Raw genomic sequence first — 270,984 nt, forward strand, 5'->3', positions numbered from 1 at the left:
GAAAATAAAACCCTACTGGTTTATGACCAAAATAACATGTCTAGTCAGGTTAATGCTGGCACACATTTCCAAATTCACAGGCAATTTTCAGCTTATGCATAGGCAATGTTCCAAAAACTCATTTGTAAGCATTCATTAAATGATGACTGCTATTATTATCAGAGACACACATGACCTATGATAAATATGAAACAATTCTGAAGATATAGTTAGTAGCAGTTTTCTGTCATAGAGAAAGCACGTGTATGTGCTGGAAGGTCTGAATCAACAGCCTAAAGACCTTGACACTAGGGTCTATGCACTGGGACTCATTAACAGTGTGACATACCTGAAGTCCCAGTATCTCTGTGGAAGCCTGTGCTTTGAGCTCTATCTCCCTTCCATCTATTGAAAACCTATTAAGACCAGAAGCTGAAGAAAGTTTGTGGGAAAAGTTTGTAGCAGGGAGAGAGGAAGCGGAGCAAAGCATTGCAAAAATCCAGGGTCTCCATTTCCATCATAGTCCAAGTGAATTTGGCACCTGAGGAAGATGCTGAGTTCTCACGCAGTTAGAAATATATGAAAACTGGAAGAGTGAGGTCACTCTTTGGAGACCTGTCATAAGCCTCTGCTGCTGTACCTGCTCAGCATCACCTTCTCACTCTTTTGGGAACAGCAGTTTGGTTTTCAAACTTGGTATCTACTCTCCCATGCTCTCAGTCCATGCAGTTCAGGTAAGCTGACCACAACACACCAGGCGTGAACAAATGAGTGGCTCAGGCCTAACAAATCAGAGTGATTGTTCTATGATTCAAGCTGTGATTGGTTCATGGACAGGTATGTGCGTACATGACCCAATTTGGATCAATGAGAGGCAGCCCTAGGACTTTTGCCAGAACAATTACAAAAGAGACATTTACTTTAGGGCTTATAAAATCGTAGGATGTAGAGCCAGTCTGAGAATTAAACTCTCCTGGGACAGGATTGAAGCAACATTTGAATAGCAAATCCTAGTATTGTACCAAAACTATTGCTAGTAATCAATGAATGTCCTAGGTACTTCAACTTTTTCCTCATTTGGGGTAGTTTCCAGTGTGTTTTGGATTTCTAAGAGGCCGATGATGCTTTCCTCTCACCTGTTGCTATAGAGCTTGATTACTGTCCCTGTATCTACTCTCTATCACCCAAAACCCTCTTCAATATTTTTTCCAGATGACCAGTGTGTCTTCATACTTTAGAATTCCTGACAACCTTCTTTGATATGCCAGTGTTCAAAGAATGTATATATAGACCAAACGTAATGTAGCAAATTGCCATTATTTAAGAAGGAACTTTCCAAGAAAACTCCCTAAAATGGAATGAGATGCCTCCTAGAGTTCCATGTCACTGGAGGTATTCTGTATCACGAAGACTCATCAAGGTGAATAAAACCAAAGCAAAGCAAGGCAAAGCCAAACAGTAACCTAATTGAAAAGGCCACGCTCCTTCTACCATGCCAAGCTACGTTATTTTTCCAGTATCTCTGGTATGGATAGATTTGCAATGGTGTTTTGGCTTTCCTAGGTCTCTCACTCCCCTTCAATGATCAGGGGTGTGCACATTTTCAAGATGAGCACCTAGTATGTGACCACAGAATAATGTGGACTAAATTACACATATAAGGATTAATCTAATGTCATGCCTAATTCAAAACATATCATAGAATCCCAGTTTCTTCATTGGTAAAATTGGTATAGTCAATCTGACTCCATTTTTTTGAAGTTTGACTACTGACAGCTTTTAAGCCTCACTCCTTCTTCCCCATCTGCCCTACATCTGGGACAACTGGTAACAAAGCTGAGATACTCCCTCTTTTGATGCTGATGGGAAATTCAAAATTCCCTAAACCCTCACCCTGGCCCAACCCCCTAACCACCAAAAAACAAACAACAACAAGGACAACAAAAACCAAAAACACCCAGGCCAGTCTCATTTCCTTGCTCTCTCTCAAACCATTTTTAAAATCTCCTTGGGGGCCACACTGATTTCCCCCAGAAAGCCTCATTATGTGAGTAATGAACTTTTTTCATACACTCTTGGTATGTATGTGCCATCATTAGTCTTGACATGCAAACCCGACTTGCGGTGGAGGTCCTGTTTCTTAGGAGTAGTCACAACATTGGGAATAATGCTAAGTATCTTCAAGGATTATTGTGAGAATAAGAAATAAGGTAATAAAGAACAGTCTTTATAATCACATAGTAAATGCTCATAAGTTTGAGATAAATTTGAAATGAGTTATAAAACAATTTAGGACAGAGTCTAGGACATGTAAGTGCTTTCTAAGTGTTTGATAGATAAAGAGCTCTTATTTCTGCTAGTGTGTAATCTACACTTTAGTTTTTGCACATGAAAGGAAACCCATAATTGATATCTAAAATTGCATCTAGAAAGCATTTAATTAGAATATGATATGCACCAATGCACTTATAAGCCCATTTAAGAAAAAAAAAATTCTGACTCCTAGATGTCATATTTATGAGGTCAGGTATAGATACATATGGATAAGAATGTACATTTATGTTCTTACATAGTAATAAACTAGAGAATATGCAGGGCATATTCTGGCATTGCCAGCACTGGAAGAGTTTTAGTCCATTCAGGAATGGAGACCTCCCACCAGGATTCTGATGGTGGTAAAACAATGGAGTTGGAATAAGGTTCAACTAACCCCACCTGGGGAAGAATTCGGTGACAGAGATTCACACACACACATACACACACAAACCCCTAACAAACTGTCCATTCTATGAAACTTAAGAGAAGAAGGGATATAATTTATTTATTTTAGAGCCCCCCAAATTTTCAGAGGTAATAGAACTTAGGGCAGCTTCAGAAGAAGCCGTGCTAGAGATCAACCATGGCAATTTGGGCATGTTTCCAATTTGTACTCTCCTTCATGCAAGTTAAATATGCATTTAATGCAACTTCACTATTAGCATACAACAACAAGATCTTCTACTCTATGATCCCTTATCAAATGAATTTCTGCAGCCCTTGACTTGAAGCATCCGTGAACTGCAAGGAGAGAGACAAGAGACGTGCGTTGCATCAAGAACTACCAGGACCTATTTGGAATATTCACTGACAGCTACAATAGCTTAGAAGACCTCTAGGAAGAAGAATGCTTAAGTCCAGAAACGTCATCAGGATTGTGAGCCAAGGTTTGGGACAGGTCCATCAAACCATTCTCCAATTAGTTCATCTCAATTCTGAATCCTGACCCAAAATAGTTAAGACATGTAGAGACAAGTGAAACCTGAGATGCCAATTCACTTTCCTAATGTGACCACACTTTACCTCTCCACCCATTCAACTTTCCAATATGCATGCTTCATCTCCAACTGCTCTTCAACGCCCAAATTTTACATAAGAAGATAGGGAAGTTCTGTTTTACGGATAACGAAAATAAGGTCAATGTAACCATTTTAATTAGAAAGTTAGTGGGGCGCCTGGGTGGCGCAGTCGGTTAGGCGTCCGACTTCAGCCAGGTCACGATCTCGCGGTCTGTGAGTTCGAGCCCCGCGTCAGGCTCTGGGCTGATGGCTCGGAGCCTGGAGCCTGTTTCCAATTCTGTGTCTCCCTCTCTCTCTGCCCCTCCCCCGTTCATGCTCTGTCTCTCTCTGTCCCAAAAATAAATAAAAAACGTTGAAAAAAAAATTTTTAAAAGTTAGTTTCATTAAACCGACAGATGAATTCAATCTACACTACCGAAGACATCTAAATGCTCAAAGGACTATAATAATGAGTTAATTAGCTCTGCAGCTATCACACGGTAGTTAAGTATAAAACCAATTACTTGACATGGAAATTATGGGATGGTCTTTCACTGAGACCAAGGTAATTATAATTTTAAGTGACATGAGCTTTAGCAAAGATTAGGTAGATAGATTGACAGACATGTGCATATGTCATGTGTATATGTTCATATCATTCAGCACATGGAGCATCTACTATAGACAAGACAGTGTGCTCATTGCTGCAGTACATGTATAGATAGGTAAAGACGTGGCCTTGGCCTCACAGACCTTAGTCTAGTCTGAGTTCCCCCAAAGACAACATACATAAACTTCCAGACATAGAGAAAGTGCTAAATAAATGTTAGTTCTTTTACCCTCCTCTCCCCCTTCCACATTCTCCTCCTTAATGCAAAGTGAAAAAGTTCCCATCAATTCCTTTTAAATAAAATGAAAAGGAAAAAAATTAATAAATTAAAATAAATTAAAGATAAAATGAAAAGGAATATACTGCAGGAGCCCCTTGGCCCTTCTAATAATGCAAACGACTTATCAACATGTACAAAAGATTTAACTGGGGGAGCCACTGGGTGGCTCAGTCGGTTAAGCATCCAACGTCAGCTCAGGTCATGATCTCACGGTGAGTTTGAGCCCTGCATGGAGCTCCGCACTGACAGTGTGGGGCCTGCTCCGGATTCTCTTTCTTTCTCCCTCTCTCTCTCTGCCCCTCCCCCACTTGCGCGCGCTCTCTCTCTCAAAATAAATAAACTTAAAAAAAAAAGATTTAACTGGAATAGAGTCAAAATTTTCAAAGCAAATAATTGTAGCCTCATTACCCTGGCTTCAGACTAGCAGGAGGAAGATTTTTGGAAAGCAGGACAGAGGCCACCCCATAGGAGGCCAACAGGGCAAACTCTAGGAACCGTATGTTCCCACACCAAGCCCCATCCTGGTGTCACCATACACTGACAGTGCTGGCAGCCCTGACAGCTACACAGATGCATATCCAGGAAGAGCTCGCATTGGGAACCTCAACGCACTCCCTGTATTATTCACTCTTGCAAAGTGTGAACAGAGTTCTTTACAGGTGAGTCACAGAGTATGGTCATGCTCCCAGGATTCCTGCTTTACATAAAGGGATCTCTCCAACCCCAGTCACAAAGATGTTTTAGAAGATGTGTGTATTAGGGTTGTGTTTTTGTTTAAGGAAATGGAAAATGGGCATTTTGTTTTGTTGTTTCCCAGAAGCTCGCATAGTACCTGATGTATCCAGGCATCCAGGATACCATGTGTTATTTGAGTAATGAATGAGCGAAACATGGCACTTAGGAAACTGCCAGTCCTGTTAGAATTCTAGTAGAATGATAGTAGTTAACATATAGTTTCTATTATATGCCAGACCCTGTTCTAAGTGCTTTAACTTATTAACATTGTTTTGTTTTTGTTTTTGTTTTTTACTTTTCTTAACCCTTGCAACAACCCTACGAGGTAGGTATAACTATTAATAGGAATTATTATTATATCCACTCTACAGATGGAACAATAGAGACTAATAACAACTAACTTACCCAAGATTGCTAGTTTACAGTTGGTGCAGCTGACTGAGTTAAGCTCAGACAGTCTGGGACTGGAGTTAGTGCTCCTAATCAGTAAGCAATACTGCCTCACGAGAATAGTAGAAGCAACGTTCCCACTTATACTGGACCCTTCTTACAAAGAGATGCTTGAACATATGTATAGCCATGTGTGTTTTAGTAAATATACACCTACATCCTATGCAAGTAGCACAATCTAAAATCCTGAACTCTCTTCTATCTAGTAAGGATCCAGAACTTAAATATATATGGTCCCTTTCAATTGGATTAGGAAGAAAAACCTCACAGTTCAAACCAAGCAATAGTCTGCAAATATATGCCTTTATATAAAAACCCAGACATAAAAATTTATGAGCCAGATTTGGTTTGAGATCTTGAAGAATAATCATATTTAAGTTACGGAAGACCCAAGTCTGCTTTCCTAAGTGCAATCATTGGTTCAAACAGATCAAGTCTGATGAAGGAACACACAGAAAGAAGTCCAGGCCATTGCTATTTCTGGAAGCTCCCAACTCTATAAAAAAGTAAAGAAACATAAACACATGGTTACTTGATGTGTAGGTTTTCTTAAATATTTATAAGTTAATAATTTAACAAGTTAGTTTTTAAACAAAGCAAAATATGGAGAAGTTGTACTATTTAAAAAGCAATTAAAGCATATGTAAAAAAATTTTTTTTTAATTTTTTTAATGTTTATTTTTGAGGGACAGAGAGAGACAGAGCATGTGTGGGGGAGGAGCAGAGAGAGAGGGAGACACAGAATCTGAAGCAAGCTCCAGGCTCAGAGCTGTCAGCACAGAGTCCGACACAGGCTCGAACCCACAATTTTAATTCAAAATATACTTGATAGGGACACAGGTTTAAAGTTGCTGAGAGATGTAATCTTGGTGAATATAGGTAAAATTTCATTTGGAGATGTGATTTGGAGATCCTTTCTGAATGTCCTGGGCCAAATGGCCTTTTCAGTCCCTGTGGTAGACCTAAACTTTTTCCTTCCCTCTTCCTTCCTTCCTTCCTTCCTTCCTTCCTTCCTTCCTTCAATTTATTTAACATTTCAAATGGTTAGGAAGTAAATGAACCAAGTAAGAAGATGGACAGAGATGTTTGTGTACTGTAACACTGTATGAAATAAGAAAATAGTGCTATAGAACCTAAATATTCATATCAATAGGGCACTGGCCTGGGGCGCCTGGGTGGCTCAGACTGTTAAGTGTCCGACTTTGGTTCAGGTCATGATCTCACGGCTCATGAGTTCAAGCCCCACATTGGGCTCTGTGCTAATGGCTCAGAGCCTGGAGCCTGCTTCAGATTCTGTGTCTTCTTGTGTCTCTCTCCTCATGCTCTGTCTCTCTCTCTCTCTCTCAAAAATAAATAAATATTTTAAAAATTTAAACAAATAGGGCATTGGCATTTTAAATATTGGTCGTTCACAGGATTTTCTTTCCTTCTAAAACTATAATTTCTCTTTAGGAAATCCCAAATACTTTCGTATCTCAATTTTCACATCTCAATATATGCTTATGGCTCTAAATTTAAATCTTCAGCCCCTGCCTCCTCCCTGAGCATTCCACACCCAACCACCTAAAGGACACCCCACACCCAACATGACTAACTTTATTTGGTAGCCCACTTGATGAAACCAGAGTCATTCAAAAAGACATCAAATACTTTCTTCTGCATCCTAACGGTTCTCAAATCCATCCCTCTCCTCTTCATCTCTATATTTTTGCCTTAGTTCCATCTCTGGTTATCTTCTACCCGACTTTCACCTTCTAACTCCAATCTTACTTAGGGTGACTAGGTATTGCAAACTGAAATACCAACAGGCAACAGATAACTTAACTGAATATAACAGGTCAGGTATAGATATTTTGGTCTGGTGGCATCCTGAAGAACACATGCTTTATCTAGAACACTTCCAGTTCTTTAAGTGCAGTACTTGAGTTGCTAGATTTAGCAAATAAAATTCAAGACTCCCATGCAATATTTGGGATATACTTATACTAAAAACTTAGCCATTATTTAGCTGAAATTCAAATTTAATTGTGTGTCTTGTCTTTTATCCAATAACCCTATCTAGACTTTTCTTCAGAGTAAGAGGGAGGACAAAAGAGATGACTGATGAGGTAGCTAACATACAGTGGGGTTAGAAATTTAGGTTTTGGGTTCAAGAAGATCTAGTTAGTCCCAGGAGATAGAAAAGTCAAAGAAGGCAGGAGCTAATAAAAGTGTTAGAAGTCTGTGGAGTGGATAACGATTGGATCGCTCATCTGTTGGGGGATGAACTGTGTTTCCCCCCAAAATATGTTCAAGTCCTAAGCCGCAGTACTTGTGAATGTGACCGTATTTGCAACTAGGGTCTTTGCAAATATAATTAAGTTAACATGAAGTCATAATGGATTAGGGTGGGCCCTAATGCAATGACTGGTATCCTTATAAGAGGGAAATTTGAACACAGAGACAGAGGGGAAAACCCCATGGAAAAACATAGGCAGAGACTGGAGTGATACTACTACAAACCAAACAATGCTAAGTATTGCTGGTCACCACCAGGAAGAGGTAAGGAAGGATTCTTCTCTAGGGCCTTCAGAGAGAGCATGGCCCTGTTGACACCTTGATCTTGGACTTCTAGCCTCCAGACTGTGAGAGAGTAAATTTGTTGTGTTAAGCCATGTAGTTTGTGGTGATTTGTTACAGTTGCCCTAAGTAATGAACCAGCCTACTCCTTTCCCTTCATAACCCACATGGTTACAGAGGACACTTTTGGCAGCAATGTTGGTATGGGACTGGTCTGAAGCAGGGACAACAGGAGTAAAACCAGTGACTACAGCTGAGCTAGTGTCCCTCCCCCTGGTCTGGTACTGTGAGATTTTGGTCATTCTCTGGTAACTGGACCTCAACTATGTAAACTTAGGAACCTATCTGTTGGTCTTGCTAAAGTCTACAGACTCATAGTCAGTCACTTTGCTTAGATAGAACCAGCCCTGATAATAAGTGAGACACTGGTTCCAGTTTGTCCTTGTGGCCCATCGCACACCTTTGCACTTGGGTTTCTAAGAAGACCATCTGCGCTTATAAAAAAATTCCTACTTCTCACTTAAACTAGCTTGAGCTAGCTTCACTGAAGTTCTCTTTGTTACCTGCTACCGAAGACCCATCCCGTACAGTTTATGATTCTCTGTGAGGAATGGGAAAAAGTCCATTCAGGTACTAGTTTTCTAGTTTGTTGCAAAATGTAACAAAATGCCACAAACTGGGTGAGGCTAGAGGTCCAAAATCAAGGTGTTGGCAAGGATGATTCCTTCTGAGAGCCTTGAGGGAAGGATCTATTCCAGGCTTCTCTCCTTGGCTTGTAGATGGCCATTTTCATGTTCATTTGGCATTCTCTCCATGTGTCTGTCTCCAAATTTCCAAGCTTTTTATAAGGACATCAGCCATATTGGATTAGAGTCTCCCCTAATGATCTCATTTTAGCTTGATCACCTCAATTTGACCAGCAATGCAGCAGGAAGCCCATCTGAGACTAGAAGCCCTAAGATATATGCAAAAACTTACTAAGTTACTTTATACCCAGTGGCCAAAGAACAGGTTATTCTTGGCAATAGCCCCACCTTGTTTTCAGAATATGGCTTAGATTCAAAGAAAACTGTGCCAACTCTAATTTCACTAAAGACTTGAGCACAGAAACTTGGTTTAATCCTCTTTGCTTCTCTCACCATCCACTGAAACTTCAGTGCTCTCAAACTAACCCCTCAGACCTAAGAGGCTGGAATTCTAAATTCATAGTTTCACTTTGCTTTGGTCACCATCTTTAATTTTTAAACTTTAACATTCAAATAAAGGTATCAATAAAGGAAAATCCAGTCTGATGTTCATGTAGGACTTTGCAAATTACTTTCAGGACCAAGGGTACAAGGGGGTCCCTAGTCCAGGATCTATTTTGCATGGGTTGAAACAACAAAACTTACAGTCCCAAGGTTTTTTTGTGCGTATTCATTTTAAATGTTCTCACAGATTGCTACATTTCTAAGAAATTTCTATTACTCAAGAAATATTCACAGAAAAATAGCTAAATGAAAAGCCTTATAAATGCCTTCAAAGGGCTTCCAAATATCTTGGCAGGCTCTCTAAGATTCAAAATCTGGTTCTCAAATTTTAGGTTCATAACCCTACCTAGAAAAAATTCACGCTCACCAGTTGATAAAAGATTGATGTGTAAACCAGGATGTCATGGTACTTACCCATGTTGGGGCATAGACATTTTAGGGAAGAGCGTATTCATGTTTACTATTCAAGAAAGCCCCTTTATTGGATTTAAGCAGGTGGATTCAAGCAGCACCAGGCATGCACTATGATGGACACAGGAGTGTATCATCCTATCTCCCCTCCCGTTGCATTCCCTCAGCTGCAGAGGCTATGATGGCTAATATCCACACTAGCCTCAGCTGAAGACCGCCTCTGCATTCAAGATCATGCCCCTTCTCAAGGCAGCCTGCACATTTTGACCGAAAAGCCTTGGTGAAAAGGCTTGGTCTCGTGCTCCAATTCATGACAACCGAGGACAATTTTGTAAGGCCAATTCTGCTCCAAAGGGATTAGCTTAGGCCTTTGTTGTGGCAGCCTTATTTCCCAACCTTTTCCTCTGGCACATTGTTGCTTCATTCATTACTCCATATGTATTGCCTGACAGCTCTCCCCAGTTTATTTCCTGCACGTAAAACTCCATTTCAGAGTCTGCTTCCCAGGGAACCTGATCTGCAAATATGCATAACTGGAGATGCCTATACTATCTTTTTTTTTTAACCAAAGATAAGAAGGGCAACAAATACAATAGTCATACAGCAGCTATTTACTTGGCAGGACCTAGACTAGCTCCTTGGGATAAAAAGATGAATGAGGTTACCAGTAGATACTTTAACATACTTACTTAGCCACAGGGTAGAGATGTCTTACTTAGCCACAGGGTAGGAAGTTCCAGGTAGAATCAAGGAAGGTTTCCTGGAGATGATGTCCCATCTGACTCTGGAGGGATAAGTTAAGAGTTTGCCAAGGGAAGGAAGATAAGAAAACATTCTATCTAGATAGAGGGAAGCATCTGTGGTCAGGGTGGTCACAATTACTACTAAATTCATCAGAACATGGAGTTGGCCAGAAGAAGTTTTACGCCACCAAATTCAACTCATTCAGCAAACCAGTCACAATTATAAACAGAGGTGGTGGTTGGCAGGGTGGGTGGAGTAGCACCATACTATTCTCAGTTCTGAGGTCTTAAATTTTAGAATTTAAAGAAGAGAGTGGAGATAAAGAGTAGTAGTATTAGCATCCAAAATGTGACCTCTCCACTGGGTTCTCTCTTTGGACACTGTAGGGAAGGACATCCCTCTATCAAGCATGCACAAGATTTTCCCTTGAGCCACCTATTAATCTGTACACATCTTCAGCAACTGGGCAATCCCTTCCCTCTAGATGCCTTCTCTCTTTTCTTCCAAGGCCTCATCATTCTTCTTGCCCCTCTGTCCTACCCTAAGGCTTTGCTGATTCTTTCTAGCCTATGATTTATGTGACTACTAAACTGGGGTCATCAATATTATCCTTGGTGGAGCCAGTGGCAGTTTTTAAATACGTTGAGAGAAGAGGCTTCAAGTGCTGTGCTTAGGTGAAGGAGAAGAAGGAAACAGCCTTCTCATTCTCAGCCTCTGAGTGAAAGAAACATTTACAATCTAATCCAATCACCTGCTTATGTTGGCCATTTCCTATATATACATCAAATGCTCTGGTATGCAAATGGTCTGAATTTTTCCTCCTCTTTGTAGCAAAGACTCTCTCTCTCTTCCCTTTTCAAAATCCTAGTTTGGAAAGAACCCTCAAAGAGGAATAGACAGGCACCCCATTCCAAGAACAGAGATCTTGATATATAAAATGACACTCAGAGATACCCCAACAAATAAGTGAGAAGCAAAGGTTCAAACCCTGATCTGTCCAAAGCCCATGGATGTTCCACACTGTTCACGGAATGAGCATTTTCTACATGCCAGTCCAATGTGAGCTGTTTTACACTGGTCATCTCATCTAATTCTCCCAAGAACACTATGAAGGAGATATAAACTCATGGGCAATGCTTTTCAAACAATTCCACCAAAATGCCCTCAACATGCAGAGGAGAGCCAGCTCTCATCCTTGTGTGACCCAGAGATGTATTGTGAGCAGATGCTGTTGTGTGCCCTTGTTTCCTAAACAATTTCATTAAAAATGAAGGCTTCAACTCCATAAAATGTTTAATTTTAAAAAGTGATGTCCTTGCCCCTTAAATTCTCAAGTGAAATTGACATTCCATAAACATTTCCCTGTTTATGTTGTGGCTTCCTTCACCTTGCTTCTAGTAAGTGGAAATCTTAAAGTCATCAGCATTAAGTTTGTCTTACCATGGTTTGTGTCAGCAAAGAGCAGGATGTAAGTTGCATGGGAAGAGAAACATTTCCTGTCTTGTTTACCACAGTATCCCCAGCACAAAAAGCAGTACCTGGAACATAGTAGGGGTTCAAACAGTACTTGTTAGAACGACAGTAGGAGGCAATCACTGGAATGTAGGCTTTTGATCAGTAGAAGGATCATTCTCTTAATCCTCATCTTCATTAGGAACTGAGGAACAATCTTGACAACTGCATACTGTGCAAATATTATATGTATTGTATAGGAAGATAGGAATAGTGTGCAACTTCCCTAAATTAGGGAAATAGCTCCTCTTATAACAAGATTTTATTTTGATTCTTTTTTTTTTCAATGAGAGGGATATTGAGAGCACAAGAGATAGCAGAGGGACCAATAGATCCCACTCTACCTTGGTTCCAAACGAAATGCCTCAGTAAGTAATATACCAATGGTTACCTGTACTGCTTCCATCCCTCAGTCAGGGACAAGATTTCTCAACCATCCAAACAGTAGACTGGCTGCCTGTTTGTGTCAATCCAGTAATTTTTTCTAACAAGATGGATCATAGAGGTATTTTTCCCCCTTTTATTATCTTCTTTAGGGCAGAATTTATGGGTCTATAACGTCTGTTGTGATCTGAGTATTTGTATCCCCCCCCCCAATTTATATGTTGAAGCCCTAACCCCCAATATAATGGCATTAGAAAATGGGCCTTTGGAGGTAATTAAGTTGAGCTGAGGTCATGAGGATAAAGCCCCCACTGTAGGATTCATGTACTTATAAGAAGAAGAAACCAGAGCTCTCTCTTGCCACCACATAAGGACACATCTAGAAGGTGGCCATGTGCAAACAGAAACAGAGTTCTTACCAGGAACCAAACTGGCTGGCATCCCAATCTCAGACTTCAACTCTTCAGATATGTGAGAAAAATAAGTGTCTGTTGTTTAAGGTACCCAGTCAGTCTATGGGATTTTGTTATAGCAGCCCAAGCTAAGACAATATCCAATCATAAATTTCTTTTGCCTTGTTTTAAATCAAAGGGATAGGCTTCTTTCTAGTTTTTATAAAACTGTTGAAAGAAAACAAGCATGATTTCTAGATAAAGGGGCTTCAAGATAGGATTTGTAGATTTTACTTGTTTTCTTTCCTTGTAGTAGCTACACAGCCTTTCCCTGGGAAAGGGGCACCAAAATTTTGGTATAACTTACTTAATAGCAATAGACAATTGTCATAGTGTGTTAATCTCAACTTCTTCCCTTGACAAGGAAAAACTGTTACCTGACCTTGTCACAAAAAAGATTTTCCCAAGGATTTCCCATAATAATGATATTTTGTACTGAGAAAAGCAGTTTATGAAATTATATAATTATATTTTTAATAACATATATATTTATAGGCATAAAAAATGTTCTGGATGGATATACACGAGGGTGTTAATTGAAGTTATAACTACATACTGGAATTGTGTGTAATTTTTATTTTTTATATTTTTGCTTACCTATTATAATTCTCGCTTTGATATATCGCTTTTGTAAAAAGAAAAAAAATGTTTCAACTACTAAAATAATACAAGATTCAGAAAAGCTACATAAGTAGCTTTGGAGAGTACCAAAATTACACTTAGATTCTATGGCTTTCAGAAGGAAGCAAGAAAATTAACATGTATTGGGTACTTGCTATGTGTCAGCAATTCTGCTGGTGATGGTATTATTCCCATTTTACAGATGAGAAAACGAGGTTCAAGAGGGTTACATAAATAGTTTAAAGCACATACTGGTACAAAGCAAAACCAGAATTAAACCAGATTCATCTAATCCCAAGGCCACACTCTCTCCCCTGGACCAGACAGCTTCCAGCACTGCATGATGGAAAGCACCAGACACCTAATTTTACTCATCACCACTCAGGCACCTTGTATACAATAGGCTGTAAATAATGGTTGTACCTAAGTTGCATCTGAGTCAAGTTCCTTTTTACAGCTCAGGGCAAGAGTGCCATGTGAGGCTCAAAGGCATCCACTCGCCCCTTTACTCACCCTCAGTAAAGACAAATAGCTATAAGAATCTTGTTACAGCTGCTGTGCAAAGTCCTGAGTCTTTTAAGAATAAACGTGGCTTTCATTCTCTCTGCTTGTGGCAAAAGCCCATTATTAGGGTGACTTACAGCCCTTTGATAATTCTGAGATACACGTGTTCTTAAGGGAAGCGTCTCTACATCATGCTTGACTGACAATTGGCCTCTTAGTTTAACAACTGGCAAAACATCACAGCGTTGCCTCAATTGCCCTTTGTATCCTTGTCCTGTTGGATGTTTTGTTAAGCATTAATTTGACTGATTCCTCATCACACCAATGAGCTTTGGGCAATTTATTTATCATTTCTCCTTGCCATCACATCACTTCTGGGAAGAGCATAATTGCTAAATATTGTTTTCCCACCATTAAAATGAACATAGTAGCACACTGAATGTTGTACTTCATGGAATAAGTTTGGCAAAGTGGCAAATGATTGGTAAAAACCAATATTATAGGTGGAAGAAAGGCTAAGTATGAACAGAATGCAGTTGAGTGATGACACTTAGGGAGTGGAGGAAAATCATCTGGGATATGTGGTAATGGAGGGAAAGTTCCTGTCTTACAACAAGGACTATTTATCTAGTTATGAAGCTCTCATAATGGGCCAGCCCCTGGGCTAAGTGCTTTGCATATGTTATGTGATTCATTCCCACAAGCAGGAGCTGATCCAGGTTGTGTGAAGTTCTGAAGATTACACACTCTGCGGGGGAAGGGGGGAGGAGGGGGGGGTCTTTTAGATTATAAAATTCAAAATACAACATGCCCAAGACTCCCTGTGAGGGGCCCATACAAGTGAGGTACCTCAATGCTTAAACTTTCTTAGCTTCCTGGTAAACCCACAAACCCTCTCAAGCATGTACTACCCATTCTACATACAAGGAAGCTCAGTACAGTTAAACATAACCCTGTCACAGAGCTCCCAAGTGGCAAAGCGAATATTCTAACCAGGCTTCCGAAATCCTTAAAAAATTATCCAAAACCACCAAATAGGCAATTCATGAGGACAAACACCCTTGAAACAACAGCACATGTGGATCTGAGAGCTTCCTGGCAGGGCCAGCCCCTGTTAGAGCCTGCAGGGCTTGGAGTTGCAGAAACTTGCCTCAATTCTGCAGGAATTTGCATCTTTCAGATCCATAGAATCTGTAAAGAAAGCCACTATTGAGGAGACAGAAAGACAGGTTTTAATGGTTCTGCTCATTGTGTCTACAAACCAAAAAGCAAGGGAGAAAAAAAATTATTTTTAAGCCACACATACTTAATTCAGCCAGATAAGAAGCTGTCCCAGAGAAGAAGCTACCAGGGTGGCTAGTTAACAGATGGGCTAGTTAACAGCTTGCAGGGCAGAGGGAGTCCCAGTTTGTAGTGTTTTCCAATGTCTACGGTGTCAACACTTCTATTATGACTGGTTTCAATTTATCCATTGTTTGGGTAACTATGGATAGTTTGTTTGGCTCGAAAAATTCCTGAATATTCAGCAATCAGTTCCTGCAAATAGGTATTAGCCATTCCAGCACATCACTGGCCGGAGATGTTTGACTCGGCTATGATGGTCACGGCCTCAAGTCCTTTGGTTTATATAAAGATTTTTCTTAAAATTCAGAGGCAAATATTCTTGGCCTTGGAATCTTGTCTAGTTGGCACAATGGGCAAAGGACTTGAGATTGTTAAATCTCAAGAATGTTAGAGAAATGAGTTAGGGGTTCTTCAGTCTACAGGGACCTGTTTATAAAATCTTTCTGCATCATGTACTCAGCTACTGATATGGGTATGAACCCTCAGCCCCTGTCCTTCCCTACCACTAGCCCTGTTGACGCCCCTCAATCCTCTGCCCTCCCTCCACCTCATGAGCAACAGCCAAGGATAGGACAACTGGTAAAAGCAAAAAGGGCTAGTCCAACCTCCTCATTTTACAGATAGGAAACTGAGGCCCAAGGAGAAGAAAAGTGACGAGTCATACAGAATTTTAAATACTCCAAGTGGGACTAAAAGCTAAGTCTTCTGCCTGTCTGTTGTTCTTTCTAACACCTTTCTGTTGAAGTAATTAAACCTTATGATAAACATTTCATGATGATATCTTCGAACCGCACCATATCTTCCAGATTAACTTTGTAGCAACATCAGGAAAGTGATAATTTGGCTGTTTTGGGCACTGACTCATTTCCTTTGTCTCTGCCTTTTATTTTAGTTTTCTAGAGCTGAAAACACTCATCACTGCACAGGTAAGCTCAGGGCTACCTAATTCAAAGGCCAACAGAAATCAGAGCCTGAGATGGGGCTTGTGTGGAGGCAGTTTATTTGGGGCTATAATCTGGGGAAGAAGGGAGAATCAAGAAAGGTGTCTTATTAAGCTCCTACAAACCCAGGAGGAGTTTTAAACAATACCTTCCAGAATTAGGGGGTTTCTACAACATGGGACTTTCAGTGCAAAAAAACAGGAAAGTCCTGGGAAAATTAGGATGAGTTGGCCACCCTCAGAAATCATCTACCCAAAGCCAGAAGAGGGGAACATTTATTCACCAGCTACAGTCCTCTATTGGTTAAGTTGCCCTGTGAGACAGATGCCAACTTCCTTGCACTTGCCATGTTGCATACATGGAAGTCAAAACACATTTCTGAAGGTGTCCAAAGAAGAGGAGTAAGAGCAGCCCCAGGGCAGAACGAGATGCAGTACATCTGAGGTGAGGGACTGGAGGCTCACACCTCCGGTGGCTTGGTGCTACAACAATGGCTGGAGTCAAGCTAGGCTGAGAGGATGCCAGGCAGCGTGCAAGGGGTGTCTGATGCAAAGCATGAAGGTGATGCAGACAGCCTTGGTCCTGAGCTGGCAGAAGTATCAAGTGACCCTCTGGGACCCAGGATATAGTGACTACTAAAGTTGCTCTGCAGCTTACCAGGCTGACCCTTCATGAATCTACCCATGACAAGATGTTGATCTTTACATGGTTTTCCTCCCTTCATCTCTCCCTTCCTCTCTTCCCTCCTTTGTCCCTTCCTCCTGCCACGCTTCTGTCATCACTTCTTTTCTTCTCCAATAAATATTTAGTGAGTACCTATAATATCCCAGGGACTATTAGATACTTGAGATATAAAAATTAACTAAACACAACCCTTGCCCTCAAGAAGCATGTAGAGGAAGAACCACCAATCATAAAACAGGTAGTTAGAATACAATGCAACTCTGGTAGAGAAATGGGCAAGAGAAAAATGGGACAAAAAACTTTGACACAGGAAGGAACATATATGGTTTATAATAATAGCAGATAATTTTGATGGGGTGCTGACTGTGTTCCAGACAATGTTCTGAAGTCTTTCTAGTACCAACACATTTCATCCTTACAACAGCCCTAGGAAGGAGGGGCAATCATTACCCTGATTTAGAAATGAGAAAACTGGACTATTGAAACTTTTCCAAGGTTTAAGGCACAATGGCACACACTATAGCTGGTCATCAAAACCCATTTTCTTTCCTTCTAGGGCGCTCAGCTAGATCGCACTGTTCAGCCTCCGTTGCAGTGAGGTGTAGCCATGTGACTGAATTCCAACTAAAAGACATGTACTATTTCCAGGCCTGACCCATAAAAACCTTCCATGTATATCCTCCATATGCTTTTCCCCTTCTGGATATCTAGAAAGGATGACCTTGGAAAGCACATGTTGAAAGTGGTTGAGTCTCTATCAGTCTGGGTCCCTAAATAGAGCTGGGCTTGTCCCACTGATTATTCACCTGCTCAGCCCTGTTACTTGAACAAGAAATAAATTCTATTGTGTTTGAGCCATTATAGATCTTTGGGTCTTTTTGTTAACAGCAATAACTCCACCTACTTTATAAGTCTCTCTATTAATGCCATTAGTCTACTGTAGTTAATATAAGTACATATGAGAAAGTAGCAGAAAATTAGATTGAAAAGATAAATGAAGGGTGTCATGTAACATATAAAAAAGTCTCACCCTTTTTTTACTCTCAGAAGTACGGAATAATTCTTTTAAGACAGAGCAGAAGAAAATAAAAGGGTAGATATAGTTCCAGTTGGGAAGAGAGGATAGTTGACGGAGGTCATGTCTAAAGTGCTCTTTTTTTTCTGAGCAATAAGAAGAACAGTCATCTTCCTGAGGGCGTGCTAGCTGTGCCCGCGTGGAGGTGGGTTGTGAGGGAAGAGGCTGGGAGCTTGAGAAAAGTGGTGAAGATCAATAAGGTGAGATGCAGCAGTTAAAAGAGCAGACTTTGGAGCTTATATCCATCATGATCCTGTAAGGAAAACAGACATCACTGGTAGGCATTTCAAGTAGAGAGGTACTTAACACAGGAAATCAGGGGCTCGCAGGATGGGCAGTAAGTCTTGACAAGCTAAATTCAGGGAGCTCCCCACTAGCTTTCAGCTTCCTTGCCTCAGAGCCAGAGAGCTACGACCACCCAACCCAGAAGCCTGCAGGAAACCACTGACAACTTCATATACCTCTACAGAGCCAGGCTGGTGAAATGGCAGAGAAATGTGGCAACTGAAAAAAAAAAACCTCACATTTGGGAGGTCCATTTTTGTGTTTTATAAATGTAACTGCAATTCTTTAAAACGTACTCCATCAAGACATGTGATATATGTCCCTTCCCCTAGAAATAGGATAGGCTTATGACTGCTTAAGCCAGCAGAATAGGATGGAAATGAAGCTATGTGACTTCTAAGATTAGTTTATAAAAGGCCTTGAAGATTCCTGTTTTGCTTCCTGAGAAGAGTCATGCTAGGAGCCCTGAGCTGCCATGTAAGAAGTCTGACTACTCCAGGCCACTCTGCTGTCTGGAAGCACAAGCCACATAGAGAGGTTTATAAGAGGAGGCAGGAAGGTCAGAGAAGGCAGCGAGGCCATGGTAGCAGAGGGACAGAAGATGTAATGATAAAAGTAGAGGTTGGAGTGATATGCGCCATAAGCCAAGGAATGCTGGCAGCCTCAAAAAGCTGGAAAAAGACGAAGAAGTAGGTTGTCCCCTGGAGCCTCCAGAAAGAACGCAGCCTGGCTGACCCATTTTAGACTTCTGGCCCCCAGAACATACATTGCTTTAAGGTATTACATTTAAGGTAATATGTTGCATCAATAACAAACTAATACAATGCCTGACGCTGAAGACATTCTCAGTAAATATTTCTTAGTAAACAGATGAATAAGGCTATAAGCATCTCTTCTCATAAACACATGGAATTGTACTCCCACATAATTTTAAAAGAATAATTTATTGTCTGATATCTAAATATTAGGAGGTATGATATTCTCAGTTCCCCTAAACTCCTAAACCCAGACTAAATGTAGGCAGGAATGAGTCAAATAGAAAGTATTGTGTTTTAAGAAAATTTACTGAACACTTACTATGTGCTTTATTTACTGTCTTTCACTTAATCCTCACAAGAACCCTACAAGGTATGTACTACTAGATCATCCACAGAGGCATTAAATAATTTGTCAAAGGTCTCATAGCTCACAAGTGATAAGGCAAGGATTAGAACCAGGCTGACTGACTCCAAAGTTCAAGTATGCAGACTTTATAGTACATTGCCGTGGTGTGGGAAAAGAATAGCACAAGATGATGGAAAGCCTAGTGCACCGGGAGTCTCCAGATTAGGGTCCAGACTTTCCCCTGTGTGACCCTGGGTGAGAAGGTGAGGTGATGATTGAAATAAAGGTCGGAGTGATGGTCTTAATTCGGGGTCTGGTTTCTTCTTCTGAAAAATAAAGAGGTTGGGCCAGATGACCTTTAAAGTCTCCTTTAGAACAGGGTTTCTGTATGCATTTCCAAGTTAAAGAAAAATCACACATACTGAGTGAAATAAGGACAGGGTAGCAGCATACTCTGCTTGATGTGCTGAAGGAATCTGTTTCCCTTGGTGAACATCTGGTTAAGTTGCGGTATCCATCTGCTTATGTTATCTCCTTACCACCATGGTTTTATAAAGGGAACAAAGATGAGTATGGTAGACTGATTACAAAAACGGCCTAATTCTTCACTCCTCTCTGTAGCTATGCACTTTGCAATGGAAATTTGCACTTCTTCCCATTAAGAAATGGAAACCATTTCCCCACCCTTTGAAGGTGGTCTGCTTCTGTGACTTGCTCTGCTTAGCAGAATAGCAGAAGTAGTGGTGTAACAGATCTGAGCCTGGGCTTCGCACTCTTCCAGGCTCTCTCAGGACTCTACCTGGTCTCAGGTTAGCCTGCTGGATGATGAAAGACCACGGTGAAGCAGAACCAAGCCATCCGAGTCAAAGCCATGCTAGATTAGCCAGCCCCTGACCAGGCTGTCAGCAGACCACAGATGCCTGAACAAGCCCAGCCAAGATCAGCCAAGACCAACCCAGAACAGCAGAACACCTAGCCAACTATAGACTTGTTGGATGCCACTATGGCTGGGTTTCCCCCCCCCCCCCCCCGAAGCTTTATTGTGGCAATAGATAATTAACATGGTTAGCTTTCAAGCAAAGCAGAAAATATGGTAAATGAATTATGCCTGTATTAATCAGAATAATCCATCAGGAAAATTAATCTAGGTTGCAAGTGACAGAAATCTGACCTAGACTTGCTTACACACACAAGGGATTTATTGGATTATGTTACTGAAAAGTCCAAAGATGGACACAGCTATATCTAGATGCACCAAATTTGTCATTGGGAACTTGATTCCTTCCATCTCTTGGTTCTACTCTTGTCTGTCTTAGCTTCGTGTTCATGCAAATACTCCCTCATGGGGCAAGATGGCCACCAGCAGCTTCCAGCTTAACTCTGTTGTATTCATTGTTAAGTAGAAAGAGGATCTCTGTTCCCCAATAATTCATGTAAAAGTCTTAGGGACAACTTTCACTGGACTGACTAGAGTCACACACCTACCCCTGTTTTTTCAAGGAGATATCCCGGGCCTAGGCTTGGGTCATGCAGCCAACCCCAGAGAAAGGGGATGGCTGGTATGGAAACCACACAGACTAAGAACAAACAGAGGGGGTTCCCTAAAGGAAAATTAAAGTAGTGCTATCAAAAGAATGGGCAGTAAATGAAAACAATATATGATTTCTATACTCTTCAATATTACTAATGAATTAGAGAGAAAAGAGAGTGATGACTTCTTAGCATTGATTCTTCCGCAGAACAGCAAGTGGTTCACCCCTACCCAGAAAAACATTTCAACATTAATGTCAAAGTAGCTATTACTATATGCAGTTCTTCCTCCACCCCACCCAAATTTTTGTCAAAATCAAATTTTGATCACATCTACCACGTAAGTAGATAATAAGATCAAATGCCCATACACATGAAATGAAGGTTTTGTGACAGTCCTAGAAGCTATGAGGTATCTGAACTTGATCTCAAAGATTCTTGAAGTGTACCCATAATCTTCCTGAATCATAAAATTGGTTCCAAGTCCTAATTAGAGACATAGCATAGTGCAGTGGCTAAGAGCACAGATTCTGAATACAGTCTGCACATGTTTGGGTCCCTGCTCTTATTGCTTTATGACACTATGTGACTTCGGGGAAGTTCCCTAGTCTTTCTGTGCCTGTTTTCTCATCAGTATGTAGAGATTATAGAATTTACCTTGTAGGAAGAATAAATGAGTCATTAATGTACAAAGAACTTGGAACAGTATCTGGTATGTGGTAAGAGCTTAAACTGTCAGCTATTAATCATCTGGGAGGATGCATGTGGAAACAAGTCCTTTGAACCTGGGGTAAGAAAGTGTGGTACCATAAATCAAAGATGTATGACCTTGGCTGAGTCACTTATCGTCTCTGGGATTATTTTACTTCTTCATTTACAATATGATGGAAATTATATCTACCTTGCTTACCTCACAGGGCTGCCACAGGATCAGAGGAGATGATGAGTTCTAACTACTTTGAAAACTCCAAGTCCCTTATTAATATTAATCATCGCCATCCAAATTATCTGATTTGTGTGTTAGCAGAGAAGTTTTTCATCTGATGCTGCTCTGAGTAAGGAATCATTAGGAAAGAAAATCTTTTGCTGAAATAAAATAATGGACTCCTCAACCAAACCCAGTTCAAAAGTCAACAGGACTATTATGTGATTTGAAACATCCCCCTTGATGCTTAACATGAAGTAAGGTTGATTGTAATGGAAAGGGTATTAAAAAATTGGGGGCCAGGACATCTGGATTTTAGTTCCTGGTTCTGCTGTTAACTTACTGTATCACCTTGGGTGAGTCATTTTATTTCTCTGAAGTTCTCTAGTCTGTAAAATGAGGCATGTTTGCTATACTATGACTGCATGGTTCTTGTGACAGAGAAGTTCCTGGGCATTAGGGTTCTGATTGTTTCTAGGTAGAGGATTACTCATCATTAGTGTTAAATGAATCTGAATCTCTGGAAATCTCTGAATCTCTGGAAAATACATCTTCCCAGATGGCATTGTATTATAAATACAATATTTGGTTAAGAGAATATACCTAAGAGTATATGTTGAAACCACAATGTCTTTGTCTCTGGAATTCCCCACGAATATAAGCACAGACCAACCTATAAATGCTCCAGAAGACAACAGCAGTCTTCCTTTCTTCAGTCCTACAAGGCATCTGGAAATGTCCTCTTCCATGGACCCTCTCCCATTGTGCTTGCCTTGGGACTCTGTCAGGTCTTCTAAGAGGCTCTTTCAGCAATTTCCTACTATAGTCTACAAGGCCCTATGCAGAGGCACCTGGGTGGCTCATTCAGTTAAGCATCTGACTTCAGCCCAGGTCATGATCTCACAGTTTGTGAGCATGAGCCCCACTTCAGGTAAGCCTGCTTCTCTCTCCCTCCCCCTCGTTCACTTGCACCCTGTCTCTCCCAAAGCAAAAAGGCCCTATGCAATCTGCTCCCCAACACCAACCCTGACTTCTTTTCCTCCTTATTCACTGTGTACCAGACAAGTGGGGCTTCTGGCTAGTCCTGGACCAGATCAGAGTTTAATCCTGCCTCAGTGCCTTTGCACTGACTGTCCTTCTGCCTGAAATTATCTTCACCTAAATAGCCCCATGGCTCCTTCCCTCACTTCCTTCCTTCAGGTTTCTGCTTCCCTAACCACCTCATGTAACATAGCAAACCTTCCCCACTTTGCTCTGATGTTCCTTAAATTAGGTACCAGCTAAGATGTGATAACCAAAAAATCCAAAAATGATGTGGCTCATATTAGATAGAGGTTTATTTCCTTCTCATGTAAAGTCAAGAATTGCACAGTCTAAAGCTGGGACTCTGCTATCTTCCACACTTGGCTTCCAAGGATGGCTCAGTCAATGCTATTTCCCAGCCAGTGGGAAAGAGAAAGAGAGGTTCCAAGGCAAGTAGCTTTATCCTTCAGCAAATGACCTGCAAGTTACATGAAACACTTCCACTCATAATCCACTGGCCTGATCTTGGTCACAAAGTTTTACCCACGTGCAAAATGGGGAGGAAATGTATGGCCACATCACTAGCTAAAACTTGAGGTAGGGGTTCTTCTTCTAAAAGATGAAAAAGAAAAACTTCTGTGAAACAAGTGAAAAGTTTCTGCCACACTCTATTCACTTACTATATTTATCTCTATACCACCTACTGCAATCTAATGGCCTATAGATTTACATGTTTGTTTTTGTCTCCCCACACTAGAATATGAGCCCCATAAAGTTAGGGAACTTTTTTTTACTGCTGTATCTCCAACCCTTAGATAAGTGCCTAACAGTAGGCACTCAATAAACACTTACCTAGTGAGTAAATTATTTTTTCCTCTTCTGTTCTTAGGCACTCATTTCTCTGTGATTTACTTTGGATCTCACAGATCCTAATTTTCCTGGTTTCTAGTATTGACATTCTGGTCCTACTTCCTCTTGGAACTCCCAGTATTTAAGAACAGGGTGTCATCCTTCTAGATCCCATATTAGGTAGCCATAATACTTAGCAGAGGACTTTTGGTTTAGAAGGAGGAGTTAAGAGGAAGTGCTATTTTTAAAAATTAATTGGCTTTATTCTTTATTTTTTAACTTTTTAATGTTTATTTATTATTGAGAGACAGAGTGAGACAGAGCATGAGCATGGGAGGGGCAGAGAGAGGGGGAGATACAGAATCCAAAGCAGGCTCCAGGCTCTGAGCTGTCAGCACAGACCCCAACGCAGGGCTCGAACTCACAAACCGCGAGACCATGACCTGAGCTGAAGTTGGATGCTTAACCAAATGAGCCACCCAGATGCCCCTGGCTTTATTCTTGAGGCAGTTATAAGTTTACAGAAAAATTGGACAGAAAGTACAGAGAATTCCCACATACCTACTTTCTGTCCTCATACGATTTCTCCCATTATGAGTGTCTTGCCTTAGTGTGGTGTATTTGTTATGATGAATGTCCCAATGGTGATATATCATTATTAACTAAACTCTGAGTTTACTTTAAGGTTCACTCCTTGGTTGCATAGTTCTATGGGTATAATGCCATGTACTCAGCATTACAGCATCATACAGAATAATTTCATTGCCCTAAAAATCCCTTGCACTCCATCTATTTCTTCTCTCCCTATCTTTCTCCAAGTTTTTGGCAAGCACTGATCTATGTACTACCTTTCTAGTTTTGCTTTTTTCCAGAACAACACATAGTTGGAGTCATATAGTATGTTGTCTTTTCAAATTGGCTTCTTTCACTTAGCAATATGCATTTATGCTTCTTCCATGTTTTTTCATAACCTGATAGCTCATTTCTTTTTATTGATGAATAATATTCTATTATATGGATGTACTATGGTTTGTGTATCATTCACTTATTTTTTTTTTTAAACATTTATTTATTTTTGAGACAGAGAGAGAGAGCATGAACAGGGGAGGGTCAGAGAAAGAGGGAGACACAGAATCTGAAACAGGCTCCAGGCTCTGAGCTGTCAGCACAGAGCCCGACACGGGGCTCCAACCCACGGACCGCGAGATCATGACCTGAGCCGAAGTCGGATGCCCAACTGACTGAGCCACCCAGGCGCCCCTCATTCACTTATTAAGGAAATCTTAATTCTTCCAAGTTTTGGCAATTATGAATAAAGCTGCTATAAACATCCATGTGTTGATTTTTGTGTGGACATAAGTTTTCAATTCATTAACTTAACTAAGAGTGACTGCTGGGCCATATGATAAGCCTTAGTTTAGCTTTGTAAGAAATAGGTAACTGTCTTCCAAAATGGCTGTCCCAGGGCACCTAGTTGGCTGAGTCCATACAGCATGGGCCTCTTGATCTCAGGGCTGTAGGTTCAAGCCCCATGTTGGGTATAGAGATTACTTTAAAATAAACAAATAAATAAATAAATAATCAATCTCCAAAATGGTTGTCCCATGTTGGATTCCCACCATCAATGAATGAGAGTTCTTGTTGCTCCAGACCCTCTCCAGCATTTGATGTTGTCACTACTTTGGAACTTAGCCAGCCATTCTATAGGTGTGTAGTGGTATGTCACTATTTGATTTGCAATTCTTCAACGACATACAATGTTGAGCATCTTTTCATATGTTTATTTGCCATCTGTGTATCTTCTTTGGTGAGGTGTCTATTCAAAGCTTTTGCTTATTTTTTTAATTGTGTTTTCTAATTGTTGAGTTTTAAAAGTTCTTTGCATATTTTTGATACAAGTCTTTATTCAGATACGTGTTTTGTAAATATTTTTTCCAATTCTTTGGCTTGTCTTTTCATCCTCTTCAGATACATTTTTAAGTGTATCTTTTAAAGTATTCCATCATAAGGATGCCTGGGTAGCTCAGTTGAGCGTCCAACTCTTGATTTCGGTTCAGGTCACGATCTCACAGTTAATGGGATCGAGACCCACGTTGTGCTCTGTGCTGACAGCGCAGAGCCTGCGTGGGATTCTCTCTCCCTCTGCCCCTCCCCTGCTTGCACGCACACTGTCTCTGTCAAAAAATAAATAAATAAACTCAAAAAAAATTAAGTATTTGGGGCGCATGGGTGGCTCAGTCGGCTAAGCGCCTGACTTTGGCTCAGGTCATGATCTCAGGTTTGTGGGTTCGAGCCCCGCATCAAGCTCTGTGCTGACAACTCGGAGCCTGGAGGCTGCATCAGATTCTGTGCCTCCCTCTCTCTCTCTCTGCCCCTCCTTCACTCATACTCTGTCTCTCTCTCTCTCAAGAACATTAAAAATTATTTTAAAAATTATTCTATCATCTAGATGAAAGAGTGGCATATGAAAAACTAAGAAGTGTCCCTTCCTCTGCCTCCCCTTACTAATATTTGAAAACTTACCATTTTATATATGTAAGGAATTCTGGAAGCAACTCTATTAATTCTTTGACTTCACATGATACAACACTTAAATCATGAATATGTACATTACTTCTTTTGACATAGGGTTAATTTTACAAAGTCACACAGTGGAGGGAACTTCCCAAAATTAGAACCCAGGTTTTCTGACCCCTGGCCTGATGATATTCTTTCTTATCCATCACACTGACTCCTCTCATCCACATTTTTTGATTCTTATTCCTCATATAAAAATTTGTTTTGAGAGGAAAGCTTAAGTTTCCAGCCTTGTTTATCAGCAACACAAAAATTTTATATTAGCTATACAAGTATTATTTTGATTTCCAGCGTCAGAGCCCAACTGAAATGGCCTTAGGCATAGAAGGGCAAAATAATCAAGTAAGGTAACTGAAAAATCTGAGGACTGGATGGATCCAGTGGCTGGGAGTAATTAATCTCTTGATCTCTTTCTCCATCTCCCCTCCTCCTTCCCCTCCCCCTCCCTTTTTTTCCTCTCAGCTCTGTTTTCCTTTGCAAAAACTTCATTTTCAAGCCAACTTCTCCTGGCAATGACAACGGCCACCAACGGCTTCAGGCTCCTATTATCTTGACTCATCCAAGAAAAAGAAGCTCCTCTTTCCTTATAGCTCTAGCCAAAATTCCAGATAGGGCTCTTAGCCCAGCTTGGGACACATGCTCAACTCTGAACCAGTTACTTGGCCAAAGAAATACAGCCTAGGACACAGGCCTTTCCTGTTACCTAACCTGAACCTCAGACACCAAGAGTGAGGTATGTGCTAAGGTTCTAGGTGCTTTAGCATACATTCGGTCATGTGATTCCCAAATTAGAGCCTGCATCAGAATCATCTGGCAGGCTTGTGATCACAGGAACCCCACCTCCAGAGCTTCTGATTCAGTAGTTTTGTGGTGGTGTTATGCCCAGAATTCGTGATCCCCAAAGACCACCAGGGAGCCGAGTCTGATGCAAAAGCAAAAGAGCCTTTATTCGAGCTAGCTCGAGCTCAACCCCCTACCTGCACCGACGCAGCGGTGAGATACCAGGAAGAGAGAGCGAGTTTCAAAAGGACAAAGGTTTTATTGGGGCCTAGGGGCAGTTGGTGAGGTAATGGCTATGGCCTCAGCCGATTGGTTGAGGAAGGGTCCTGGGGAAGGGTCCTGGGGAAGGGTCCGAGTCCTGTTAGGCAGGTGAGGGGGGGGTTACTCAAGGGGAGGAGGTGTGGTCAAGGTGAAGGACCCAGAACAAGATGGAGTCGGCCTGCATAGGCCCGCCCTTTCAGTGGGGCCTGAGAATTTGCATTTCTAACAAGTTTCCATTGGGTGCTGATGCCACTGGTAGGGGGATCACACTTTGAAAACCAGATTACGAAGTCATTGATTCTTCATAACAAACCCATGAGGGGCACCTGAATTGGGTCAGTAAAGTAAGGCCCACACAGTAGTGGCAGAGCAAGAGAGCCTGAAGTCCTGACAGCAGAGTCCAAGCTCATCCCACCTCTCATTCAAAGAAGCAACTGCCATATAAAACAACCAAGACAAAAACCATTTTGATGCAAAGATATAACCCAAGGGGAGAGTGGGCAAAGGAAAAGGAGAAATACATCCAAATTATGAGACTCCTGATCCTTCCTAAAGAAGATGTCAGTGATCTAGTTAAGGATAGAAATATAGAGTAGAAATCATGGGGGTGCCTGGGTGGCTCAGTCAGCTAAGTGTCTGGCTCTTGATTTAGGCTCAGGTCATGATCTCACAGTTCGTGAATTCGAGCCCCATGTCAGCTCTGTGATAACAGTGCAGAGACTGCTTGGGATTCATTCATTCTCTCTTTCTCTCTCTCTCTCTCTCTCTCTCTCTCTCTTTCTTTCCCCGCCCCCACCCTGCTCACACTCTTTCTCAAAATAAATAAGTAAACATTTAAAAACAAAGAGTGGAAATCATGAAAATAAGTATGTAAAAATATGCAGATGTTTAAATTGTTCAAAAGGCAGGTTAACTTAGGTTATCCTCTGGTATCTTTAACAAGAAAATAAGGAATTTAATGTTCATGACAGAAATGCAAATGGTGAGTGGAAATGAGGAAGGAAAACAAGCTGAAAATTGACAGCAATGGTGTGTATACACAAGTGCGTGTGTGCATATGTGTATGTGCGTGTGTGTGTGTGTTTCTGAGGATGGTGAAGGGTGTTACAAATATTCTAACACTAACTGAGAACTACACCAACTCCCCTGTAAAAAGTTGAGTAACTCACTGTATTCAACAAGAAAAACCAGCAGCAGCAACAACAACCTATCTGCAAGAGGTACGTTTAAAATCGAAGATAATAGACTTACCCTGAAGAGTCTAATGCAGAGGCTGCAAACTGAAATGCCCATGGGGTCAGGTGAACAACTTAAACCAGTTATGGGCCAGGGGAGGAGTAGCTGGGACAGAGGCAAAGGGGCTGCCACTATTCAGTTCCAGTTGACTGTTGCTTTTCTGAATGTGGGTGAGTTTGTGGATTTTTTAAAGACAAGATGGAAATCTGGATTTTCATCTAAAATCTCCAGATTTTTGACAAACTAAAATATTTTAAGAATACTGTAAACAAAAAAATATAGTGGGCTACACTGGGCTTGTGAAACCCACTAATCTGCAATTTCAGGTCTGATGTCTCTGATGCCTGAGCTTTAAACAAAGGAAAGAGGAAAAGAAGCTCAGTGGTCCCAGTGCCAAAAAGTGGTCACATAATTGAAAAAGAAATAATAATGATAATAATAAAAATTATTATTATTAATGTTTGTGTAGCTCTGTATAGGCTACAGGAGACTTTGACCAGCTTTACATCAAGGATCTCCTTACCAACCAGGCAGTAAAAAAGCAGATTGGGTTATTATGCTTAATTTATTTTTTTTATTTTTATTTTTTGATAGAGAGAGGGCCACAAGTGAGCGAGGGGCAGAGGGAGAGAGGGAGAGAGAGAGAGAATTCCTCGGAGCCTAAAGCAGGACGCTTGAGCTCACCAGATGTAGGACTTGTGCTCACCCAATGGGAGGTTTGAACTCATGAACCATGAGATCATGACCTGGGCTGCAGTCAGATGCTTAACTGACAGAGCCACCTAGGTGCCCCTATTAAAGATGCACCCAGGTGTTTATTTTAAAGATGAGGAAACTGAGGCTGAGTGATTAAATCACTAGTCCAATTATCAGCTAATACATGGAAAATCCCATACCTGGGACCCAGCTGTTCTTCTGGATCTAGCTTCCATGCTTTGGATGCATTCTGATTGCCACACAACTGTGAACAGTAAATAATTCTCTCAAGAATGGAATAATCTTTGACTTTCTTTTGAGGGGGATTTAGGGGGAGAGGAGCAGAGAGAGAGGGGGAGAGAGAGAGAGAGAGAGAGAGAGAGAGAGAGAGAGAGAGAGAATCTCAAGCATGCTCTATACTCACTGCATAGCCCAAGGTGGGGCTCAATACCAGAACCCTGGGATCATGACCTGAGTTGAAATCAAGAGTCTGGTGCTCAACCAACTGAGCCACCCAAGCACCCCAAGAGTGGAATGATCTTTGGATTAGCTTACCCTACTGCTTACAAGTCACTAAAAGATCTTCCTTGGTCCACTCCTTCTCTTTCACTTCACTCCCCTTTGTTCATTCGAGATCTCACTTCCTTTGTCCCTTGTTGAGTGAGGATCATCTCTGGTTTGATATATTTCACCTATTGAACCCCTTTCTAGACAAGACCATGCCACCAGGCAGACCTACCCCCTTCCAGACCATCACATACAATACCTGAGCTAATTTTTCAGCAGCCTGTGTGACTATTGTCCCCACTTTATAGATCAGGAAGCTGAAGCTCTCATGACCTCTGAGTTTTACACTCTCCCTTACATTTTCCTTTTATTAGCCCAAGGATGATAGGGATGATGTCAATGCCCAGTGCTAACTTGACAGGGTGTGGCTTAGGATGAGGAATTAAAAATAAGCAAATTTATACTCAACCATTTTAAATCATTTCATATACTATTCCCTCCATTTTATACTGTTTCCTTTACCCAGATAACACCATTCATGTCCATGCTCCTCCTTTGCCTGGCTAACTTCTATTCACCTTCTGGGTCTCAGCTTAGATGTCACCTCTACCCAAAGGCCTTCTCTGAGCTCCACTTCCATGTATAGGCCGGGTAAACTCCTCATGTAATTATATAGTCCCCTCGGCTTGAAACTGCAGTGTGCTAGGCAATAAGGAAACAAAGATTAAAAGGTGAAACTCCAAGAGCTCCTGATCAAGCTTGAGAAGGAAGGAATGAAGGAATTATGTTTCCTGACTGGGATAAATGGATCAGACAGAAAAATATTAGGGGGAAAAAAAAGAGGATTACATGGGGGTATTCAATGTCTCTGCACAGAGGGAAAAGGCTGGGGGCATGGAAGTACTCATAAAAACAGAGGTGTTTGGGGCGCCTGGGTGGCTCAGTTGGCTAAGCGTCCAACTTCGGCTCAGGTCATGATCTCATGGTTTGTGAGTTTGAGCCCTGCAACAGGCTCTGTGCTGACAGTTCAGAGACTGGGGCCTGCTTCAGATTCTGTGTGTGTCTCTCTCTCTGCCCCTCCCCTGCTCTCTCTCTCTCTCTTTCTCTCAAAAACAAATAAACATTAAAAAAAAAAAAAGAGGTGTTTTTTGTGGCTACTTCAGATATTCCACAGAAACTCAGAAACCTGGCTTTGAGAGAGACCTTAAAAATCATGTGGTATAACCCATATCCAATGCAGAAGTTCTATTACTCTGGAGTTTGTCAGGGTTAAATAAAGTATTGTACGTTTTGTTAATTCAACAGACATTCATTAAACAACTCTTAAGTTCAAGAGATACACTGGCAGTGTAAAGTTGAAAAAGTGCATGGTTTCTGCCCTGAAAAAACTTGTTAGGTAGCTACATACTAGAGAATTAATGGTCACTTATTTATCCATTCAGCAAATATTTGTTCCATTTTCTATATGCCAATACGGTAACTTGAAAGATTGGGATTATCATCATCTCCGTGTAATAAATCAGAAAGTTGGGTCTCAGATAGGTTAAGTAATTTATCAAAGGTTGCACAGTTATGGTATCTGGTACCATCCTAAGTGCCTCTCACCCATTAGCTTATTTATTCTGCACAACAGCCCCCTAGGAAATAAGTGCTTTTGTTACCTTCATTTTCCATTTAAGGAAATCATGCTCAGAGATCTTCCCCAAAGTCACACCCCCAATAAATGGCAGAGCTAGGACTCAAACTCAGGCAATCTGGTTCCAGCATCCGTGCTCTTTAACCATCATATTATATACATAAGTTATTCAACCAGAGCTGTCAATACAAGCATACCTCAGAGCTATTGCAAGTTCAGTTCCAGATTATCCCAATAATACAAATATTGCAATAAAGTGAGTCAAATGAATGGGAAAAAAAATCTTGTCGTTTGCAACAACATGGATGAGCTAGAGAGTATTATGCTAAGCGAAATAAGTCAAAGACAAATACCATATGCTGTCACTCATATGTGGAAGATATAAAACAAATGAGCTAAGGGAAAAAAAAATAGAGAGGTGAACCAAAAAACAGACTCTTAACCATACAGAACAAACTGATGATTACCAGAGAGGAGGTGGGGGTGGGATGGGTTGAATAGGTGATGGGGATTAAGGAGTGCACCTGTGATGAGCACCGGGTGATGTATGCCAGTGCTGAATCACCATATGGTACACTTGAAACTAATATAACACTGTATGTTAATTAATTGGAATTTAAATAAAAACTTTAAAAAATACTTTATTGACAAAAAAATGCTAACCATCATTTGAGGTTTCAGCAAGTCATAATCTCTGATCACAGATAACTATAAGAAATATAATAGTAATGAAACAGTTTGAAAAATTGCCAGAATTACCAAAATATGACACAGAGACATAAAGTGAGTAAATGCTGTTGAGAAAATGGTACTGATAGATTTGCCCTATGCAAGGTTGCCACAAACCTTCAATTGGCAAAAAATAAAACAAAGCAAAACAAAACAATGCAATATCTGTGAAACACAATAAAAATGAAGCATGATAAAATAAGGTATGCCTGTACTGGAGAATCATATAATGAGTAACAATGCAACTGTCAGTTCTTTTAGTGTCCTTGATTTTCATTTTTCTCTCCATTCCTTATTGTCCCATTAACTCCACCATCAAAAATAAACAACAGAGAAAGAAAAGGACACAATTATCTGGGGTGATTTTAGCAATAGGCTGGGAATATTGCTTAGAGTGGGGGCTCTTACCTTCAGGGGACTGAAGACTTCTAATTTTCTGCAATCATCTACACACTTCAGTGTGAATGAGCTTATCTGCTTTTTTCTAAGGAGAAAGTCTGCAGCTTTCACAGAATTCCTTAAGAGACTTGTGATGCATTAAGGCGAAGGACCACCTAAAGAAAAAAAGCCAGTTAGCTTACTGGAGGCAAGCCAAATACTGGGCACTTCCATACTTTATTATTAAAAAATCCAGAAGCCAGGAGCAAGCCCTGAACAGCAGTTTCTAGGTCCATCAGCACTGCAGGAATGGCAACTTATGGGATCTTGGCTGGCCAGTCTGTGGCAGCGGTCTGGGGTAAGTCATCTTTGGTGGAAGCTCTGAAATATCTGATAGATAAGCTTCAAACATTAATCAGCAATGAGGGCCAAGTGTCTGTGGAAAACATCAACCAGCTGTTGCAATCTGCCCACAAAGAATCTAGCCTTGACATTATTTTGTTGGGTGTAATTCCTGGAAGCACTACTCTGCACAGTGCTGAGATTTGGGCTGAGATGCCCTGGTGGATGTCTTTTTCTGAAAGAGCTGGTAGAGACAGCTGTAGTCAACAATAGCAAAGGGAGGACAACATCTAAGCTGTGTTTGGCCCTGACTCTTTCTGGTCTTGTGGAAGTGAAAGAGCTGCAGCAGGAGCCCTTGAACCCTGAAGAGATACAGTCTGTCCAAGAACACCTGTTACCAAAGTGACAGTTTGCTTTGTTTACAGATTGCCGGCAAAAACCCAACTTTGAAGTGTGTTCTTCTAGTCAACTGAAGCTTTCCATTGCCAAGAAGTCTTCTCCTCTGATGAAGCCTGCTATGGACCCTGCAGCAGCCAAGCTTTGGACCCTCTCAGCCAATGACATAGAGGATGAAAGCATGGATCTCATTGACTCAGATGAGCAGCTGGATCTGGGAAATTTTAAGAAGCCAGATTCAGCTTCCCCGTGGGCTCCTTTGTGTGAGGAAGGGGAAAAAAAGAGGAAGAATTGCACCTGTGGCCTCACAGAAGCACTGGAGAAAGAGAAGCCAAGGGAACAGGTGAGCTCCAGCCCAAGTGGGCTTGTAGAAATTTCTACCTGGGTAATGCTTTCTGCTGTGCCAGCTGCCCTTACCTTGGGATGCCAGCCTTCAAACCTAGGGAGAAGACACTCCTGAGCAATAGCAATCTCACTGATGCCTGGGAGGGACCCAATGCGGTGCAAACCTGCTCCTCCAGCCAACTCCTGTCCCTCAAATCCCACCATTGTGGTTCCTCCCATCTCCTCCAGATTTGCTCACTCTCTGCTTCACATGAATCCATCTGCAGGAAGGGTGCTTGGTAAACAGAGTGAAGCTGGCAAGAGGTACAGCGGTGTGCAGTGCTGCTATGCATCAAAAGGCCACAGCATAATGGAGCCTCGTTACTCTGAGTGGAGAGACCTGTTTCTCCACCTAGTGTTAGGGAATAGGACAGTGTCCTGAAGAGGGCCCTCTCCTGATGACACAATGCTGACCTAACACTCAGAGCCCGGGCATCCTTGAGTATTAACACTTTGGGACAAAGAGGGCCCCTGCCCCTATCCTAAACTCAGCATTATTGCCACTACTTATCTTCCAGACTTGGTGGTGAACTTGCATTTATTTGTTGGCGACATGAGTGAAGAGTCTCATGACCTCCTTAGGGCACCAAAGGAATCACCATTGGTTGCTGTGATCATATTCAGTGTCCTTCTGCCCTTTCTATCTCTACCTCACCCATTTTACTGTATTGTATCTGTCTTATTGTTTCGCTAATCTATAGTTATTAAAGTTGTGTACGTCTGCAAAAAAAGTCCATAAATGCTATGGAGCCGTTAAAAATATTTACAACCCCATGATGACATACAAAATATTGACGTTGTAATGCCAATAATAATATGAAAGTGTTTAGATCTACTTCACTTCTTCATCCGATTCCCTCCACAGTCTATGCATATTTTGTTTCCTTTCTTCAATACCGGACCGTACGTGTCAAGGTCACCAGTGACCTTCACCTTGTCAGATCCAGCAGCTACTTCCCCAGCCTTAGCTTTCAGCATAGTTGACCAGTTGTTCTTCATCCGTGCCAAGACTAGACTGTGTCTACCTCACTGGCTCTCTATCCCATCTCCCTTCCAGGCCACTGCTAAATGTTAGAGCACTCCAAGGATCAACTCGGTCCTCTTCTCTTCTTTACCCTCCTTTCCATAGCTCTCTCCCTAAAATATCTCATCCAGTTTCACGGCTTTATAAATACTCCACATGGTTCAGTAGTTAAAGAGTGTTTAACGTATTTAAGTCACACCTCCAGTCCTGACCTCTACACCAAGCTCTGGGCAGGAATATATTCAATTGTCTACTTAATATCTTTCCTTGTCTAAGATGTAAGCACCTCAGACTAAATACTTCCAAACAGAATTATTATTATTATTATTATTACTATTACTATTATTATTGTGTCTTGTTCAATTCACACAACAGTGCATGGCCCAAGTAGATTCTCAAGAAATACTTTCTGAATAAATACGTGAAAAAAAAAAAAAAATACACATACAGCTGCTTGTACAATTACGTTTAACAACATAAGAGTGGTAGGAAAAATACCCAAATTTTAACTGGTTGCTTATGAAATTAAGATTTTTCTTTAAAACTCCTTTTCTGGGTGCCTGGGTGGCTCAGTGGGTTAAGCCTCCGACTTTGGCTCAGGTCACATGCTCTCGCGGTTCCTGAGTTCGAGCCCTGTGTCCAGCTCTGTGCTGACAGCTCAGAGCCTGGAGCCTGCTTCGGATTCTGTGTCTCCCTCTCTCTCTGTCCCTGTCTGTCTATTTCTCTCTGTCTAAGAAATAAGTAAAACATTAAAAAAATAAAACTCTTTTTCTATTTTTCAATTTTATTCAGACAGTAATGGTTAATATGACTTTGGCGCTCAGAGACTTCTGCCAGACTGCCACTTACCAGCTGCACATCCTTGCTTCCTTCGTATGCCAAAGGGGCTCAAAAATATGCACCTCAGAGGCCCCTGGGAGGCTCAGTCAGTTAAGCCACAGACTTTGGCTCAGGTCATGACCTCAAGGTTTGTGAGTTCGAGCCCGCGTTGGGCTCTGTGTTGACAGCTCAGAGCCTGGAGCCTGCTTCGGATTGTTTCTCCCTCTCTCTCTGCCTCTCCCCCACTTGCACTCTGTCTCTCTCCCTCTCTCAAAAAAAATAAATAAATAAAATGTAAAAAAAAAAATTAAAAAATGCACCTCAATTATGTCCATGTAGCGTTCACACTGCGCTTTTCTGTAAAATTCTGGATGTAAAGAGCTTTGCGTGGTATAAGGCTCATAGTGAAGGGTAGTGATTGTTAGTCGATAATACGGACAGGGAGATTTTCTTTTATAATAAAAATACATATATATTTTTTATAAGTCTTCCCTGAAAAGAGAAAAAGAATTTCACGCCTACTCCAACATCAACTCACCGCGGCCCCGCCCGCTTCCCAGAAGGCTGCGACTGCTCGTTCGGCTTTTCCGCCCACGTGATCCTCCCAGGCTCCTCCCCATCTCCAACATGGCCGCGCCCAGGGGCACAAGCCGCACGTGATGGAGTCCGAGCACCTGGAAATTGGAGCGTGCAAGTGTGTGAGCAAGTTTACCTCCGTACCATCGGTTCCATCCTTTCGACCCTTACCTAGGTCCTCGCGGGCCCCTGTGTCTCTGCCGCCATGAAGACAAAGCCTATGTCCCACAAGACGGAGAACACGTACAGGGTGAGCAAAGGCACTTGGGCCAGGAACCGTGGGTACCTGCTGCCTCAGCCTTGGAACTGGGTCTGAGCGGGACACTAGGGGCTGAGGTGTTCTGGGCGGAGCGTGAGTCACTTACCTGACAAAAGAGAGGGACTTGGCGGGTGTAGTAAACATGGGATGGGGAAAGACGTCTGAATAGCACGTTTCGCCCGCGGTTTGTGGGGTCTGGCCTGCCTGGGAATTCCTTTTGGTCCAGAGTTAAATTCATTATCACAGACTAATTGCTTAGGAGATGTTTTCCACTACTCTTTTCTCCTTAAAGACCAAATTGGGGGGCAAGCCGGCGGAAGGAGGTAAGTGATTTCTGGCTAATGGCTATGACACCACTTTCAGTTTTTCTTCTGAGAGTTTCTTTGTTATTGTACCAATCGTATGTCTGTATGTGTTTAAAAACACTACTGTTGCAACGACTTAGCCAGATCCCTGTGCTTGTAGCGGGTTATGAAACCTAACAGTAGATCCAGGGAGGCCACATCACCGACTTTCACCTGGATCCACCACAATTTAGTGTGGAAATTTTATTTGAAATGACATAACTGAACTTTTGCAAATACATTCGTGGAAGTATTTAATTATCTTCACATAGTAGTAGTACAGGGCGTTTAACACTATGTCTTTGAGCTTGTTTTTACACTTCGCTTTTGTGACTCATCAGTGATGTCTACGTCTAGTTTCAAAACACAATTATATATTTTATGATTGATTGAAAATACAAGTCTGAAATTGCAAGAGAAGCATACTGTTATTCGTAATGATAGTACGTGAGGAGGCTTATTGAAACTTTAAACTTTATATTTTCACAAGGCAATTGTGGACATGTAATTATTATACAGTGCTTAAAACAGATATTCAAGATGTGATAAGTGTTAAATGATGATCGTATATTAAATATCCCTCCCTTTCGCAGTTTCTTACATTTGCTGAACGATTGGCGAATGTGAATATTGATATTATTCACCGGATTGATAGAACTGCAAGCTATGATGAGGTAAGAGAATGTTTACTAGCTGATCTTCGAGTATTCACAGTTGGTTTTTTAGTCTCTCCTCTTAGAAGTGAATTGTTTTTCAAGCCATTCCTTAATGAATATGAAATGCATTATACCTGTGTGATTTTATAAGTTGCTACATATGGCAAATTAGGTCTCAATTAAAGCAAATTAGAAATTTATGGGCTCAATAGCCATATGTGCTACAATATTAGACGAGTGTAGATATGGAACATTTCCATCATTGTGCAAAGTTCTATCAGGTGATACTGTGTTAGACAATTGGCTTGATACCTAGATACTTAGGCTTCTGTGATTCCAGCCTCTCCCTTTTCCATGTGCATTCTGATTGCAGAATGCAATGGTGCATTTTCATTTTCCTGAAGCTACAGTTTTTAAGAGGTTTTAAGAACATCACTTTTCCAGGGCTTAGTTTCTTCCTTTACAAAATGAAAGGAGCTAGATTTCCAGTTCTAACCATGCTCTCAGTCACACCTATACTTAAAAATCTTGCTTTTGCTGCATCTTCATTATGTCCCTGTTACCCTATTAAGGTCCTCTATAACATGCCTTTAACTTAGGGGTTCAACTTCAGTTCTTACAGTTCTTCACTTATGACTCTAGTCAGACTTTGCTTACTGTCCCTTTGGATGCCTTATTCCAACGTGTGAATTCAATGTGTTAAATGATGTGATCTGGATAAGCACATAATGCTTTATTTGTATAGGTTTTAGCATGGCAAAAAGGACAGGAAATACTGTTTAATGTTGAGAGAGAAACCTATATAAAGGAACAGAGACTAGAAAATTCATGTGACATTTAAGGAACTGCAAAACGTTTCAATGTGGTTATTAATTGTATGTATAGTGTTTGTGTTGATGGTGACTGGGATAGGGGAAGGAGATAGCTGGTGAGAGATAAAGCTGAAGAAATAGTCAAGGAGCATAAAGAACTTCATATGTCAAGCTAAGTTTGGATTTTATCCTGAAGCTATGGGATGTCATTCTTGGAGTAAGGTAGAGGAGTGTGTGACATGATCAGGTCTCAGTTTTAGATCTCTCTAGCTTTAATGTGAAAGGAAGAGTAGGATTGGAGTCAGGACAACCTGTTGTGAGGATTTGGTAGTCATCCAAGTGAGAAAATTATTATGGTAGCAGCAGTCAAGATGGAGAGAAGGATTCCAGAGATATTAAAGAAGTAGAATGGAGAGGACTTGTGACCTGCTGGTTTTGGAGGGAAGGAGGTTAAAGTTTGGTTCTAACAACTGGGTGGTTGAGGACATCACTTATCAAGGTAGATTTGTAGGAAGAGAAGCAGGGGGTTGATTCTATTTGGGGCTTACTGAATTTGATGTACCTGTGGCCATCCAAATGATGGTGTCCAAAATCTATTTGGATATATGGATCTGGAGGAGTACAGGTGATTTTGGAGGTGGAATTATAGATTTAGAATTCAGTATATGGTTTATAATTTAAGCCACAGGAGAGATAGATGGTTTAAGAGGTAGAATGTCAGGTTAGAGAAGAGAGCCTAGGATCTGATCTTGGGCTGGATGGTCCAGAATGGTCTCAATCACATTTTAACTGGGGCTTGTTAGTCCTAGTTATCCTCATGGCCTTTTACTCTTTGATAAGCTAGACTAGGCTTCTTTTCATAATGGCAGAATCTTCTCAAGAGAGAGAAAGCAGAAGTTGTAAAGCCTCTTAAAGCCTAACTTTGGCAGTTGCAAGATCACTTCTGTTGCACATTATAGGTCAAAGCAAGTCAGAAAACCTGGCCAGATTCAAGGAGTGAGAAAATAGACTCCATCCCTCTGTGGTAGGGGCTGTGAGTCACATGGCAAAGGGACAGGGACATAGTCTACCACAAAATGGCTGACATGTGCCTGCTGCTATGCTATACTGGGAATGCCTTCTTCATTTAGGTTTAAACTGCTAGGTGTATTTCTCTCTCTTAAGAGACACCGAACAAAATTTAATGAGATCCTCTTTCTTTCCCTCTATTCTGCCTATTGATTTATCTTCATTTTTATTTTTTAAAGATTTCCAAAGCACTTTTTAAAGGTTTGCTCTTTTTTTGAGATTGTAGATTTGGCATGCAGTTTGTGTACTAATTTGTACTGTCACATTCCACTCACACACGCACATACAGTAATAATTTTATTGATTTTACCTTTCAAAGTACAAAGTAATGTACACTGGGATAATAAGCTAAACAGTATGACAACGTATTGGTGAACTTAGAAAAACTTGTTATCTCACCTCTCCTACCCCTTATTGTCAAGGAAACTAATATGAACAATTTGGTATATATATATATTCTGTACTTATCTGTCATACAAATATTTGCAAATGTGTATATTTATAGAGGCCTTTTTAAAAAATATTGGCTCCTACCATATACTTTACTACGTAACTTGCTTTTATCGTTTTGGGAGTTTATCCTCAACATCCTTCTAATTCAATATAGATACAACTATTCTTAGTAGCTATATAATATACCTTAGAATTTATGGACCATGAATTACAACAAGCACTTTCCTGTTGTTGGATATTTACACTTTTTATGTTTTCCACCCACTACAATAAAGTTGAATAAGCATCCTTATACTAGTATGTTTGTAAATTTTATAAAAAGCATCTCCAGAATGGGAATTGATGGGTCAGAGGGCATACCTGTTTTGTTTTTGTTTTTGTTTTTTTTTTTCATTTTAATGATTGCTGGAGTATTTTCCCACAAGGTTGTAATTCATATTTCCAAAAGCAGAATGAAAGAATTACAAGAGCACATTTTTCTGGGCCTAAAATTGTAGAAAACAGGAAAAAAATTTTTTTCTTTAGTGTGACTATCACATAGGTTTTAAAGAATCATTTGCTGCAACCAAATCAACAAAATACTGTGTTTATAAATCCTTTGCCCATATTATACATCTGATTGCTTTTTGAGTATGTTAGTTATCACCCTTTAAAAAAAATGTGTTTAAACTCCTATTATCATTGTCTCAAGGTATCATTATTCTTATTTACTTTGATCATAGATTTTCTTTGAGTTGCCTGATTAATGGACTGCTTTAATCTTGGCAGGAAGTCGAAACCTACTTTTTTGAGGGTCTGCTGAAATGGAGAGAATTGAACCTTACAGAGCACTTTGGTATTTTCTATTTTGCTTCTATTTTTTTCTCCCATCATTTGTACTTTATGTGTTTAAAACGACTAAATTAGTGGTATGGTAGAAAAGCAGAACCTATTCTCTCTCTCTTTCTCCCTTTTTTTTTTTTTTTTCACCCAGGAAAATTTTACAAAGAAGTTATTGACAAGTGCCAGTCCTTCAATCAGTTGGTCTATCATCAAAATGAGATAGTTCAGAGTTTGAAGACTCACCTGCAAACCAAGAACAGTTTTGCTTATCAGCCCCTTTTGGAGTAAGTAACGTGTTGAGAGAAAGCTCAATGACATTTATCTGAATTATAGAAAGGTTGTGTTTTATACTACATTTGCCTTAGATCTGGTGTCTGTAATTTGGAAACAAGAATGTACCTTTTCTGTTAGATCAGAACATTAGTGAATTGTCAAAAAGCAGAATCTTTAGAGTTATCCTCCTTTTGTTTTTCTTTTATACATTTAAGAAAATTCATATTTCTTTCATGCTACAGGAATGAGCATAATTTGTGATTAAAAAAAAAAATACACGTTCTTGCTCCAGCTGAATTTCTTTGCTGAACTCTTAAAATGTGAAAAATGTTATGCCTTTCTCAAGACTTGGTTTGGAAGTTTTAATTAATCCTGTTATCACAGGCAATCTGTTATCATTTGTGAAATAGTCTGTCTTTTGATCTGCATGTCTCAGAATCAGTTACCTCTACTTATCTTTAATGCAGTTTGGTTGTACAGTTGGCACGAGATCTGCAGACGGACTTTTATCCACATTTTCAGGATTTTTTCCTGACCATCACCTCAATCCTGGAGACTCAGGACACAGAGTTACTAGAATGGGCTTTCACCTCGCTGTCCTATCTTTACAAGTACCTGTGGAGACTGATGGTGAAGGACATGTCCAATATATACAGGTGACCCTTTTCTCTCTCTAATTCGGGTTTGGTTTGATTTTTGTCCCTTTTCAATTTTATTTTATCTTACGTACAATTCAGCACTGTTTAGTAAATTTATGGGGCTGTGCAAATACCACCATAATCCAGTTTAAAAACATTTCCATCATGGGGCACCTGGGTGGCTCAGTCGGTTGAGCGTCCAACTTCGTTTCAGGTCATGGTCTCGCGGTCTGTGAGTTCCAGCCCCGTGTCGGGTTCTGTGCTGACAGCTCGGAGCCTGGGGCCTGCTTTGGATTCTTTGTCTCCCTCTCTCTGCCCCTCCCCTGCTCATGCGCTCTCTCTCTCTCTCTCTCTCTCTCTCTCTCTCTGTCAAAAATAAATAAACATTAAAAAAAATTTTTTTTAAGCATTTCCATCATCGCCAAAAGATTTCTCATGTCTGTCTACAAGTCAGTCCTGCTCCCCATCTGCATCAGTTTTGAGAGCAAAAGCAATAGATATATATATCTATATATATATAGATATATATATATATAGATATATATATAGGTATATATATATGTATTAAATAGTCATAATTGTTTCTGTGAAAACAGCTGTGCTTTAGGCTCCTCAATTGAACAGTCCTCCTCAGTAACAAAACAGTTTAGCATCTGAGTTTTGCAAGTTTTTATTTTTTGTTCAAGTGCAGTCTTTATCAATACTGGCAACCAGGATTGCTCACTCTTGCCCTGTGTTTAGTTAAAAAATGTGCACTACCCATCATGCGTACCTGCTGACATGGCTGCCTGACTCTGACATATTTTTTTGATTGTTTTTCTCTGGAGTTCTGTTTGACTCCAGACTGCTCTTCCAGCTCAGTCTCTATACAAAGTTGGTTCTCCAGCCAAAGTGGTCCACATTGGCCGGTCTGCATTGACCTGGTCTTTTCTTATCTGCAGCCATTGAAATCCTGCCTCTTGCCGTCAAAGTCAGGCTTGGTTTCCATAATCTCCACAAATATTTCTGGGCACCTTAGCCAAAAGTGAAAGCTTTGTACTCTGAACTCCTCTGGTATTCTATACACTTACGTTACACAACTTCTGTTATAATTGTTTGTTCATAGTAATGATGTTCTTTACAAACCTGTGAACTGTTCAAGAGTCCAGTCTTAAATATCTGCATTTACCCAGTCCCTGACATATTAAGTAAGCCTGAAGAGACATTCAGAGAACATTGTGAACAAATGTGGACAGGGAAAGAGGATGAATTCCATAGTTACATTTTGTTTAAGGAAAAGATTGTTTATAATCAATTTCAGTCTGGGACTGATGGAGCTTTCCACTTGGTGTACTGATTATTTCTGCATACTTCAATTGCCACAGGAGTATGTAAGATTACCGCCCTCCTCCCAAGTATAGGTGTGGGTTTGGGATAGGACTATAGATTTCGTTTTTGTTTTTATACCAACCCCCTTTACCCTACCCTTGGTTGAACCACCCTTCCCTCTACCCTGCCTTGATTAAAGAATGAGAAAGAAATATTTTTCCAGCCTTTGCTGGTTCTTTGTGAAGCTTTTGGTAAAATGTATTAGAAACCAGATTACTTTGTCAAAACCAGCAAGATCTTGGGGCAGTATTCAGTAGTCCCCCCTTATGTGTGGGGTTTATGTTCCAAGCCCCACAGTGGACACCCGAAAGCACAGATAGTACTGAACTCTGTATGTGCTATGTTTTTTCCTATGTATACATACCTATGACAAAGTGTAATTTATAAATGCACAGATTAATAGCAATAACTAATAATAAATAGAGCAATTATAACAACATACTGTAACAGAAGTTGTGTGTATGTGGTTTCTCTTTGAAAATACCTTATTGTACTGTACTCACATTTGTGATGATGTGAGATGATAAAAGGCTAATGTGTTGAGATGAAGTGAGATGAACAACAAGGTAGATATTGTGGCATTAGTGCTCTGCTCCTATTGAGCTGACAGTGGTCAGTAGGAGGAGCACCTGATTCCAGACCACAGTTGACTATGGGTAGCTGAGACCACTAAATGGAACACAGATAAGGAGGGACCACTGCATGGCTATTTGGTTTCATGACTTCTCTTGTTACTTTTTTATCTTCTAAGCCACGCTTTCCACTTCTAAATTTATTTGCTGTTGGTGTGACATCTTCAACAGCCTGGATATTTTCACATAAGTATTACTAAAATCAAAGTCAGCACATTCCTGCTCAAACTATCTCTTCATTCGTTCATGTGTTCAGTAAGTATGTACTGTGTTAGGCCCTTTTCGGTTGCCCATTTCCCAACAGTGATACCATCTTTCTTCTCGTCAACTGAGGCTTGGTGTCTTAGAGGCATTTTTGACCCAGTTGTCTTCAAGGACCCCAAATCCTCTTGATTCCATTATTCATGTACTCACTTGATTAAGTATTTATTAAACACTGTACAGCACTTGAGATGCAATTGCAAATAAAACAGATAAAAAATCCCTCTTCATGCAAAGTTTACAGTTTATCAGTGGAACATCTTGGGTGCATGCCTGGCATGTGTGAGGAACAGCAAAGAATCCTGGGTGGTGGGGCAGCATGTATAAGTAGAGACTAATTAGACAGTGCCACATCATATTAATAAGGGTCCAGGCCTTGTGGGCACTGTAAGGTCTTTGCTTCCACCACAAGGACTCTTGAAATGTCTCTTGGGTCCATCTTTTGCCATTTCACTCTACCATCAGCTTCTTTCATACCCTTGTTCGCCCAAGCTTGCGTGACTTGAACAGATTTCTAGCTGGACTGCCAGCCTCTTCTTTCTTCATTTATTTTATCCTATATCCTGCTGCTAAATTAAACTTTCTGAAATATTAACTTCTTATTTAGCCAATATTTATTAGCACCTGTTATGGGCAACGAAGTGCTAGGTACTGAGGGTACAGCGAAAATAAGAGATACATTCCATGCTCTCCTGTCACTGGGGAGACCAGTTTAAACAATGTGATTATTCAGGTAATTATTTAGTTATAGCTACATGGCGGTGTGACCTTAAGCAGGTTGCTTGACCTTTCTGTCTCAGTTTCATTATCTGTGGAACCAGGATAACAGTTCCCACCCCATGGAGTTGTGTTGTTTACAGGAAGTAACAGAGAAAGTGCTTACGAAGATGAAAGCTAAAGCCTAGTCTCCTCTGTTTGGTGTTCACAGTGACCGGTTTACCTGAGCAGCTTTATCTGCAGCAGCCCACCCAGCCACATCACCCTTTTTCTTTCAGACAGACTAGCCTCCTTTAGATTGCTTCTGCTCGCCCCATCTTTGCTCTCGCTTTTATCTCTAGTCATACGCACTACTGTACCCACCTGAATTCTTCATATTGTTCAGGACTCAGCTCTTCATGGGGTCTTCTCTGTAAGACCTGTACCACCGGTCCTAGGATTTTTCTTGTCTGTGACCTTCATCTTCTGTCTTGGTAGTTGAATGAGGTTTTAAAGCACTTGCTTTATACTTGAAATGTATTCCTTGCATACCTAGCACAGTGTTGGGCATACAGTTGACATGGAATGTATGTTTATTAAAATGTGATTAAACATGTCTTATTTTCTCATTTATAGCATGTATAGTACACTTCTGGCTCATAAAAAACTACATATAAGAAACTTTGCTGCTGAAAGTTTTACTTTTTTGATGAGAAAGGTTAGTCTGATATATGTTTATTGCTCATTAATCCTCAAGAATCTGATGAACAGAAGCAGATATCTTTTATAATATGATTTTTATGAACTAAATATATATGTATGTATATGTATGTGTACATATATATATATATATATACACGAATAAACCTTTTACCATTTTGAATTTATCTTATCATAAAATTGCTCACTAATGTGAAATAATTTGAGTCACTCGTTTATTGTTATTTAGGTTTTTGGTAGCTTACAGTGTGTGCATATCAGTAGTGCCCTCGAATTCAAGTCAGTAAATATATGAATGGTGAGAGTAGTAGAAAATTTTATAATAATTTCCTGGAAAGAACTGATGACATAGTGTCACTTGTGTTTGTTTCCATAGTAAATTTTAGAGGGTCACAGTGGTATTAATTTCTCTTATAAGTATATGATTTGCTTTCAAAAATAAAATACTGCCCTATGTAGTTTTTCTTGTCACAGACCTTCATATTATTTCATTGAATCACTGTTGTATATGAAATAAGAAGTGGTATACTATTATAATAGTTTGAAATCATTACAGGTTTCTCTTCCTTTTAGAATTTTATCCTAATTACATTTAACTGAACCTGTGGACCAGTAAATAATATGTATTCATTTGGATTTGTTTGTTTTGTAAATACAGTTTTCCATTTGCATTTTGTGTTTTAGGTTTCTGATAAAAACGCACTTTTCAATTTAATGTTTCTTGATCTTGATGAACATCCGGAAAAAGTAGAAGGAGTTGGACAGTTGCTCTTTGAAATGTGCAAAGGAGTTAGAAATATGTTTCATTCCTGTACAGGGAAGGTAAATAACCGGAAGGATACTTTGTGTCTGTGTGAAAGCTATTAAAAAGAAAACCCATGATATTTATGTAAATGGTGTGGAGAGAGGATAGCCTAGAATAAATAAAAAGCACTAAATGGGGAGCATTAGGTTGTTGATAACAATGCTTACCTAATGTAGGTTCTGGGTGATTAGGTATAGTATTTACTTACAAAATCATTGCTGTCTTCTCCATCTGGATCCTAGAAGGTAACATAAATTGATTAATGAGTGAGGAGTAGACAGTTGGATGATAAAATTCTCCATCCTAGTTTGGAAATTCCTTTTGGGATGTGCAGTTAACCATCAAAGCTACCCTGTCTTTGATTATTCCAGATCAGATTTTAAGATAGGTTAATCAGAGTGGGCAATAATCAGACTGGGAAATAACAGTGTTAATACTTAAAAATAAGATTGTACATGTTTATTTTAATGGTTATTGGCTTCCCACAGGCAGTGAAGCTAATTTTGCAAAAACTAGGACCAGTTACTGAAACAGAAACTCAGCTACCATGGATGTTAGTTGGAGAAACACTCAAAAACATGGTCAAATCCACTGTGTCCTACATCTACAGGGAACATTTTGGTCCACTTTTTGAATGTTTGCAAGTGAGTTCTAATTTTTAAGGATTTGTTTGTAATAAGAAGCCCAAGAGTTGATTGTTCTTGCTCTTAGTTTAGCAAAACACTCCTGGAGATTGTATTTTTATAATTATTATCTTTATACTTTTGCATACATACTAGGATATTTTTTCCCCCTTTATCTCCTGGTCTTTGTTTGGTTGGTTGGTTTTTTTGGTTTTTGGTTTTTGTTTTGGATATTTTGAGATGCAATAGAACATAGTGGCTAAACGCCCTTAGAGTCAGACCGCCCCTGTTCAAATCTTGGCTTTGTCACTTACTGGTAGTGTGACTTGGGAAAGTTACTTAAATATCTGTTCCCCAGTGTTTTCATCCGGTGGGATTATGGGACAGTAATATTATCTACCTCATGGTTGTTATCAGGATTGTGAATAAACACTTAAAAAGCACTTTATGACTGTGCATTCAAAAACGTTAGGTATTCTTAGTGACTCCTGGTAGGTACAAGGGAATGTGAAAATTTGAACTGCTTCACCCAGTATTTTCATTATTGGGTTAACAGGTGAGTTTCATATGTTATAGTTATTCTTTTCTGTTAAATTCTTTATTGGCAGGAATCACTTCTGGATCTACATAGAAAAGTAACCACAACGAACTGTGGGGAAAGTTCTGAACAGATAAGAAGGTTGTTAGAAACATATCTAATACTTGTGAAACATGGAAATGGATCAAAGATAACCAAACCTGTCGATGTTTGTGAGGTGAGTTCCCAACTGCATTTGTTTAGAGTCTGTTCATTAAAATCTATTGCTAAGTGTACATTGTTTTTTCTTTTATTTTACAGGTATTATGTCAAACAATACACATAGCCAATCTTTCCACAACTTGCCGGGAGACCCTCTTGGCTGTAATTTCTGCTTTGATCCTGGGTGAAAATGTTTCCTTGCCAGAGACCTTTATCAAAGAAACCATACAGAAAGTAATTTACTTCAACAAATATTAATTGAGTAGTTAATAAGATGTTTAGCATTGAGTAGGCCTCCTGGGGAATACAAATGAAGTGTGCAAAGGCTCTGCCTTCAGGGAATTTATAATCTTGTTAAGGAGACGTGAGTTGCATGCTGTAATAGAGAGAGACAAAACAAAATGCGATAAAGTAAATGTTTGGCATATATTCAGCAACACATATAGCTTACCGTGTGCTAGGTATGGACTAGGTATTCCAGGGTGGACGGTATGGTGCCTGCAGTTTTTGATTGTTAGGAAAGTGGGGCCCAGGGAACGAGTTATTATAATCCTTTGAATTAATCTATTGATGTCATTGAAACATAATGATTAATTCTGCTTGGGGTTTTGGGACAGAGAATGGTTTTCAACAAATTTATATTTGGGATAGTCCTTGAAGGTTAACTAGCATCTGCCAGTCAGAGAAGGTTTAAAAATGCCAGGGAACAGCACAAGGTGCGTTCAGAAAGTACAAAAATGTATGCCGATTGGGCTTCCATGGACACAGGAAGTGTGATGTATATCAGCGAGGCTCTGTTTGGCTTTGAAAAGTTTGGTTGGGTTTTATCCTGCAAATAGTGGAAGGCCCTGGAAAATTTTTAAGCAGGGTAATGATCTGATGATTTGAGATTTGCATTTTAATGAGTTTAGAAGAGGTTTTATAGGGAAGCGGGATTGAAAATAGACCAATTAGGTTCATGCCGCGCAGCAGTAAAAAGTATGGAGAAAGGTGTAAAATAGTGCTGCCTGCCGTTTCATGATTCTCTGTAGCTGGGAAAGAACTAAGCAGCTCTTAGGCAGAGGCCTGCATAATCACTGGAAACCTAGTGCCCCTCACGTCTATAAGTAAGTTTCTTTGGCAAAGGACAAGCATTTGGACAGAAGACTGGTTGAAGTGTGCCTGCCGCTACGTTATTCCAGCTGCCTTCCCAAGGAGAAGGGCTTAGTGCCTGTGTCTCACAGCTGGGGGTGTCCTTGCCACCAAGTTCTTTTTGAGAGTGAGTTCTCCCGAGACTCTGTTGACTTGTATCAGGCATCCTACCACTTCTTGCTTGCAAATTAGAGGACCTTGAAGGTTTTGGGTGTTTTTTGTTTTCAGGAATGGGGAAAGTACTCTCTGTATATTTAATGTGTGTGTGTGTGTTTTTTTTTTTTTAACCTGTGGTCCACAGATTTTTGAGAGTGGATTTGAAAGACGTCTAATTTTGGATTTTTCTGAAGTCATGTTTGTTATGAAGCAGTTTGAACAGGTGAGCAACTAATGTTTTGGATTTGTTTTGTTATGGATCTGTCACGATGAAATAATCAAACTTAAAATCCTATGATTTTTGTTTGTTTGAGAGGAATAAAATAAGTATTTGATGTTTTAGTCCATATTTTTTGATGCAATTATATTCCAATTGTAGTTTATAAGTAAAACTTTGTTTCATATGCCAAGGCATTTAAAATGCCGTTAGATAACCAACTTGTTTTCTAATAATCCTTGAGGAAGTTATAGAACCATGTGGTAAAATTGAAAAAAGAGTTTAAGGAACTTTTATGTGACTTTGGAAAAGTCACATTCAGAAAAAATAGTTTCTGAAACATTTTGGGTTGCAGTAAGGTTACAAATGCACTTTATTGCTACAAAGTAAATACAGTACCTGATTTAATGAGATAGAAATCTTTCCCATTAAATCCTGACTTTATTTTATCCCTTTCCCTCCCTTCCATCAAACATTTGCCATTCCTTATAACTGGTCATGCATAGCATACCTCATGGAAGCCTGTCTGTGTTTGTTCTGATTTCCCCATTAGTCATTAATATATTATCATTTGCCTCCATAAGTAAATAATAAATAAATAAACAAACAAACAAACAAACAAACCTTTGTGTGTGTCCTAGCCCTGTTCCTTCCTGTCCAGTGAGAGCCCTTTATCTTGCTCTGGTTTTTGTAGCAACCCCATTGTTTCCTTCTCCCCTGTTCTCTTTTTATTTTCTTAAACTGGTAAGAACAGAGACTACACTTGATCTTACCCAAAAGGCCGAGAATCCATATCTTTGGTTTTTTTTATAAACACCTTATTTTTATCAGAGGACTCCTTATGTGTATTCAAACAGTCAAGCAGGGCTAAAAGACAATCATTTGATTTCCACTCACATCTCCCTCACCAGGAGCAACCACATCTCTTAGGTTTCATCTATCTTTTTCTGTTACTTCATACTTTCTAATCATTTGAATATACTGCTTTTCCTTGATGCATTAGTTTTAGTTGTTAGCTATAGACTTCTTCTTATGGTGGATGGATTCTGATTCTTTTATACTCTCATCTTCTCTGTAGAGTTACAGCACAAATTTTGGTTGGATTCCTATTCACCATATAATTAATCCTTCCAAACAGGGAGTATTTTATAATTATGTTTCCTTTTTTTTTTTGTATACTTTTCCATTTTTCCTAAAGTTACAGATTGCCTCATTCTGGAATAACTGGAAATTATTTTCCTTGAATAGCTGGACAGTGAGTCTGTTTTCCCACAGCATTCTAAAATGCCTTTCACAGGGCAAACTGTCAGAAAACTTAGCAGCTTGAGTTTTTGTTTTTGTTTATTTTCCTTTCCTAGACACACTCCTCCTGAAGCAGTGCAAGTCTGAATGGGTTGCTTTCTCAACACACTGAACAGATGTCATACTAGGACTTCCTTTTGCTTTTCTCCTATTTCCTGGGTCTCATGTCTTTACCTTGTTACGCTTTACTTCCTTATTTTGATGGTACACATTTTCCAGAAGTTCTTAAGAAAGGGGGAATGAAAGTAAAATTTTGAGATTTAGTACACTGGAGAATGTCTTTATTCATATTGTTATAGGCTGGCTATAGAATTCTAGAGTTTGTCATTTTCCCTCAGTTTTTCAGGCTTTTCTTCAAGGTCTTATAGCTTTCATTGTTTCTTTGAAGAAGTCTGATGCCATTACGATTTCTGATCCTGTGTTTATGATCTGGTTTTTTTTTTCTCTGTGGAAGTATGAGAATCCTGTCTTCCTTAGGTGTTCTAAAATGTCTATCTGTTAATAAATGTGATTTCCTTTCTTATTTTTAGCTTTTTCTACCCAGCTTTCTCTTATACATTGAAAATTGCTTCTTGATTGATGAGGCTGCTGTCAAAGATGAAGCTCTAGCCATTTTGGCCAAGCTCATTCTGAACAAAGCAGCACCTCCTACTGCTGGCTCGATGGCAATTGAGAAGTACCCTCTGCTTTTCTCACAACAGACGGTGGGGTAAGTTCTAAGTCTTTATTCCCTGTAATGTTGATAGGGTTACCTGTTTTATAACGTAACAAGAATGCTGTAAAAATGAAGATCTGTGTATTTTAACTGGAAAGATGTCCCTGATACATTGTTCTGTGAAAAAAGAAGATGTAAAACAGTTGTTCTGTGAAAAAAGAAGATGATCTCATTTTGTAAAGTTAAAACAAAGTGTATATAAGCATTGGAAAAGACATGGAAGGATACACAAATAGGTTAACTTGGTTAACGTCAGGAGGATAGAATGTGAAAGAAAGAGGTGACTGTTGATTTGTTTTAGCCTTTTATTTTAAAATAATTGTACATTCACATGCAGTTGAAAGAAATAGCATGGGGTGCCTGGGTGGCCCAGTCAGTTAAGTGTCCAACTCTTGATCTCAGCTCAAGTCTTCATCTCAGGATTGTGAGTTCAAGCCCCACGTTAGCCTCCATGCTGGGCATGGAGCCTACTTTAAAAAAAAGAAAAGAAATAATACAGAGATGTTCTGTGTATTCTTCCCCCAGCTTCCCCCAGTAGTAACATCTTGCATAAGTTAATGGGATGTCACAACCATAAAATTGACATTTTTCAGATTACCTCAGTTTTACACACACTCATCTCTGGGTATGTGTGTATCTGGCTGTATGGTTCTGTGTAGTTTTATCACACTTGTAGATTCATAACCACAACCAGAGTCCAGATACAGAGCTGTTCCTCACCACAAGGATCTCTTGCACTACCTTTTAATAGCCATTCTCACCCTGACACTCCACTCTCCATTCCTAACCCCTGGCAATCCGTCCTCCATTTTTAGGATTGTGTCATTTCAAGAATATTATGTAAACGGAATTAAAGAGTACAACTTTTTTAATTTTTTTTTTTTTTCAACGTTTTTAATTTTATTTTTGGGACAGAGAGAGACAGAGCATGAATGGGGGAGGGGCAGAGAGAGAGGGAGACACAGAATCGGAAACAGGCTCCAGGCTCCGAGCCATCAGCCCAGAGCCCGACGCGGGGCTCAAACTCACGGACCGCGAGATCGTGACCTGGCTGAAGTCGGACGCTTAACCGACTGCGCCACCCAGGCGCCCCAAGAGTACAACTTTTGAGGTTGTCTTTCAGTTATGCAGTTCCCTTGCGACCCATCCAAGTTGTGTGTGTCAGTAGCCCATCTCTTTGTTAAAAATCTTTTCATGTGCTTATTGCTGAGTAGCAGCCCATGGTGTGGATGGATGTAGTGTACTCCATTCAGTGATTCACTTGTTGAAAGACTTCTAGTTTTTGGCCATTATGAATAAAGCTGTTATGAACAGTCATGTACGTAACTTTTTGTTGCTGAGATAAATGCCCAAAAGTGGAATTGTTGAGTTATATCATAAGTACATGTCTCATTTGATGAGAAACTGTCAGTAGTTGTCCAGTGTGGTTGTGCCATGGTACATTCCCACCAACAGTCTGAGTGATCCGGTTTCTCTGCATCCTCTCCAGCAGTTGGTATCATCACTGTTTTTTATTTTTTGCCAGTCTAATAGGATATGGTGAAATCTCATTGTGATTTTAAATTGCATTTCCTTAATGGCTAATGACATTAACCATCTTTTCGTGGGTTTATTTTCTATCTATATATCCTCTTCAGCTCTTCAGTGAAATATCTATTAATTTCCTTGGCTCATTTTCTTTCTTTTTTTTTTTTTTTTTTAACGTTTATTTTGAGAGAGAGCAAGTGCACGAGCAGGGGCGGGGCCGAGAGAGAGGGTGAGAGAGAATCCCAAGCAGGCTCTGCACTGACAGTGCAGAGCCCAATGCTGGGCTCCATCTCACAAACCTTGAGATCATGACCTGAGTCGAAATCAAGAGTCGGACACTTAACCAGCTGAGCCACCCAGGTGCTCCCCACCTTGACCCTTTTTCTAACTGGACCGTGTGTTTCCTTACTGTTGAGTTTTGAGAACACGTTATATATTCTAGTTAAAGGTTTTGTTGTCAAATGAATGGTTTGCACATATATTCTTCTAGTCTATAGCCTGTCTTGTTCCCTTAAGATTTTTCACAGAGCACAGTTTTAGATTTCGATGAGGTTCAGTTGACCAACATTCCTTTTATAGGTAATGCTTTTGATGTCAAGTCCAAGAACTCTTTACCTGGCTGTAAGTCCTAGATGTTTTCTCCTACTTTTCTAAAAGTTTCATAGTTTTGTTTTACATGTAAGTCCATGATCCATTTTGAGTTAATTTTTATATAAGGTGTGAGGTTTAGGTCAGGTGTCTTTTTTTTGCTTGTGGATGCCCACTGTTCTGGCAACATTTGTTGAAAAGGCTATTCTTTTATGTTCTCTTCCATCGATCATGTATCTCTCCTCCTCTAATACCACACTATCTTATTATACTAGCTCTAAAATAAGTCTTGAAATCTTGAAAAAAAATTCCTCCCATTCTATTCTTCTTTTGTAGATTTTTTCAGCTATTCCTTGTCCTTCGTCGTTCTATATAAATTTTAGCAGAATCTTGTCTATGTCTACAAAAAAAACTTTGCTGGGATATTGTTTGGAATTGCCTTAAATCAAAGATCAATTTGGGGACAATTGACGTTTCCCTAAAGATACGCAAAACTGTTAACTTTGTTTATGTCAGGAGGACAGGAAGGGAAAGAAGGAAGTGACTGTTAACTTTTAGATTATATAACTTTGCATCATTTGAATTGTTAAAAGAGCCATGGATTACTTTCTTAATTTCATTAAAAATAATGCATACCCTTTGGAAGCTGAAAACGAGGTTTATATAAACATGTGAGAGGATTCTGCTGATCATTTTTCAAGTAGTTGTGGGTGTGTTTTTAGAAATTATAGATTAGGAAACCAGTTCCCTTATCATTCCTATGTGTTCATGCTTAAATTTATTTCTCTGGGATTTGTTAGACTTGCTGCATTTATATTTTGCTTTGGGACAGTAGGAATAGGTGAACAATTCTTGAGTTTTTGCTGAGTACTCAGCTTTGAAGCATCACAGAATCCCTTGAGATGGGTGTCATTGTCCCCATGGTCACACAGCGGAGTTAGTTGTTGGTTCGGGATCAGTTTGAGATTCTGGAGGAACTCCTCTTCTTCACATGTTGCTCTCCTGCTGACTTTAAAAGTAACTTCTCTCTATCAAAACATGCAAGCAAAATCTTGTTGGTTTTTCAACATACTGGGCTGATTCCTGTCCAGCAGCCTCTGCAGTAAGTCTTCCCTCTGCCTAGTATGAGTACAGAGCATCGAGCAAGGAGGAGGGCAGAATGGGAGGCCTGGGTCAGATCACATGGGGTCTTGTAGGGTGAAGTAGGGAGTGTGTATTTTCCTGGAGGAGCTCATCGGCAGGTGTGACAAAGCAAGGGAATGACTTGGCAAGGAATGACCCACTTTTTTTTCAAGCAGCTCAATGTTTTCTTGTAAGGTTTTTGCAGATTGTTGATTCGCGGTTACTACTAGAATATATGTCAAGATGTAGTGATTTTCAGAAATCACCAATGAAATTAAACTATTATAATTTCTGAACATTTGATATCCTGGTAAGTATGAAACAAAAAAGAATACAACGTTTTAGTTAATTTTAATAATAACAGGGCACAGAAATAAAAACCTGATATTCTGCTTCTGTTGTGTAACAGACTGGGCATGGAGGCTAAATTATCAAAACAAACCAATTTACTTCCTGTTTCTATGAGTTTTCTTTCAATTGGATTTCTGTCTTTCAAATAGGCGTGAGGTGTAGTTCATTGGCAAAAAGGAAAAGAGGCAAACAAGAATAGTGCCAAAGTAACAGACACCTAAACCTAAATGTCATGTCAGAAAACATCAAGGAAGAATTTATCAGATTAAAGAAACAGAGAACATTACTTCTAAATCATAATCACTTCAGTGGCATTTGTCAAATTCACCACTATGTGCAACATCATTCTACATTTGTAAAGTCAAAATTCATGTCAAAATGGAAGGGGGGAATAGAGGAAGTCCATTCATTACAATTAATTACCTCTCCCGTTTTAAAAAAGTGTTCAGCAGAATGTACAGAAAAGAATGAATCAGAATGAATTAGAAAATTCAGAAATAATACCTAAAATTAGAAGAGACTTGCTTTAAGTTATGAAGTAAATTAAAATAGAGAATAGAAGGGGCGCCTGGGTGGCTCAGTCGGTTAAGTGTCCGACTCTTGATTTGGGCTCAGGTCATTCTCTTGCAGTTTATGATATCGAGCCCTGCGTCGGTCTCTGTGCTGACAGTGTAGAGCCTACTTGAGATTCCCTCTCTCTCTCTCTCTGTCTCTCTCTCTGCTCCTCCCCCATACCTGGGCATGCGTACGCCCGCCCGCTCTCTCTCTCTCTCTTTCTCAAAAAAATAAACTTTAAAAAAGAGAGAGTAGAAGAAAGTAGAACCAAAGGAGTTGAAAAAGCCTCTCACTGAAAGTCCAGAAACAACTCCCGTTCATTTACTTACTTACATTCAACCACCACCCCCAGTTTGCACCTCCCCACAAATGTTCCATGTTCCGCTCATGGAGAGGAGCCAGTTTTATTTCAGACTTCAGAGGACAAGAGCAATTATATTCCCTCCTCTTTTCAACATTCGTGTTTCTTCTCTTCCTTCAGATCCTGTGTAAGGCAGAAGAAGACTAGATCCAAGGGAGGAAAAGAACAGATCCCAGTGCTGGACCACCTCTTATCTCTAATTCAGTTACCTGCAAATAAAGATTCTACTTACCTTTCACATTCTTGGGCAGCCCTTGTCGTGTTACCTCACATCAGGTGAGAAAATAAACTGTGGGTAATTTTGAAAGAAATACTTAGCATGCTGAGTTCAACATGTGTTAGCCATTCCTTGCTATTCCCTGAAAAAAGCCATTGAATGCAACTTTGAACTTTTCTCTTTTTCTCCCTACTTGGACAGACCTCTTGAGAAAGAGAAGGTGATACCAGTCGTCACATGCTTCATAGAGTCACTCTTCATGAATGTTGACAGAGAGAGTTTTGCAAAAGGTCAGTTACAATCCCCATTTGTTCTCTTCTTTCTTTTCTGGCACACCCAAAGTAACTATAAACACAACGGAATACCAGAGAATAGTGCTAGCATTGTGCTCTGACATAACCCCCTATATGATAAATACAGGAAAAAAAAAGGATAAGATGGATGTATTGCACTTGTACTTCAGAATGTGGTGACCGGCTCAGGGCGGCTTGAACACAAGCTGAATCTGAAGAGGAAGTGTTAGAAGGGTGCCATGGTATATGACCCCTCATTTTCAAGCCCCGGCTTTTATCTTATTCTCTGTCTCCCATGCGTACTCTATCCCTGGTATACACCTTATAGTCCATTTGCCTCCATTTGCTCACTCCGAGCAAGATACTATCTTTTACAGCCTTCCGCTGCCCTTGTACATGTGTTCCTTCTGCCAGAGTCCTTTCTAGGCCTTTGTCACTTGGTGAACTCTTAATTTTCTTTCAAAACTCATTTCAAGCACAGCACCTGTAGGAAGGCCTACATGACTTCCTGGCAGAGTTAGGCTGCCCTGCCCAGAACTTCCTTTCCTATTATACACTTGAACACCTCCTCCCACTAGCATGAAGATAGCAGTTTGAAAGTAGATATTTTGTTTTATCCTAGGACAGTATTTTCTAATGTAATATATAGTAGTTGTTCATTCATTTAAATATTAAAATGTTAGGTTCTCTGTTTGATACTAAGCAAACACGTTAGAGGGTAAAGCAGACTCACCACAGCTGAAGTGCTCAATAGCCACATGTGGCTAGTGGCTGCCATATTGGATTGCAGCACGAGTACAGAACATTTCTGTCATTGCAGAAGGTTTTATCGGACAGCATTGTTCTAGTATCTCGAACAGGGATTGGCAAAATTTTTATGTAAAGGACCAGATAGTAGATATTTTAGGTTTTATAAATCCTGTTCAGTCTTTGTGGCATATTCTTTATTGTTTGCTTGTTTGTTGTTTTAAACAACCCTTTAAAAAATGTAAAAAACATTCTTAGCCAACAGGCCATATAAAAACAGGCTACCTACAAATCTGACTTATGGGCCAAAGTTTCCCAATCTCTAGTCTGAGATTAAATGAATGCCTAATTTAAAAAAATAATTTATTAGCTTTTGAAAAGTACAAGTGTGTCTCCTCAAAAATTCTAATTTTGCTATTGGCAGCGAATCGAACCATTGAACTTATCTCCTCATCTTAATGGAACATACATTTTGATTCTCTATTTTTGAATATATTTTTCTCTTAAGAAAGCTACAAGAGGGGCGCCTGGGTGGCTCAGTCGTTTAAGCGTCCGACTTCAGCTCAGGTCACAATATCGCGGTCCGTGAGTTCGAGCCCCGCGTCGGGCTCTGTGCTGACAGCTCAGAGCCTGGAGCTTGCTTCCGATTCTGTGTCTCCCTCTCTCTCTCTGCCCCTCCCCCGTTCATGCTGTGTCTCTCTCTGTCTCAAAAATAAATAAACAACGGGGCGCCTGGATGGCGCAGTCGGTTAAGCGTCCGACTTCAGCCAGGTCACAATCTCGCGGTCCGTGAGTTCGAGCCCCGCGTCAGGCTCTGGGCTGATGGCTCGGAGCCTGGAGCCTGTTTCCGATTCTGTGTCTCCCTCTCTCTCTGCCCCTCCCCCGTTCATGCTCTGTCTCTCTCTGTCCCAAAAATAAATAAAAAACGTTGAAAAAAAATTTTTTTTAAAAATAAATAAATAAATAAACGTTAAAAAAAAAATTAAAAAAAAAAAAGAAAGCTACAAGACTTGAGAACCTTCTCTTTTCAGTTCCTGCCTGTTACATCCTTACGTTTGACACATGATTCTTTAGGTGGTACAGCTTCACTTTCATTTAGGAACTCCTAGAAACAGCAAGTGTTAGATAAATGAGATGCCTGGTAGTAATTGTGTCAAAGGAATAAGTTATGTGGTTCTCCTGTTTTTCTGCCCTTAGGAAACTTGTTTGTTCTTTGTCAAGCTGTAAATACTATGTTAAGTTTGGAAGAATCTTCTGAAATTCTGCATTTGGTTCCTGTGGAACGTGTGAAGAATTTAGTATTGTAAGTAAACATATCTCCCATGTATATTAATCATGAATAAAATATAAAAGCTTCTGTTTTTGTGAAATCTTGGGCATGATAAAAGTCCTTATTTTGATCTATTTTATACCCAAGTTGTATTCATATTAGAAATTTATGATTGATTTAAATCCTTAAAATAAGTACATTTTTTTATGCAGTCTTTAAATGCAGATTCATCTTTGTAGAGCGGTATTTTACCATGTGGGTAAGCTCATGTTGTAGAGCATAAGGGTATATAATGCTGATTATTCCCAACCGAGACTTGCACAGTGTTGACCTTTTGTGACTTCCTGAGTGATTCCAACACACGCATTTCCACTACACTCATTCTGTCTCATCCTGATATCACCATTTTGGAAAACTTTCCTGTGGTCCTTTTACTACATAGCAAAACAACCCAGGTTTTTGTTTTTATAAGTTTATGTCAACCAGCTCCTGATTTTGGTAGTAGTAGAAGTCTGTTATCGGGGAGCCGTGTTCTTCTCAGCTTAGCACCCTTTCTAAAGGTCACACCTTTTGAAAACCTGGTAAAGTAGTTGGCTTCTTTTTCCAGAGTCTAATCCATTTTCCATCCATGCTGTTTTTTGTTGTTGTTGCTGCTGTTGTTGTTTTAGAGAGAGACAGAGACAGAGTGCAAGCCAGGGAGAGGGGAGGGGCAGAGGGAGAAAGAGAGAGAATCTTAACCAGGCTCCACAGCACAGAGCTCTACTTGGGGCTTGAAACAGATTTATTCATTTACTTCATTCAGTAAATATTCATTTGCTTTTCTTAGGTACCAGGCCCTATTCTAGGCACTGGGAGGCATAGTGAATGAAACATACACAAAATACCCTGCCTTCATGGAGCTACTATTCTAGCAAGAAGAAACACTAAGCACGATAAATAAGTCAGATTTATAGCATGTTAGACAAGTGGCAAGAAAATTAAAGGAGAGTTGGGATAGGGACATTCTGGAGGTTGGGGACAACAACAGTTTTAAATAGGGAAGGCCTCTCCGAGAAGGAGACATCTGAGCTGAAACCCAGAAGCAGAAGGAGGTAAATCATGAGGGTATCTGGGGTTGGGGCCTTTCTGCATTCCTGACCTGGGAGACTTGAGTGCCACCGCTGTAGGGGGTGCCCAGCAAGGAGCTATTGGCAGCTGAGCAGAGCGAGGGGTGAGTAGTAGGAGAAGATGACACAGAGGTGGTGGCCATGACCGACAGTGTGTGACATTTGGCCGTTGTGGGGCCTGGGCTTCTACTCTGAGTGAAAGGGAAGGAAGCTACAAGAGGAATTTTGGCAGGAGAATGACTTAGGACTAAGCAGGACCACCCTGGCTACTGTGCTGAGAACAAAGCAGACCAGTTAGAAGACTTACTGCAGTAATCCAGAGTCTCTTTCCATTTCCAGATCTGGACAAAGCTGGCAATTCTCCATGGTTCCTTGAATTGGTTTACATTCCTTTAAGGAGTTTTTCTTTGATATCATCCTATATCTCACGTTTTATGTTCTCTTGTTCACTTTATTGATCTGTTTAAACTTCTCATGGTATATTCTTTGGTATAAACAATTTAAGCCATCTGTAGAGGTTTTGAAATAAAAAGGCACACATAACACAGGGATTAGTATGTCCCCTGCAGAAGACCAGCCAGCCTCCCAACCAGGTGGCACTTAGCCTTGGAGGCCTGGAAACCTCTAACAGGAGTATATACAGCTTTGAAAGTGGAGGCGTAAACTTGGAATTGTGAAAGCTTTAGACGCAAGCTTCTGTGCTTGGTGCCGTGCTAGTTACTGGTTAAGCACGTAGGTTTCACAGCCAAGACAACTTGGATTAGAATCTTGTCTCTACCATCTACTAGCCCTGCAGCCTTTGGTGGGTTTATTAACCTCAACTTCATTATCTCTCTCAAGGGAATAACAGCACTTCCCTCATGGGCGTTAAATTGAACACCACATCCTGTCATGGCGTCATACACATTGCATTTTTATTATGTCCTTACATGCCAGTCTCTGTTCTGAGTACTTCATGTCCATTATTTAATCCTCACAGCAGCTCCATGAGGTGTGGGGACTGTTATCATTACAGATGGGAGCACTAAAGTTCCAAAATGAGTGCAGAATCTAACTACTCAGCATCCACTGCCACCCTGCTCTAAACCACCATCTCTTTTACCTGGATTATTGCGTTAGCCTCCGAACAAGCCCCCTTACTCTGTCCTTGTCCCGCTGCTCTGTTTGGTGTCTCCCAACCGTACGATACTATTAAATGAAGGACCGATTATGGCACTCTTTTGTTGACAGTGATTCTCCACTAGCGGTGATGCCAGAGACACTTTTGGTTGTCACAACTGGGGGCTGCTACTGCAATCTAGTAGGTGGAGGCCCTGGATGTTGCTAAGCACCCTACAGGATGGCTTCCACAGCAAAAAACTATCTGGCCCAAAATGTCAGTCATGCTGCTATGAGAAACCCATCTTACTCAGTATAAAGTCTGGTCCTTATCCTGTTCCTTGGGGCTCTGTAAGATCCAACCCCTGGCTACTTCTGACCTTACCCCCAGCCACTCTTCCTTGTTAATAACTTCCTTCCAGCTGGACTGGTCTTCTTGATGCTCCTCTTCCGGATAAGCACACCTATCTGTGACTTGGCATCGCCGTTCCCTCTGCCTGAATTGCCTTCCAGATATCCAGTGGCTGATTCATTCACCTCCTTCAGGCCCTACCTCTCATGACCACCCCGATATCACATATATTCCTTTTCAACCTTCCTCCCGCCCTGCACAACCTGTCTCTCAGTCTTGACTTTCCATGGTTTGCTTTTCTCTGCTTCACTCATCACTGTCATACATAATTAGTTTATTTATTATGTTGGCTACCTTCTCTTGTTAGAATATAAGCTCCAGGAGGATAAGGACTTTGTTTTTTGTTTACTGCTATGTCCAGTGTCTATAAAGATCACTGGCATATAGTAGATACTCACTAAATATTTGTTGAAGGAGGATGACACCCAAAAATTAAGCAGCCTTGTCAGGGGGACACTGCTGATGGACTGCAGAGCTGGCTTCAAACTTGGGCTTCCCTACCCCAGAGCCTGTGCTGTACCCTCCTCTGTACTGTCCCTCCCTCAGCTCGGTGCCTGGCACATGGAAAACACTTACTAATATTCTATAATCTCCCTTTATGTCATTGTCATTTATAACTGTGTAGATTGAAAAAACAGCATTATGGGCACCTGGGTGGTTCAGCTGGTTAAGCATCTGACTTCAGCCCAGGTCATGATCTCATGGTCCATGAGTTCAAGCCCCACATCGGGCTCTGTGCTGACAGTTCAGAGCCTGTGTTTCCCTCTCTTGGCCCCTCCCCAACTCACACTGTCTCTCTCTCACTTTCTCTCATAAATAAACATTAACAGATTTTTTAAAAGAAAGAAAAATTAGCATTGGGTTTTAGTTAAAATAGCATATTCTATGAAATCTTTCCATTTGTGACAACGTGGATGGAACTAGAGTGTATTAGGCTAAGCGAAATAAGTCAAAAAAGACAAATACACGATTTTACTCATGTGGAATTTAAGAAAACAGATGAATATAGGGGAAGGGAAGGGAAAATAAGGTAAACAGAGAGGGAGGCAAACCATAAGAGACTCTTAAATTCAGAGAACAAACTGAGGATTGCTGGTGGGGTATCGGATGGAAGATGGGCTAAATGGGTGATGGGCTTTAAAGAGGACACTTGTTGGGATGAACACTGGGTATTACATGTAAGTGATGAGTCACTAAATTCTACTCCTGAAACCATCATTACACTATATGTTAACTAACTTAGATTTAAATTAAAAAAAAAAAAAAAATAGCATATGCTGGGGCACCTGGGTGGCTCAGTTGGTTAAGCATTCAACTTCGGCTCAGGTCATGATCTCACAGTCCGTGAGTTTGAGCCCTGCATCGGGCTCTGTGCTGACAGCTCGGAGCCTGAAGCCTGCTTCAGATTCTGTGTCTGCCTCTCTCTGACCCAACCCCGTTCATGCTCTGTCTCTCTCTGTCTCAAAAATAAACAAACATTAAAAAAATTTTTTTTTTAAATAGCATATGCTAATCCCATCTCTGCCTCCACCTAGCTGTGTGTCTTTGAGCTCATTACTCACTGTTGCAAGGCCTCAGATTCTTTGTCTCTAAAATGGAGTCAATGTCTGCATAAAATGTCTACATTTTACCTTTGTCTCTTTTACAATTCCTTTACCAGTGATAATTTTCTGTAGTTTTTTTTTACAGTCTAAATACCCAGCTGTGTGGTACAGGCTGGGTCTAATAAATAATCTTGTTGCAGAACATTTCCTGTGGAGCCATCTGTGTTGCTGTTAGCTGATCTCTATTATCAGAGATTATCCTTATGTGGCTGCAAAGGGCCACTTTCTGAGGAAGCTTTAATGGAATTATTTCCCAGGTTACAAGCTAACATTTCAACTGGCATATCCAAGGTAATGGTGTTTTGTGGTATGTTCTCAGTCTCTCCTCTTTGATTATATATGTATCGCCAGTGGTTGTCAGAGCTCCTTAATCAGAAAATGCTGCTAGGGGGTGATTTCTGTTTGAAGCAGTGATTCCTAAATTGACCTACAAACTGTTTGCAGCAGGATTACTTGGGGAGCTTAATAAAAATACAAATTCCAGGTCCTCACAGGCTGGAGTTCTGATTCAGAAACTGAAAAATCTGCATCGTTTTTTTTAAAGCCCTCTAGGTGATTCTGCCGCTTGGTCAGGTGTGCAGAAATACCTGAATACGTTATGTAGGGATTGTTATGTAGGGATAACAATCACTAATTGCAACAGAATTGTAAATTTAATCAGTTTCTTTGCCCTTATTTACAGAGATGCTTATAGTGTCACAGTTGAAGGAAAAACACGGTTCTATGGGCAACCTTATCTTTTCTGTCTAGTCTGGTCATTACTTGTTCCGTGTACTATTTGAATAAGGTGTTGGTTGGTGTCTAATATGAAATAAGGTATAGAATAACATGTATCTTTCTGATAAACATTATATTTTCCTTAATGCTATAAAACTTAAATCTCACTGGCTGTTAATCGGTTTCTTATGTGTAAACTTTGAAGTTTTAAATGTGCCTTTTACTTTCTCTAGATTCGGCTTTTGACAATAAGGATCCTAAACCATTTTGAGGTTCGACTTCCAGAACTGATGGAGGTATTTTTGCTGTTCAATTTGGATAACTTTTTAAAAACATCATTCTTTTTTTAATTTCCAAAGTGATACTTTTACAGAAAATTCAAATACCGTTGTGTAAATATCTATCATAAAAACTGAAATTGTTGTTGTAGTTCTTAGTCCTGCCCACACTAAAAAGTCACAGGTAATTGGTGAATATTCTTTCAGATCTTTTGTACACATGTACAATTTAAATAGCATCAGGGAGGTTTTGCCATATCAGTACCTCAGGCTTACCTCATTTCTTTTGAGGCTTAAAAGGATACTGCCCCGATACCAGAGTTTAAAATATCTTATATAACCAGTTCTTTGTTGATGGATGCTGAGGTGGATTGTTTGGAGTTTTGCAGCATTTCCAATAAAATAGTAATGAACATCCTTATGTTGATATATTTGAATAGGGAAATATTCCCATAATGCATATTACTACTTGTAGAAGTAGAAATTATAGAAGTAGAATTGTGTAAGTGGAAGTATATGTATACGTTTTTATTTGAACAAATGTTGCCAATCGATTTGAGTCATTCTGAGAATGAGTTTCCTGTTTTTTCCTTGTCATTTCTGTGCTAGACATTATTCTTAAATTAGATTCTAACAAAAAGTAAATAGTTTGAGGAAAAATGGATCATTTACCACAAGAAGTGTTGCTTATTTAATTACAACATTAACATACCCCAGTTTTTCTTTTTTTTAGAACTTTGGTTACATATCATGTTCTTTTTGCGAAATCAAAGTACTGACCTGCCTCCTTGGTTTTCTCCGTTCACTCAGGATGATGGGCTCTCAGAGCGTCAGTCTGCCTTGGCTATATTACGCCAGGCAGAACTTGTTCCAGCAACTGTGAGTGATTACAGAGAGAAGCTTCTTCATTTGAGAAAACTAAGACATGATATGGTGCAGGCTGCAGTCCCTGACGGGCCATTACAGGAGGTATAAAACAGTGTCTCAGGTTTTTAAACAATTTGTGCTTTTTGATCTGTTTAGCTGGCTTTTGGAAAGAGAAACATAGCAAGTAGTTAAAAAAAGTTTTTTATTTAGCTAGATAAATCTCCAGTTTCCTTAGGTATTTTGAATTAAATGGCTCTGCCAGCCTTTTCCACAGTGGAAATAACTGTCCTCCCTCTGAATACAGGCATAATATGTGAAGGTAGGTGCAACAGAAGGGCTCAACATCCGGTTTAAGACCTGACATTCTTCTCCATGTTCTGCAGGATGTCAGGCCTCTTATCTTTTGTATTGGGGGTTTTTGTGCATGACCCTTGAGGATGGATCACAGATCCCTTTGTGAGTAAGGCCAATGGAAGTGTTCCCTTTAGATCAGAGCATTTCTGCTCTTTACATGTTTTATATATTAGTGTCTTGTGTTAACGTTTCGTTTGGAAAAAGGGCTCTGCTGCTAAAATAGTAATAAACACCTCATTCCCAAATAATACTAAAACTACCATTCTATATGATGCCTCCCCAGCACATGGAGATATGAGTGATGGCAGTCATTCTCAAAGGTGACTGAGAAAACTTGAGACCCTCTGAACTGAATGCCTTTAATGCATAGTTTTGAAAACTCAGCCATCTGCTCACAGAGCCGCAGCTGCCATTCACAGTGTATACCGTCTTGGGCTCTTTGGTATCTGTATTTTACTGCTTGCTGTTCAGGTTTTATCTCACACGGTGATGGTAATAGCAGTGTTTGTTAGGTGGGAATTTAATCATGAGTCAGATCTGTTTATTCAAATGCTATATCCTTTGTGAACATCTGGAGTGAGTTTGAGTACTTTTGCTTTAGTGATTCTTCTTTGTTAAATAGCAAGTGACATTTTGGGGAGAGTCAGAAAATTATTATATGCCGAATTTTGGATTGGTACCTACAACTTGTTCCTTAAAGCACAAGCTTCTTTTTAACCTCTGATTGTCTGAGTTGGGATATTTATATTTCATATATTCTGTAGTTTATAGCCCATTTACTAAACTAGTTTCCTATAATCACAGGTGCCACTTCGTTATTTATTAAGCATGTTGTATGTTAACTTCAGTGCCCTCTGGGATCCTGTTATTGAACTCATAAGGTAAGCATGGGTTAAAATGGATGAAGCCGTATGTGTTAACTATTGCAGAGTGATGGGGCCAGATTATACTCCTGCTAGGTGTGATTTAAATGAATGGGTGTGTATAGTATTTGTAGCTACCTTAAATCCTTTGTGGGACAAGGTGAAGAAAAAACGAACATTAGTTATTCTCTCTAATGTCAAGTATTTCAACATCTCAGATGTTATATGTATGTATCTTTGTGCATTGAAATAACTTCAAAGGACTTGCTCTGTCTACTTGATATGATATATCTATATGGTTAAATTTATTTTTTAATTTTTTTAATATGAAATTTATTGTCAAATTGGTTTCCATACAACACCCAGTGCTCATCCCAAAAGGTGCCCTCCTCAATACCATCACCAACCCTCCTCTCCCTCCCACCCCATCAACCCTCAGTTCTCAGTTTTTAAGAGTCTCTTATGCTTTGGCTGTCTCCTTTTCTAACCTCTTTTTCTTTTTTTTTTCCTTCCCCTCCCCCATGGGTTTCTGTTAAGTTTCTCAGGATCCACATAAGAGTGAAACCATATGGTATCTGTCTTTCTCTGTATGGCTTATTTCACTTAGCATAACACTCTCCAGTTCCATCCATGTTGCTACAAAGGGCCATATTTCATTCTTTCTCATTGCCACATACTACTCCATTGTGTATGTAAACCACAATTTCTTTATCCATTCATCAGTTGATGGACATTTAGGCTCTTTCCATAATTTGGCTATTGTTGAAAGTGCTGCTATAAACATTGGGGTACAAGTGCCCCTGTGCATCAGTACTTCTGTATCCCTTGGGTAAATTCCTAGCAGTGCTATTGCTGGGTCATAGGGTAGGTCTATTTTTAATTTTTTGAGGAACCTCCACACTGTTTTCCAGAGTGGCTACACCAATTTGCATTCCCACCAACAGTGCAAGAGGGTTCCCATTTCTCCACATCCTCGCCAGCATCTATAGTCTCCTGATTTGTTCATTTTGGCCACTCTGACTGGCGTGAGGTGATATCTGAGTGTGGTTTTGATTTGTATTTCCCTGATGAGGAGCGATGTTGAGCATCTTTTCATGTGCCTGTTGGCCATCTGGATGTCTTCTTTAGAGAAGTCTCTATTCATGTTTTCTGCCCATTTCTTCACTGGATTATTTGTTTTTCGGGTGTGGAGTTTGGTGAGCCCTTTATAGATTTTGGATACTAGCCCTTTGTCCAATATGTCATTTGCAAATATCTTTTCCCATTCCGTTGGTTACTTTTTAGTTTTGTTGATTGTTTCCTTTGCAGTGCAGAAGCTTTTATCTTCATGAGGTCCCAATAGTTCATTTTTGCTTTTAATTCCCTTGCCCTTGGGGATGTGTCAAGTAAGAAACTGCTGTGGCTGAGGTCAGAGAGGTTTTTTCCTGTTTTCTCCTCTAGGGTTTTGATGGTTTCCTGTCTCACATACAGGTCCTTTATCCATTTTGAGTTTGTTTTTGTGAATGGTGTAAGAGAGTGGTCTAGTTTCATCCTTTTGCATGTTGCTGTCCAGTTCTCCCAGCACCATTTGTTAAAGAGACGGTCTTTTTTTCCATTGGATATTCTTTCCTGCTTTGTCAAAGATTAGTTGGCCATACTTTTGTGGGTCCAATTCTGGACTCTCTGTTCTATTCCATTGGTCTATTGTCTTTGTGCCAATACCATGCTGTCTTGATGATTACAGCTTTGTAGTAGAGGCTAAAGTCTGGGATTGTGATGCCTCCTGCTTTGGTTGTCTTCTTCAAAATTACTTTGGCTATTCGGGGCCTTTTGTGGTTCGATACAAATTTTAGGATTACTTGTTCTAGCTTCGAGAAGAATGCTGGTGCAATTTTGATTAAGATTGCATTGGATGTGTAGATAGCTTTGGGTAGTATTGACATTTTAACAATATTCTTCCAATCCATGAGTACGGAATGTTTTTCCATTTCTTTATTTCTTCTTCAATTTCCTTCATAAGCTTTCTATAGTTTTCAGCATACAGATCTTTTACATCTTTGATTAGGTTTATTCCTAGGTATTTTATGCTTCTTGGTGCAATTGTGAATGGGATCAGTTTCTTTATTTGTCCTTCTATTGCTTCATTATCAGTGTATAAGAATGCAACTGATTTCTGTACCTTAATTTTGTATCCTGTGACTTTGCTGAACTCATGTATCAGTTCTAGCAGACTTTTGGTGGAGTCTATTGGATTTTCCATGTACAGTATCATGTCATCTGCAAAAAGTGAAAACTTCATCTTTGCCAATTTTGATGCCTTTGATTTCCTTTTGTTGTCTGATTGCTGATGCTAGAACTTCCAACACTATGTTAAACAACAGTGGTGAGAGTGGACATCCCTGTCGTGTTCCTGATCTCAGGGAGAAAGCTCTCAGTTTTTCCCCATTGAGGATGATGTTAGCTGTGGGCTTTTCATAAATGGCTTTTATGATGTTTAAGTATGTTCCTTCTATCCCGACTTTCTCAAGGGTTTTTATTAAGAAAGGATGCTGAATTTTGTCAAATGCTTTTTCTGCATCAATTGACAGGATCATATGATTCTTATCTTTTCTTTTACTAATGTGATGTATCACATTGATTGATTTGTGAATGTTGAACCAGACCTGCAGCCCAGGAATGAATCTCACTTCATCATGGTGAATAATTCTTTATATGCTGTTGAATTCGATTTGCTAGTATCTTACTGAGAATTTTTGCATCCATATTCATCAGGGATATTGGCCTGTAGTTCTCTTTTTTTTACTGGGTCTCTGTCTGGTTTAGGAATCAAAGTAATGCTGGCTTCATAGAATGAGTCTGGAAGTTTTCCTTCCCTTTCTGTTTTTTGGAATAGCTTGAGAAGGATAGGTATTATTTCTGCTTTAAATGCCTGCTTTAGAATTCCCCTGGGAAGCCATCTGGTCCCGGACTCTTATTTGTTGGGAGATTTTTGATAACTGATTCCATTTCTTCACTGGTTATGGGTCTGTTCAAGCTTTCTATTTCTTCCTGTTTGAATTTTGGGAGTGTGTGGGTGTTTAGGAATTGTCCATTTCTTCCAGGTTGTCCAGTTGTTTGGCATGTAATTTTTCATAGTATTCCCTGATAATTGCTTGTATTTCTGAGGGATTGGTTGTAATAATTCCATTTTCATTCACGATTTTATCTATTTGGGTCCTCTCCCTTTTCTTTTTCAGAAGCCTAGCTAGAGGTTTATCAATTTTGTTTATTTTTTCAAAAAACCAACTCTTGGTTTCATTGATGTGCTCTACAGTTTTTTTAGATTCTATATTGTTTATTTCTGCTCTGATCTTTATTATTTCTCTTCTTCTGCTGGGGTGTCTTTGCTGTTCTGCTTCTATTTCCTTTAGGTGTGCTGTTAGATTTTGTATTGGGGATTTTTCTTGTTTCTTGAGATAGGCCTGGATTGCAATGTATTTTCCTCTCAGGACTGCCTTCGCTGCATCCCAAAGTGTTTGGATTGTCGTATTTTCCTTTTCATTTGTTTCCATATATTTCTTAATTTCTTCTCTAATTGCCTGGTTGACCCATTCATTCTTTATTAGGGTGTTCTTTAACCATTCTTTTGGAGGTTTTCCAGACTTTTTCCTGTGGTTGATTTCAAGCTTCATAGCATTGTGGTCAGAAAGTATGCATGGTATGATCTTAATTCTTGTATACTTATGAAGGGCTGTTTTGTGACCCAGTATGTGATCTGTCTTGGAGAATGTTCCATGTGCACTCGAGAAGAAAGTATATTCTGTTGCTTTGGGATACAGAGTTCTAAATATATCTGTCAAGTCCATCTGATCCAATGTAGCATTCAGGGCCCTTGTGTCCTTATTGCTCCTGTGTCTAGATAATCTATCCATTGTTGTAAGTGGGGTGTTAAAGTCCCCTGCAATTACCACATTCTTATCAATAAGGTTGCTTATGTTTGTAATTGTCTTATATATTTAGGGGCTCCCATATTCGGTGCATAGACGTTTATAATTGTTAGCTCTTCCTGATGGATAGACCCTGTAATTATTATATAATTCCCTTCTTCATCTCTTGTTACAGTCTTTAATTTAAAGTCTAGTTTGTCTGATATAAGTATGGCTACTCCAGCTTTCTTTTGACTTCCAGTAGCATGATAGATAGTTCTCCATCCCCTCACTTTCAATTTGAAGGTGTCCTCAGGTCTAAAATGAGTCTCTTGTAGACAGCAAATAGATGGGTCTTGTTTTTTTATCCATTCTGATACCCTATGTTTTTTGGTTGGCACATTTACTCCATATACATTCAGTTTTATTATAGAAAGATATGGGTTTAGAGTCATTGTGATGTCTGTAGGTTTCATGCTTGTAGTGATGTCTCTGGTACCTTGTCTCACAGGATCCCCTTTAGGGTCTCTTGTAGGGCTGGTTTAGTGGTGATGAATTCCTTCAGTTTTTGTTTGTTTGGGAAAACCTTTATTTCTTCTTCTATTCTGAATGACAGGCTTGCTGGATAGAGGATTCTTGGTTGCATATTTTCTCTGTTCATCTCATTGAAGATTTCCTGCCATTCCTTCTGGCCTGCCAACTTTCAGTAGATAAATCCGTCACTAGTCTTATCAGCCTCTCTTTATGTGTTACAGCATGTTTATCCCTAGCTGCTTTCAGAATTTTCACTTTATCCTTTTGTTTTGCCAGTTTGACTATGATATGTCATGCAGGGGATCGATTCAAGTTACGTCTGAAGGGAGTTCTCTGTGCCTCTTGGATTTCAGTGCCTTTTTCCTTCCCCAGTTCAGGGAAGTTCTCAGCTATGATTTGTTCAAGTACACCTTCAGCACCTTTCCCTGTCTCTTCCTCCTCTGGAATCCCAGTTATGCATATGTTAGTACGTTTAGTTGTGTCACTTAGTTCTTTAATTCTCCCCTCATACTCCTGGATTTTTTAATCTCTCTTTTTCTCAGTTTCCTCTTTTTCCATAGTTTTATCTTCTCATTCACCTATTCTCTCCTCTGTCTCTTCAATCCAAGCTGTGGGCGCCTCCATTTTATTTTGCAGCTCATTTATAGCATTTTTTAGCTCCTCCTGACTGTTTCTTAGTCCCTTGATCTCTGTAGTAATAGATTCTTTGCTGTCCTGTATACTTTTTTCAAGCCCAGCAATTAATTTTATGACTATTATTTTAAATTCATTTTCTATTACATTGCTTAAATCGTTTTTGATCAGTTCGTTAGTTGCCGCTACTTCCAGGAGTTTCTTTTGAGGAGAATTCTTCCGTTTCGTCATTTTGGATAGTCCCTGGAGTGGCACGGAACTGCAGGGCTCTTCCTCTGTGCTGTCTGGAGTAACTTGCGCTGGTGGTCAGGGCCGCAGTCAGACCTGATGTCTGCCCCCAGCCCACCCCTGGGGCCACAGTCAGACTGGTGTGTACCTTATCTTCCCCTCTCCCAGGGGTGGTGTGGCCCCTGTCTGGGCTACTTACACATTGCCAGGCTTGTGGTGCTGCTTAGATGGGATCTGACGTATTAGCCGGGGCGGATCCACAAGGTGCACAGGGGCTGGAGGGGCAGACTCAGCTCGCTTTGCCTTTGGTAGTCTGCTTCGGGAGGGTCCCCTCTTCTATGGGCCCCTTGTCTACACTTGGCTCTAGAGAGTCCATTCTGCTAGTCTTCTGGCGGTTTTCTGGGTTATTTAGGCAGATGTGGGTGGAATCTAAGTGGTCAACAGGGCACGGTGAGCCCAGTGTCCTCCTATGCTGCCATCTTCCTCACCATGGTCTGTTAAATTTTTTTTACAGTCACAAGATAGTGTATAGTAATTGCAAAATTTTATTTATATATATTAAGTCAGTTAGCCAAACTTTAAAAATAATTACTTTTTGAAACCCTAGGTGTCTAGTATCCAAGAGTCCCTTAGTTCTAAAAAGGACCTTAGTAATCACATAGAAATTACATATGTGGTGCTTCATATGTAGTCTGTCCTTTTGCAGACCTTTGTCTTCAGATGGTCTACTCTGCTTTTTGTCAGATTAGACATATATCATGTGTGACCTCTCAAAACCCTAACCCTTACTTGACAGAAGTAGAATAAACAAATCTCTTTATAATTTGGAACGAGTTTGCCTTTTACTGCCCTTCAGAACCATCGAACCATTCTGAAAACAAAGCCTTCTAACATCAACTTCATAATTTCACTTACTGTGCTTAAGGAAGAATCTGACATATGTGTTACTAATAGTCTGCTATCAAAAATGTTGACTTCTCAATTGCTAAATGCCTTTCATGGTTCTCCATGGCTGGCTAGACTGTCTTCCTGTTGGGTACATCTATCTATCTGAAAACTGATTGATTTTTCATGGATAGTCAACAGCATTTACAGTTCATGTCTTGTGTGATGATTATCCACCTTTGCCTAACAGTCTGTACTTTGCCCAGGGGCATCCCTGTGGTCAGAGGGGCGGTGATGACTGGGAGTTGGAGACTGAACTTTGCTAAGAAGCCCTTTAATCTTGGCTGGCATGGGCCTCACACTTGCCCTCAGAATGCGGAAAGGTAGCCCAGGAGAAAGACAGGCAGAAGTCCAACCTGTGTCACTGTCTTTTGGTTGCTGCTCAGTAGAGCTGTTGGCTGAGACCTGCTTGAGTCTCTTCTGGCCCCTCGTCTGTTCAGGAACATACACACACACACACACACACACTCAATCAACCTGCTGTAGTGACAAAATGGATGTTGGGGCTGTGGCATTAGTAAAAATGATATCCAGTCTCTTAAAAAAAAAAAAAAAAAGACTCACCTGTGTCCCTGGCCAGGCACCCCATGCTGATCAAGAAAGGCCAAACCTGCTCCTTCGAACTCCATAGTCTGTGACCCCAGAGAGCTAGGCCAGGCCTTTCCATGCTCCCAGCTGGGTGCCAGTAGATGTTTACTGCCTGCCTGGAGCCCACCTGCTCAGGCACAAGTCAGAGTAAAATATTAGGAGCAGAAAAAAATATCATATTCTTAGACAAGTAATGATAGAGCATACACATTTTTTTTAATTTAATTTTTTCTAAATTTACATCCAAATTAGTTAGCATATAGTGCAACAATGACTTCAGGAGTAGATTCCTTAGTGCCCCTTACCCATTTAGCCCATCCCCCCTCCCACACCCCCTCCAGTAACCCTCTATTTGTTCTCCATATTTATGAGTCTCTTCTGTTCTGTCCCCCTCCCTGTTTTTATATTATTTTTATTGCCTTTCCCTTATGTTCATTTGTTTTGTCTCTTAAAGTCCTCATATGAGTGAAGTCATATGGTATTTGTCTTTCTCTGACTAATTTCACTTAGCATAATACCCTCCAGTTCCATCCACGTAGTTGCAAATGGCAAGATTTCATTCTTTTTGATTGCCGAGTAATACTCCATTGTATATATGTACCACATCTTCTTTATCCATTCATCCATCGATGCACATTTGGGCTCTTTCCATACTTTGGCTATTGTTCATAGTGCTGCTATAAATATGAGGGTGCATGTGTCCCTTCAAAATGGCACACCTGTATCCCTTGGATAAATACCTAGTAGTATTTATCCAGGGATTTATCTAGAGTACTTATCCAAGGATAAATTTATCCAGTATTTATCCCAGCAATTGCTGGGTTGTAGGGTAGTTTTATTTTTAGTTTTTTGAGGAACCTCCATACTGTTTTCCAGAGTGGCTGCACCAGCTTGCATTGCCACCAACAATGCAAAAGAGATCCTCTTTCTCTGCATCCTCGCCAACATCTGTTGTTGACTGAGTTGTTAATGTTAGCCATTCTGACAGGTGTGAGGTGGTATCTAGAGCATAAACATTTTGAGATTATTGGTGCTAAGATACCAAATTATATAAACACTTATGTGATTCATCTGATTTTTCTTCAAATTCTGAAAGGTATGTTTCATGTAGTTATATTTTTTGCCTTTATGTCAATGATATGTATATTTTAATTTGGTGGAGGAAAACCAACACTTAAAAATTTTTTTAACATTTTATTTTATTTTGAGAGACACAGTGGAAGCAGGGGAGGGGTAGAGGGAGAGGGAGACACAGAATCCAAAGCAGGCTCCAGGCTCTGAGCCGTCAGCACATTCCCCGATGTGGGGCTCAAACCCACAAATGCGAGATCATGACCTGAGCCAAAGTCAGGCGCTTAACTGAATGAGTCACCCAGGCACCTCTGAAAGCCAACACTTTAAAGTTAGCTGAGTTTTTCTCCAGAGTCCTCTCCTTTCTTTAATGTGCCATACCTTGTACCTGATACCCCGTTCACATTACTGTGCCTTTAAAAATAGTCTTCTTAGGGTGCCTGGGTGGCTCAGTCAGTTAAGCATTTGACTCTTGATTTTGGCTCAGGTCATGATCTCACAGTTGAGTGAGTTTGAGTCCCACATTGGGCTCTTCACTGGCAGCATGGAGCCTGCTTAGAATTCTGTCTCTTTCCCTCTCTCTGCCCCTTCTTACTGTTTCTGTCTCTCTCAAAGTAAATATACTTAAACAAAAAAAAAAACCAAAACCTTCTTAGAGGGATCTATTTAGGTTTTAAAAAATATCCTTTAGTACTTTATGACTATAAAAATAATTCCTCCTCAAAAAATTAAAAATAGAAATACCATGTGATTCAGTAATTCCACTACTGGGAGCACCTGGGTGGCTCAGTCAGTGTCCAACTCATTTTTTTTTTTAATGTTTATTTATTTTTGAGAGACAGAGTGGGAGCAGGAGAGGGACAGAGAGAGGGAGACACGGAATCCAAAGCAGGCTCCAGGCTCTGAGCTGTCAGCACAGAACCCAACACAGGGCTTGAACTCATGAACTGTGAGATCCTGACCTGAGCTGAAGTTGCCTGCTTAACCAACTGAGCTATCCAGGTGCCCCAAATGTCCGACTCTTGATTTCAGCTCAGGTCATGATCTCACAGTTTGTGAGACTGAGCCTCGTGTTGGGCTTTGCATTAACAACATGGAGCCTGCTTGGGATTCTCTCTGCCTCTCCCTCTCTCTCTTTCAAAATAAATAAATAAACATTTAAAAAAATATAATCCCACTACTAGGTATTTACCAAAGAAAACAAAAACATTAACTCAAAAATATAGATGTTCACTGCAGTGTTATTTACAAGAGCCAAGATATGGAGGCAACCTAAGTGTCCATCAGTAGATGAGTGGGTAAGGAAAATGTGGTATATGTACACAATGGAATATTACACAGCATAAAAAAGGATGAGATTGTGCCATTTGAAATAACATGGGTGGACCTAGAGGGTATTACGCTAAGTGAAATAAGTCAGACTGAGAAAGACAAATATATGATTCTACTTATAAGTGGAATCTTTAAAAAAAATGAATAAATAAACAAAAAGCAGAATCAGACCTTTGTAAGTACAAAGACCTGTAAGTACAAAAAAAAAGAAAACAAAAAAACCTGATGGCTGCCAGAGGAGAGTGGGTGGGGGGTATGGGCAGCATGGGTGAAGGAGAGTGAGAGATACAGGTTTCCAGTTATGGAATCAGTAAGTTATGGGAATAAAAGGAATATGGTCAATGGTATTATAACAGCGATGTAATGGGGCAGATGGTAGCTACACTTGTGAGCACAGCATAATGTATAAACTTGTCAAATCACTAAGTTATACACCTGAAACTAATATAATACTGTGTTTCAACTACACTGAAATTAATAAAAATTCCTGCTCAGTGCAGGCATTTTGAAAAAATGTAAAAACGTACAAAAGTTATTGAAGCCCTATATTCAAGGATAACCTAATTAAATTGTAATTATATCCTTTCACCTTTTTTTTTCCTATGAGAGATCTTTTAAAAAGGATTATACCACGTATTTGTGATCTTTTCTCTTAGTTCTCATGCACATGAAATGGACAATAAGCAATTTTGGAAAGTCTACTATGAACATCTAGAAAAAGCAGCTCTACATGCTGGTATGTAAGGGGAAGTGAAAGGGAGGCTGGGGAAAAAAAGGTGGTTTAACTATTTAATTTTTTACTGCTTAATTGTGCATGAAATCGGGAAACAGAAATGAGTAATGTACTATCCTGATAACCTTTGGATATATTTTATTGTTTCCTCATATTACTAGAGCTAGAAACACCCTCACATGAGGAGACCCAGAGGACAAATGTTAACATTTCTCTAGTGGTTCCAATGACTTTTTTTCTTGCAGAGAAAGAGCTGCAAAATGACGTAAGAGATGAGAAGTCCATTGGAGATGAAAGTTGGGAGCAGCCTCAGGAAGGAGATGTTGGAGCTCTTTATCATGAGCAGTTAACATCAAAAACTGACTGTCAGGAAAGACTGGACCACACCAACTTCCGATTTTTGCTCTGGCGAGCTCTGGCAAAATTCCCAGAGAGGGTAGAGCCACGGTCCAGGGAGCTTTCCCCACTTTTCCTGAGATTTATCCAGTAAGTATTCCTTTCCAGGAATATGTCCCTGGTAGAGTATGAGGAAGAGAAGATGTGAAGTCTTAAACTCCCAAGTAGGCTGTTTTTTTAGTATGTCCATCACATTTTCAAACCATTGGCTCATCTGTAAAGCACTGGCTCTCTCAGATAACAGCTAGGTTTTTTTTTGCCACTTAATTTGACACCAGTTAAATTGTAACCATGCCACAAATGGTGTTAATAAAAATTCCAAGTTAAAAAAAAATTATAGGGGCAACTAGATGGCTCAGTTGGTTAAGTGTCTGACTTCGGCTCAGGTCACGATCTCATGGTTCATGGGTTTGAGCCCCACATTAGGCTCTGGGCTTGATAGCTCAGAGCCTGGAGCCTGCTTTGGATTCTGTGTCTCCCTCTCTCTCTGCGCCTCTCTCTCTGTCTGTCTCTCTCGCTCTCTCTCTCTCTCAAAAATAAACATTAAAATTTTTTTTATTTTAAATTAAAAAATATAAAAATAAAAATTCCGGGTTACAGGGGCGCCTGGGTGGCTCAGTCAGTTAAACATCCAACTTCAGCTCAGGTCATGGTTTCACAGTCCGTGAGTTTGAGCCCCGCATCCGGCTCTGTGCTGACAGCTTGGAGCCTGGAGCCTGCTTTGGATTCTGTGTCTCCCTCTCTCTCTGCCCCTCCTCCGTTCATGCTCTGTCTCTCTCTGTCTCAAAAATAAAGAAACATTAAAAAAAATTTTTTTTAATTGCAGGTTACAAAATAAGAAAGGCTTGTTGAATTAGATTAGCATACAAAGGCCTTGTTATTTTTTTGCCTTGTTGTTTCATTGCCTTCCTTGGGGCTTTAACGTGTTTTCCAGAAACCCAGCCCCAGCCACTGTGTTGTCAGCCTGCTTATGTTTTTTCCAGAAACCCAGCCCCAGCCACTGTGTTGTCAGCCTGCTTATGTTTCCTAGGATGCTGAGGGGGAATGTACTTTGTATGTTGCTACAGAATAACAACTTTCTGCAGCATTGCTTTGTTTTGAGTAGATAATTGGATGACTTTAAAACTCTAAAGATACGGAATGTGATGTACAGAACAGGACTAATCATCAATGAAGAGTGTGTTTTATAGTAGTATTTCATTATATGGGAAAGTGTCATATGTGTAGCTTAAGCAGGCTACAAACCACAGCATGCTTGGCTTGTTCCAAGAACAGCAAGAAAGTCTGAGTGGCTATAGCAGTGACCCTGGGAGAAAATAGTTAAAGATTAGGCCAAAAACTTAACAGGAGACCAAATTGTGTAGGGCCTTCAAGTGACGGTAAAGGACTTGTTTTTTTTCTGTTAGTGAAATGGAAAGACATCAGAAGGTTTAAACAGAGGTGACATGACTTAAGATTTCTTAAGGATTTTTCTAGCTGTCATGTCAAGAATAGACTGTGGGTCGGTCAGAGCAGATAGACCAGCTTCAGAGATTATAAAGCCCGGCAAGAAATGTGGGTGACTTGACCAAGGTTGTAGTAGTACAGCTGATGAGGGGTGGTTGAATTCTGCATATTCTTGGAAAGATTTCAAGTCAGTAAAATATAGTTGGGGGGGATTACACTTAGAACAGCCTGTGCAGTTTGGTCAGCCAACAGATCAGATGTGTAGGTGTTTGGGGGAAAGGGGGGAATGTTGGTACAGGAAGGTGAAAGGGGAGGAATTGGGGATGTCTCTAAGGTTTTGAGCTGAGCGACTGGAAGAAGAGAGTCACCATTTACTGAGATTGGGAGGAAAGCACAGGTTTGCAGATGTGTGGGGGAGATCAGGAATTCATTTTTCTAGGTGTTATGTTTGGGATACTGAATAGCCATCTAAGTAGGGATGTTGAATAAGCAGTTGAATTTGAAGTTTAAAGTTGGAGGGAGAGGTTTGGCCTAAAGATTATAAATTGAGAATCATCGGTATACACATGATTTTTAAATCGTGAGACCAGGAATGAAGCTACACCTAAGGTGTAAACATAGAGAGAGAAGACTTCTAAGGACTGATAGCTGAGATTTAGAAGTTGGGAGATAAGGAGCCAGCAAAGGAAGCCAGAAAGAGTGAGAGAAGAACCAAGACCATGTAGCATCCCAGGTGCCACATGAAGAAAGCATTTTGAAGAGGGAGTAATTAGTTGGATCATACATATCTGAGATGTCAGTCAGATAAAGCATAAGAATTGATCATTGGCTTTAGAAGTCATCTTAACAAGAGTTGTTTCGGTTAACCTGGTAGGGATGAAAGCCTGATTAAAATGAGCTTAAAAGGAAACAGAACTAAAAATGAAAACAGCAAGTGTGGATAGTTCTTGTAAAAAAGAAGCAGACAGGTGGAGGGTGATGTGGGAGTGGAGAGAGCTGCTGTTGGTGGGTTGCTGTTGAAGATTTAAGCAGCGCACCTCTGTGTAATGCTGGTGTTGTGAATGATCCAGAAAGGAGGGAAAATTTGTAATGTAAGAGAGGGAATAAAATTGCTGGAGTCATGTCTTTGAATAGTTAAGATAGGATCCAGTGCATAAGTAGAAAAGTTTATATGAATAATTCATTCTGGCAAAGGTTACAAACAAAGATTCAGGCAGGTCAGTAGGTTCCATGGTGGAAGAGCAATGATTTTTTCACCTAATTCTTCAGGCTTCAGTTTATTTATAGCATGAAAACGATATTTAGCTGCCCTGCCTTGTTTTGAAGATCATATAAAATAATGTTTATCAGTTGTTTTGTGCGCTACAAAGAGCTATACATATGGAAGCAAGTACTAATGGTGTTAACAGGAAATAAATTTCCTGCTCTGTTAATTTTCTAAATTTTTCCCTAAAGAAAGAAAGGGATTACTAATAGATTCCTGGGGATGGAGAGAGGAGCCTGTAACAAGATGTCGTTTCTGAGTTTAAGAAGACTTAGAGACTATAGATAAACAATATTTTTTTAAAAGATATACAATTTAAAAAATATTTAACATTAGTTGGCAACGATTACCTGTAGCAAATACTTTTATAGATGATCCAAACTAATGGAAAATGCAAATGTCACCTTTCATTTTGACTTTGAAATATATTATGGGCTCTTTATTTTATTTTTTTTACTAGAAATTTACATTTCTAAATATGTTTCCAACAATTCAGTGTTAGAACTAATTTGTGAATCCCTTGTAAACAAACATTCTTTGAGAAGAACCAAACCAGAGGCAGGAGTGACTAACAATGACAATACCTTGATAACAGGTGACATCTAAAGAGTCCCTGCTGTGTGCTAGAAGCACTCTTGTGAGTGCTCCGTGTGAGTTATCTTACTTACCAAACACTAGTGAACATGCTGTGCATGGAGATACAGTTTAAAATTTATGTTCTATATGGTTAACTGAGTGTTGGGATTATAGTGGGGGTGCTGTTCAGTAGATGATGGTATGGTTTGTAACCGACACAGCAACCTTGTTCATTTTATTTATTCGTCTGCCTGGTAGGTATCAAGTGCTAGATCCTGCTGGCTGAAAATACAGAGTTGACTATAGTAAAGCGTCTTAGCTCTCCAGGGCTAGCTTCGTGTATTCACCTGGAGTTTAACGTGTGTTGACCTGGAGTGTCTTCCAGGTGTGCTACCCTCAAACATGTTATTTTATCAGTGTATTTTTGAGTGCAGACTTTAAAGCCTGTCTGATCGATTTCCTTGTGTCTGTAGCCCAGTGCCGTCCATGCACAAAACAGACCACAAATGAACAAGTTGTTGGATGATGGAATTAAAATGACTCAAAAGCAATGCACTCTGTGGCAGCCTTCAAGATAATATTAGTTACTTCAAATAGCAGACCAAAATTAAAGGGATGGAATCTAATAAAAACAAACATGAATAGGAATTGGATGAGCTTAGTTTAAAGAGGCAAAACACAAATACTTTGTGATTTTCACTACCTGGACATTCAGTTTAAGTCTGTGTCATGCTGTGTCTGCCCCTGAAAGCAATGGAGTTGACAGTCCACCTGTCTTACCAGACCACGTCCAGAGGACTGAATTTTGCTGTGGCACTATATTTGCAAAAGGACATTGGCAAAGTACAGTGGGTGTGGGTGAAAGTGACTGGCATGGTGTTAGTGCTATGCTTTCCTTATTTAATAAAATCCACCCCTATATCCACCTCCCCCAGTTACGGTTCCAGAGACAGAGAGACTGATTTCAGCTCAGGCCAAAAGAGATTTTTCAAATATTTTTAACAGTGTAACAGTGGGATTTTAAAAGTGTAACTGCAATTAATGGTAGGTTTGCCAAACCAGGTACTTAAGAGGGGCTGAATAGAAAGAATAATGTGAGGAGGTTTGGCTAAGGTGCCCCTGGTGACTCTTCATTGTGTGACTCTGAACCGTGGATGTACATCCATCTGTCACAAACAGAATTAGGACAACTCCGCTTCATCTCTTTCCACTGTAGCAACGAGTATTACCCAGCAGACCTGCAGGTCGCTCCCACCCAGGATCTGCGCAGGAAAGGCAAAGGGGTGGCCGCGGAGGAGACTGAAGAGGAACCCGATGCTGGAGATGACGAAGAGCTGGAGGAAGAAGCGGTGCCCGTGGGTGAGCCCTCACAGAAGAAAAAGACCAGAAGAGCTGCAGCAAAGTAAGTTCAACATTGCTGGAAGATCACAGATCCAGGGTTCTGGGAGAAACGGGAAGAGACCTCTGATGGCCTAAGTTTGACATAGCCTTGGACAAGACGAACCACTCAGATAATTACTCAGAGAAGTGCTGCGTCGCCTTGCGATTTTCTTTTGCAGCCTAAAGAAACCTGCCAGTTTTCTGAGTTTTTTGGTTGCTTATTATTACTTATTTTGCCCCTGACTTGAGTTGTCGGGATTTTTGGGGTCATCTAATCATAAGTGCTTTTTATCGACAAGAGCATTGGTCCTCGAGTGGTTGAATGCTCTTTGATCTTTGCCCTTCACTCTCATGGCACCAGGGTGTTATTTGGTGTGCTAGGGGAACATGTAATGGAACATCTCTTATAAATCTGTCAGCACTTTTGCCTTTTGACTTGTCCCTACCACTTGCCCCCATTACATTCTCTTTCCTGTCATCTGGGGTGTTCACTTACGTAAATTGTTAAGAAACCTCAGAAAAAGTAGAAGTGATCAGGCTTTCAGAAATTACTGCAGTCTTCCTTGAAGACTGTCTGCATTGAGGCTGCAAGGATCCAGTGTATTGGTGCTACCGTGTTATTTTAGCACTTTATAAATCTCAAACTGATCTGCCTATTTGTTCAGTCTTCCCACAAGCCTTTTATTGGTTCATTCAGCAGCTGTTCTGAGTGCATTTTGTTAAGTGTTGGGCTTCAGAGCTACACAGGAAGCACAGTCTAATGCCTGGTCAAATTTTTTATAGAAGTATTTTTAAAGGAGTTTTAGGGCAGGACAAATCCAAAAACAACAATGACAAAAACTGAGTTCTAGGATCATAGTGAAAAATGACTTAATTCTATCACAAAGAGAAGATTGTTACAAAGGAGAGGGCCCCACTGAAGCTGAAAGATGAAAGAAAGCCTGCTGGGCAGCTAGGGCAGGGAAGGACTTGGCAGCTAATGGAAATAGTGTGAGAGCGCCTGGGTGGCTCAGTCAGTTAAGTGTCTGACTCTTGATTTTGACTCACATCATGATCTCACCTGAGTTGGTGAGTTCGAGCCCTGCATCTGGCTCTTTGCTGACAGCGCAGAGCCTGCTTGGGATTCCCTCCCTCTCTCTCTGTCTGTCTCTCTCTCTCTCTCTCTCTCTCTCCCCCTCTCTCCCCCTCCCTCCCTCCCTGCCTCTCTCCCTCTCTCCCCCCCTCTCTTTTTGCCCCTCCTCCCCTGTGTTCTCTCTCTCTCTCTCTCTCTCTCTCTCTCTCTCTCTCTCAAAATGAATGAATGAATGAATGAGATAGTGTATAAAGCATAGGGGCAAGAAAAGAGTGTGGCCATGCTTCCTGAAACTAGTTCCTTTTGTTTCTACCTTCTCATAACTCTGAGCGTTCTGTTCCCTACTACTTTCTCCAAGACCAAGATTGCTGTTTTCTTCTTCGTATCCTTAGCACACAGCTAGCAAAAGATTAGTCCTCGTATTTCTTTGTTGAATAAATGAATAAGCTACTTACTTATCCAGTCATACCTCTTTCTTTCTTACCTCTGGACCTTTGCTGTGTCCTCCCCTCTTTCTGCTGTGCCCTTGCCTCACACCTGCCAACTGAAATTCTACTCATGCTTCCAGAAACTGTTCTGTGCTACTTCTTTATGGAAGCTTGTCCTGTCTTTTAAACTGAAAGTTCTCTTAACTCAGCTTCAGACTCAGAACAGCCATTTCATGCCTCTATCATGGTGCTTCTCCTTGCCTTGGATATTAATGAATTTTTTATAGATCTGCCATATAAATCAGAATGTCTTTTAAGGATAAGGTTCACGTCTTAATTTTTCTGCCCCCTGTAGCCAAACTTAGAATATTGCTAACATACACCAGTTAAAATGTGAGGAGGGATGCCTGGGTGGTTAGGTCAGTTAAGCATCTGACTTTTGATTTCAGTTCAAGTCTTGATGTCAGTGTTGTGAGTTCAAGCCCCTCACTGGGCTCCACGCTGGGTGTGGAGCCAACTTAAAAACGAAAAAAAAAGGAAAAGAAAACTTGAGTAAATTGGTACTCACATTCCTGTGTCATCTCAATAAATTCATAGTCCTGAGTTTGTAATCCTTCATGGAACATGGTCCTTGCTAGCAAGTATTTGTTGAGAACATACAAATTGGTTCCTGTTTTCTTTGGCTCTTTAAGGCCGCATGGAGCATAAAAAAATAATACATGTGGGGGGAAGGAGTAGATATTTTCAAAGAAAATTTTAAAAGTTTATTTGTAAAACTGTAAGTAAGGGCTCAGTGATAAGTATATATGGACATTGTATCAGACTTCTCTAGAGAAGCAGACCAACAGAATGAAGGTGTGTGTGTGTGTGTGTGTGTGTGTGTGTGTGTGTGTGTGTGTGTGTGTGTAAAGATTTATTTTAACGAATTGGCTCATGAGATTATGGGAGCCAGCAGGTCCAGAATTTGTAGGGCAAGATGGCAAGCTAGAAACTTAGGCAAGATTTGGTGCTGTAGTCTTGAGCACAAAATTCATAGACTGGGATTTCTATGTCACAATTTTATGGCAGAATTCCTTCTCTGAGAAATATCTGTTTTTGCTCTTAAGGCCTCATTGAATGAGTCCGATCCACATTATTGAGGGTAGTCTCCTTTATTTAAAGCCAACCGATTTTGTCAACATCTACAAAATACTTGCAACACCTAGATTAGTGTTTCATTACATAACTGACTGCTGTAATTTAGACAGGTGGACACATAAGACTAACCATCACAGGTATGGAAGCTAAATGTAAGCACGAGTGCTACCCTTATCCCCATTTCTCCATAATATGTAAAGAGGTCCTAACTTCAAGATTACTTTCTCTGTTAATAGAGTCCCGTAGGACTTTTACAGTTTTGCATTCTTTTGCCCGGGAGCAGAGGAGGAGCACTGTTTACTAAACTCTTAGGAGCAGAGTCCCCACAAGTTTGGTTCAATCCTTGCAGGAAATCCAGGAGGTGGTGTCTTTGCCTGGATGAGAAAACTGAGACTCTGAAACATTAAGTCGCTTTCCCCAAAGTCAGCATCACCTGTGCAGCATGGTTTCTATCTCTCTTCACTTCTCCCTGCTTTTAGTCTTGAAATAGGCAGATAAAACCTCTTAAAATCGTAACATTTGTTCATTCAGGTTTTTTTTTTTTTTTTAAGCCCTATACAGCTTATAAATTATACACAGAGGGAAAACAGTTTGTTTCCCAAGTACTATTGTAAAGCCTCATCGGGGCACCTGGGTGGCTCAGTCGGTTGAATGTCCAACTTCGACTCAGGTCATGATCTCACTGTTCCCAAGTTGGAGCCCCACGTTGGGCTCTGTGCTGACAGCTCAGAGCCTGGAGCCTGCTTCAGATTCTGTGTCTCCCTCTCTGTCTCTGCCCCTCCTGCTCTTGTGCTCTGACTCTGTCTCTCTCTCAAACAAACATTAAGGAAAAAAAATTTTTTAAAGCCTCATGAAGCCTATGGATTAGGAAGTTGAGCGAGTCACTGAGCTCTCTTCTCAGCCTCTTTTATTGGATGTAGTGGATGATCTAAGTGGCTTGGAGGCAGTCCCATATCCATATTTAACTTTTGACCACAGAATATTGTTCTTTCTTACTCCTTCTTGGTAACCAAGAGTCATGGTTACCCCTGCCCCTCCCCCATTCATGCTCTGTCTCAAAAATGAATAAACATTAAAAAAAAAAATTAAAAAAAAAAAAAGGGGGCGCCTGGGTGGCTCAGTCGGCTGAGCGTCCGACTTCACCTCAGGTCACGATCTCACGGTTCGTGAGTTCGAGCCCCGAGTCAGGCTCTGGGCTGATGGCTCAGAGCCTGGAGCCTGCTTCCGATTCTGTGTCTCCCTCTCTCTGCCCCTCCCCCATTCATGCTCTGTCTCTCTCTGTCTCAAAAATGAATAAACATTAAAAAAAATTTTTAAAAAAAAGAGTCATGGTTACCCAGACATGGACCTCTGTTTCCTGACATCAGTGTTCATGTTATATGAAAGTGAGGAAGATTATATTTTACCACCTTCTTGTCTACTGCATCGAAACTAGACAAGGAATCATTTCAGAAATTACCTGTGTTCAACTTGGCAATGTATTGCTGTTTGATTACTTCCCATGTTTGGTTAATTTAAACCATTCGAAGCACATCCTGAATGATTTTCTGGGGGAGAGAGCCTAGATTTCAAAGGAAGGCCTGCGTGAGATTGAGAATTTCTGTAGAATAATTTCCTAAATGCAAATAATTAAAACTTGTTTGTGAGTTAACAGTGAAACCATAGTTAAGGTGTTTGGCATAGTTGTCAGAGAGACTAAAATTGGTGGGCACTATCATCTTAAGAAAATCTCTGTTCTTTAATTCTGTGTTGCCTGTGGTTTTTGTTTTTTGTGTTTTTAGGCAGTTAATTGCTCATTTGCAAGTTTTCTCAAAGTTTTCAAATCCACGAGCCTTGTATCTAGAATCCAAATTATATGACCTGTATCTTCAGGTAAGTAAAATAAATTATTGCCACTATAATTCTTTGTGAAATTTTCTCTTGTCATTTACTTTATCAGAATAACTTTTAGGTTTTTAATAATTGTTAATAAATAGGGCCTATGTCTGCCTTTCCAGTACAATGTTTTAAAAGTTAATAATTATTTTCTGTATCTTGAGAAACAGTTTTAGACAGTACTGATTTTGTTGGTATTAAAGACATCTTGGGTAATATTGGTCAGCTGTATTAACAATGGGTTTGTGCCAAAAGAAGCTAGCTACTTTTCCTTTTACATAAATTGGTCTTACGGAGTACTGGAATTTCAGGATCTGTTAGATTGAGTGAAAGCTGATAGTTGGAATAAGAATCTGTTGCAGTCACAATATATGACCTTCAGTTACAGAAAAGATTGTAGACGAAATTTAATGCCAGAAGCTGAGTAAGCATTGGTTGTCATTCTAGGCCATAAGGGGAAACAAAATTTCCTTTTTTCATTTGGATGTTTCTTAACGGGGGACTTACATGATTTTAGCAGAATTTATCTTCATTCTGCCCATAACTCACATATAACTTCCCATGGTATATGTGACTTCATTAATTTATTCTATAAAATATCATTCTTAGCTGTTGCTACATCAGGATCAAATGGTGCAGAAAATAACCCTGGATTGTATAATGACATATAAGCATCCACATATCCTCCCTTACAGGTAAGTTACTTGAAGCTAAAGAAATGCTGTTTCTTTGGCTGATTTTTATCTTTCTACCTGAGAGCCTTTCTAAAATAATTTTCTGAAGGCCTAGGAAATTTCCCTCTTTTCTACCATAATCATAATGCTATTTTCAAGTAATAAATGAAAACTGAAAGTATGTTTGTGTGTTGAGTGATTCTTCATCAGTAATAAGGTAGGAAAGAGAATATTAATTGATAAGTGTTGAGAAGGTTATATCATGTTGCTTCAGTAACGCCAAAATCTTGGTGATTACACAGGGAATCATAATGATCACTCTCTGTAAGAACTAAGGAAAGCTTTTGTATGAATCTCTTTTAAACAGCTGAGTTATTGACTGTTACTTCCTTATAGTCACTTTTACCTTTTAAAATTTGAAAGCCTGTCATTTTGTGAAAATTTTCCTTTATGGATATCAACCACAATATGGGTATTCTTAATACCTGTTTCAGTTTTTTGGATTACTGTACTATATATTGCATTTTTTAAAGGTACGATTGATTATTAAATGATGATTTGTGCTGTATTCTATTTTTAAAGGGAAAACTTAAAAAGATTGCTTGAAGACCGAAGCTTTAAGGAAGAGATAGTGCATTTTAGCATTTCTGAAGATAATGCAGTAGTGAAAACAGCCCACCGAGCAGATCTGTTTCCCATTCTGATGAGGTATTTATACTGTTTACAACTGATTTTTTTTTTAAGTTGATCACAAAAACAGTTGTGAATGGAGTATTATGATTCTTTCATTTATAATCATATGATTATTCCTTCAGTTATAATTTTTTCAATTATAATGGAATATTTCACTTTTTATTTTATTTTGATTTTTTTTTTTTAATTGGACCTTTTGGAGAAGTCAAATTGTTATAGAAACTTACTTGAAAATAATTTGTCCCTGGGGCATCTGGGTGGCTCAGTTACTTAAGAGTCCCAATTCTTGGTCTCGGCTCAGATCGTGATCTCACAGTTTGTGAGTTCAGGCCCCACGATAGGCTCACACAGTGGTGGTGTGGAGCCTGCTTGGGATTTCCCCCCCACCCCTCTCTGTCCTTCCCCTGCTTGCATTCTCTCTCTCAAAATAAATAAATAAACTTTAAGATAAGATATAAAATAAACTTTGTCCCTAACATAAAGAAAGATCTTGCCGTGGAGTTATTTTAATAATAATGTTAAAATTAAATCCAGTATTCCTCTAAATTTTATTGAGAAATAGTAAAAATAATTCATTCATTTGGTATGTAACTAATTATGATTATAAAAGCTATTGATTTTTGGTGTTGATAATGTAACCATCCACAGTACAGACCTTTGTTATATTCATTTTAATAGTTTTCATTGGATTTTCTTGGTTGAAAAAGTAATCGTTAATAACAGTCATTAAATTATTAGTCTGCTGTTTATTTATTTTTTTTAATTTTTTTTTTTTAACGTTTATTTATTTTTGAGACAGAGAGAGACAGAGCATGAACGGGGGAGGGGCAGAGAGAGAGGGAGACACAGAATCGGAAGCAGGCTCCAGGCTCTGAGCCATCAGCCCAGAGCCCGATGCAGGGCTCGAACTCACGGACCGCGAGATCGTGACCTGAGCTGAAGTCGGACGCTCAACCGACTGAGCCACCCAGGCGCCCCTAAAGAGTTTTTTTTAAACAGCAGACTAGGGGCGCCTGGGTGGCTCAGTCCGTTGAGCGTCCGACTTCAGCTCAGGTCACGATCTCGCGGTCCGTGAGTTCGAGCCCCGCATCGGGCTCTGGGCTGATGGCTCAGAGCCTGGAGCCTGCTTCCGATTCTGTGTCTCCCTCTCTCTCTGCCCCTCCCCCGTTCATGCTCTGTCTCTCTCTGTCTCAAAAATAAATAAACGTTAAAAATAAATAAATAAATAAATAAATAATTAAAAAAAAAATAATAAAAAAAACTCTTTAAGGTTCCATTTTACTCAAATAAAGTAGAAGGTCCTCACTCCTCCTTCGAGGGCCTGGTATGACCTCCCTGCAGCCTGCCTGTCCAGCCACATGGTTTCCATTCACTGCCCCCCTCAGAGCCCACTTCCAAGTCTGTGGACCTGCTCATCTCTGTGCTCACAACACAAGTTGGCTAACTCTTCTTCTTCACTCAGTCTTCTCTCCGATGTCATGTTGTCAGGATGCCTTCCTCGACCACTTTGTGTAAAATCGCACCGTCCTCTAATCACCCTTTAGTCCCCTGCCTCGCTTTATTTTTCCTCATAATTGTCCGGCATATCCTCTTTCTTATCACTTGTCTCCCCTGACAGAAGGTACTCCATGGCCTGTAGTAAATGTTAGTCAAATTAATTTCGTCTTTTATGGTAAAAACAAACAAGCCTTATTTTTTCTGTTTTTTAAATTTACGTATCACCTACACAGAGTAGAAGAATGAACTGTGGTGGTAGTGTTTGTGGTTATCCTTGTCTTGCTGCCGTATTTAACAGTAATGCTGCTAGAGCAGCCCTTCTTGAAGTGTAGTCTGCCCCTTCTTGGCGGGGGCTGTCGCTGAGATGCTCTCAGGCGGTCTGTGAGGTTAAGACTTTTTTCATAGTACTACTAAGACATTACTTTTTCCCAGCATGTCGATATTTGTGCTGACGAGGCAGAAGCAACAGTGGGTAAAACTTCTGGTGCCCCACGACTAATCAGGACAGTGCCTCCAAACTGTACCAGTCATTCTTCATTACCACACACCTGGAGTTAAAGAAAAAAAAAAAAAATCCTGGTCATTAATGTTCTTGGTGAATCTTAAACCTTGAGTACTCGTCTTTTTATTGTCTTGTATGACAAAGTGGGAAATGTGCATAAAGCACTTCTGCTGAATACTGGTTGTCTCATCGAATGGCCTATTTTCCAAATTACCGATGCGTGTTACAGAATCATTGGTGGATAAAGATCCATTCAAAGTGCAAGATAGACAGATGGAGATTAAGGTAACAGATCACAGAGTTTATGAATATGTTTCAGATTGCATATTGCAACTAGCCTTTAAGAAACTACCGCTTGTTGGGGCGCCTGGGTGGCTCAGTTGGTTAAGTGTCCGACTTCAGCTTGGGTCATGATCTTACGGTTTGTGAGTTCGAGCCCCGCGTCGGGCTCTGGGCCGATGGCTCAGAGCCTGGAGCCTGCTTCGGATTCTGTGCCTCCCTCTCTCTGCCCCTCCCCTGCTCATTCTTTCTCTCTCTCTCTCTCTCTCTCTCTCTCTCAAAGAATAAATAAACATTAAAAAGAAAATTAAAAAAATAGAAAAAATGGAAAGTACCACTTGTTGAAGTTTGGTGTGGTATCAAAGTGCAATATCCACAGTTATCACAAAAGAATTATCTGAAAGTTTACAAAATATGTTTCCTTTCCCCACCTGCATATCTGTTTAAAGTCTGGATTTTCTTCATCTACAATATATTGCAATTGATTGAATGCAGAAATCGATAGGAAAATCCAGTTATCTTCTAATAAGCAAGATAGTAAAGAAATGTGAAAATAAGTAAAAAAAACATACCTCTAGACTCACTAAGTTTTGGTGGAGAGAGATTTGGAAAATAAAATTATTTTTTATTAAAAATATTATTTATGGTAACCCATTTTAATTTCTACTATGATAAATATCAATAGATAAAACTCATACAAAAACTCTTTGGGGACCTCAAAAATGTTTAAGAGTATAAAGCACCCCAATCTAATAGGTTTTGCTAGTGATTCTGTCTTGCATTTCTGGGATACTTCTTATTTAGCTTTAATATTGTTTTAATGCATTACTGGATACTGTAATTAGAAATGAGTATTATGAGGCGCCTGGGTGGCTCAGTCGGTTGAGCGTTCGACTTCTGCTCAGGTCATGATATCACAGCTTGTGAGTTTGAGCCCCTCATCAGGCTATGTGCTAACAGCTCAGAGCCTAGAGCCTGGAGCCTGCTTCGGATTCTGTGTCTCTTGCTCTCTGCCCCTCCCTCACTTGTGCGTGTGCACATGTGTTCTCTCTCTCTCTCTCTCTCTCTCTCTCTCTCAAAAATAAACACTAAAATTTTTTTTAAAAAGAAATGGGTTTTATGTTTATAAGCAAGAGTGGTATATAATTTTATTTTTGTTCCTAGCCCAACTCAATATCTTAGTTACACCACCTTCATGAATGAAAAAGGACTGTTCCTTCTTTCTCTCAGCTATGAAACTTTATAGCATAGCAATTAGTTTTCTTTGACAGTTTAAAAAATTCATCTGAAAAACTGTATAGGTTCCATGTTTACTCATGATTACTGTTCTATTCAGGTTTTCTTAAGTTCCTTTCACTTACTTATGTGTTTTGGCTTTTTCTTGCCCAGGAAATTCCCCATTTAATTGAAATCTTGCCAGTTTCCTTATTTTACTTAGAGTTGAATTCACTTATTTCCTTTTAATCTATATATTATTGTTTTCATTTTTTCTTGATTAGATATACCTTTGGCTTGCCTATTTTACTGCTTTTTTTCTTCGTATAAAGAACTACCTTTTGGCCTTTTATCTTTATTATTTCCTTCCTCCTGCTTCCTTCAGCCTTGTTTTTTGTTGTTCTTCTAAATTTTATATGTTAAATAACTAATTTCTGTTTTCATCTTTCCTTATTTTATAATATATCCTTTTAAGTCCGTTGACTTGCTGTTCTTGGCTTTTAGGAAAACAGAATGACTAGAATTATGTTTCAGGATAAATGTGCAAAGAAAATAATGTTCTCTTAATTAACTTTTTAGGATTTTGTATGGCCGAATGAAAAATAAGACTGGGAGTAAAACTCAGGGGAAATCTGCCTCAGGGACCCGCATGTCCATTGTTCTGAGATTCCTTGCTGGGACCAAACCGGAGGAGATTGAGACATTCTTGGACCTGCTATTTGAACCTGTGAAGCACTTCAAGAATGGTAGCTCTCAACTCCCTGCTACTCTGAATGTGTGTTGTCTGCTGTAGATTTCTGATGTCTCAGGCTAAGTCTCCTGTGCTCTTGGGCATCTTTCTCATGGGACTGTTCCTCCCAATCTTGATGGTGGACTTTTGGCTGAAATGGAATTCATTTGAAATTTTGATTGAATTAAGCAAAGCTCACACTGATCCTGAGGGTCATCAGCATCCATGTGTCAGTAAGCCCCTGATTAGAAAATGTGTATTTTTCAGGGGGAGCCTGGCTGGCGCAGTCGGTGGAGCATGCGACTCTTGATCTCAGGGTTGTAAGTTCAAACCCCACGTTGGGTGTAGAGATTACTTAGAAAAAATAAGATCTTTAAATTAAAGGAAGGAAGGAAGGAAGGGAAGGAAGGAAGGAAGGAAGGAAGGAAGGAAGGAGAAAGATAATGTATTTTGATTGTTGTGCATTTAGGCCATTTGAAAAATGGTACTTACGCATACACAATGAATAGGTTTCTCCTTAGAAACTTAGAGCATGCTGATGAATTAATTTCAATTGTCTTGGTATTTAATCATTCACTAAGTCATTCATCTATTGAGTAATGATTAATTGAATACCTCCTGTACCCTGGACACTTTTCAATAATCTCTGCTCTCAACCTCACCGTCTAAGTGCAGTGAATGTAATAAGTATATAAAAATGAGTTGAAATGCTGTGTGGTCTGTTTTTTGGTGTGCAATGTTAGTAATTATTAGTAATAATAGTAGCTAACATTGAGTGCATACTCCATGCCAGACATTATGGCAGATTCCTTTACATACAACTCAGTTGATCCTTAAAATAACCACATGAGGTATCATTACTTGACTGGTCCCATTTTACAAATGAGGAAACTGAGACTTAGAGAGTGTAGTATTTTGCTTATAGCCACTCAGGTAGAAAATGGTAGTTTTGTTTTTGTTTTTGTTTTTGTTTTTTTAAGTTTATTTATTTTGAGAGAGAGCGAGCATCCAAGCTGGGTAGGGGCAGAGAGAGGGAGAGAGAGAGAATCCCAAGCAGGCTCCAAGGTAACAGCACAGAGCCTAGCATTGGGGCTCGATCTCACCAACTGTGAGGTGCATGACCTAAGCTGAAGTCAAGAGTTGGAAGCTCAACCACTGAACCACTCAGGTGCCCCAAAAATAGGAGAGAGAAAGAGAGAGATAAAGAGAGAGAAAGAAAGAAAGGGAGGGAAGAAGGAAGGAAGGGGGAGGGAAGGAGAAAATGATAGCTCTTTCTGACTGCAGAACCTTTGCTGTAGTCCCATAATTGCTTTGCTTTAGGCAAACATAGATATTTATTTATAGGGTAATGTGTTACATTAAGTTCTGTATTTTTCTATGATAATGGATTCAGCTGTTAAAATGTTTTCATTCAGTATATTGCCCTGCAAAAGAATAGAAAGGCTTTTGTTCAGTGAAACAGCCTCCATCGTAAGAGGGTAGCTATAAATGGTACTCTTACAGGTGTACCATTTAGGTGTATGAATTAGCAAGCCTGTGATTTCATGCCAGTTGGTTTGAAGTATAAAGCTCAAGCAGTAACAATTCAAGTCTTTTAAGTAAATTATGAAATCAATTTTGGTGCCTGTTTATAAAGAATTTTGTTTTATTTATTCACTAAGGACTACAAGAGGAAACATTTGATTCTTGGCATTTAAGAAACTTCTAATTAGTAGGACATTTTCTGTGAAACTGCTCAAATCAACATAGACAGTGAAAGCTGAGAGTGAGGAAAGTGTATGGAAAATTGCGAGGGGAATGAAGACATTGTAACTCGGGTTTTGAGGAATAGTCTAAGGATGAGAAGTGGGCTTAGAGACTTAGTTCTGGCACAAGTTTCTCTCTCTTTTATTCTGAGTTTCCTCATCTATAAAGTGATAATACTAAAATGTACCATGCCTAGCTCATTGAATATTTGGTAAGAGAATCAGGAGAAAATATGTTAGGAAAGTACATTATCATCTACATGATCATACTGTATCATTGAGGGAAATTGAAGCTGTAATTGGAGAGTAACTTAACATTTCCTTTTACTTGATATCTCTTGCACTAGGAAAATGCCATTCTGCAGTCATTCAGTCAGTAGAAGATTTGGATTTGTCGAAAGTTCTTCCTTTAGGTCGTCAGCATGGTATCTTAAATAGCCTTGAAATAGTATTGAAGAACATTAGTCATCTGATCAGTGCCTACTTACCAAAGATTTTGCAGATACTGTTGTGCATGACAGCAACAGTCTCACACATCCTTGACCAACGAGAAAAGGTGAGATTCACTGTAGATGTTTTTCTTCCTGGATGAATTATGTGGGTTTGAACTGTGTGGGTCCACTTGCAAGTGGGATTTTTTTTTCTGATAAATGTAGTGCAGTACTGTAAATGTACCTAATGATCTTCTTAATAACCTTTTCTCTAGCTGACTTTATTATAAAGTAATAATACAGAATTACAAAGTAGAATACATATACAAAGTATATGTTAATTGACTGTTTATGGTATTGGTAAGGCTTTCAATCAACAGTAAGCTATTAGTAAAGTTTTGGGGGAGTTACACATAGACTTGTGACTGCGCAAGGGATCAACACCCCTAACCCTTGCGTTATTCAAGGGTCAGCTGTATGTCACTTGTATATTTTAAAAAGAGGTTTAAAAACAGAGTGTGAATTAGTTCTATATACATCTGAAAAACTAAAGTCAGGGATAGTTGAGCTGATGTTTCTCACATTTTAATTTCAAGAGCCTAGAGGTATAGGACATCTTCCAACTCTCATTTGTCCAGAGTAGTTGGAGAATGAACAGAATACTGTTAGCATCATCCTTGTTATTTTGAGGTAAGAATTGCCGAGAGGTCTTTTATAAGTAAATGCTTGCCTACTAGGAGTACAATGTTTTGAATAAAGATCAGCAGCAAGACCATGCAGCTAGCTCAATGCCAGAGGCTTCACAAGGCAGTAAATATTTTCTGAATTGTATTAAAGACAATATATTTATGTTCTGTTGAAACAAGTATACGGGCATAAGTATACTTTCTGGGAAGTCAAGAGAAACCTATGTCTTTATGGACTGAAGGCTTCTTAGAGAAAATGAGACTTGAAGTGCAGATCTAGATTCCCATTTCTGTTGATTCTCCATTAATGGTAAACAGGCACAGTTTTAACTGGGTTAAAAATCTGTTTCATTCATTTGATTTATGGATATGCATGGTGAACTGTCTCTCAGATATGGTCATGATCACTGAAAATGGACAACCAAAATTTGACGCTGTTTTTTGGGCTATGTGTGGATACACATCTGCTTTAGTAATGAAATTCTCGATTGCCGAGCTCCAGGGATTTAGAACACACCTTATATTTTGTTAGGCATCATTTTGTTTTCTTTACTCTTTCATTCATTCCTTCCACAAATATTAATTGAGCCCCTTTTGGGTGACAGGCACCGTTCTGAGCACTGGAGATGGAACAGTGAACAAAGCAAACAAAACTTCCTGTCCATTCATTTTTTCAATAAATACTTATTTCACACCTACCTGCTATCTATCAGACATAATTCTAGGTGGGGAATGAGACAGGTAAGGACTCAGTGTCATGGGGAGAAAGAAAATAAATAAATAGAATAATGTCGGTTGGTGGGGAGTCCCCAGAGGGAAATAAATGAGACCCTCTGCAGATCTGTGACTCATTCTCTATGGAGCTCTCTCCTCCCCAGCACTCTGCCTGCAAATTCTTGCTGCCATGCCTGGGCTCTGCCTTCTCACACTAAATCCTGGAACTCCAAGCAGGAAACCGGGAAATGTGTAGGACTCACTTCCTCTGTTGCCCCCCTCTCCCAGGGCTTACTGTCCTTTACTGCCTGCTGTCTAGTATCTGAAAAATCATCATTTCATATGTTCATATGAATGTTTCATATGTTCAGTTTTTTAGTTGCTTGAGAAGGAAGGCCAAACCTAGTCCTTGTTGATCCATCTTGAACAGATGCAGAAAAACTGCAAGCAGGCAGAGAACAGACCTCCGACTAACACACGGTTAGGAGCAGCTCAAGTTCCCAATAGCCAGGGCAGAAAGCTCATAATACCCGAGGCACCAGGAAGAGTCCTAGGCAGGGCCTTGCCTCGGTGTTGGAACTAGATTAACTCTGGAATAAAGGCTGCCCTGGCAACACCTACCAAAGCTCACAAAGATCCAACTTCCCAAGTACATTAACTGCTTCTGAGAATAAAATGCAAAAGTTTTCAAATGATTTAAATGAAAATAAAATTCACAGTGTCTGACATCCAGTCAAGTTTTACCAGGCATGCCAAGAAGTAAGAAAATTTTATTCATAATAAGGAAAAAAACAGTCAATAGAAGCAGCACGAGCAATGGTACAGATGATAGAAATAGCCAAAAACTTAAAATAGCTGTTAGAAAGGAATACACTCCATATATTCACAAAAGTAGAGGAAAACATGAGCATGTTGAGTGAGGGACATGAGATGTGAAAATTTTTAAATAAAATGAGGGGATGTGATAGGAAGTGACAAACAGGGAGTGGATGGTGCTGCTTTTATTAAGGTGGTCAGTGTCTTCTCTAAGGAGGTGATAATTTGAACTCGTGTCTCCCCAGCTGTGGGAAGAACATTTCAGGCAGATAAAATGACCGGTAGTCCCTGAGGTAGAACAGCCGTGGCACATTCTAAGAGACACAAGGGTAAGATGGCTAAAGCACAGGAGCGACGGGACTCGTGTAAGGTAACGTTGAGAGCTAGGTAGGGCCTCTTGGGCTGTAAGCTGGATTTACTCCTAACTGTATTGGGAAACCTCGAAGAGGTTTGAAGCCAGGGAGTGATGAGGTCTGTTTGATGTTTTTAAAATCTCACTTTGATTGCTTTGTGGAAAAGAGTCGTGGGGGGGGCGGGGGGGGCAACAGTGAAAGCTGAAAAGAGGTCTTGGAAAAATTCTTTCTCTGTGTTATTTGAGAGCATCAGAGCCATACGAAGACTTCTGTGTGAATTTTCATTTGTGCCTTATAGTGAGTGATAGTGACTTTATCTACACATGGATATATTAAATCGTGAAAGGTTAGAGGTTTTATAAACTCTGTATAAGTTCTCTGACTTCTTGGTTAACTTAGAAGCAGTTATTCAGTAATGCAGCCTTACTCTTGAGTCAACAGTGAGTAACTCCAAAGACCAATTATGCAATTTCATAGATCTTTAGTTAGTGAGGTGCTAAGCTTTTTGACCGTTTGGAGCTTTTTTTTTAAGGTTCTTGGACAAGTTCAAAGAATTCCTTGAAGTGCTGTAATGAATTATTACACAGTAATACTGCTTAAGTGAGTTAAACTTCTACATTTGTGTATTTGAACTAAGTTACACATTTATTTATTTTTATTTTTAATTTTATTTGTGTGTGTGTGTCTTTTAGCTCCTTTAAAGCATTGACTGACACTGAAGTATATATCATGAGGGTTGTTGTGGTTTGATTTATTTTGGAATATTTGAACAATGTAGTAACTTTTAAATGTACATGAACTCAGTCATATTGACTGTTCCTCTTGGAGCAAAAGTCTACAATTGCTCACTTTTAGGGCTTTTCTCAAGTTTACTAAATTATTGAGTAAATTGGGAAGCTGACACTGTAGAAACGAAGTGAGTGAAATGTGTAGATCCTACCCGATGTGGAGGGTGCCTGGTGGGAAGAGGGAAAAGGTGGGGGTGTCTGATTTGACATCATATTTGCTATGGTTAGTTTCTTATTTTCTCCAGGGGATCATGATACCATATTGTTTCAAATGTAGGTAATAGTTTTTATCTTTTAGCAAACATGATAGACCTCATATTGAAAATATTGCCCGCAGAACTGAAGCAAAGCAGAATGACCTGTAACTGTATCACCTTGTGCTTGCCTGTTATTTCCTGTCGTTGTAATTTGTATAAAGAGATAATTGGCCACAAGTAGATGGTAGAAACCTGGGAGGTATGTGAAATATGATGATTCCTCCAATTTGCATGGCGAAGTAATGACATTGTTGCTCCCATTCACTTGAATTTAAAATGTGTTGTTTTAGATTCAAATACTTCTTTTGATCAGAGTATCCAATTTTCATCACAAGTAACCCCCCATTACTTTTCTTCATAATATCATGGCCATAAAGCTTGATGAAATTCATTATATTAGGGTATTGTGTTGTCTTCACAAATTTCAGAGTGGTTTTCCTCACACCAGAGTGGCTAAAATGAGCAAATCAGGAAACTAGACACTGGTGAGGATGTGGAGAAACGGGAACCCTCTTGCACTGTTGGTGGGAATGCAAACTGGTGCAGCCGCTCTGGAAAACAGTGTGGAGGTTCCTCAAAAAATTAAAAATAGATCTACCCTATGACCCAGCAATACCACTGCTAGGAATTTACCCAAGGGATACAGGAGTGCTGATGCATAGGGGCATTTGTACCCAATGTTTATACCAGCGCTTTCAACAGTAGCCAAATCATGGAAAGAGCCTAAATGTCCATCAATTGAGAATGGATAAAGAGGATGTGGTTTATACATACAATGGAATACTACTTGGCAATGAAAAAGAATGAAATCATGCCATTTGAAGCAACGTGGATGGAACTGGAACGTATTATGCTAAGTGAAATAAGTCAGTCAGAGAAAGACAGGTATCATATGTTTTCACTCATGTAGATCTTGAGAAACTTAACAGAAGACCATGGTGGAAGGGAAGGGGAAAAAATAGTTACAGAGAGGGAGGGAAGCAAACCATAAGAGACTCTTAAATACAGAGAACAAACTGAGGGTTGATGGAAGGTTGGGGAGAGGGGAAAATGAGTGATGGGCATTGAGGAGGGCACTTGTTGGGATGAGCACTGGGTGTTGTATGTAAGCCCATTTGACAGTAAATTATATTAAAAATTTTTTTCAGGGTGGTTTTTAGATTTCAACATAGATAATAAAGGTCCCTTGTAAAAATAAGTTGCCACTATATATCCAGGGCTCACAGTATGTTAATGAAATGGAAAAACAATTAGGGGTTGCACCTTACCCCATTTGTTTGATTTTTAATAACATTCCATGCTTGGGAGAAAACTTTCTAGGCTTTTATCTCTGCTTGGCCTAAACCTCTTCATCTTTTAAGATCCACTAGAAATTCTGCCTCTCACATGAAGCATTTATTTCCCTTTTCAAATTTGTAATTCCTCCCCTATTGGCTGTCTTCAGCGTTTTCAGTCTATCACATAATTTAATATGTTTTCCTTTAGTGAGATTTTAAGCTGAGGTCAGAACTATGGCTGTCATGCCATTGGACTCATTGGTGGGGTCTCAGTAAATTATTCTACTCTGAGCCTGAACAAACTGGCCACATAATTGTGATTTTGTAACTCATCAGGAAGGAGATGCCGAGTAGCAGTATCTGTTATGAAAGAAGTTTGCTCTTAATTCAAACATCCACCCACTCTAGCCTCTGTGCCTCTAAAGACAAATTTTGATTTTTTTCCCATATTTTTCTTTGAACTGTATATTTTCAGATCATCCCATGCCTCAATTTAATCACCTTATTCTCTTATACTGTATGAAGTATTCCACTATATAGACCATACATTCTTTAGTTCCCTAGACTAATTTTTTAACAAGAATAATTGAAAACTCTTAGTTTCAGAAAAAGTAAAAAAGTTATGAAAACAAAAAAAGAAAGTGACTTTCATTTGAAACAAAGATTTATTTTTTCCCCCTAATCTAAGACATTGTGATGGCAAAAAAACTTTTGTTTAGAATGTTCTGTTCATAGGAAGAAATCAGGATTTTATTTGAGACAATTACTGGGATAAAGAAATAAAACAATGCAGGACACAAAACAGCTGTTCCATTTGTGATTTTTTTTTTTCCCTTAAGGACACTTTAACGTGATTTTACTAGGCAGTGATAATGGAGCACACCTCACCATTTGACTTTAAGTCTCTGTTTACCCATCTTGTTCAATGAAAAAAGCAATATGATATACTCAGTTGACATTTCCATGTGAATCAGAGCCACAGTCAATAGACTTACTAACAGGATTTCCAGTTTGATTCGTAGCCATCTGAGCAAGAGTGCTTCCCTGAGGAACCAAGGATAAAAAGGAAATAGTTTTTTTTTTTTTTTAAGTTTTTTAATGTTTATTTATTTTTGAGAGAGAGACAGATTACAAGTGGGAGAGGGACAGAGAGATGGAGACACAGAATCTGAAGCGGGCTCCAGATTTTGAGATGTCAGCACAGAGCCTGATGCAGGGCTCGAACTCACGAACCAGGAGATCATGACCTGAGCCGGAGTCGGACGTTTAATCAACTGAGCCACACAGGTGCCCTGAAATGCGTTTTTTTGTTTTTTTGTTTTTTTGTTTTTTTTTAAGAGAAGATCTTTGTTTTACAGATACAGCTCAGGTTTATTAACCCGCTGAAAAATTTAAGACGTCTTGGAATCAAAATGGTAACTGACATCTTTTTGGATTGGGAATCTTACCAATTCAGAACAGAAGAAATTGATGCTGTATTTCATGGTGCAGTTTGGCCCCAGGTAAACATGATTATTACATTCTGCCTGGATATCTTCTGCTTCTTCCCTTGTTTTTACTTTAACCAGCTTAGTCTACACCCAGACATGAATGCCTTTCCTGGTCTTTCCTTTTACACTAAGTCTTCCTTTGTTTCTGGAACTTCAGAACACTTTTCTTTGCCTCCACTGCCACCTAAAGCTCAAGAGCTGGTTTCTTAATCCCATGACATTTATACTTAAGGTTAATTTGAATATGACGTGTCTCTCAAGCAAATGGAATATAACCGTTGTATCACCTCAGTGATGTGCCTTTGGATTTTGACAAATACAAGAGAAAATGCACAAGTATTTTTGTTACACATTTCCTTGTTTGTAACCATTTTGTGACGATACCTGGTATAACTGTAACTAAAAAGACTATAGAGGAGACTTGATTTTAGGAAAGATTTCTAGCTGCTTGAGCTCTGTTATTTCTACCCAAATGAAACCTAAAGGACGTCATTCCTTTCAAGTGTCTAGCCCTTCCTTGCACTGCCTTTGCCATCTTCCCTGTGTAGATATTTTGGATTCCTTTGTTTTTTTTCTTTCATCTGTCCTTTAAATGTTAATCTCTGTCCTTTGGCTCTTTATCCTTGGGTGTGGTTTCTGTACTTGTTCTGCTTTTTAGTTATTTTTGTCCACAATTCTGTATGTGATTTTATTTTGTATTCTGTTCATTTTCCGTCCTAGATCGGAAGGCTTGGATCTGAGAGTCAGTATTCTCCCACTCCTCTGCTGAAACTAATTAGTATCTGGAGCAGAAATGCAAGGTATGACCCTTCCTCCCTGCCTTTAAAAATGACAGTGTTTTAGACCAATCTAGTCAAAATGAGTCAAGGGAATTAATAATATTATTTATGGTCTTTCCATACAATGAAATACAACAGGTGTGGTTAAAGAGAATAAGGTGGGGGCGCCTGGGTGGCTCAGTCAATTAAGCGTCCGACTTCGGCTCAGGTCACGATCTCGCGGTCCGTGAGTTCGAGCCCCGCGTCGGGCTCTGGGCTGATGGGTCAGAGCCTGGAGCCTCCTTCCGATTCTGTGTCTCCCTCTCTCTCTGCCCCTCCCCCGTTCATGCTGTGTCTCTCTCTGTCTCAAAAATAAATAAACGTTAAAAAAAAAAAAAAAAATTAAAGAGAATAAGGTGGCTGAATTTCAAAAGACATAGTTTAAAGAAAAATACAAGTTGCTGAACAATATAATCCAAGAAAAATAACTGTGCATGTGTATATATATAAAACGAAGTAGAAAATGTCTAGAAGGAGAGGTGCCTGGGTGGCTCCGCCAGTTAAGCGTCGGACTCTTGATTTTGGCTCAGGTTATGATCTCATGCTTTGTGGGATTAGGCCCTGTGTCCAGCTCTATGCTTACTGCTCAGGCTCTGCTTGCGATTCTCTCTCTCTCCCTCTCTCTGCCCCTCCCCTGCTCACTGCTCTGTGTGTGTCTCTCAAAAATAAATAAAAACTTGAAAGAAAGAACGAAAGGAAAGAAAGAAACAGGAAGGAAGGAAGAAAAAGGAAGGAAGAGGAAGGAAGGGAGAAAGAGGAAGGAAGAAAGGAAGGGAGGAAGGAAGGAAGAAAAAAAAAGGAAGAAAAAGAAACGAAAGAAAAAGAAAATGTCTAGAAGGATACATGGGAAACTGTTAATGTTATTGTAGCATGTGGAAGTTTTGGTGCCCGGGAGCAGGCAAGAGATACTTTTTATGCTATATCTTTGGAGTGTTCATTTGTAATTTTTAACAAAGGGGAATATAGGTAAAATAACATTTTGCAATTTAAGTTGTAGAGCATAATTATAGCAAAAGTTACGCATTTTTGCTAGTTTTACAGTTCCGTTAAAACTTAGAAATTAACAGTATTGGAATCAATAGGGATGTTCTTCTAGCGTGTTGTAATTGTTTCAGTAGTTTGATTTGGCCTGGGAAAGGGAAAAACAGAATGTGAAACATGGCAGATACAGGTTTCTCCAGCTATCTGAAAGTAGAACATTTCTATGAAACCTTTCTTAAGCCAAAATGGCATAAAGCAAAGAAGCGATTACTATTTATTTACATGGAAAACATTTGTAGTGTTCCTAGATCCAAAAAATAACCTCTCATAGGCTTCTCTGATACCTTAGGTCACATCTTGCTAAGGGATGCACAGAATAAATCGAGACAAAGCACAGATGTTCACAGACGCAGTTCACAGCTCTGGCACCTTGATGCTGAGATGCTGAGTGTGGTTCCCAGGGAAGAAGCCTGGCAGGGCCACTCTCACTGCTCAGGGTGCGTGCTGCCTCCATAATGACTTACTGCACAACAAATGGTGAAAGCTATTTTCGCGTTTCGCCTTTTTTCATAAAAGCCAAGTGGCATAACATGAACTTTTGAAAAGCCAGGGATATGTGTAGTTATACCAGCATATAAACCTGGCTACTTTTTGCATGTTTGCTTAAAAATAAAAGCTGATTTGTAATTTGCATTCTTTGTCTTTTTCCCAGTTTCTACTTAAAATCAAAAAAATTGCATAGGCTTTTTACATTTTCTAGATGTCCTCTGTTCTTTATAGAACTCCATCTAAGTATACATACAGTCCTCCCGATCATAAGTCAACATTGTTTTGAGGACATCATGAGCCATTTACAGGACCTTCATCTACAGATGCTTGTGTCACAGACCAAATGCATATTTCCTGAGGAGTGTAGAAACCTATGTTGTTTATCTCAGTGATAGAAATAGACTTGAGTTTGCCCTGATCTGTTTTGAATAATGAAAGGTAGAATTAAAAAAAAAAAATCATTATTGATTGTGTGATATTAGAATCTTGGCATCAGTTTTTACAAAATTGGTATCCTACTGTATAACTAGCTTTTGATTTTATCTTTTTTCATGTACCATGATATGAGGAACTTTTCCCCATGTTATTAAATAGTCATCAAAAACAAACCAAAGACCTTGACACTGTCTTCCTCAGGAAAACCTGTTTAAAATATTTTACTGCTAGTAAGGGCTCTTTTCATTTATTTCCCAGTTTGAGAAAACAATTTCATGTCTTGTCTTATAACTGGGCGTGTATAAGCAGCCTTTCATAGGCATACTTGAGAAATGTCTTATAGTTGTGTAATTTTTATGCAAATAACCGTGAAGGACTTTTCATCTAAGACTTGGTGATGGTGACCGCCTTTTATATTAGTTGGGTCCTTTCTTAAGGTATAGATCCACATCACTGGATGCCACTTCATCCTGTGTTCTGCAGTTTCTCCCACTGTGGGTTGGAGAAAAATAGAAGTCACTGAGTAACATGGCTTTTTTTGTATGTAACACTTAACCTGAAAGAAATCTTTAGAAGGACTGACTTCCCTTGAAATCTCCCTGGCAATAGATACACATTTGTTGCTGTGTATGGAAGAATTAAAAAATGAGTATTTCTGGGGCGCCTGGGTGGCTCAGTCAGTTGAGCATCCGACTTCAGCTCAAGTGGTGATCTCACAGCTTGTGAGTTCAAGCCCCGTGTCAGGCTCTGTGCTGACAGCTCGGAGCCTGGAGCCTGCTTCGGATTCTGTGCCTCCCTTTCTCTCTCCCCAACACACTCGCCTTCTGTCTCTCAAAAATAAATAAACATTTAAAAAAAATTTTTTTTTTTTTTTAGTATTTCAGAACCAGCTGATAGAAATGTTACTTTTCAGTTAAAAATTATTTCAAAGTGTGGTTACAGTTTACATAGTGTCAGTTAGACATTTCAGCAGGTTTTCATCTGCAGAGAAGTCCAGCATTTTATTTTGCTTTGTGTTTGGACAGATGCAGGTAGAGCTGAACTGTAGCCGGTATCTTTAAGTTTACAATTAAGGTTAAATTGTCTCAAATTAAGTGAACTCGAAACAACAGAAACTTACTCATTAACTAGAGAGGTCATATAATCCCAACCATATTCCTGAGGGTGAAGAGAGATGCTATAAATAATTAAGCCAAAACAACCAAAATAAACTGGGACTGTCCCTGGCCACTCTCACTAATAGCTGCTCTGGTTCTGACCGCCATGACCCCCACGTGACTCCATCTCTTCCTCCTCTGAGCTTTCCTCTCCTGGGCCTGTGATCACATGCTGCCTTTTTTTACCCTCCTCTCTTAATAGCTGACCTACTTAAAGCTCCCTGAGGGTAGAGAACATGTCACATTATTATTGTTACTACCCCTCATGATCCATGGTTCGTGGATACTCCTTACATATTGAAAGAGTGGCTGACATTTCTGACAGAGCCCTATACTTAAGCATGGAGCATGCCCAGTACACTGTTACATTGCCGTTCAAGAAACGCAGTTTGGTCATTTACAAGTTGTTTTGGATTTGAATGGGTTCTTGCGAAGACCTTGCCAGCAATTGAAAGCAGTTTTTTCACCTTTTGTGCTTAAAAAAAAAATGTTAAGACATCACAGAGTAGTGGTCAAGAGAACAGTCTCCAAAACCACACAGACCTAGTAGCTTCAGATCCTAGCACGACTGTGTGTTCTTTGACAGAGTTGGCCTCTCTGAGCCACAGTGTCACCACCTATAGAATGGAAATAATAACAGTACCTACCTCGTGGATAATAGAGGTGATAATGTGTAAAGTATTCTGCTTGGTGCCTGCACATACTATTCCTAGTATCTGTTAGACAAAGTTGTATGGATACAGCCTCTTAGAGCCTTTCTTCAGTTTGTTAGTACTAAGTACATTAAAAGTGCTTGAGCTCTTCTTCCAATGATAATAATTGGTAAAACCAAACTGTCTGCATATTTTTGGTTTTACCTTCCTGCTGATTGTTAGGACTACGTCCCTGATGTAAAACAATTTCTGGTTTGCCATTGGCTGGAAAGCCTTTGTGTTCTCTACCCTTGTTGGTGTGTTTCCTCTAGGTGGGATGCTCTTATCCTTTGTGCGAGGTTTCATAATTGGGGATGGATTCATCCACCTCCACCTGAAAATGATCCTAATCTCTAAATGTTGCATATCCCGATACAGCAAATTCTTGTTTGGTCTGTACTCTTAATTTCCATGCTGTAGTATGTTGGTTTTTATGTTTTATAAACATTCACACTCTAGAAGGCTTTTAATTGAAAAATAGCTTGTCTTCAATACATTTCTTGTAGAAAAGGCTTAGACTTTGGAGTTAGACTGTGGTTCAATCTCAGCTCTACACCACTAAGCACAGTGGCTTTAGACAAGTCTCAGGGTTTTTTTGTTTGTTTGTTTTTGTTTTTTACCTGTAATGTGGGGACCGTGTTACCGCATGATAGAGATGTTATGAGGATTAAACGAGAGATGTAGATAAATTGTCTAATGTAATGTTGGTGAGGTGCCTACCATTACCCATCATATTATAGATTTTAAAATAATTTCCCTTTTGAGTAATCTTACTAATGTTCCTTCACATATATATTTAAACTCAATATGAAAATTCATATAGAACATGTTTTCATAAAGAAACATTGAGAAATAAGATGACTAATCTCCTTGCAGGTATTTCCCTTTACTGGCTAAACAGAAACCTGGGCACCCTGAGTGTGATATCCTGACCAACGTCTTTGCAATTCTGTCAGCGAAGAATCTCTCTGAAGCCACAGCCTCTATTGTGATGGATATAGCTGATGACCTTCTTAACCTTCCAGATTTTGAACCCACAGAAACGCTTTCGAGCTTGCCGGTGACTGGATGCGAATACACCGAAAGGACAGATGGTACGTGTGCTGTACAAAGCAAAGCTAGCATTTGTGCCCTCACAAAGGAAAAAGTCCATACAATTTGGCTCTTTTAATTAGTTACATTACTAAAAGAGTTTCTTTTCTGTAGAAATTAATACCAACTTACATAAACTGAATTTTCTTTGCAGTCATAGAAATTCAGATTATTTATGCTCCAGAAAGCTCAACTGCCCACCAGGAAATTATCAAATGACTTCCACTGTCCTTTTTCTGAATTCTTCCTATCATATTGTACGAACAGTTCTTTTACTACTTCCCAAAATGGGTTAATTAGATAAAGCCTCAGGGTCTCTTATATAAACTTAAATTTAGCTAATGATACAGCTATTATGACTAAGAAGAAAGTTATTTCATCTTTAAATTTGAAATTTATTAAATGTTTATGGTAATTGAGTGGTTTCCTTGTCTGTCATTATGAAGATAGTGTACGATTATCCTTTAAGAGAATAATTTATTAAAATCAAAACATCACTTTTTTTCAGAGTCTATCACAATGGGAGGAAGATTAATTCTACCTCATGTACCTGCAATTCTCCAATATCTCAGCAAAACCACAATAAGTGCAGAAAAGGTGAAAAAGAAAAAGAACAGAGCACAAGTCAGTAAGGAACTTGGCATTCTGTCAAAGTAAGTGATATATATACGTCCTTAAAAGGTAACATTACTCTCCGTGGTTTTAATTTCTGCTAAATTATGTCCAGTTTTTCATTTATTTAAATGTGATAATAAGCTGAAAAGGTTTTCAGTATTTTAAATGCTTTCCATTTTTAAGTTAATGTGGAACTCTTTTTCTTTTCTGGAATATTTATTAAAAAACTTTTATGTAAAGCATCTGCCTTCATTTTATTATAAGAAAACAGTCTTCAAAATTCTAAAGTAGACTAATAGATTTGCTTGTTTAGCCTTTGCATATTTTGTTCAACTAGAATTTTGAAAAAAAAGAATTTTGAGTTACATGAGATCACATACTTTTTTTTTTTTTTAGTTGATAAAAATAATTAACTTAAAAGAGCAGGCTGTGGTTGTTTTGTTTTCTAAGGGTCAAGAAGATCTTGCAAGGATTTTTAAAGATTCTTTTTGTCAGTAGACCTAATAATACGTAATTGTGATTTCTATAGCAAGGTTAGTAAACCAGAGCACAAAAAATGTTTCTATTTTAAACTCTAAATTGTTCCAGGCCTTAGCTGTGAAAAGTTTATTTTTTTCTGTTAACCTCAGCAACAGCAAAAAATGATATATTAGAGAATCGTTGAGGAACTTCTTTGAAATGTTTTATTTATACTGTTGTACTTCTAAGTTTTGCAGAATGGGAAACCACACAAAATACACTCATTGAATTTTATCACAGGCTGTGTGGTGGTGAAAAGGTGAAGAGAGATCAAGCACCAGAAAGACCCGGGTTTGAAAGCCCTGCTCTACCATTTCTTAGCGATGTGACACCAGTTTCTCTGAGTCTCCCATTTTCTTTGGGCAAAATGGAGCTAAAAATAATTCCTACATTGAAGGCTATTTTGGGAATTAAAGTGAAAATTGTACAGAAAGCCTTCTACAAGTCTTGGCACTTAGAATTTATTTCTTTGTAAAATAAGAAATTACTGATTGTCAGATCATGATATCATCTACACAATCAGATGCTACAAGAGAAATAGAATAGTAGCAAGGTGCCTGAAGTTGGAGAGAAGTGAGCAGACACTGCTAAATAAGTCATCTGAACTTTTTATAGATGAATACATAAAAGCCACCTGTGTCTGTCATGTTTTTCTACAAAAAGTTGAGCTTCTTAGAGAAGTACTCTTAAATTGTTGATCTTCCTTATATATCCATTTTTTCCCCCATCTCTAGGATCAGCAAGTTCATGAAAGACAAAGAACAAAGTTCTCTGCTCATTACACTTCTCCTCCCTTTCCTCCACCGTGGCAATATTGCTCAGGTACAGATTCATAGGATTTTATTTTGTCTCTGAAGCAGCACTTTATTATTAGATTTATTTGTGAGCAGTAATTTCCTTGGTTAGATTCTGTGATATATTTGTGAAGAGACTTTATATAGAAATACAAAAATAAAAATAGAGGAGAAAAATTGGGATGGAAGTAGGAATGAGGGTGCACAAGAAGGTGGAAAACGCCATCATCAGTCATAACAGAAAAAGTGTTATTAATCCCTTCATTTTCCTTTCTTTAGCTTCTAATCCATTTCAAGGCTTTTTTTTTTTTTTTTTCCCCCTGACTTTGACCAGTAATGAATCTGGAACCCAAAAAGTACATTGTATAATCTTTTTTTTTTTTTTTTTTTTTTTTTTTTTTTAGTGTTTATTTCTGAGACAGAGACAGAGCATGAGTGGGGGAGGGGCAGAGAGAGAGGGAGAGAGAGAATCAGAAGCAGGCTCCAGGCTCCGAGCTGTCAACACAGAGCCCGACGTGGGGCTTGAACTCACAAACCGTGATACCATGACCTGAGCCGAAGTTGGTCACTCAACCAACTGAGCCACCCAGGCGCCCCAGTACATCGTATAATCTTAAATGTAGATCACAGTTGCAGGACTGAATGAAAAGTCAGACTATAATAATATTAGGCATAGCTAAGAATTTTCTGATATGATTTTCAAACCTTAGTTCAATCCCAAGTTAAAGAGTCTTCCCATGCTCAAACTCAGGTATGAGGCCGAAGCCATTACCCTGAACATCTCTTACCACATAGTAATTCAGTGTGGAAAACCACAGATCTGTAGACAACCAGAAATGTGTTTTTTTTTTTTTTTCAGCAAGCTCATTTTTCTTGGCTCTTTTTGGACTCAGTAGAGGAAATTCTGTCCCAAAGCCATATGTGTTTTCTATTAGAATTAAGGAAGAAACCATTCATGGACATTGTTGTGGATTTTATGTTGTTAAAATGCTAAGAACTTTTAAAAGACTGTGAAATAATTTTTCCAATTACTACTTTTGCTTCTTATTCATAATTGTATGTTTTCTGGGCTGAAATATATTAAAGCCAAGTTGATCAGTTTTATAAACTACTGAAATGTGATTTCTCTTTCTTCTTAAGGATACAGAGGTTGATATTTTGGTGACGGTACAAAACCTTTTAAAACATTGTCTGGAGCCTACAAGCTTCCTCAAGCCTCTAGCAAAACTCTTCTCAGTTATTAAGAATAAATTGTCAAGACAGTTGCTTTGTACAGTTTTCCAGGTCAGTAATACTAATTTTTACCCCAAACCACCCACCCCTTTTTAAAAAGATAACTATGACATGTAACACATATTAACAGCTTTCTTGGTGCCAGTATGTTGTTTCATATAAATTTGAGTGGAAGGAGGGAGTTAAAGGGAGGAGGGCAGGAAAATTAAGATTTTATTCAGTAATAACATACTTTTTTCATTCCATTTAGACTCTTTCTGATTTTGAGAGTGGATTAAAATACATTACTGATGTTGTCAAGGTAAGAGAGAAAGTCTTCTCTTTTGCTTCAAAAGTATTATCATTTTTGTTTATTTAAGGTTGATGTACTTTCACCTATGTTTTCAACGTTTCAATGTTTTCATTTCTCGTAGCTTAACGCCTTTGATCAAAGACATCTTGATGATATCAACTTTGATGTTCGCTTCTCAGCATTCCAGACAATCGCCTCTTGTATTAAAGAGATGCAAACTGTGGATGTTAACTACTTAATTCTAGTCATGCATAATTGTTTCTATAATCTGGAGGTAGGTCTTTATAGCAAAAGTTTATGAATTGGTTTTCATTGTTTTGATATGACCAAATTCCTTAATTTGTGTTTTGAGCAGGACAAAGACTTTTGTGTAAAATTTCTTTTAGTTGCACAATATTTTGCAATATGGTGAAGACCATCTTGTTATTCTCATGATTTAAAAGATAAGTGCTTTGAATAAAATAATATATGTGGAAACACTTTGAAAAATCCAAAAGCTGTGTATTAGAATAGGGAAATTCATAAAGACAGAAAGTAAATTAGTGGCTAGGTTACGAAGGGCTTCCGAGGGAGGGAGGAATGGAAACGGAGAGGGAGGACTTCAGACTGGCACAGGGTTTATTTTAAGAGTAATAAAAATGTTCTTAAGTTAGATAGTGGTGATGGTTGAAACAACCTTGTGAATATATTTGCAAAAAGACTTTATACTGAAAACCGTTAAATTGTACACTTTAAAGTGTACAAAAGGGCGAATTTTAGAGGTGCCTGGGTGGCTCAGTCGTTTAAGCATCTGACTTCGGCTCGGGTCATGATCTCATGGTCTGTGAGTTCAAGCCCCACCGTCGGGCTCTGTGCTGACGGCTTGGAGCCTGGAGCCTGCTTCAGATTCTGTGTCTCCCTCTCTCTCTGCCCCTCCCCCACTCATATTCTGTCTCTCAAAAATAAACATTAAAATAATTTTTTTTTAAGGGTGAACTTCAGGGGTACCTGGGTGGCTCAGTTGGTTGAGCATCTGACTTCAGCTTAGGTCATGATCTCTCAGTTTGTGAGTTTGAGCCCCGCATCATGCTCTGCACTAACAGCTCAGAGCCTGGAACCTGCTTCGGACTCTGTGTGTGTTTCCCTCTATCCCTCCTCTGCTCATACTGTCTCTCTCTCTCTCTCTCTCTCTCTCTCTCTCAAAATAAATAGACATTTTTTTAAAAAAGTGAATTTTATAGTATTTCAATTATATCTCAGTTTTTTTAAGTTTTGTAACTACTGTCATTATTTGACAGTCTGCCCTCCTTTATTGATATAGAACTATAAAGGGTTTGGACTATAATTAAGTGCCATGTTGCTGAATTGAATTAAAGCCCCAAAATGGGGAAAATGGAACCCTTGATTTATAGTTGACCATGTAATCAGTAATATCTTTGTGGCATTTTATAGTTATTCATCAGGTATCAACAATTATGTAATATATGAAAAAGTAATCTCTCTGTTTGGAGATAATTCTTCATATATTATGTCAAGTTCCAACACAAAGGATTCCAAATCACTGCTTGGTTGGCTGAGTTGGAAATAGTTTCTCCACATTCACTGCCTGCATTGCTCGAAGCAGGAACTGGAGCACAACTAACCAGGATTATACCAGCCAACTTTGTCATTCTCAGTGATCATGTGACACTGAATATTGAAAACTGCTTATTTTGCTTGTTTTGAGAAATAAAACAAATCAAAAACTCTATTTCATCATATTTTCCAAATGGGAGTGACACTTCTCAGTAAGCATGATTTTTTAAAGTTATATACTACAGGCACACCTCATTTTATCATGCTTTGCAGATACTGTTTTTTACAAATTGAAGGTTTGTGGCAACTCTGCTTCAAACAAGGCTGTCAGCACGATTTTTCCAATAGCATTTGCTTACTTTGTGTCTTTGTGTCACATTTGCTAATTCTCACAATATTTCAAACTTTTTCATTATTATTATGTTTGTCATGGTGATCTGTGATCAGTGATTCTGACTCTGAAATACAGATCATGGTAAATATTTTTTAATGAAGGTATGTACCTTGTTTTTTTAGACATAATGCTAGTGCACACTTAATAGACCATAGCATAGTGTAAACATAACTTTTATATGCACTGGGAAACATTAATATTCATGTCACCTACTTTACTGTGACTTTCACTTTGCTGTGGTGGTCTGGAACCAGACTCACAGTATCTCTGAGGTATGCCTGCATGTTCCTCACAACCCTACATTTGGTTCTTCCTTATGATTTTTACATAGACGAGTGGCAGCATTTTCATTGAGGGGTAAACTCTTTCATTGGGAAATAGTATTCCATATTACAGATATTACACAGAATAATTTGGGGTTTTTTCTTTTTTCCTGTTTCCAGTTAGGAGACATGTCTTTAAGTGATAATGCCAGCATATGCCTGATGAGTATCATCAAGAAGGTAGCTGCCTTGAACATCACAGAGAAAGAATACAGGGAAATCATTCATCGTTCACTCCTGGAGAAATTGAGGAAAGGATTGAAGAGCCAGACAGAGGTATTGGGGTTTGCGATTGTATTTTTGTCTTTTACACACTACTGTCTGTGAGTTTGGTATTGGTTTTGTTTTTTCCTACTTATACTGTTGTTGAAAAGCAGTCAGTCTTATAAGTACATTTAATTAAAATACTTGATTGCATAAATACCAAACTTTTAACAGGAGAATGAGAATAGAAAGGAGAGCAATCACTTCTGATTTCAGTTTGTGTTTATAGTGGGAATATTTTACTTTAAAAAAAAGAAAAAAAAATTGTAATGGCTTTGTTGTGTGTCTCTTTGTATCCTCTAGAAAACAAATTCTTTAAAAATTTTTTTTCCCCTCAATTTGGCATTTGCAGAATATTCAACAGGATTATACCACAGTGCTTTCCTGTTTAATTCAAACTTTTCCAAATCAACCAGAATTTAAAGAGTTGGTACAGCTTACTGATTGCCATGATCCAGAAATGGACTTCTTTGAGAATATGAAACACATTCAGGTAGAAGACAGTTCTGTTCATTTCTTTTTTTCCCTGCCTATAAGTATTTCAAACTGTTCTATCTCATTTAAAAAGATATATTTTAATTTTCCAAAAAGTTTTGAGCCTCTGATTTCTTGGTCTTATTGATCGTCAATGAAATTAGCACAGGAAATGATCATTTTCCTGGGGTCTGTTTTCTTTCATGGTATCATAAACCACAATTACAGTGTCACCTTTCTCTGCCTTTTGCTAAGAAGTTTAACTGCTTTAGGATCCATTGTTAAACAAATGCTATGGATTATATCTCTGGAAGCAAATCAAGGCACAGGTGTTGCTCATGTAACACATGGACTGCCCTTCACTCCTTTAATCTCTTCGTGCAAAAGGAACATGATACTGGGGCACCTGGGTGACTCAGTCAGTTGAGCATCCAACTTGTGGTTTTGGCTCAGGTCATGATCTCACAGTTTCGTGGGTTTGAGCCCCACGTCAGGCTCAGTGCTGGCAGCATGAAGCCTGCCTAGGATTCTCTCTCTCTCCCTCTCTTTCTGCCCTGCCCCCACTTGCACTGTCTCTGTCTCTCTCAAAATAAATAAATAAACTTCAAAAAGAAATGATACAGAAATGGAGCTGGTCATATGTGTGTTCATTCAGTAACTAATTCTTATTTTATCTAACGCATAGATCCACAGAAGAGCAAGAGCGTTGAAGAAACTGGCAAAACAGCTAATGGAAGGCAAAGTTATGCTGTCTTCTAAATCTCTCCAGAATTACATCATGCCTTATGCCATGACTCCAATTTTTGATGAGAAAATGCTCAAGGTGGGACATTAGATTTAGAAAACATTAAACCTCAGGGCACCTGGGTGGCTCAGTCGGTTAGGCGTCATCCAACTTTGGTTCACGTCATGGTCTCATGGTTTGTGACTTTGAGCCCCGCATCGGGCTCTGTGCTGACAGCTCAGAGCTTGGAGCCTGCTTCAGATTCTGTGTCTCCTTCTTTCTCTGCTCTTCCCCCACTCACGCTCTGTCTGTCTGTCTGTCTGTCTCTCTCTCTCTCTCTCTCTCTCTCTCTTTCTAAAAATAAACATTAAAAAAAAAAGAAAAGAAACCATTAAACCTCTACCCATACCGTGACACACTTTTCCAAAATGCATATGGGGTTAGTGACATCCATGTTGATGTTGTCACCATAATTAGAGGCTTAGAATAGTTCTGAAGCCCTTAGAATGGTACTTGGCACACAGTAAATGTTCTATAAATGGTAGGCGTTATTTTTATTTTCATTATTATTAGCTCGCAAAGGCCAGCCACAAAATATTTCCCCTCTTAGAAATGATCACATTACTAACATAGCATACTTTTATTTTTGTATCATAGGATTTAATTCTGATAAATACCATTAATAATCAGTATTTTCCCAAATGTCTTACAGGAAATGAAGTCACACAATAGCTACCTTTTCTTTAACACTATGCCAGCTACAGGTGCTATTCTAAGTACTTTACATAGTCTTACTTCATCCTCACCACAGCTCAGCCCTATGGGGGGGATTGTTGTCAGTATATTACAGGAAAGTAAACTGGGAATATGTGAGGTATTTATCTTTCTCAAAGACATACAGAATGAGAATCAGTATTTGAACTTAGGCCTGTCTTCACTGTTAGACTACACAGTGCCAAAAAAACAGTGCCTGGCACATTGTAAGACTCTGATAAATGATATTTATTGATCAGATTAATGAAAGAGTGAAATTTAAGTCCAATTTGAGGTGATATCAGGAGCTGTTGGTCGAACTTATTCTGTGTTGATCACATGGTCTTATGCAAGTTTAGGTTTCCCCTATTGTTTCAAAATTTTTTTAAAGAATTACCTACATAGGGGCGCCTGGGTGGCTCAGTTGGTTAAGCGTCTGACTTCAGCTCAGGTCATGATCTCACGGTTTGTGGGTTTGAGCCCCACATCAGGCTCCGTGCTGATGGCTCAGAGCCTGAAGCCTGCATCAGATTCTGTGTCTCCCCCTGACCATTCAAAGATGAATAAACATTAAAAAAAAAAAAAGAAAAGAATTACGTACGTAAATAAAATACTCCCCCTAAATTCTGGCTTGAAGAGCCAGTAAGCACAACCAATTTATAGTTTGATGGCAGTAAAATAGGAAAGAGGTGTAGATGAAAAAAATAAATTATATTTAGTTTTGGTTGACGTTAACATAATATATCTCTTTTTTTAAAATTTTTTTTTTTTTCAACGTTTTTTATTTATTTTTGGGACAGAGAGAGACAGAGCATGAACGGGGGAGGGGCAGAGAGAGAGGGAGACACAGAATCTGAAACAGGCTCCAGGCTCCGAGCCATCAGCCCAGAGCCTGACGCGGGGCTCGAACTCACGGACCGCGAGATCGTGACCTGGCTGAAGTCGGACGCTTAACCGACTGTGCCACCCAGGCGCCCCTACATAATATATCTCTTTAAACGTTTATTTATGTTAAGGGAGAGACTGCACATGGGTGGGGGAGGGGCAGAGAGAGAGGGAGAGACAGTTTCCACAGTGTTAGTGCAGAGCCGGATGGGGGGCTCAGTCCCATGAACCATGAGCTCATGACCCGAGCTGAAATCAAGAGTCAGATGCTTAACCAGCTGAGCCACCCAGGCACCGCAATATGGTATATCTTTTTTCGTGTTCTATTTTTTTTTTTTTTTTAAACATATTTGTGATTTTGTATTTACAGTTGGTTTCTGGTAGATAACATATAACTGGGTCTTGGCAGTTTTATCAAATCTGACAATCTCTGCCTTTTAATAGGTTTTAGACAGGGGCATCTAGATGGTGCAGTTAAGCATCCGACTCTTGAATTTTGTCTCCGGTTATGATCTCACAGTGGTGAGATCAAGCTCTGCATCAGGCTCCACACTGACAGTATGAAGCCTGCTTGGGGTTCTCTCTCTCTTCTTCCTCTGCCCCTCCCCTCTTCATGCTTTCTCTCAAAAAAAAAAAATCGTTTTTTAGACCATTTACATTTATATTAATATGGTTGGATTTATATCTTTGATGTTGTTTATATTCCATTTGTCCCTCTCTTTTTTCCCTTGTATTGGATTAATTGGATTTTTTAAGCGATTTTATTTTATCTCTGTTGGCTTATTAGTTATCATTGAGCTCTTTTTATAGGTTTTACCTCTACATTAGTTCTGGTGTCTTTTTTTTTTTTTTTTTTTTTTTCCCCCAGTTTGTGTATTTTGATAGAGAAATAGAGTGCATGTGTCCAAGAGCATGCACAACCAGGGGAGGAGCAGAGAAAGAGGGAGAGAGAGAATCCCAAGCAGGCTCTGTGCAGTCATCATGGAGCCTGACTCAGGGCTCAATCCCATGAACCATGAGATCATGACCTGAGCTGAAACCAAGAGTCAGACACTCAACTGACTGAGCCACCCAGGTGCCCCTACCTATACATTAGTTTTATACATATATTGTTATTTTTGCCTTAAACAGTCAATTATCTTTTAAAGTGATCTTTCAAAATAAGGAAGGATCTTTTATATTTCCTTACATATTTATAATTTCTGGTTACTTCCAATTACTTATAATTTTCCAGTTATTCCTTTGGGTAGATCCAGATATACTGCTATATCATTTTATTCCTGACAGGAAGACCTCCTTTAAATTTTTTGTAGTAAAGGTCTACTGGTGATGAATTCTTTCAGTTTTTATGTCTTTTCTCATCTTTGCTTTTGAAAGATGATGTTTCTGGAAGTTGTGGAATTCTAGATTGACAGGGTTCTTTTTCTTTCTATTCTTTAAAGATAATTGCTCTATTGTCTTCTAGTTTATATCATTTCCAACAAGAAGTCATTCTTATCTTTCTTCCTCTGAGTGTAATATATCTATTTTTAGGGGCTGCCTTGAAAATTTTCTCTATATCACTGGTTTTAAGCTAGTTGATTATGCTGTGCCTTAGTGTAGTTTCCTTCATATTTCTTGTGCTTGGGGTTTGTTGAGCTTTTTGGATCTACTGATGTAGTGTTCTTCAAACTTGGAATTTTTTGCCATTATTTCTTCAAAGATACTTTTGGGTCCCCTTCTTGCCTTTGGAGACTCCGGTGTGTATTAGGCCACTCAGAATTGGCCCAAACTCATTGAAGCTCTTTTTTTTTTTTTTTTTTCTCATTAGTTTCTCCCCCTCCACCCAGGGTTTCATCTTGTTTCATTTTTGTTTCAATTTTGTATCGCTGTGTCTTCAAGTTCACTAATCTTTTCTTCTTCAGAGTCTAATCTGATTTGAATCCTATCCAGTGTGTCTTTCCTTCCAGAACTGTCTTTTCTATTTCTGAATTTTTGGCTTGGGCCTTTTTTATATCTTACCTCTCCTTAACATGCTTCTGCTTTCCTTTCCCTTCTTGATCTTATGGAATGTAATTTCATAAATTGTCTTTCTTTGTCTACTGTAAGTCTAGTATCTGTGTCACTTTGCGGTCTGTTTCTACTGGTTGATTTTTCTTGTCATGAGAGGTATTTTCTGCAGCTTTCTTCTCTGTGTAGCTCTCTCCTCTCTATGCTTTGCCCTTTGGACTCTGGCTGCCACAGCCTTCTCTCTGCCTCCTTACCTCAGGGAGACCACTGGGCCCTTTTTGGGTTTCTCCTCTGCTATGACCTGACAGTTCTCTTCACACAGTGAAATTAGGATAATTATAAGACGCATTTCATTTGTTGCCTTTCTCTCAGCTAGCACTGTACTGCACTGTTCAATGTCCAAAGTCTGAAAACTGCTATTTCATATATTTTTGTCTATTTTTCTAGTTTAAGGTATCAGGGTAAAACCAGTCCCTGTTCTTTATGGTGGCATGAAAGAGATGTCTCCAAGGCATCTGTACTGTTGAATGCTGAGCTCTACATTAAAGTTAACTTTAGTGTTTAACTTTACACACTGAATTTACTTCATTCACTGTCTATAGGCTTTAACCCATCAGGGAGGTCTGAGTGGAAAAAAGTACAAAGTATGAACTGATTAATATCCTTTAATTAAAGATGGTGTCATTTCTTTAATTGACAGTGTCGTTTCCTAGAGCTGTTAGGGGGAGTGGGATATAGTTTGGGCATTCTTTCCCTTCTATAATTGCTAATCACCTACTGTCTAAGCTTTTTTTTATTTATTTATTTATTTTTTAATTTTTTTTTAGCGTTTATTTACTTTTGAGACAGAGAGAGACAGAGCATGAATGGGGGAGGGTCAGAGAGAGAGAGGGAGACACAGAATCTGAAACAGGCTCCAGGCTCTGAGCTGTCAGCACAGAACCCGACGCAGGGCTCGAACTCACGAACCGTGAGATCATGACCTGAGCCGAAGTCAGATGCTTAACTGACTGAGCCACCCAGGCGCCCCTGTCTAAGCTTTTTAGTGTACGAAGTTAGCTCTTTATTTTATTAGCAAATACTTATTCTATGTTGATGCTCTTGATTTGTTTTACAGCATGAAAATATAACCATTGCTGCCACAGAAGTTATTGGAGCTATTTGCAAACATCTCTCTTGGTCAGCATATGTATATTACTTGAAACATTTCATTCATGTCTTACAGACAGGACAGATCAATCAAAAGTTGGGTGTCAGGTATGTATGGTCAAACTTATTTTTGCTTTGTTTTTAAAATGTAAATTTTGGATTATTTCCTGAAGTGGTCTCTCTAATCTTAGTTTGCTTTTACCTTGTATTAATGAGGTTATGCTAATATTTGTTGAATTCAAAAATACCTAAAACTGGTAAAAATAATTTTACTGTTTATAAGTCTTTAAATCCTTCACTTTAATCATCAAATGATGTTATGAATCAGACATTTCTGTGTACCTTCTTTTTTCAACAGTTTGCTAGTAATAGTGTTAGAAGCATTCCACTTTGACCACAAAACTCTTGAAGAACAAATGAGAAAAATTCAGAATGAAGAAAGTAAGTTTTTAAAACTTTCTTAAACTAGATTTCCACTCTATTCTTGGATAATTGATGTTAATCAATTAAAGATGGCAAAATTCAACTTATCACCTTTTTCTACTTAGAGCAGTGACCAGTGAATGAGTCAGGAGGAAGTTAAAGCAAATGGTTTGAGTATTTGTGTAAAATCTTTTTTTTAACTATAGAGAAGGCCAGTCTAAATTATATGGGTAAAAAAAAATCCGAGCTTAAATTATTTATATAGAAATCCAATTTTACCACCTGCATGTATGGAAAGAACAGTAAGCAATGAATGCAAAGATAGTATAAGAATTAAAAATTAGAGCAACAATTAATAAGACAAAGTAGATACAATAAGAAAGGATCATCAAAGCTAAAAATAGGTATATGAAAAGATTATAAATTGGCAAACCTCTGTCAAGATTGATCAGTAAAAATAGAAGGCATAGGCATAATAAACATTAAGAATTTTTAAAGGTCCCAATCAAATTAAAAAGGTAAAATAATATTATGATCTTTGAACTTAAAAATTTGAATACTTGAGTGAGATGTACAAACTCTTAGAAAAATAAAATACAAAAGCTGGCTTTAAAAAAATAGAAAATCGGGGTATATCTCTAACTACTAAAAAATTGACTCTGTAGTTATAAACCTTCTCCTGATGAAAATACCAGGTTCACATTGCTTTATAGGCTAGTTATACAAATATTGAAGGAATGGGTAATTTCAACCTTACGTCAGCTATTTCAGATGATTAATAAAAAGGAAGCTTCCACTAACTCATGAAGTTGGTATAATTGGTTAATGGAATTTAACATTAGCATACAAAAAACATGTGGTCCTCTAAAGAGGCACAAGGGAAACATTTGGTTAGATTTAGTATTTATTCATGATATCAAATAAGGAACAAATAGAAATTTCCTTAACCTGTTAGAGGATGAACACTTAAATAGGCCAATAGGCTGTTTTTGCTAAAAGACATTGAAATATTTTGGCACTTAGTTTGCACTACTTCAGCATTCCTTCCTACTCAAAAATTTCTAATTCTTTGATTCACAGTAAAATCATTACAGAGCCACACTAATAAATAGCAAAGACTGGCTTGAATTTGTAGGAACCATTTGTGTTTTAAACCATTAATTAAAACCATTAATGCTTTAAACCATTGATCAAACTAAAGTCTCTCAACGGTTTATCTTCAGGCAGTTGAATCTGCATTTTGCAATTTTGCATCAATAAAAACATTAAAAATTAAAATAATCTGCTTAACTGTCTATTTTCTTAGATATGACTAAAGTTTAAAACATTTATTGAGTTCTATGAGCTGGGCCTTTCGAGACATTATCTCCTTTGTTCTCATAAAAACCTTATAAGAACCTTAGTTGTTAGTTACACCATTATTTTTTGATATGAGAAATTACAGTTCAGAAATGTAAAGTAACTTTCCCAAAGCTACACAGCCAGGAAATAAAATAAAGACTAATGGCTACCATTTTTTTGAAAGTCTGTGACGTATCAGAAATGTATATTTTGGTGATTATAGACTTTATCTCATTGAATCGTGACAACAGCCTTGCAAGTGGTGCCATCTCCATCTTACTGATAAAGAATACAAAGCCCACTAGGCTTAGGTTAACTAACTTTGGTCATATGGCTTGTTAGCAGAGCCATGCCTGGACTTGCCCCAGTACAACACTGCCTAATTTTCTTTAATGAACTGAGCCCTATAGTAAGGGACATTTCTGCATGAGAACTGTTGGCTGCATTATAGTTTTCATGCTCATGAGTATAGGTTTTTGTTTTTGGAAACCTCCAACCACAATACTTTGGAAGCTTTCTTTTGGTTAAGACCCTCCTCCCCACCTAGTCTCCAAGTGTATTCCCAACATAGCCTGCACTTGCTCTCCCACACTCATAACTGTCCGTTTACTTGTCTCTGTTCCACATTAGACTCCAAACTGTAAGACAGCAAAAAATCATAACCCTCTCATATAGTGCTGTTTCCTTTAGTACTTTATCTTACCTATCTGTAGTTGGAGACTAGATCGTTTTTATTGGATGTTGGTGGGAAAGACTTGTAACACAACTGTGTTGTTTCCTTATTTGATTTAAGGTGACTTTTGTTGTTTACTGAACATAGACACAGTAGAAGTGATTGAGTTGCCAGAGCATGAAACTATGGAATTAGAGCATATGGATGAGGAAGAGAAGGAAAACAAATGTAAGAATTTGTCAGACAACAACAAAGAACCGGGAAACCCCGATCCAGCTGAATGTCAAGGGGCATCAGCTAAAGAACCTGAGTGTGTCACTGGGTCCATCTCTTTCCTTCCTCGGAATAAGGAAGAATTGGAGAGAACAATTAAAAATATCCAAGGAACCATAACTGGGGATATCCTACCCAGGCTACATAAATGCCTGGCCTCTACGGTAATCATTCTGGTTGGGGCCCAACAGAATGGGGCCCATTCTGTCTGTGTGAACCCAAGTGTTTGTGGCACTCTGTCAGCCTGAGGCTCCTGACTATTATTGATTGACTTCAGCTTTTGGATTTTCTTTCATCTCAACATTTCAGAATTCACCTCCCTTGTTTTGTCTCATCATCTTTAGGTTCATCTTCTGCAGCAAAGCAGCAATTTTTCTTCATTATGATTTTCATCTGGTAGATATCTCCAAAGCAGATAATTAGATAATTCTCATTTCAAAAAAAAGAGTTTTTAAAAATTAGAATATGTTTCCCTTTTCTACTTCTTGGCCACTTCTCTGCTGTTCAGAATTCATCTTCTTCCTGGGTAATAGGAATAACATTTAGCAGTGGATTCTCATGAAGTCAGAGCCTTTCTTTCTCAGGGTAAAACAGGGGTTGGCAAACTGTGGTCCATGGGCTGGATCTATCCTGCAGCCTGTTGTAAGTAAAGTTTTTTTGGAACACGGTTACATTTATCGATTTGCATATTGTCTAATTCTGCTTTTGTGTTACCACAGCAGAGTTGAGTAGCTTCAACAGAGATCTTAAGCCAAAAATACTATCTGGCCCTCTACAGAAGTTTGCCAGCCCCTGGTGTAAAATATTGACTTGGTCATTTTGTATATTTGTAAATATAACTTCTTATTTGGGGCACTATATTTCTATGTACGAACACTGTCACTCAAACTCTTGAAAATTGATACAAATTTTTTATGATTTTTAGATATTTCACAGCAATCTTAATCCACATCAGTGAAAACTTGACTATTTTTTTCTGATTGTTCCTTTGGGAAAAAACATTCTCTCGTTTTATTTTTTTAATATAATTTATTGTCAACTTAACTAACATACAGTGTATATAGTATGCTCTTGGCTTTGGGAGTAGATTCCTGTGATTCATCATAACATAAACACCCAGTGCTCATCCCAATAGGTGCCCTCCTTAATGTCCATCACCCATTTTCCCCTCTCCCCTGCCGCCCCATCAATCATCAGTTTGTTCTATTTAAGAGTCTCTTATGTTTGCCTCCTCTCTGCTTGAAACTATTTTTTCCCCTTCCCTTCCCCCATGGTCATCTGTTAAGTTTCTCGAATTCCACATATGAGTGAAAACATATGAAATCTGTCCTTCTCTGACTGACTTACTTCACTTTGCATAATACCCTCCAGTTCCATCCACATTGTTGCAAATGGCAAGATTTCATTCTTTCTCATTGCCAAGTAATATTCCATTGTATATATAAACCACGTCTTCTTTATCCATTCGTCAGTTGATGGACATTTGGGCTCTTCTTTGGAAAAAACATTATTATTCCTATTATTTTTATAATTCTTTGAGAGTTATTCTCAAATTGCATAATTTAGTTTGTTTTTTAAGCCATAAACTTAGAAGTGTCATATCAAAGAGCTTATCGTTCAAATGCAAGATTTCAGTGTTGGTAGGTCCCCGATCCATTTATTTTTGTTTTAGTTTAACCTAAATTTTTCTTACAGACTAAAAGGGAAGAAGAACACAAGCTCATAAAGTCCAAGGTTGTGAATGATGAGGAAGTAGTTCGAGTTCCTTTAGCTTTTGCCATGGTTAAACTAATGCAGTCCCTTCCACAAGAAGTTATGGAAGCTAACCTGCCAAGGTATATTGTATGACAAATTAGAAATGTTCAGTGAAACTCAAAACTTGGTTCTTTCTTCCTGACTCTTGAGTCTCTTTCTGTGAGGAAGAGACATATTGTCACAATTTGCTGTGATTTAGAATCCTAATTGGGGGGGCACCTGGGTGGCTCACTTGGTTAAGCTCAGGTCATGATCTCACAGTTCATGGGTTTGGGCCCCACGTCCAGCTCTTTGCTGACAGCTGGGAGCCTGGAGCCTGCTTTGGATTCTGTGTCTCCTCTCTCTCTGCCCCTCCCCTGCTCACACTCTATGTCTCTGTCTCTCAAAAATAAATTGGCCTTAAAAATAATTTTTTTTTAGAATCCTAATTGGGAAATTTGGGTAATGAATAATTAAGAGACCAGAGGATGTCTGTATTTTTATTTGCTTCTGGTTTTTGATTAGTCCTTTTCAATTTTTCATTTTCTAGTATTTTGCTGAAAGTGTGTGCCCTCCTCAAGAACAGAGCACAGGAAATCAGAGACATTGCACGCAGCACTCTAGCAAAAATAATAGAAGATCTGGGTGTGCACTACCTACAATATATTTTAAAAGAATTACAGAGTACCCTTGTCCGTGGATATCAGGTAAATTGCATTATGTGCCTTATATTCATTCAAGTTGGATTGAAGTTCAAATATTTGCAATTTGAACACTACAAGTGATGTTGCCTTCTGTCTGTATTCAGTAAAGTTGATCCACTGAGGTAGTAATCAAGAATATTCATAAGTTTCAGGGCTCAGTTAAGCATCCCACTTGATTTTGTCTCAGGTCATGATCTCAGGGTTCCTGAGTTCAAGCCCCACGCCAGACCCTGCACTGACATCACGGATCCTGCTTGGGATTCTCTCTCTCTCTCTCTCTCTCTCTCTCTCTCTCTCTCTCCCTGAAAAATAAACTTTTAAAAAAAGAATATTTACAAGTTTCTAATCAGCATTTTAAAAATCTATTTAAAAAAAATAAACAAAAACTCCTGTGTCTGATTTTTATAAAGATACTTATAGGCCAGGGTTATATAACCTATTTTTCTCAAATCATTTGATACCAAGTTTTGTATTTTGAGTTCTTAAAAATATTCTTATTGAATGCATATTGAATTTATTACCACAAATGTGAATAATAAAGAGCATAGGCATTTGTTTAAGGATTGAAACATACAAGTAATAAAAATAATAGGATCTCCAGGTGGAATAGAAAGCTCTTTGAGTGGTGATGTGGCTGGCTGGCTCCTTACTACTCCAAGTGTTCAGCAACACCTGGGAGCTTGTTAGACACGCACAATTTAGGGCCCTACGCCTGACCTATACTGCCTGCATTTCAGTAAGATCCCTGAGTGATTTGAAGTTCAAGAAACACTGTTGCTTGTTCTTTTCAAGTACTCAGTCAAGACTCTGGGTAGTTAGCTTTACCTTCTGTGTCTAAATTTGCTCAAAGGTAAACTTCCTATTCTGTGGGTTCTAAATCTAACACAGTAAAAATATCAGTATTTATTTTAATTGTCTCTCTTGGTATAGTTTTTTATTTTAATTTTTTTTAATGTTTCCTTTTTGAGAGAGAGACAGAACACAAGCAGGGGAGGGGCAGAGAGAGAGGGAGACACGGAATCTGAAGCAAGCTCCAGGCTCTGAGCTGACAGCAAAGAGCCTGACACAAGGGGACGGACCCACCAACCCTGAGATCATGGCCTGAGATGAAGTCGGACGCTTAACCGACTGAGCCACCCAGATGCCCCTCCTGGTGTAGTTTTTTAACGGTTGCTCTAGGAATTACCATATACATCCTTACTTTTAACAATCTACTTGGAAACAGTATTTTACATCTTCAAGTGGAATATGGAAACCTTACCACTGTATATGGCTCCCTTCACCCTTCTTTTGTTTTATAGTTGTTTGTATATTACATCTCTATATATTGAAAACTTTATTGGGCAATGTTAGAGTTTTTGCTTGTAATTGTCAAACATATCTTAAAGAACTCAAGAGGAGAAGAATAGTCTATTAGTTTGCCCAGATATTTGTCATTTCTACTTCTCTTCTTTCATTTCTGAATTTCCAAGTTTCTTTCTGGTATCATTTCCCTTCAGTCTAAAGAATTTCCATCAGCAGTCTTGTAGAGCACATGTGGTGGCAGCAAATGCTGTTAGTTTTCTGTCATCTCTGAATATCTTTTCACCTTATTCCTGAAGGATACTGTCATTGGATATCTGATTCTACATTGACAGTACTTTTCTTTCAGCTTCTTAAAAATGTTGTATCACTTCCTTCTGGTCTTTTGGATGAAAAATCCAGTTATTCAAAACAGTTTTCTCCTCTAAGTCATGCACCGTTTTCTCTGGCTGCCTTAAGAACTTTTTCTTGGCCTTTATTTTTTAGTAGTTTGACTGTAATGTGTCTAAGTTGGGTTTTTAACCCAACTGATCACCAGTAGATACATATGAAATTATGCCTTTAAAGTTCATTCTGGGGGGCGCCTGGGTGGCTCAGTTGGTTGACTGTCCGACTTCAGCTCCGGTCATGATCTTGAGGTTCATGAGTTCGAGCCCCACGTCGGGCTCTGTGCTGACAGCTCAGAGCCTAGAGCCTGCCTCAGATTGTGTGTCTCCCTCTCTCTCTGCCCCTCCCTGCTCATGCTCTCTCTTAAAAATAAACACTTAAAAAAAAATAAAATAAAATAAACACTTAAAAATTTTTTTTAATTTATTTTTTATTTTTTTAATTTATTTTGTTTTAACATTTATTCATTTTTGAGAGAGAGACAGAGCGCAGGCAAGGGAGGGGCAGAGGGAGAGGGAGTCACAGAATCCGAAGCAGGCTCCAGGCTCTGAGGTGTCAGCACAGAGCCCGACACGGGGCTCGAACTCAGGAACTGCAAGATCATGGCCTGAGCCAAAGTCGGATGCTCAACTAACTGGGGCGCCAGGCTAGCTCAGTCGTTAGAGTGTGTGACTTTTGATCTTGGAGTTGTGAATTTGAGCCCCACATTCACTGTAGAGATTACTTAAAAAAAGTAAAATCCAATCTGTGTATTGACAACTAATTATGTTTCTTTAGCCTATGATCATTATCTGGTGTTCCCTGTGATAATTTCTAACACTAGAAGCAGTATAAAGAACGCAGAAAGCTTGAGAGGCAACATAGTGTAGTGATGCAGAGCCGGGGCTGTGACACCAGCTCTGTGGTTTCAAATCCTGACTCTACCACTGCCTACCCATGCAACCTGGGGCAAGTTACTTGATCTCTCTGTGCCTCAGCTTTCTCACCTGAAAAGTGCTGATAAATACAGCACCTTATACCATGAATACAGCGAGCAAGAATTAAATGATTTAATACATGTGAGGTATTAATACAATAATTTTACTAGCCCATAGTAAGCTCTTAGGAATGTTATTAGCTATGGTTACTGTGAAGAGCAAAAACTTGTCTATTTCCTTCATAACAGCTTTGATTGCACCCAACATTGGCAAGCTCTTTAATTCACAGGTTGGTTTTTAAAGTTCAAGACTCTTATGCCTTTTCTTTATAAATCAATGGCCTGGAGGTGCCTAGGTGGCTCAGTCGATTAAGCGGCCAACTTCATTCAGCTCAGGTTATGATTTCATGAGTTTGAGCCCTGCATTGAGCTCTGTACTGACAGTGTGGAGTCTGTTTGGAGTTTTCTCTTTCTCGCTCTCTCTCTGCCCCCCCCAGCTTGTTCCCTCCCTCCCTTCCCCCTCCAAAATAAATAAAATAAACATGAAATAAAATAAAAATAAAATAAAATAAAATAAAATAAATCCGTGACCTGGTTTAGTCACAGTAGTACACGCCAAGCTTGGTGATATGTTTCTGAGCATCTTTTGTACAAAGTGATCATTTGGTTAAAATCTTTTATTTTATTTATTTATTTATTTTTTCAATATATGAAGTTTATTGTCAAATTGGTTTCCATACAACACCCAGTGCTCATCCCAAAAGGTGTCCTCCTCAATACCCATCACCCACCCTCCCCGCCCTCCCACCCCTCATCAACCCTCAGTTCTCAGTTTTTAAGAGTCTCTTATGCTTTGGCTCTCTCCCACTCTAACCTCTTTTTTTTTTTCCTTCTCCTCCCCCATGGGTTTCTGTTACGTTTCTCAGGATCCACATAAGAGTGAAACCATATGGTATCTGTCTTTCTCTGTATGGCTTATTTCACTTAGCATCACACTCTCCAGTTCCATCCACGTTGCTACAAAGGGCCATATTTCACTCTTTCTCATTGCCACGTAGTACTCCATTGTGTATATAAACCACAGTTTCTTTATCCATTCATCAGTTGATGGACATTTAGGCTCTTTCCATAATTTGGCTATTGTTGAGAGTGCTGCTACAAACATTGGGGTACAAGTGCCCCTATGCATCAGTACTCCTGTAGCCCTTGGGTAAATTCCTAGCAGTGCTATTGCTGAGTCATAGGGTAGGTCTATTTTTAATTTTTTGAGGAACCTCCACACTGTTTTTCAGAGTGGCTGCACCAATTTGCATTCCCACCAACAGTGCAAGAGGGTTCCCGTTTCTTCACATCCTCGCCAGGATCTATAGTCTCCTGATTTGTTCATTTTGGCCACTCTGACCGGTGTGAGGTGATATCTGAGTGTGGTTTTGATTTGTATTTCCCAGATGAGGAACGACGTTGAGCATCTTTTCATGTGCCTGTTGGCCATCTGGATGTCTTCTTTAGAGAAGTGTCTATTCATGTTTTCTGCCCATTTCTTCACTGGGTTATTTGTTTTTCGGGTGTGGAGTTTGGTGAGCTCTTTATAGATTCTGGATACTAGCCCTTTGTCCAATATGTCATTTGCAAATATCTTTTCCCGTTTTGTTGGTTGTTTCCTTTGCTGTGCAGAAGCTTTTTATCTTCATAAGGTCCCAGTAGTTCATTTTTGCTTTTAATTCCCTTGCCTTTGGGGATGTGTCAAGTAAGAAATTGCTACGGCTGAGGTCAGAGAGGTCTTTTCCTGCTTTTTCCTTTAGGGTTTTGATGGTTTCCTGTCTCACATTCAGGTCCTTTATCCATTTTGAGTTTATTTTTGTGAATGGTGTGAGAAAGTGGTCTAGTTTCAATCTTCTGCATGTTGCTGTCCAGTTCTCCCAGCACCATTTGTTAAAGAGACTGTCTTTTTTCCATTGGATGTTCTTTCCTGCTTTGTCAAAGATTAGTTGGCCATACGTTTGTGGGTCTAGTTCTGGGGTTTCTATTCTATTCCATTGGTCTATGTGTCTGTTTTTGTGCCAGGTTAAAGTCTTTTAGATGGTAATAGAAGTATGTGTCATTTGTCAAAACTCCCTACAGTAATTATGGAAACTCTGAGCGCTCTCTGCAGTACTTCTTAGATCTTATTTTTTTTCTACTATGGTATTCTTAACCATTCATATTCTTACTGTGCATTTCATTTTAGGTCCATGTGCTGACTTACACTGTTTATATGTTGCTGCAAGGCCTCACCAACAAGCTGCAAGTTGGGGATTTGGACTCCTGTTTAGATATAATGATTGAGGTAAGATTTAGAAAAAACGAGTGTCATTTTCTTAACTGGGCAATGGACACAGAAAATCGGCTCACAAAATACGAAATATTTATAACCTGTAAAAATGAAAATGATGTACTATCTCATCTCTTAGATTAGCAGAAGTTTAAAAAGCTGACTCAGGTGAAGTGAGGTGGACTCTCTACCATTGCTAGTAGGTCATGAGTTTTGGTATAACCTTTCTGGGAAGAAAGTTGATGTTGTGTATCAGGAGCTTTAAAATAAGCAAAAATATCGACCACTTTTAAGAATCTGAGATGTATTTAGTCTGGGGTTTATATAAAAATATGTGCACCAGAGCTTTACGTACAGTAGTGAAAATTTTAATAACCATCAGCTTTTAAAATTGATCATGTGATAATTTGGGGGGTGAGATTAGGAAGAGACTAAATTCGCCATACTGCCTTTGTTCATTCATTAAAAAATGTACGTATTTAAACATTTTGAATTAAACACATCAGTTTTGATAAGTTACAAATATCATCAGTTTTTTAAAGGCAAATGAGGCTACTCTTCGGTAATATCCAAGAGGAAGTAAGTACCTGTCTCTTATATTATACAATCATATATGTAAATCTATATAGCACTCTTTTATTTCCCCTTAGTAAAAACCTTCAGGTGTTGCGGTATTTGCTTGTCTTTCAGTAATTGGTCCCTGAACTGCCTTGAAAAAGTGAAATCTAATAGATATTCCTGCCATCTAATTTCAGTCCTGCCCAACTTGTTTTCCTCTGATCTGGATGTATCAGAGACTGCTTATGTTGACATATCTTGCTGATTACACATAATTGCCATTTGGCTTTTTTCTTTTAAAGATTTTTAACCATGAGTTGTTTGGTGCCATTGCTGAAGAGAAGGAAGTGAAGCAGATCCTCTCCAAAGTCATGGAGGCACGAAGAAGCAAGAGTTACGATTCTTATGAAATCCTGGGCAAGTTTGTAGGGAAAGATCAGGTTACAAAACTTATCCTTCCATTAAAAGAGGTAAGGACTTGAATGCAGTACAGGAGATCCCCACATTACAGCATCATGAGTTCTTAAAACGACCCATGCAGTAATGCTGCACTTGACCACCAGGATTTCATTTGGTACGAAGGGCATGGATACCACATGGCCACTAGCTGGCAGCCCTAGGTGGCATTCTAAACTAAGAACCAGATTCCCGGATGTAAACCATGTGATGCAGAAACAAAAAATTGAAATTCAAGTGAATTTTATAGTTGGCTCAAGTCAGCAGCTAAGAACATAGCTTTTGAAGACAGATTGCTGCTCCCAGATTGCCAAGAGGGAGAAAAGTGACATCTGTTGAACATATATTATGTTCTCAGCATCGTGTTTCATGATCTCTTCTAATCTGCACAACCACTCTGAGATCAATGGTACTTTCATCTTACAGATAAGAAAATGTAGGCTCAACAAAAGGTAGAAGGGTCATGATTAAGGAGGAAAGTAAAACGTTACTTGTAGATCTTTCTGATCCAAAGCTTACATTCTTTGCACTGTTTTCATTCTGCTCCTGTCGGGCAGGGACTGTAGTTTACTTACCTTCATAATGTTCTCTGTGCCTAATGTAGGGGTGAACACTCAACAAATGTTATTAATTCACTTTATTATAATTTTATGCACAAAAACTAGAGCAAAACACTATTTAATGACATGAATTAACCTTAATTCCAAATGTTTTGGTGTCAGAATAACTCCGTAATTTTTTCTACAATGCATTAATCTTATCTAAACCTGAGAATGTTAGGTATGTTTTGAGGATGAAAAAGAATTAACACAGCACATGTATTTTCCATGTATATTATCAAGTCGCTCCAAGATAGTTAAAGTTATTAATACCGTGTCCTGTGCAAAGGAATATTTATAAAGTGCTGAGGGTTTTGTTGATGTTGATGGTCCTAGATTCCCATTTAGTTCCTATGATTCGGCCTAATGACTAATATCAAACCCTGAGGCTTGGCCATCACAGCACTGTTAGCATGGTTTCAGATGAGTACTGACTGCATTTTGTTAATGTTGTATATGTGCATGTGCTTGCCTATGATGCACTTACAGGGTTGATGTCTTCCATGTATCACATCATGTCTCCAGTCCTGTGCCCTGAGGTCTCACCAACAGAGAGCACAGAGAAATCCAGAGACATACATGATGCTGATAGTGGTTGTCTCTGGGATTGACAGTATGTGTAAATGTTACTTTGTATGCTCTGTTTGAAATTTTATTAAGGATGTTTCTTTTTAATTAGAAAAAAAAAAACCTATATTAAAAATGAAATGTATTTTTTAAAAACTACCATCACAACAAACAAAAAGGCAGTTCTGTGTTATCTCAACATGACATTTATGTTTGCCTTTAGATCTTACAAAATACCACGAGTTTAAAACTGGCCCGGAAAGTTCATGAAACCTTGCGCCGAATCATAGCAGGATTAATTGTAAATCAAGAAATGACGGCAGAATCCATACTATTGCTCAGTTATGGGTTGGTCAGTGAAAATCTTCCCCTGTTAACAGAGAAAGAAAAGTAAGTTTGAAAGAAAAAAAAAAAACAACTATCCTTGGGTGCTTGCTTCTGATAAGCCATTCAGTTTTCATTTACTCTTAAGTGGGTTAATTTAATAATTTACCTTAGTTAAAGCACACACACACACACACACACACACACACACACACACACACACACAGAGTAAAACCTTGGATTGCGAGTAACTTGTTCTGCAAGACAAGCAAACATTTCTAATAAATTTTAACTTGATAAAAGAGTGATGTCTTGCAATATAAGTAGTATCTGATGCCATATATCACATGATCACAACTGAGCCAACGGTTCTTGAAATTTACTTTGATGTACAAATGCTTCGGGTTACAAGCATGTTTTCCAGAATGAATTATGCTTACAAACCAAGGTTTTACTGCATATGCATGTTCACATATATTATACAATTAGATAATTTATAATACATGTACAATTATTTATGTGTACATATAATTATATACATAATTAATACATATACAATTACATACTTGTATAATATATGCTATATATATCTGAGTTATGAGACAGTTCTCCTTTGTGGTGTTTGGGCTAAAGCCCTTCCAGGTGATAAATCTCAGCATGAGATGATTTTCTGATAAATGAGTAAGTTAGCTGTGACAGCAGCCAGTTATGTTATTTATTGAATCAAAGTTAGGATAGATTTTAAATACATAGCTTTTCTTCTGATTTAAATAGATATCTAGACCTGAAAAGGTTTTAAAATACCTCCTTTGGATTTTGCTTTTGTGTTCTAAAAGAAACTCCTTGGCATTTGCTTTCAAACATCAAGGGAGTGTCCTTTTACTGTTCATCTTAATTTAAACGTGTGTTCATCAATCTGATTTCTGTTTTTGGGGTTGTTCTACAGCCTTGATCAACAACCTAATAATCTTTTTCTCATGGTTGAAGGAGAAAAAAAGCCCACAGTGAATAGCATACTACTTAGTGCTGGACTCCAGTCACCAGACAGGGTCACGTGACTTAGAGTGCAGCATACAGTGTTCTTGCCCCTGTTTTTCCTTTGTGATTGACAGAAACCCAGCAGCCCCTGCACTGGATCCACGTCTGCCACCCCAGAGCTGTCTTCTGCTCCCCCCAACTCCAGTTCGAGGTGGGCAGAAAGCTGTTGTGAGCAGGAAAACCAACATGCACATATTTATTGAGTCTGGACTTCGGGTAAGAATTAACCCTTAAAGTGTGATTTGCTGCCCACAGTGAGTGTGCCTTTCAGTCCTCTGCTCATTCCCACTGTAAATGCCTTATCAGAAATAAATTACAGGCTATTCTTTTTGTTTGTTTGTTTGTTTATTTAGAGAGGGAGAGCGTGAGCAGGGGAGGGGCGGAGAGAGAGGGAGAGAGAGAATCCCAAGCAGGCTCCACACTGTCAGTGTAGAACCTGATGTGGGGCTCAATCCCATGAACCATGAGTACATGACCTGAGCCGAGATCGAGAGTTGGACACGTAATCAGTTGAGCCGCCCAGGTGCCCCTGGGCCATTTTTTTAAAGGTGCATTGGTCATTTACCATTTCTCTCTTCTAGTACTTACTTTGATGATATAATGGTCTCAGGATTAATGATTCTGACCTAACATTTATTATGGGTTCACTTTGATTTGCCCATGGGCATCTCTAAATGATTTTGAATTTTTTTTAAAGATGTAAGCGTCTAAAAACACAAATCTGATCGTTTTATTTCCTTTTTATTACCTTCATTGGCTCCCATTTTTCTTGAGAGCCTGGTCTTTCATCTGGGCTACAGGGGCCAAACCTTGTATTGTACCATTCCCAACACACAGCTCAGCCACACTGGCTTCCCTTCAGTTTCATAGTCTCCACACTCTGTCACTCCAGGACTTCACCACGGGCTTCTCCCTTTACCAGGGTACCCACAGAACTCCCAAAGCACACTGCATTTACAGTTAATTATTTGCTAGAGTCTCTCTTCCTGGTTAAGATCCATCAGGCAGGAACCATGTTCATCTTGATCATTGCTGTGCCCCGTGTGCCAACCCAGTGCCTCGAATCAAAGTAAATCCTGAGTAATCATTTGGTAAATGAACTCAGCATCTCAGTGCACAGTGAACTCCCACCTTCTTCACTTACTGAGAGTCCCCCAGGCCCTTTACCATTCCTTCAGAATTTTTGTTGCTTCAAATGGAAGCATCTTAATGTTTCATGTTTCTCTCAAAATCATTTTACCTTTACCTAACTCATTTGGTCTTATGGGCAACTGGTATGAAATATCTTTTTGAATCTTTAGCTGCTACATCTGAGTCTAAAGACTTCCAAGATCAAGTCTTCAAGTGAACCTGTTCTGGAAATGTTGGATCCTTTTGTCTCTCTCCTCATAGACTGCCTGGTTTCCATGGATGTGAAGGTGAGCTTCTGTTCCTTCATGAGAACTGTGTTGCACAAAATACCCAGAACTTTTAGGCTTGTACTTCACAAGATGATGGAATTTTTAAGTGGCTTTATGATACTGTGAACTACTTCTGTTCCCTACATTACGTTGCTTTCCAACCATATATTTGGATAGCCTTCAACAGTTTTACAGGCTCTGGTAGATACATTATACTTATTTCATTGGGTCCTTGCAACATCATGAGGCTGAGTAATGGTGTCACCATGTCAGCACTGATCATCTCCATCATCCTTGTCACTACTGCCCTCACTGGTGTGAATCCTCATAACAACCTATGAAGCACATATTATTAATGCTTCTGTTTTATCAGTGAGAAAAGTAGGCTAGCAGCTGACTTGGCCTAGATCACAGATCTAGGATATCAGTCCGTCAGACTCCAGAGCCAACACATCTCCCGTTTCCTGACTGCCTGCCTTATAGTGAAGGTGCCAGGAAGTTAAGTAACATCTCTGTAGTTGAATAGGTAATAAACTGCAGAGCTGGGATTATAAGCCCTGGCCTTTGTGACTCCAGAGACCTTTCCTCTATGGCTTCATCTCTAATCCAGCCCAAGAAGACCTTACAGCAACCAGAGCAGTGTGGGTCTATTAGGCACAGCTGAACTAGGTGAAGTAACTGATCTCAGCAGTCTCTAAGGTTTGAGCTGGAGGTCAAGGATTCTCGTCATCGCTTGGTCCCAGCACACTTTTTTCATATCTTTTGCACAGCACTTAACTATATTAAATTGTAGTGTATTGTTCTCATGCTTAATTTCTTAGCCAGCTGTCTGCTCTTTAAATAGAGGGACGGTGTTCTCTTTATCTTTGTAATTCTGATTTTTAGAGTGCCTTGTATACAGTTGCTTAGAATGGATTAAAGTACCATTCTAGAAAATAGAAAAGTCATTTATAATGTATCTTTCCAGACACAAAAAAAAGTTGCTGAAATTGGCCAATTCAGGATGCCTGGGTGACTCAGTCAGTTAAGCATCTGACTCTTGATTTCAGCTCAGGTCATGATATTACAGTTCATGAGTTTGAGCCCCACATTGGGCTCTGTGCTGACAGTGCAGAACCTGCTTGGGATCCTCTCTCTCCCTCTCTTTCTGCCTCTCCCCTGCTCTCTCTCTCAAAAATAAAAAATAAAAACATTGAAAATAAATAAATTGGCCAGTTCTTCCAGTCATTGACTCATATAGGTTAAGAATATGGTGCACTCTTTCTTATTTACTTGCATCACCTTTATGTGCTTAGAGAAACAGTAAGTTCTACCACAGGGAATAGGAAATCTCCCTCTCTTCTTATGCTTTTGGTATACGGTTCTTCTAGAGTGAGCTGAGCAGAGTATTTCATTTTTCAACTTGATTGCTTATAGAGTCTACACAGCCTCAGGCGCTTGACTGTTGGGTTTGATCACTACATAAATTGGTTGGTTTTGTTTTTCAGGTGATCACAGGTGCTTTACAGTGCCTGATCTGGGTCTTGAGGTTCCCTCTGCCTTCCATAGAAACAAAAGCAGAACAGCTGACAAAACACCTCTTCCTGTTGCTGAAGGACTATGCAAAACTTGGAGCTGCCAGGGGCCAGAACTTCCACCTGGTGGTAAATTGTTTCAAGGTGAGGTGTTTTTAGTTATACTTCGAAAGGGCCAGGACCAGGTTTAACATCAAACTTAGGTTTCCTCATTGTCCTTTGGTCCTGTTCAGAATTTTTTCCAGATTAATTTGCTAAGGCCGGAGGGTTGGTATCCTGTGTGAAAAAGCATTGATGTTGTATTAAGGCCTTACCATTTCACTGATTCTTCATTCGTGGGATGTCCTGGCTATTAACCTGACTAGTTTAATTTACAGTGTGTGACCATAGTTGTGAAGAAAGTGAAGTCTTACCAGATAACTGAAAAGCAGCTTCAAGTTCTACTAGCATATGCTGAAGAAGACATTTATGATACTTCAAGACAGGCCACTGCATTTGGTCTTCTGAAGGTATGGTATCACCAGAATGTTGGATTTTACAGTTTATGTGCCTCAGATTAGATACTTAGAATAATGTGGAACAAAGTATTTTGACTAGCTGTGGATTTCCAAAATTAATTTATAAACATTGTGATGATTTTGATGGATTAATGGTAATCTAACATACCTACTTATTAAAATGTTTGAACATGAATTCAATTAACACTTCCAGAGCCTTCTATAAAAGTAGAGGAAAGTTTAAAAAATGCTTGTATTTACTGTATTGGACTTTGTGGAGCTTTTTTCTTTTTTTAATTATAAAATATATAAAACAAAAGTCAGTATTTTAACCATTTTTAAGTGTATGTTTTTTTTCTCTTGAAGGTTACTTTCATTATTTTTGAAAATTGCCTATGACTGCTTTAACAGTGCATCAGCTTACAACCATCTGCAGTAGAACATGAAATGAGATGTCTTCCTTTTTTATTTTAGGCCATTTTATCAAGGAAGTTGTTAGTCCCAGAAATCGATGATGTCATGCGGAAAGTATCCAAGTTGGCAATTTCTGCACAAAGTGAACCTGTCAGAGTCCAATGCAGACAGGTTTGTAGAGAAGAGGCCTTATTCCCATAGCAAGTGTTGGGTCCTGTCTTCTCTGTTCCGTATTTAGATAGACAGATGTCAACATTGACTGAATTCTGAAGATAATTTTATGTCACATTGTTGCTTTATTCTGAGACTCAAGAACCCATTTACTTACCAAGTATGAGAAGCATGTCTGCTCTGCCTTAAGGGCATTTCAGTTAACAAAGAGCATTTTGAGAATAACCCATCATATGTGGAATGTTTCAAATGGATAAAGATGTATATTTTCCTTCTGTAGCATGATAGCCTGCACCAAATATTTCCATCCATTGGTCCAGTCATCAACTACTTATTATGCATATTACTATGTGCCAGGTGCTGCTGGAAAAGCAGTCAACAAAATTTTTATAGTCCCTGTCAGATAGTGAAATTTTAAAGTACACAGGCACAAAGCAAAAGTTCCACAGGTATTTAATTACAGGCATCCTAAGTGCCAGGAGGGAGAAAGCACTGTCATATTTCATTATTTATAAGACATACCTTTATTTATATACTTCAAAGAAAAACACTATGACACAGTGGTAAGATGCCATCAATTTTAAGATACATCCCAATTTCAGATCTGTTAAAATGTGAAAAACTGCTTCTTAGAATTGACAAAATATGGAAGAGTAGATGATAAGAACATATGATCAGGTTGAGGACCACCCTGGTGTTAGAATCAGGAAGGGCTCTCCTGAGGATTGGCTTGTAAGCAGAAATGTGAAGGAAGAAAAAGGCTTAGTTTTCCAGGTGAAGGGAGCAGCCAATGCCTAAGGAAGGTAAGCCTTGAGGTAGGTAAGGGCCTCACTTATTAGAGGAGATAAATGAAGGTTAAGTGAGGTGGGGAAGGGAGCCAGGTCAGGCAAGACCTCGTGTACTTGTTAAAGATTTATTTAGGGCTTTATTCCAGTAGCAGAAAGCTATTGATATATAATAGCTTATGTATAAATACTTATATTATTTTATTAATTACTTTTATTAATAAATTAGTACAATGGTTTGAAAGAAGATAAACCAGGCATGGAATTCTGGCACTGTCACCTGAGCATGTTACTCACCTCTCTGTGCCAACTTCATTCTCTTCATCTGTAAAATGGGGATAATATCCCCTACTTTCCAAGAAAGTGATGACAGTTAACTGAGGAACACTTAGCACAGTGCTTGGCATATAGAATTAATTGACGTATAATTAATAAATGAATTAGTATTATCTGTATTAATATCAATCATCATTGTCATTCTTATTCAAGGGGAAATACAGGGGTGAACCACAGTCCGTACTCAGTCCACCATACCACACTACCTATGGAAGAGAGGAGCTTCCAACACGTGAGCTCAAAACAACCATGCCAGTGGTAGGCTAGGACTTTTAATCAGGCACTTGGGGCAGGACCTGAGTAAGTGAAGTAGGAGAAGAAAGGAAAGCGTGCAGTTGACTCAGGAGGATTGATCAGTCTTCTGAAAGGTCTTTGTAACTGAACAGTGTATCAGCAGGTTAGGAAGCAGAAATCCTGGAGAGATAGGACCCAATAATCATCTATGTGACTTCTGTTCCTAGGTTTTTCTGAAATATATTCTTGACTATCCCCTGGGTGACAAATTAAGACCAAACTTGGAATTCATGCTTGCTCAACTCAAGTAAGTTTAAGCCATAAACTACATAGGGGCAGAAGAGTAGTTTCCTCTCATTTTATTGTGGCACCTGTCTGGAAAATGACAAAATCTAAACATCTGAGGGTGTTATCATTTGAATCATTGACTTGATTATCAAACAGTGTGCATGGCTTCATGTGACAGTTGTGTAAGTTGCTTTTCGAATTCGGTCTGACCACTGATTTTCGTTAAGAGTCTATTTAAGGAGAATGGTAAAAATCTAACAGAATCACATTTAAAGCTGAATAGTAGCGTGATAGATTTACATAAGTATTAAAATTGGGAACATGGATATTTTTTTCTACTTTTTAAGAAACAGACTGACACCTTAAAACAATGTTTAAAAATTTTAAAAACAATTATTGGTAATTGAAAAGATACTAACAAGTCTATCTAATGTTCTTGCCTTAGTTATGAACATGAGACCGGGAGAGAGTCTGCCTTGGAAATGATCTCCTATCTCTTTGACACATTCCCTCAGGTACCTTGAATCACAGACTGTAGCTATGTTCCCCTTAAGCCCTGGGGGCCCACAGGGAGCCTCCCTTGTTTGGGCATCTATAAGAATTCCAGTCTGAGTGTGCTCTTAACTGCCTGTTTTCTTCTAGGGACTACTCCATGAGAACTGTGGAATGTTCTTTATTCCTCTTTGTCTAATGATGGTGAACGATGATTCTGCCATGTGCAAGAAGATGGCATCCATGACAATCAAATCTTTACTCAGTAAAATCAACCTTGAGAAAAAAGATTGGCTCTTTGATATGGTTACCACCTGGTTTGGAGCAAAAAAGGTTAAGGTTGCTTTTAGTCAAATTTCAATGAAAAGTCTTAGCTTTTGGTATTCACTTTAAATAAGAATACATCTTAAACATTGTTGAATTTTTCCCAAATTTTATTTTTTTTAGTAGATTATGTTAATAATGTACTCTTGCTGGGTGGGGGGGATGGGTTAAGTAGGTGATAGGGATTAAAGAGTATCCTTATGATGAGCACTGAATAATGTATAGAATTGTTGAATCACTATATTGTACACCTGAAACTAACTGTATGTTAACTATATTGGAAATAAAATTTTTAAAAAATATATATATTCTTATAGTAAAACTTCAGGAAATAAAAGTTATAGAGTAACATAAAAATCACCTGTAGTCCCACTACATGATTGTCAGCCAATGACATTGCTATATGAATGTATCGAATGTATCTAACCAGTCCCCAATGATGAATATCTTTGTTTTCAGTTTTGCATATTCAGTTAATGAAATGTAATGTTTGTCAGTGATTATATCCACTTGCTGACTTGCCACCAACAGTGGCCCATGTTTGTGGAATATAAACGTGTTGTATCTTTTTTTTTTTTTTTTTTTTTTCAACGTTTTTAATTTATTTTTGGGACAGAGAGAGACAGAGCATGAACGGGGGAGGGGCAGAGAGAGAGGGAGACACAGAATCGGAAACAGGCTCCAGGCTCCGAGCCATCAGCCCAGAGCCTGACGTGGGGCTCGAACTCACGGACCGCGAGATCGTGACCTGGCTGAAGTCGGACGCTTAACCGACTGCGCCACCCAGGCGCCCCTAAACGTGTTGTATCTTAATACTGACTGTAATACGTATTAAAGTTAGAATGGGGGGGGTATTGTATGCAACTTCCAGTTTTTTAATTAAGTTTTTTTAATTGAAATATAATTGACACACAGTGTTACTAGCTTCAGGTGTACGACATTGATACTCGACAATTCTGTATATTCAGTGCTCATCTTGATTTTTTTTTTTTTTTTTTTTTTTAATTTAAAATGGGAGAATGTGGGTAATGAGTTCCATTCCTTTTTTAATGTTATTCTTGGGTATGAAGATTCTCTATATTTTTCATTTTAAGCCACCAAAGATCCATATTCTATTGATTTCTGGCATTATAAAGAAATATTGAGGGGTGCCTGGGTGGCTCAGTCGGTTGAGTGTCTGACTTCGGCTCAGGTCACAGTCTCGCAGTTCGTGAGGTCAAGCCCTGTGTCTGGCTCTGTGCTGACAGCTCGGAGCCTGGAGCCTGCTTCGCATTCTTTGTCTCCCTCTCTCTCTGCCCCTCCCCTGCTCATGCTCTGTCTCTCTCTCTCTCTGTCAAAAATGAATAAACATTAAGAAAAAAATTTAAAAAAAAAAAGAAATATTGAGGACAGAGTCATGCCCATTTTATTTTATGAATTTGGAAATGGCATACCAAGTTGTGTTATTAACATTGTCTTTCTGTGGTTTATTTTTGGTAGAGCTTAAATAGGCAACTAGCTGCCCTCATCTGTGGCTTGTTTGTGGAAAGTGAAGGAGTCTCTTTTGAGAGAAGACTTGGAACTATTCTTCCTGTGATTGAAAAGGAAATTGATCCTGAAAACTTTAAAGATGTAAGTAATTTGCCAGAGAATAAAACTTGTGCTAATTTTTGTAGTTTTACTGAAGGTGGTTTAGCTAACAGCTTAAATATTATGTGTGTTCAAAAATGTTTCTTAATGAAAGCAAGAATTCAGTGTAGCTGGATCTTCTTTTTTAAAATGAGATTTAAAGTAAGTTATCTTCCATAGTATGTGAAGATCGAAGTTTCTCCAGCAGGGTGATTTCACCACCCCACTGCCAACCCCTCTAGACACTTAGCAACACCTGGAGACATGTGTGGTTGTCACAACTGGAGTGTGGAGGGTGCTACTAGCATCTAGCGGGCAGAGACCATGAATGCTGCAGATCAGTCTGTAGTGCAGAGGGCAGCACCCACAACAAAAAACTGACCCAAAATAACAGTAATACTGATAGAAACCCTGAAGTTGTCTCAATGGATTTATATCCATCCTCCTTTTAGATCATGGAAGAGACTGAAGAAAAAGCTGCAGATCGCCTTCTGTTTAGTTTTCTTACGCTGATTAGTAAACTCATCAAGGAATGTAATATTATTCAGTTTACCAAGCCCTCCGAGACGCTGAATAAAATCTGGAGTAAGTATTTCCTTTTTTTTATTTACATCTAAAAACAAACACATTAGTTGTGACAGAATTACTAAAAACCAATTTGGGGAATTAGAGTATGAATACTTAGAAAGTCTATAACGTCAGGGGAAAAGTCCATGAGAAAAAGATTTGAAAGACCCTTTCAAATTGATTATAGTGAAAATGTTTCTAGGATAAATAATATGTTTATGATTTCACAATACATTTCATTTGTAAAAGAAGGAATATTAATTATGGGAAAGTAAAAGAAAGGAAAGTTTTTCAAAGTCTTCCTTGCTGCTTGGTGTTAATTTGGTATATATTTCCATCCAGTCTGTCTTTTTGTTATATATAGACACAGGTTTTTTTTACAGAGATTCCATAATTCCATATAAACTTATATCTTGTTTGTACCTAAATAAGAATATTATTATACTATAACACACTCAGTAGAAAACTTTTAAAATAGCTGTAAATAGTCCACCATGCAAATATGCCATGATTTAGTAAACCATTTAACCCTTGTGAGACATTTAAGGTTTTGTCTATCACTCTTTAATATATATATTTATTTTTGAGAGAGAGCACACGAGCAGGGGAGGGGCAGAGAGAGAGGGGGACATGGAATCCAAAGCAGGCTCCAGGATCTGAGCTGTCAGCACAGAGCCCAACACGGGGCTCAAAGTCAAGAACCATGAGATCTTGACCTAAGCCAAAGTTGGACACTTAACCAATTGAGCTACCCAGGTGCCCCTGTATATCACTCTTTAAATAACAAATAAGATCCTAGAATTTTTAATTTAACATACTTAATCTTGATTAGCCAATAGGAAACAGACATTGGAATGAATGCTTTAAGTACCCACCTGTTTTAAAAGAATTCATGATCCTATGGAAATTACTAAATTACTATATGGCCTACTCTGGTATGATTCCACAGAGACATGGCCAGATTATTAGAAAATACAATACATATAGAACAAAAGTAAAACCATGTTTATGCAGTGTATAACAGCATAGACTAAAACTCAGATATGATATGGTTCATCCAGAATTTTAATCTTGTTCCCTACAACCCACAAGGCTTTTCTACTGTATTTTCCAAGTGTAATATATGGAGAGTGGCCATGTAACATAAGAGTGTAAGGTTTGGGGCCAGATCAAGCTGGGGCCCAGGCCTGGTTTTGCCTATTACAGCATGGTACCTCATCTGGCCCCTCTGAAACATTTCCTCATCTGTAAAATGCAACTGACAATTGTAAGGTCACAGAACTGTTGTGAGGTCTAAATGAAACATATGTAACACACTGAGCCCTGTGCCTGGCGCACAGAAAGCCTCAATAAATGATAACTCTCCACCAATTTCAATAACTATTAGGAACAAACATGTGCCTGTATACAAATTTATATTACCTAATTTAGAAATTGTAAATGTTACAGCCAAAAGATGTTGTTCATCTTTGGTTCCTAAATCCAAGCACATAATAGATAGCAAATGCGTAATCTAGTCATATTTACCACCAAAGAGTTGGGAAAGCTGTGAGACATCTGAAAATGCATTTTGGTTCCCTTAGGTTATGTTCATTGTCACCTGAGACATCCACACAGCTGGGTGTGGCTCACTGCAGCCCAGATTTTTGGATTGCTCTTTGCCTCTTGCCAACCAGAGGAACTTACTAGAAAATGGAAGTCTAAAACAACTAAAAAGAAGTTCTCAGAACCTGTAGCAGTAAGATTTCTAACAAATGACCTTGAACAAAAGGTAAGGTTTCTCTAAAACCTTTTCTTTCCTTTGTGATCTATGTGAGATGTTCCTTCTGGTTCATGTAACTATTTGGGGGTTGGCCCTTGGGAAAAACTCTGACAGCTAACTTGTTGCACGTTTCTGTAGGTGTGCTGGGAACTAGAAAGGGTCAACCTCAAGGCCAAGGTTTTTCAAAGATAATTTTTAGACTGTCAGTCTAGTCCACTTCTGTTGTTCATCTTCTATTATTGGTTCAAGTTCTTTATCAACACTGGAAAATAGGATTTATTAAAATGAGAGCAATACTGTCTATCCCGCCTCCTTCATAACCTGTTGATGACTGAGATCATGTTCATGAAAATCTTAGGTAGAGACCACATTACATCCATCTCTGATTTCCTAGGGCCCAACACAATGCCTGACTCATAGTGGAGACTCCATAAATAGTGAATGATTGGGAGATGGAGGGGGAAAAAAAGGAAGAAAATACTGGACTGTTGTAAAGTTTCCTGCTAATAATCTGAGGGATTATTAATATCCCCAAAGCTTGAAAATATCCCCTTTATTTGAGCTAAAATGTTTGGGGCAGGTAGAAAGTAGAGACCTTCCCTCTCCAGACCTATACAAGTCATTCAGAACAAAATCTAGCACTTCAGTTATATTATTATGGTTGGTTACTTGGACTTTTTAAAAACAATCAGAAATACCCTGCATAGTGTCTGCCAATGTCCATTTTCTTTTCACAGATGAAAAGTATCTCCCTAGCCTCTTGCCATCAGTTGCATTCCAAGTTCTTAGATCAATCTCTAGGAGAACAGGTCAGTATTGTCATCCTCCTGGTTTAATAGAAGGGATCTTTTCTACCAAGTCTAGGAATAGGCTTACATTTGGTATTTGTGGGGGGGTTTGTTGGTTTGTTTTCCTATTTTAATGCTTGGGGAATTAAATGAAATATAGGCATACACTGAAATACATGTTCAGTTATAAATCTAATCAACTCTGGAGTCTATGTTGGGGTTATTCTTGGCTTCATTTAAAATGCCCAATACAGATGGTGCAGTGAGAGGCTGACTGTTAATCTTTTCATGTTCAGTTTTAACTACTCAACGTTGTGACCAGCTTTGAAGGGCTTTGGTTGGTTGGTTGGTTGATTTTCATTGTCCCTATAATGAACTACAGTACTGAATTTCTTTCCCTTACCCCTGGAAGTTGAAGAGAAAGCAGTAATAGTTATGTTACAGTGTGGTGTGAGAATTGTCTATCCTTAACTGAAGGCAGATAAATCACTAAAAACTTTGTTTTCATACTATAAAATGTAACTGTAAGTAAATTGTGAATATAGAGAAGCATGTATAAATATGCAGTAAATGTAAATTACTTTTGAGTAAGGTCTATTCCCTTTATTTTTTCCTCCTTTGATAAAGCCATCGGGCTGGTAGATGAGATACACAGATGTGGTATCTTGGTATGAGCAAGACACTTATTCGTGACTCTTGTCATTATGGACACAATGGAGCAGCAATACAGATTAAGTGATGGGACACAAGAAGCTAGGTGAACACTGTATCCAAAGAGTGATCTCAAGTAGGATGCCATAAGCCCTGATATTTCCATCACTTTTTATATGAAAATATAGTATGCTTCATTATATGGCAGGGCCAGAGAAAGAATGGATAGCTATTCAGTGGATAGAAAAGTGAAGCCAAAGAAATCCTACCAGGGTAGATAGCAGGTGGTGTCTCACAAAATATCAGTCTTAATAGAGGCTGACAGATACAACCATGGAAACTAGGGACAGGAAGGGATTTACTAGTACTAACCCAGGATGAAAGAAATCAATGGAATTTAGTTCACTGTGATCTTACGGTGAGTTAACTGTGAAGTGGCTGCCACAAGGGGAAAAGGCCTCCAAAACTGGGACTGTCTTTAGGGAGACCAAGCTTCCAGAAGGAAATTATAATCTTGCCATGAATTCTCGATGGCCAAGCTAACCTTGGACAGTATGTGGGATTCTGAGTACTACATTTGGAGGAAACTTTTGGCACACAGCGCTCCCAACAGAGCAGCCAGGATGGTAAAGGAACTCAAAAGCAACTTGACTTCCTCCATCACGTAATCAATGTGAAATATCTATGTCAGAGATTTCATGGATGTCAGAGTTAGGGACTCACTATATGGGACCATTATTATAAGACTCAAATTGGTCCCTGGGCTATTTATCTGGATCACATGATTTGAGGAAGAGCTCAGTGTTTAAGAACTTAGGCTTGAATTCTAAAGACCATTCAATCTTGGCTGACGACTTGCTTTGCCTTTGGGTGAGTCAGTAACTCTGAGCCTTGATTTTCTCTCCTGATAATAGTATCTAATAGTGATATTTTAAAGTTGAATTAGAATGCTGTATATAGAATCAGTGCTCAATAAGTGGAAACTGTTATTTCTATGAAGAAATTTAATAGAGGAGGGATGAAAGTTCTCTCAAAAATGTAAATGGATAGTCTAGAATGAAATTATTTACTTATTCTTTGTGACCTTAAAAGGTAGAACTAGGTCAGGTAGATAAGTTACATGGAAATGGGTTTGGGTATACTATAAGGTAGAACTGAATTATCAAAAAATGGATTAATCATCAGTTTAATAGTGGCAATACCTGTTTTGGGGGAGTTTTTTCCTAATTGTAGAATACCTATTTTTTACTGAGCCGTATCTGTTTCAAAATCAAAGTCCAATTCCTCCCTTTCTCTCCCTTCCTTTTTTAAAGGTTGTTAAGAATTTGTTATTTGTAGCCAAAGTCTTATATTTACTGGAATCTGATTCTGAGGATAAGCAAGGTGAGATAAAAGAAGACATGGAAGAACAAGCAGCTTTGGGAGATGGTGTAGCCAGAGAGAAAATAAGAAAACGCAAGTCCTGTGCAGATGAGGAGATGGACTCTGACAAAGAAGAAAACAAGGAGGCAAAGGAAGAGCCCAGCAAGCCAGCCACACTGCTGTGGTTGATCCAGAAGTTGTCCTGGATTGCAAAACTGGAAGCTGCCTACTCACCTAGAAACCCCTTAAAGGTGCAGTGAATGTTCAGAATGCCTGAAAGTAGTCATTTTTTTTTTTAAAAGTATTTCAGTGTTATTAGTAATCCTCCCACATCTCTAGAAACTCTTCAACCAAAAACTGCAGCAATAATATCTGCCCCCAAAGAGACCTTTTCTGAATTGTTTATATGGCTGCAATAAAAGAAACACTTCAGATAACAATGAATGATCTGTACTTTCAGAGAACATGCATCTTTAAGTTTCTTGGAGCTGTGGCAATGGATCTTGGAGTAGACAAGGTGAAGCCGTATCTCCCAGTGATCATAGCTCCTTTGTTCCGAGAACTGAACAGCACCTATTCAGACCAGGGTAACTGCAACCTGTTTTCTGAATACCTGTACATTAGAGATCCTCACTTCTCTCCTAAATGCTTCCTTCTTTTCTATCTAGGTATCAAAACAATAGCAAACAAGTAAGGCATCTTTGTTTTATCTACGACTGCCTTCTGTGTGCTTCCTCGTGTCTAAGAGTGATGTTTCTCTCCTAAAAGATGTTTTACTCCTAAGCATAGATTAAATATTCAAAGAAAACTATAAGTTGAGGTGGTTCTAAACCCCATAGTGCTATGGACAATAATGAACAATAAAATGTCATGGTATTCTCTTATTGTGAACTGTAAGGCAAAAGTATGAAATACTTTAAAAATATATTGTTTACTTTTCCTATATGTCATTTTCCTTGCCTGGGCATTTATTTGTACATTTCCCTCACTGATCCTAAATTCTCTTTTGATGACAGGAAAAGAGGGAATGGGGATTGGAAAGAGGAGGTAAAGTAGGTATTAAGTTTTAAAATAAAACAAGTGAGTATCAAAGCAGGAACTATACATTTCCTTCCTCTCAGAGAGGAAAAAGCAATGGTCAAGGCCAGGTCCACTTTGGTTCTCATTATTCAGCATTTATTGAGCATCTAATATTTGCCAGGTACTGGGGGTTCAACATTGGAGAAAAGACCTAGTCCTTATCTTCAAGAAATATTCAAAGAAAACTTTGTAATCTAGAACAGCTGCCCTGAAATTGAATACAAAAATATGTGGGTTATGTGTATTTTGGAGACAGAAGGTAGGGAAGGGTGGGAAAGCAAAGATTTTTGTCAGTTTCTCAGGAGTCTTAACCTCCCCCCACAACCAAAAAAAAAAAAAGCTGTGGCCAGAACTAAGCATCTGTGACCCATGAATTAGAAGGGGCATAGAGAAATATTTACCTTTCCCATCTGCAGAGTTGAGCAGGTTAATAAAGTAACCCAAAATGTTTCTGTCAGCTTCTCAAATTAGTGTCTTCTGAGCCAGGATTCCACTGGTAAGTGGGCTTCATGGAGTCTGTGATACTCTTAGTGACTCCCAGATGAGTGGTGGTGGCTGGGAAGTGTCCTACCCAACACTTCCTTTTTTCACATCTCAGAAACATAGAGGCTGGTTTTAGATCAGTGTTTAATGTTCAGGTAATAAAAGTGATGATTCCACAGGGGGTTGAATTTTGCATGTTCTTGATTTTATAGATGTTAAATATGTCCTTTCCTATATGACTAATCATTACTCTGTGTGTGATCAGATCCTCTGCTGAAGAATCTATCGCAGGAAATCATAGAATTACTCAAAAAGCTGGTTGGGCTTGAGAGCTTCTCCTTAGCTTTTGCCTCTGTACAGAAACAGGCTAATGAGAAAAGGGCACTCCGGAAAAAGAGGAAGGCTTTAGAGGTATGTTTGCTGTTTGAAAATATAGCGTGTTCCTTAATAGATATTTTTAACCACAGGTGTGTGCATGCGTGTGTGTCACACTTAACACAGAGAGGAAAGAGGAATTGGCTGTGTTTGAGAAGTGGGGACTTTATAGGTGGGGCTCCAGATTTTCTTTAATGGGAATGTGCTGCATATGTGATATTTAAAGGTGAACAAAATGGCCCATTTCTGCATTTGGTTTTTATTGGTTTAATATTTACTTTTAAAGTAATATAAAATTTCTATTCTTTTTTCAAGTTCGTAACTAATCCTGATATTGCTGCCAAGAAAAAGCTGAAGAAACACAAAAATAAAAGTGAAGCCAAGAAGAGAAAGATAGAGTTCCTGCGTCCAGGCTATAAGGCCAAGAGACAAAAGAGCCACAGCCTGAAAGATTTAGCAATATTGGAGTAATGTGCTCCCTCTGCTGATAAAGTATCTCCATTTACCCCAAAGCCTGAACTTCCTGGTATATCTGCTGGTCTGAAATCACAGCAGATTTTATTATTTAAGTTACAATGGCATAGATTGTATATTACACAGTTTAATATAATCATGCTCATATTTTTTTAAATTAAAACATTTCATAATATTACTGTATCTTCACTGTCTAAAAAAGCAATAAAAAGCTTACAAATTATTTTTTTTTAAGCACACTTTAAGATAACAAGACAGAATATAGAAGTTAGGAATAAATCAAATGATTTGCAATACTTTTAGGGAGAAAATTACAAAATTTTATCAAAGGGCACTAAAAGAAGGATATGCACAAATGGAGGAATAACCATGTTCATGGATAGGAAGATTTAATATCATGCTAGTTCTTCCCAAGTTAGACCCCATTGGCTAAAGGCATATCTGTATAAAATCCCAAGATTTCTTCAGATTATCCTAATAAGAGGATTCTAAAATTTATATAGAAGATAAGCCGAGAATAGCCATGATGTTCTTAAAAAGGGTAATACGGTGAGGACTCTTCCCTGTCAGATATCAAATGTTAAGTCACAAAAAAGTGCTGCCTGTAGTGAACATGTGATAAATTCTACATGAAAATTAAGAATTTTCTGCTTGTAAGACACAACTGGGATATGGTATGTAGCATATACTGATAATGAATTTAGTAGAATCCAGGATATAATGAGAAACTATGAATCAACAAAGATAACCCAATAGAAAAAGTGTCAGGAGAGAAATAGTCATTGCACAGAAAAGAAGATTAATACTTAGCTGATGTGGCTGTACAGTTCTTAAATATTAAAGTACTTATGTACTTTATGTACATATATATATACTTATGTCTCACTGCCTTGAGACACTCAAGCTACCCTGGCTACCCAAGTCCCTAGATTCCCTATTTCCCCACACCAAAAATTACAAGATTAATATCTAGACTGGTAGAGGGTCCTCCTCTATCAGCTATGTCTGGTTGTTAAATATTTTGAATCAGTCTTTTATAATTAGGAAATTATTAGGAATATGCAAGTTAATAATTAGGAAATGCAAATTAACATCAGAATGAAATTTCATTGAACCATTTAGATTGATAAAGTTGACAGTATCAAATATTGGCAAGCTTGGTGGAGCAAAGGGAACACTTATAAACCACTTTGGAAAACAGTCTAGCATTATCTTGTTCACCCATATGGTATTAATGGTATCTTGGTCTCACTCTACAGTTGATGTGGAAGCAATATTCTTTAGTGCTCAATAGAGGGAGGAAGAAGATCCATCCTATGTGCCAGGCACTTTGTTAACATTTTAGTCTTTACAGTGTTGTTCAAAGTTTCCTAAAAATTGGTTCCTATTTTACAGATGAAGAAACAGAGTCAGGTTAAGTAATTTACCTAAGGGTAATACAGGTTGCAGGATTCATACCCAGGATTAAAAGCCTATGCTCTTTATAATTTCTAAATATGGAGTCAGAATGTAGCATAAGGCATAGAAATCAAATGTTCAAACATTCTTGAACTCCAGCATCTGTGTTTTGATGTAGTTTGTCTCAAACAGGAGTTCTCACACTTCCAAGGAGTTTGTAATGTGCCAAGAGCATAAACATGGTGCATCACAGAAGGTTGATTTCAATTAATTCTAAGTGATTTATAATATATGTACTGCTTTTATAAGAATTTTTAAAATAAAAAATCAAAAGTTAACACTTAGGGAAATTTCAGAAGAAGAAAAAAGTAAACATCCTCAAGGATACTGAGCACAATTTAGTAAATAATTACTGAGTGCCTACTATGTGCCAAGTGCACCACACTACATGCAAGAGATACTAACGGTAAGATACGGTCCCTTGGAGTGCCTGGGTGGCTCCTGATTTCAGCTCAGGTCATGATTTCACAGTTCATGAGTTCAAGCCTTGTATCAGACTCTGCTATCACTGCAGAGCCCTCTTTGGATCCTCTGTCTCTCTCTCTCTACCCCTCCCCTGCTCATTCTCTCTCAAAAATAAATATTAAAATATTTAAAAAAAAAAAAAAAGATCCAGTCCCTACTTTCAAGGAGGTTACATTTCCACAACTTAAAGTGTACCTCGTATTCTAATAACAAAATTCCACCACTCTCAATTTTTTTTTTTATGTGAACACCTGACATAGCACAACTACCAGAGTTATAGAATATTAGAACTAAAAGAAACCTTTGATAGGATCTGTCCAAGTCTCTTGTTTTATAAGAAAAAAATTGAAGGAATGACCATTTGTGCCTAGAATTCATGTGTTCTAAGTTTGGTGCTTTTCCATTTTCAAGCTTCTCCAAAACAATATTCAGTAGATTTTTATAAATAGCACTCAAACTCCTGTAACTTACCTGTACAGTTGTTTCCTGCTACACAAGGACCGCATAATTTATACCACATTAAAGTACATGTATGCTCTTTGTGATATTCTATTCTTTGTGATAAAACAGATCCGGATCATCCAAGTGCTTGCCTTTGCTACTACTTCATGTGCGTTCAGTATTCAAGATGGCAAGAGCAATGTGCTGGGCAACATCTGCCTGCCAGGGCCTCTCTTGCCCCACACTTACATTCTCACAGTGTTCCTAGACTGCTGGCTGGGGGCGTACTTAGCCACTTAGATATAAACCCAGCACCAGACATGTGCCACTGACCAGAAGGGAACCCAAGTATAGGTGGGAGAGATACTATTTCCCTAGTTGACATATACCTACTATTTCAACCATGCACATATTCTGAGGTGCAGTAATATGCCAGGCACCACACTGGATTCTAAGTATATAAATATGAAAAGGGCAGTCTGTACATCCGGAGTGATTTGGAAACGATGAAACAAAGTTAATTACATGCTCAGTTAATATTAGATGTAGCACTGAGAACACCTGGGCCTGAAAGACCTCCAGAAAATACTTCAGAGACCAAATTAAGAGTGGGTACTGGGGAACAAGTTAAAAAAAAAAAAAAGTAAAAGTCTCACAGGTGAAAAGAAAAAGCCACATTCATTTGATCTGAATGACCAAAAGTATGAAGGAAAGAGGCTAGAGGCCAACACCTAGAAAGACTGTGGCAGGGACAGGTAATGGACCCCTGGTGTTCCCAAGAACACTAGTAAGGGGCATCAGGTTTTTTAAATGCTAGTTGTCCAACTTAAAGATTCTCCCTAGTTTTAGTAAATACAAGGGACTATGTTTACTTCTGTCACAACTGTAGCCAATCCTGTAGTGGACTGGATAGTTTGAAAAGTTCCTTTGAACATAACTTTTTGATAGCCTAGTAGTAAGTGTATTTTTTTAAAACCAAGAATGCTTAATTTCTCCCTGTACAACCACTAATTTTTTACTTTTCACCAAATTTACATGTCCAATTATAGATAAAAGAAATGAAAGACAGTCAAGACATCTTTTACAATGCTTCTTAAAATAGATTTTTTTCAATTTCCTTTAATATGTTGTGGATTCCATCAAATATAACCATTTAGGAGTGTTTTTACTACCTCTACTAGTATAGACAAATTTACAGAAATTATTTTAAATGTATTGTGTCTACTTCAATTAGCATAATTTTGTTTAAGCAGTTACAGTTGTCTGTGTTGCCAGTGTTGACATTTTCAGGAATTAATGGTATAGTTTATGGGACAAGCTTCTGACCCTGAAATCTCACTTTGAGTCCTGTTCCCACCTCACTAGCAGGTGATCCTGAGCAAGCCAACTCATCAAAAATCTTGGGTCCACATCCATAAAATGAAGGCCTTTACAACTGGTGCTACCTATATGACAGGGTTCCTATATGTAAAAATTTTCCAACAACTATATGGTACTATAACATGACAATTACAGAGGTGAGTGAGGTTTTAACTGCCAAAATAATTATTTCAGCTTCATGCCTGTAACCAAAAGCTTTTAAACAAAACACCTTAAATAAAGTAGTCATTAAGCAAATGAAGACATATTAACTCAAACTATGTTCCTAGCCTATTGAATCTAATCTCTGGAAAAAACTTAATTCATTTTATGGGGAAATATATGAGTTAAGATATTTATTAGTGTTTATACAAACAAGATGCAACCACTGATTCAAAAATAGGAGGGTATTTTCCTCAATGAGAATACATTCTTTAATAGGACTCTATTTGAATAAGAATTCCATACAAATAGAATATATATACTTAACACAAGAAAGGAAGGATTTTACATTACACAAAACAGACATTCAGTTGGTTCAATCATGGTGAGCTACCCTTCCAACCGAATACTTATATTTATTACAAATATTGCAGTCAGTTCAGTATATGCCAACAATCACAGAGTTTTAACATTTAGTAGCACGAAGCACACTTAACTGTTTCCAAAGGGATATGTGATGTAGTTTTCATTTCAGAGGAATGAAGTGACTGAATTACTGTCTGCTCTTTAATGTTTCAACTAACCTGTGAAAAGAAAATGAACAGTTTCATAAAATTAACCTCAAACTTTCAGGTATAAAACATGATCATTTATAGTAGGTTTTATACTGGAAGTGGATTCCAAAGCACTTTAAATGATGAAAGCTAAGATAGTTATATCAGAAGAATAAAGTTATGGACTCAATTTTGATGAAGGCCTCTCTTAGCTTTTACTTTTATCTATGCTCTGAATGAATAAAAAAAAATAAAAGACCAAATATCTACTTTCCAGGCTGTAACTACTGCAGCAAGGCCAGATGTGGATAATTCAGAGGTGAAAACTATTCTCAGTCCTCATGGAGCTGAAAATCTAATGAGCAGATCACAAATCAATTATAAGACAGTATAACTACTACATTACTACTGGTCTGTGACAAGGATATCTACAAGTGCGGTAGGCATTGGGCACGGAGACGTGCAAGGAAAGGTTCTTGAGAAGAAGACAGTCTTAACCTAAGTCCTAAAGGATAAGGAACTGGAGGATGAGGTAAAGAAGGAAAAAAGCTAAAAAAAATAAAATAAAATGGCAGAGAGGTGGCTTATCTAACTATAATCAGGTGGGTGTGGTTGAAATAAAAGCCAATGTATATGAAGACCAGTGGAAGAAAAGGCTTGAGGAACTTAATATGATACGCTAAGTAATCTGAATTTTGTCCTTAAGACTAAAGGGAAATCACACATATGCACACCTGCACACACAAACAAATGCACAAATGGCTTCTAGAAACATGATACTTAACCATTCCATTGCCTCATCAAGGCCAGTGCCTTTGGTTGCTGAAGTTTTGAATATTTGCCATTTTCGGTCCTTCAATGCAGGTAACCCAAGTGAATTTGCCATCTCTGAGGGAGTCATGGCCTGCTCCATGTCCTGCTTATTTGCAAACACCACCAAAATGGCTTTTCTCAGCTCTTCTTCCTAAATAAAATAGAAGCTACTTAATTTTTTCTCATCAATTTGCCCCCTTCAATTTGGGGAAAAATGCTAACAAATACATTATTTTAAAAGTATATTTCCTAATTATGAATATACGATGTTCTTTATAAATTATTTGAAATTACAGAGAAGTATGAAGAAAACAAGCTTCATCCATAATCCTACCTTCCAAACATAATCACTGTTAACACTGTGGGTATTTTCTATTGCTTTGTAATTTAGAACTTACAGTTTATTTAGTAAATACATTTATATATTTGAAGATCAATATATATACACACAGTTCTATGCTCTAAAAAAATAAACATTTGGGGCACCTGGGTGGCTCAGTTGGTTAAGCGTCCAACTGTGGCTCAGGTCATGATCTCACAGTTTGTGAGTTCAAGCCCTGCATCAGGCTCTGTGCTGACAGCTGAGAGCCTGGAGCCTGCTTCCAAATCTGTCTCCTTCCCTCTCTGCTCCTCCCCTGCTCACCCTCTCTCTCTCAATAATAAATAAACATTAAAAAATATTTTTAAAAAATAATAAACATTATATCATGGATATTTATCCAAACAACCAAAATTTTTTCAAAAAAAAAAAAAATTTAATGGGGCGCCTGAGTAGCTCAGTCAGTTAAGTGTCCAACTTCAGCTCAGGTCATGATCTCGCGGCTCGTTTGTTCAGGCCCCACATCGAGCTCTCTGCTGTCAGTGCAGAGGCCACTTAGGATCCTCTGTCTCCCTCTTTCTCTGCCCCTCTCTCACACACGCACGTGTGCACTTGCTCTCAAAAACAAACATAAGCAAATATTTTAAAAAATTTTTAAACAAAAAAATTTAATGGTTAAATATACACTGCACTATGAATGCATGCACCATATACTATGTAACTGTTCTCCAGAAATTCTTACTAGATTCTTTTTACTTGACTACTATAGAAACCTAAGGGATGCAGTTATAACACAGAAATCTTTTTAACAAATTCTCTAAAAATAGAATCAGAGTATGAATTTTTTTAGGCTCCTATTATATGTATTAATAAACTGCTTTCCAGAAAGGTTAACAATTTAGACTCCACCAACAGTGTATAACAGTACCACTCTTCAATGCAGCCCTGAAAGAATTAGAAATATGTACCTATATATAGTATATTTTTCCAAACATAGTATGTCATTAAATGCTTATTTATTACCAGAGTATAAGAAATGCAAATATTATTAGAATATAGTTTTCTCTTGTGCACTGTAGATTCATTCCTTCTGTTCAGTTTTCTATTTATTTGCAAAAGGTCTTGATATGATTAAGAACACAAATCCTTAGTCACTGGTTATGAAACTATGTCCTGGTTCCCTGCTTTACCCTAAGTTGTATTTGCGAGGTTTTTTGTTTGTATTAATATAATTAAATCTATCTTTTCTAATTCCTTCCAATCCTTTGATTTAGAAGGACCTTCCCTATCCAGAAATTTTAAACATATTCACTTACACATTCTTGGAGTTAACAATTTCCATTCTTTACATTTCATTCTTACTCCATTTAGAATGTATTTTTGCATACAAAAATGGGAAAACTTAGACTGATTTATATGCCTGTAAGTTTTAATGTAATAGATAATAGACCCGACTCACATGCTATATGTACTTTACATTATATATATTGACTGAAACAATTAAGATACTTCCTAAAAATGAATATAATTTTTAGTTCTTTCTCATGATTATACAAGTCAAATTCTAATATCACAAATAATAAACCAGCACAAGAATTACAAACTGAAGTTAATAATCCATTTCCTTTATGCAGTACTTTATATGATAAAAATCAATTATACCATGTGACTTACATCTAAACAAACCTTTTTTTAAAAATCCATTATACTAAAAGCAGTTAAATGGTCCCTTAAAATTCCTTATACTTGAATTTGGTCTAAGAAGCTCTTATGATAAATATGATGCTATGTTGTAAAAAAAATTAAGCAAAAGTTTGAAACTATTAGGCCTTCACTTTATAACTCAGCCATTAAGTCAGTAATCAGGAAATCAGAAGTCTAAAGCATTCTCAGAAAGCTTCTTTGTAGGTAATCAAATGGCCTAGAACTTAAACATTCAATGATTGGATACTTCAGAATCATAGTTTTGGTAGGAAAAGGAAACTTAGGTATCTAATTTTCTCAAGCATAAGGCAGTGTCATTATTACTTAAATTAACCATTAGTACATATGAAAAGCTTATTTAGCAATTGGAGATTTTTTTGAACTTTTAATTATTTAATGCATCCTCTGAATTCAGCTAGCCAATAAATTTTTATTCTATAAACTTCAGTGAATACAATGTATTGAGTTTTTAGTAAGTGCTATACACTGTTCTACACATCAGGGACATTAGGGTAAACTCAAAGAACTTACATTTTAGGTTGGGAGATTTATAAAGTAAACAAATATATTTTAAAATAAAGGAAAGAGGGGCACCTGGGTGGCTCAGTCGGTTAAGTGTCCCACTCTTGGTTTGAGCTCTGGTCATGATTCCAGGGTCATGGGATCAAGCCCCATGTTGAACTCTGCACTGTGTGTGGAGCCTGCTTAAGAGTCTCTCTTTCTCCCCCTTTGCCCCTCTCCCCAACTCATGCTATCTATAAAATAAAAAATTTAAAAAGAAAAACAGATTTTAAAATAAATTAAATTAAATTACGGAAAGAAACAGTAAGTGGTACAAAAAATAAAGTAGGATAAGTTTAGAAAATAACTGAGCTTCCTCTCTGGAACAGAAACATGAGATAAAACATGTCAAGAAGGAGCCATGCAGATTTGGAGGAAAAGCACTACACGCAGAAAGATGAACAAGTGCAAAGAGCCCTCAACCAAGTGTCCAGTGTGCTGGCTCAGTGTATCCAAAGAACAGAAAGGTCAGTATGGCTGAAGCACTGGAAACACAGGTAAGAGTAAAGAACAATAAAGCTGGAAGAGGTAAACAAGGATCAAAGTTGTGCCAAATACCCAGAAATTCTAAAACAAACAAATATGCTTACTATGTATACCCTTATCTGCTTCTCTAAGCTAATTTATACAACTAGAAATACAAGTAGAAACAGAACATTCTATAGAAAGCACTTCATAAAAGTAAGTTAGAATAGTTCCTTCAGTTTAGAAAGAGTTCAGCTCTGAGCTTCCTAGAAATCAAGGAATCTAGTTTAAAGTAAGTTACAAGGCTGGATTCTTTGTTTCTCTTTTGTTTTGTTTTTGGTCTCCATCCCTCTTTCCAATAGAATTTCTGGAATAGGAAATAATTTGCATAAAAGAAAATGATACTAAAGGCATGAGGGGAAAAAAAATTCCTGCTTTCCTTTTCATTATTCCTGCATGTGGTAATAATGAGAGCAGCAAGCAAATGTAAAAGATTTCCCCACATCTGAATAAAGTTTTCTTACCTCCAACATGGCAACTAACTCTGATTTGGAAATGCCAATTCGGTCTCGGTCACAACTGTCTACCACATAAATGACTGCATCCGTGTTTGAATAGTAACATCTCCAGTATGGCCTAAAGAAAATTCAGCAAGGGAGAATATATTATTATTTGAAAGAAAAAGAACCTGCTATGTTAATTTATGTGCTAGGACTTGGCAATGATGGGAGGTGGGGGGCTTATATGCCAATCTTCCCCACCCATGAAAGAATTAATGCCATAATGATTCACTGTTTCTGAAGGATATGTATCACATCCTTCAGATGGGATGGGGGTGGAATGATAAACATTAAATCACAGGATCGAGGAGTTTCAGACTTCAGGCTAAGAGAAGACATTTATAATCAACCTAAATCACTAAATGTACTAAGATAAAGTTATACCAGACCTTATTGTTATATCTTATAAATCTTTAACTAGGAACTCCTTAAGAAACGGGTTCTTAAAAAAACTTTTAGTATGATTTTATATAACAGACATTCAGTTGATCACTAAAGACTTCATGAAGTAGAAATGGCTAAAATTAGAGAGGGACTCAAAATTAGGGAGGGACTCAAAAGTGGTTCAAAAAATAAAACAAGTTAGGGGCACCTGGGTGGCTCAGTTGGTTGGGTGTCTGACTCTTGATTTTGGTTCATATCATCATCTCACGGTTCCTAGAATCGAGCCCCACATTGGGCTCTGCACTGACAGCACAGAGCCTGCTTGGGATTCTCTCTCCCCCTCTCCCTCTGCCCCTCCCCCACTTGCACTCTCCCTTCTCTCAAAATAAATAAACTTTTTAAAAAATAAATAAAATGAGTAAAAAAGGCAGCAGGATATTTGGAGACTGCACTACCCATGTTTTTAGATGGCAGGCACCACAGTGAGCAACCACTGACAGTCACCAAACATTCACAGTTGCCATGCCAAGCACACAATGCTAGGCAGGAGACCTGCGTTCCAGAAGGCATCTATGTTCACATTAAACACTAAATGGTGGGCTAAAAGGTATTTTTATAAAATCCAAAACAGTCTGTCTTATAGACAAAGTGACTGACTAAATGGAGGATTTTTAGTTAAAAACTCCCCAAGTAATTAGGTCTTGGGATTTTCCTGAAAATTTTTTTCATTTAGGTGGTATCTGGAAAACTGGCTTCCTTAAATTTTAATTCAATTGAGAGAACAGGAAATTCTTCCTTATTTTAAATTACAAAAGAGGGGCATTTGGGTGGCTCAGTCGGTTAAGTGTCCGACTTTGGCTCAGGTTATGATCTCACGGTTCGGTTCGTGAGTTCGAGACCTGCATCTGGCTCTGTGCTGACAGCTCAGAGCCTAGAGCCTGCTTCAGATTCTGTGTCTCCCTTTCTCTCTGCCCCTCCCCTGCTCACACTCTATCTCTCAAAAATAAATAATTGTTAAATTACAAAAGAAGACATATTTGGGTTTACTGCTCTTCACCCTTAAAGGGCCAATAAACATTCAATACTAGAAAGTAATCTGGTCTTTGTACCATACCTGATACTTGTCTGTCCTCCCAAATCCCAGACTTGGAATTTAAGGTTTTTGTATGTTACTGTCTCAACATTAAATCCAATAGCTAGAAGAGAAATCAAAATCAGTAGTATATGTAGACTAATGCATTCTACCTTCAAAGTATCCAATCTAACTGCATCTTAGCAATTAATGAATTACCACTGAATCACATTACTGGTTGAAATATTATTCCATTTAATATAAAACAGTTGTGCTACACACACACAAACACACACAATCAATTAGCAAGATCAGTACCACTTTCAGATTATGTAAGAATCCCGTTACCTCTACAAATACAGAATTTTTAGCTCAGTGGGAATTCTACTATGTTAAACTCTCCATATAATACAATCCTGGCATACAAAAGTGTTCAGAAAGTTATGCTTAGAAACAACAGATGTAGATGTATTACAAAAAAAAAATGGAATTTTGATAGGTAGCAAATATAAATCGAACAAAACAAAGAAAGCCAACATTTTAAGCTTCAGTGATTAAGGATTCAGCAAAAGCTGTATACCACTTTATAGAAACTGGGTTCTCTAAGGGTGGCAATCTCACAGACTCTCTGCAGACTTCCTCAAGAGCTCATTTGTATAAGGTCATGGTTGGATGCTCAGATGGGAGGTGTCTCATCTCTTTTCCCTGCCATTCTTTTTAGGTGGAGGTGTGGCACCATATGGCTAAGGCAGGATACTACTATTTTCATTGAAAGGAACCTAAGGAAAGGTGGAGAAGATGCTGAAAAATTTGGATTAATAAGATTTCATAATCTTGGGGCGCCTGGGTGGCTCGGTCAGTTAAGTGTCTGATTTCAGCTCAGGTCGTGATCTCACAGTCCATGAGTTCAAGCCCCATGTCGGGCTCTGTGCTGACAGCTCAGAGCCTGGAGCCTGCTTTGGATTCTGTGTCTCGTGCTCTCTCTGCCCCTCCCCTGCTCATGCTTTGTCTCTGTCTCAAAAATAAATAAAAACATTAAAAAAATTTTTTTTTTAAATAAGATTTCATAATCTTAAAACAAAGTAAAAAATGACTTATAGCTATAACTGGGCAATTTTTGTTTTAAATTTAAGTCTACATTGGTAAATGATGCTAATAAGTTTATATAAGTATGCCTATCACAACTAAAAAGTAACTATAATAAACCTGAGTGGAAAATTAAAAAGTATATGAACCGCTTCTCAGCCTTTTGGCTAAGATCAAGTGCAGGTACATGATGTGTCCCTTAGAATTAGGCAGGAGTGTAATCACTATCTTTACCTCGATAACACTTTTTATATGCAAAGGACAAGGGTGGGCTGTAAAGTGTGTTCCCTGAAATGCAATCCACTGGGCTGTGTGCACTGCAGGGGCCACCAAGACTTAACCACTGCAGAGATGGGCAATTTTGAGAAGCGGAAATCAAGGGAACTGAAATTTACTGATGGTGGCAAAAATAAATCAGATGCCACAGAGCTTAAAAGGTTCTTCTTTCATAAAAGCTAGACCTTTTTCTCTTTTAATCTGGAAATTTAAATACTACTAAATATAGAAATACCTTGCATGACAGTGATTTTAGAGGCATAATTTAAAATACTCTTCAACAAACTCTTAAACTTAGTTTAATATATTAACCTTCTCGAAGTCAATTCAGGCCAACAAATAAAAAAAAGTATAAATAATAGTTTTCTCGTAGTAAAACAGGATTATTTGAGAATATTCCTCTAAGATTTCAACAACTGATTTAAAGTTGAGGTGTTTCTTTTCTTGATATTTTCAGGTACCAGATTAATTCAACAGTCAATGTCTTCAACTCAGATCTTTAAAAGCAATGAACTCCTTAAGAGAAACAAATCTTAATTAAAATAATAACAAATAGGGGCGCCCGGGTGGCTCAGTCTATTGAGCGTGATTGAGCGTCTGACTTCAGCTCAGGTCACAATCTCATGGTTCGTGGGTTCGGGCCCTGCATCAGGCTCTGTGCTGACAGCTTGGAGCCTGCAGCCTGCTTCAGATTCTGTGTCTCCCTCTCTCTCTGCTCCTCCCCTACTCACATTCTGTCTCTCAAAAATAAATAAAGTTTAAAATACATATATATATATATATATAAATAGTAACATACGGGGGGGAAAAAAGCACTTCAGATGCAATAGTATCACTTAACATCTGTATAATTCTTTAAACGGGTTTACAAAGTATTTTATATATTTCACTTATTCCCCCCCTCAAAGTCAGTGGGTATATTTATTATCTTCATTTTATCAATAAAGATACTAGCCCTCAATGAGATTAAGTGCCTTAACTCTATCCAACTTTTAAAATTAGCTTTAAACAGCAAAACCCAGCCATGCACAGGGGTTTACAAAATGCCTCTAAATTTATGAAAAATGTTATCAATATTATGCCCACACTAGAAGTTTACAAACCTTAACATTAACTTATTATATGAATTACTTATTCAGAAATAAAGTTATGTTAGATGGAAAACAAAAACCCCTACAATTAGTTTATCATACTAACACTTACTAGGAATCGTAGTAACGACTTCTCCAACCTGTAATCTGTACAAAATTGTAGTTTTTCCTGCTCCATCTAATCCCAAAATTAAAATCCTCATTTCCCGGGTTCCAAACAGACTGGAAAAAATACTTGAGAAAAAGCCACCTGAAAAAAATAATAAAAGAAAAAAATGTATTATCATTTTCTGAACTAGGTCCACAGAACATTTAATCTCGCCGTTTTTAAGCTATACCGGGGTGCCTGGATGGCTCAGTTGGTTAAGCATCAGACTCTTGATTTTGGCTCAGGTCATGATCTTCTCAGGTTCATGAGATCCAGCTCCAGGTGGGCCTCCACACTGGGCCTGGAGCCTCCTTAAGATTCTCTCCCTTTCCCAGGACCCCTCCCCCACTGTCACAGGCTCTCTCTCAAGAAAAAAAAAAATTAAAGCTATACCAAATTAAATACTATAGTATTTTCCTTGATTCATAGGTTCATTAAGTTTGCTCCCAATGATATACATTATTCAACACCAAACAAGTAATTACTGATCGTCACTATGTCCTAGATACTGTATTAGGAAGGCACAGAAGATACATTGCAGCATAAGAGAAACAGGACTACCTTCCTCATGGAGCTCACTTTCTAATCATGAGAATATGGATACCTTAGCATGATCTCCTCACAACCCCTAAACACCAAAGGACAAATAAGAATGACACTGGGACAATGAGATCCTTACATATGAAAAGCCATTATTATCATTGTACAGTAGCACCATGATAACTACCTTCAATCACTGAGATTTCTCTGTAAGCGATAGAATTAGCAAAATAAATTGAGGCACAGAAGCCCAAAATAACAAAACCTACTTTTGGCAGAAAACTCATCTAAAAAAATAATAAAGCTACATTCAATGTATCTTGAAATATTTCCAGAAAGCTTCCTATATGCAAGGTATTGTGTAATATAAAAGCACTTGTGAACAGAGTAGAATGGTAGTCATCAGATGCTGGGGGAGTGGGGGAAATGGGAGAGATGTCAAGGGTACAAACTTTCCTTACAATAGTAGTAATTTCTGGATACCTAATTAACAGCATGGTAACTACAATTAATAACAATGTATTGTACAGTTGAAATTTGCTAAGAGAGTAGATCTGGAAGTGTTCTCACCACACACAAAAAAGGATGTATTAATTAGCTTGATTACGGTAGTCATTTCACAATGTGTATATATATTATATATATCAAAACGTCATACTTAAATATATGCAATTTTGTCATTCATACCTCAAGAAACGTGGAAAAAACTAAAATTAAAAAAATTATCCTTTGTCTCAGCAGGGCCTGCTGGTAACAGATTAAGGTACTGATTCATTTGGATTGTGTTTAAATAAATGGTGATTTAGAGTATTATTCTTTTTACAACAAAATAAAGAAGCTTTTTTAAAATACATTTTTTCTTTAATGATTCCAGAAAAAAGCACTTTGGGCCTTCTCCACCAAAAGCCATTAGAGAAGACTGAAAGTTACATTAACAATATAAAAAAAAGTCGACAACAGAAATGATGCTACACGATACATGGTTATTTGACAAAGAAATGGCACAATTAAGAGCTGCAAGTCTGGAAAAATGAAGACACCACGGGCCAGAGAACCCTGGGAAAGAAAGTGTAGCAGAAGGGGTGTGACTTGACAAAATCCATAGTACCTTTTTACACCTTAAAAAAAAACAAAACTGGGGCGCCTGGCTGGCTCAGTAGGTATAACAGGCAACTCCATCCTGGGGTTGTAAGTTCCAGCCCCGTCCTGGATGTAGAAAGTACTTAAAAAGAAAACCTTAAAAAAACAAAACAAACAAAAAAAAAAACTGAAAGGAGTTATGGGGAAAAAAGCAGGAAAGCGCCTGTGATATTCCAGGGCAGGTAAACCCCCCTCCAGAAAATCGTAGAGGAATTAAAGTCAGTCATCGAACGTGCACCATTTGGAGGGGTGTAAACCAGTTTAAAAATCTGCACTTTCATTTGGGCTTCAGCGGGGAGGGAGACTTCGGTTGGTACTTGTGATGAAAATGTAGTTCCCTCAATCAGCACTCCAAAAAAATCGAGATTAAAATTTCACTCACTGACCAGTTATGACCACTACCCTCCCCATTTCCTTCTCCACATTACTCTATTATCTACATGAAAAGCTACAGCAAGCAGGCAAATAAGAAGCGGACTAAAAACATTATGAGCAACAATTCCTTTGGATTTTTTACACTGACGCAGTTCCAGCGACCAGGAAGAGAATCAAGCTTCTACTTTGGGGTCAAATCTTATCTTTCACGCAAGAAACCTCAGCGCACCTGCGACTGACAAGTTGCCAAGCTTCCCAAGGCCAACTCTGACCCCCAAATCGAGCTGGGTCTTAGAAGGACAGGGAAAAGTTCATGGTCAGGGGAAAGGTCTCGGGGCGGGGTTCCCCCGGCCGCAGCGCCGGGCGGACCTGCGCCGCCCCCGCCCCCTGACCCTTCTGGGATAAAGAGGACAGGAGCGAGGGCAGAGGGAACGCTCGAGGCAGGGTCCACTCCCACAGGCGAACAGCCAAGGTGAGTTAAGTCCTCACCGACCTGCCCCTGAAAAGCTGGCTACTCCGAGCTTCCCAGGCCGACCCGTCTCCTCCAGACCCCGGCCCTCGGGCCAAAGCCCCTCGAGCGCGCCCGGGCGCCCTCCTCAGATCCTCACCCATGATGAACCGCCTGTCCGCCCTTGTTGGTGGTTAGAGACAGGCCCCGGCCTCGGCAGCGACTCCTATTCGAGCCTCGGCGCCGCCACCTCTGCAAGCCTCGGCCTCCGGCTCCGGCTCGGAAGCGCTTTCCTTGGGAGTCCGGTCCGCCAGCAACTTCCACGTCGGACTCCCGGCGGGGGCGGGAGCGACGGGCCGCTGCGACTACGCGCCGGGAACGGCGACCTGAGCGTCCGCGTCGTCGCTTTCGACAAAAGTCCCGGGCGCGCAAGGTGAAAGCCAGAGGATAAAAAATATTCAAGGACCCCAAGTTTCTCCTGCTTCTATTTTCTTGTTGAAAGGGCTTCCCAAACAGGCAAATTCGAATTTTCCTTTTAAATTCTGACCCCCAAAAGTGGCGAATCTGTCACCCAGAAATTCGAGTTGCGCCTCGATGCAGCAGCCAGTCGACTGGACGCAGGCATCGGGTGCAGCGTGGCAGAAGTTGCAGGTCCTGAAGCGTCCTGCGGAGGCGAAGCACCTTTCCCTGGGTGCTCTCTCCCACACGGAAATAGGACTACGTAATAATAATAGGAAGAGCCCCGCGCCGCCAGTGCAAAGCAGCCTTACGCTGGAGGTCGCTAACTGGAGTTTTTTAGTGTCGCAGTGGCGTGCTGGGTCAGCGTTAGAGCCCTTCACTCCGTTCTTCCACCTAATTCCGAGCACCTGACCAGCTTTGTGTGCTTGGCAGTGCGGGCGGGCTGGTTCCTTCCAGGGGCGTCGGTCGACAGTAATGCCGGTTTTGACAGGGAATTGTATTGGGAGAAAGGAAGCAGTACTTGGACGATGGGAAGAAGGGATTCTCCTAGACTGTAATTTTTTTAAAGGTTGAGCGTGTGTGTCTTAATTCGTAAAGGTACACAGAAAAGTAAACCGATCCGTAGCCACAATACCACAGTTCTCCCTAGAAGTCACCACTGTAAACTCTTTCTTGGGTCTCCTTCCAAATATGGTTTTGGCATTTTATGTTATTTATAATAGAGATTTTCATCCATTCAACAGAAGTTTATGGACTGACTTTTGTTTCAATTTTCAGACCTCTCCAGCTGCCTAGGCATTGAAACTAGACCTGCCTGTTGCCCTCGCCTCCCTTCCCCGCTTCTAAATTATAAATTCACAAAATCGCTTCTCGGCCTTTTGGCTAAGATCAAGTGTAGCATCTGTTCTTATCAGTTTAATAAATTCACAGAATTTTTCTTGCAAGGGAAGGCTTTATTTGTTTTTTATCTTTGTTCTATTGTTTTGAGAAGGAGAGAGTTGAGCGACTCTTTATCTGAACACCTGGACCTTTTTTAAGGCTGTGTGTTGTAAGCATTATAATGTGCCAGCTGTTGGACTTCAGTGGGCTGGGATTCCACTGACCTTTTTCTCCTGTTCTTCATCCTCTTCCCCTGCCTGTCTTTGCCAAGATTAGCTGCTGCCACTTGGCAAATCTTGACCATTGCTACTTAAAATTTTGTCCGTGTCAGATGTCCAGGATAATGCATGTAGTTCTGTGAAAATACAAATTCCCTTTAAAGAACTAAAAGGAAGGGCGCCTGGGTGGCTCAGGCGGTTAAGTGTATGACTTTGATCAGGTAATGATATCTCAGTTCTTGAGTTAGAGCCTGGCATGGGGCTCTGTGCTGACAGCTCAGAGCCTGGAGCCTGCTTCAGATTCTGTGTCCTCTCTCTCTGCCCCTTCCCGGTGCACTCTCTTTTCTCTTTCCCTCTCTCTCTCTCTGCCCCTTCCCAGTGCACTCTCTTTTCTCTCCCCCCCCCCAAATAAACAAACATTAAAAAAAGAGGAACTAAAAGGAAAGCTATGCTGTAAACTTTATATTTGCAGTGTATATTCTGAACCAAATAAGCAAATGAGACCTACCTATGTGAAGACACTGTGTGAATTGAAGTGCTATCTACAAATTTAAAACCATTGTTAATACTATTGGATGGCATGTCAGCCTTTCATAATGTGTATTAAGCACCTAATTAGAAGTCACTTTGGAAACAATAATATGATAAAACCCAAACAAAAGGGGAGCCTGTGTGGCTCAGTCCATTAAGCATCCCACTCTTGATTTTGGCTCGGGTCATGATACCAGGATGGTTAGATTAACCCTCATGGGGTCAGCTTTAATAGTGAGTAGCCTGCTTGGCATTCTCTCTCTACCTCTGTCTTTCTCTCTGTCCCTCCCTCTCTCTCTCAAAATAAATAAATAAAACTTAAGAAAAAAAAACCCTCTGCAATTGGATCAAAACTTTATTTTTTACATTTACCCATTTAACTCTTTGTTAAGATTTTATCTCATTTCCTGGTTGCATCAAAAACTCTTCTCCATTCTCAGCAAACTTTGACCTAAAGAAAAATCCCAAAATATTAGGATGTTATCTTTAAAGTTTTTCTAATGTAGATTTAGGACAAATAAAATAACTTTTCTGACCATTTACTGTGTTCAAGGCCTTATGCTACACCTACAACATAGTCTAAAACAGTACCTACTCTCAAGGTTCTAACTTTTAGAGGCACTCACTAACCCAAGAGCATTTAAGTCCAAAAATGTAAATAATTTTACAAAGTACCTTGGCAAATTTATAAATAACAAAACCATAAACAGCTTAGGGAAACTTAACTAATATTTATTGGTGGTATCATCTCATTTCTACCTTTTCCCTTCTCTCAATTCTCAATTCCTAAGACTAGAGCAGTTCCTACTTTCATAGGAACACAATTTTCAATGTGTAAAGGTAAGGTTGTGAAAAGTAAGATAACAAAGCTACCATTTTATGTCTCTTTTCTGATATTAACTAAAGACATTACAAAGTAAAGATACTTGTCTTTAGGGCAACATCATTTTCTTTTTTCTTTTCTTTTTTCTTCCTTTTTTTTTTTTTCAATGTCCTTTTTCAAAATGTAATCATTCCTATTAATATTGGCCTGGTATTACAGTTCCTGCTTAGTAAAAAGAGATACTTGAGGAAGCAGAATTATAGCAGCATGCTAGAATTAAGGCTAAATATTTAGTTGTAAGTCTATGTAATTTTATTCTTCAGATAAGCACATAAAATTGACCTCACCTTTCAAGTCGTTGCTCAAATGTCATCCTATTTAAAACTGCAACCTACCCAACATCCTCCTTATCCTGATTTTTAAAATTTTTTTAACGTTTATTTATTTTTGAAAGAGACAGAGACAGTGTGAGCTGGGGAGGGGCAGAGAGAGGGAGAGATAACATCCGAAGCAGGCTCCAGGCTCTGAGCTGTCAGCACAGAGCCCAATGCAGGACCGGAACTCACAAGCTGTGAGATCATGACCTGAGCTGAAGCCAGACACCCAACCAACTGAGCCACCCAGGTGTGCCATCCTCATCCTGATTTTTTAAAAGAACTTGCCACTAAACATAATTTACTTGTCTATTATGCCTATTATATTTTGTCTACTTCCTCTCACTAGAATGTAACATCTATGAATGCCAATATTTTTGTTTATTTTGTTCACTGCTTTGTCCTAATACTTGGGCACTAAACATATTTGTTGAGAGAATTTGCTGAATTATAAGTTTTTAAGGCCAATGCCATATGCATTAGTTAACATAAACATATATTGTGCAATATTATTAAACTTGTTTCCTAAAGTAGGCATATCTAAACCACCTGTCATAGTTTGATAGAAGCCAAACTATCATATTCAAATAAAGAAGGTTGTTGGGGCACTTGGCTGCTTCAGTCAGCAGAGCATCCAACTCTTGATCTCAAGGCTGTGAGTTTAAGCCCCACAATGGGTGTGGAGCCTACTTAAACAAACAAACGAAAGTTGTCATATTTGAGAAAAAGCCACCAGGTGGTGGTATTGCTTCATACTAATTCTCCATAGACTGAGATCAATTGGTCCAATTTATCAAAAGCTGAGTGGACAATTTAATCCTTTTCAAATCTCATGGTCCAATAATAATTAACTAAATTTTAAAATGTGAATGTTTTAATGCAGTCCAAGCAAGCAATACAAGCTCAAAACTCCTTTGACTCTAAAATCACAATAAGATCAAGTAAGTTCAGAATTTTAAAGCTAGGAGGAACCTCAATTCCTCAAAACCACCTCAATTACAGATGTAGTAGAAACAACCTAAGAAACAGCCAGGAAAGCAACCCTAATCATTTGACTTCCAGGCCTGGAGTAACTAGATTATGATGCTTTCTGTAACTGAACCATGATCTATCCATTTGGTAAATTGATATTCATACACATGACCATGACTCAAGAATCTGTAGTTTCCAAAGCTGGAAACTAAACATTTCTATATGTTCCATTACCTAGTGGAAGTTACATTCTTTTGCTCAGATCTTATTCTATGAAGCAGAAACCTGTGAAATATAATAAGTATATGATAAATATAAGCTTCAAAAGGGCTTATCATACTGTGTATTTATAATTGTATTTTAAACTAAGGGGCATTTTGGGGTGTCTGGGTGGCTCAGTTAGGCATCTGACTCTTGATCTCAGCTCAGGTCTTGATCTCAGTGTTGTGAGTTCAAGCCCCACACTGGGGTCCACACTGGGCATGGAGACTACTTAAAAAATAAAAATCAAAATAAACTAAGAAGCATTTTGAAATCATAAGTAGGTGTGTGATTTTCACAAAGCAAGATCTAGATTATATTTCACGTGTTTCCTTTCAATGACATGCATTTTGCCAACATTGAAGAGTTTCTCTTTAAAGGTTATTGAGATGTAATTCACATACAATAAAATTCACAATTTTTAAATGTTTATTTATTTCGAGAGATAGAGAGAAAGAGAGTGCACTCAAGTGAGGGAGGGGCAGAGAGAGAGGGAGGGAGCGAGAGAATCCCAAGCAGGCTCCGCACTGTCAGCACAGAGCCCATCGCAGGGATAGAACTCACAAACTGTTGATTATGACCTGAGCCGAAATTAAGAGTCAGACACTCAACCAACAGAGGCACTCAGACACCCCTACAAGTCACAATTTTTAAAAATATTTAAAAAAATTTTTTTTCAACGTTTTTTATTTATTTTTGGGACAGAGAGAGACAGAGCATGAACGGGGGAGGGGCAGAGAGAGAGGGAGACACAGAATCAGAAACAGGCTCCAGGCTCCGAGCCATCAGCCCAGAGCCTGACGCGGGGCTCGAACTCACAGACCGCGAGATCGTGACCTGGCTGAAGTCGGACGCTTAACCGACTGCGCCACCCAGGCGCCCCACAATTTTTAAAAAATATTTTAATGTTTGTTTATTTTTGAGAGAGGGAGAGAAAGAGAGAATATGAGCGGGGGAAGGGCAGAGAGAGAGTGGGACGGAGGATCTGAAGCAGAGAGGCAGATGCGGGGCTTAAACTCACAAACTGTGAGATCATGACCTGAACAAAGTCTGATGCTCAACCGATTGAGACACCCAGGCACCCCCAAAATTCACAATTTTTAAGTGTACATTAAGTGACTTTTAGTATATTCACAAGGTTTGCAAAGATCACCCAAATTTCAGAACATTTTCATCACCCTAAACAAAAACTCTGTACCCATTAAGCAATAACTTCCCAGTCCACCCCTCCCCTAGCCTCTTATAACCTGTAATCTATTTTCTGTCTCTATGAGTTTGCCTATTCTAGATATTTCATGTAAGTGGAACCATACAACATTTGCCCAGTATTTGTCTTATTTTACTTAGCATGTTTTCAGAGTTCATTCATGTTATAGCATTTATCAAATACTTCATTCCTTTCTATGAATAATATTCTGTTGTATATGCCATGTTTTGTGTATTCATCAGTTGATGGACATTTGAGTTGTCCTCGTTCTTTGGCTATTTGAGTAATGGTGCTATGAACGTTTGTGTACAAGGTTTTGTGGGAATATATGTTTTCAGTTTTGTGGAGTATAAACCTAGGAATGGAATTGCTGAATCATATGGTAACTCTTATGTTTAACTTTTTTTTTCTATATTCAACTTTTTGAGGAACTACCAAACTGCTTTCCAGCTGCATTGTTTGCTGAAACTGTTTTCCACGATTTTACATTTGTATCAAGAATGTTTCAGGGTTCTTATTTTTCACATACTCACCTATACTTCTTTTCTACTTTTTAAATTCTAGCCATCCTAATAGGTGTAAAGTGGTATCTCATTGGGGTTTGTTTGTTTGTTTGTTTGTTTGTTTCTGAGTAGGCTCCATGCCCAGCATGGAACCCAACCTGGGACTTGAACTCAGAACCCACATCAGGCTCTGTGCTGACAGCTCAGAGCCTGAAGCCTGCTTCAAATTCTGTGTCTCCCTCACTTTCTGCCCCTCCCCTGCTCGCACTCTGTCTCTTTCTCTCAAAAATAAATAAATGTTAATAAAATTTTTTAAGTATTCCTGATGACTAGTGATGCTGAACACCTTTTCATGTGCTTATTGGCAATATCTATATTTTCTTTAGAGAAATGTCTACTCAAATCCACTGCCTATTTTTTAATTGAGTTATTTGTCTTTTTTATTGTTGAGGTGTAAAAGTTTTCTGTATGTATTCTGGATATTGGAACTTTATCAAATATATAATTACAAATACTTTTCCAATCCTGTGAGTTGTCTTTTCAGTTTGTTGATAGTGTCCTTTGATGCACAGCTTTTAATTTCGATGAAGTCTGTCTTACCTATTTTTTCTTTTGTAGTGTGCTTTGCATGTCAAATCTAAGAATCTACTGCCTAATCCAAACTCATGAAGATTTACACCTATATTTTCTTCTAAAAGTAAAACAAACACCCCTAAATCTGGTTCACTTTCCAACTTCCCTATTTCTTTGCTCAGTGATCCAAATTCTATCTTGCCTTACCACCTCTGGTTAATACAGACTTGCTCCTTCTTCTGGGCCCTTCACAGTGACCAAACCCTTCCCATTCTTCCTTTACTTCCTGCTCTTAGACAGTAGCCACTTAACTGATCCATCTTTTTCTCCCCACTCTCAAATACCCCTAAACATCACCATTTTGCATATAATTAAAGTCTAGCATGTACTAGGTACTCAATAAACGTTAACTGAATAAAACTCATGTTAATCTATTATAAGCCTTTAAAACTCATTGCACAAAGATGTTTATAACTGTTGGTTACTTACTTTTACAGAAGATTGTGGGGTTCTTAAGGACAAGGCCTTTCTTACTCTTCTGTGTATCCCCAATGTTACCATGTTGGAGTTCAGTAAATGTTTGTTGAATTCATAAATGGATGAGGCCTGAGCTTCTTAACATGGTATTCAAAAACTTCCACAGTTCAATCCAACTTACTATCTCTCTCCAGTTTAGGCAAAAATTGTGAATTGAGGTTGGGGGGTGGGGTGGACTCACTGTTTCCAGGACCCTCTGGATTTTAGTTCTAAAGTAAACCACTATTATCAGAGAAGACACCTACTGCTCTGTAGTTCTCTTCCTCTGCAAAATGAAGGATTGGACTACATTAGAGCTTCTCAGACTTTAACATATATACAAAGCACCCAAAGACCTTGAACATGCAAGATCAGATTCTGATCCTGTGTTTCTACTTGCTCCCAGGGGATGTTAATGCTAATGGTCCACAGACCGGCCACCCTTCAAGTAATTATAAAATTTTGTCCTCTACAACCTTTTTAATATCTTCTGGACATTCCTTCTGCATGACTGACACTATACCATTTTGTGTATTGCCTCTCCTCCCTGGGATGCTTTCTCCATTTATTTCCTCCTATTTGAATCCAACCCATCTTTTTCAGGATCTTACTCCTGGGCAAAGCTTTCTCTGACTGCTCTAGTGCCCCTACTCAATCGTTTTTTACTCTACTAAAGTATCCAGGGAGCCTGGGTGGTTCAGTTGGTTAAGCATCATATTCTTGATTTTGGCTCAGGTCGTGATCTCACTGTTGGTGAGTTCAAGTCCCACATTGCACTGTCAGCATGGAGCCTGCTTGGGATTCTCTGTTTCCCTCTCTCTCTGTCCTACTCTCCCTCATTCACACTCTCTTTCTCCCTCTCAAAACAAATAAATACACATTAAAAAATTATAAAATAAATTAAGTATCCATTATTGGTGCTTCGTGTTTGACCCATCATCTACAAATAATTATTGGTTAACATTGTTTGTATGTGAGTACCCAGTTATATCCTTCTTTTTCTTTCTTATGAGGCTCAACACAATGCCTCACATATAGGAAGTACTCAACAAATCATTGTTGAATAAATGAATGAATGAATGACTCACTTCAGCATTACTACTCCAGAGAGAAATCAAATGTTTTACTGTACTATATTGTTCTTTTCCAGAATATAGAGGAAAGAGGCAATATGGAATTTCCCCAGTCTACCTAAATGAGGCGGTTCAATCTAAACAACAATTTGAGGGGCACCTGGGTGGCTTGGTCGGTTGAGCATCTGACTTCGGCTCAGGTCATGATCTCACGGTCCGTGAGTTCGAGCCCCGCGTCGGGCTCTGTGCTGACAGCTCAGAGCCTGGAGCCTGTTTCAGATTCTGTGTCTCCCTCTCTCTCTGCCCCTACCCTGTTCATGCTCTGTCTCTCTCTGTCTCAAAAATAAACGTTAAAAAAAAAAAATTTAAACAACAATTTGATCTTTTTAAAAATAAATGATATTAAAATATCTAAAATGAGTTTATATTAAAATTCAAATTTCTCCCTTTAGTTTCTGAAACGATGAAATTTGCTACCTCTGTTTCTGTCCCAATTTCCAAAACCAAATGCACATAATATATGAGAAATATAATGAGAGCTTCACATTATGTGGAATAAAAGATTGGTCCTATACAATATGAATTGGTATTTTATCATGATTTCAATATCCTGGTTAAACAACCTGCTTTACGCCCAATGCCATGTTGCATATCAAATAATAAAGTAAACTCTCTGGTGAAAAACAAAGAATCCTTCTTATTGATATAGAGAAGTTGTTTTAAAGTTAAAATAAGGAAGTTCTTTGAATATTGCCTAACTCACTATTGTGGGAAAAAAAAAGTTAGAAGCATTTCAGAACATAGTACCCTATTTTGCATTTCTATTAAAGTTTTTTTCTTAACTTGCAAAATTGTTTCATAAACTAGACTTTAACTCAAATATCAATTTACCATTTTTGACAAGAGAAAAGAGCTATATTGTATATTATCAAGTTTTTGACCAGATAGATGTTTGAGTTATAAGTTATCAGACTGTAAAACTTCTTGATAGACTGTGAAACGACAGCTCCACAAATGTAGAGCACTTTAATCATGGTTAAGCGTAAGGCATAACACTTCTGCAAAATGCTGGAAAACGTGAGCTAAGCGAGTACAACTAGTAAAAGTGCTGTATCACTTGAATGGAGATATTAGTCTCATTTTTAGTAGGTTTTAGTAATCTAAATCAGTGTGTTTTATTTCAATTCCAAAGGATTTCCATTCTTAATTTAGTTTACCCACTTCTGATGGGAATGTCTCTTCACAAAATAAATAATAAAGTGAAAAGTCTCAGGAAGCAGACATTAATACTGATTTTTAATTATCTTTATTTTATTTAGTTCTCTAGCTCTAATAAAATATTTATGGGAAGAGGTTATTTTTAGCTCAGGCTTTGCAAAGCTCTCTGTCACCTCCCAATCTGAGTTCATCAGAATGAAGCAACACAGAAGATACAATTGATAGATACCACAAGGGCTAAAGTAGGGGGTTTTGTTATTAAAAACTGTCATCTCCATAGAATCTGAAAGAATATTGAAGATCATTGGGGCCAGTCTTCTCATTTTACAAGTGGAGACACCGCGGCCTTGATGTCACCCAGCTCATTGGTGACAGTCAGGCTTGAACTCTACTCCTTCTCTTTAATCCATGGTCCTTTCCACCTTTTTAAGTGAGACATGGGAAAACTATGAATGGTAAGAGCATCAAGAAACACACATAAGGGCACCTGGGTGGTTCAGTCGGTTAAGCGTCATACTTCAGCTCAGGTCATGATCTCATGGTGTATAGGTTCAAGCCCCGCATCGGGCTCTGTGCTGACAGCTCAGAGCCTGGAGCCTGCTTTGGATTCTCTCTCTCTCTCTCTCTCTCTCTCTCTCTCTCTGTCTGTGGGGGAGGGCCCCTGCTCACACTATGTCTCTCTGTCTCTCTCAAAAATAAATAAGCATTAAAAAAATTAAAAATAAATAAAAATTAAATTAAAAAGAAAAAAGAAACACACGTAAATGAAGGAGGTAGCCCAGTCTCTTCTGGGCTGTCTGCAGAGCTCTGACATTTGATCCACACCCCACTCAGCTCTCACTTGGTTGGCCATCCTTGAGACTCAAAATTCAACCACTGACTGGAAATTACTAGATGGTTATTACACAAATAGAACTTCTCTAAATGTGTCTCATTACCTGTATTTGTCACTGGGTAACCACATTTTTCCATTTTACTTCATTCCATTTTCATAAACAGCCCTATAAAATATACATTATTATTCTCCCACATTTTAAAGACAAAAAAATTGCAGCTTAGACAGGTTAAGTAATTTACCCAAGGTGCAGAGCTAGAATGTGGCAGAGCTAAGATTGGATCCCGAGCTGTTTGGCATCAGAACCAGGCCTCTTAAGCACTATTGCGGTGTGCTGCTTCTGGGAAAAAAAACTGATCTACCCAAAATAAGAAATGTCCTTATTATTTATAAAAAGATATGTATATATGAAAATATTTACATGTTATTTTCTAAATGATGTGTTCCTTTTGTTTTATTTGTGATAGATAGTAATAGTCAATATGAGAGAGTTCAGCCTAATTTATCAGTCATTTTCAATTTAAATTTTATTTTTTGCAATGCATAGTTACTTTAAAGATAACATATGTTGGGGTGCCTGGGGGGCTCTTGGTTTCAGCTCAGGTCATGATCTTGCAGTTCATGATTTCAAGGCCTGCATTGGTCTCCACACTGGCAGTGCAGAGCCTGCTTGAGTTTCTCTCTCTCTCTCTCTCTCTCTCTCTCTCTGCCCCTCCCCTGCTTACACGTGCTCTCTCTCAAATAAATTAAAAAAAATTTTAAGTTATACATGTTTATGTATCCAAAAAAATAAATTCAAACAGTACAAGAGTAAAGAATGAAAAATCTCTCTCCTACTCTGACTTCTATACCCAGAGTCACCTTCTCAAATCAATCACTGTAAATGGTTTTGTGTATCCTTCAAAATGTATTCTATGCATATACACATATACAGGTATGTCTCACTTTATTGTGCTTCATTTTACTGCATGACCCTGGGATCTTGATCTGAGCCAAAATCAAGAGTCAGATGCTCAACTGACTGAGCCACCCAGATGCCCCCCTCCCTTTTTTTGTGAGAGACAGAGTGCAAGTGGGGAAGGGGCAGAAGGAGAGAGAGAATCTTAAGCAGGCTCCATGACCTGAGCTGAAATCAAGAGTCTGACCCTTAACTGACTGAGCCACCCAGGCACCCCACATGTATCTCACTTTAAAGCAAAAGCTAAAAATGATTAAGCTTAGTGAGAAAGGCGTGTAAAAAGCCAAGATAGGCCAAAAGCAAGGCCTTTTGTATCAAATAATTAGCCAAGTTGTGGGGCACCTGGGTGGCTCAGTCAGTTAAGTGTCTGACTTTGGCTCAGGTCATGGTCTCACAATTTGTGAGTTCGAGCACTGTGACAGGCTCTGTGCTGACAGTTCAGAGCCTGGAGCCTGCTTTGGATTCTGTGTCTCCTTCTCTCTCTGCCCTTCTCTTGCTCTCTCTCTCTCTCTCAAAAATAAATAAACACTAAAAAAAAAAAATTAAAAAAAATAATTAACCAAGTTGTGAATGCAACAGAAAAGTTCTTAAAGGAAATGAAAAGTGTTACTCCAGTGAACGCACAAATAATAAGAAAATGAAACAGCCTTGGGGTGCCTGGCTGGCTCAGGTCAGATCTTGTGGTTTGTGAGTTCAAGCCCTGTGTCAGGCTCTGTGCTGACAGTTCAGAACCTGGACCCTGATTTGGATTCTGTGTCTCACTCTCTCTCTGCCTCTCTCTCTCTCAAAAATAAGTAAACATTAATTTTTTTTTTAATAAAAGAAAATGAAACAGCTTTATTGCTGATATGGAGAAAGTTTTAGTGGTCTAGAAAGTTTAGTGGTCAAACCAGCCACAACATTCCCTTAAGCCAAAGCCTAATCCAGAGCAAGGCCCTAACTCTCTCCAATTCTATGAAGGCTGAGACAGGTGAGGAAACTGCAGAAGAAAATTTTAAGCTAGAAGAGATTAGTTCAGGGGCGCCTGGGTCACTTGACCAGTTAAGTGTCTGACTCAATTTCAGCTCAGGTCATGATCTCAGGGTCTGTGAATTTGAGCACCATATCAGGCTCAGTGCCAACAGCTCAGAGCCTGCTTGGGATTCTCTCTCTCCCTCTCTTTCTTCCCATCCCCAACTCCCATTGGTGTGTGCTCTCCCTCTCTCTCTCTCAAAATAAATTTTAAAAAAGAAGAAGAAAAGTTTAGTTCATGAGGTTTAAGGAAAGAAGCTGTCTCAATAACATAAAATTACAAGGTGAATAGCAAGTGCCAATATAGAAGCTGCAACAAGTTATCCAGATCCAGCTAAGATAATTAATGAAGGTGACTACACTAAACAACAGATTTTCAATGTAGACAAAACAATCTTCTATTGAGAAAAGATGCCATCTAGGACTTTCATAGCTAAAGAGGAAAATAAATGCCCGGTTTCAATGTTTCAAAGGACAGGATGACTCTCTTGTTAGGTGCTAATGCAGCTGGTGACTTAAAGTTGAAGCCAATTCTCATTTACCATCCTGAAAATCCAAGGGCCGTTAAGAATTATGCTAGATCCTTTCTGCCTGTGCTCTCCCAATGAAACAACAAAGTCTAGATGACAGCACATCCATTTACAGCATGGTTTTCTGAAGATTTTAAGCCCACTGTTGAGACCAACTGCTCAGAAAAAAATATTTCTTTCGAAATATTACTGCTCACCGACAATGCACCTGTTCACCCAAAATCACTGATGGAGATGGACAATGAGATCAATGTTGTTTTCCTGCCTGTTGACACAACATTTATTCTGTAGCCCATAAATCAAGGAATAGTTTAGAATTTCAAGATTTATTATTTAAGAAATACATTTTGCAAGGCTATAGCTGCCATAGATGGTGATTCCTCTGATGGATCTGGGCAAAGTAAATTGAAAACCTCCTGGAAAGAATTCACCATTCTACATGCCACTAAGAACATTTTTGATTCAAGAGAAGAGGTCAAAATATCATGAACAGGAGTTTGGAAGAAGTTGATTCCAACTCTCAAGGATGACTTTGAGGATTCAAGACTTCAGAGGAGGAAGTAACTGCAGATGTGGTGGAAATAGCAAGAGAACTAGAATTACAAGTGGAGCCTGAAGATGTGATTGAATTGCTGAAATCTCATGGTAAAACTTGAATGGGTGAAGATTTGCTTCTTATGGATGAACAAAGAAAGCGGTTTCTTAAGATGTAATCTACTCCTGGTGGAGATGCTATGAAGATTGTTGACATTACAGCAAAGGATTTAGAATATTACATAAATTTAGTTGATAAAGCAATGGCAGGGTTTGAGAGGATTGATTCCAATTTTGAAAGAAGTTCTACTGTGCATAAAATGATATCAAACAGCATCATGTGCTGCAGAGAAATCATTTGTGAATGGGAGTCAATCAATGTGACAAACTTTATTGTTGTCTTATTTTAAGAAATTGCCACAGCCACCGCAACTTTCTACAATCACCAGCTTGATCAGTCAGCAGCCATCAATATTAAGGCAAGCAGCAGCAAAAAGATTACAACTCGCTGAAAGCTCAGAGGATGGTTAGCATTTCTTAACAATATTTACTGATTAAGATATGTACAGTTGACCCTTGAACAACATGAGTTTGAACTACATGGGTCCATTTATATGCAGATTTTTTAAATAAATACAGTACAGTACTGTAACATATTTTCTCTTCCTTGTGATTTTCTTTTCTTTTCTTTTTAGATACTGAATTTTTTTTAAGTACTCTCTATGCCCAACGTGGGGCTCAAAGTCACAACCCTGAGATCAAGAATTGCACGTTCTGCTGACTGAGCCAGCCAAGCGCCCCTCTTCCTTGTGATTTGCTTATTAACATTTTCTTTTCTCTAGCTTGCTTTATTGTAAGAATATAGTATATAATGTTTATAACATTCAAAACATATGTTAATCGACACTTGTCAGTAAGACTTCTAGTCAATGATAGGCTATTAGTAGTTAAATTTTGGAGAAGTCAAGTTAAACATGGATTTTAGACTGTATGGAGGGTGGTGCACCTAAACTCCACATTGTTTGTGTCAACTATACATTGTTTTTATATGTAATGCTATTGTACACTTAGTAGACAATAGTATAGTTAAATATAACTTATATATGCACTGGGAAGCCAAAAACTTCATTTTACTTTCTTTATTGTGATATTTGCTTTATTGCGGTGGCACTGAACCTGCAGTATCTCTGAGGTGTGCCTGTATATGTACATTTCCTTTAATATAGATGGTAGCATTATATTTACACTGTTCTGTATGTTTTTACACTTAATGTATCTTGGCAAATGTTCTATATCAATACATGTAAATTTACCGTATTCTTTTTTAAACAGTGGGAAATTGTTCCATTGCAGAGTAACAAGAAGGTGAAAGTTCATTAACATCAATAAATAGTGTTTCTTGGGCTCTATCCTGTATGTGTGACTGGAAGATTTCCAGCCCCACCCTGCAAATCCCACAGATCTATCCTCTGAGCCTCCAAGAGACGAAGAGAGATATAGGTGAACCCTCTGGTGCCATCAACAGAGAAGTTCATACCATGCTATTCACAACACAAGACAGCATGGCATTTCTTCCCCTGGTAGTTCCACTAAAACTTTTGTGTCAGAGCAACTTGTCCAGGTCTTGGTTTTGACATGACACATAAGCCCTTCAGATCTGAGTGATAAATAATATGCGACACTCAAAAATGTCTTTCTTCACCAGTAATTCCCTTGGAATAAGTCTTCCTATAAAGTTCCTGGGTCTTCACAAACGTATGGCCAACTCATCTTTGACAAAGCAGGAAAGAACATCCAATGGAAAAAAGACAGTCTCTTTAACAAATGGTGCTGGGAGAACTGGACAGCAACATGCAGAAGGTTGAAACTAGACCACTTTCTCACACCATTCACAAAAATAAACTCAAAATGGATAAAGGACCTGAATGTGAGACAGGAAACCATCAAAACCTTAGAGGAGAAAGCAGGAAAAGACCTCTCTGACCTCAGCCGTAGCAATCTCTTACTCGGCACATCCCCAAAGGCAAGGGAATTAAAAGCAAAAGTGAATTACTGGGACCTTATGAAGATAAAAAGCTTCTGCACAGCAAAGGAAACAACCAACAAAACTAAAAGGCAACCAACGGAATGGGAAAAGATATTTGCAAATGACACATCGGACAAAGGGCTAGTATCCAAAATCTATAAAGAGCTCATCAAACTCCACACCCGAAAAACAAATAACCCAGTGAAGAAATGGGCAGAAAACATGAATAGACACTTCTCTAAAGAAGACATCCGGATGGCCAACAGGCACATGAAAAGATGTTCAACGTCGCTCCTTATCAGGGAAATACAAATCAAAACCACACTCAGATACCACCTCACGCCAGTCAGAGTGGCCAAAATGAACAAATCAGGAGACTATAGATGCTGGAGAGGATGTGGAGAAACAGGAACCCTCTTGCACTGTTGGTGGGAATGCAAACTGGTGCAGCCGCTCTGGAAAGCAGTGTGGAGGTTCCTCAGAAAATTAAAAATAGACCTACCCTATGACCCAGCAATAGCACTGCTAGGAATTTATCCAAGGGATACAGGAGTACTGATGCATAGGGGCACCTGTACCCCAATGTTTATAGCGGCACTCTCAACAATAGCCAAATTATGGAAAGAGCCTAAATGTCCATCAACTGATGAATGGATAAAGAAATTGTGGTTTATATACACAATGGAATACTACGTGGCAATGAGAAAAAATGAAATATGGCCTTTTGTAGCAACATGGATGGAACTGGAGAGTGTGATGCTAAGTGAAATAAGCCATACAGAGAAAGACAGATACCATATGGTTTCACTCTTATGTGGATCCTGAGAAACATAACAGAAACCCATGGGGGAGGGGAAGGAAAAAAAAAAAAAAAAAAAAAAAAAAAGAGGTTAGAGTGGGAGAGAGCCAAAGCATTAGAGACTGTTAAAAACTGAGAACAAACTGAGGGTTGATGGGGGGTGGGAGGGAGGGCAGGGTGGGTGATGGGTATTGAGGAGGGCACCTTTTGGGATGTGCACTGGGTGTTGTATGGAAACCAATTTGACAGTAAATTTCATATATTAAAAAATTAAAAAAATAAATAAATAAATAAATAAATAAAGTTCCTGGGTCTTTCATGCAAACAGATCTCTGGTAGACCCTCTTCAGCTGAAGTCCGAATATTCCCAATTGAGTCTATTTAGTGAGACTGTATTCAGTGGCTCAAGATGAGTCACACATGCCATCCCATCTCCACTGCTAAAAACACACAATGAAGCACTCCTATGGAGTCCTCTTGCCTCACATGAGCCTTATTGGCATGCATGGTGAAAACAGACTTTTATTAATGGACATCAAATTTGACATTTATTAACGGACTTCAAAATTGATGTATTATTGCCATTTACAACTGAGAAAAGTGAGGATAAGTATAACAGATGGAAAAAAGTGAGTCTGTGGTGTTCAAGCAGGGAGCAGATATTAACTGATATTAAAGTCTTCTGGGGGCGCCTGGGTGGCGCAGTCGGTTGAGCCTCCGACTTCAGCCAGGTCACGATCTCACGGTCTGTGAGTTCGAGCCCCGCGTCGGGCTCTGGGCTGATGGCTCAGAGCCTGGAGCCTGTTTCCGATTCTGTGTCTCCCTCTTTCTCTGTCCCTCCCCCGTTCATGCTCTGTCTCTCTCTGTCCCAAAAATAAATAAAAAAATTTAAAAAAAAATAATTAAAAAAAAAAAATAAAAAAAAAAAAATAAAGTCTTCTGTTTCTCCAGACTGCCTTCCCAGGGCTGGGGAACTCCTCCATCCACAGCCATTTCAAGTACAACCTGAAATTAAACTTTTTCAAAGCTTTTTCTTCCTTCCTTTCTCTCTTTCTTTTCTTTCTTTCTTTCTTTCTTTCTTTTTCTTTTTTAAAGTAATCTATATACCCAACATAGGGCCCAAACTCATGACCCTGAAATCAAGAGTCACTACCAACTGAGCCAGCCAGATGCCCCTTCTTTTAAATTCTATGTTCATCATGGGCAGCTATGTGTCCTTGAACACTACACATTTCATTATTTATTCATCCATTCACTGAACAAATATCATTAAGTCCTGGGGAAAGGCCAAACATTGTGCCTCGTCCTGGGGACTTACCTGCAAAGGAGAAGAATGTGTCAGTTTCAACATATAAACAAGTAAATAAACAAGGTATCTATAGATTGCAATAAATGCTATGGAAGAAATGGGTAGGATAATGTGATCAAAGGTTACTAACTGGAAAGAAGGGGCTATTTTAGATAGAAGGGTCAGGGAAGGTCTTGAAGAAGGTGACATTTCAACTGAAGTCCGAAGGGTGAAAGATGAGAAGGAGCCAGTCACGCAAGGACTAGGGAACAAGTGTCTGGGCAAAGTGGACAGCAGCTACTTGATCTTTCCAGTTCACTTCAGCATGGCACACTGTTGAACTCAAAATACACTTCTCAAATGAAAATGAATTCACATTGCTTTGCCAAGTGCTAAAACATATTTTAAGGCCAACTATTACCTGACCAACTGCTATTTAAAATAATACACTTAATAATAGTTTCTATTATTACATTATTTATTTATCTTTATACATTTTCTAATGTGTATTATAAGGGGTAACCTCTATTTGATATTGACTGAGGCAGCATAATATATTCCTTCAACAAATATACATCAAGTTCCTACTGTATGCTAGATCTTCTGCTGGGCTTTGGTGATGAAATAGTGAAGCAAAGAAAGCTTATGTGAAATGAGTACTGGATTGACATTGGGTTGGGGTCCTCAGTCCCCTCTCCCATCAAGGCAGTTTTCATGTGCTTTTATACACATGACCTTCCATATGAAAGTTTATTATATAAATGATTTCACTGATAAAAAAAGAAAAAGATTATAAAATCACAGGCTCCCCAAAGTCCTTTCTGTAAAAGTAGATATACATATTATTGTGGGGAAATTTTTATTTTCCTTAAATTCCTTAAAAGCTACATGTGGACATTATGTTTGAGACAACTCAAGAATCATATGAAATAAAGTGAATTACTTTGCTTGAATGGATGAAAAAGTCATATTTACTTTTAACATAAATATAACATTTTCCCCTATGGGTATAGAACATTAACCAAAGTCCCTTGCCCTTTTAAAACACAAAAACAAAACAAAACACTCATATTTAATTGTTTCTGATTTTTAAAATTCTCCTTGTCCTATAAGAATTCTCAAAGTACAGTCTACATACATTTTAATTGAATTATTTTCTCCTTTCAAAATTTCTGACAATCTTTTAAGCAATAAGGAAGGAAATACCAAACTGGCAAAATGTGGGATGTGAAAATGATGCTATGGGCATGAGAAAACTGCTCCTATTATGTTAGCAAGTTTCGAGTCCTTTACAAAAAAGAAGAACTGGCTTATTAATACCAGTTTTGCTTAGTCATGTATTTTTTTTAAAGTTATTTTGCAGTTATGTATTGGCTTTTTCGCTGGCATCAACGTGGGAAACAAAGTCACATGAATTGAAGTTAGTGCTCATTTTATTTCTGTCCTTTTCCTCTTTGACACCTATCTAGGGCATACAGATGTTATGAAATTCATAACAAAGACCTCCAGTCATTTTGGGGAGAAAAATCACACTCCCTTCTTTCGCTTAAAGTACTTAGATTATATTTCTTTCCTTAGACTATGTAAGACCACTATTCCGTGTTATTATGGTGCTTGGTATTAAGTAATGAATTTAGTTGGTAATGAACATGCCAGGTATTAATTGTTGGCCTGTGGCAACATTGCCAAGTAAAGTTATTGTTTCTTGGTCCTTCATTTAGGTGGTCTCTTCTGCTTTCCAGCAAAGGCCCTCCCAGAGCATACATACCTCTGCACTCAGACCCAACTCTGCATTCTCTGGCCCAGTCTCTCAAGTTCTAGATCTTTCTGAGCTCTTTCTTTTGTTTATCCCTAGCTGACTTCCAGCTGCTATAAGACATTCACACTCCAGTATTAGGAAAAAATTATTAGAAAATGTTCTCCCTGGTAAATACTGTCACTCAAACATTTTCTGAAGTCATGAATAATATGGGGTTTTAGGTAGCTAAAGGAGGAGATATTTTCACTCACAGCTTTCTATAGGTACTTTTCAAATTCTACCCTAGAAAGGGTCATCTTTGCTAAATGGATATAAACCCCCTGCCTTTCTTACTCAATGAAACTTGCTTACTCATAGCTCACAAAGTTCCCCTGAAGATGATTAGTAAGCATTATTCCAAAGTTTCAGCAAAAACATTGAGGGAGGCTGCCTAACAGTATTAGATTTAAATTAGTGGTTTGAAAGAAAGTCTCGTTGCCTTATCTGCTAGCCAGTGTTTCTGCTAAATTAGTTTTTTTCTCACTAACAAGTGCTCATACAAACAAGGAAAAAATAAGAATTCACAAAGAAATATAATATTAGAACTGAAAGGGACCTTTAGGATAAACAAGGCCAATGTACTCATTTTACAGAGATAACTGAGGCTGCCAAGCCAAGTTATCCAGACTCACTGAGCCAGTGATAGACCTCATTCCTCAATTACAGTGTCTCATAGCACCATGGTCCTCTCCTTTCTTCCAAGCAGAACATTTTGCAACTACTTACTTAAGTCATTTCATGATTACAGGACTATTCCCTTCATGATTACAGGAACTCTGGTTTCACTTGCTCCTTACCAGAACAATCAGGCTTATAGTTGGTGCTCAATAAATATTTGCAACATAGAGTCAAATAGAGTTTGACATAGAGTCAACTCTCAGTAAACATAGAGTCAACTCTCAGTAAAGATAGAATTGAAAGCTTATTTAGTCTTTTGAATAATTGTCAAGTCATTGTTCACACATTATGTAGACATGTCACTTAAATTAATCAAGAAAATGTTAGTTTCTACTCTAGTAAAATATAAATTTTAAAATCTCAATGGCGTAAGACAAAAGGGCTACTTCATATGTATTTAAATTCTATATGTGATGGATGTCCTATCTCTACCTTATAGCTACTCTACCTGGAACTTAGAGCCTCCAAGGTCATGATGGAAGAGTGAGAGAGCAAGACAGAGGCAGCATACTGGCTCAGAGGGCCTTAAGTCCAGAAGTGGAACACAGCACTTCCACTGAGATTCCTGTGGCCAGAATTGATCATATGGTCCCACGCCCATGGCAAAAGAGGTTGACAATGTTTTAGGGAGAACTACCTGTCTCTGCTTGCCATTGTGTGAGTTAATTATAATAATAACAATCACTATTTTTTAATGTTTATTTATTTATTTTTAAGAGAAAAAAGGACAGCACAAGTCGGGGAGGAGGCAGAGAGAGAGGTAGAGAGAATCCCAAGCAGGTTGACAATGTTTTAGGGAGAACTAGCTGTCTCTGCTTGCCATTGTATGAGTTAATTATAATAATAACAATCACTATTTTTTGATGTTTATTTATTTATTTTTAAGAGAAAAAAGGACAGCACAAGTCGGGGAGGAGGCAGAGAGAGAGGTAGAGAGAATCCCAAGCAGGCTCCACACTTGTCTCAGAGCCCGACGAGGGGTTCGATCTCACAAACCATAAGATCACGACCTTGAGCTAAAATCAAGAGTCAGACATTTAACCAACAATTTAGCCATCTAGGCACCCCAACAAGTACTAATCTTTATTGAGTACTTACTTTCTGCTAGGTCAAGAGTTAATATGTGCGTTATTACATCCACTGCTCCATTTAATTCTTAGTACATGGAAATGAACTGCAGACACTCATTATGCTCAGTTTCCAAATGAAGAAATTAAGGGATTGGTTCATTTGTTCAAGATCACAATTGCTAAGTGGGATCAGAGATCTGTGCTAATATGTCAGGTGCTAAAGCCTGTGCTCATAGCCACTCAGATTTAATCTCACCTATGTGAGTCATCAGAGTAAGGCTTTGAAGAACAACAGATTGCTTTTAATAGTAAAAATAGAGGGTAAGAATTATAAAATTCATTTGTGTGATGATAAATAAGCTCAATTTACCCATTCAGTTGAAGAAATGACTATTGTTAATGTCACCAGTAGTGGAGAAAACTGAGATTATGTACATCCTGATGAACACTGAGAACACAACACACAGCATTTCTGCCCAAAGTTCATGATCTGAATCTGAGAAAAAAACCCAAACTGAAGGACAGTGTACAAAACAACTGGCCTGCATTCTTCAAAAATGTCAGTGCCATGAAGGACAAAGACTGAGGAACTCCTCCAGATGTAAGAGGATGAAGAGAACCACAAAGTACAATGTATGATCTTGAAATGGATCCTAGAAGAGGGGCTCAAAAAGGCTATGAAGGACATTTTGAGGGCAACAGGTGAAATTGAAATATGAACAATATATTATATGAGTATTATGATAATACATTTCCAAATTTGAAAATTATACTATGGTTATTGAAAACAACCTCGGGCACCTGGGTGGCTCAGTCAGTTAAGCGTCTGGCTTCAGCTCAGGTCATGATCCCACGGTCCATGGGTTTGAACCCCACGTCGGGCTCTGTGCTGACAGCTCAAGAGCCTGGAGACTGCTTCAGATTCTGTGTCTCCCTCTCTCTCTGCCCCTCCCTGACTCATGATCTGTCTCTGTCAAAAATAAATAAGTATTAAAAAAAAAAAAAAAGGGGGCCCCTGGGTGGCTCAGTCGGTTAAGCGTCCGACTTCAGCTCAGGTCACGATCTCATGGTCCGTGAGTTCGAGCCCCACGTGGGGCTCCGGGCTGATGGCCCAGAGCCTGGAGCCTGCTTCCGATTCTGTGTCTCCCTCTCTCTCTGCCCCTCCCCCGTTCATGCTCTGTCTCCCTCTGTCTCAAAAATAGATAAACGTTAAAAAGAAAATTAAAAAAAAATTAAAAATTAAAAATAAAAAAAAAAAAGAATGAAAAAGAAAAGGGACAACTTCAAGGGGCACTGGGGTGGCTCAGTTGGTTAAGCATCTGACTTCAGCTCAGGTCATAATCTGACAGTTCTTGACTTGGAGTCCCACATCAGTGAGCTCAAGCCCCACTTCTGGTAAAACATGAGTCCCCCCTTCAGGTGAGCCCTGTTTCTCTCTCTCTCTTTCTCTCTCCCTCTTTCTCTCTCTGACACTCACTCATTCGTGCCTCTCTCTGTCTCTTGAAAAGAAAAGAAAAATGAAAAAAGAAAAGTAAAAAGAAGAAAAGGGAAATCCTCAGTTTTCCACCTGTGTGTTTCTTCCCTGTGAATCTCCTTTACAGCTCCCAGAAAACACTTCTGGTCACCAGATGTGTAGAGATTTTTCTCCACACCAAGTAATTCTTTATGACATCAACTCAGTGTCCTACAATTTAACTCAATTCTGATACTATTTATCCAGAGACAGTGTCAGATCCCACATGTAAGGGTTTAGTGCCATGCATTCTCCCTCAACATACCCACTTCAGACTCCAGTCACAAGCCCAGGTTGTCACCTGTGTTTCTGACCAACTAGCTCTACATTGGAGGTTCCAGTGACCCCCTTCTTGGGTTTGATTAATTTGCTAGAGATGCTCACAAAACTCAGGGAAACACTTAACATTTATGAGTTTATACAAAGATATGGTAAAGGATATGGATGAATAGCCAGATGAAGAGATGCATAGGGAGAAGTCTGGGAGGGTCCTGAGTACTGGAGCTTCTGTCCCCATGGAGTTGGGATTCATCACCCTCCTGGTGTGGATGCATTCACCAACCTGGAAGCTCACTGAACTTCATATTATTAGATTTTATGGAGGCTTCCTCACATGGGCATGATCAAATATTAACTCCATTTCTAACCCCTCTCCCCTCTCTGGAGAATGGGGGTTGGAGCTGAAAATGCCAAGCTTCTAATCAAGACTAGGTCTTTCCGGTGACTACTCCTATCCAGAAGCCATCCAGGAGCCCACCCAGAGTCACTTCATAGAACAAAAGATGCTCCTAATGCTCTTATCACTTAGGAATTTACAAGAGTTTCAAAAGTTCTGTGTCAGGAACCAGGGGCAGAGACCGATATATATTTTCGATTTTCTCACAGTTAACTAAGAGAATGTTCTTGTTTTTAGGACTTAGCTATAGAGCTATCTAGACGTGAAGGGGCATGATGTCTAAAACTTGCTTTCAGGGCGCCTGGGTGGCTCAGTCCATTAAACATCTGACTTTGGCTCAGGTCATGATTTCGCGGTTCCTGAGTTTGAGCCCTGTTTTGGGCTCTGTACTAACGGCTCAGAGCCTGAAGCCTGCTTCATATTCTGTGTCTCCCTCTCTCTGTGCTCCTTGCTTGCATTCTCTCTCTCAAAAATAAATAAACATTAAAAATTTTTTTTTAAATAAAATAAAACTTGCTTTCAAATGATTCATAGTTATATGTATAAATAAAAAGAGATAAGCAAAAATAGCAAATCACTAACAATTACTGAATCTGCACTATTCTTAAAGTTGTTTAAATTTTGACTTTTTTGGAAAAAAAAATTAAAAAAAAAAGAAGCAGCGTTTATTCATGGCCTGGTTGGCACTAGGCACTGCTTCTGGCCACAGAAAAGTAAGTTTTAGGCAAGGATATGTACAGAATGCTATGCATCTAATTCATTGTAGGTAAGACTGGTAGAACCCAAGCTGTGATTGATTTCCTTTATCATAAAGGCTTTTGATTCATTAGGCTTGGTTTTCAAAGGAAGGTTATGGTTTCCTCCTCCTTGGAGGTTTTGAGGGAGGAAAGAAATGAAGTCTCAGTGGGGTGTCAAAAGGGGCCATGAATTTTTGTAACCATTAGTTCCATGGTAATATAAAAACTGAAGAGAAATGGAAATCCCCTTTGAAAGCAAAGGCATTCTCAGGCAACAGAAATCCAAGGCTCTGGTGGAGTGGTTGAGAATTAGAAAAACCGCCCATTCTATTCAAATTCACTCTCACTCAGAGCATTAATGCACTAAGTAGATTGCTCAACATAAACCACAGATGCTGGTGGCTTCCCATCCTTCCCTTTAGGGCATATAAACTACTGGAGAAAAACATATAAACTATATGCGGGCATATAAACTACTGGAGAAAAACAAGCAAACCAGGGCAACGTTTCCAAACCTTCTTTCCACCAAGGTCAGAAGAGTTTCTGAATTGCCAAGAGTAGTTTCACAGAAGACCTTAAACTGGGTGAATAAAATTGTGTTCACTGTTATGCCCAGAATTCGTGATCCCCAAATACCGCCAGGGAGCCGAGTCCGATGTAAAAGCAAAAGAGCCTTTATTCGAGCTAGCTCCAGCTCAGTCCCCTACCTGCACCGACTGACACAGTGGTGAGATACCCCCCTTTCAAAAGGACAAAGGTTTTATTGGGGCCTAGGGGCAGTTGGTGAGGTAATGGCTGTGGCCTCAGCCGACTGGCTGGGGAAGGGTCGGAGTCCTGTTACGCAGGTCACCGGGCGTGTTTTGATCGGGAAGTTTGAACCGGTGAGCGGGAGGTTACTCAAGGGGAGGAGGCGTGGTCAAGGCGAAGGACACAGAACAAGATGGAGTCGGCTGGCGTAGGCCCGCCCTTTCATTCACAAGGGATACAAATAGGTTATAAATCAGTATACTGTAAAGGCAGAGATTAGCTGTGAGAAAGCAAAATCACTTATATACAAGAGAAATACTTATTGAAGCATAAATATATTTTCCATTTCTCACAGATTTGTTTTATCTAACCAGCCATCATCATTTTTGAAAGAGTATAAAAAGCTTTTGAATTTCTCTCCTTCTGCATGCTTCTGATTAATACAAGAAATACAGGATGGGGGCGCCTGGATGGCTCAGTCCTGTCAGTTAAACATCAGACTTCGGTTCAGGTCATGATACCAGTTTGTGGGTTGAAGCCCCACGTCAGGCTCTGTGGTGACAGCTCAGAGTTTGGATCCTGCTTTGGATTCTTTCCCTGCTCATGCTCTGTCTCTTTCTCTCTCAAAAATAAATAAACATTAAAAAAAAAAAAAAAAGAAATACTGGATAAATAATTTAACATAGGCAGTGTGATCAGAGCAATGTCATGCACATACTACAATCTCAATAACTTATTTTTTAAAAGAGATAAAAACTATTAGCTGAACAGAGTTAAGATTGACTCCCACTTAAATCATAGTTATATGGGAATAAATCAGCTTCCACTACAGTGTCCTAGGGACCTAGAACTTCATCTGAAGACAATTCTGAATACCATGTTCTAAAGTGCCTTTCTGAGGCATCTGGGTGGCTCAGTCAGTTGGTGTCCGATTTCAGTCCGGTCATGATCTCACGGTCCTTGAGTTTGAGCCCCGAGTCAGGCTCTGTGCTGACAGCTTGGAGTGTGGAGTCTGCTTCAGATTCTGTGTCTCCCTCTCTCTCTGTCCCTCCCCCACTCCTGCTCTGTCTCTCTCAAAAATAAATAAACATTAAAAATATATACATTAAAGTACCTTTCCAAGGTTCCTTCTCTCTGTGGCTTTTCCTAATTCATTCAGACCTTCACCTCATATCCATGCAGAACTAAGTTGCCAAAATTCTTTTCCCATGTCTATTTCTCTTACACAACTATTCTGGCTGTTTCTTCATACAACACCATAAAGACTTTCAGAGCCCAGAGGAAAGAAGTCTTGTCCTGTTTTAGCATAGGCTCAATCAATGGCTCAATGAATTTTACTTTCCGTGTTTTAAATACTATTTAAAAGGGGCGTCTGGGTGGCTCAGTCGGTTGAGCGTCCGACTTCGGCTCAGGTCATGATCTCGCAGTCTGTGAGTTCGAGCCCTGCATCCGGCTCTGTGCTGACAGCTCAGAGCCTGGAGCCGGTTTTGGATTCTGTGTCTCCCTCTCTCTCTGACCCTCCCCTGCTCATGTTCTGTCTCTTTCTCTGTCAAAAATAAATAAACATATAAAAAAATAGTATTTAAAGGATTAATTTGCCTTTGCCAAGTATCTCCATAAAAATGAAGCTTTTCCTCAGGTAGATAGTGCTACGTGAACTTGGGCAAGTTATTTAACCCCTCTGTGCTATATCATAAATAATGTCAGTGATGTCATTGTTACTGTTGTTAATATTAGGCATAGGAAAAATTGAATTTGGAAAATGGCAGTACTGGGATTTCAACCCAAGGAATTCTGTCTCCACCCTTAAGAGTCTGGGCTCTTATCCATTTTTCTTGATTTCTTAAATTGAGAAAAAGACCCTAGATAGCCACTGATCTGGTCTGTGACACCATAGTTTTGCTTCTTCTAGAATTTCATATAATTTGAATCTTACAGTCTTACAGTATGTAGTCTTTTGTGTCTGAATTCTTTTACTTAGCAAAATGCTTTTGAAATTCATCCATATTGAGTGGGTGTGTAAAATAGTTTGTTCCTTTTTCTCTTGAGTAAAATTCCATTGTATGGGTATGCTGCAATTTGTTTATTCATTCAAGAGTTGATGGAAATTTGGATTATTTCCAGTTTGGGCATATTATGGATAAAGCTGCCATGATCATTTTCATACAAGTCTTTGTGTGGACATGTTTTCATTCCTCTTGGGCAAATACCTAGGAGTAGAAAGCTAGGTCATACAGTAAGGTGCATGTACAACTTTATAAGAAACTAACAAACTATTTCCCAAATGGTTATACCATTTTATATTCCCACCAGCAAAGTATGAGTGTTCCACTTGCTTCATATCCTTGCTAACACTTAGTAACTATCAATCTTTTTAGTTATATCCGTTTTAATATGTGTGTCGATGTAGCTCATTGTGGTTTTTTATTTGAATTTCCCCATTGATGAATGATGTTAAGTACCTTTTCAGGTGTTTATCATTGATATATTTTCTTTAGTGAAATATCTGTTTAAATATTTTGTCTCCTTTTTAAACTCGAGTTTTAGTCTTATTGAGTTTTAAAGCTTTTTATTTTTTTATGTTTTAGATACAAGTCCTTTATCAGAAATAAGTTTTGCATATATATTCTCCCAGTTTGTGTCTTGGCTTTTAATTATCTTCTCAGGATCATTTGAAGAGCCAAAGTACAAATTTATATGAAGTTCAACTTACCAATTTTTAGTGTTTTAGGTTCTGTGTGTTTTGTGTCTTATTTTAGAAATCTTTGTGAAACATAAGGGCATACAATTTTCTTCTTTATGTTTTCATATTGAAGTTTCAGAGTATTATCTCTTTAAAGCTTTGAGTCATTTTGAGTTAATAATTTTATATGCTATGAGGTAAAAGTCAGGGTTTTCTTTTTCCAACTGTATATCAAAATTTTCCAGATTCATTTTAAAAACTCAATCAGTCATACATGTATAAGTCATGTATAACTAGACTTATACTGTACCTACATGTCTATCCTTATGCCAATACCAGATTATGATATTGATTACTGTAGCTTTATGGTAAGTCTCCAACATTATTTTTTTTGTAAAATTGTTTAGCTATTTTACATTCTTTTAACTTTTATAGAAATTTTATAATCAGCTTGTCAATTTCTACAAGTCATGTGCTGCATTTTGATTAGTATCATCTAAAATCTATAATTAAATTTGAAAGGATTTGACATCTTAACAATAATGAGTTTTCTGATTCATGAACATTGTATAACTCTCCACTTATTCAGATCTTTGATATCTCTCAACAATGTTTTCAGTGTTCGGTCTTACATGTATTTATCCTTAAGTATTTTGTGTTTTTAAAATGTTATTATAGGGGTGCCTGGGTGGCTCAGTTGGTTAAGTGTCCGACTTCAGCTCAGGTCATGATCTCACGTTTCATGAGTTCAGGCTCTGTGCTGACAGCTCAGAGCCTGGAGCCTGCTTCGGATTCTGTATCTCCCCCTCTCTCTGCCCCTCCCCTGCTTGTGTTCTCTCTCTGTCTCTCAAAAAATGAATAAATGTTAAAAAATATTCTTTAATGCTATTATAAATGCTACTGTTTTCAAATTTCAAAGTCCAATAGTTTGTTGCCAGTATATAGAAACACAATTGATTTTTTTATGTTAACTTATATTCTGCAACCTTGCTAAATTCATTTATTAGCAGTGACAGCTGTTTTGTGGATTCCTTAGTATTGTATATATAGCTAATCATATCACATTTGTTTGCTTATTTATTTAATCATATCATCTTTAAATAAAGACAATTTTACAGCTTCTTTTCCAGATTGTATGCTTTTTATTCCTTTTCCTTGCTTTACTACACTGGCCAGGACCTACAGTACAATATTAAATAGAGCTATACACTTGAAGTGGGTATATTTTATTGAATGTAAATCGTATCTGTTAAAGCAGTTAAAGAGACTATTACTGAGGTGACTCTCTTGCCTCGATGGCCTATGTAAGCAAACCAAAACCTAGGACATAGTCAATTGTAAATGCATTCATATCCAAGAGGATGAAATTTAAGAACAACCAATCACAAACAGCCAACTAGGCTTTCCCAAATAAAACAACCACTTGAGGGCACCTGGGTGGCTCAGTCAGTTAAGTGTCTGACTTTAGCTCCGGTCATGATCTCACCATTCCTGAGTTCAAGCCCTGCATTGGGCTCTGTGCTGACAGCTCAGAGCCTGGAGCCTGTTTCAGATTCTGTGTCTCCCTCTCGCTCTCTGCCCCTTCCCTGCTCATGCTCTGTCTCTCTCTCTCTCTCTCTCTCTCTCAAAAATAATAAAGTAAACATTAAAAAAAGTTTTTTAAATTGCTTAAGTTATAATCAATCAAATAATTTCCTTGTTTGTGCTATGTCTTCTATGTCTGCTCAATAGGGGCCTACAAGCCTTTCCCCTAGCTTCTGGAAGGGGAGTGCTCCTCATCACTTTTGGTTTGGTGCTACCTAGTTCAAATCAATATTTACTCATTTAAACTCTTGTAAACTTTAATGAGCATCAGCTTATCTCTTAATGAATCTCAATATCACTGATTTTTTTTTAGTTGTCTCTATGCTCAATGTGGGGCTCAAACACACAACCCCTAAATCAAGAGTCACATGCTCTACCAACTAAGCCAGGCATCCCAACACTGATTTTTTAAAATTGAACTGCATATATCACAAAAATGAAAAGTTAAAGAGGCCTTTTATTGTGTGATGGGCATTGAATCACAGATGCAAAAGAGTTGAAATTGCAATTCCTGATCTTGATCTGAAAAAATAATAAAAGGAAAACAATGATGGCTAAAGTTAAGAAAGAAATTATTGAGACAATTGACTTGGAAACTTTTTCTTCCTATGTTAAGTTTGAAAATGTTCAAAAATGATGAAAGAAAAAATATTGAAGGTTTTCAAAGTATTTGATGATGGTGATACAGGAAGCATAAAGATTTGAGGTAATTTAGCTTCTGATAAACCTGAGAAAATATTTGACCAAGCTGTCTGTGATGGGGATAGAGCAATAAATAAGGGGGAATTATTGAGAATGACAAACACACACACACACACACACACACACACACTCACACACAAAACAAAACAAACAAAAAACAACCTTCTTCTTTATCAATACAGGTACACTGTTATCTTTTTGGAAGGTTGTTTACTTCTTGGTTTTTTAAAAAATATTGTTTCTACAATTTAATCTCTGAAGGTATACTTCCATAATATTTGGCTTAAATATATAGATTAAATTCTGACTTTTGATTTCTAAACCACACTGTCACATGATTTTTTTTTCTGTTAACATATTGTTAGACTACAGCATGTAGAAGCAAAAGTAAACAAAGTTGGTTTCCTTGAACTGTGAACTAAGACCAATAGAAATCCCAGTTGCTGTGAAAGAAGTCCCCACTTAGAATACTTATTCCTTTTTTAGGTTTAATAAACTGGGTCTTGCTGTAAAGAGATTGAAATAAGAGAGGAAATAAGCCCTTTTTTACTTTATTATGTTTCCTTTTTACAACACCTGACAATCATTTCCATTTAAATCAGGTATTCAGTTCTGTAAAGTATAAAATAAAATTGCTTGGCAAGTGTATTATTTTCTCATTTTCTTCTAATTATATATATAACGCAGTATTTCTATCACCACATTTCCTTCTATATGACATTATACCAAGGGAAGAGGGAGAAAAGCAACATCTGTTCAATACTCTGTCTGTGGGATGTGTGTTCTCAGCTGATCCGTAACAGCCAAGGAAATAGGTAGTTTATCTATTTTATAGCTGAAAAAATGAACCAATAGATAAACATTACCCAGATTCTGACTAGAGATTTGCAAAGTTTAAGCTTTTGCCCTGCACTCTGCTGCTTCTCTCATGATGCTTTTGAAGTTTAACTTCCTAATTTATTTTCAGTTCTGTCTCTCAGAATTTTTTATTTTTTTCTAAATTTTAATTTTGTCAACTTAACTCTCCTTTTCAAAAGAACTACACTCTTCTGGAATATGAACAATAAACTTGGAGCAAGAAGAAATTCTGTTCAAAATGTAACTTTTAAAGGCCACACCCAGCAAGTTTTTAAATATAGACTGAGGGTTTTTGTTTTTCTTTTGTTCTGTCAACATCTAAGAGTGTTTCTTTATTCTATTGAGATTATGTGTTAATGGAGTATTCTTACCTGTTTTCACAGTACTTTAAAAAAAAAAAATTCCAGTATTGTTAACATATAGGGCTATATTAGTTTCATGTGTACAATACAGTGATTCAAAGTTTTTATTTTTTTAATTCTTTTATCTTTTTAAGTTTGTTTATTTTGAGAAAGAAAGAGTGAAAGTGGGGTAGGGACAGAGAAAGAGGAGAGAGAGAGAGAGAGAGAGAGAGAGAGAGGGAATCCCAAGCAGGCTTTGCACTGTCAGCACAGAGCCCAATGTGGGACTCGAACTTACAAAGTGTGAGATCATGACCTGAGCCGAAATCAAGAGTCTGACGCTTAACCAACTGAGCCACCCAGGTGCCCTTACAATGCAGTGATTCAATGATTCTATCCATCACTCAGTGCTCATCACAATAAATGCACTCTTAATCCCCTTCACCTATTTCATTCATCTGCCCTCTTTTATTCCTAATTGTGAAAATTTTCTTCTGGACAAAGGAAAAAAGTATATATTAAACGTGTGCCAGCCTCTCATTTTTAAGAAGGTTTTATATTTTTAAACTAGGTAATACATATGAAAAAAAGGAATTCAAAGAGTATCAAAAACTATATAGTGAAAAGTAACTCTCCCATCTCTGGTACACAATCCCTAGTGTTCCCCAAGACACACACTTTTTTTTTAAACAATTTCTTACATAACCTCCAGGCTATTCTATGTGTATGTAAGCACATATAATATTTAATACAGTCTTGTAAATATAATAAAATTCTTCTATACACACTAGCATCATACATTTTTTATTTTTTAATATATCTCAGAATTCCACATTGATATAAAAAAAAAACTACCTCATTGTAATGGCTATGTAGCATTCCATTGAACAATATGCAACAGAAACCATATATTGTTCACAAAGCCTAAAATATTTGCTACTTGATTCTTTACAGAAAAAGTTTGCTAGGTTCTGTTTTTGCTACTATACTTTGAGTTAGAATTTAGTAACAAAGAAGTTAATACTAAAAGCCATTGAGGGGCACCTGGGTGGCCTAGTGGGTTAGACGTTCAACCTCAGTTCAGGTCATGATGTCACCATTTGTCAGTTTGAGCCCGAGTCAGGCTTTGTGCTGCTGACAGCTCACGGCCTGGAGCCTGCTTCAGATTCTGTCTGTCTGTCTCTCTCTCTCTCTCTCTGCCCCTCCCCTACTCATACTCTGTGTCTCTCTTCCTCTCAAGAAGAAATAAACATTTTTTAAAAATTAAAAAAAAAAAGTTGTTGAGATACTGTATTTAGAAATTTAAAACAGACTTATAAGCAACTCCTGGGTCAAGGAAGAAATCATAATGGAAGTTAATTAATAATTAGAACAGAATGATAGTGAAAACATTCTATATCAGAATTTGTGGGATAGAGCAAAAGTGACATTTTTAGTCTTATATAGACTCATAGTTAAAAAACAAAAACAAAATCAAGCACAAACAAAAATTAAAAACAAGTATCCCAAATAAGAGATTAGAAAGGAAATCAGAATAAATCCAAAGAGAATAAAGGAAGGATATATTAAATGTGAGAATGAATTGAAGAAGGAAATAATAAAAGCAGCAGTGTCCATTTTTTTGAAAAGGTCAGCAAAAATATATATTTTTTTTTTTGTAAAATAGAGAAAGGATGTATGGATGTAGTGAGTTCTTATTTATGGTTTTTGCATTTTTCAGCTCTAGAATTTCTATTTGGTCCTTCATATCTGCCATGCCCCCCAACTCTCCTATTAACAAAAAATAATAATTGTCAGTTCTCTGCTGAGGTTTTCAATCTTCTGTTTACCTCCTTAAACACAATAAATATTATTTTAAAGCCTGGGCTGACAAGCCCAGTGTCAAAAGCCCTTGTGTGGCTATCTCTATTTTCTGCTGTTAACTACTGGTTCTCCTTCAAGTTTGCCTAATCTAAGTGCCTGATGATTCTTTAAGGTCTCTTCAACCTTTTATTTGAAAACAATGCAGAGGTAATTTGAGGCTATCATGTAACCTTCTACCGGAAAAGTGCCTAAAGACATTAACAGCAGGGGTTGTCTTAATCCAATTTCAGGGATTGGAAGGACAGGTACAAAACTGGGCTACATTTCCCAGTAGGGCAAGTCTACCTCCCGTTTTGATGTACTCCAAGGGTAAAAGGCCCACAAGCTCTCAACCCAAATTGCTCCAGGGGGAATTTAAATGCCTCCCCTACCCAGAGCCAGCCACAGCAAATGTTTAACGGCATCAGAAGAGATGGAAACAAATGGGCATACTAGATAGGCTCCTAATTTGGTGCACACTCAAATCCATATCCCTAAAATTTCTGACATTTAAAGCATTTAGAAGTGAGTTCTGACTGCAGGAAAGGTCAAATAAAGATCACTTTTGTCAGTGTCTCCAAGCACCTAATATAATCCTGTAATTAACTGGGACTCTCCCTCCTAAGAAACCCGTGGCCCCAGTGCTGCCTTTCAGCCCTTGACCTGCTATCTCACTGGTGTTTTCTTCTGCCTAGATTGTCTTCCCACTGATGTCCACGTGTTTCACTTCCCCAAACTGCCCCATCTTTTGTTTCAAACTTTTTTTTCCCCAACTACTTATGATAGCCTTGTCCTCAAGAGGAATTCGGGTAAATATGTTTCCCTTACCTCTAAACATTTGTGGAGATAGCTCAAGTTTAGATATTATAGATTGTCGTTCCTGGAACCTGCCTGCCCTGCCCACCCTTATCTGGCTCTGCATCTCACTGTGAGGATGGTCTCCTAAGAGATTCCCTACGTATTTTACCACACCCAACATCCCTTTCCACAATAGCAATGGTTTTCCCCAGAATTGGATTACCTTTCCTTGTGGATACTTCTTGGAGAGTTCTAGGACAGGCTTATTTCTCTTAGGTTCCTGGATTAGCAGCCCTCTCTCTTGAATGACTCATTCTCTGTTTGAATATCCCTGCTCACCCTTCTTTTTCAAAAGATTTTGAGTTTGGTTTTATTCTCCTTGCTGTTTAATCAAATGGGAGCAATATTGTCTTTCCTCTGTCCAAGTTCCTGAGAGACTCTCACTCTGAACATCATCTGATGGCGATCCTTGCAAACACATGAGTATTTAGGCACATTAGCACAATCAGTACCGCAAATCTGACAATTGAATCTTTAACTTCTTTTCCACAGAAACTGTGAGAATTTGCACCATGAATGCAAAAGAAAAATAAGTGGGCCTTTTGGTTTCTCAGTGGACAAAACAAGAAGTCATAGATGACTTACCAAATATATTTAAAACCAGATGAGTTTGCTTTTATATTTTTCCAAAGTGGCACACCAAGAAAACAATCTACAGTCCATATGTAAAGTGTAGTGTTACTATCTGATGGCAAAATTACTCCCATTTGAGCATAGGGCTTCAAACAAGAAACAGCACTTAGAATTGATTGGAGGCTGAGGTGAGGGGGACAGAACTGGTTTTGTAAACTGTCAGACTTCTTCATTACTGTCATATCTAAACTTCTATAATAAATTTACACAGATTATATTTAAATCATGAAGGATTTTTAATAGAATAAAAAATGTAATTTTGCAACACTGACTAGTGAGCATTTTCATACTCAAAGCAAAATGTTTTCTTATTATTTTCTCTTTCTAGAACTTACTTTGTTAGATGGCTTTCTGACATCATTTGTTCCCTTTGTCTATTGTTTTTTATTATTTTAGTATGTTGTTTGAAACACATGAAAGCATATATGATCTCATTTTAATAAGATGAACATACATGAACCCATCTCCTGATCCCGAAACTAAAACATTTTTAATAAATTGTGTGCTTCTTCCTTGACAATCTCCCTGCTTTTCCATTCCCAGGAGTATCCACTGCTCTAACTTTGTGCTTATTATTCCCTTGGTTTACAAACACAAACACACACCATAGAAAGATGATAAGATAGATAGATGATATAGATAGATAGATAGACAAAGAAACTAACAAGGAAATAAAGAAAAAAGAAAAGCTGATTAAAATATATTATTTTGGGGTGCTTAGCTGGCTCAGTCAGTAGAGCACATGACTCTAAATCTCAGGGTCATGAGTTCAAACCCTACATTAGGCATGGAGTCTACTTAAACAAATAAATCAAACATACTGTTTAGTTGTTTTTGAGCCCTAAAAATCTTGCCATATTTTAAGTGGTTTCTCAGTCTTACTTTTTTCACTGAACTTACTATTCCATTATGTGAACATAGCACAATTTATTCATTCTCTTGTCAGTGTGTATATATGTGTACGTATGTGTGTATGAATGTGTGTGTGTGTGTGTGTGTGTGTGTGTGTAAATACCTCTTTCATTCTCCATAGAGAAAGGAGTTGTTTGCAGATCTTTTCCATCATAGACATGGTTGTTAACACCGTCTCTGTACAGATACCTTGGCACTTGTATACAAATGTGTATATACTTACAGCCATTCATAGAATAAAAAGTTTTCATAAGTTTGTAATAATATATAAAGATAGATAACATTAAAACAGAAGTAGGGCGCCTGGGTGGCTCAGTTGGTTAAGCATCTGACTTCAGCTCAGGTCATGGTCTCATGGTTCATGAGGTTGAGCCCTGCATTGGGTGAGCATGAGCCCCACTTGGGGTGAGCTCAAGCGTTGCTTGGGGTGAACATGACCCCTCCTCAAGTGAGCCCTGCTTCTCTCTCTGTCTCCCTCTCTCTCTCTGTCCTCCCTCACTTGTGCCATCTCTCACTACATATATATATATATATATATATATATATATATATATATATATAACAGAAACAGATTGACACCTGAATTAAATGCAAACCATAAGCCAGGAGGCCTGACCATTGTGCCTTATATATTTGCTTGAAGAGGGGTCACTAGCCAAATATACAAAGAAAAAGACATTGATGAAAAATATTAAAATAAAAAGTAAAAACTGAAAGCCAGTGTTGTTATCTGGCAATATTTTCCAGACATGATATCTGAAAAACCAAATGGAAAATGAGGAGGCCTGAATTCTTTTTTTTTTTTAGTGTCTATTTTTGAGAGAGAGAGAGAGACAGTGTGAGCAGGGGAGGAGCAGAGAGAGAGGGAGATACAGAATCTGAAGCAGGTTCCAGGCTCTGAGCTGTCAGCACACAGCCCGATGTGGGGCTCAAACTCATGAACCATGAGATCATGACCTGAGCTAAAGTCGACTTTTAGCTGACTGAGTGACCCAGGTATGCGGAGACCTGAATTCTAAGTAATACTAATTCACTGAGTGATTTCTGACTTCTCTGAGCATCAGTTTTCTCACCAGCAAAATGGTAATAAGACTTGCCTTGCCAGCGGCATGGGCTTTTGTGAGTGTAAATGATACAATACACTCATTTATTCATCGGACCCTCATTGAGGTCCTATGTTGGGTTCTAGCATTTTGCCACCTACTTCGGGAAAGCAAAAGACATATGAGAGAAATTGCTTTTTTCCTCTCTGGAGTTGTCAAAGTAATATAGCAGAGATAATGCTGAAAATGACACAATCCTATCTAAGTAGAAGGTTATATGATCATGGAGGTGGTGGTGCTTATCATGAAGATTATGTGAAACTTATAAAATTTACAAAAGTGGAAAACTGGAGGAAAAGTACTGAGAACCTCCCTGAAGAAGATCTTTGGAAGATTTCTCTCTTTTCTAGCCATACCAAAGGCACTCTGTAGACTTATTAAAAATGAGTATTTTCGGGGTACTTGGGTGGCTCAGCTGGTTAAGTGACTGACTTCGGCCTAGGTCCCGATCTCGTGATCTGTGAGTTCAAGCCCCATGTCGGGCTCTGTGCTGACAGTTTAGAGCCTGGAGCCTGCTTCAGATTCTGTGTCTACCTCTCTCTGCACCACCCTCCCCCCCCCCCCCGGTCCCCCTCCCCCGCTCATGCTTTGTCTCTCTCTCTCTCTCTCAAAGAATAAACATTAAAACAAAATCCTTTTAATAAAAAAATAAATAAAAATGAGTATTTTCATTGTTAATTTCAGTTGTCTGATAAAAGTTCAATATAAAGAGACTATGTATTTCATGATTGCCCACTGGTTCTAGAAACTTAGAGCCAGTGATAGACATATACCTTAGCTATAATTTGGGGTCTCATTTATCTGTCAGTTGCCCAAACTGCTTTGATCTCAGAGTATCCCACCTCTCACCCCTGCCCCACTTTCCCTACCAATTTCCTACCTGTTAATCAGTTAACTTCTGTAGCAACGGATGCTGCTTCTCTACAACAAAGGACATTGTAGCCTTGCTAACAGATTTTGTTAAAACATAGAGTTACCACTCACAAATTGCTAGGAAAAAAGAGAGAGAGAGAGAGATAGACCTAGAGATGAGGCAGAATTAATTGTTAGCCTATCTTCCTAGTGAACTGGAAAGTGAAAATAGGCATGAAAACCCCAGTAAGAGGAGGGAGGGGTTGTTACTCTTCCCTTTTCCTGCGCCAGTGAGTAGTTTGGGTTTAGAAGCTTTTGAAGCCAGAAGGGCTGAAGTGAAGAGGGATACTTGCTCTCTAGATCAGAATAAGGATGTATTAAGAATTCAGCTGCGGTTTAGCTCACTTCTCTCTGCCTAGAATGCAGCAGGCATACCAGTAGGTGGTTAGAGAGAGTGCCCTTGCACAGGGTCGGTCATGGTTTAGAACACAGGATAACAAATCCCCACCCTTGCAGCGCCCCACAGAGACCGTGAGCATAGATCTGTTGTCTCATCTTCTCTGGCAAGCTGGGTAGTTCTTTTACTAGTCTTGTATCAGAGGAGTTTCCTCCATTGGTATGAACATTGATAGGAGCTTTTTTTTTTTTTTTTGATAGAAGCAATTAAGTACAGGAAATACATAGAGCCTGCGCGGAATATTTATGCAACCCCATTACTGGGAAGAGGCACCAGACGTGGCAAGGGAAGACCTGGGTTTGAGTCCCAGCTGGGCGACAAGACCCAGATGTGGGAGGAGATGAGTGGTTTTGGTGATGGCATAGCTACCATAGTGCATGTTTACTGTTCTTCTGCACTATCTCAATAAAACCTCTCAAGAGCCCTTTGACCATTATCAAATTCTTATTCTCATTCTCATTTTGTCTCAGTCTCACTCCGTAGTAGATAAGGAAGCAACGTCTGGTCAAATGGTTAAAAGCCTTTGGTTGGAGTTGGGTAGAACTGGTTTGAAAATCTTCACCTCTACAGCTTACTAGCCATGTGATCTTGGGTAAGGCCCTTAACTTCCCTGAGCCTCTGTTTCTTCAAAAAGAACAGAGGATAATTACAAAGCAGCACCTAACATTTGTTGAGCATTTATTAAATGTCAGGGCTGTCGAAAGTATATTACATGGATTAACTCAGATTTTCATAACTCTGCGTGATGAGTAAAATCATTATCCACATTTTACAGAGAGGAAACTGAGAGGGTAAGTAAGTCCAAGTTTACGCAGATGGGAAATATAGAGCCAGAATCAAAACTCGTGGATAGTAATGCCATTTCACAGCATTATTGTGAGGTTAAATAATCTATTATACATACATAGAAGTAAATATATAAGGTTAGCACAAAAGATGGAAGGGGATGTAAATTAAATTACAGTTAACCCTTGAACAACACAGGGATTGGGGTATCGACACCCCCGTGTAGTCAAAAATCTACGCATAACTTTTGACTCCCCCAAAACTTAACTACTAATAGCCTACTGTTGACAGTAAGCCTTACCGATAACATAAAAGGTCGATTAACACATATTTTATATTATATCCTGTATTTCTTACAATAAAGAAAGCTGGAGAAAAGAAAAATGTTATTAAGAAAATCATAAGGATAAGGAAGAGAAAATACATTTATAGCATAGTACTGTATTTATGAAAGAAAATCTGCAGATAGGTGGACCTACACAGGTCAAACCTGTGTTGTTCAAGGGTCCACTGGGTACTGTGATAAGGTTCTTACATGATACATGAAGTGGTATAATAGTAACTCATGATAGACTGAAAAATCAAGAATGCATATTGTAATCCTTGGAACAATCACAAAAATAAATTATAGAAGTATATCATATCATAACATATATAAACATAACATAAAATAAAAATATAAAAAGCCAATGGTGGAAATAAAATGAAATAATAGAAATGTGTGTTTGATACAAAAGAAAGCAGGAAAGAAAAGAACAAAGGAACAAAAAAATAGGAAAAATAGAAAACAAATAGGAAGATAGCAGATTTGAGCTTAACTATCAGTAATTACTCAATTGGATAAACACTAAAAAGACAGAGATCGTCAAACTGTATAAAAAAAAAAAGCAATACCCAATCACATGCTGCTTAAAAAGACATACTTTAAATGTGAAGACAGATTGGACATGTCAAAAGTAAAAAAGATAAAAGAGCTAGTGTGGGGCACCTGGGTGGCTCAGTCAGTTAAGGGACTGACTTCGGGCTCAGGTCATATTCTCTCAGTTCGTGAGTTTGAGCCCCACGTCGGGCTCTGCTGATCGCTCAAAGCCTGGAGCCTGCTTAAGATTCTGTGTCTCCCTTTATCTCTCTGCCCCTCCCCTGCTCACGCTCTGTCTCTTTCTCTCTCAAAAATAAATAGACATTAAAAAAATTTTTTTAATAAATAAATAAATAAGAGAGCTAGTGTGGATAATATCAAAGTAGATTTCAAGGATTATCAAAAAAGGATTACCAAAATGAAATACAGAAATTTTATCATGATAAAAGACTCAATTTATCAAGAACACATAACAATTCCAAATGAGTATGCATCTAATAATAGAGCTTCAAAAAACATGAAGCAAAAATGCACAGAACTAAAGGCAGAAATAGACAAATCCGTGATTATAGTTGGATGTTACTCTTTGTATACTCTGTAATCTTCTGTAATCTTTGTAACTGATAAAATATGCAGGCCAAAGAAAAAGGCAATAGAGATATGGAAAATTTGAACAATATTATCAATGAACCAGATCTAACTGGTTCTATTTTAATTATGAGGCACTATATACAATAATTGCAAAATATACATTCTTCCAAATACAAATGGAGTATTCATCAATATAAGGCCCTATATTGGGTCACAAAGCAAGTGTCAATAAATTTCGAAGAATAATCTGTGCAAGTAATTATCAAAGTAAGAGTGAAGGCTAGCTATTTGTCTCATGATCTGTGGTTCTGTGAATTCTCCTACTCTGACATAAGAAATTTTCTAGCATCTTCTTCCCAGTCTAGCAATATTATTTGCTTGTTAGGTTTTCAGAGATCTAAGTTCAGGACTCAGTTCTTTAATCCCCTAAACAATGGAGTTATTTTTAGTTTTTATTATTATTTCTTTAAATTCCAGAGGAGTTAACATACAGTTTTATATTAGTTTCAGGTGTACAATAGAGTGATTTAACATTTCCAGGGGTTCATCACAACAAATGTACTCCTTAATCCCCATCACCTATTTCTCCCATTCCTCCACCCCACTCCCCTCTGGTAACTATCAATTTGTTCCCTATGGTTAAGAGTCTGTTACTTGGTTTGTCTTTTTTCTTCGTTGTTCATTTGCTTTATTTCTTAAATTCCACATCTGAGTAAAGTCATATGGTATTTGTCTTTCTCTGACTTATTTCACTTAGTATTATACCTTTTAGATCCATTCATGTTGTTGTAAATGGCAAGAACTCATTCTTTTTATGGCTGAGTAAAATTCCATTGTATATATACACCACATCTTCTTTATCCATTCGCCTATCGATTGACATTTGGGCTTCTTCCACAATTTGGTTATTGTAAATAATGCCACAATAAACCTAGGGGTGCATATATATTTTTCAGTTAATGTTTTTGTATTCTTTGGTTAAATACCTAGCAGTGGCATTACTGGATCATATGGTAGTTCTATGTTTAATTTTTTGAGGAACTGAACAATGGAGTTATTTAATTAGAAATAATGATAAGAGCTTGAATTTAGTCTCCTTTTTCCTGTGTTCTGAAGCTCTCTATTCTCAGAAAATGCAATCTTCCATCTGAAGCTTGGCACCATATGATTTAGACTCCAGAACATCTGTTGCTTAAGATTCTCTAAAATAATCTCAGTTACCACTGAGCACAATGAACTTCTGCAAAAGACTTCATCGATCAAGAATCTTTTCTTTAGAGCCCTTGTTAGTCAGTTCACTTCTGAAGGAAACGTTAATGTCCACCTTGAAAAAGATGTTCTGTGTATGTGCATTTGTATTAGGTATAAATGTCTTAAGAAGAAATACTTGGACCTTAAATAAGGCTTTAAAAATACATTATAGGAGGAACTCCTAAACTTGGGTCTGTTGGCTCTACTTGGAGCCTACATGGGGCTCGAACTCACAACCCCGAGATCAAGAGTTGCATGCTCTATGGACTGAGCCTGGCTGAAGAAGTGCTAAACAGCAAAACTTGCTTCTACTCAATACTTTTTCTGGGTTCATTTATTAATATTTTGCAGAATAAAACTCTGGAGACACCAGTGGGAAAATACCTGCTTAGAAAGTTCACTTATTTTTCCTTCCATTTCAAATACATACCAAGCTAGAAGTATCTGCTGGGTGCTATGGAAACTGCCATGGTGACTGAGAACGTTGGTCAAATGGAACCTAAGTGCAGACACAAGCCTCCAGCATGGCGGATGAGAGCATGTTCATGATGTCAGCTGGGCCCAAATCTAGACCCAGCCCAGCCCATCTCTCAGTAGCAATTGGACCTTAGGAAAAATCACAAAATGTCTTTGAGCCTCGGTTTAGATTCCTCATCTGTAAAATGGGGCTAAGCAGGCAACTACTATCATGTATGATTTTTAGATTCTTTTGAAATATATATACATATATATGTGTGTGTGTTCTAGCTCTACATTTGGGTTCATCTGAACCCTCCCTCCTACCTTCTAACTTTGCCTCTCAGCCCCCAGTCTCATTCTGCTTGAGCCCCCATGGCTTTCATTTCTAAGGTTCTTTGCACCTGTTGTTTATTCCGCCAGGAAGTACTTTATATCCCTGCATTTCTTTTGCTCACTCTTTCTTATTGTTAGATTTCAGCTCTCACACGTTCCCTCCCCAGAGGATTTTCATGATCATTCATCACAACTACATACTCTTTCTATACCCTTTCTCTTATCGTTTTCTTAGTATTTATTATCTAATACATGTCTAGTTTGTTTTTTTTTTTAAATCATTTCTCATTATAACTTGCTCAGGGCTATATTCCACGGACACAGGACAGTGTCCAGCAGAGAAAAAAGCTCAGAAATATATACTTGTTAAAAAAATAAATCAAATGGAACAAAATGGCCCAAAAGGGCATACACATGGAAATGGTACAGATTAAAACCTCATCAACATTAGTGATTGCAGTTTTATACACTTGTTATTATAACATCTACATTTCTGAAGAGGAGATGTGTGTTTACATTTGCATAACAAATTGAGTAAAAAAAGTAGATGGTCTAGAACAATGGTCCCATATCAAAGGTGAGTTCAGATTCCAACCATGCAAAACAGAAAATCTCTCCACCCAAAAGGTTTACCAAAAATTCTTAGGTGGTTTTCCCCCTGGCGAAATGTGATATCTGTTATAATGGCAGGAGGTTACAGTTAGGGAAGGGTGATGCAGACACGTGCTTCAGAGGGGAAAGTTATTTCTGCCTGGTACACGTGGATGCTAGATCAGACTCTGATAGGTAAAATGGAATGGGTAACCGGGCACATGAATGGACTGGGAAGCAAGCATTATAGGTGGAGGAGCACCCCATGATTTCCACCAAAGCCACCCAAACCCATCTCCAATAGAACTTCTGGCTAAATGAGAGGACTGGACCTCTGTGCAGATCAGGAGCTTCAAGTGTATCCTGGATCACCGGATCACCACCCAGGAGCTGTTCCTGACCTTTTTGGAGGCCCTACTGGATTTAGGTATGGAGAGAAGGCTACAACCTGAATTTCGTTTCCTGCTCCTAAATGAATGGTGATAAATAAAGCTAAGGTTAGAATGAGGAGCCTTGAATGCCAGGGCAAGAGACTATGCCTTTAAGATCTCTAAGTAAGGCAATCAGTATGAGTCAAGTGGTTTGAGAGGAAAGAGACCACTTTGGGAAGGCCAGAGTGAAAGTTGTTTATAGTCCAGGCAAGACAGGTAATACAGGGTCTAGAATCAGGGGGGACACAAAAGGAATAAAAAAAGGATGGACGAGAGTTGTGCAGGTCAGAGATTTCCAGTGGGGCTACAGGGGGCCAGAGGAGACTCAATTTATGCTGGCGGAAGATTCACGGGGTTTGTTCAAATGCTTTCAGTCCATGGGATATGAACTTTTATGTGTCTCTTCAAAATAATAGCCTCTGGCCTATAATGAAATAGAAATCATGAGGACACTGTATCTTTTAAAAAAATCCCCTTTTGTAGCACTTCCTTAAAAACAGCTATTTAATGCAACTCTGCCAGTGAGTTCTTGACAGTCCTGTCTTAGGATTCCGATATTAATGAAACATCTTTGCAAAGGGTTGAAGTGTCTTCCTGGTAAGTATTTAGCTTCTGTTTTTCAAAATACCTTGTGAAAACTTAAATTTCTCCTTTGACCTAATGTTTCTCATTGACTGTTCTGATATAAGAAATATCAAGCAATTGCATTGATCGATAACGTTTTCAAGCTTTTTTCTTCCCTTTTGGTTTGCTACTTTAAATTTAGTTGTAATAGTTGTGATAATTTTGTGGAGTATTTTTGCCAAAGTCATACAACACTCATGTATTTGCTTTGGTGCTTATGAGTTGAGGCATAATTAATTGAAAGTCATTTACTGGTCTTTAAAAATACGTATATTGATAATATTTACTAGGAACCATAACCCAGTGATTTATGGATTTTTTTTTTTTTTTTTTTAGTTTTTGTTAAATTGTTCAGCATTTCCCACATTGGGAAGCTGTCTTTTTTTCCAGCTTTATTGAGATATAATTGACATATAAGATTTTATAAATTTAAGGTGTAAAATGTGATTATTTGACATACATGTATATTATGAAATGATTACCATGATAAGATTAGTTAACATTTCCATCACCTCGTATAATTACCTTTTTTATCACTTTTCTTCTCATGTTTTCTTTTAACTGACATGATATAGTGATTTCAAAGAGCTGAATAGAATTCCAATGTTTGACATATTATATTGATGTAATTATTATATTGATACATGTATATAATAATAGTGTTAGACTATATTATCTCTTTGTATTCTTCACTGTTAATGAGTAAGTTCACTATGTTTGCAGGGTAAATATTAACAACTTGTATAAACAGTTGCTTGTGCTAAATGAAATGATAAGCAATGTTGGACCCACCACATACTCTTTCTTGTTATGTAGATTTGTTTGTTTGTGTTTAGTTCTATAGAATTTAAACTTAAAAAGAACATTTAATGTGGGTCTGTGTGATCATTGTTTATTTAAAACAAAATCTAACTTACAGGGATAGGAAAGTAGACCATGCACAGTTCCTATTCTACCATTTTAGAAAGTCGTTGGATGGGTTTCATAGGGTAAATTTTATTTGCTTTTTTCCATTTTTTAACATTTATTTATTTTTGAGAGAGACACACACAGAGCCTAAGTGGGGGAGGGGCAGAGAGAGAAGAAACACAACCTCAAGCAGGCTCTAGCACAGAGCCCGAACTCTACGACTCTGAGATCAGGATCTGAGCCATGATCTTGATCTGAGTCGGACGCTTAACCCACTGGGCCACCCAGGCACCCCAGGGTAAATTTTATTTGTAATGTAGGTCCACAGTTTGTGAGCTAAAAAGCCTATCATTCACCAGATTTTCATTAGGCTGACACCAGAAAGATCTAAAAACAATAACAACACTGTTATAAATGGACACCTATGCTAAGATAATGTATATACTTTAACTCTTAAAAGAATTTTGAAATATTGAAATAGTTAAATATTGAGTTTTTTCCTATTGTCTTGTAAGTTAAGCAATTTAGGTAATTAACTTTATTTAGCTATTTTAACATTTAAAACGTTTTGTAATGATAGAAGAGCAAAAAAAAAGTTTGTAGGAAATTTTGTTCAGAATTAAATTAAAAAGAATTTAGATGGTACTTTTGGTTTACATTAGGTATTTTCAGGAAATATTTTGAGTAAGATCCTTTAATTCAGAGGCAAATGAAATAGAGACACTATTAATTTTGCTTTTTACTTATTAATCTTTTTCAGAATCGTAAACTCATTAATGAAGCATGGTAAGTTGGCATTTTAAAATCTTTGGGTGATTTGGAGGATGAACATCCTCCATTTGGAAACTAAAATATATGGTTCAGATTATAAGGGCGTGAAATGGTTTGCAAGACAGTTTAATTTTAGGTCTTAGAGACATGTTTTTGAAATTAAGAGCATTCCATTTTTTTATTATTATTTTTAATGTTCATTTTTTTGAGAGAAAGACAGAGCACGAGCAGGGGAGGGATAGAGAGAGGGAGACACAGAATCTGAAGCAGGCTCCTGTCAACACAGAGCCCTATGCGGGGCTCAAACCCACGAACCATGAGGTCATGACCTGAGCCAAAGTCTGACGAAGAGCATTCCATTTTTAAGCAGCAATTCAGATTTTTTCATTAAAGATACATGCTGATCCCTTTTTCCAAATCAGTCTTATGCTATACAACTCTTTACTAAAATTTTACAAGAATGTTAAATACTATACTATAGAATGAATACTGTTCTCTAAATACTATATGTTATAGAGCAGTGGATCTCAACCAGGGTTGATTTTGTCTCCCAGGGTATATTTGGTGATTTCTGAGACATTTTTTTATTGTCACAACTGTGAGGATGTTAACTGGCATCTAGTGGGTAGAAGCCAGGGATGCTGCTCAATATCCTACAATACATAGGATAGCCCCCCCCACCCCCCCCACAGCAAAGACTTAGCCAACCTAACATGTCAATAGTGCTGTGGGTGAGAAACTCTACTTTATAACAGAAAAATTAAGTTCAATTGATAATTTCAAAACTCGAGAGTTCTGCCATTTTTGTAGCAGGCCTGTGTTGAACAAGACAAGCTGGGTCAAGCCTTTGAAGATGCTTTTGAGGTCCTGAGGCAACATTCAACCGGAGATCTTCCGTACTCCCCAGGTAAAGATGTCAGTCCCCTTCTTTCACTGGGATATCATCAAATGGCTTGTTAGTCAGACACAAATAATAATTACCAGAACAGAGAAGACCATTTTTACCTAGTGCATCTAGGATTAATTCTAAGGCAGAAAGCTTCCAGGGTTACCTAGCCTAAGTAAATTTAAAGTGTCATATATAAAAATGTAACGAATGACATTCCACATAGAAATACTAGCACATATAATTATTTGCTATTAAAAATATCTGGTTGATATTTATCTAATTGATAATTTTAACTGTTCAGAGTGGGTTTTTCAGTTATTCTAATTTATCTTATAGACTTTCCATGCAAGAGATATTATAATTAGGGGAATAAATATTCTTTTATTCTTCCTCACCCATTGCCCTCTAGACTATAGAAAGATAGTGTAGGTGAGATACAGGTATTTTGCCTACCGAGTTTATACAGGGTGTTGCGGGCAGTACCAAGATAAGAGATCATGGATCGCTACTTGCAAGGAACACATACTCTACTAAGGGAAAATGGGACATGTAAAAAGAGATCTCTGATACCAGCACAATGCAATAAATGTAAAGAAATGCAAAGTGAGATGAACATAAGGGAAGGGAAGCAAAAATTACACAAAAACAGGGAGGGAGACAAAACATAAGAGACTCTTAAACATGGAGAACAAACAGAGGATTACTGGAGGGGTTGTGGGAGGGGCGATGGGCTAAATGGTAAGGGACATTAAGGAATCTACTCCCGAAATCATTGTTGCACTATATGCTAACTAACGTGGATGTAAATTAAAAAAAAATAAATTTTAAAAAAGAAATGCAAAGTGATAGAAAACACATGATAGAGCAATCACACATAAGCATATATGCATACATGCACATGTGTGTAATCATAAACTTTGACTTTTTCAGTTTCTGTCTCTGTTTTTAAATTAGATTACAAAAATTACCTGGCGTTCATCAACCACTGCTCTCATATCAGAGGGAATTCCAACTGCTATGGTATGCTGCCTGCAGAGGAACCTGTCTATAATTGGAGAACAGTAATAGTGAGTACATGTACCAGGAGACCACCCCCCAGGAACAGGCAAATTCCCTATTCAGTCCTGCCTTTCACTTGGTGTATGCTAGCTGAAACCCAGCTTAGAGGCAGCAGAGACTGTGAGAACATTCACAGCCATCAGTGGTGTGAACCTGAGAGTCAACATGGGGTGAGCCTCAGCAGTGCTGTCAAGAAGGAAACTGTCCTCCATCATTGCTCTTCACCCAGCATCAGAGGGTGTGAATGACTTCTATAAAGATGTATTTTTAGGGTTCTCACATTACTGCTACTCTTTAGTCCATCTGGAAAATTGCAAAAAGCCATGGTTCCCCTATATGCCATAGGGCAAAGCCCAAACTTACTCTACACTGGTTTTACCTACAGTCTTCTATCGACCTCCACTATTTTCTAAAGAAATTTTCATTTTTTAAATTATTTTTTTTTAAGTTATTTATTTTGAGGGAGAGAAAGAGCACAAGCAGGGCAGGGGCAGAAAGAGAGGGAGAGAGAGAATCCCAAGCAGGCTCCATGCTGCCAGCATGGAGCCCAATGCAGGGCTCAAACCCAGGAACCATGAGATCATGACCTGAGAGGAAACCAAGAGTCGGACACTTAATCAACTGAACCACCCAGGCACCCTGACACCTTCTCTATTTTCCTTCCCAAGCTTAGAGCTAGTTACATGTTTTGGATCAACTCATGGATATTGTAGTAGTGTGCCCTGCAAATGAAGTGTCCCCATCATCGATTTCTCCATTCATGTGTTCTTTTGTGTTGTTTTCTTAATGCCAGCAGTCTTAATGTGGTAGGGTGTAAATACGACATGGTTTTCTTTTTTTTTTCCCCAGTCATTCCCTTCAACCATGCTGTATAGCAGATGTCCTTTTTCTTACCTTTGTAAGTTGTCAGGGCCTCTCCATATGACATTTCTTTGAAGAGGGAGTTTGAATTAACCTGAGGAGACCTATATATCCTTGCCGTATGTAATGGTAACACCTCAGGCTGCTTCCACCTGTCCCCTCTCTTGGCTCTGCCCTCCCTTGGCTGACATCTTTCTCTCTGTGTCTCTTGCCCAGCATCCAACAGAGGAATGGAAAGCCCATCTTCCCTTTTTTGTGGGCACTTCAATTTCTACTAATAATTCTTTTAAATTTTTCTTTCTGGCTGGGCATTTTTAGGGAGAAGGAAGGAAGGAACACCCTCTTTTTTCTCATAAGGAGGGGATGATATGAAAGTCCCCACAAAGCCAAAGATTACTTTACATCCCTTGGTCCTCTCTTTATGTGGGTTTGAGGCTTTATGTGGGTTTCTGCCCTGGGAGATAACTGGCTGCAATTGAGAATAGTGCTTGTTAGAATTTGGGAGATTCTTAGCAGTCTTTTTGTCCCCAGCTTTTAACTTTAGCCATCAACTGGGGGCCACATGGAAAGTCCCGCTTAACATCTGCTGCATTATTTATATAGAACAGTGCTGCGGACCTCTATTTTGAAGGAAATATTCATCAATCTCTGCCAAACATCCCTGAAAACCAGCTGGTACAGCCTAGTGTTCTCCATCAAAAGGGAGGAAAAGGTATGTGGATCCATTACTCCTTTTATAAGTAAAAGAACCAAATCTTCAAAGCAGCTTTAAAGGGATTTCATATCTGAGTTTAGAATTGCATTTGCAAAATATTCTCGTATTGTGATTAAGAAGAATTCACATCTGACGGACTGAACCACTCCAAGCCATTCACCTTGGATGAGGCTTCCTATTGTTTCATAGAAATGTTATGAAGCTGCATTGTGTTGCTTCACTCAAATAAATCTGCATTCAAGAATAATGTGTATATGTTTGGGGTATAGAAGGAGGAACTTTTCCATAAGTTGTTTTAGCAATCTTATTCTAATTGTAAAGGCCTTGGTGTAAAAGTTGTCTTCTCTGTTAAGTTTTCTGCAAATGAAGTTCCATAATAATTCAATATTTCATAAATTTGAAATCTTGATTTCATAAATTTAAGACAATGATGATCTCACCTAACAGATGGGCAAAGTGTTAAAGCAGGATAGTAGCCGCTGACATGTGCACATGTGCTTTTGGAGGCAGTGTAGATTGACTGGTACAAAGTTTTGTAAGGTAATTGGGCACTATCAAAAATTTAAGTGTTCATATCTTTTGACTCTTAGGGACTATGTAACTCAGTGATTGAGTGTGAACTATGGGTTAATTGTATGAGCCTGGGAAAATCACTCAACCTTTTGAACCACAGTTTCCTCATTCAAAAGGCAAATAATGGTAATTGTACAAATAAATCATAAGATTTCTGTAAAAATCAAATGAAAGCCTATGTAAAGCATTATGCTCATAGCCTGGCACTGGATAATTTCTCAAGATACCATAGGGCTGTGTGTGTGTGTGTGTTGTTATAGTAAAAGAATGGAACTTACCCACTGCATTTGTCTGTGTATAAGGAACAGAGATGTGTAAGATGCACTATAATTTTATGATGAAATTTTTTAAAAATGGTTTATCATAGTTACTAAATTATTTTAAATGAGCTTTTTTTGGGAAAACAAGTTTTGTTTCTATATCTCCATCCTAGAATACTGTACACTGTATCCTAGAATAAAATTCTAAATATTCAGTTATAATCTAATCCAGCAAAGAATAATGCATAAAATCACACAGAGAAAATAAATCTGTATCACTGAATATTGGTACTGGATATTGAACTATGATGGTAATTTAATATAAGGAGAATTACACTTCTACTTCTGTCCAGGTGTTTAGCTAGTCACTATTATTTTTTTAAACTAACTCATTCCAGGGTGTAAAGCCTATGTCTTTCCACTGATGCTTTATGTTGTGGAGCTTTGCCATTATGGGACATATTACTCACCATCTTCTGTTTTTCAAGTTTCATCTTCCACTTGAAATAGGGATACATTTGAAACAGAATGAAATTTCAAAATAATCTGGGCATTTATCATCCAGAGAAACATAGTACATGCATAAAACAGAACACATAGCTTTTAAAAGGCATGCAGGCACATCATATATGTTGATAAAGAACTTTAGAGTACATTCTTTTGTCTTAATCCCATTTAATTCCATAATTTAAAAGTAACAATGCACATGATTAAAAGTAGAAAGGATTCAGAAATACATAAAGAATAAGTAGAAGTGTTCCTTCTTTCTTCCCATGCTATATCCTGGGAAGTAGCCATTTGTCAACAGTTGGGTATTTTACCCATCTGTAGCTAATTTCTATATTCTCTGATATAATTTAAGGTATATAACATTGGAAAAGAGCATATTACTTTGATACCACTTGTATTTTTAAAGGGTATACATATGTTTATATGCAAAAATTTTTTTTGAATTTAAAAACTGTAGGACAGACTGGAATTTTACTTTCATTTTGTGCTTTTTTTTTTTCACTTTGTGCTTCTGATTGAATCTTTTACTGTGAGCACATAATGCTTAAAAAAATTTTTTTTTAATGTTTATTTATTTTCGAGAGAGACAGAGACAGAATGTGAGTGGGTTAGGGGCAGGGAGAGAGGGAGACACAGAATCTGAAGCAGGCTCCAGGCTCTGAGCTGTCAGCACAGAGCCGACGTGGGGCTCGAACTCACGAGCTGTGATATCATGACCTGAGCTGAAGTCGGATGCTCAACCGACTGAGCCACCCATGTGCCCCCACAAAATACTTTTTTAAAAAAATTTGAACATTTGTTTTTCAAAATTGAAAACAAATTTTAAAAGATGAGCATCCATTATCATGGATTTGACCATCAGATAAGGGACAGAGTTTGTTTAAGGCTGTGACTTTAATTCATGATGTGTTTTTTGGTAAGTCCCTTTCATTTCTCAACTTGTAAATTCAAGATAATATAACTCAAAAAGATAATCTTAAAAACCTTTGAGGTTTTGGGTTGAATGATGACTGATATAAGAGTATTACTCCCGAGAGACTGTTCAAAGCAGTTTTGGTATCCACTATTCAACTCTATCTAGAGGAAAAGGAAATTTGACCATAGCTATCTCAGCTACTGACAGATCTGGTGAAGCATGGTATTTACAGGCCAACTCCAGAAGCCACAACATGGGCTGTCCCCTTTGTTCTCTCATAGGCCAAAGAGATCCAATCAACAGAACAAAAATCACAACGACAAATCTTCCTAAAGTTTCCTATCTAGAAATTCTAAAATATAAAGGGCTGTGTTCCTAAAGGGACAAAAACTCTCACTGTACCATGTTATTTCACAGCAACAAAAAACATCACAATGCCCATTGTCATTGCTCATAAATGATGTCCAAATGTCATAAAGATATTTTGGCATTTTCTTTATTTTTCAAGCAACTGTGCACACCCAGAGTTTTTTTGTTTTTTTTTTTTAACTAAGTCTTTGTTATTAATGTCACTAATGTTACTTTATATTTGAATATTGTTTTGCATTTTACAAAATACATTCACATTCCTTACCTCATTTGACTTACCTCATTTGAATAAAGCCCTTTCAAATGATTTGCTTTCTGAAAAGGGCTTCTGAGGCTTCTCTTTTTTTTTTTTTTTTTTTTTTTTTTTTTTTTTAATTTTTTTTTCAACGTTTTTTATTTATTTTTGGGACAGAGAGAGACATAGCATGAACGGGGGAGGGGCAGAGAGAGAGGGAGACACAGAATCAGAAACAGGCTCCAGGCTCCGAGCCATCAGCCCAGAGCCTGACGTGGGGCTCGAACTCATGGACCGTGAGATCGTGACCTGGCTGAAGTCGGACGCTTAACCGACTGCGCCACCCAGGCGCCCCCTGAGGCTTCTCTTTAAAACCACTAAATTTTGCTCAGTTTTGTTGTTCTATAGAAAGTTTAGCGTATGACATAAAACCAGTAGTCAAGATTTAGCTGAAGAAAGACCACATGACAGATGAGAGACTTGGGTCACGTTCCAGCCTTCCCTTTTCTAGTAAAGGACAATATAAAATTTTTTTACAATATCTCTAACAAAGAAAGGTCCAATTAAAACTTCAATAAGCCAAACAGACCTTTGACTTTCAAGACTCAGTGCGGCTTTGAATTTTATAGTCACTCAACAAACCTTTCCTGAGTATGTTCTTTGTGCATAGCCATGGTGAAGTATGATATTTGTTCTCCATTTTAGGCAGGAAGAAGCTTCGACTGTTCGAATACCTTCATGAATCCCTGTGTAATCCTGAGATGGCATCTTGTATTCAGTGGGTAGATAAAACCAAAGGCATCTTTCAGTTTATGTCAAAAAACAAAGAAAAACTTGCCCAACTTTGGGGGAAAAGAAAAGGTAACCGGAAGACCATGACTTACCAGAAAATGGCCAGAGCACTGAGGAATTATGGAAGAACTGGGGAAATCACGAAAATCCGGAGAAAACTAACTTACCAGTTCAGTGAAGCTATTCTCCAAAGACTCTCGCCATCTTATTTCTTAGAAAAAGAGATCTTCTACTCACCCTATATTCAGCCAGAGCAAGGGTTTCTCAGCCTCAGTAACTGGAATGCAAATTATAATTGTACATATGCTGATTACCATGAGTTAAGCCACCCTGACTGCTAAGTTTTCTCTTACATTTCATGATTTCCTGACATCCCTACCAACCTGAAATCCCTGCCAATTTCAGGATTTTTCTCTTAAAGCAAACACTGAAAAGGAAGAAACAATTAACTTCATTGTTTCTTTTAAATAACATATAATCTCTATAGTCATGATGAAAAAAAAATCTGCCAGTAAACAGATTTAAGTTTAAATGACCAAGTCCTATTTGAAAGCATAGACTAAATGTCCTTGCTCTTACTTTTGTCTATGCAATTCTTCTAGATAAACAATGCTGGTAGAGATGATTTGACTCATTGATTTAAACATTGTTTTCCTGTCATACACTCAAGCCAAAAAAAAATCACTTGTAATATATATCTGATGGCTTTAGTGACAAAATAAAATAATTGCATATAATAGTCTTCATGCTAAAATATACTCATGACTTTAAAAACTATATATTTTTTCTGCACTTCAGACTTTATGTGGCACTAAAGAAATGATCTAAGGATCTAAGGAAACTGCCACCTACCTTAATGATAGTAGAACACCAAAGCTTACACTTCCCACAAATCATTCCCTGGCGTTTCTCCCCTAAGGTAGATCCAGGAGCTAACATTTCTTGTTATCCTGCCACTCAGCCACAAGGAGGTGATCTTGCCTTGTCATCTTTCTGGATCAACTTTGAAACATGACCTCCTCTTTGAATTAGCCCAGCTAAGACCCGACTGGAACAATTGGACAAAAAGAAAAGAAAAGAAAAAAAAAAAAAAAAAAAAAGACTTGTTAAAGAATAGAGACTAGCAAATAAATACAGGGAGGAACGAGGATTTAGAAAGTCTGACTTGAAAGCTATGGTATATTCTCAAGATCCCATCAGTAATGAAGAAGAAAGAAACGCTGGGAAGAAATCCTGTTTCTTACTTCCTGCTTGGCAGGTTCATACATACCCATCTGTATTTCCACGACATAGGAGACCTTCCTAGACTACTTGGGCCACCTTCAGTCCAGGCCAACAGGGCCCAGCTGGCTGGCCAAGAGCTTCCAGAAGCCTACCCTATTTGATTTGCAGATTTTCCCTTTTTCTTTGTGTCCTCCTGGTGCCTTTCATCCCTCAGGGATTAAGAACATGGCAGACCCAGAGTGACTAAATGAAGGCTAACGATATTGGCCATCTCCACGTGTAGTCTGGGCTTCTGTTATAGACTGAATGTTTGTGTCCTCCGAAAAATCATATGTTGAAACCTAATCCCCAGTGTGATGGTATTTGGAGGCGGGTCTTTGAAAGGTAATTAGGTCAGAGGGTGGAGCACTCAGGAATGGGACTGGTGCCTTATAAAAGAGATTCAGAGAGCTCCCTTGCCCCTGCAGCCTTATGAAGACACAAGAAATGGCCTCCCATGAACCAGGAAGCAGGCTTTCACCAGACACTGAATGTGCTGGTGCCTTGATCTTGGACTTCCCAGCTTCCTGAACTGTGAGAAATAAATTTCTGTTGTTTGTAAGCCACCCAATTTATGGTATTCTGTTATAGCAACCCAAATGGACTAAAACAGTTTCAATCAGTGTTAACCTTAAAGGTAGGATCCAGCATTTATGCTCTTTCTCCTACAAAGAAATATGCTCTATAAATTAATAAAAAACATAAATCTTACCAGAGATTGCAAAGAGGAAATGGTGAAGAGGTTTTACTATACAGATCATTCAGTCAACAACTTACTAAAATCTCATCAACATTTTACTTCTCTCTATAGCCCCTCCTACACCCAATGCCAGCTTGAGGGGTTCATCTTGACAATTCTCCCCCAGAAGTCCCCAGTCAGCTCCAACTGTGTTTTGTACTGTTCTACAAAGTAGCTTTCTCTTGGGCAGAAACCTGGGTTCTGCCTTTTACCCAAAGTGGGCTGACCAAAGGCCATTTTTACAAGTAGGTCCTTATGAAGACATGCTCATTCCAGTTGCTCAAAGACTAAAACCTCTATATATTGTGTGAAATGTGCCCTATTTCAAACAAAGTGTTACTCCCTACCATCACCGAAGGACAGGGTAGAGATACTTGTTAGGCTCCATTCATGCTCCTTCATTTCCGGGTATATGGTATCCCATCCTTTATCTTATCACTGTCAGCTGGCTGAAAGGCTCAGTTAAATTCTCCAGTGAGAAGGTATCCAGTGCTAAGTGAAACAGACATGGCTTTCTCTGTCATGAAGCTTCATTTCTATTAATATTTAATTATAGATTTATAAGTTCTATTAATATTTAATCAAAACTTACCTAAAGGCTGACTGATGAGTAATTTATTGGTTGATTTGGCACACATATATTTGTAAAGTATGTAAAGTGCATTAATGTGGCAGCATTAATTATATTTTACCTGCATAGATTGATGCATACACCCACTTAGCCATCTTCTAGATTAAGATTAAGAATGCTTCCAGCATCTCATAAATTTCTCTCACTTCCTTTCCCAAGATCTGCCCACCTTCTTGAACATCATGTAAATGGAATCATACAGTGTGTACTCTTTTGCATTTGCTTTCATTTTCCTCAATATAATATTTATGAAGTTCATCAGTGTTGCTGGATGTAAAAGGAATTTATTCTTTTTCATTGCTTTTCAGCTCCTGAGGTTTATTTATTTATTTATTTATTTATTTATTTTGAGTGAGAGAGGGAGGCAGAGAGAGGGAGAGAACAAGTGGGGGAGGAGCAGAGAGAGAAGGGGACAGAGGATCTGAAGCAGGCCATGGCTGACAGTCAAATGAGGGGCTTGAACTCACAAACCCCGAGATCATGACCCCAGGTGAAGTTGGCCACTTAACTGACTGAGCCACCCAGGCACCCCTTCAGCTCCTGATTTTTAAAGGACAGCGCCTGAAATCTTTTCTTTAATCTCTAGACTTTATAATATAAAATGGATGCTAAATATTCTCACACTTACATGGATAGTGTTCCTTTATTATCAAACATCATTGATACCTGTCCTCCAAGAGTTGGAATGATGTACACCTTCATATAACCACAATTTAAATTTATATTTAGATATTTTGGTTTATATATTTTTATCCAACTCATATAATCTGGATGAAATTTGATTTTGTATTTTGATGCTACAGATTCTGATAATGAAGCTATTAATATAAAATAGGCTTTACTCCTTTTTCATGGATTTATGAAAGTTAATGAAAACATTTTTAACAACTAAAATGAACCTTCTTTCTTCAAGTTTGCTATCCCCCAAATCAAAGCTGAGGATACCCTATGTGTTTGCCTTTGCAATATGGTGAAAAGTTATTTTGAATTTGACGGATGGCTGTCTCTGTAATTTAAGCCTGGATGGATTTTAAGAGCAGTGGGTAGATACTAGAGATAAAGGGGGCTGTAGGTAGGGATTGTGTGTACTTTGTCAGGGGAGAACAGTGAGGCATCCCATAAATGTGTGAAACAGACTGCCTCAGGGATTGTCAAGAGTAGCCCTGACTTACCTAGGCCATGAACTAGTTAAATAAAAGACTAAGCATAGAAGAAGAATCTGGAGCAAGTAGGTTTTTCTCAGTGGGCCCCAGGATCAGAAATCCACATATAGAGAGCAGCACACGAATGTTTCAATGGTGACCTGATGAGTCAGCCATTGGTGTCAAAGAAGTCGATGTGGTTCAAATATGAGAAATTTGCAAATTGTGCAAGAACAAAGCTTTGTACAATGTTTGGATCTGCTATCAGAGATAGCTTTATTCCGGACAGCTGTGGAAGCTAGTGAAGATTCTCTTTGATAAGCACATTCAACCAGGATTTGTAATGGAGGATTAATCACCAAAAGGCCAGTGAGTTCATATGCAGCTTAAGTGAGCAAACAGAATTTCCTATAATAAACATTTTATGATATATGTGAACAAATAAAATTTCCTTTAACAATCGTGTTTTATATAAGCAGTCAAATTATAGCAAGTCATGTGTTGAGAGGTCACATTTACAAGTTTTAGAGTCTCTTGGACCCTTGGGAGTCTCTTGTTATCTCTTGGAACACTTTGCTTCATATCAATAACTCTTAGTAAAAGCAGGGACACTCTGGGCTTCAAGTAACAAAAAACCCTGACTCAAACTCGTTTGAATGATAAGAAAATTTACTATGTCACAGAACAAGAAGTCCAAAGGAAGAGTGAGCCACCACCATGATACATTATTGTTCTGATTTCATTTTCTGGTGAGTCTTTTGTTTCTCCTTCTTGCCATGGCTTCTCCTTAAGTTTGCTTTTTCTAAGAGTAAAATGACAACTGCAGGTCCAGCTACATCTCAGCACAGCAAATGTCCAGCAACAGAGAGGGCCACTTCTTCCAGTGTCCTCTTTACAGTAAGGGGGAAACTTTCTAGAACCCTCCCTCCCCCCAGAATATCTATGCTTATGTCCTATTGTCCATGCCTGGAATCCTTGCTCAAGCCTAAATCATTCACTGGCAAAGGGAAAGGGACCACTGGGACTGCTCAGATGAAATAGACTTTAATCCTGGAAGAGGAAAAAGGTCATGATCCCTTGAGTCACAGAAGAGAGGGATGAATCCCTGAATAAAACTAGTGTTTTGCCTGAAGAGAGAGTAACGGACATTCAGTGGAAAACCAACAATTTTTGCTACAGTCCACCACTTTGATTGTCCAATGTTTCTACATACACTTAAAAGGTGTTCATACCTTGGGGTGCCTGGCTGGCTCAGTCAGTAGAGCATGTGACTCTTGATCTCACAGTCACGAGTTCAAGCCCCACATTGTATGTAGAGTTTACTTTAAAAAAGAAGGAAAAGGTGTCCATGCCTTTATTGAAATTATTCACATACTGCCTAAGGGGAACTAATCTTAAACCTCATCGAGTTATTACATCCAAGTCCAAGATTGTTGGATAATGTAGTTTTAATACGTCCTATTATTATTTAGACATGGTAAAGCCAGTAGATCTGGAGCTGAGTGCCATTGAAGAGATCATTTATTTCACTCTCAGGTACGAGAGAGTATACATCATGCCAAGGAGGCTACATGGAAAAGCATGAGGGTCAGTCGTGAGGCAGATGAAGGGGGAACTTGTGGGTAAGAGGCTTTATTATGATTTGTGCAAGAAGAAATGGGTAAGCAGGTGAACAGGTTTAAGATTGGCTAGTTTGAATAATTTAGTGGGGCAAAGAGGCTTCCCCTAGTTGCCTGGTGCCTGGCGCTGGGGTGTTTAGGATGGGTATATAGTGGCCCAGAACATGAGAACCTTAAAAGGGAAGTAGTTGGGTGTAGACTCTGGATTGGTTGGCTTTTATTTAAAATCACACCCCAGGGAGGACTCCCCCTGGAAGGGGATGGTGTAGGTAACAAGGGAGGCAGTTGGCTAAGGTCAGGTAACTCAGGCATATTGCTGGGTTGTCCAGAAAAGCCTATGTCTGGCATATTCATGCAGGGCAGACATTGAAGCATCAAGTTTACGGAAGCTATTAATACAAATGCTTATTTGTCTCCTTTGATCCATGACTGTGTTTGCTCTTCATGGTTCAGCAGTAACTATAATATAAAGTCTGATTGGGAAAGGGCAAGAGCAGAAAACAACTCCCAGTCACTTCCCCTTAACACATATCTTAACCAAACTATACAGGAAAGGTGAGACTCCCGCCTGGGAGAGGAGTAAATTCCTGTCAGTCAATGAGGCTGACCCTATTTCCACTCTTTTCAGGGAATGCCCTTCATCATGTCCTTCATAATCTCTGGGTCTGCCTCTTAGGATAATCTTCCTGTTTATTTTTTCTATGGCCACACCTGAAATAGGCATTTGAAAGATGTGCTTTCTTAGTTCTGAGCAGCAGTAAGTTATTACAAGTTCAGAAGTCTGAGATTGCCAATCCCACATTTTAGCATTTGCTACTGACAACACCCTACTTCCTGGTACTGAATTTTGAACTTTTAGTTGTAGCTAACCGAAATCAGCTTTTGAAGCTTTAATCACTGAAGTATTCACTGGGATTTATTGAAATATATTGTTTACAGAATTTCTGAGGAAGCTAGAGAACAAGCAGCCAGTCATTAAGCCCTAAACCACATCAAAGTTCTGTCCAAGTGAGGACGTCGCTGCCACTGTTACCAATTACTAGATGCCTCAACTTTATGTCACCTCACATGTCACTGAAAAGAGCTACCATAGCATCACTGTTGCCCCCAGAATCTATCTTGCTGCAGCCATTGCATTCAGTTGCATCAAGACAGTTATCTGCCATCCCGGCTTCGGTAAACCTCTAGATCCTCATTCACATCTGGGAAGGGAACTTCTGATTGGCTCATGCTTGGTCATGTGCCCGTACGTGACTGCAAAGAAAAGGATTATCTGGAAATTTCGGTTATTATTTTTTTAAGTTTATTTATTTATTTTGAGAGGGGCGAGGGGAAGAGAGAGAGGGAGAGATAGAATCCCGAGCAGGGGACGCAGGGTTCAATCCCGCAAACCGGAAGATCATGACCTGAGCTAAAATCAAGAGTCAGTCGCTTAACTGACTGAGCCATCCGGGCGTCCGTGGAACTTTCAGTTCTTATACTGAGAGATTGTTTCGGCATCCTATCAAGACTCCTAAGGTCAAAAATTCCCCAAACATAGGATGGGGTTCAGATGCTGGGCAGCCAAAAGAATGACAAAATTCATTAGAATTTTTAACTACAGCAATAAGAATCAGAGCATGTATAGTTTACTTTTAAAGACCTTTGCTCTGCCTGGATAGTCTCCAAAAATGCTCTTTGTTCTTGGTTGTTTTGTGCTCATAGGAATTTAAATAGTCTCTAAACAACTTTTCCTTATCTTTCTGAAAAGACAGTTTCAGCACAGCATTTAAATTCTCCAAATATAAAATAAAAATTTTAACTTATAACTGAAGCTAAATCTAAGAAATTAAAGTCTATAATGTCTAACTTTCACAATATGGAGGCTTTATTCATATCTGTTTTCCTTTGTTCAGAGATTTCTTAAAATGTTCCAGTTTCATTGGGATTAAGTTTGAAGAACTCAAAATAATATAATCAACCAGTCACAACTATATAAGATAACCAATACTGATTTTTCCCCAAGAGTATTGTCCGGTTGCCACAGCTTGCTTTGAGGATGTAAGCGGTACATTGGGAGTATTCAAAGTTTAACAGCCCCTTAGGAACAGCTCTCAATCAATGACAGATAGGAGTTGGTAAATACTTACCTCTGTCTCTTCATCCCATAGTTGGAATAATTCTGAGAAATGTTCTTCATTTGTATGAGGACAATGCTCCTCCAATGACGACTGACGTTCCTCATTTGAATGACACTCAGTTGTATCAATTCTGGATGACAGCAGTGGAGATAGGAGATAGAATTTACTGGAATACTAGTATGTTTCCTGTCTCCTTTCTCCCTCTTTCCTTTTCTGTTTCAGGCAGACTATACCATGAGTCAAGGTGGGTGTTAGAAGCCCCATTTTGTAGATGGAGAAATTGATACTAGAAGAATTTATATTTTCTAAAGTCAACCTACTAATGAATGTCTTATTGTCAATTTGAACTCAGGTTCAAATTCTTTCTACTATGCCATAATGTCTGCTGATGTAAAGAGTATCTTAGTTATGCCTTGATACAGGTTCTCTCCTGTGTCAGTGCTAGATCTTCATAGCATTATTGTTGTGCAGAAAAGCCTTTGCTAAGTTTATTCAATGCTATTAATAAAAACGATATATAAAATAACCACCTACTTTCCATCACTGTTGATGGGAGTGTATATTAGTATACTTTTGGAAAATAGTGTGATGGTATTAATCAGTCTTAAATCCACATAATTAAAGTCAGTATATTTTAAAAATTTTATCACGGCACTCATGTACAGAACTTAAGCTTTAAGTAGTTCTAAAAAGTTTATAATGAAAAACAGTAGTAAGGCTGCTCTCTCTCTTCTTCCAGAGTTGCTCTTGAGAGCCAACAACTTCAAATTTTTTAGCTATTTCTTTTACATTTATGACACATGTCTAAATAAATTCTAGTGCTACTATTTCTTGGTTTCCCAACTTTAGATAATATCAGTTAACATTACCAGCCTGCCAATCTCCTGTGCTGGGTCCACACTTATAGGATATCAGGCTTCCTCTCATTTTGCTAAGGAACATCTTCAAAGAACTTCTCGATATAACTTTACAACAGGTTAATAATGTTTAGTCCATGTATGTATAAAACATCTTCATTTTATCCTTATACTTTATTTGTAGTTTGACAGGGTAGTGAATTCAAGGTTAAAAACCAGTTTCCTTCTGGATTTGGAAGGCATCTCTCCCTTGCCTTCTCACATTTAGTTTTGAGACACCATGTGACCTTCAGACAGTAGCTCCTTTTCTTTCCTTTTGGAACATTTTTGGGCCTCCTTTTATATCTGGGTAATTCTGAGATTTCTTGATGTGTTCCCTGGCATGAGTATTTTTAAACATATTATGGGACCTTTTAAACCCAGAGACTGTGCTTTTCAGTTATAGGATATTTTTCTTGTTATTTCTTTGATAATTTCCTCCACACTATTTTCTTGGACTCTCATTTTAGAGATCCTAACCATTAGATTCTGTGAATTGATCCTGTAAGTCTTTTTATTCCTCTTCTATTTTTCAGCTATTTTATTCTACTTTCTGGAATACTTTAACTTTGTATTCCAACTCTTCAATTAAATTTTATTTTATATATTACATTTTATTTTATTTTTTTCTTTTAATGTTTATTTATTCTTGAGAGAAAGACAGAGCGTGAGCAGGGGAGGGGCAGAGAGAGTGGGAGACACAGAATCCGAAGCAGGTTCCAGGCTCTGAGCTGTCCTCACAGAGCCCGACACAGGGCTCGAACTCACAGACCGCGAGATCATGACCTGAGCTGAAGTCAGACACTTAACCGACTGAGCCACCCAGGAGCTCCTATATTACATTTTAAATAGCCAAATGTTATATCTTTTTTTCCTGTTTCATTTTCACTATATCTTGCTTTTATTCTATGGGTGCATTATCCTCTACTACCTCTCTAAAGTTATTTAATTTATAAGTTTTCTTCCATTTCCAGCATAATTTCCTTTCTTTCCAAGTACCCCCCTCTACTTTATTTGTTTTCCTATTTACTTCTCCTTCTGTCTTATGTTTGTGACTTTCTTCAAATGTCTGATGATTCTGGTCTCTCCACTAATGTGCAAGTTACTTAAAAGCATTTTTTGGTAGAATTTGCTAACTATGGACTTCATTTTAATATGGTATGGTTGGAAGCTGGCTATTTCTCTGGGGAACCCAAATGTTTTCACCTGCAAAAAATCTTCCTGAGAACAATATTCCTGGAGGGAGACTGGGGTTCTCAGAGTAGATTGGAAAAGGATTTGAGTATCCCATCATTCAGTGAGCAGATATTCACTCAATATTAGTGTTTTTAGCTTCACATTTCACTCTATCCTCCAACCTAAGTTGGAGCCATTCTGATCCAATTTATCCACGTAATAAACTTATAATCTCCTATTAGATGGAAGAGTTACCTTTCTGGATGGAGGAACTGGAGATGAAAGTGCTCCATTTAAAGACTTCCAACTAATCACTTATTTTCAACCCTATGTTGCCTTCTGCTTTCTATGATACCTGGTGTCTCCAAATTCTGAACTTCTCAGGCAGGGGCAAATCAGCTTGGTTCATAAGTTTCTCCTTCTGTACATATGGGTTTGAAATGTGCTTTTGTTGTCCAAGGCAGTTACTACCTCTCCATTGGATCATTTGTGGGTCTACTTCTATGGCCTATTTTTCCTCTTGGCCCCATTTCTTGGTATGTCTGGTACTTTTAAACTGAATGCCAGATATTTAATATGAAAAATTATAGACTCTGAATTATTTTATTTTCTCCAGGAAGGATTTTTTTCTTAGCTTTGGTTAAAATATAGATTAGGAGCAGATCACCTTAAGCCAGTCAGGGGTTGAACAAATTCAAGACTGAGTTTCACTCTTTATAAGGTAAAACCTATTTTCTTAAATAATTTTTTAATGTTTGTTTATTTATTTTGAGAGACAGAGAGTGTGTGAGCAGGGGAAAGGCAGAAGGAGAGGGAGAGAGAGAAAATCCCAAGCAGGCTCTGTACTGTCAGCACAGAGCCAGATGCAGGGCTCTAACTCAGGAACCATGAGATCATGACCCAAGCCAAAATCAAGAGTCAGACAGTTAACCAACTGAGCCACCCAGGCACCCCATAACCTATTTTTAAAATACTATTTATTAGGGTATAACCCTGCATATATGTTATACCAAAATTAATTTTTTTTTTTTTTACTTCAAAAAGTCTGTTGTATGATTTTAACAAATACATCAGATAATGGGTTTTGTAAACATATGTTTTTTAAACTGCGCATATTTACTTCCCAGGAGTAAGAGTAAATGTATGATATTGTGGGAATATGGTGTTAAGCTAAGGATCAACACACTACTTTATTTTGGGGAACAACTTCTACCCAGATAGGGACAATAAAAATCATTATGTTTTCATTAAAATAAATTTCAGTGTATTAATCACAGAACACAGTATTTATGGGGTGCCTGGGTGGCTCAGTGGTTAAGCATTGACTCTTGATTTCAGCTCAGGTCATGAATTCACAATTTGTGGGTTTGAGGCCTGCATCAGGCTCCATGCTGACAGCACAGAGCCTGCTTGGGATTCTCTCTCTCTCTCTCTCTCTCTCTGCCCCACCATTTTCTCTCTTTCTCTCTCAAAATAAATAAATGTTAAAAAAACGAACACAGTATTTCCATTAATTCTTATGCTAAATCATGAAATAATTTTTCACTTCTGGCAAATTGTTTCAGTCTATGTACCCCAGGAATAATTCCTCTTGAACTTTAAAGGGGAAGTTTGAGAAACACTAATTGCATTTAATTTGCTTCTTCCTCCTTCTGTATTGCTCCAATGGCCAGGAAATTTGGAACACAAGATCACAGGCATTTAATAACAATCAGTCCTACTCATTTGTTTCTCCATTTACTTGAACACTCTTATTCGTAATTTCTGATTTAATTACTCATCTTTTGTATATATTTATTTACTGTTTTTTTAAGTTGAGGGAAATCAACCGAATCTAATATAAGGAGGTTAGATAATCAACATAAGAGACATTAGCATTTCTTAGGCTATTCAAATGGAATTACTATATTGCTGTACTTTAAAATATGTAGGGCGCCTTAAAATACAAGGAAAACCATTAGTTGTATACATTTGGTCACAGCAAATTAGAATTTCTTTTAGGTTTCCCTACGAAAATTTTTTTCAGAGGCAAAAACAACCAAACATTTATTATGGATATTTTTAGAAGCATTTATATGTAGCGACTACATGATATCAGGATGATGTAAAAACATTTTTGTGAAGCAAGAATATCCTATCATGTCCCCTGAGTGACATGAAGGAATATGTCACTCAAAGTCATAAAAATATTTTTGCTATCCTGTTACCTCCATACTGAATAACTTATTCAGCTCATTTGACTTTGTGTCCACGGTCACACAGCTAAGAAGGGGCAAATCTGGGATCTAAGACTAGACTGTCTAGTCAGACAGTTGAGAATCTGATCTTAACTACCATGCTGGTACTGAGAAAATCTAATAAGCCATTAGGCCTAGGAATAAACTTGGAAATTTAATTTACTAGCGTTATGTAGAAACATTTCTGTTGACTGTGCCAGATTTCCAAGCCCAAAATGCATTATCATATATTAAGATATTAAGATTCTTCTACTTCTATACAGAACAACCATTCAATTATATCCTTCCATACTGGAATTAAGAAGAAACTATTCAGCCTCTTGTAGAATGTGTGGTGTGCTCAAGTGTGTTAAAAATCTTTCCATCTATACACTAGCATTAAGAATTGACATCAACAGAATTTGAGTGCAATATCCTATAAAACTACCAAACTTCTGTATTAGTTTACATTAAAATTATCCAGGGGTGCCTGGGTGGCTCAGTCGGTTAAGCATTGGACTCTTGGTTTCAGCTCAGGTCATGATCTCACGGTTCTTGGGTTCTACACTGTCAGTGCAGAGCCTGCTTGGGACTCTCTCTCTCTCTCTCTCTCTCTCTCTCTGCCCTTTTGCCACTTATGCTTTCTCTCTCTCTCAAAAATAAATGATTAAACTTAAAAAAAAATACATACCCATCCCTTTGTGCATTCAATAAACATTTACTGAAGCCTGCTATGTTCCAGGAACCATTTCTAGATATTGAGGATTCAGTCGGGCACAAGATGGATAAGGTCTCAGCTCTCATGAAGCTCACTTGCTAGAAGGGAGAGACAGATCTTAAATAAACAAACACACAAAATGTCATAAGTGTCTTGCAGAGAATTAAAACTAGGGACATAGAAGCAAGATGGTAGGGAGGGGCTCTGTTACTGCTAACAGATCTTTAAGACTTTTCATTTTAGATAATGGTTTTCTTCTCTTGGAGAAAGCAAGCACAAAGTCTTCCTTAAATTTATCACGGTACCTTTAATAATTGGTCCAGTACTCTTTTTGCTATTAATGGGTAGAAAAGTCTGTATCTCCTTAAGGAAATGGTTTGATTGGGATAAATGAGTTTACCATTAGTGATGTCTTTTTTTTAAAAAAAAATTATTTGTTTTATTTTAGTGAGAGGGAGCATGAGTGGAGGAGAGAGGCAGAGGGGGAGAGAGAGAGAGAGAGAGAGAGAGAGAGAGAGAATCTTAAGCAGGCTCCATGCTCAGTGAGAGCTGACATGGGACTCAATCCCATAATCCTGGGATCATGACCTGAGCCAAAATCAAGAGTTGGATGCTCAACTGACTAAGCCACCCAGGTGCCCCTGTAATGTGCTTCTAAGGATTGGATTGAGAACAGTTACTGTGGGAAGCCAGATATTGTAAGAGAACATGGGGATGACTTCCAGCTTTGACTGACCTTGGGCCTGCTCTTCATTTAGGGCTTTAGTGACATCTCCCATAAAGAAGGAAAATATGATCACCAAACTCAAATGTGTATTATTAGAATTCAACACACACATATCCTTAGGATATATTGCTAAATTTCCTGTAACAAAGTACACTAATCTGGATGGCTGAAGCAATGGAAATGCATTTTTTTACAGTTCTGGAGACTAGAAGCTTGGAAATCAAGATGTTGTCAGGATTGGCTCCTTCTAAAGACTGTGAGGGAAGAGTCTGTTCTTGGCCTCTTTCCCTGTGTCTCTTTACATCATCTTCTCTCTATGCATCTCTCCGTGTCCAAATTTCGCCTTTATAAGGACACAGGTCATATTGGATTAAAAGCCCACTCTAAATCAGTATGACCTCATCTTAACTAACTACATATCAACCCTATTTCCATATAAGGTCACATTCTGAGATACTGGGGGTCAGGACTTCAACATATGAATCTGGGGGAGACACAATTCAACCCATAACCCAGCCACATAGAACTTTGTGTTACATATTATAACTGCATAATATTAATATATGTTTCAAAGTATTAATGAAAAATACCCTCTTTCCAATTAAATATTTACTCAAAATATTATGCAGTTTAAATGAATTGACATTTAGGCAGAATATCCAGTCAAGGGAGAATTGAGAGGAAAAAAATGCTCCCTCTAAATTGAAGAGCTAAGAAAATTGAACATGGCAGATGAATTCGACACTGGCACATGGTGAGGTAAGTTTTGTTTCCCCTCTGCAATGTGTCCTTTATACTAACTCTCACAGTCAAGGTGCCCAAACTCTAAAAGCATTTAGTTGTTTTTTTTTCCCCCCTCACTGGGCCCCTGCCTTTAGTAGACTTCCATTAAGCTCACATAAATAGACAAAGATTTCCATGCTAATTAGTTCCCATGAACTAAGTATAAATTTGTGGATATAATAGCTGATTAATTTTTATTTCTTCTTTTTTCCTTTATTGACTTTTTAGATGGCCTTTGAACCCAAAACTATACATATAATCTAGATCTCATATGTAATCATCACAGTATAAGCAATTTTGGCATTATTTTAGGAATAGAGTATTTTCTTTCATGAGAATATTGGAAACAAAGCATGAGCTAAGGACTTTGGCCTTTTCTTATCTGAACTTTACCCTCCAGGATTTTCCTTAATCACTTGCTTGTCCTTTTTTTCCTCCAAAATAGAAATTGATTCATTTTTTTCCTAGTTGCACATATGTAATCGATATTTCTTATTAAAATTTAATAATAGATATAAAGGCCCAATAGCTACCTCTTTAAAATATCTCCTTCCAAATCTTTTCTATACACAAACAAATATGTATAAATTTTACAATATGGTGTCATAAGTGTGCACTGTTTGTGATAATCTCTTTACACAGAAAAATGTGGGTGAATCAATCCTCATATTGTCATTTAATCACTGCATGGTATTCCTTGTGTTGATATGGTATGATGTATTTAATAGATTGACTCTCCAATCTTGATTTGTATAATTTCCAAAAATTTTTCCAGATTTCATACCAATCTTTACCTATTTATCAGAAGCCAGCCTTTTTAGGTTCAAACTCCAAGTTTTAGCAATAAAAATAGAAACCCAGGGCACTGACGCCTGAGACATAACTCCTGTCAGGTCACATCCTGTTCAGAGTGCCACCATTTTTCCACTGTGAAACATTACTTGAACAGATTCTCAAAATAGCACTCCCTCTTTTTAGCATGCCAGTGTCTCACTTGTGTTATCTGGCCCTCCCAAGCGGCCAGCAAGAATTCTCGACTCCTCGGCCTCGGAGTCCCTCTGTCCCTGTGCCAGACCAGACTTAGCAATCAGGACATAACACTGGGGAGCTGCAGGCAGTTGGAACTTTGGGACAGCAAGCGGGAATGTAGACACATGGACCCGGCCAGCTCCCTGTCTCCACTCATGACAAGAGATCCTGGTGTCATGCATGGTAGTGTTCTGAGTTGGGGAGAAAAGGTCAGGGGTATAGGCTCATGGTGTACTCTAAGCCCAACCTGCCAGCTCCCATTTTGTACTTGCTGTTATCTATAAATTACAGAGCAAATTTAGGGAGATTATAGATTTTTCAATTCTCTAATTTTCGTTAGACATAGTATAACTTAGTAAAAGAGCGTGGGCTTCAGAATCAGTCTTAAGTTCAAGACTAGATCTGTCACTTATTGTCCATGAGACCTGACACACGAGGCACTCAGTAAACACTTACAGACTAAATGTGTTGAAGGCACATTTGCCAACTGTATAAAAGCGATGATAATAGTACCACTTCACCATATTGTTGTGAATACAATTTGATGAATGCACAATTGGCCCGGAGAAGGTATTTCATAAATTAGAGCTGCCATTTTATTAGTCTCAGAAGAAAAAATAGAGTTCTTACTAGAATCAGTTTTACAATGCTCTTGCCCAACTTACTTGTTCAAAAATAGTTATTAAGTAGGTTCTGGGAAAAGTACTGGGAAGTACTGGGAAAAGATGTTGAATAAGACACTGTCCAGACCTGCAGTCTAGAAATTTTCATTCATTCATTCATTCATTCATTCACTGAATGCATTCACTTCCTATTAGGTACTGAAAACACAGCATCCAGCTGCAACATACTTCTATCTACTTACTTCTAGCTCCACTGTCATCATCCTGTGGACCACAGTCACAGGTTCTTAACCCTATTACTCCTTGCTTCCATTCTTGACTTTTTGAAACCACTTCATACTCAGAGTGGTCTTTCAACACTGTAAATCAGATCATGCCATTCCTTTGCTAAAGCATAGAATCCCATTTAGAATAAAATGCAAATTTCTTATCTTGGCCCACATAGCTCTGCATGACCTTGCTCCCTCCTGTATCTCCAACCTCAGCTTAGTCTCCCCTTAGCCCCTTATGCTCCACAGATTGCCAATTCCTAGAACCAGCCAAACTCTTTTCTGCCTGAGGCCTTTTCATGTTCTGTTCTCTCTACCTGGAATGCCATCTCCTATGTGGATGACAGTCTTCTTCTTTTCTTTAATGTATCAGCCTGAAAGTCCCCTTCTCAGAGAAGTCATTCCTATGCCTAATGACCAGTATTTATTCCATAGCAAAAGCTTCTTGTTTATTTCCTTCCTACTATTTTTTTATAATCTGCATTTATTGTTTCTATTTATTTGCTTACCTGTTTATTGTCTGTCTTTCTACTACATCAGCCCATGAAGGCAGGAGCCTTGTCTCTTGACTATTGTTTGCTCTTCATTGCCTAAAACTGTGCCTGTCACATAAAAGGCATTGATAATTTGTTATATGGAAGAATGAATGAATGAATTTTTATTGTTTTGAAAAACTTCAGTAGTAGAAATCCTGAGCTTCAGTTTGGCATATTCTAGGACAGATATATTTTGATGTCAAAAATTATTTTATGTTGGGATACACCTTTTTAAAAATTCCAGTATAAAAAATTTCCACAGGCACCTGGGTGGCTCAGTCAGTTAAGCGTCCGACTTCTGCCCAGGTCATAATCTCACTGTTTGTGAGTTCGAGCCCCTTGTCGTCAGGTTCTGTGCTGACAGCTTGGAGCCTGGAGCCTACTTCAGATTCTGTGTCTCCCCCTCTCTCTGCTCCTCCCCTGCTCATGCTCTGTCTCTAAATAAATAAATAAGTAAAATAAAAAAGAATTCCAGTATAGTTAACATACAATGTTATATTAGTTTCAGGTGTACAATATGATTCAACAATTCTATATTACTCAGTGTACTCAAGATAAGTGTACTCCATGGGCGCTTGGGTGGCTCAGTTAGTTAAGAATCTGACTTTGGTTCAGGTCATGACCTCACATTTCGTGAGTTCAAGCCCCACACTGGGCATTCTGCTGTCAGCTCAAAGCCTACATTGGATCCTCTGTCACCCTCTCTCTCTGCCCCTCTTCCACTCGCTTTCTCTGTCTCTCTCTCTCAAAAATAAATAAAAACATTTTATTTTTTAATTTTTTAAATAAAAACATTTAAAAAATATTTTTAAACAAGGTAAGTGTACTCTTAATTCTCCTTCACCTATTTCACCCATCCCCCCTCCTCTTGGGATACACTTTAAGAAATGGATAGAGTGTGACTTGGGGAGGACATGGGAGAGTCCATCTCCTTCAGGAGATAAGCAATAAGAAGGACATTCCAGCAGCAGAGAATTTGAAAACTCATTTGTATTTAGGGACGTGAGGAGTTGCTTTTTCACCGTCCTCTAAGTAAGAATTAATGGTGAAGAGGATGGGCTTTGGGGCCAGGAGACTGGATTCACATGACTGCCTCACCACGTATTAACTGTGTGACTGTGGACAAGTCAGATGATGGCTCCAGGTCCATTTAAGTGAGAAACGGACCCCTGAGTCTGTTACAGAGTAAGTGCTCAGTACGTGTTAATTATCCTTTTTATCTGATAAAAAGATCTTTTGAGACGTACTACTGTGAATTTAAAATGCACTGGTAGCCAAGGCCCAGCACAGGGCTGGGTAGGTCAGAGATGCTTACAAAGTTGGGGTGCAGCACAGCAGGGCACAGTGGTTCTCAGACTCGAGTGTACACCCAACTTGGCTAAGGGGCTGGTGAAAATGCAGAGGGCTGTGCCCTTCCACCGGTTTCCGGTTTCCGATTCAGGAGGTCTGGTGGGGCCTAAGAATTTGCATTTCTACCACGCCTCCAGGTGATGCTAATGTTGCTGGTCCAGAGACCACACTTTGAGACTGACTGACAGTAGTTAAGGACACCAGCCCCAGTGCCAGACATTCATGTCCCAACTACCCCTTTTCACTAATATATGATCTTGAGTGAGCTGCTTCCTCCCTCTGGCCTCAGTTTCCTTATCGGAAAGTGGAGATAATAATAGAGCCTTCCTCTAGAAGTTATTAGGAGGTTTAAATGAGGCCTCATACAGCACAGTTATTCAATACACATATAATCCATACTTCTTGTATGGATTATTTGATTATTATTTGATTGCTATTTGTTATTTGTTTTTTTAAAAATTTTAAAAATATTTTTATTTATTTTTGAGACAGAGAGAAACAGAGCATGAGCAGGGGAGGGGGCAAAGAGAGAGGGAGACACAGAATCTGAAGCAGGCTCCAGGCTCTGAGCTGTCAGCACAGAGCCCGACGCGGGGCTCAAACTCACAGACTGTGAGATCATGACCTGAGCTGAAGTTCAACGCTTAACTGACTGAGCCACCCAGGCGCCCCAGCTGTTTGTTATTTGTTAATAAAAACCAATTACAGTAAAACTTTGATTGCAAGTAACATGTTCTACCAGTGCTCCACATGACGAGCAAACATTTCTAATAAATTTTAACGTGATAAACGAGTGATGCCATGCAATATGGGTAGCACGGGATGCTAATGTCACATGATCACAACTGAGCCAATGGTGCTTGAAGTTTGCTTTGATATACAAGTGCTTTGGATTACCAGTATGTTTCCAGAACGAATTATGCTTGCAAACCAAAGTTCTGTACAATGAATTTATAACTGTGCTATCCAATAGAACATTCAGAGATTATGGATATGCCCAATTCCATGCTGTCCAATTCAGTAGCTATTCACTGTGCCTGGTTATTGAGCATTTGAAATGTGGCTAACAGAATTGAAGCGCCGAGTGTTTAATGTTTAATTAATTTTGATTAATTTAAATTTAAATAGACCTGTAGCTAGAAAAACACAAATTTCTACTTAAGAGTTCCTCCCCTGGGTCTGGGCTTGTGGCAGTTCTTTGGAAAGCTGACAAACGCAGGGCAGTGTAAGGACCTGAGTGTGTGTGAATCTACTACTTTCTGACTACTTGACCTTAAGCAAGCAATTCAATTTCTCAGCAACACAACCTCATCTGGAACATGGGAATGACACCTGCCCCGATTCCTCAGAACTTCTCGATGTATTCTACTGTGATTATATAAAATCATAAATGTAATACAATTGCAAAGATTTCTTTAAAGCTTCATACCATCGTTTCATATTTTCTTCCCTATGACCTGCTTTAAGGGCAATGGCTCCATCATCTTCAGCCTTTTGTGTCCACAGTGCCCAACACATAGTAGTAGGTCCTGAGTTAGAATGTAGCCTCAATGCCAATGTCTTACAGTTTGGCCTGTATGTATCGGTGCCCCAGGATAAGTAGTAAAAAGGAGGAAATGCCTATATTATTTTAAATGCACTAGTATGCCTTAAAAAGTTATTGTCTAAAAGTCTTTTTAATCTTTATTTTGTCTCAGTTATAAGTATTTCATAGTTGTTTAGAATTGGAAAATGTGGGGTGCCTGGGTGCCTCAGTCAGGTAAGCATCCAACTCTTGATTTCAACTCTGGCTGTGATTTCACGGTTTGTGAGTTTGAGCCCCACATCAGGCTCTGTGCTGACAGCTCAGAGCCTGGTTGGGATTCTCTCTTTCCCTCTCTCTGCCCCTCCCTTGCTTATGTTCTATCTCTCTCTCTCAAAATATATAAATAAACTTAAAAAAAATTGGGAAATGCAAAATATTATGAAGAAAAAATACAATTCATCTACAATATCTCCACCTCATTAACATTTTAAAACATTTTTTCCAATTATATATTAATTTATTCATTCATTCAACAAATATCTCTTTTTTATATTTTTTAAACTTTTTTTTAATGTTTATTCATTTTTGAGAGACAGAGCACGAATGGGGGAGGGACAGAGAGAGAGGGAGACACAGAATCTGAAGCAGACTCCAGGCTCTGAGCTGTCAGCACAGAGCCCAACACGGGGCTCGAACTCACAGTCTGCAAGATCATGACCTGAGCTGAATAACTGACTGAGACACCCAGGTGCCCCAACAAATATCTCTTGAGTATTTGCTATGGGCCAGGTGATTTCTAGGTGATGGTAATACAGCAGTGAACAAACTAGACAAAAATCTTTGCCTTCATGGAGTTACATTCTAGTGGATGATATATGAAGGCTCAGGAAAATATATACACAGATTTAAAAAACTAAATCAGGCTAATGTTGTTTATACTATTGTACATTTGTTGGTTATTTTCCTTTCCATTATGTTGTGAGAATTTTCTAATTTTTGTTTTTTTAATAGGTCTGTCCTTAACATCCATTGCCTGCTGAGCTGACACATGGGGTTTTCTGGGGCAAAAGGAAAAATAGATACTTGTTATGTCTTTAGGAACTTTAGCCTGGGTGTGTGTTCTTAGGGGATCAATGACTGTCCAAGGAAGGCCCCATACTGTGTACCTTGGAATATCCTGTTCAGAAAGCCAAAGAATCCCAAGTCTGGGACTCAGTGTTCATATCTCAGATTCTACTGAGTTTTCAGGCATCATTTCATCTTGTGTCTCTAAAACATTTTTTTAGGTCTTAAAAAGAAATTTTTCCCAGGGGCGCCTGGGTGGCTCAGTCAGTTAAGCGTCCGACTTCAGCTCAGGTCATGATCTCGCGGTTCGTGAGTTTGAGCCCTGCATTGGGCTCTGTGCTGACAGCTCAGAGCCTGGAGCCTGCTTCAGATTCTGTGTCTCCTTTCTCTGCTCTTCCCCCACTCATGCTCTGTCTCTGTCTCTGTCTCTGTCTCTCTCTCTCTCAAAAATACATAAACATTATAACAATTTTTTTTTAATTTTCTGGAGTCATCAGGACCCATGTTGCTTATGGTCCACGCTCTTCTATTCCTGCATGACTAACCTGGCTGATTACTCTGCCCCTTTGCAGATTCAGATGAAAACAACTAAAACTTAAATCCTGAAAGAGGCTTCCAAGCCAAAGTAGTGAGGAGCATGGTGAATGAGGAGGGGAGAGCAAAGCTCATACTCTGATGAGGGGTTGCCACTACTGGACAGAGACAAGGACAGTTTGTCATCTTCGTGTCCTGGGCCATGACCACCACAGCCCCTCCTCTTCACGTGGAATCCTTCTCTAGTTTCTTCTTGTTTTGTTCTTCTTCTCTCCCATGTCCCTACATCCTTTGCCCCTTAGGGTCTGCAAAAAAGGGAGTGAAGGAGGCTGTATTTCTTCAACACATCAAGGACAAGGATTTCATCTGACTTGGGAATAAAAGAAAAAAATCCATGAATGGATGCCATTTCTACATAGGGGGAAATATGTTGATGGGCCCCCAGGTAAATCATCAAGGGGGGCGTTTTTAAAAAATTGTCTAGAAGGGAAAAAGGAAGATGTTAATTGGTTGCTGGTGTCTGCCCTTATTAAAGGCTTGAGCCAGGACAGAGTCGAGAAATGAGTAGGCATTCTATACAACAAATAGTGCCACAGAGCTCTATGTGCTGAAGCCAACTGCCAGCATGTCCCACTGCTTTGAGATTTTACTGCTGATCATTTCAGGTGACATCTCTTCTTCTCTTCTTTTGTTTCTTTCCACAATTTTCACTGCATCATTCACACTGATGGTTCATTCTCATTGCTAGTTGCCCTATACAAAATACAACCATTAGCAATGAAATGCTTTGCTACTGGATGAAGAGACAGTATAATATAGTATGAGAGTATGGATCAGTGCTGTTCAATACAAACAGAATACAAGCCATGACTGTAATTGAAAATTTTCTCATACTACATGAAAAAAGGAAAGAAAGAAATAAAATTAATTTTAATCATGTCTTTTAAAAATTTTTTTTAAATATGTATATTTCTTTATTTTTGAGAGAGAGAGAGCACAAACAGGATGGGGCAGAGAGAGAGGGAGACACAGAATCCGAAGCAGGCTCCAGGCCCTGAACTGTCAGCACAGAGCTATCACGGGGCTCAAACTCACGAACCGGGAGATTATGACTTGAGCCGAAGTCAGATGTTTAACCAACTGAACCACCCAGGCGCCCCATTTTAATCATGTTTTATTGAACTTTATCTAAAATATCATTTCAACATGTAAACAGTAGAAAAATTAATGAGATATACGGGGCACCCATGTGGCTCAGTCGGTTAAGCATCCAACTTCGGCTCAGGTCATGATGTCACTGTTCGTGGGTTTGAGCCCCATGTTGGACTCTGTGATGACAGCTCAGAGTCCGGAGCCTGCTTCCAATTCTGTGTCTCCTTCTCTCTCTGCCTGTCCTCCTCTTGTACTCTGTCTCTCAAAAATAAATAAAAACATATAAAATTTTTTAAGAAAAAATTAATAAGATATATGTGTTCCATACTAAGTTTTCAAAATCTAGCATACAGCACATCTCAATTTTGACTGGCCACATTTCATGTGCTCAATAGCCACTTGGAGTAGTGGGCTCCATATTGGGCAGTGTAGGTACTCCACAGCCAGAGTAGCTAGAGGTGTAATATGGGGAAAGTTACATAACCTCTGTGGGTTAGTTTACTCATCTACAAAGCTGGGAAACAGGATAGTCCCTACTTCATTTAGAATTGTTATGAGGATTAAATGAGCACTTAGAACTTTGCCTGACACAGAGTTGGTGCTCAGTAAATGTGCTCTTTTATTATCATCAAATATACATTTAACCACATCCTTGTAATGATCAAAACAATCTTTCAGTAAGGTCCTGTTCTGAGCTTTCTAAATAGGGGCTATATGTCTGGTATTTTGCGATGATAAAAATCATACGACACTCCAGAATCCCTCTCTCACTTCAAAGGTTATCAAAGAGAGTTTGGTCTTGAGCTGTGCTTTCATAAAGCTGGGTAACCTGTAATTTGACAAAGTTCCTCATACTATTAAGTCTGCAAATAGATTTTTTTAAAGTAGGGTCTACATCCAACGTGGGGCTTGAACTCATGACCCCAAGACCAAGAGATCAAGAGATCAAGAGAGTCCCATGCTCTACTGACTGAGCCAGCCAGGTGCTTCTGCAAATAGATTCTTATTGAATTTTCCAAATAAGCAATATCGTATTTTTATTGGGATATAAAATTAGGTTCACAGCTATAAAATCATCCCAGCTTGCTTTCTGGTGATCTCTTATAGATTGAAACCATGCTTCACTGTAATAAGAAGATAGCACTGTCTTCTTGAAACTATGGCTTACAGCTACAAACCCATATTAATATCACAGGATATATTTGAGGGCCTAAACAGCATGATACATTAATTGTTACCTGGGGCACTTTTATGACAGCATATGAATAAACAATGGAGCAATTCTACAAGTCATTATAGATCACTTTATTTATTTTTAATTTTTTAAAATGTTTTTTTATTTTTGAGAGAGACAGAGACAAAATGTGAGTGGATTAGGGGCAGAGAGAGAGGGAGGCACAGAATCCAAAGCAGGCTCCAGGCTCCAAGCTGTCAGCACAGAGCTTGACGCGGGGTTTGAACTCACAAGCTGTGAGATCATGACCTGAGCCGAAGTTGGATGTTCAACCGACTGAGCCACCCAGGCGTCCCTCATTATAGATCACTTTAAAAATATATTTTAGATGTTTCTAAATCTTAATTCTTTCATTCATTTACATATTCAGTCATTTAACTATCCATTTATTCAATAAATATATATTGAGGGCTTACTATGGGCCAGAAATTTTGCTAGGTACTGAAGAGTCAATAGTAAGCAGAACATACAGTCTGTCCCCATGAGCTTATAGTCTACTAGGGGAGAAAAATGTTATCCAAATAACCACACAAATAAAATTGTCAACTGACATAACTGCTATCAAAAAAAGGAAGGATTGCTTTGAGAGCCTACGAGGAGGGCATTTGATTTGGTCAGGGAGCTTTTTTCCAAAGAAGTGCTGATTGGGCTGAGATCTGGATGAGTAGGAGTTACCCAGATGGAGAGAGCAGGGGACTGCATTCCAGACAGAAGAAAGAGCATGAATACAAGTCCTGGGGTGACAGGGCCTGGTGAGGGAGAGATACTTAAGCCATGAAGGAAGCTGGCTGAGGTTTAACTGGAAATAGGTAAGGCCAGACATCACAGGTTCTTGATAACCATGTTAAGGATTTTATATTTACATGAAGAACATTGGAAAGCTGTCACTGGGTCTCCAAAACTTGGGGATGCTTTTCTTTGCTGTGTCAAACCTCATTTTAATTCTTTGTAATTATGATGAAATAAACTGTCAGGACACCAAGACATAGAGACCAGGCAAAGGGCTACACATAGCCTCTATTTCTTATCAAGTGCAACCAGTAACAACAGCCACGCTAGCTCCTGCCTCTGGTTCTCCCTGTAGCTCCTCTTCTTCAGTTATCCAACCAATTCTGAGCCTCAGTCTTGTGTTTTTCTCAGTGTTTAGCAGAGCAGCTGATAGAGGAGTTTTGACCACAGCTTATATGTGAACCCCTGAAGAAATCAACTGTTCCAGAAAAGGAAGTAAAGCTCTTACATATTTTAAGTCTGACCAATGAGTCTCCATTCTGTGTAAGAGCAAAGAGGAAAGATGATCACATTTGGAAAAAATAACTAGAAGGGTTCCTGGGTCAGTTGGAAGGGCATGTGACTCCTGATCTTGGGGTTGTGAGTTTGAGCCCCACATTGGGGATGACTTAAATTTTACAAACTTTAAAAAAAGAAAAGAAAAGATAATTAGATATAGGTGGGGAAAAGAGTGAGGGGAGTTTAGAGAAGGTTAAGAGAGGATGCAAGGAGATAAGAACACTGTTGCTATCAACTAGGCAAGAGGTGACGTCAAACGTGATGACAAGTAGATGGATCGGAAAGACCCAAGGTGCTTCATGGATGTTTCCAGTCTGGAAGCTCAAGTACTCCAGTGTGTGCAACGCTCTTGAATTATTTCTTTGAGGCTTTTCTTGCCTTCATTTTTTTCTGCTTTCTTAGTATAACTCTTGCTGTTCAGGTGTTACATCCTATTTTTCATCTCTTTTTCTTTTTGACATATTTTCTGGAATATTTCTTCAAACTTATCTTCCAACATTTCTATTGAACGTCAGAGAAAAAGAAATAAATGTAGGCCCAGCTTCACAGAGAGATATCTAAAATTATCACAGAAACCTGACTGGTAATTAGTAGTGCTATAGACTGAATGTTTGTGTCCACACCAAATGTTTTATGTTGAAACCTATTTCTCAAGTTATCTTTGCAAACTCCTAACAGAGTCCTGAAAATATGGTGAGGATAACCACTGTAGTCCCTTCCCTAGGCATAGAGACCTTACATAACTCTTTGTGCCTCAGTTTCCTCATCTGTCGAAGGAGAGGAACAATAGTACCTATCTCAGAGGGCTTTACTCACAGAATAAATCAATCAATACATGTAAAATGTATATACATTAGAATAGTTTCTGTATATTGTAATCACTGGAACAGTGTTAGTGATTACCTCGCTATTATTATCAATACTATTATATGAGAGTTGAGTAGCTGGTAGGAGACATTTCCGGCCTAACGTTCTCTTGGGATGATATCAGAAAGAGTGAGTCAATTGGCCTTTGAGAGCTCCTGATCTGTCTGGGATAGACAAATGTGCTAGAGTGTCCTTTCTGTACCTGCCAGAGACTCATGTGGACCTTAAACTCAGCTCTTGAGACTTTTCTACGGTACAGAGTCACTGAGCAGACTGCAGTTTCTTTGAGATTCTAACAACTTGCCATTTAAACCTATAGATCCAAAAGATAATAACCTCCATCCTTAAAAGGAGCCCAAAGTAGACAGGATTTGCTACCCATTGCTGCATCATAATACCAAGAGGACAAACTAAAGCAAAGGTGGTGTGGGCCATGCTAGGGTCAGTGACATTGTTGATGCGGCAAAGCACAATCTCATGAAAAGAGCCCAGGTCAGATTTTTATTTAAAGAATGTTAGGCCTTGCTATTCCTAAGGCTGATCCATTTCTACAGCAATGCTTGCCCCTTACCCCTCACTCAGGGTGTGATTTATGCATGGCTGAAAGCACACCAACTAATTCTCTTTGAGCCCAAACCTCTCCCCAGCTTGCCATTTGAAGATGGTTTATGGGCACAGAGCTCAACTCTGGAATTCTGGAAGAGCTAAATATTTGCCCAGTGGGCACTGCACCAAAGGCAGCCCCAGCTTTTTAGCTTTGGGTTGCTTCAAGGTAGGATTTTGCAAATCTATCTTGCTGCACACTTAACCATAGAGACAGACCTCTCGGCTTTGGGAAGGCAAGCCAATTCGCAAATTCCCTTACGTAAACTGGATCAATTCTCCTGGAATGCCCCAGGCTCTTGATTCCAAGTGTAATCCTTTCATGTTACTCCTGTTAATTAACTATGACTAGAGAAGTGTCAAAGAGCTTCAGATAAAATCCAAATTAATTTTGAAGTGAGGGATAATCTTCACTGATTTTGAGGAGGCCCATTCCTTTCTGCAGCAGGTGGTGTATTTTCACATGTATAGAAAAGTATTCTCTACAAATGTCAATCCTACAGATCTGGGGGCAGGACATAAGGTAGATTTAACCAATCGGGAGATATTTTTCATGCCATCTCGAAAGTAGCTCACAGATGCCTGACAGCTGCAGCTGTCCCGGCCCCTCGCGATGGCATTGCTCTATGACTCAGAGGGATGTTTATGCCAGAGAACACTGCCACTGCAACACTACCCCAGAGATGTCCCAGGAGAAAATAATCTGGAGCAATAAGTGAGAGAGGAAGGTCCTCGGGCAGACTTAGTCAAACCCAGCCCCATATGTAAGTGTAAATAGTGTTATATGGGGTGGTGGAAAATGCATGGGCTTCGGGGTCAAACAGACCCAGCCATAATTCTTAGCTCTCACATTTTATATTCATCCAGTCAGTTATCCACTCACTCACTCACTCATTCAACTAATATGTATTGAGAATCTACTATGTGACAGACACTGTACTCAGTGCTGAGAGAAAGGGGTAAGCAGGACCAGATAACATAATTTGTGAGGCCAGTGAAAAATGAAAATGCAGTTCCCCTGTTCAAAAAGCATTAAGAATTTCAAGACGATAGGGAGCCTGGGTGGTTCAGTCAGTTAAGGGTCATGACCGTGAGGTCATGCCCCACGTCTGGCTCTGCATTGGCAGTGTGGAGACTGCTTGCAATTCTGTCTCTCTCCCTCTCTCTCTCTCTCTGCCCCTCCCTACTTGTGTGCTCTCTCTCTTTCAAAAATAAATACATAAACTTTAAAAAAAAAAACAAAGAAAAAAAGAAGAATTTCAAGATGGTAACGGTAGAGCATTAAACCAGCCACGGGGCCCTTTTGAGCATAGGGACTGTGTGACTGCATTACATGAAGCCAGTTCTCCTGATAAGCCTTAGGAAACAAGAGCGTTTGTGCTCATGGAGCTTAATTCACACCAATTAACCTAAAATCATGACTCTATAAGGACAGCTGAAGGACAAGAGCATGGTGCCATGTCTGGAAGAGGAGGTGTCTCAGCTCAGGCTGCCACAAAATACCACAGAATGGGCAGCTTGAACAAAAGAGGTCTATTATAGCTCTGGAGGCCGGAAGTCCATGATCAGAGTGCCAGCATAGTTGGGTTCTGGTGAAAGCTCTTCCTGGCTTGCAGATGGCCACCTTCTCTGTGTCCTCATATGGCATAGAGACAGAGCTCTGGTCTCTTCCTCTTCTTAAAAAGACACCAACCACATCATGACCTCATCTAAACCTAATTATCTGCTAAAGACCTCATCTCCAAATACCAACACATTGGAGGTTAAGGCTTCAATATACGAATTTTGGGGGGCACACAAACATTCAGCCCACAAGAGCGTTTGATTTGTCAAGGAGACGAGGAAATCCTTCACCAAGGAAGTGATGCTCAGAGTGAGATTTGAATGATAGTCGTTAACCAGCAAAAATGAGAGCTGACCTGTGAGAGGCTCCATCATTCCAAAGCCAGTGATGAGCCTGCAAAGGAGAAAAAGGAGAAAATGTCAACACAGGAGGAAACCAGGAGAGGCATGGGTTATGGGAGCCAAGGAAGGAAGTGTTTCAGGAAGCACAGAAAGCCTACATGGGTGACCCTGGCAAGTGGTCTCATGTATCAACACAGGGATATACTCCTGAAGGCTTAGTGGGATTCTTGGCACACGTCATTTTTATTCCTTCCTGGTAATTGTCTCTATGCAAAAGCAGGTTCATCTTTTCCCAAACAGGTGGTCCGGTTCTCAATCTTGGGGCATATTTCAGAGAGGGAAGTTGAGGCACAGAGAATTCAAGTTTAAAAGGCTTCTAGGAGTGAGATAATGATCCGGAAACAGACAAGCAAACATACATAGTGTGAAGCCACTGGGAGCCACCTCCAACTCCAGTCCCATCTCCTCACTCTTCATCTCATTCTCTAGACTCTCTGTTCCCTGCACTTTCAGTCCCAGGATGCAGCACCTTTCTTCCCCACCTCCTAACCTGTGCTTTGCTCTACTTCCTCTATTTCCACCCTCAGGCATGGCTCAGGACTGTTACTCATTCTTCTGACCACAGTTTACTAGTGCTTCCTTTGAGAGCTTGCCTTCCCCAAACCTCTCTCTGTTTTCCCCTATTATGTCATCACAAATATAATATGTAAATAAATGAGAAATATAAAATATAATTCTTCTTATAGCCCTGTTCTTTTCTTGATACCATTTATCCTACTTATGCTCCTACTTGTTAATGAAGGTGTCTTATTTCACCATTGATTCCTGGCAGGCAGGTACTGGCATGTGTTCACCACTGTAGACCAGTTACCTACCACATGAAGTTATTAAATGAATTAACATAAAACCGTGTTCACCATAAGCTGAAGGTGCCTAACATCTTGCTCTTGCTCAATCTTGACTTAGAGAGGAAAATGTGCTTGAAGATTATTTAAGCCTCATTTACAGATATTTCCATAAGCCCTTCTCAATTCCACCATAGTATCCCACCCTCCCATCACCATAGCAACCCATGTATTAAAAGAGAAATTTTCTGAAGCTTGTACTCTGATTCTTCATTTAGGTAGTGTGTGTGTGTGTGTGTGTGTGTGTGTGTGTGTGTGTGTGTTTAGAGGATAGCCTTCACAATCCATCAACCAGGACATGGAGTCAAGATCAAACATTGTAGTCTGAATTCTCCTGTGACTCACAATTTACATATCAGTCAGGTAGGGTTTCTAACCGGAAGATAGGGCTGGGGTAGGGCTGGGGTAAGGAATGTAAACACTTGGGGTTGATTATAGCAACATATGTCAAGTTAGACATGTTCATGCCAAATTCTTAACAAATAATGGGTAGAGGAGCAGATTCCAAGTTTTCTGTCTCTCTGAGTTTGTTCCAACACTATCTGAATATTAGACCACCTTATGAATGATGTTGGGCTCTGTAGCATCTGTTTTCTGCAACTTGCACTAGCTGATGCTATTCAACAAGCTCAGAACCAAAGAATAGAAATAAAAAAATAAGACTAAGTTTGCATGGAGAAGAACCTTGGGTGTGTTATTCACCAGAGTGTAGACAGGAGTTCACAAAGTGCCTGGCTAAAAGTAGATATGCCTGGAAGAAGCACTAATAAAGAGGCAGAGAAGAGAGACAGGGAAGACAAGGAGGCCTATAATGGTATGTTATTGAGCACCTGAGACAATCACACTGGGGAGACCATCCAGAGGCATCTCAAAATTATTTGCCTTCCCCAGAGGGAAGGAAGATAAAGTATTTAATCTCCAATTTCCAACCACTTGGCCTGCTTTTAGTGGGCCAAGAAAAGGCCCTTAAGTGGAGAGGACTCCTACAGGCATGCAATGGAATGGTTAGTGCCCAGAGGTCATGGGTAGGGCACCAACAGGATGTTTTATGGATAAGAGAAAAGCAGAGTGAAGAGCAAAATGAGGAGAAAAGAGAAACAATTGTGTGTATGTGTTTGTGTGTGTGTGTGTGTGTGTGTGCGCGCGCGCACAGAGTAATGAGATCTACAGAAAAGTTTTAAATAGTAAATAGAAACACCTCACAATCAACCCATCTATACAACTCCTCTCTCCACCTGACATAAGCACTTTAATATTTATCAGTTTATAAAGATTTAAAAAGATTGTTGTTTTTCATTTCATGGATTTTCAAACAGAGCAATGCATTATAAAGCATTTATAAATAAAAATGGATTCATAGGAAAGAAAATTCCCTCAAGGGCTAATAAACATGATAAATACATGAAAAGATAGTCTACCACAGTGGTGATCATGGAAATGTATATTAAAGCAATGATATACCATTTGGGAGGAAATATTTCAGAGAATAGTAAAAAGATTAGTAATGTCCATGGGCACCTGGGTGGCTCAGTGCGCTGGGTCTCCAACTCTTGATTTTGGCTCAGGTCATGCTCTCACAGTCGTGGGATCAAGCCCTGTGTTGAGCTCCTCACTGACAGTGCAGAGGCTGCTTAAGATTCTCTCTCTCTCCCTCTGCACCCCTCCCCCACTTTCTCTCTCTCCCTCCCTCTCTCTCTCTCTCTCTCTCTCTAAAACAAGCAAATAAATAAATATAAAAATAAAATAGATAAAATCAAAAGGTTAGTAATATCCAGTGTAGACAAGGATATGGGTGAATAGACATTGCCATGTATTGCTATTAAAAATTTAAGTTACAAAAAAATTTGAGTTACTAAAAAAAAGAAAAAAAGAAAAAAAGAAAAAAAAACACTTGAATTACTACAACTTTGGGGGAAAGAAATGTCAGTATACACTAAAATTAAAAACATTCATGCTCTTTTGTCCTGAATAAATAAAAGCACCAGAATATAAGGAGATTTACACAAAGATTTTTTGTGGCATTATTTTAGCAAAAATATTAATGCCATTAATATAAAAACCAGAAAATTTGAGGTATATCCATGCTAGTAAAAGTAATGCTGTATTTGTTTATTTTAAGTAATGTTCGTGATATAGTGAGAGGAATTAACAAGTTGTACTGTAATATGTACAGCTCAATCCACTCAAGTAAAAAAAGGCAAGAGGAAATTTGTATGTGACAGGGAAAGATATGGAAAGATATACTTCAACCGATACTGTTAGTTACCTTGAGATTTGAGAGAGTATGATGGGATTTGTGGTAGAGGAAATCCTGTAGATAAGAATGTTTGCTTTTTCATTGTATTGTTTGGCTTGTGGTAAAAAGCAGGTATTTCTTCTGAGATTTGAAAATAAAATCACATAAAGTGTGAAGAATTTGAGAAACTCCACAGATGAACATAAGGGAAAGGGAGGAAAAATAAGATAAAAACAGAGAGGGAGGCAAACCATAAGAGACTCTTAAATACAGAGAACAAACTGAGGGTTACTGGAGGGGGTGATGGTTGGGGGGAAGGATTAAATGGATGATTGGCATTTAAGAGGACAGTTTTTGGTATGAGCTCTGGGTGTCATATGTAAGAGATGAATCACTGGGTTCTACTCCTGAAGCCAAGACTACATTGTATGAACCAACTTGAATTTAAATTTAAAAAAAAAATATGAGGAAAAAACCCTCAATGTTGGCAGGACTGTTGAGAAGCAAATATGCTGACATGTAATTGGGGGCCCCAAGAATCAGTGGAATCATTGTTGAAAGTAGCTGAACAGCATAAACAAATTTTCTAGAATAAATGATACTCACTTTGGGAATATATCTGGAAAAAATATCTACCTGTCCTCTCTTTATGAATGACCCCTTTTATTATTTTTTTAAATGTATACATGTTTCTTCAACAGTGCAATAGAAAACCTGCATGGCCAAAAATCAGGGAGTAACTCAGCAAACCATAATGTACTAAGTACATTGTAATACAATAGTAAAGGCCAGAACTAGGTATATGTTGTGCTTGTGTTTGAGTCCTGGTTCTGTTTCTTGCAGGCTGTGTGGCTTTAAGCATGTCAGTTAACATCTTTGGGTTTTAGCTTCTTCATCTTGAAATGGGGATAACAATAGTATCTAACCAATAGATTAACTCTGAGGATTAGATAAGATATGCATATCCTTATTATTACTACCAGTACTTTATTATTTATAAAATAAATGAGCAAATGAATAGACAAATGGAGAACTCTATATGAGACACTGCTAAGTGAAAAAGTAGAACAGGACATGTGTGCTTTATATTAATTATGTAAAAATGATTTACACAATGATTAAAATCAAAAAGTCAATAAATTTTGTAAATGCTAGTAGTTGGTATTTTGACATGGAATTATTTGCCTCTTTGATTTTATTGATCTTTTACTTTAAGGTTAATTATGTAATAGCACAAATACATATATAATATGTAAAGCAGATTTAAGGGAAAAAGATTCTTAGAGGTTCATCCTTTGAAAACAAAAATAATGTTTTGTGGTGTGCTTGGGACAAATGTTTATGTCTCTCCCCACACCCCTTCACACACACACACACACACACACACACCTCCAGAATATCCTCATTGTTCCAGGCTGCTCATCCAGCTGTGGCTGACAATTGCAGTCTTACCAAAATAGAGTCTTCTAGGATGTCTTGCCAGAAAGACCAAGGTCCAGGCTGGTGGAGGCATTTAGAGCAGGTCTACTCAGAAAGGAGATCAGAGAACAAGGAGCACACAGATATCTATGCAAGAAAACTATATAAGCCTGATTATTGAAAAAGAAGAAGAAGAAGAAGAAGAAGAAGAAGCAGCAGCCTGAGTTCCTTAGCAGAGCAGATAAGGTCCCTCAGAATCTGGCTCAGCCTCAGTGTTGGTCTTGGCCCTCGGCACTCTGCAGGCTCCATCAGGCACTTCTAGCCAGCCCCACCAGCCTTCTTGCCAGTCTCTGAACACAGCATGATGTGTATGCCTCCATGCTGTTGTTTTGGCTGCTTCCTCTGTCAGGAATGTCTTTCACGGCCTCCAAATTTTTCCTCTGAAAAACTTTCCCTGATTATTTTCTTCTTTCCATGGAAGATGGAACGACTTTCCACTGTGCCCAGCACTGGGTACATTTGTCCACCAGACCACTTACCATCCTGAACCATAACTATTTGGCTCCATATTGTGACCTCCCCAACTAGATTATCATCCCTACCCATTTTTTGTTCCTCTTTCACCCTGCATAGTCACTAGTAGATAGCAGGCCTCCAAATCTGTTGGTTGGCAAAATCCACAGGGAATGAAAACACAGAAAGAAAATTGGGTATTCAGTGACATCCAAGGACAACTTAAATTCAACACTTCACTATTACACAACCAACTCTAACATAGAATTAGGCATAAACCTAGGTCATGTTCAGATGTCACCCAAGAGGTTCTAGTTACAAGAAGCGCAGAAACAACCATGATCATAATTCCACCTAATTTTATCTCTGCCTTCCACGAGTTCAAGCATAGTAATACATACCACTTGCTAGCAATTTTCTTTCTTTTCTTCCCTCTTTTCCTTTCTTCCTTCCGATCCATTTCAGTCACAAAACAAATTTTGATCAAACACGTAGTACCCTGCTACCACATTTAGCACCATGCTATGGGGATACAAACATTAATAAGATGTAATTGCTGCAACATTTACATTCAGAATCTTGGCGTTGTCATTTAACCATAGAGTGAACTTTAGGGAAAGCAACCTCTATGACTCAGTTTCCTCATCTTTGAATTAACCTAGCTTTTCTTCCATCAAGCAAGAATCTTTTTTTTAAATTTTTTAATGTTTATTTACTTTGAGAGAGAGACAGAGAAAGAGAGCATGTGAGCGAGTGTGGGGGGGGTGGGGTCAGAGAGAGAGAGAGAGAGAGAGAGAGAGAATCCCAAGCAGGCTCTGCGCTGTCAGCACATAGCCTGATGTGTGGCTTGATCTCATGAACTGTGAGATCATGACTTGAGCTGAAATCAAGAGCTGGATGCTGAACCGACTGAGCCACCCAGGTACCCCAAGAATCTTCCTTTTTTAGGGCTTTGGGAAGAGGGAGAATTCTCCTTGGCAAGGCAGGGAGGAAAGGAAAGTTGTAGATACTCTTACAGGATGTGTTTTTGTTTTTTGTTTTTTTGTTTTGGTCCCATCACAAGGATGTTTGGCAACCTGCAGGAAGGAATGTGCCAGAGACAAATGGAAGAGGAGAACGAAGTTAGAAGTGGAAAGGCATGTGAAAGGAGTAACAACAGCAGGTGGGTTGCCAGGATGGAAAGGAGAAAGGGGTGACCTAACCACCTGACTGTAACTTAAAATATCTTTTTTACTCTATTGATATGGCTGTTGGATGTCACTAGTATGGTAGAATTTGCACAGCTAATGAATGAATGCTATCCATGGGTATAAAATAATCTAGTATCTTTGGAGGAGATGTTATTGTTTAAATCTGTAAGTATTATGTGTGGAAGTGAATTATTGAAGAACCACGTCAGCAACAAACACATCCCTGAATTGTGCTCAAAATATATGGAACAAGCTGCTATTTAGTGGGGGAGACAAAATGTTAGCTTATATTTTCTCCAAGTTTCAGAATATGGCCTTGAAGCCCGACTGTCTAGCGTCAGATCTCATTCCACCACTTGCTAGCTGTGTAACTTGGGTAAAAGGAGCTTCTTCATCTGTAAAATGAGGATGGTAATAATACCTTCCACACAGTATTGTTGTACTCATAAACAGTAAAGAGTAGTATTTATTACATTAGCCCTCTTGAGATGGAGAGCTGAGAATGGTTTTCTTCTTATATTAAAATGTTTTGATGAAGCAGAACTTGAACATTACAATTAAATCTGAATGAGGATAGAAAGCAAAGGGGCTGGGAGAAGTTATCATCTGAATGAGTTGTAATTAGCTTGGATAATAGAATCATAATATATTACTAGGAAAGAGAGCACTTCAGATATTTTGCCAGGTCTTCACTGAAACTATTAGCACTTCGTATATCAGAAGTTAAACTTAACTCCATGAGTAAGGCAGTTTGAGCCTATATTTATAACTGCCCTGGAAGTCTGTTGCATAGATGAAAGATCCTTGTTCATTTGGGATCTTAGTCAAGTTCAGGCCAATGAAAGAAGGGGGAAAAGACTGCAGGTAGCTGGCACTAATCTAGGCTAGGGCTTGGGATCCATGTCTTAACTTGTTACAGAGATATTTTCGAGAGCAGATACTGAGTAATGTTGAGCTTGGAAAGACGTTAATATTATCCAACTAACTGTAGTGTGGCTTGTTTTATATCGTAAGGTGTTTTTCTCTGTATTATTATTTAAAACTTATTCTCCTGTATCTGTCACAGGAAAAGCTTAAAGGTTTGAATATTCCTGAATTGCTTACCTGCAAGGGAAAATGACTTTGGGCATGTGTTCTTGGTATTGCTATTTTTCCTTTCCTAAATTCAATAGCCGCTGGTACCCATGGCAGTCTCTGAGGACGAAGTTGGCTAAAACTAAGTGTAACCAGAGTTAGTGACATTTCCTTACTGTACCTGTCACCAGCTGTATCAGATGCTCACTCTGTTTCATCAGTCCTATCAAATGTGCCCTTAAGCAGACGATTATAAATGCCGTGAGTAAATGGGGCTAAAATGGGTTTGGGGACGTTGCAGTTTTTTAGAAAGAGGGCAGACCAAAAGAATGGAAGAGACCCCCATCCATTAGCCTTTTGGTTGGAGTCTCACGGTTGCTTTAGATTTCGGGCACTTGAAACACTTCACTCCCATCTGCAATGGGATAAGGCAAGGAGAGGTTCTTTGTTCAGGGTTCAAGTACTCTTGTGACCGTCCCCAGAATAGCTCTGAGTGTAATACAGTGGGGCCTCACATAGCAAAACCCTCAAGCCTCTGGCTCACTATCACTGTCACCTCAATTGTTTTCTCCTCCTTTCTTAGGCAAGCCAGGCACTTGAATAAAATTTTCCGTCAACACTCAGGGTTGCATAAACCCCTGCTTTTTGCTTTTCCAAGTCCACGAGGAGCCTCCCTGTCGGTTAAAGAGAAAGTACATAAGCCTGATTTATCAAGTACTTCTCTAAATAAGTCTTCCTAGTGTCTTACACAGTTCTTCCCTCAGATTCAAATCAGATTAAGTCAATCTTTCCAGTTGGTTTCATTTCACCAAAGGATCTTATTTTCTTAGTTGGTCAGATTTTGCAAGAATTGTGATATTTGCAACCAGCCTTTTATTTATGAGGTCCTGTGCACCACTCTTCAGCATGTACTTATTCCATCAGCCAAGTTATTATGCTGAGTTGAGTGTTAAAGAAATCTGATCATTTCCTTAGTCTCTATTTTGGAAGATGCTAAAGTTTTATCCCTAGTGACGGCATGAAAGCAATATTTAAACTTAGAGGTTAACAAAGAGAAGGGGTTGAGATGGGAGGGTAAAGCTGTGAACACTTTGTTTTAAATGACCTCAAGATGCAGCATAGGAAATGAAAAGGAGTGTTTTTGAAACTGGGCAATTTCTAGAGTTATTATAATGTGGCACAGAAAAGCAGCACATAAGATGTGTGTGTAAAGAACACTGTGAAACTGATACCAAAAGAAAGGAAATATACCAACAACATTGAACACTTGGGTAGTGGAATTGCAGGTGATTCATTTTTTTTCTTTGTATATCACATGGATTTTTTTTTCAATTTCTATAGCTTTTCTCTATCTGCATGATTTCACACAATCTTTGCTATTTCATGCAAGTGTTTTTTTGTAGAATAAGTTCCTAGAAAAGGAGGTGCATGTGTAAATCAAAGTTTTTAAGAAGGGTATAAACTATTTTTATGTTTAAAATGCACAAAATTTAGGGGCACCTGAATGGCTCAGTTGGTTAAGCGTCCGACTTTGGCTCAGGTCATGATCTCACGGTTTGTGAGTTTGAGCCCTCTGTCAGGCCCTGTGCTGACAGCTCAGAGCTGGAGTCTACTTCGGATTCTGTGTCTCCCTGTCTTTCTGCCCCTCCTCCCCCCCTCTCAAAAATAAAAAAATATTAAAAAATTTTTTTTAATGTACAAAATTTAGACAATAAAATGTTACATAGCTACTAAACCTTGCGAATTTCTTATTTTCCTTTAAAAATCATTTGTGTTGTTTTACTCCTAGTTACAAATGGTACATGGTATAAAACTGTCACTTCTTTATTGAACAATACTTCCTATTATTATTATAATTATTATTGTTGTTATTATTTACAAAGCAGGATCATATTATATACACATATATATTTCCGTGCTGCAACTTGCTTATTTCCCGTTATATCTCAAACGTAGCACTCCATGACAAAATATAACTCTATTTCTTTTTGGTGGCTATTAACTCCTTTATATGTGCCATCTTATTGTGTAGCAAATATATATAATATATTTAATCCGACCCCCATTACTGGACACTTGGCTCATTTTCTTAGTTGCAAACAGCGACCCAGTAAACACCCTTTTACTTAATCTTTACTATCTTGTGTACAGAGTTTCATAGAGTAAATTTTTAGAAATGGAAATGTAAGTTTCCAAATCAGGCTGGGGAATGTGTTAGACAGCCTTTCTAACTTATCATGACCACAGGATGATGGTTTGCATATCCTACAAACAGCTCCTGCACACTACCTTGTCTGAAAAGACACTTAACTTTGTTTTGGAAAAATGGAAAGTGTTCAGTTTCTTCACCAGTAGGTGGCACCTAGTCTTCCTTTATATTGACAAAAATCCCCCCTAACCTCAACGCATTCCCAATGTGTCACTGAGCCTGCACTAACAAAGCGATGATCACATCACGTACAAATGCTCCTGTCTCATTCCACTTAGCCCATGTTTGTATTGTTCTGGTTCCAGAACGCTGAGACTTTAAGCCTGAGGCTCTAACTTGAGCAGGAAGAGTTTATTTTGGGATGAAGAATCTTCCCCCATAGGAGGGCCTCTCAACCAGTGTCTCTAGTTCTCTGTCTTTAGAAACTGGGAAATTCTGGGGAGGGGGGGAAAACTTTTTCTAAATCTGCAGAATTGTCCTTTTCTCTCAGAAAGTTTAGACTCATGTGTTGGTTGCTCAGTTTATTGAGGGGAACACAAAGTTGCAGGGACATTGAGAGGTCATGAAGAGAGATTTTAGTCAATTGTGCTTAGGAAAATGACTCTATAAATCTCCTTAAGTATGTAGGGTTCATGGGATAAATATATACAAAGTATGCATTTCATCAAACCTATAAATATACATGTTTAAAATGGCCAAGGAGGAAGGAAGGAACAGCAAGCTATATTTTTTTTAAATGTGATGACACATCATTTTGTGTAAGCATCAGTTTCTTTTAAAATAAATATAGAAAAGGTCAGTGTAAGAGTTTAATATTTTACTTTCTTTAAAAAAAGTCATTTTGATTCAAGTGAATGTAAATTTTTTTCCTACAAAAAAACATTAATATGACCTTGAGTAAACCTTGAGGAGAAATATAAGAGAGAACTGGAAATGTATGATTTCCCTTTTCTATAAAAATGGAAATGTGCCGACAGAGTTCTTGTCTCTCATAAAGAATAGTTCAAGCACATGGGATTTTCTCAGAATAGATAAGAAAGATGGGCTTTTGGGTTTGGTAGGAAGGGGAAAATAACACTTTATGACACATTTGGCCAATTGCGCCATGTAGCATTGTGAAAATTCCACTTTGGTCCCTCTGGGGATGATTTTATACTCTGACGTGTAGGGTTTGCTTATCATCAGCATAACCTGCAAAAATGCAGTCCTTAAAAAATATCCAGATCTTCTTTCTCTCCTTCTCCCATTTCCCTTTCAAATCAGTAGAAAATGTAAAGTTAGAGTCTTTTCTAACAGATTATTTTGTAAATAATTGGGTGATGTGGACCAGTAAAATACAAAAATATCTTTGTTTTGTTCTAAGTTAGCTGAACATATTGTTGACCCCCATCCCCTGGAATATCATGATATTGATATTGGGGGAAAAATAAGTGGTGAGTTTTCTTACATTAAAACAATTTTTTTTTAATATTTACTTATTTTTGGGGACAGAGAGACAGAGTGCAAGCAGGGGAGAGGCAGACAGAGATAGATACAGAATCTGAAGCAGGCTCCAAGCTGTCAGCACAGAGCCCAATGCTGGGCTTAAACCCACAAAGCATGGGGTCATGACCTCGGCTGAAGTTGGATGCTTAACTGACTGAGCCACCCAGTCATCCCATGAATTTTCTTACATTTTAAAAGGTTACATAGGGGCCTTTGAGTGGCTCAGTGGGTTAAGCATTGACTTCGGCTCAGGTCATGATCCCATGGTTCATGAGTTCAAGCCCCACACTGAGCTGACTGCTGTCAGCACAGAGCCCACTTGGGATATTTTTTTTCTCCCTCTCTCTCTGCCCCTCCTCTGCTCACACCCTCCCTCTCAAAAGTAAATAAACATTTTTTAAAAAATTTTTTGAAAAGTTACATAATATAGAATTATTTTCTACCATATTTTATTCCTTTTTAACCACATTATGTTTTTTAACCTTCTTGTCCTTACTAATTCAGATACAGCACCAAAATTCCATTTTCATCTAACTTGAGATTTTAAAGGAAAGATACATGATAACTTTTAAAGGAAATGGGGGAGAAAACTGTTTTTTTCTGTGACTTATGAACAGAATATGACCTTTTATACACAGCTCAGTATTAGGCTTTTAAAAAATAATCACAAAACTATTCACTACAGAATTCCTTCTATATGAGCTTTCCTGGTGAATTTAGTAATGATTATTAGATCATTGCTACTTGACAAAGAAACTGGAGTGTCAATGAGCAGCCACAAAAGAAAAAAAATAGGTCTTTTGAAATTAAAGTTAGTGAGCAAGGTGGCATTTATAATTCCAATGGCCTTTCAGAAATATCCCCCTTGTATAAAGTGAGCTACACCTGTAGAAATTCTTCCTTTGGACCAATCAATTACACCACTCGGTCTTTAAAAGTCTGACTGTTGACACCTGTGGTTATAGACTTGGCTGCAGATTTTAATCACCTGGGAGAACATTAATAAAAAAAAAATCATGGTGCTGGAGCTCCATCCCATCCACCCCAATTAAATCTGACTGTGGACTTGAACAAGGCAGTGAAAGCCTCGGTATGGGTATTTTTTTTCAAGGTTCCCCAGGAGATTCTGATGGGTAACTGGGTTGCAAACCACCTAAATCTGAAAGAAATTTTCTATTTCAAATTCCCTGAGCAACTTGCAAGCATCTGGATGGAACTTGAATTTTTTTCCCTCCCTTTCTCAGAAGGGGGCAACTGGACTGTGCTAATGATATAACCAAGACAGTTGGGAAGAGAAGAGAATCTGACTTGTGGTGAAGATACCCACAGAAATTATTTAAAGAAGGTGAACTTGTCTTACTGAGGGTGCCTCATGGCTACTTTATGACGTCATGCTTACCAAGGTCTTTCTCTCCTTTCAGAGCTAGCTTCCTAAGAAAGGATGAAGCCAGACAGTTGGCTTCCTCTGGTATCTTGCTCTATTCCCTATTTAGTAAGCCCTCAAAATGTGAGCCTGAGACACTTTGAAGTGGAGGGCATTTTTGGTCAAATGAAGTTCTCCTACTTTAGGTAATGGGGACATGCTTTAACCATTTTTTTCCCAGCTTTCCATGACTTACTGAAAATGAGAAGCAGAGACCACAGCAGCTAAGGGTGAGTGTTGGACAGACCACACAAGTTGAAATTCTGACTCTTCTATTTTCTAAATATCTATATATTTGGACAAATGACTCAATTTATCTGAAACTTGTTTATTTTTTTTTTTCTTTTTCATCTGTGAAATGGTGATGATAATTTCAGGGATATTGAAAGAATTAAATGAAATAATGAATACAGAATCCTTAATAAAGGATTAAATGTAGCGGCGCCTGGATGGCTCAGTTGGTTAAGCATCTGACTCTTGATTTTGGCTCAGATTATGTTCTCGTAGTTTGTGGGATTGAGCCCCACATCAGGCTCTGCACTGGCAATGTGGAGCCTGCTTGGGATTTTTCTCTCTTCTCTCTTGCCCCTGCCCCCTTCTCTCAAAGTAAATAAACAAACATTAAAAAGAATTTTTTTAATGGAATAAAATATGCAAAATGCTCAGCATAATGCTTGAGTCAGACTAAGTAGACAAGAATTAATAGACATTACTATCAACTATTTTTATCCAACTCTACTTAACCGGAAAAATTAACCACCTCTCTTTCTCTAGAAACGTGCTGACTGATGCCCCTACCACCCTGGAATACTCTTTTCTTTTCCATTTATTTTTTATTTTAAGTAGGCTCCATGCCAATGTGGCTTGAACTCATGACCCTGAGATCTAGAGTTGCATGCTCTACTGACTGAGCCAGCCAGGCACCCCACACAAGCTTACCTCTCTTACCAATGGAGTTACAGCCTTATCAAGAATATTTTTTGTTCCCAAACTTGTTTATGCCATTTACTTGTAATTAGAATTTAATTAAATGTTAAGTAAACAGATTAAATGTGAATGTGGAGGGTTATTTGATAACTAGGTGGAATACATAATTAATTCAAATTGCAAAAATAAATGCCCAAGTGGTGAAACTATGAACTGTAAGACTTAGAAAATGATAATAATCTAGAAGAATTCTAGGGCTAAATTTTGGCTCTGCTTTTGTGAAACAAATGTTGGAAATCCTATGAATGCCATTTATGTGATAAATTAACAAAGATCTCTAGTCAGCATATTTAAAAAAGAAAAAGACTTAGTTTTATATCAAAAGATTGATGACTGAATGTGCACTTGTAAAGTCTATATACAAATATTGATAGATATCATTAAAAAATTGTCACATATTTTCTTTATTAGCCCACCCTCTTATCATGTTGAATAAAGCAGCTTTTACTAAATTATTATTTTCCAAAGATTTCACACTAGGAGAAAGTGGGGAGAGGTGATTTCATTTCCTCCAGTCAGCCTTTCCATTATAATTAGCCTAAGATAGGTAATTAGCTTTTTTCCTCTGGTTTTTGTATTTTTATTATCAAAACCTTCAAACACAAGAGTATGATCATTCTATAGGTATAATGATCAATCACCCAGCTTCAACAACTGTCAACTCATAGCCAATCTTTTTGATTTTTATTCTACCAAGTCCCTTGCTGCCTATATTATTTTGGAGCTATATCCCAAAGTTGATTTTTTTCATAGCTAAAAGATTTTATTTTATAAAGAAATAAAGAAAATGTTATTTTTTAATATAATTTATTGTCAAGTTAGGTAACATACATTGAATATAGTGTGCTCTTGGTTTCGGGGGTAGATTCCCATGATTCATTGCTTACACACAACACCCAGTGCTCATCCCAACAAGTGCCCTCCTCAATGCCCATCACCCATTTTCCTGTCTCCCACCACCCCCCCCAGCCCCCCAAATAAACCCTCGGTTTGTTCTCTGTACTTAAGAGTCTCTTATGTGTTTGCCTTCCTCTCTGTTTGAAACTATTTTTTCTCCTTCCCTTCCCCCATGGTATTCTGTTAAGTTTCTTAAGTTCCACATATGAGTGAAAACATATGATATCTGTCTTTCTATGACTAACTTATTTCACCTAGCATAATCCCCTCCAGTTCTATCCACATTGTTGCAAATGGCAGGATTTCATTCTTTTTCATTGCCAAGTAGTAGTCCATTATATATATAAACCACATCTTCTTTATCCATTCATCCGTCAATGGACATTTCGGTTCTTTCCATGATTTCACTATTGTTGAAAGTGCTGCTGTAAACATTGGGGTACAAGTGCCCCTATGAACCAGAACTCCTGTATCCTTTGGATAAATTCCTAGTAGTGCTTTTGTTGGGTCATAGGGTAGTTCTATTTTTTTTTTAATTTTTTTTTTAACGTTTATTTATTTTTGAGACAGAGAGAGACACAGCATGAACGGGGGAGGGTCAGAGAGAGAGGGAGACACAGAATCGGAAGCAGACTCCAGGCTCTGAGCCATCAGCCCAGAGCTCGACGCGGGGCCCAAACCCAGGAACCGCAAGATCATGACCTGAGCTGAAGTCGGACGCTTAACCGACTGAGCCACCCAGGCGCCCCCTATTTTTAATTTTTTGAGGAAACTCCACACTGTTTTCCAGAGCAGCTGGATCAGTTTGCACTGAAGTATAATATGCATATGGAAAAGTGAATACATCATTAAGTGTGGAGTGGAATTGCAGGGTCCCATTCAGCTTTTATAAATATTGCCAAGAATTTTCAAGTTGGTTGTTCTAATTTCAGAGTTTAAATATTTGTTTTGTGGTGTTAGCCTGGAAAGCTCAGAACCCATCCACATAGTCCTGAGGAGAAGAAAGGCCTGTGTGGGAAAGCTCTTAATCCCTATGAGGGAGGGTCTAAGAGGCTTTTAGGTACCATATCTGAACCTCATCCCTCTTTAGTAACTTTTTTTTGAGAAAATGTTTAATTCCCTAATTGGGATTATAGAAAAGACTAACTTCATGGGAGATAGCCAACTAAGGTCCTGTATGGAGGACCCAGAATCACAAACATACAAACTGTAGGATTTAAAAAATGTTATTGGAGGTTTAGGTCATTTATGTAATGTAAGTATGGGATATGACTCTGTAGATATTCTACTTGGAAATATGTCCCAGGATGCAAGTCATATGCAAATAGAGACACATGGATGTAACAGGAGACCTGACCTATATGTGCAATTGTGATAATCTCCATTTGTCTACAAGAGGGTAAATGACCAAGATGCTATGGTGCAAATAGACTTATTAGAGCTTGGAGGATAGGGGGACAATGTGAAATCAGATTTTCTGGCTTGGACAACTGAATTGAGAGTAGAGCTATTAACCCTGATAAGGAATATGGGAAAAACAGCAGTCATACTGTGTGGATAATGCAACTTTGACTACGAGAAGTCCTTTGAGCAGGTGGGGGCAGACTCTCCTTCAACCAATGAAAGAAATCATATCTGGCTTCTTGAATAGTTCCATGGTGTCACCAACAAACCATACTACACAAATAGTAGCATCAGTAACAGGAAACTCTAGTCCACTAGGTGGTATTGAAGAGGTGCTCAACCCAACCCTCCACCATGAGTGTGATAATGTGGTGAACTGTCATGAGGTGAGTTGTTCATGTCTGTCTCCGCAGCAAACTATAGGCTCTGTGAGGGCAGGCACTGAGTCTTTTCATTGTTGAATACCCCGTGCTAACACTGTGGTAGACCCAAAGGAGATGCTCAACAAATAGACATTGAACTGAATTGGATTGAGGTCCCCTATAATGATTAGTCATAGGAGTCTTGTATATCTCAGGAGACTGTAATTAAATCAAATGACAGGCAAGAGATGCTTCCTGCACATGGAAGGTTTAGGGTGTGCTGGAGGCATTTGTACATAGCAAAGGTTATTTGGAGATTTGCTTTGGAATAAACAATTGGTATTGTTTATCATAATTGCACGTTATAAATCTAGGTTTTTTTAAGCTCTTAAACTGAGCTTACAAATACAATAATTATATTTTTACCTGTGGTAAAATTTAGCGATCACTTTTAAGGAGATAGCATATGATTGTTCCACTTATATATCTCGTTAGCTAGGGGCACCTGGATGGCTCAGTTGGTTAAGTGTCCAACTTGAGCTCAGGTCATGATCTTGCAGTTCATGAGTTTAAGCCCCACATCCAGCTCCCCAGGGACAGTGCTGAGCCTGTTTGGCATTCTTGCTCTCTGCCCCTCCCCCACTGGCATGTGTTCTTTCTTTCTCTCAAAATAAATAAATAAACTTAAAAAAATAAAAATAAATCTAGTTAGCTAAATCATTTTTCCAAAGTAGCACATATAATAGGCTATAGTTTATAAATTTAATATATTTGGGTTTTGTTTAAAAGATTTTACTTTTCTTAAATAGATTCTTAAATACTTAAATAACTCATGTGTGTGTATAAAATAAAATTCCCTTAGATATGCTGATATTGCCCAAAAACTCAATGAGATTTTAACTTAAAACCACAATTCTAAACCAATTACTCAATTACACGTTTTCAGTTGGAGTTACAAGGCTGTCTTCTAAATAGTACAGGACAAATGCCAATACATCAATACAACAATAGGTTTTGATTGTCTGAAACTTTTCCTAGACTTAATTCTAAATATTTCCAGAGTTAAAAAAAAAAAATGCATGGGGGCACCTGATGGCTCAGTCGTTAAGCAGCTGACTTCAGCTCAGGTCATGCCTCACATGTTCCTGAGTTCAAGTCCCCCATCAGGTGAGCTCCAGCCCAGCGTGGGGTAAGCAGGAGCCCTGCTTGAGCCCCACTTCTGGTGAGCATGAGCCCTGCTTCAGATGAGCCCCAGTTCTCTCTCTCTCTCTCTCTCTCTGTCTTTGCCTGTCTGTCTCCCTCTACCTCTCTGAGATTCTCTGTCTCTCTCTGCCCCTCGCTCACTCACGCCCCTCCCCCAGTATCTCAACAACAACAAAAATACCTCCTCATTTAATGAAGACAATTACTAGGCTAGTTAACTGAGGTTGCCCTTTTCACAATAAAGATAGATACCATACCAGGTAATAGTGATCATTTGGGACCAGTGATTTTATCCAGACATGACACCTAGAGCTCCAGAGACGTTTAGTGATTCTTCTCCACCCTCTACTGTCAACCTGAGCTCCTTCTCTTAGTCACTGTGGTTTGGGCTTTGAAAATTGATGGGAGGCTCTCTGTCCTCTATCTCGCAGTACCTAGTTCTCCCTTGTTAAGAGCCCAACTCCCAACCAACTCTGAACCATGCTGATCAGATCATTTTGTGTTTCTTCAGCTCTTAAATATGTGCATAGGCTTCTCATTAATATCTAAAGACTTTTGGACTTGACATAATTTGAATACATATAATGTTTTTTAACTTGAAAGACTTTGAACTTGACAAAGCCCTAAGATATGAAAATGTTTCTCTTTTCTGCTTGATGGAAACTAAGAACAATATATTCTTCAGAAACATTAAAATGATGCTGTGACTTTGACTTGCGGCCCTAACTAATGAAATCAATCTATTAGTACATTCCCTCAAAGTTAAAATATAAAGACCCTTGGGGCACCTGGGTGGCTCTGCGTTTGAGTGTCCAACTTCGGCTCAGGTCATGCTCTCACAGTTCGGTTTGTGAGTTTGAGCCCCACATCCGGCTCTGTGCTGACGGCTCGGAGCCTGGAGCCTGCTTCGGATCCTGTGTCTCCCTCTCTCTCTGCCCCTCCCCCACTCATGCTCTGTCTCTCTCTCTCTTTCAAAAATAAATAAACATTAAAAAAAATCACTGCATTTTCCTCACTTAGTCCAAATGCTATTCAGAGTCCTTCAGTACTGTTTCAGGTGACTCTATGGAGGCCTATGAAGTGAGCCTAGAGAGGATACCCTTGTTGTCCTGCTAAGGGAGGATTAAACAATTAAGGACTGGAAGAAATGTGTTTTCAAAGGAAAGATATTAACCTAAATTTATTTGAGGAGGTATAGTTTAATGGTTAAGACAGTGGATTCTGCTTTCAAATACTTGTTCCACTTCTTACTGTGAGCTTTGAAAAAAATTTTAATCTCCTTGTACCTCAGTTTCCTCATCTTAAATATTTTCTTTAATACTTATTCATTTTTGAGGGAGAGAGGGAGACAGAGCGTGAGTAGTGGAGGGGCAGAGAGAGAGGGAGACACAGAATCTGAAGCAGGCTCCAGGCTCTGACCTGTCAGCACAGAGTCAGACACGGGGCTCTACCCCAAGAGCCTAGAGATCATGACCTGAGCCAAAGTTGGGACATTTAACTGGCAGCCACCCAGGAACCCCTAAGTTTCCTCATCTTAAAATGAGAATAACAGTGAGACTTAAATGAGATAATACATGTAAAATGCTTAGCAAGATGCCCAGGACATTATAAATGTTTACTAATGAATAATGACAGTGGTTCCCTGAATTTTCTGGGAGACAGCCGAGGGAGGAAGCACACCTTCACCCAGGGAGGCAAAATGAGGGCACTGCGGGACAGCAGCAACAGTCAAGGCAGCTGAGCGGGACTACAGTCTTTTCAAACAAAGGCATGGAGCAGAAAATAAATCTGAGCCCCAGAATCCCATCTCAGAGGCCCAGCACTGCAAATAGCAGCTGCAGCTGCAGACCAAGGGCTGGCCTTTACATGTCCACAGCGTGAAAGGACTCATAATGACGAACCGATCTTTTCCATCACACCCACACAGCGTCAGCAATCCCACATAGGAATAAACTCTGGATATTAAGCAGCCATTTTTAGTAGAATATAGCAGCCTGGCTGATAATACAGACTATATGGGAAAGAGCGCTTGGCAAATGTTGTAAAGTGATTAGATGTTCTTGTATCTGCCATAGACAATTCTGAATCATTTCACTGCCAGTATAACTCCTTCCACCTGTAGAACACTTAGCACGTCCACACACGGTACCAAAGACTTCACATGTGTTAGCTCATTTAATCCTCTCACATCTCTATAGGACAGATATTATCATTGTCTCAGGCTAGAACTCGAAAGGGGCCAGCAAAAGATGAGGAAACTAAGGCTCAGAGGGTAAATAATTTGTCCAATATTAGAAGATCCTAAGTACAGAGCCAAGATCTAAACCCAATTCTGTCTGGTTCCAGCATCTCATCTGTTAAACACTTCTCTGTGCAGCTTTGAAATTGCAATGATATCTTGCTCACAAATTATTCCATGTGTATATTTCTTGTTACCTCAAATAGTCCCCTTTGGGATGAAGCAGGGTGCCACATTTTTTGCTTTGTGTCTCCAAGTTTTTAACGCATGGTAGAAAGTGAATAGATACTTATTGATAATTTTGAACAGTGTTATGATGGGACAGGAGAATGGGATGAACTGGTCAGATCCCAGTGACAAACCTCAAAGTCACTTTGATGGGATAGGAGAATGGGATGAACTGGTCAGATCCCAGTGACAAACCTCAAAGTCACTTTCAAAAAAAAAGAAAGACTTGCCTCTCAAACCGGATACACTTAGTTTTTCAGCTGCAAATTACTAAGTGTCTGCTGTAGCCTATAAATACGATTAAGATAAGATCTTGCCTCAAGAATACTATAGTCTAGACTAAGTACTGCAAGTTCAAATGCCCACCTGGACTAGGCATGTAACATAAATGACTGAAGTGACCCAAGAAGCCAACCGGGGTGGCCCCTGTTGAGCTCCAGCTTATTGCTTCTTTCTGGACCAAATATTTCCAAGAGAAGTCATAAATTCATCTTTTATATGATATTTATATTTTTTGTATGAAACAAGTGTGTGGGCCACACAAAATTCATTTGCAAACTGGAATTAGCTAGTAGGCTACCTGGTTGAGGCCTCTGGCTTAAGCAACGAAGACACACAAACAAGGACAATATGAGGTAAACAAGGCTGCAATCACCATACAAGGATTGTATATAAAGTATTGAGAGAAGCCAGAGATAATTTCCAACTGGAGCATTAGAGAAGACTATGGAGGAAATCACCTTCAAGTTTATCCTTCCAAAATGGGTCCCCTTTGGCACCATTGTGATGGGAAGGAACATTGCTTCAGCAGCAGGAAATAGTAGGAATGAAGATCAGCAGAGGGAAATGATGGGTCAAGGTCAGACAGCTCTGATGTACATGACACTGTACTTTGTTTTTTTCTTTTGCTTCGGTTTTCGCTTCTTACTGAAAATAAATGTACGGTACATGTAACCTATAGTCATCAAAATTAGGGACAGTTTTGTGTTTTTTCAGTAAGCACTACAAGCACAGAGTAAGAGATATGGACGCTGGAAATTATTAGGGTCCATAAATTAAAGGAGATTTTGAGGCAAAGGAACTCTCACTGCTGGCAGTCTACTGCATGGTGTGTGGTAGGACATGAAGCTTAAAAGAACATCTGAATCTTGGAAGGGGTCCAGCAAAGGCACCAGGACTAATTTGGGAGATGAAGGGTATGTCTTATGAGAGGAGGCTTAGAGAGCTTAACATGCTTCTGCTTTAAAATAAGGCGGGTGAGCAGAGTTCTATTGATAGCCTGCAAGGCTTCCAGCATGAACTTGTACTTGGTGTGAGATAAAATTCAAAGTCACACTAAGGAATGTCAAGAAGGCAGGTTTCTTTCTTTTTCATTTCAAGAATGATGAGTCCAGGAACATTTTGTGCAAGAAAGTTTTTAAAAATGGAATAGGTTCCTATAGAGTTTTGGGGGGCAACATCTTCAATTTTATCACCATCTGTTCACTAGTGGGCTAAATTTAAAGATAAGTTATTCATCATATCAATTTGTAATGTCGTGGGTAGAAACATCACTGTCCTGGTAGCTGCAAGGGCACATAGAACAAATTTCACACACACACACACCGCACACCGCACACCCCACACTCACACACACACACACACACCCCACCCCCCATACCCATACACACACCTCAATCCCCCCCACAACCCACATAGAAAGAAAAGGAAACAATATTCTCTGTAGTCATTGCTTTGCAAAACTCTGCTAAAATTTTACAAATTCACCAAGCTGTCACCACCTTTGCCACACTTGTTCCTTCTAGTTTCAAATACAACAAGGCAGTTTATGACTGGGAGAATGGATAGACCTTAGAATGTCAGTAATAATTCTGTGGGGTCACACTTTAAATTTTAAATCACTTGATAACCTGTTTTCTGTTGTATTTGGACTAATTTCATTTTGGATCCTGGAACTCTGCTTTTCACGACTTAGTTAAAACTCAAAAACTCTCCACAAAATATGCTTAGGAAACAAAGGGAAGGAAATATTACAATTTTAGCAATTGTTACATCTCTAATGGATTAAATTTTTAATACTCGATACACATTGTATGTTCAGAAGTGGAGCTCAGGGTCAAGGTCAGAGATAGGTCCTCAGAGTCATTCACACAGTCGTAGATGACAAGGTGAGGAGGGTTAGCTCACCAAGGGGGAGAATATACATAAAGAGCAGAGGGCCAGGAGCAGAATCTTGGGGAAAGCTCCCCACCCCAAACCCCAAGGACCCAAGCAAAGGAAGAGATGAAAAGCAGACGCAGAGGGAGGGGCAGGCTCTTTTTATTGCCACTTAAATCTGTGAGCCACTTCTTTCTGACCACTCTCTTCTTCTAAAACGGGTCATTTATTTTATTTATTTATTTTTTTATATATATTCTTAAATATATGAAATTTATTGCCACATTGGTTTCCATACAACACCCAGTGCTCATCCCAAAAGATGCCCTCTTCAATGCTCATCACCCACCCCCCCATCAGCCCTCAGTTTGTTCTCATTTTTTAAGAGTCTCTTATTAAAACGGGTCATTTAAATTTTTTTTTTAACGTTTTATTTATTTTTGAGACAGAGAGAGACAGAGCATGAACGGGGGAGGGGCAGAGAGACAGGGAGACACAGAATCGGAAGCAGGCTTCAGGCTCTGAGCCATCAGCCCACAGCCCGACGCGGGGCTTGAACTCACGGACTGCGAGATCGTGACCTGAGCCAAAGTCGGACGCCCAACCGACTGAGCCACCCAGGCGCCCCTAAAATGGGTCATTTAAACAAAGCCCTGAAGCTACTTTGTTCACATACCTTTTGCTATGAACTGAACTGTGTGCCTCCAAAATTCATATGCTAAGTCCTAACCCTAAATTGATGGTATTTGGAGATTGGGCATTTAGGTGGTAATTAGGTTTAGATGAGGTCATGAGGGTGGGATCCTCACGATGGGATTAGTGCCCTTATAGAAGAGCACCAGAGACCTTACTTTCTGTCTCTCGCTGCCCTGTGAGGACACAGTGAGAAAGTGGCTGTCTATAGCTGGGAAGAGGGCCCTCACCAGAACCTGACCGTGTTGATACTCTGATCTTAGACTTCTGGACTCCCGACTTGCGAGAAATCAAGTTCTGTTGTTTAAGATACCCCATCTGTGGTATTTTGTTAGGGTAGCCCAAGCTAATGCACCTTCAAAGCAAATTTTGGATGATCTTTACAGATTTTCAAATTGCTATTTAAAAGTTTCTGTCATAAGCTTAAGTAGTTGCAAAGAATATCATTTCCAGCCTTCTATAAATGTTGGCATCAAAAATAAAAATAAAGCCATAACCTTACTATTTTATTTATTTATTTTTTAAATGTTTATTTATTTTTGAGAGAGAGAGAGAGAGAGAGAGAGCATGAGCAGGGAGGGGCAGAGAGAGAGGGAGACACAGAATCTGAAGCAGGATCCAGGCTCTGAGCTGTCAGCACAGAGCCTGATGAGGGGCTCAAAACCACAAACCGTGAGATCATGACCTGAGCTGAAGTCGATGCTTAACCGACTGAGCAACCCAGGTGCCCCTAACCTTACTATTTTAAATATCTCCATGGAATAAAAATGTCAGAGTGGTACAATACCCACCCTAACATATTCAAAACATATAAAAAAGCTCTTTAAACACAGGAAATTTATTTATTTATTTTTTGTTTGTTTATATATATATATATATATTTTTTTTTTTTTAACGTTTATTTATTTTTGAGACAGAGAGAGACAGAGCATGAATGGGGGAGGGTCAGAGAGAGGGAGACATAGAATCCGAAACAGGCTCTAGGCTCTGAGCTGTCAGCACAGAGCCCGACGCGGGGCTTGAACTCATGGGCTGTGAGATCATGACCTGAGCCGAAGTTGGCTGCTTAACAGACTGAGCCACGCAGGCGCCCCAATATATTTTTTTATTTTATTTTTTTTATTATATGAAATTTATTGTCAAATTAGTTTCCATATAACACCCAGTGCTCATCCCAAAAGATGCCCTCTTCAATGCCCATCATCTACCCTCCCCTCCCTCCCACCCCCTATCAACTCTCAGTTTGTTCTCAGTTTTTAAGAGTCTCTTATGCTTTGGCTCTCTCTTCCACTCTAACCTCCTTTTTTTTCTTTTTTTTTTTCTTCCCCTCCCCCATGGGTTTCTGTTAAGTTTCTCAGGATCCGCATAAGAGTGAAAACATATGGTATCTGTCTTTCTCTGTATGGCTTATTTCACTTAACATCACATTCTCCAGTGCCATCCACGTTGCTACAAAGGGCCATATTTCGTTCTTTCTCATTGCCATGTAGTACTCCATTGTGTATATAAACCACAATTTCTTTATCCATTCATCAGTTGATGGACATTTAGGCTCTTTCCACAATTTGGCTATTGTTGAGAGTGCTGCTATAAACATTGGGATACAAGTGCCCCTATGCATCAGTACTCCTGTATCCCTTGGGTAAATTCCTAGCAGTGCTATTGCTGGGTCATAGGGTAGGTCTATTTTTAATTTTTTGAGGAACCTCCACACTGTTTTCCAGAGTGGCTGCACCAATTTGCATTCCCACCAACAGTGCAAGAGGGTTCCCATTTCTCCATATCCTCTCCAGCATCTGTAGTCTCCTGATTTGTTCATTTTGGCCACTCTGACTGGCATGAGGTGATATCTTAGTGTGGTTTTGATTTGTATTTCCCTGATGAGGAGTGACACTGAGCATCTTTTCATGTGCCTGTTGGCCATCCGGATGTCTTCTTTAGAGAAGTGTCTATTCATGTTTTCTGCCCATTTCTTCACAGGATTATTTGTTTTTTGGGTGTGGAGTTTGGCGAGATCTTTATAGATTTTGGATACTAGCCCTTTGTCCAATATGTCATTTGCAAATATCTTTTCCCATTCCATTGGTTGCCTTTTAGTTTTGTTGATTGTTTCCTTTGCTGTGCAGAAGCTTTTTATCTTCATGAGATCCCAATAGTTCATTTTTGCTTTTAATTCCCTTGCCTTTGGGGATGTGTCAAGTAAGAAATTGCTTCAGCTGAGGTCAGAGAGGTCTTTTCCTGCTTTCTCCTCTAGTAAACACAGGAAATTTAACATTATTCCCTTTCTCCCTGGGTAAATATTTTCATTCTACTTAACCTCATAGGATTATTTTTTTTTTTAATGTTTATTTATTTTTGAGACAGAGAGAAAGACAGAGTGTGAGCAGGGGAGGGGCAGAGAGAAAGAGGGAGACAGAATCTGAAGCAGGTTCCAGGCTCTGAGCTGTCAGCACAGAGACTGATGCGGGCATCGAACCCATGAACCATGAGATCATGACCTGAGCTCAAGTTGGACGCTCAACCGACTGAGCCACCCAGGTGCCCCATAACTTCATAGGATTCTATTCCCATTTAATATAATTTATTGCCTTACATTGAAAAAAATGTTTTATCTTATATTTCTTTGCCTCAAAAGTTATATAAATAGAAATTTTTTTAAACATTTTTTTTCTGTGACCACAAGGCTTTATAGTGTTAGCAATGTATTTGGAATTAAGTTATTGTTAGAAGTATTATTTATACACAATTGATTAAAGCAACATAAAAGATATTACATGATAAATAATTATTAAGCACAAAATAGTATTTTATTGGAAATGTATCCTTTAGATGGAAGATACTTTTGCTTCATTAGTTTATTTATTCATGTTTGGGTATTATTTATTGTCAGAAAGGAACAGACCTCAGTATCAATATCAGACAGAATATTCCAGCCACAAAAGTTCACATACCAAATGAGTCCATTTATATACAATATTCACAGAATAGGTAAATCCACAGAGACAGAAACATGTTGGTTGTGGAGGGCTGAGGAGGGGGTAAATAGGGAGTAATTGTGTAATGGGTTTAAAGAGAAAGCACACTGACAAGTGAAAAAGGTACACTGCCTCTATGAATGGAGTCATTTATTTGGGAACTTAACATAAACTCTAGATAACATTTCAAGTCAGTGGTAAAATAACAGTGAAATGGTGCAGGCAGGCATGTGTGAGGAGGGAACACAAACAAGTTTGGGCCCCCTAATTCACATAAGAAAATATTTTAATATTTTAAAATATTTGAACAAAATTTATAAGGGTAATCCTGGGTGGAGGGACTTTTTTTTTTTTTAAATAAGACAGGAAATCCAGAAGCTATAGAGGAAAAGATGACAGACTTGAATAAATACAAATTTTAAAATTTTGTGATAGCAAAAGACATCATAAAATCAAAAACCAAAAATGATAAAATTATTTGAAACATATTTTACAGAGTTAAGATTAATAAAAAGTAAAGTATTTGAAAAAAGCAGTTTCACAGAAAAAGAAACAGAGATCACCAGCAGACATGAAATCCTGCTTAACCTTTTGGAAAAATGGAAACTCAAATAATAAATAATAATTTCTCAATCATTAATTTGACAAGTTATGGGAGGTTTTTAATGATAAAATCCAAGGTATAAGAAAATAGGCAATCTCATATGTTGCTGATTGACCTAAAGCATAGGCAACCTTTTGGGAGGGTAATCTAGTAAAAATCTGTTAAGATTCAAACTATACATTTGCACCAGCAAGCTCACTATTAAGAATCTATCTTCCTAATTTGAAAGTATTGATATATAAGGTTATCGTCTATGATGCTTATTGCAGTATTAAGTGTGGTAGGGAAACACTGAAAATAACCTAAATGTCTATCAAAAGGGAAGTTAGTTGAAAAAATATGCCTCACTATGGCACTTCCATACCATGAATGATTATTCAGCTATTAAAAAGATTGAGTTAGGTATACACACACGCACACACAAGCACACACACACACACACACACACACACACATTAGCACGAAGGGATGTCTATGACAGGTTAAATGGAAAAAGTAACTTGAAGAGTAATGTAAAAAGTAAAGAGTAAATAAAAAATAGATGAATAAGGGTGCTTGAGTGGCTCAATCAGTTAAGCGTCCAATTCTTGATTTTGGCTCAGGTCATGATCTCACGGTTTGTGAGTTCCATCCCCACCCCAACCTGCACTGACAGTGTAGAGCCTGTTTGGATTCTCTCTCTCCCTCTCTCTCTTTGCCCCTCCCCTGCTCATGCGCTCTCTCTTTTTTCTCTCTCAAAATTAGCTTAAAGAAATATATGAATAACTCCTGCTTATGAAAAATATATGAAAAATAAGATGTGAAACATACATGAATAACTCCCTGCTATGTCCTTATATACACAAGGAAATGTAGACTTTCATTCACACCATGGAGTGAGATCAAGGTTGGAGAGAGGATGAAGCTTACATTTATACTTCTCTGTATTCTTTAGTTGAGGCAGGAAATATTACTGCTTTTGTTTTGGAAGACCTGGCAGAGATTGATATTTGCCTATTCAACACCCCTTCGCTTCATTCTCTTCAGTAACAGAAGTCCATTGTAACTGAGAATAAAGGACTACATTTCCCAGCTTCTTTTGTAGCCAAATATGGCCTTATAATCAAGTTGTGGCCAATGATAGGTATTAGATGTTTTGTATGGAACTTCAAAGAAGTCTTATTAAAATGGAAAATTGAGTCCTTTTTTTCTTTTTTTTTTTAATGCTGCCTGGAATGTGAACGTAATAGCTAGAGTACTTGCAGCCACAGTAAGCCATGAAGTTACCTGGAGGATGGTGGAGCAGGAAGAAGGAGCCTGGAATCCTGATGACACTGTGGAGCTCCTATAATGACTCTAAATTAGTTACTTTTAGACTTATTTTGTGTAAGCAAGAAAGTTCTATCTTGATTTAACTGTTGTTATTTTAGGGCTACATTCACCCAAATATAACACTAAATAATAAAAAAGGAAAAACCCAATAGAGCATTTAACAAATGAAAAAAAGAGCCTTGTTGACTATTCTCCCCACTTCCTGAGAGTGATGTTGGAGATGAAGTCTGTAACCTACTAAATGGATATACAAGATCCAAAACAAGGGTTATGTGTTCTTAAAACAATATAGTCCTGGAAAAATTACACATATCTACTTGTTATTCTAACTTAAATCTTACTTCAACCATCTTATAGATGGCATTTGTCCTAGAATTTGTCTTCCAATTCCTCCAATAATTTTTTGTCTTTTTACAATCAAGTCCTATATTACCAAAAAGTTTTTCAGGTCATAAAATATTTTCTCCATGGGTTGCAATATTTCCTGGCATTTGTTCGCTTCAGTAAAATGATCAGTGCATTAAAAACCCAATGGAGTTTCTGCCAAAGCCAATGATGGCATGGCACCTCTCTTGTGGCACGCGTGAAATCTGCCCATCACTATAGACATTCTTCTGCAATATGACACTTTGTCCTTATGTCCATTTTACATGTGGTGTCCAGTGTGCTGGGAATACTGAAAAATAAAAGATTCTTTTTTAGGGACTACTCATATAGAATCAAGACGTTAAACCTAGAAGGGGCTTCAGAGGTCATTTTTTCTAGTCCCTCATTTTACACAAAAGGAAACTGAGGCCTAGAAAGGCCACTTGACTTTCTTAGAGTAACTCAGCTGGTTGATGATAGGTCGAAAAATAGAACCCAAGGATCTGACTTCAGATTCTAGCCTCTTTCATTTGTTTCATCTGTTAATTGATACTCTCATGAAGACTCAGGACAAAAAAAAGTTACTTTTTCTTTCAAGGAATATCTAGCTTTATATTACCAAATTGGCTGTTTTCTGGCTGACATTCAGCTGTTTAGCATCTAAGAGCAAGGGAATATTTTAGAAAAGCAAAACAATGTGCTCAGTCTCACTATGTGGTTGAAAAAAGGCTTTCTTTATAGAAGATGTTCATTGACCTTCTTAACTGGCTTCCCTCCCCCTCCCCACCACATAGCTAAAGCATGATGCTATTGAGTTCTAAGTTGAGTTTCCATCCTTATATGAAAAGTTAGCTTGGCACAGAGTTTGGTAGAGCTAAGTCTGACCAGCTGCGCTCTCAGCCACAAGGGAAATTAAACGAGACAGTGTGGCTGGTTCAGTACAAATCAATCAAAGTCCCTCGAAAATAATCTCAAAAACACATACCAATAAAGATACGTGAACAGTCGTCTTTCCACATGAACTAATTTTAGTCTTGGTCTCTGAGGTGTCACACATGTGGACAAAGAAAGCAAGGTGTCTTTTTTAGTTTGACCATGTGGTAGTTCATATTTCTTTGTCAGTTCCATGAGAGTTTTGGGAGAAAGTGGCCAAATCTGATATAGTTTGCCAATATCTGAGGTTACATTTGTGTGTCTGTTGGCCACCTTGAAACAAAACAATGGCTATAGGTCTATCTAACTGTATTTTCTCATGGCCCATATATTTTTAAGTGAACAATTCTGTGGTTTTTAACACATTCACAAAGTTATACAACCATCACTACTATCTAACTCTAGAACACATTTTCATCACCCCCCCAAAGAAATTCCACATCCATGATCAATGACTCCCAATTCCAGCTCCCTTCAGCCCCTGGAAAAAAGTCAACCACTAATTGACTTTCTGACTCTGGATTTGCCTAACATGGGCATTTTATATCAGTGGAATTGTATACTGTGGTCTTATGCACCTAGCTTCTCTCACTTAGTATAATGTTCTCAAGCTTCCCCATGTTGTAGCATGTATCATTATTTCATTCTTTTATATGCCCGGTATTTTTTTCAGGACATTTCTTGAAAAAAGGAAAGTGCTAAGTATATCCCAACAGAAACACTTGCTATTCTTGCAAAAACAAAAAATGAGGCAGGATTTTCAGTATAGAAATTTGGCTTGACAAATTAATATTAACATATTACTGAAAAAATGAGAAAGAAAAGTAAAACCA

At 38.7% G+C, this 270,984-nt stretch overlaps 3 protein-coding genes, 1 long non-coding RNA gene and 3 pseudogenes across 6 annotated transcripts; 4 read left to right on the forward strand and 3 right to left on the reverse strand.

The window, feature by feature from the left end:
• Window positions 1–5,689: 5,689 nt before the first annotated feature.
• Window positions 5,690–32,536, reverse strand: LOC132695461 (uncharacterized). The gene is made up of 4 exons (XR_009617828.1): window positions 32,396–32,536; window positions 11,773–11,870; window positions 10,278–10,372; window positions 5,690–5,864 (listed from the first exon to the last, which is right to left on the reverse strand). It is a non-coding gene; the product is annotated as an uncharacterized LOC132695461 (long non-coding RNA).
• A 138-nt stretch (window positions 32,537–32,674) lies between these two features.
• Window positions 32,675–33,730, forward strand: LOC132695277 (anamorsin pseudogene; annotated as a pseudogene).
• Window positions 33,731–35,948: 2,218 nt separating this feature from the next.
• On the forward strand, window positions 35,949–145,715 carry UTP20 (UTP20 small subunit processome component). 2 transcript variants are annotated; one of them, XM_060656631.3, is made up of 62 exons: window positions 35,949–36,156; window positions 37,103–37,183; window positions 40,267–40,333; window positions 40,472–40,604; window positions 41,061–41,249; window positions 44,825–44,906; window positions 45,593–45,730; window positions 46,202–46,357; window positions 46,945–47,091; window positions 47,175–47,309; window positions 48,508–48,585; window positions 50,412–50,590; window positions 55,221–55,376; window positions 55,519–55,607; window positions 57,555–57,660; window positions 61,988–62,138; window positions 62,798–62,860; window positions 63,653–63,811; window positions 64,868–64,944; window positions 74,798–74,877; window positions 75,120–75,360; window positions 79,773–79,958; window positions 84,355–84,445; window positions 85,058–85,143; window positions 85,705–85,830; window positions 89,888–90,054; window positions 92,131–92,339; window positions 98,464–98,607; window positions 99,316–99,395; window positions 104,104–104,321; window positions 104,828–104,972; window positions 106,188–106,275; window positions 107,388–107,531; window positions 107,731–107,781; window positions 107,894–108,046; window positions 110,164–110,319; window positions 110,660–110,800; window positions 111,467–111,604; window positions 116,250–116,389; window positions 116,640–116,722; window positions 118,839–119,155; window positions 120,687–120,826; window positions 121,276–121,432; window positions 126,262–126,360; window positions 127,206–127,373; window positions 128,749–128,915; window positions 129,962–130,103; window positions 131,189–131,305; window positions 132,775–132,945; window positions 133,179–133,310; window positions 133,773–133,883; window positions 135,466–135,545; window positions 135,972–136,041; window positions 136,169–136,351; window positions 137,822–137,953; window positions 138,403–138,535; window positions 140,101–140,288; window positions 141,017–141,088; window positions 143,032–143,331; window positions 143,541–143,667; window positions 144,909–145,054; window positions 145,334–145,715. In XM_060656631.3, exons 1-62 carry the CDS (start codon window positions 36,112–36,114, stop codon window positions 145,487–145,489), a joined length of 8,406 nt encoding a protein of 2,801 aa, XP_060512614.2. In that variant the 5' UTR covers window positions 35,949–36,111; the 3' UTR covers window positions 145,490–145,715. The 2 variants fall into 2 exon arrangements, with proteins under 2 accessions (XP_060512614.2, XP_060512615.2); XM_060656632.3 differs by having other exon boundaries at window positions 118,866–119,155.
• Window positions 49,165–49,372, reverse strand: LOC132660535 (U2 spliceosomal RNA; annotated as a pseudogene).
• A 3,841-nt stretch (window positions 145,716–149,556) lies between the features above and the next one.
• Window positions 149,557–161,297, reverse strand: ARL1 (ARF like GTPase 1). The gene is made up of 6 exons (XM_060656634.3): window positions 161,074–161,297; window positions 158,375–158,512; window positions 155,852–155,933; window positions 154,318–154,429; window positions 150,717–150,895; window positions 149,557–149,961 (listed from the first exon to the last, which is right to left on the reverse strand). Exons 1-6 carry the CDS (start codon window positions 161,075–161,077, stop codon window positions 149,931–149,933), a joined length of 546 nt encoding a protein of 181 aa, XP_060512617.1. The 5' UTR covers window positions 161,078–161,297; the 3' UTR covers window positions 149,557–149,930.
• A 937-nt stretch (window positions 161,298–162,234) lies between these two features.
• Window positions 162,235–162,405, forward strand: LOC132660521 (U2 spliceosomal RNA; annotated as a pseudogene).
• A 41,721-nt stretch (window positions 162,406–204,126) lies between these two features.
• Window positions 204,127–215,158, forward strand: SPIC (Spi-C transcription factor). Of its 2 annotated transcripts, none has more exons than XM_060656630.3 (6): window positions 204,127–204,443; window positions 206,140–206,165; window positions 206,964–207,057; window positions 207,994–208,106; window positions 209,563–209,671; window positions 213,243–215,158. In XM_060656630.3, exons 2-6 carry the CDS (start codon window positions 206,163–206,165, stop codon window positions 213,668–213,670), a joined length of 747 nt encoding a protein of 248 aa, XP_060512613.1. In that variant the 5' UTR covers window positions 204,127–204,443; window positions 206,140–206,162; the 3' UTR covers window positions 213,671–215,158. The 2 variants fall into 2 exon arrangements, with proteins under 2 accessions (XP_060512613.1, XP_060512612.1); XM_060656629.3 differs by having other exon boundaries at window positions 204,312–204,443; window positions 206,961–207,057.
• Window positions 215,159–270,984: the final 55,826 nt, after the last annotated feature.

The sequence above is a fragment of the Panthera onca genome, chromosome B4, assembly GCF_046562875.1.
Source record: "Panthera onca isolate mPanOnc1 chromosome B4, mPanOnc1 haplotype 2, whole genome shotgun sequence".
NCBI classification, from domain to species: Eukaryota; Metazoa; Chordata; class Mammalia; order Carnivora; family Felidae; genus Panthera; species Panthera onca.

What these genes read in the sequence shown, in the direction of transcription:
- UTP20 (XM_060656631.3), top strand. Translation starts at nt 36,112, where the DNA reads ATGAAGACAAAGCCTATGTCCCACAAGACGGAGAACACGTACAGG. An exon ending in GAACTGCAAGCTATGATGAG is followed by an intron (nt 37,184 to 40,266) that starts GTAAGAGAATGT and finishes TAATCTTGGCAG; the next exon opens with GAAGTCGAAACCTACTTTTT. An exon ending in TGGTGGTAAATTGTTTCAAG is followed by an intron (nt 132,946 to 133,178) that starts GTGAGGTGTTTT and finishes TTTAATTTACAG; the next exon opens with TGTGTGACCATAGTTGTGAA.
- ARL1 (XM_060656634.3), bottom strand. An exon ending in AGTTAGTTGCCATGTTGGAG is followed by an intron (nt 150,896 to 154,317) that starts GTAAGAAAACTT and finishes TATTTTATTTAG; the next exon opens with GAAGAAGAGCTGAGAAAAGC. An exon ending in CTTGATGAGGCAATGGAATG is followed by an intron (nt 149,962 to 150,716) that starts GTTAAGTATCAT and finishes TTCTTTTCACAG; the next exon opens with GTTAGTTGAAACATTAAAGA.
- SPIC (XM_060656629.3), top strand. An exon ending in AGATCTTCCGTACTCCCCAG is followed by an intron (nt 207,058 to 207,993) that starts GTAAAGATGTCA and finishes TTTTTAAATTAG; the next exon opens with ATTACAAAAATTACCTGGCG. An exon ending in ATAATTGGAGAACAGTAATA is followed by an intron (nt 208,107 to 209,562) that starts GTGAGTACATGT and finishes TTATTTATATAG; the next exon opens with AACAGTGCTGCGGACCTCTA.